Source organism: Schistocerca nitens, chromosome 8 (genome assembly GCF_023898315.1).
Source record: "Schistocerca nitens isolate TAMUIC-IGC-003100 chromosome 8, iqSchNite1.1, whole genome shotgun sequence".
Taxonomy (NCBI): Eukaryota; Metazoa; Arthropoda; class Insecta; order Orthoptera; family Acrididae; genus Schistocerca; species Schistocerca nitens.
In genome coordinates this window covers 350,128,819-350,417,176 of record NC_064621.1, presented here as the reverse complement: position 1 = coordinate 350,417,176, position 288,358 = coordinate 350,128,819, and the positions used below count along the sequence as shown (strand labels likewise).

General features: G+C 42.0%; 1 protein-coding gene across 3 annotated transcripts; it reads left to right on the top strand.

The window, feature by feature from the left end:
- The first annotated feature begins 65,693 nt into the window (after positions 1-65,693).
- On the top strand, positions 65,694-280,633 carry LOC126198971 (juvenile hormone esterase-like). Of its 3 annotated transcripts, none has more exons than XM_049935631.1 (10): positions 65,694-65,788; positions 68,092-68,226; positions 71,078-71,360; positions 83,595-83,780; positions 94,338-94,558; positions 235,739-235,904; positions 237,983-238,161; positions 251,604-251,727; positions 273,856-273,988; positions 280,416-280,621. In XM_049935631.1, exons 1-10 carry the CDS (start codon positions 65,705-65,707, stop codon positions 280,561-280,563), a joined length of 1,659 nt encoding a protein of 552 aa, XP_049791588.1. In that variant the 5' UTR covers positions 65,694-65,704; the 3' UTR covers positions 280,564-280,621. The 3 variants fall into 3 exon arrangements, with proteins under 3 accessions (XP_049791588.1, XP_049791587.1, XP_049791586.1); XM_049935630.1 differs by lacking the exons at positions 235,739-235,904; positions 237,983-238,161; positions 251,604-251,727; positions 273,856-273,988; positions 280,416-280,621 and adding exons at positions 96,695-96,860; positions 100,037-100,215; positions 101,839-101,962; positions 107,652-107,784; positions 111,743-111,987; XM_049935629.1 differs by lacking the exons at positions 65,694-65,788; positions 68,092-68,226; positions 71,078-71,360; positions 83,595-83,780; positions 94,338-94,558 and adding exons at positions 160,956-161,056; positions 161,920-162,054; positions 180,814-181,099; positions 190,114-190,299; positions 217,119-217,339 and having other exon boundaries at positions 280,416-280,633.
- The last annotated feature ends 7,725 nt before the right edge of the window (positions 280,634-288,358 follow it).

Below are 288,358 nucleotides of genomic sequence, written 5' to 3'. Positions count from 1 at the left end.
TAAACCTAACTAAGGACATCACACACATCCATGCCCGAGGCAGGATTCGAACCTGCGACCGTAGCGGTCGCGCGGTTCCAGACTGTAGCGCCTAGAACCACTCGGCCACTCCGGCCGGCTGGTGGTGGCCTCAAGGGTCGGCACCACGTTTGAAACTGCCCCTGCTGCTTCCCCCTAAGCTTCAAAGCCTCCGTCTTTGCTTTCGCTCGATAAACGAAGCCCGCCCACAAGCCTTATCAACTCTGTACCCCTTGTCTCTATTAAAATTGTTGCTGTTTATTTTAATTTCAGCCGCTCCTTTCGTGACAGAATGGCAAGATGATGATGTTTAGGATAAATCTCTTTTCTTTTCAAGTTGCATTTTAATTCTGTTTTCTAGACAATGTTCAGCTATGGCCTACTTCGTATGTTCCTCTTGGGTAACATGTCGTGAGTGCTCTGCACAACGCTTAGTGACGGTGCGTAGAGTTCATGATGTGTAAATGCTGCCACCTTCACAATGGACACCGTACACGCCAGGAACTCGAATACATATGTTGACTTCTGTGGTGTCACCGCCAGACACCACACTTGCTAGGTGCTAGCCTTTAAATCGGCCGCGGTCCGTTAGTATACGTCGGACCCGCGTGTCGCCACTGTCAGTGATTGCAGACCGAGCGCCGCCACACGGCAGGTCTAGAGACACATCCTAGCACTAGCCCCAGTTGTACAGCCGACTTTGCTAGCGATGGTTCACTGACAAATTACGCTCTCATTTGCCGAGACGATAGTTAGCATAGCCTTCAGCTACGTCATTTGCTACGACCTAGCAAGGCGCCATTATCATTTGCTATTTATCTTGTGATGCATGTACCGTCAGACCGATGTTTACCAATCATGGATTAAAGTTAAGTATTCCAGAAGCTACGTACTTTTTTTTACTAGACTCAACTCCTTTAACTGTTCCAGACCTCACGCCAGCCTGTGTGAGCTTAAACGCGTGCCTTTCGGCTATCTCCTAGTGGCTTGGCTGTCTTGCCAAGTCACAACAACTTCAATGGGATGTAACATATCTTGTATCCTGGAGTTGCGGCGGAACACTGGTCTCAGTCCATGCCTCTTCAGCACGCATTCTACTTTCCTTGTCGTTGCTCCACAGTAGGGACGAAATGTAGCTGGCTTGGCCTCTTCCGCCTAATCGGGAGGCCTTTCCTCAATAGCGCCTGAAATCTTTTGCAATTTCTCCCTTGCTGTAGCAGTTTTCCCTGCACATGAGGTCAATTGCTTAATTCAGGCTGGCCGGCCGCTATGGCCGAGCGGTTCTAGGCGCTTCAGTCCGTAACCGCGCTGCTGCTACGGTCGCTGGTTCGAATCCTGCCTCTGGCATTTATGTGTGTGATGTCCTTAGGTAAGTTAGGTTTAAGTAGTTCTAAGTCTATGGGACTTATGACCTTAGATGTTAAAGTGTTATGTATGAGGCGGAACTATGGGCCTCATGGAAAAAGGGTGACTCGGCTGAGTCACGCAATTTGACTCTTAGTCTGATCACGAGGTGTGGCCATTAATTGCACGCGTTGATCACGTGGGCAGACGTGAGGATCAATGAACTATACTTGACGGGATGTATATGGAACATCTTAGGTGATTAGAAATTTAGTAGACAGGAATACAATTAAATACTGAGCTTTAATCAGCATCAGCGGTGAACGTCGATCTTGACTTTGTGCAATAATATTTACAAGTGCAGGTATAGACTGAACAGCGAATACTACTTAACATTTCTGATTGCTTCACACATATACACTCCTGGAAATGGAAAAAAGAACACATTGAGACCGGTGTGTCAGACCCACCATACTTGCTCCGGACACTGCGAGAGGGCTGTACAAGCAATGATCACACGCACGGCACAGCGGACACACCAGGAACCGCGGTGTTGGCCGTCGAGTGGCGCTAGCTGCGCAGCATTTGTGCACCGCCGCCGTCAGTGTCAGCCAGTTTGCCGTGGCATACGGAGCTCCATCGCAGTCTTTAACACTGGTAGCATGCCGCGACAGCGTGGACGTGAACCGTATGTGCAGATGACGGACTTTGAGCGAGGGCGTATAGTGGGCATGCGGGAGGCCGAGTGGACGTACCGCCGAATTGCTCAACACGTGGGGCGTGAGGTCTCCACAGTACATCGATGTTGTCGCCAGTGGTCGGCGGAAGGTGCACGTGCCCGTCGACCTGGGACCGGACCGCAGCGACGCACGGATGCACGCCAAGACCGTAGGATCCTACGCAGTGCCGTAGGGGACCGCACCGCCACTTCCCAGCAAATTAGGGACACTGTTGCTCCTGGGGTATCGGCGAGGACCATTCGCAACCGTCTCCATGAAGCTGGGCTACGGTCCCGCACACCGTTAGGCCGTCTTCCGCTCACGCCCCAACATCGTGCAGCCCGCCTCCAGTGGTGCCGCGACAGGCGTGAATGGAGGGACGAATGGAGACGTGTCGTCTTCAGCGATGAGAGTCGCTTCTGCCTTGGTGCCAATGATGGTCGTATGCGTGTTTGGCGCCGTGCAGGTGAGCGCCACAATCAGGACTGCATACGACCGAGGCACACAGGGCCAACACCCGGCATCATGGTGTGGGGAGCGATCTCCTACACTGGCCGTACACCACTGGTGATCGTCGAGGGGACACTGAATAGTGCACGGTACATCCAAACCGTCATCGAACCCATCGTTCTACCATTCCTAGACCGGCAAGGGAACTTGCTGTTCCAACAGGACAATGCACGTCCGCATGTATCCCGTGCCACCCAACGTGCTCTAGAAGGTATAAGTCAACTACCCTGGCCAGCAAGATCTCCGGATCTGTCCCCCATTGAGCATGTTTGGGACTGGATGAAGCGTCGTCTCACGCGGTCTGCACGTCCAGCACGAACGCTGGTCCAACTGAGGCGCCAGGTGGAAATGGCATGGCAAGCCGTTCCACAGGACTACATCCAGCATCTCTACGATCGTCTCCATGGGAGAATAGCAGCCTGCACTGCTGCGAAAGGTGGATACTAGTGCCGACATTGTGCATGCTCTGTTGCCTGTGTCTATGTGCCTGTGGTTCTGTCAGTGTGATCATGTGATGTATCTGACCCCAGGAATGTGTCAATAAAGTTTCCCCTTCCTGGGACAATGAATTCACGGTGTTCTTATTTCAATTTCCAGGAGTGTAGATCAATTGTCAACGCATAAACTGTATGTGGCACCTGGTTTGGTCGGAGATACTGACTTAGCTGAAGGCTACGCTAACTAGCGTCTCTGAAAATGAGATCTCTGAAGCTATAACAAGTGAATCATGCCTATTAACGTCGGCTGTAGAACTGGCCAGTGCGCTAGCCTGTCTCTTAAGACTAGCCGAGTGGCGGCGCTGGCGTCGACAGTGGCGACTCGCGGGTCCGATGTGTACTGACGGACCGAGGCCGATTTGAGGCCTACAATCTAGCCAGTGTAGTGCTTTGCGGTGACACCACATTAAGTCCCATAGTGCTTAGAGCCACTTGAACCATTCGAACCAATTCAGGTTGTATAAGGTAGTCGTCCGAAATAATCTTTGCCTGTGTACTAAAGTGTTCAGGAGCGGTTTCTGGAGTACAGAGTGGTGATAACTGTTGGAGTTGAAGTTCCAGTCAGTGTGCGTTGATTTCGCGTGCACTGAATGACCTCCTGCCTGCCGCTCAACTAAACGTCCAAGAACGGACGGGAGCCATACCTCTCCATCTCGACAGTAAATTTAATATTTGGGTGAATAGCGTTCAAGTGGTCGACGAATTGCTGCATTTTCACCGTGAAGCCATATAAAGACAGTGTCCTCAACGTACCGTACCAACCAAGATGGACGCGACCTCACAGAGTTCAGAATGTGCTCCTCATAGTGCTGCTTGAGAAAGTTCGTGACCACTGGAGGCACTGGGGATCCCATTGCTGTGACATCCGTCATATCATAACATTCGTTGCGGTACAGAAAACACGTTGTCTTTGAGGCATGGTGGAACAGCTTCACGATCCCAGGTTGCAAACTTTTGGGCCAGAAGATCCAGAGTATCTTTTTATCGGCATCCTCGTAAAAAGTGCTACAACGTCCAGACTACCAATTACATAGTTCCGGACTATCTTCATTTTTCTCCGAGTCTCAACGAACGACTGTGAGTCAACCCTGCTATGTTCGCAGTTGCGAAAGTGCACAAGAATGGTGTGCCTCCCAACATTAAATTTACAGCCGAGATGGAGAGCTATAGCAAACATCCTTTCATAGATTTTTTAATCGAGAGGAAGACATTCGGTGTATGCGAAACCTACGCACACGGATCGCTACTTGAACGCCTACAGTTATCACCACCCTGTACACAAGAAAGTGGTCTTGATCTCCTTAGTACACAGGACTGAGGTTATTTCTGATTAAGACCATCTAGTCCCTGGATTTCAGTTTTTGAAGCGCATTTTCAAGGAAAATGGTTACAGCAATGAGAAACTGCAAAATCTTTTAGATGCCACCAACGAAAGACGCCTCGTTAAACGGTGGAAAAGGACAAGCCGGCTGCATACATTCCATAATGTGGAGCAAGCGCCTAGCGTGCTAAAGGAGAGTGAGAGCAATGTTCCTCCAGGACACCAAGATACGAGATATATTACGACCCGTTAAAGACAACAAAGGTCTTCGAGTTCCTGGCGTGTATAGCTTCCCCTTTCAATATGGCGGCATTTAAATAGGACAAATTATTCACAATGTCGCTGAGTGTTGTGCGAAGCAATCACAACACATTAAATAAAGTGAACTTCAGAAGTCGGCCGTGGCTGACCATTGCCTAGAAATAGGCAATAAAATACAAGCTGAAAATACGAGACTTTCTGGCTCTAAGACCGGATGCTGTCATAAAAGTAGCAGCCGAAATTAGAATAAACAGCAACAATTTATAAGAGACTATGAGCACGCAGTTAGTAGAACTTGGGGCTGGCTCTGGACATCGAGTGAAAGCAAACACGGAAGCCTGATACTTGTAGGGAGCTGGGAGCAGCAGTCTCACACGTGACCAACCCGCAGGCGGTTGGAGCTGCTAAATATTGCCCAACTTGCCTTACACACATGCGTCACTTCCAGACTCTGCTAATGCATCTTTTCCTTTTCTTTCTTTTTTTGTCATCAGTCTTCTGACTAGTTTGATGCGCCCCGCCAGGATTTCCTCTCTGGGCCAACCTCTTCATCTTCGACTATCACTTGCAACCTACGTCCTCAATTATTTGCTGGGTGTATTCAAATCTCTGTCTTCCTCTACAGTTTTTGGCCTCTACAGCTCCCTCTAGTAACATGGAAGTCATTCCCTCATGTCTCAACAGATGTCCTATAGTGTTTTCCACATATTCCTTTCCTCTCTGATTCTGCGCAGAACCTCCTCATTCCTTACCTTATCAGTCCACCTAATTTTCAAAATTCGTCTGTAGCACCATATCTCAAATACTTCGATTCTCTTCTGTTCCCGTTTTCCCGCAGTCCACGTTTCACTACCTACAATGATGTATTCCAGACCTACATTCTCGGGAATTTCTTCCTCAAATTAAGACTGATATTTGATATTTGTAGACTTCTCTTGGCCAGGAATGCCATTTTTGCCATTGCTAGCTGCTTTTGATCTCCTCCTTGCTCCATGCGCCATTGGTTGTTTTACTGCCTAGGTAGCAGAATTCCTTAATTTCATCTGCTTCGTGACCATCAATCCTGATGTTAAGTTTCTCGCTGTTCTCAGTTCTTCGACTTCTCATTACTTTCGTCATTCTTCGATTTACTCCCAATCCAAACTCTGTACTCATTAGACTGTTCATTCCATTCAGCAGATCATGTAATTCTTCTTCACTGACACTCAGGATAGCAATGTCATCAGCGAATCGTATGACTGATATCCTTTCACCTTCAATTTTAATTCCACTCCCGAATCTTTCTTTTATTACCATCATTTCTTCTTCGATGTACAGATTGAACACTAGGTGGAAAGACTACATCCCTGTCTTACATCCTTTTTAATCCAGGTACTCCGTTCTTCGTGTCCACTCTCATTATTCCCTCTTCCGAGAGCTTTACCCCTACTTTCCTCAGTATTTCGAACGTCTTGCACGATTTTACATTGTCGAACGCTTTCTCCAGTCGACAAATCATTTGCTCTTGTCTTGAGTTTTCTTTAGTCTTGCTTCTATTATCAACCGTAATGTCAGAATTGCCTCTCTGGTGCTTTTACCTTTTCTAAAGCCAAACTGATCATCATCTGGGGCATCCTCAATTATCTTTCCCATTCTTCTGTATATTTTTCTTGTCAGTAAATTGGATTCGTGATCTGCTAAGCCGATTGTGCGATAATTCTCGCACTTGTCAGCTCTTGCAGTTTTCGGAATTGTGTGGATGATATTTTTACGAAAGTCAGACGGTATGTCGTGCGACTCATACATTCTACACACCAACGTGAATAGCCTTTTTGTTGCCACTTCCTCTAATGATTTTAGAAATTCTGATGGTATGTTATCTATCCCTTCTGCCTTATTTGACCTTAAGTTCTCCAAAGCTTTTTTAAATTCTGATTCTTATACTGGATCCCCTACCTCGACTCATATTTCTTCTTCCATTATATCAGACAAATTTCCCCCGTCATAGAGGCTTTCAATGTATTCTCTCCACCTATCCGCTCTCTCCTCTGCATTTAACAGTGGAATTCCCGTTGCACTCCTAATGTTACCACCCTTGCTTTTAGGGTCACCGAAGGTTGTTTTGACTTTCCTGTATGTTGAGTCTGTCCTTCCAACTTTTTTTTTTTTTTTCGTTTTCTTCACTTTCTCGTGAAGCCCTTTCGTCTTAGCTTCCCTGCGCTTCATGTTTATGTCATTCCTCAGCGACTTGTGTTTCTCTATTCCTTAGTTTCCTGGAACATTTTTGTACTTTCTCCTTTCATCGATAATCTGAAGTATTTCTTCTGTTATCCATGGTTTCATCGCAGTTGCCTTCTTTGTACCTATGTTTTTCTTTCCAACTTCTGTGATTGCCCTTTTCAGAGATGTCCATTCCTCTTCAACTGTACTGGCTACTGAACTATTCCTCATTGCTGTATCTATAGCCTTAGAGAACTTCAAGCGTATCTCATCATTCTTTAGTTCTTCCGTATGCCACTTCTTTGCATATTGGTTCTTCCTCACTAATCTCTTAAACTTCGACCTACTCTTCATCACTACTACATTGTGATCTGAGTCTATATCTGCTCCTGGGTATGCCTTACAATCAAGTATCTGATTTCGGAATCTCTGTCTGACCATGCTGTAATCTGAAATCTTCCCGTATCGCTCGGCCTTTTCCTCCTCCTCTTGTGATTCTTGAACAGAGTATTCGCTATTACTAGCTGAAATTTGTTACAGAACGTAATTAGTCTTTCTCCTCTCTCATTCCTTGCCCAAACCCATATTCTCCTGTAACCTTTTCTTCTGCTCCTTCCCCTACAACTGCATCCCAGTCCTCCATGACTATTAGATTTTCATCTCCCTTTGTGTGCTGTATTACCCTTTCAATATCCTCATATACTTTCTCTATCTCTTCATCTTCAGCTTGCGACATCGGCATGTATACCTGAACTATCGTTGTCCTTGTTGGATTGCTATCGATTTTGATAAAAAACAACCCTATCACTCAACCGTTCATAATAATACACTCTTTGCCCTACTTTCCTATTCTTAATGAATTCTACTCCCGTTATTCCATTTTCTACTGCTGTTCATATTAGCCTATACTCATCTGACCAGAAAGCCTATTCTTCTTTCCATTTAACTTCACTGATCCCTACTATATCTAGATAGAGCCTTTGCATTTCCTTTTTCAGATATTCTAGTTTCCCCACCACGTTCAAACTTCTGACATTCCACACCCCGAGTTGTAGAGCGTTATCCTTTCGTTGAGTATTCAGTCTTTTTTTCATGGTAACCTCCCTCTTTGCAATCCCCTCCCGGAGATCCAAAGGGGGACTATTCCGGAATGTTTTGCCAATGGATAGATCATAGTAACAATTTTTCATTTACAGATCACACATCCTGTGGGTGCACGTTATGTGTCTTTAATGCAGTGATTTCCATTGCCTTCTGCACCCTCATGCCCTTGATCATTGTTGAATCTTCCGTCTTTAGCGGCAGTTCCCACCACTAGGACAAGAGAGTGCCCTGAACCTCTGCCCGCTCCTCCGCCCTCTTTGACAAGGCCGTTATCAGAGTTAGGATGACTTCTTATGCCTGAAGTTTTCTGCCGCCAGTGGTGATTATTAATCAAAATTTAAGCAATGCGGGTGTAGAGCCTGGGAGTTAGGACGTTTGGATTACTAATCAAAGACTCTACCACTTATTTTTCTTCTCATTTTGTTCGTTATTGTTCGTTCCATTTGTTTGGGGCGGGCGTCCCATGACGCCCATTCAAGTTCATTGTTGATCCATTTACTTAGTTTTTTTTTTTTTTTGTTACAGAGGGTGACTAACCCTATCTCTATAACAAGGGGAAATTTCATGAACAAGGTAGTTATAACTAAAAATTCGCTACCTGAGAGGGCCCCCATGAACGAGTGGTTGTAGAGAATGAAACTTTGTGGAAACATCTACATCTACATCTTCATGGCTACTCTGCAAATCACACTTAAATGCCTGGTAGAGGATTCATCCATGGATCCACCTTCATAATAACTTTATGTTATTCCACTCTCTAACAGCGCGCGGAAACAACGAACACCTATATCCTTCCGAGCGAGCTCTGATTTCCCTTATTTTACTATAATGATCGTTTCTACCTACGTAGGTTGGCCTTCGAAGGAGAAAGTTTGTAATTGAAATTTCTTGGGAAGACCCTGCTGCTACGAGAAACGCCTTTATTTTAATGATGTCCATCACAAATCCTTTATCATCTCCGTGACACTCTATACTCTATTTCTCAATAGTACAAAACGCCCGTCTTTGAACTTTACTGCCTTTAGATATTACTGATTTATCATGTAACAGAAGTTTAACGGATTCCTTTTAGCACCCATGTGGGTGACCTCACACTTTTCATTACTTAGTTTCTATGTTCTATCTAAATCGTTTCGTAACTTTTTTGTGAACTTCTGATGACTTTACTAGGTGGTAAACGACAGCGTCATCTACGTAACCTAAGACGACTGCTCAGACTGTTTCCTAAATCGTTTACGTAGATAAGGAACAGCAGAGGGTTAATAACACTACCTTGGGGAAAGCTAGAAATCGTTTCTGTTTTGCTCGATGTCCTTTTGTCGATTACTACGAACTGTGACCTCTCTGATAGGAAATCACGAATCCAGTCGCATAACTGAGACGATATTACGTAAGCAAACATTTTGATTACTAGCTGCTAATGGGGTACGGTGTCAAACGTCTTCTGGAAATCTATAAATATGGAATCAAGTTGAAATCATCTGTAGATAACACTGAACGCTTCGTGAGCTACCAGTGTTTCGCTAGGACGATATTTTGTAAATCCATATTGACTATGTGTTAATAGACAGTTCTCTGCGAGGTAATTCATAACTTTCGAACACAATTTATGTTCCATAATCCTGCTGCATATCGACGTTAATGAAATGGGCATGTAATTTAGTGGATTACTCATATCACTTTTCTTGAATGTTGATGTGATCTGTGCAACTTTCCAGTCTTTGGGTATGGATCTGTAGTCGATCGATCCGTCGTGTATGATTGTCAAATATGGAGCTATTGCACCAGCATACCCTGAAAGGAACCTAATTAGTATGCAATCTGAAGCGGAAAACTTGCTTTTATTAAGTGATTTAAGCTACTTCACTACTCCAAGGATATCTACTTCCAAGTACTCATGTTGACAGCTGTTCTTGATTCTAATTCTGGAATACTTACTCGTCACCTTTGCTGAACGAATTTTGGAAGGCTATGTTTAGTAATTTTGCTTTGGCAGCACTGTCGTCGTTGGTACTTCCATTGCTATCGCACAGAGAAGGCACTGATTGTGTCTTGCCGCTAGCATGCTTTATATACGACCAGAATCTCTTTGGATTTTCTGCCAGGTTTGGAGACAAAGATTCGTTGAGGGAACTATTGTAAGCATCTCGCACTGAATTCCGCGCTAAATTTCAAGCTTCTGTGAAACAAGGTCAATGTTGGGTATTTTGGGTTAGTTTAAATTTGGCATGCTTTTTCGTCGTTTCTGCAATAGTGTTTTAACCAGTTTTGTGTACCATGGGGAAAAGCTCCGTCGTTTCTTAATTTGGTCTACATCTCTTAATTGCTGTCGATATTATTTCTCTGAATTCAAGCCACATCTGATGTATATTTACGTTGTTGATTTGGAATAAGTGAAGATTGTCTCTTAGGAACGCGTCAAGCGAATTTTTATCTGCTTTCCTGAATAGATGTATTTTTGTCTATTTTCGGTGAATTTGGGAGTTACAGTATTCAGTCTCGTTACGACAATCCGGTGTTCACTAATCCCTGATGCTCTTTATTAGCTGAGGATTATTTGTAAGAAGAAGAAGAAAATAAATAACGAATAACCCATTGAAAGAAATACAATTTAATTGACTCGTCAGATGGTAACGACTGTTTATTGTGGACCATTTTTACGTTCTAAATTACAAACGTTGCTAAGTGTGACGACCACCTGCATCCACGATAGGCTCGAATTGCACTAGAGACCGCTCCGCTGCTCCACTGCGATCTCTTACCCAACGATGAGGATTATTTTTCCCTCACAGAGGTCGATGGAAGGCAAAATCGATTGTCAAGCACCGCTAGCGCTAAGAAAGTAAGACTATTTATTAGACAGTGAATTCTGGGAGTCTGTTGAGTGTGAGCAGAGGCGTGAGCAACGCCAACGTGGGTTGACCCTCGCCAAACATTTACCGATTATTATCTACTAGCCTACGTCACATCAAAATTAGAGTTAGATTGCTGTTTCGGTTAATAGCAATCGACGTCATTTTAGTTGGGAGTGTTTCATCTTGGCTTACCGTGAAAGGACAATTAGTCTTCGATGAAGAATGGGCTACAGGATACTGTACTTCATCTATTGCCAAGTTTCAGCTTAGCGACACGTGAAATGGCGACTGCAAGTTTTGGAATGAACAATAATAATTCATCATGAGTCACCTTCAAAAGTGTAATTTTTTGTGGATAACGGACTAGGAAACGCAATATTTCATTCAGTTGCTCTATTTCGTCTTGGTGTGTGTGAACTGGTAAACATAACATACTGTAACATAATTTGCAAAATCAAAAATCGCTGAAAGAAGCAGTAGTAAACAACATTACGCTGTCTTCAGAACATACACTCGTAAGTGCCTTCATATTACATTTTGCATTAATGTAGATAACTGTAAACAGTAGCCATCCAAATTCCGTATATGCAGTGAATTCTCACTCAAAATTTGCAATTGAAAGGTGCTTGTTTGTGAGGAGAGGGTGTTATGCCTCGATTAAGAAGGAGTTACATCATACAGCGTGTGTCAGAATTCCTCTGTGGCAAGACTGAGACCTACTTAAATTCAGCATATCGGCATGCAATGTTTTTTCTTGCGTCGAAGCAGATCCTACAGCTGTCAGGCATATACAGCATCGACTGGTTCAGGTGAGCCGTACTCAACGACATTACTGATCACAGCAGTCCGGAGCAACTAACGCCCAAGTGGACAGGCCTATTGTCGGATCGTGAAGTCACGTCACCTCACTTGAGGCACATAATGTATTCGTTTGCAACGACTCTCCACACATCCTGTGGGACGAATTGTACATCAGTGTGGACTGTCATCACGGCGACAATTCCTGCGGCATCCTTTGGCGCGGCAGGAGAGAGGCACATTGACACCTATGGCCTCAATAATATCTCTATCCAACGGGGCACTAAGCCCATTGACGGCCCGTGGTGGCGAAACTAGTTGAGGACCCGGAATTGCTTAGAAACTGATGTATTTGTAGCGTTCATTTAAAAATATGAGTAATGTAGATGTAATGGCTGAAAAAAATCAAGTATTTATGATGATCTACCCTATAGGATAATATGAACAGCAGCATAAAATGATATACTGGGAATAGGATTCGTAATGAATAGGAAAGTAGAGCAGAGTGTGTGCTACTGTAGACAGTTCAGTGACGAGTTGTTCTCATCAGAATCGACAGCAAACAAATACCGTCAACGATAGTTCAGGTATACATGTCAACACTGCAAGCAGATAATGAAGAAATGGATAAAGTATATGAGGTTATTGAACGCATAATTCAGTACATAAAGGGAGATGAAAGTCTAATAATCATGAGGGATTGGGACATGGTTGGAGGGAAAGGAATTGAAGAAGGAACTAGAGAGAGGAGAATGACTAATTGAGTTTTGCAATAAACTTCATATGGTAATAGCGAATACACTGTGCAAACATCACAAGAGGAGGTATACATGGAAAAGACCAGGAGACACGGAAAGATTCCAGCTGGATTACATCATGCTCAAACAGAGATTCCGAAATCAGATATTGCACTGTAAGGCGTACCCAGGAGCTGATATAGACTCAGATCACAATTTAGTAACGATGAAGAGTTTAAGGGGACTTGTACGTGAATAACTGTCAAAAAATGGATTTTTTAATTTTTGTCTTAAAGAATTCTCTGTAGTTTTCTGAAGTTTACTTCCAGGAATATGGACCACGGAAAGTAACAAAATTAGAGGAATTTGCTTATCTTTTGTTTATAAAGAGAGTTTAGTCATTGTTTGCTGTTGTCCTGGCGCGAATATTCTGTCCACAGCGAAGTAATTGTGTTCGTGAGTTTCTTATTCCACTTGAAAGCAATGGGAAGATTTAAGAAGTTCGATCTTCAACAACTTAAATTTTATGCAAATCTGTTCACCAAACGGATTAACTCTGCTAATACTGAAATACAACGTGATACAACACTTGAATCAGCTTCAACTACTCCAAGTGCTACGAAGCTGAAACTGATATATTTGGACAATGGGCTTGACAACATTAACGCTGATAATATATGATAGCAGTACACGTACGTCTGCATTCCTGGATCCATCCTGGCAGCGAAGAGGCAATAGTTCACTAAATGGTGTAGTGACAGCTACTTCCTTGGACAATGGTATAAAGTCATTGATGTGGAGCGTATTACAAAGTACTGTCATGGCTGTACTAGCGGAACTGAAAATCACAAATGTTTGATTAATTTTATTGGTTTTAGTGAAGGGATAGAATCTGACGGTGTTGTTAAGATATTTCACAGGTCAGTGGAGAAATATGGTGTGATGTACACATGTTACATAGGAGATGGAGACTCAAAAGTTTCTGAATCCAACCTTATGCTGCCACAAAAGTTGAAAAATGGAATCTGTTGGACATGTCCAGAAAAGGTGAGGTACAAGATTGAGGAACTTAAAGAGGAATTTGAAGGGAAAGAAATTAGCTGATGGTAAGTGCATTAGTAGATGTGGTTGGCTTACAGACGAAGAAATAGACAGGTTGCAGTACTATTGTGGACAAGCCATAAGACAAAATAAAAATGACCTTGAGATGACGAAAAACGCAGTGTGTGCTACCTTCTTTCACAAATCCTCCACAGATGACAACCAGTGTCATGCACTCTGCCCACCTGGCAGTGATTCATGGTGTGGCTACTAGAGGGCTGTTACTCAAGGTGAGACCTTCAATCATAAACAATCTTTGCCATTTGCTATAATGGAAGTTATAAAACCTATATATAGGAATCTTAGTGACACAAGAGTATTAGAGAAACGTTTACATGATAAGACCCAAAATCTAAATGAAAGTTTCAACAATTGTGTATGGAAGCGTATACCAAAAACTGTTCTAGTAGCACTAAACACTTTGAAAATAGGTGTGCTATATGCTGTTCTATGTTTCAGTGATGGTGCAGCATCAAGGCTTCATGTTATGGAACTGATAAGAGTGCCTAGTGGACTAAATATGCATAGAGCTCTAATAGCCATTGACCGAAGGAGACTCTACGAAGCAAAAAATCAGTGTTGGAAGCCACCAAAGAAGCAAGAATAAGAAGAAGAAGTGTAAAAACAAGAAGAACAACACTCGAAACAACATGAATAAGAACCTGGGATGCATAGTGCCGTGCAAGTTTACTACAAAAAGCAAGTTTTAACTTTAACCTGAACTTCCCAAAAATTTCGCTAGAAACTATTAAAAAGAATTGCCGAGAACAATCAGTATGAGAATAAGTGGGAAGGACTCAGGAATGATGGGACGTAAGTATGTGGATAGTACGATAAGAAATACCAAAGTAGCCAGTTAATTTGAAGAGAGGGGAGCATTTCAAAAATGGCACTACAGATGCTGGACAGTCCAACATAAATACGTGGATGGTAACTGCGAAGAAAACTAGGGTAAAAAAGGAAATACTTAGATTGAGCAACGAAAGAAGGAAGCATATAAATGTTCAGGCAGAGATAAGAATACAGTAATATAAATCCCTTAGGAATTAAATAAACAGAAAGGGCAGAGAATCCAAGGGGAAATGATTGCAGGAAAGACACGAGGAAACCAAAAAAGATATGATCATCGCGAAAACTGACTCAGCAACTAAAAAAGTCAAAACAATGATCGGGGCATTAAATGCAAGGGTGTTAATATTAAGAGTGCAGTGAGAAATCCTATGTTAAACGTAGAGACTACGGCGGAGAGCTGGAAAATGTATACTGAACGTCACTATGAGCGGTAAGACTTGTCTGATAAAGTGGTAGAATAAGGAACTGGAGTCGGTTTGGAACACATAGAGGATTCAGTATTAGAGTCAAAATTTAAAAGCGCTCTGGGGGAACCCGAGATAAAGTAAGGCAGAATTGATGGAAAACATTCCACTGTAATTTCTAAAATCATGGAGAGAAGTAGCATCAAATGATTACTCATGTTGCTTGGTAGAATCTATGACATTGGCGACGTAGCATCTGAGTTTCGGTAAGATGTCATCCACACAATTCCGAAGATGGTAATGCCAGATAAGTACGAGAACTATTGCACAATTAGATTAACAGTTCCTGCATCCAAGCTGTTGACAAAGATGATATACAGAAGAATGGAAAAAAATTTGCAAGATTCTCAATTTTCTCTCCAATTATTATGTATATTATCCTTGTCAGCAGCTGGGTTGCAAGAGCTGTTAAGCTGATTGTACAATAGTTCTCGCAGTTATCTTTCCTTGCTATCTTCAGAATGATAGGATCAGTTTGGCATTAGGAAAGGTGAAGGCGCCAGAGAGAACTGATCATTTAAGGAATGATGATGCTGTCCGCAGAATAGACGAGGAAAGCAACATATGGGAAACACTGACAAGAAGAAGAGACAGGATAGATAGGCCATTTGATAAGACATCAGGGAATAACCTCCATCGTGCTAGAGGGGAACTGTTGATGGTAAAACCTGTAGGGGAAGACAGAAATTGGAAAACATCCAACAAATAATTGAAGACGTAGGGGGAAGGGGCGTAAGAAAACTAATAAAAAAAGCCACAGTCTAGAAAAGGAATCAGCATTTAGCGCAGCAACGGTTTGGTAGAGGGTAAAGAAATAATTAAGCATAAAATAAGAAAGTTACCTTGTTTCCTACGTCTGGAAACGGTTATAATATAAGTTCCCCTCGTAACTCAGTTCGAGATAGTAGTCATAACTGATATTCAAGGGCGCCGACTTTCCAAACTTTCTGTAGGTGCATATCAATGGTGGAATGTTTTCTAGGCAGTCTCGATATTTTTTGAAATGATTGGCTTTCATTTATAACCTTTTAGTGATCTGTGCTGTCATAAAGTAAAATATACCAGTACTTAAGCATATGCTGAGACTGCCCTAGCTCAGTCGGTAACACAGCTGACTTAAGAGCAACAGAAACGAGATCGAACTCAGCTTCAAACGAACGTGGACCAAACCACAGACCCAGAGACGCAACGTACGCGATACAGCCCCATCTGCAAAAATAAAAATTCTGACCCTGTAATATAAAATGTATAACCTATCATTAACTACTGAAACTTTCATTACAGCAAGTAGAAATTTAATGGGGTGCATTGTAAAATATAAACAAAGAGATCATTACGTATATTTTTGGATAGGGTCCGCCTTTAAGAAAACACAATTTTGTTTTTTAACCAAAACATGTTTCACTGCAGTTGCAGCATCGTAAATGGGGTTTTATTTTTCATCTGTTAAAGATAAAGAGTGTTCTTTGCTGTTTGTATACATGTAGCTATTAGTTTTTAAATCGTAATTACAGATATTTGAAAAAACACATAAACTATGAATTCATACCTTTTTACCACATGGTGTGGTTTTTCTGATGTGTTGTGTTTCTACAGTGACCGTTTTGTTCCACAGTTTGTCATCTGCAACCACTTATACTTTAAAGTAGATAAATTGTTTAAGTCAAAATTACGATTTGAAAACTTGTTATTTCTATGCCTGAAATTATTTAATTCTATGTGTGTGTGTGTGTGTGTGTGTCTATTTACATAATGTTTCACTTACATTTTCTTTTTATTCATCTTCATCACTGTCAAACACTATATATTGAGTTGCCACTGTCACTTTCACTGTTTCACTGTTTACCAGCTGTAAAAACAAACATGGCGGGCAGTGGAACAATTGAAAGTGTAAAAACAAGATGGCTGACTGTGCAACAGTTGATTGTGTGTAGCTGAGGGGTGAAACACAATGTCCTTCACTCGATTATCGTTCACATTGTCACTAAGCGGCGTGCACTGTCCATGAAGCAGCCATTGCAACGTAATTGCACTCAATGGTGGCCATATTGAGCTGGTTAAGTTTAAGTGGCTACTGGCTTGGCTGGGTGTAGTTAATTGTTCACTTTTAACAAGACGCACATTATATGCACTTGTATATTTATGATCGGAAGTAAAGTCAATTAGGTCTGCTACGATTGCACCAGAAGACACTGGTAGATCCATTGTTCTGAAGACAATGTGGGCTGGCACACGAAGTCTGTTAATGATGGCGAGAAGCACAAAATAATTTGTGAACACAAGACGACGATGTTGGGGTCATGGGGTCACCGCTGTGGGTATTGCGTGTCGTAGATCGGTAATAACACACTTTTGCAGTCGAATGAACATTTATTTAAACACTGAACTAGGCGAATACAATATGGCTGACGAACATAGAGCCCAGAGAGAGCTAGACAAAAGTAGAGTCAAAGATCGTGGGGTCCAAAGACATGTCGCTTCATGCTAGAGGAGCCACAAACTCGTCTAAGTACGAAGTTAAATCTGTTTTTTAGAAATAATCTGTAAAAGCTTTTTCTACTTCCTTTCTCATAAAGTAATCAGTTATATTAGTTTTTCTAACATAATTATTCAGCTGTGTTAAAATACTTGTATATTCAGGTTTTGTAACAACATTTGATAACTTATTCTGTAAATAATGTTTGTTCACTGCATCCTTTGATTTAATTGGGTCATTTACATTCACAATTCTTCTACCTTTAAAGCCAGTAAAACCTCCAGTTACTTAAAAAAGTATTTAATTCTTTATGAAATTCTTTAATTAGATTATTTATTTTTGTATCTATTAATGATTTAAAATCTTTGATTTTTGATTGAAAACAATCAAATTTTTAAATTAATTCATTATTTATTTTTGGTTGAAAATCTAAATTGTTATTGATCTTATTTCCAAAAATGTCCATTTATTAAAATCAAAATATCAATAAACTTGTAATTATCTGACAGCAATTTTAACACAAATAGACATAAGTGACCACATATTACTTCATTAAAATTTTGTATTCTCTCAACATTGTAGTACAGAGTTTTTTCCCAAATAATTAACTAGTTTCATTGGCATATTACCACCAAATGAATCAAAAACATATTTTATATCGTTATTCATATGATAACAAATCCAATGAGAACCAACATGATCAAATGTATCTAAATTAACTATTCCGGATTCGTATTCACTAGGATGATTCGGTAATTCATCCATCATAAAAAGCCCTGAAAGTGTTTGATTTTTGTTTAACTAATTCCTCTATATCTTAATTTGATAATGGAATATTATATCTATCAATCATTTCCTCGATATTATTTTACTCCTCTACCAGCTTTCTTTCCCACTGCTTCAATATGTCTTTTCTGTTCTTCCAATTCTGCATCAGCTTTTTTCTTGTTTATTACTGCATTTGCAATTGCTGCAGATCCACCAGCAAGTGAACCATCAGTTGCTAGATATGGTAGTACAGCCAAAAGTAATAGTAAAAATCCACCTTTGTGTTGTGTTGATTCAGCGCCTTCCCTCTTTTTTGCTAGATATTCAATAATCTTTTCAGAACAGGAACACCTAGTATAATAAGTAAATTACCATCAGTTTTTTTCTCTTTCTTTCTCTGTTGTGCATCAGTGAAAAATGGTTCTATATTATTTAACTGATCATTATTCAGCGTAAATTTAATTGATTTTGGTTTGTTCTTTTGCTGCTAGGTAGCAAAGTACAATCAATTGGGCCCGCATCTCGTGGTCGTGCGGTAGCGTTCTCGCTTCCCACGCCCGGGTTCCCGGGTTCGATTCCCGGCGGGGTCAGGGATTTTCTCTGCCTCGTGATGGCTGGGTGTTGTGTGCTGTCCTTAGGTTAGTTAGGTTTAAGTAGTTCTAAGTTCTAGGGGACTTATGACCACAGCAGTTGAGTCCCATAGTGCTCAGAGCCATTTGAACCATTTTGAACAATCAATTGAAAAGTTAATTATTTATATAGATTAAAAATTTTATGAAGATTAATATTTTTTTACACTCCCCACACCTAAGCCCATACCTAATTTTCTCTTTCCACGCATAATGCCTCTAACTGCAGTGGCTGCAACTTTTTCTCCTAATGTTGCACCACTTGCATGCATTCTTTCTTATGCAGCTAATTGAAGTTCTTTATCTGCTTCATGTTCAAATGGCTCTAAGCACAATGGGACTTACCATCTGAGGTCATCAGTCCCCTAGAACTTAGAACTACTTAAACCTAACTAACCTAAGGACATTAGACACACCTATGCCCGAGGCAGTATTCAAACCTGCAACCGTAGTGGTCACGTGGTTCCAGACTGTAGTGCCTAGAACTGATTGGCCACCCCGCCCGGCATCTGCTTCATGTCATTTCTCTAAATCTTTATTATCTCTGTAGGCAATGTCATGTTGTTTGCAAGCTTCATCTAATGGATTACTTCCTTAATCTCGTCTAGCTAATCTTTCTTCAAGATTAGTGAAATGCCCACAGTAAATGAAGCCCTGTAGATGCATCTCAGGCATTGGTACATTATTTAAAACCCAATTGACTAACCCTTTTCCATGTTTTTCACTATTCCAAACCTAAGAGCAAGATTATTCAAAATGCTGATCAAATAAGAAATTCTTTTTGGATTATTGATCCAATTCAAAATTCAGAAATAACTATAACTGATGAAAATGACAGTTTAATTGACTTCAGTGGTGCTTATGTAACAGTTGTTTTAGAAATGTCTTGATAAGTTTTATTCTTATTAAATCGTGAACAAAATCGACAGTTTTCAGTTTTACTTATTGCCTGTGGATGAGAAGACTAAAAAGAAATTTAAATGTCCGCAATAAGAACACAGAGATAAATAAATATTGTAGATGGATAGGTTCATCCAAATCATGCACAATTATATATGAGTTTTAAAATTATTGGAGCTGATGATACATATTATCCATCATATGACGGAAAATCTAATAAAAAAACTAATTGATAACTATGTGGCAAAGTTGTTTGAGGTCATCACTATAAAAAAGGAAACAATATTTTCTCTAGAATGGAACACCCATTCACTTCTTCATCTGTCCTTATGAGATTAACTTCGACTGTAGCCTGTGAGTTAAACATGGAAGGTCATATTCTTAATAATGGTAAGATAAAAAGTAAGAAAAATGATGTACCTTGTCTACTATATTTGTTTGTTGGAGTTTTAAAAGATCATAAAGAAATGATGTGGGAAGGAGATGTAACAGTAATTTTTACTGGGAGTTCAAGTGCTGGATATGCTGTTCTTAGATGGGCTGATAAAAACGATGCTGGAATTGAAATAAAGATACATTTCTAAAAGAAGGTAAAATAGTAGTAGAATCTATGGAAATTTGTGTTCCTGTCATAAAGTATGAACCTGAATATGCACTAGAGCTAGATGAAGAAATATTAAAAAACACAAAAATTCCAGTTTCTTTCTTTGAATCATAAACAGTTGAAATAGCCAGATTAGAAGGAAAAAGAAATTTTGAAGTAGATATTACTAATTATTATAATTCTTTGGAATTTGATATGCCTTACTTTATTTTTGTTATTTTCCAAACTAATCGAAGAATTAAGCAACTAATTCATTCTTCTTTATTCCACCATGTTAAATTACAAAATATGTATGTGAAAAATGGAAGAAATGAAGTTATTCCTCAAGAATTTCGGATTCTTGATCCACCAAATAATTATCTGAAAGCATATGATACTTTCCTCGATTATATCCTTCTGATAGGTGCGCCTTCTAGTAGGACAAGGCTGGTCATGCCTATCTCGCAGATACCAGTTTTTGTTAATAAACTGTATGTATTTTTAAACATTAAATGTTTATCAAAAAAGTAATATTAGGTATTATTCAAGGGTTATACAAACAAAAGCAAGGTAAAAAAATTATTTAAAAATAAAGTTAAGTTTAAAAACACATATTTTCTTCCTAAAGCTTCTTGAGGTACTGATACCTAATGTCCATGTACAAATTCAAATTTATACAGGATTTTGCTTGAAATTTTGGTTTCTCAATTATTTAGAAGCTGAAATAGAATCACTGCAAACATTTATTGAATACTGTAAACAAGTGTCCACATATTTTACATTTGGCTCCACTACGACAAGGTGCAATTTTCAGTCACGTAGAGGGGGCGAGATAGCACAGCTTAAGGTAACGCAGCTCGGCACTGCAGTGTCCTTCACAGGCACCATACTGGGCTGTCTGGCCACAGGTTGGGAAGCCTGCTAGGGAAGGTGTTAGCGCAGCAACAAATTACCACTGTGCATCACATGTTTTGACTCACTTGTAACATAAGAAAACAATCATATGAATTTGTAGTGTCTGATCATTTGGACATCTCTGAAAGATCATCCAGTGCACGGAATCAACAGCTGTGATATATATAATCTAAATTAAAGGTGGAGGGGGAAAAAGAAAAGGAAAGGGAAGGAACTAATGATGTGTTGTGGTCTTCAGTCCTGAGACTGGTTTGATGCAGCTCTCCATGCTACTCTATCCTGAGCAAGCTTCTTCATCTCCCAGTACCTACTGCAACCTACATCCTTCTGAATCTGCTTAGTGTATTGATCTCTTGGTCTCCCTCTACGATTTTTACCCTCCACGCTGCCCTCCAATGCTAAATTTGTGATCCCTTGATGCCTCAAAACATGTCCTACCAACCGATCCCTTCTTCTAGTCAAGTTGTGCCACAACTATTCAATACCTCCTCATTAGTTACGTGATCTACCCACCTTATCTTCAGCATTTTTCTGTAGCACCACATTTCGAAAGCTTCTATTCTCTTCTTGTCCAAACTGGTTATCGTCCATGTTTCACTTCCATACATGGCTACACTCCATACAAATACTTTCAGAAACGACTTCCTGACACTTAAATCTATACTCGATGTTAACAAATTTCTCTTCTTCAGAAACGCTTTCCTTGCCATTGACAGTCTACATTTTATATCCTCTCTACTTCGACCGTCATCAGTTATTTTACTCCCTAAATAGCAAATCTCATTTACTACTTTAAGCGTCTCATTTCCTAATCTAATTCCCTCAGCATCGCCCGATTTAATTCGACTACATTCCATTATCCTCGTTTTGCTTTTGTTGATGTTCATCTTATATCCTCCTTTCAAGACACTGTCCATTCCGTTCAACTGCTCTTCCAAGTCCTTTGCTGTCTCTGACAGAATTACAATGTCATCGGCGAACCTCAAAGTTTTTACTTCTTCTCCATGAATTTTAATACCTACTCCGAATTTTTCTTTTGTTTCCTTTACTGCTTGCTCAATATACAGATTGAATAACATCGGGGAGAGGCTACAACCCTGTCTCACTCCTTTCCCAACCACTGCTTCCCTTTCATGCCCCTCGACTCTTATAACTGCCATCTGGTTTCTGTACAAATTGTAAATAGCCTTTCGCTCCCTGTATTTTACCCCTGCCACCTTCAGAATTTGAAAGAGAGTATTCCAGTTAACATTGTCAAAAGCTTTCTCTAAGTCTACAAATGCTAGAAACGTAGGTTTGCCTTTTCTTAATCTTTCTTCTAAGATAAGTCGTAAGGTTAGTATTGCCTCACGTGTTCCAACATTTCTACGGAATCCAAACTGATCTTCCCCGAGGTCGGCTTCTACCAGTTTTTCCATTCGTCTGTAAAGAATTCGCGTTAGTATTTTGCAGCTGTGACTTATTAAACTGATAGTTCGGTAATTTTCACATCTGTCAACACCTGCTTTCTTTGGTATTGGAATTATTATATTCTTCTTGAAGTCTGTGGGTATTTCGCCTGTCTCATACATCTTGCTCACCAGATGGTACAGTTTTGTCATGACTGGCTCTCCCAAGGCCATCAGTAGTTCTAATGGAATGTTGTCTACTCCCGGGGCCTTGTTTCGACTCAGGTCTTTCAGTGCTCTGTCAAACTCTTCACGCAGTATCTTATCTCCCATTTCATGTTCATCTACATCCTCTTCCATTTCCATAATATTGTCCTCAAGTACATCGCCCTTGTATAAACCCTCTATATACTCCTTCCACCTTTCTGCCTTCCCTTCTTTGCTTAGAACTGGGTTGCCATCTGAGCTCTTGATATTCATACAAGTGGTTCTCTTCTCTCCAAAGGTCTCTTTAATTTTCCTGTAGGCAGTATCTATCTTACCGCTAGTGAGACAAGCCTCTACATCCTTACATTTGTCCTCTAGCCATCCCTGATTAGCCATTTTGCACTTTCTGTCGATCTCATTTTTGAGACGTTTGTATTCCCTTTTGCCTGCTTCATTTACTGCATTTTTATATTTTCTCCTTTCATCAATTAAATTCAATATTTCTTCTGTTACCCAAGGATTTCTATTAGCCCTCGTCGTCTTACCTACTTGATCCTCTGCTGCCTTCACTACTTGATCCCTCAGAGCTACCCATTCTTCTTCTACTGTATTTCTTTCCCCCATTCCTGTCAATTGTTCCCTTATGCTCTCCCTGAAACTCTCTACAACCTCTGGTTCTTTCAGTTTATCCAGGTCCCATCTCCTTAAATTCCCACTTTTTTGCAGTTTCTTCAGTTTCAATCTGCAGTTCATAACCAATAGATTGTGGTCAGAATCCACATCTGCCCCTGGAAATGTCTTACAATTTAAAACCTGGTTCCTAAATCTCTGTCTTACCATTATATAATCTATCTGATACCTATTAGTATCTCCAGGATTCTTCCAGGTATACAACCTTCTTTTATGATTCTTGAACCAAGTGTTAGCTATGATTAAGTTATGCTCTGTGCAAAATTCTACAAGGCGGCTTCCTCTTTCATTTCTTCCCCCCAATCCATATTCACCTACTATGTTTCCTTCTCTCCCTTTTCCTACTGACGAATTCCAGTCACCCATGACTATTAAATTTTCGTCTCCCTTCACTACCTGAATAATTTCTTTTATCTCGTCATACATTTCATCAATTTCTTCATCATCTGCAGAGCTAGTTGGCATATAAACTTGTACTACTGTAGTAGGCATGGGCTTTGTGTCTATCTTGGCCACAATAATGCGTTCACTATGCTGTTTGTAGTAGCTAACCCGCACTCCTATTTTTTTATTCATTATTAAACCTACTCCTGCATTACCCCTATTTGATTTTGTATTTATAACCCTGTAATCACCTGACCAAAAGTCTTGTTCCTCCTGCCACCGAACTTCACTAATGCCCACTATATCTAACTTTAACCTATCCATTTCCCTTTTTAAATTTTCTAACCTACCTGCCCGATTAAGGGATCTGACATTCCACGCTCCGATCCGTAGAATGCCAGTTTTCTTTCTCCTGATAACGACGTCCTCTTGAGTAGTCCCCGCCCGGAGATCCGAATGGGGGACTATTTTACCTCCGGAATATTTTACCCAAGAGGACGCCATCATCATTTAATCATACAAATGATATCAGCTACATAAGGACTTTATGCAGAATCAACGCCGATGAATGAAAATGTGTACCATACTGGTACTCAAACCCAGAGCTCCTGCTTACTAGGCAGCTGCATTAACCACGGCGCCACTCTGACAGAATGTTCATCACCAATGTGCAGACTATTTTGGCAAACTGCCCGGTCAACTCACATTCCCACCTAACCCCATCTATCCACAGTCCGCATCCTTGTCCTCTGTTCTAACTAATTTTAGATTCCTGCTGGAGGTCGAACACATATCTGCATCAGCGCTGAAGGTAGTTCATTCTTTGCGCATCAAGGTGAGTCAGCTATACACACATCAAAAAAAGTTTTGCCTCACTTCGGTTGTCCCGGAAAATGAATAGAAAATTGGAATAGAGATCAACATATACATCATTTCCGCGCTTTTTATTGTTCATGAAAACCATACATTACATGTTGTACCACCATATACAGCGAGACATGGTGGTCCAGACTGCTGTACACCGGTACCTCTAATACCCAGTAGCACATCCCCTTGCATTGATGCATGCCTGTATTCGTCATGGCATTCTATCCACAAGTTCATCAAGGCACTATTGGTCCAGATTGTCCCACTCCTCAACGGCGATTAGGCGCAGACCCCTCAGAGTGGTTGGTGTGTCACGTCGTCCATAAACAGCCCATTTTCAATGTATTCCAGGCATGTTCGATAGGGTTCATGTCTGCAGAAGATGCTGGCAACTCTAGTCAAGCGATGTCGTTATCCTGAAGGAAGTCATTCACAAGATGTGCACGATGGGGGCACGAATTGTTTTCCATGAAGACGAATGCCTCGCCAATATTCTGCCGATATGATTGCACTATCGGCCGGGGATGGCATTAACGTATCGTACAGCCGTTACGGCGCCTTCCACGACCACCAGCGGCGTACGTCGGCCCCACATTATGCCACCCCAAAACAGCAAGGAAGGTCCACCTTGCTGCACTCGCTGGACAGTGTGTCTAAGGCATTCAGCCTGACGGGGTTGCCTCCAAACACGTCTCCAACGATTGTCTGATTGAAGGCATATGCTACACTCATCAGTGAAGAGAACGTGATGGCAATCCTGATCGTTCCATTCTGGTGTCGTAGTTGCAAAGATGGACCTCGTCATGCACGTCGGGAGTGAAGTTGCGCATCATGCAACCTACTGCGCGCAGTTTGAGTCGTAACATGACCTCCTGTGGCTGCACGAAACGCTTTATTCAACATGGTGGCGTTGCTGTCAGGGTTCCTCCGAGCCATAATCCGTAGGTAGCGGTCATCCACCGCAGTAGTAGCCCTTGGGCCTGAGTCAGGCATGTCATCGACAGTTCCTGTCTCTCTGTATTTCCTCCATGTCCCAACAAAATCGCTTTGGTTCACTACGAGACCTCTCGACATTTCCCTTGTTGAGAGCCCTTCCTGGCACAAAGAATCAATGCAGACGTGATCGAACCGCGGTGTTGACCGTCTAGGCATGGTTTAACCTGAGACAACCTGAGACAACACGAGCCGTGTACCACCTTCCTGGTGGAATGACTGGGACTGTCCGGCTGTCGGACCCTCTCCATCTAATAAGCGCTGCTCATTCATGGTTGTATACATCTTTTGGACGGGTTTAGTGATATCTCTGAACAGTCAAAGAGACTGTGTCTGTCTTAAGGAGTTCTGGGAACCAGGATGATGCAAAACTTTTTTTGATGTGTGTATGAATGCACGGTGTCTGTTCTTTCAGACATGTCCAAAAAACAAACACCACGCATTCATATAATTGATTTGCCTCGATGGGCAATGAATCCACAACATCCAATGCAGATGCATATTTGAATTCGACGTGTAAAGGAAATGTCTTAAAGAATAGACATAACGCACTCATATAATTTATTTATCTCGATGTACAATGAATCCTCAACCTAGAGTGTAGTTGCACTTCCACATTTGAACTCAAATGGGAAACTATAAGTAGCAGTCATAGAGGACATGGATGGGGACTGTGGATAGTTTGCGCTAGGTGGGAATTTGAGTCGGCCAGGGAGCGTGCAGGGACAGTCAATGCATTTGTGACAAACAGTGTGTCTGGATGGCGCAGGGGTTAACGCTGCTGCCTAGTAAGCAGGAGAGCCCGAGTTGGAGCCCCCGTCTGGCATACATCTTCACGCGTTGCCCCAGATTCCGCCTAAAGTCCCAAAGCAGCTGATATGATTAGTTCATTCCCATTCCTTTCCTTTCTTCCTGCTCTACCTTCAATTTACATGAGCCGTGGGGAGTATTTGGCCCCAGTGATTCTCTTCTCTAGTAGGGGCAGTAATCCCACTCGTTCTGACATGCGCGTTTTCTCTTTGGGCTTCCTCTTCTGGCCGCTATTGAAGCGCGGCGCTTCCGGCTATGGCTCTCTTGGTTTTCCGCTACGGGGCCCTAGTGGCCGTGCTTGTCCGTTTCTTGGGAATATGTTGTGTTGGCGAGTCTTGGAGTGACCGTTACGGAGGAGCGTTGGTTGCCCGCGATGCTGTGTTATGATTCGAGGAGTGTGTCGGCGGCGAGATGGTGGTGATGTACTACAATGCTCTATGAAGTGTGTATATTGTATTACCTGATGCTGGATGACTAAGTATGCTACGTGGATTCTCGTCATGAGCTATTTCTTTGAAGTTTTGTTTGTGATCCATCTATCGTTACTTGTGCTCACAGCCGGAAATAGTGATTTGTATGTGATTATCCCCGCCGTGGCGTGAATAAGGAATTCATTCTTGGTCCCGGTATATGTTGAGTAGTGCTGTTAAGATTGTAAAACATTGCTCAGTGACGGGGGCACTAAGCGTGAGTAGCGTGAAGGCCGCATGAGTCATTCTAGGATAGTGCGCAGGCCATTTTTTTTTTGCTAAGACAGTGTGCTTGCAATATTACTTCAGAATCTTATGATTTATTCTGTGGTCTCCGTTAGAAGTGGCCGTGACTTTGCTGTCTTGTATTATGTGTTTTTATGCTCTTGGTGTGGCAGACCGTTAAGTTCTCCAGACTTTCTGCTTCTTATTGGGGTCTGCCTGTAAGAGCAAAGAATTTTGAGTTGTAAGAAGCGAATGATTTTCTATGCTATGTGTTCTGAGGTCTTGCAGGTGTTAAGGGCATTAACAGGGGGAAGGGCATAACTCTGAAATAAGAGGATTTGTGTAGTATGCTTTCGTTTGGTTGTCTGTCCTTTGTGTGTGTGTGTTTTTTTAATGTTACAGTATACTACGGGTGGGGGGCACCGTCAGCTCCGCATTGACCAATACAAGGGGCGCCTCCTAGATTGAAATATGTTCGGGCGACGTTATCTCGGTCAGCTACGTTTTGGTGACGCTCGGCGCTACTTGACTGTATCCTGCCAGTCGCTACTCACCCCAGTAGTTGACAGAAGGTGAGTATTCTCTCTTGTAATTATTTGGAGATTCCTCTCGTTAATGTGTTCGGGCTGCGCCAAGGTGAGTCCCCTGTTCCTAGTAGCTTGGTCACTCTTGTATTAGGGTGGTTCATCCGTTGGTCTATGCCCGCTGTTGCGTGGAACTTAAACTGACTATTAAGATATCTGATTTCTGCCTAAATATTGTTGTTATACTTCAAAGGGGTTTCACGAATGAGATCAGTGGAATAATTCACCATGTAATTGGTGGAATTCCGTTGTTCTATGGTCTGTTTATTGGCCTAAGATTCACGTTGGGGATTTTGCTCTTTTACCTGAAATTTGTTACTTAATATTCGTTACTGTTGCTTGTTTTACCAATGGGGATTTCGTCCCGGTAAATTCCTGTTAAATTTGTGGGCAGCTATATTCGTCATCTATATTTGTCTGGGACTGTTTGTTACTTAGTTAAATTGAAGTATATTTACTTACAGTGTTTCATTCCGTATAATCTTACAAAGACTGTATAAGGTTTTCAATTATATTTGTTATTGGTGGTTATTGGAAGGCCGATTTGTAAAAGATTTTGTACAACTGTTTCTGGGGATATGTGTAATAAAACTTTGTGAACTACAAGCCTGTGTTTGCGTTTTCTTGTGATTCACGTCCCATACATAGTATATAGAAAGAAATACCAATTGGTTACAAAGTACTGTGAATTTAAACTGACAAAAATCGAAGCGTGACACGGTCAAATGTTACAATGAAATCAAATGTAGAGTAGGTGTTGTTGAGCAGGTGGTCTGCAAGCACTCAATGGCAGTAAGTGGCCTGTTTGTACTTTTTATAAGCACCCGTCAGTGATTGGATAATCTACAGACAAGTAACAGAGATCAAAACCAGAAAACGAGATTTCCTTATAAATCTGGTGGAGGAGCTCCCCCAAGATTGTACAGAAACCATGGTCAGAGCACTGCATGTTGAATCGGCAGACATAGATGGAAGTCATTGCCGCTGACAGGTGCGAAGATCTTGCAAAGAAAGGAAAAGTTCATACAGATGTTCATCATGTAACAAACTAATATGCAAGAAATATGTTGTTACAGTTTCCTATGTCTGCGTAGATTGCAAAGCTCAATCTACAGAGAACGAGGATCTGTAGATAACTAATGAGCATATTTAATTTCACTAAAACTTTTACCTTTATATAATACGTATCAGAGTGTAGACTTGTACTAGACTACGGTAACGTATTGATTCTATGTATTGCTTACGTGTAGAAAATATCATTTTGCGCTAAAAAATTTTTGATTTTGCTGTATTTCTACAAAAATGTAAGATTTATTCATGATTTAATGAACAACTTTCAAGTATTTTCGTATTGCATTTGAGATGATTTGGAAGATAATTAAGGAAATATTCAGTGTCTATTTTGTTATATGAAAATATTTTAAAATGAGTTATGACCATGTAACATGACTGAACTTAATGTTTAGAATTGAAACAAGGCAACAGCCATTAAAGTGTCTACATTTTTACAGATAAAACTCATACCTTAAAATTAAAAGAATTTGAGAATAAGCCGTAAACACTTCGACTAGAAATGAGTCAGTTTTGTGCCGATGGTGGTTTTAGGGATTTAAAATGTTTAGTGTTGCAGCGGTTGCACGATTAATTGCCTTTACCTTTCATTTTCACATCATCTTCTGCTTTATTTTTGTAATCCCGTAAAGCATTGCGCATTGCTGAACATTTCAGACGCTGTTGTCCGACTTGTTATACACTGCCTGTAATTTTGCATTACTTGGAATCAAAAAGTTCTTCCAAGTTAATAATATTGTAATTTCACAGGCCTTGCTTATGTCCTCGGAATTTATTTGCAACAAATGAGCAGAGACACAAACACGTTAACATTTGTCCTTCAATGGCTCTAACTGCTACATTTAGAATTAGTGCATTAGCAGTTCTATGCTTTGCAAAAGTTTCTAACAATTCATCAACACTCCACATTTTCAATTTGGAGCCGAAAACGAGGAAACACTCAAGGAAGCTAAAGTGAAAAGAGCAGCACCTTCCTGCGAAGGAAATTTAACATCACAATTATCCCACATTTTTGCCGTATGTCAGATATCATGTTAGCATTCACGGTAATAAGAATAATACATAGTTGCCTGTCTCAAAAAACCGCACGTTATCTTTCATATTTTTTACAAAAAGTTACTTCGTCTTTTATGCAATTCATCTTTAAGTGCGAATATAACTTACGATTTGCATCCTTCAGCACTTTGAAAGGTCAGGAAACACTCAAGGAAGCTAAAGTGAAAAGAGCAGCAACTTCCTGCAAAGGAAATTTAACATCACAATTATCCCACATTTTTTTCCGCGTGTCAGATATCACATTAGCACTCACGGTAATAAGAATAATACATAGTTGCCTGCCTCTCTTATTTTAGCGTCCTGGTTAGCACGTAAAATACATGCTGAAGTATGTAACGTTCGCTGAGTCGGTTTAGAAAGTAGGCGATCAGAATCTTTATGGATCTCCATGATGCACGATACCCGCATAGTAGCTTTTCCTGTAGCTGTTTTTTGAGCATCTCAGCCTCATTCCCAGACGATTAGCAAGGTGAAGTACATGCCTCTTCCTTGATTTCTCTCTCTCTCTCTCTCTCTCTGTCCCGTATCAGATCGTCGAATGTTACAGAAACATTCCTCGAACTAATTATTTCTAAAATTTGCAGTTGTGATATTGAGACTTGGATCTGCTTCACAATAAACAGATGTAAGCGGCCATACTACATTAAATAGCTAAATACAAGTAGGTATTTCACCATTACAGCTGTTTCCATTGACTCATCGGATAAATACTGGTGACACGAGTTGGTCGTAGGAGGCCAGTCACAATGCATACAGTTTCATTCAACACTGTACCCACCTGTCTGGCAGGTGTGAAATTTCGCCAGACTGGTGCCGCGTATTCTGCTGCAGAGAAGCATAATGTCATGGCAGAAGTACGGAGCACGTGTAGCTGTGAACCCCAGGTGTGCCAGTAAGTTTACGTATGGTATTTAGCTTTGTTTCTTGGCAATGATATTTGAATATGAGACTAGAATCCAACTTTACTCCTAGGCATTCGTTGCCCTCTTCCGGTTTCTTAGATGAAAGGCGGGGGCCTACGTCATTCCAGGGTTTCGCTTGAGGTGGTTTTCATTATAAAACTTGCCGAGATCTTCGAAATCCGCTATAGACTTCATCTCCACTTCTTCAAAAATTTTGACATCTGGACATGGTTTCACTTTGGTTTCCCCCAGTGTTGAAGACACTCGCCACAGCACTCCTCGAACACCAGACAAGTCGTGGAGTTTCTGAAATGCTCATGTCGAGACTCCGGACTATCAAAATCTGCCCTCGGTCAAACTCAGATAGATCGCACGCCTTCCCCATTCTACACATGGACCGCACGCTCACTGATACTACACGCACCGCGCATATCTCTGAGTAGCAGCCATTCAGTCCTAACCAGGTGACGCTGCTACGCCTTGGCGGGTTTATATCAATAGTTGCTTGGCGGTCATAACGTTCTGGTTGATCAGTTTTAATTTTTTTTTTCCAAGGTTGATTGATTGATCGTTAGTGGAGATGTTGTACATCGGTACACTACCCCAGAGAGACCGTTCTCCAAGGTCCATCATCGGTTCTTCTTATTATGCAGAAAGACAAAAAACCTCCTGGTCTGGCACAAACACTGGGTGAACTGGTTTGAACAGAAGTCTTTTGTGACTGAATATATGTTTCGACTCAACTTCTTGTGACTGCTGACAGATCTGTGGATGCTATTTCCATCATTTGTCCCCTTTCACATCCATCTTCTATGTACTGAATCAGATTAAGGATTTGACCACCGCATGGGCGGAAAACTGACTGCTCATCCACAGAATAACAGCCACAAAACGGAAAAAAGAAACAGGAAATCGATCCCAGACACCTCCTGTTCAGACATGAACCACAAAACCTAAGCTAAGGTCAAGGAGCAGCTTCATCTACACAGCATCAGCAATCCTATCAGCAGCTGAAATAGCCAAACAGAGATATGGCGAAATTCATTAACCGAAAGGCATGAGGAGGAAGTCAAAAAGGAACCTGACGCGGGATTTCATCTGCCGTACGTGACACCTAAGGAACCGATTGAGGACAGGAGTGTGACAATCCAGGCCGAACCTTAGGTAGTGGGGTTTCATGAATGACGACGTATTCTGCGAGTGTGGTGACCTGCAGGACCTACAACATCTCCTGGTCTGCAGGAACCTGACCGATCTTTGCACCACGAAAACCTTCGTTCACCAAGTGATAAGACCATAAAGATATCGGAATTCTGCAGCTTACTGTCCATTCAATAGAAAATCAAGAATCTTCAGTGTCTTGCAGAATTTTATTATTTTGTATTACTGAATTGTATTTTTATTTATTGTATTGTATTTTTATTGTTTTGTATCCTAGACACATAAAATAAATAAAAATTGACTCATTGTCAACTGCATTATCACCCAGTATCAGATATTTTAGTTTATTTGGAAGCTTTACATGACATCTCTTCATACACTGCAGGAAAAAGTTAGTACATCGTTCTAGAGGTTTCCAATTCACGCAAGATTTATTGTTGGAACAGTGCATGTGGAGTACTTGATTACATTTAGAGATCAGTAGCACAAGTAGTTCTGAGGTATCGACCAATGCTGAAACACCCACATTACTGAGTGGTGTAGGCTCCAATGAAGACGGCATCCAGTCTATCGTACCAATGGCGAACACTATCCTGGGATACGTTATGCCACGCCTGCCCGACTGTTCACGTAGTTCTGTAAGGTTTATTGGTTGACGAGTCGCACGAATCGCTTCTCGTCCCATCATATCCAACACGTGCTAGATTGAAGGCGAATCAGGAGATCGTGATGGCCAGGGAAACTCCTGCTCATCTTGCAGAGCACGTTGAGTTTCACGGTCATTGTGTGAACGAGCATTGTCCTGTTGGAGCAACACATCACCTTCCTGTTGCAAGAACAGCGAAAGAAGGGGTATAACAATATTCTGCCTGTACTGAGCGCTGGTTAGCGTCCCCTCCAGAAACACCAGAGTTGAGCGTAAGCTGTAGCTTATTACACCCCAGACGGTAATGTCCGTGGTGTGGCCAGTGTGCCTTAGGCGAATGCACTCAACGAGACGGTGCTCACCAAGTGTACGTCGCACACGTAACGACCGTCACTTGCTTGCAGGCAGAATCTGCTTTCATCCCTGAAGACTACAGGGCGCCATTCCACCTTCCAAGGCAGCAGTCGAGCGGTGCCATCGAAGCTGTGACGTGAGTGAAAGACGGGCTAGAAGCGTGTGTGTTCCTGTGGTCCTATTGCTATTAACCGGTTCGCAACAGTTCGGGCTGAAATGTCTGGGCTCACAAGCCCTCTTAGCTGTACTGCGGTTGCTATACGGTCTGCCACTGCTGCTCTTACGTTTCTACGATCCCGGCGGGCGTCTCTGCTGCGTAGACGACCAGAACCTCGTCTACGGGTGTGAGAATATTCCACACCCCGCCACTCGGAATGCCGCAGTTTGATCCCTTTCAAACTTGCTCAGTTGGCTGCAGAAAGCACGAGTACGTCTTCGGCATTTCTTAACAGTTTTTCAGCAAGGAACCCACAGAGCTACGGACATTATTTGCTTATACCTATACACCCCTATCGCTTACGGCAACATTCCTACTACACCAACGTCTGGTACGCCAGAAGTTACCTTCATCTCTGATGAAGATACCTTCCCATAAAGAATCAGCACATGGTGTACCTTTTCATGAAAGTCGTTAAACATTAGTATGAGAAGCCTCCTGGACCTCATCAATAAAAATGTTAGTTTTATTGTTTACGTGGTCGATAATTGTGGAAGTCGTGATGAGCACTATGAAGAAGTTGTTTGTGTTCTAGAAAAGTCATCAGGGTTCAACGTACCATTGACGGCAGGGTTGTTAGGAATGTAGCACATACTAGCATTGGATAAAGATGATATGAAATTTGTCTGTGTCTTTTTCAAGTGATCCCTCATGACATCTCCCATAATGGATCTATAAAAAACCATGGAAAACCTAAATCAGGTTGACTGTACCCAGATCTGGATCTCTGCAAGCCCCCTTCCTTGAGCAGTTCACCATCCCACACAGCAATTCTGTGGGGAGACTGAAGCATTATTTGGTAAAGTGCGGCTCCTTATAACTTTATAATGTCATGGACCTTGCCGTTGGTGTGGAGGCTTGCGTGCCTGAGCGATACAGATAGCAGTACCGTAGGAGCAACCACAACGGAGGGGTATCTGTAGAGAGGCCAGACAAACGTGTGGTTCCTGAAGTGGGGCAGCAGCCTTTTCAGTAGTTGCAGGGGCAACAGTCTGGATGATTGACTGATCTGGCCTTGCAACACTAACCAAAACGGCCTTGCTGTGATGGTATCTATATCTATCTATATCTATACTCCGCGAGCCACCTTACGGTGTGTGGCGGAGGGTACTTATTGTACCACTATCTGATCCCCCCTTCCCTGTTCCATTCACGAATTGTACGTGGGAAGAACGACTGCTTGTAAGTCTCCGTATTTGCTCTAATTTCTCGGATCTTTTCGTTGTGATCATTACGCGAGATATATGTGGGCGGTAGTAATATGTTGCCCATCTCTTCCCGGAATGTGCTCTCTCGTAATTTCGATAATAAACCTCTCCGTATTGCGTAACGCCTTTCTTGAAGTGTCCGCACTGGAGCTTGTTCAGCATCTCCGTAACGCTCTCGCGCTGACTAAATGTCCCCATGACGAATCGCGCTGCTTTTCGCTGGATCATGTCTATCTCTTCTATTAATCCAACCTGGTAAGGGTCCCATACTGATGAGCAATACTCAAGAATCGGACGAACAAGCGTTTTGTAAGCTACTTCTTTCGTCGATGAGTCACATTTTCTTAGAATTCTTCCTATGAATCTCAACCTGGCGCCTGCTTTTCCCACTATTTGTTTTATGTGATCATTCCACTTCAGATCGCTCCGGATAGTAACTCCTAAGTATTTTACGGTCGTTACCGCTTCCAATGATTTACCACCTATGGCATAATCGTACTGGAATGGATTTCTGCCCCTATGTATGCGCATTATATTACATTTATCTACGTTTAGGGAAAGCTGCCAGCTGTCGCACCATTCATTAATCCTCTGCAGGTCTTCCTGGAGTACGTACGAGTCTTCTGATGTTGCTACTTTCTTGTAGACAACCGTGTCATCTGCAAATAGCCTCACGGAGCTACCGATGTTGTCAACTAAGTCATTTATGTATATTGTAAACAATAAAGGTCCTATCACGCTTCCTTGCGGTACTCCCGAAATTACCTCTACATCTGCAGATTTTGAACCGTTAAGAATGACATGTTGTGTTCTTTCTTCTAGGAAATCCTGAATCCAATCACAAACCTGGTCCGATATTCCGTAAGCACGTATTTTTTTCACTAAACGTAAGTGCGGAACCGTATCAAATGCCTTCCTGAAGTTCAGGAATACGGCATCAATCTGCTCGCCAGTGTCTACGGCACTGTGAATTTCTTGGGCAAATAGGGCGAGCTGAGTTTCACATGATCTCTGTTTGCGGAATCCATGTTGGTTATGATGAAGGAGATTTGTATTATCTAAGAACGTCATAATACGAGAACACAAAACATGTTCCATTATTCTACAACAGATTGACGTAAGCGAAATAGGCCTATAATTATTCGCATCTGATTTATGACCCTTCTTGAAAATGGGAACGACCTGCGCTTTCTTCCAGTCGCTAGGTACTTTACGTTCTTCCAGAGATCTACGATAAATTGCTGATAGAAAGGGGGCATGTTCTTTAGCATAATCACTGTAGAATCTTAAGGGTATCTCGTCTGGTCCGGATGCCTTTCCGCTACTAAGTGATAGCAGTTGTTTTTCAATTCCGATATCGTTTATTTCAATATTTTCCATTTTGGCGTCCGTGCGACGGCTGAAGTCAGGGACCGTGTTACGATTTTCCGCAGTGAAACAGTTTCGGAACACTGAATTCAGTATTTCTGCCTTTCTTCGGTCGTCCTCTGTTTCGGTGCCATCGTGGTCAACGAGTGACTGAATAGGGGATTTAGATCCGCTTACCGATTTTACATATGACCAAAACTTTTTAGGGTTCTTGTTTAGATTGTTTGCCAATGTTTTATGTTCGAATTCGTTGAATGCTTCTCTCATTGCTCTCTTTACGCTCTTTTTCGCTTCGTTCAGCTTTTCCTTATCAGCTATGATTCGACTACTCTTAAACCTATGGTGAAGCTTTCTTTGTTTCCGTAGTACCTTTCGTACATGATTGTTATACCACGGTGGATCTTTCCCCTCGCTTTGGACCTTAGTCGGTACGAACTTATCTAAGGCGTACTGGACGATGTTTCTGAATTTTTTCCATTTTTGTTCCACATCCTCTTCCTCAGAAATGAACGTTTGATGGTGGTCACTCAGATATTCTGCGATTTGTGCCCTATCACTCTTGTTAAGCAAATATATTTTCCTTCCTTTCTTGGCATTTCTTATTACACTTGTAGTCATTGATGCAACCACTGACTTATGATCACTGATACCCTCTTCTACATTCACGGAGTCGAAAACTTCCGGTCTATTTGTTGCTATGAGGTCTAAAACGTTAGCTTCACGAGTTGGTTCTCTAACTATCTGCTCGAAGTAATTCTCGGACAAGGCAGTCAGGATAATGTCACAAGAGTCTCTGTCCCTGGCTCCAGTTCTGATTGTGTGACTATCCCATTCTATACCTGGTAGATTGAAGTCTCCCCCTATTACAATAGTATGATCACGAAACTTCTTCACGACGTTCTGCAGGTTCTCTCTGAGGCGCTCAACTACTACGGTTGCTGATGCAGGTGGTCTATAGAAGCATCCGACTATCATATCTGACCCACCTTTGATACTTAACTTAACCCAGATTATTTCACATTCGCATTCGCTAATAACTTCACTGGATATTATTGAATTCTTTACTGCTATAAATACTCCTCCACCATTGGCGTTTATCCTATCCTTGCGGTATATATTCCATTCTGTGTCTAGGATTTCGTTACTGTTCACTTCCGGTTTTAACCAACTTTCCGTTCCTAATACTATATGCGCACTATTTCCTTCAATAAGAGATACTAATTCAGGAACCTTGCCCTGGATACTCCTGCAGTTTACCAATATTACGTTAACTTTTCCCGTTTTTGGTCTCTGAGGACGGACGTTCTTTATCAACGATGATAATGTTCTCTCTGGTAAGCCGTCAGGTATTTTATCGTTTCGCCCAAGGGGGGGTCCCTCTAACCTAAAAAACCCCCGTGTGCACGCCACACGTACTCTGCTACCCTAGTAGCTGCTTCCGGTGTGTAGTGCACGCCTGACCTGTCTAGGGGGGCCCTACAGTTCTCCACCCAATAACGGAGGTCGATGAATTTGCAACCATTATAGTCGCAGAGTCGTCTGAGCCTCTGGTTTAGACCCTCCACACGGCTCCAAACCAGAGGACCGCGATCGACTCTGGGCACTATGCTGCAGATATTAAGCTCAGCTTGCACTCCGCGTGCGATGCTGGTTGTCTTCACCAAATCAGCCAGCCGCCGGAAGGAACCAAGGATGGCCTCAGAACCCAAGCGGCAGGCGTCATTCGTTCCGACATGTGCTACTATCTGCAGCCGGTCACACCCAGTGCGTTCAATAGCTGCCGGAAGGGCCTCCTCCACATTACGGACGAGACCCCCCGGCAAGCACACCGAGTGCACACTGGCATTCTTCCCCGACCTACCCGCTATTTTCCTGAGGGGCTCCATAACCCGCCTAACGTTGGAGCTCCCTATAACTAATAGGCCCGCCCTCTGTGACTGTCGGGACCTTGCCGGAGAATCGGCCACTGGCCCAACAGGCGAGGCATCCTGTGGTGGCTCGGAAACGATGTCATCACCACTAGGAAGCACCCCGTACCTGTCGGAAAGGGGTAAGGCAGCTGCCACGCGGCCAGATCCCACCTTCGCCTTTCGGCCAGGCACGCGCGAGCCCACCACTGTCCGCCATTCACCCTGGAGTGATGGCTGACCGGTAAGATGCTCACTACCGGAAGACGCAGCGACATCAGGGGTTCCATGTGATTCCAAGGCCACCGAAGTAGGCATAGGTCTCACCACAGTTGCCCCAACGCCACTACGAGCCGACGCCTGCGCCTCGAGCTCGATGAGCCTAACAGACAAAGCCTCCACCTGTCCCCGAAGAGTGGCCAATTCTCCTTGGGTCCGCTCACAACAACCACAGTCCCTACACATGACTATGTTTACCCTACTCTATACGGTGACAAATTCCCAAGATAATCTTCTGATGAGCTACTCTGATAATCAAGAAACACTCACTGAAATACGAGACGCGAAAACTACGCTAGGTTTTCCCAGAAAAACTATTTAAAAGCTAAGCGCAGCAAATAAGTACAAAAACGCTTTATACAAACAGTACTCGCTGCTGCTGGTGCTCTCGCTCTGGCTGTCACAGGACAACTGCTGATTCAAGTGACTAGTGGCTAACGGCCGCGAAACAAACAAAAGACGGTTTTAGGGCGCTTTCTGTTCTAAACGATCAAGAAAACACTAATAAATCTAACACGAAAACTACGTAAAGTTTTATCAAGAACTGTTAGTTACTATGCAGAGCAGATAAACACTAATAGAATCCCTTCCTTAGTGGAAGGTCGTAAACAAAATGCAAAATAAACGCTTTATACAAACAGTACTCGCTGCTGCTGGTGCTCTCGCTCTGGCTGTCACAAGACAACTGCTGATTCAAGTGACTAGTGGCTAACGGCCGCGAAACAAACAAAAGACGGTTTTAGGGCGCTTTCTGTTCTAAACGATCAAGAAAACACTAATAAATCTAACACGAAAACTACGTAAAGTTTTATCAAGAACTGTTAGTTACTATGCAGAGCAGATAAACACTAATAGAATCCCTTCCTTAGTGGAAGGTCGTAAACAAAATGCAAAATAAACGCTTTATACAAACAGTACTCGCTGCTGCTGGTGCTCTCGCTCTGGCTGTCACAAGACAACTGCTGATTCAAGTGACTAGTGGCTAACGGCCGCGAAACAAACAAAAGACGGTTTTAGGGCGCTTTCTGTTCTAAACGATCAAGAAAACACTAATAAATCTAACACGAAAACTACGTAAAGTTTTATCAAGAACTGTTAGTTACTATGCAGAGCAGATAAACACTAATAGAATCCCTTCCTTAGTGGAAGGTCGTAAACAAAATGCAAAATAAACGCTTTATACAAACAGTACTCGCTGCTGCTGGTGCTCTCGCTCTGGCTGTCACAAGACAACTGCGAACGGCTGAAAGCAGGGGGTAACTACAGCCGTAATATTTCCCAAGGGCATGCAGCTTTACTCTATGGTAAATGATGATGGCGTCCTTTTGGGTAAAATACTCCTGAGGTCAAATAGTCCCCCATTCGGATCTCTGGGCGGGGACTACTCAAGAGGACATCATTATCAGGAGAAAGAAAACTGGCGTTCTACGGATCGGAGTGTCGAATTTCAGATCCCTTAATTGGGCAGGTAAGTTAGAAAATTTAAAAAGGGAAATGGATAGGTTAAAGTTAGATACAGTGGGAATTAATGAAGTTCAGTGGCAGGAGGAACAAGACTTCTGGTCAGGTGAAACAGGGTTATAAATACAAAATCAAATAGGGGTAATGCAGGAGTAGGTTTAATAATGAATAGGAAAATAGGAATCATAGCTAACACTTGGTTCAAGAATCATAAAAGAAGGTTGTATACATGGAAGAAGCCTGGAGATACTAGAAGGTATCAGACAGATCATATAATGGTAAGACAAAGATTCAGGAACCAGGTTTTAAATTGTAAGACATTTCCAGGGGCAGAGTGGACTCTGACCACAATCTATTGGTTATGAACTGTAGATTAAAACTGAAGAAACTGCAAAAAGTTGGGAATTTGAGGAGATGGGACCTGGATAAACTGAAAGAACCAGAGGTTGTAGAGAGCTTCAGGGAGGGCATTAGGGAACGATTGAGAAGAATGGGGCACAGAAATTAAGTAGAAGAAGAATGGGTGGTTTTGAGAGACGAAATAGTGAAGGTAGCAGAGGACCAACTAGGTAAAACTACGAGGGCTAATATAAATCCTTGGGTAACAGAAGAGATATTGAATTTAATTGATGAAAGGAGAAAATATAAAACTGCCATAAATGAAGCAGGGAAAAAGGAATACAAACGTCTCAAAAATGAGACCGACAGCAAGTGCAAAATGGCTAGACAGGGATGGCTAGAGTACAAATTTATGGATGTTGAGGCACATATCACTAGGGGTAAGATAGATACTGCTTACAGGAAAATTAAAGAAACCTTTGGAGAAAAAAGAACCACTTACATGAATATCAAGAGCTCAAATGGAAACCCAGTTCTAAGCAAAGAAGGGAAAGCAGAAAGGTGGGAGGAGTATATAGAGGGTCTATACAAGGGCGATGTTCTTGAGGACAATATTATAGAAATGGAAGACAATGTAGATGAAGATGAAATAGGAGATATGATAACGCGTGAAGAGTTTGACAGAGCACTGAAAGACCTAAGTCGAAACAAGGCCCCAGGAGTAGACAGCATTCCATCAGAATTACTGACAGACTTGGGAGAGCCAGGCCTAACAAAACTCTACAATCTGGTGAACAAGATGTATGACACAGGCGAAATACCCTCAGACGTGAAGAAGAATATAATAATTCCAATCCCAAAGAAAGCAGGTGTTGACAGATGTGAAAATTACCGAACAATCAGTTTAATAAGTCACAGCTGCAAAATACTAACGCGAATTCTTTACAGACGAATGGAAAAATTAGTAGAAGCCAATCTTGGGGAAGATCAGTTTGGATTCCGTAGAAATATTGGAACACGTGAGGCAATACTGACCTTACGACTTATCTTAGAAGAAAGTTTAAGGAAAGGCAAACCTACGTTTCTAGCATTTGTAGACTTAGAGAAAGCTTTTGACAATGTTGACTGGAATACTCTCTTTCAAATTCTAAAGATGGCAGGGGTAAAATACAGGGATCGAAAGGCTACTTACAATGTGTACAGAAACCAGATGGCAGTTATAAGAGTCGAGGGGCATGAAAAGGAAGCAGTGGTTGGCAAGGGAGTGACACAGTATTGGAGGGCAGCGTGAAGGGTAAAAATCGCAGAGGGAGACCAAGAGATGAATACACTAAACAGATTCAGAAGGATGTAGGCTGCAGTAGGTACTGGGAGATGACGAAACTTGCACAGGATAGAGTAGCATGGAGAGCTGCATCAAACCAGTCTCTGTACTGAAGACCACAACAACAATGTCTCAAGGCACCAACTGTACCCACTATACCTCAGCAATAAGGAGCCTATTTCTGTTCACCGAGATATCTAAAAGTACTTCAACGCGTCCACAGAACTCCCTGTTTCAGGTTACGTGCACAGAATACTGTTAAAAGGCCATGAGGATGTAAAATATTTGATGCGTGCCTCCAGCAGCAGACCTTTGTTCATCTGTGTAGTGAAACAGCAGTCGAGCCAAACAAAGTGATATGCAACTGAATAATAAAGAATGCAGAACTCATTTGGTGGAGTTCTATGGACCGTACGTTTAATGCTCCCAATTGTGTGATTCAGTGGCCAACACAAATCTCAAAAAGAATTAAACAAGTTTTCTGTAGTTACACACTGTGGCTGTAGTCAACGAAATGCCCTTAGTCAGTCTCCATGAATTTAGACCTTAATGAGAGTACTCGTAACCGAGACAGGAAATGATTCATCTCTTCCATGCTACATGTCTTACATTCTCACGCCACTCACCTACAGATAAGTAACAACAACGGTTACGTTAATCGCATGATATAGCACTCAGATATTGTGATACATATGGCTATTAGAACAGTAAAGTTGTTAGAGGCTTTAAGATAAATGATGATCGTTTCACGGAACATCAGAATGTGTAGCCAACAAGAGCAATCTTTCTATTGAATGGGACTGATAGTGCGATAAGAGGAACGTTTGCCATTCATTACTTTTATCGCTTATCTGTGTGCCCTTCAAACGCACAAACTTCGTATTTATACTCCATCGGTTCACTTAATTCCCACACGTATTCTGTTAGCAAAAATAACTCATCTAAAATAATGCGCTTTCATTTAATGACTTTACTTCACATTGGTGATGTAACATCAGAATTTTCACTATCCCCCTCCACTTTATAGAAACAACTGAAACTAGCCTGCTATCAAAATTTTCCTCTGGTTGTTACAATGTTCTACAGATTTATGGCACAGACATCTGTACAAAAATGGTGCTACATATCTGGAAACATTTATTTTATCATTTGTGTATTTATTTGCAACTTGAATGTCAAATCAGATGAATGGCCATGCTAAAGCTAGTAAGATAAACATTCAAGTCGTAATAGCCAGATATTGTTGCTTCCTTGGTAACTTCTTATTAGACTTTTCGGAAACCATCCCTCACTGAGCAGTTATTTCGAAAGGCATCTTGGAACGCATGGCTTTTAGTGCACTAGACTTGAGATCCTTTGCTTCTCTATCTATATTTAGCATCTTCACGATGCCACGTTATGCCAGCACCTTATAGTATTAAGTCGGTGAAAGAATATCTTCCTTTTTGCTGTAGTCTTTTTTTCGCTGTACCAAACACTTTGTCAGGAAGCATGTAGCTGTGACCACACCCCAATAGGGAAATAATGCACTGGATCATTAAATTTTCTGCTCTCTTCCACGAAGGCCGTTAGTGTGCACATTTTACTGTATTTTAATTTTGACTGGTATAGCAATCACAAGATAAACGAATTTCATTTTAACTATTTCTGGCTGGGACGTGTCAAGGCTTCTGAGAAAATTCAAAAGAGCAAAGGCTACTGGGTTGCACCCTTTCAGTCTTTCTAATTCAAGTATCAAAAGCAATCCTTTTCTTTGACTGTCTCCAGGAATAAGTCAAAAAGCACAATTTTGTTAGTTATACTTGTCTTAAATAGATTATTTGACCCACAGAGATCTCGGGTATTGGCTTATTCTGTAGTATATCAAAACGTACTTTAACCAAATTTGGATTTTCCTTCTTAATTATCGCATAGAAATTTTTATATGAAGCTTTTGCAACCTGTAGTTTTCTATTAACTGATTCTTTTTCTGCAGATCATGTTCAATTTTTTAATTTCAGTAGCCCAACATTGTATGTTTAGCATGTACCTTTACGGAGAGGTTAAAAGACTATTTAACACCACGTTAGAAAATATGTTTGTGCTTCTATAAAGACCAAGTAGACAGGCCTCAAGATTGCCTTTTTTTACAGAAATGTTTCCACATTTTATTGCATTCAAATCAGATGGTAAATATCCTCTTTTGGATTTTTTCCTTGAATTGTGGCACTGTACAGTTATATGTTTTGATATCATTTTCATAGCTTGTATAACTTCTTTATCTTTACTAATGCTGCAGTCACTCCGTCAGTTTTCAGTCAGTAACTTCTCTGTTACATGAAATTTATTGGCCAGACTTGAGAGTCTGTCTTTGGACATCGTTGATGTTCTTTGAAATGTTGTGGCACCTGCAGGTACTCGTACCGTGCGGCCATATTTTTCCTTACGCTGTACTTTATAGAAACAGCATTTTTCCTTTTTGCTTCTTTCTCGAGTTCTCTACATTTTGGCGATGTCATTATCATGTATTTTAGTATTAATGTATCCTCTTCCGTTCCGTTTAAATTGTTCACATGTCGATGAATAGTTGTGATATCCACATAATTGGGTCAGCTGCTCTGCATTCTTTTTCTTCCTAAGACTTTTGGGTTCACTGGTATGTCTGGTAGCCCACGTGAACAGGCAATAGCTGGAAATTTCTTGTTCTTGCTTTTTTTTTCAGAAAACCCTTTCACATTATCATTGACAATCACACTCTACATTGGTACTGACGCACTGCACTGCTATTAAAAAGTTTTCAGTGGCGTTGAGCAATACTTTCTAAAAACTTAAACCGCCATTTGACTGTGTTATTATATTTATCTTTTGTACTATCCACATTTCTGGTTTTATGCCATTATAAAGTACAATACCAAAGGTACTTGATAATGATAGCCGGCCGCGGTGGTCTAGCGGTTCTGGCGCTGCAGTCCGGAACCGCGGGACTGCTACGGTCGCAGGTTCGAATCCTGCCTCGGGCATGGGTGTGTGTGGTGTCCTTAGGTTAGTTAGGTTTAAGTAGTTCTAAAGTTCTAGGGGACTTATGACCTAAGATGTTGAGTCCCATAGTGCTCAGAGCCATTTGAACCATTTTTTTGATAATGATAAAAGCCGAAAATTGGATGTACAAAAGATAAATATAATAATACAGAGGCAAATAGCAGTTTACCCTTTAAAAAATAATACATTGTTATTGATTGATAGTTTACAATGTTATTCTGCATTCTGGTCTCTCAGGCGCAAAGAACAGTTTGCGTCTATCGACTTTTACTTTATATGGCTGAGAGAAAATACCGAGTTTTGTAAAAACATAGTTTTCGACACCCTATAACAGCAGAAAATATGCGATTTTAACCAAACTGTTTCAACAGATCATATATGAACAACAAGTTTGATTTGTAAACACAAATGTCTTAATTTTAAAAACTGAGCATATGAAAAAACGCGTTCGAAAAAACGGTCCTCAGTACAAATTTATGCGTTGTGCAAGGATTTAATTTTTAGGGATAATACACACGTCAAAAAAGTTTTCCATCACCCCGGTTCGGAGAGTTCCGGAACCTGTACAGAAAATTGGAATAGAAATCAACATAAACATCATTTCCGCCCTTCTTATTGCTCATGAAAACGACACATTGCGAGTTGTACCACCATACAGCGAGACCTTCTGAACTGGTGGTCCAGATTGCTGTACACGCCATAGCTCTAATAGCCAGTAGCACGCTCTCGTGCATTGATGCATGCCTGTATTCGTCGTGGCATACTATCCACAAGTTCGTCAAGGCACTGTTGGTACAGATTGTTCCACTCCTCTATGGCGATTCGGAGTAGATAACTCAGACTGGTTGGTGGGTCATGTGATGCATAAACAGCCAATTTTCAATCTACCCAGGCATGTTCGATAGGGTTCATGTCTGGAGAACATGCTGGCCACTCTAGTCGAGCGATGTCGTTATCCTGAAGGAAGCCATTCACATTATGTGCACGATAGGGGGACGACTGGTCGTCCATGACGACGAACGCCTCGCCAAAATGCTGCCGATATGGTTGCACTATCCTTCAGAGGATTGCATTCACGTATTGTATAGAGCCTTCCATGACCAGCAATGGCGTACGTCGGCCCCACATAATACCACCCCAAAACAGCAGGGAACCTCTACCTTGCTGCACTCGCTGGAAAGTGTGTCTAAGGCGTTCAGCATGATGGAGTTGCCTCCAAAAACATCTCCGACGATTGTCTGGTTGAAAGAATTTGCGACACCCATCGGTCAAGAGAACATGATGCCAACCCCGGGGCGGTTCATTCGGTATGTTGTTGGGCCCATCTGTACCGCGCTGCATGGTGTCGTGGCTGCAAAGATGGACCTCGCCATGGACGTCGGGAGTGAAGTTGCGCAACATGGAAAGCGCTGTTGTTCTGCGCAGTCTTAGTCGTAACACAACGTCCTGTGGCTGCACGAAAAGCATTATTCAACATCGTGGCGTTGCTGTCAGGGTTCCTCCGAGCCATAATCCGTAGGTAGCAGTTATCTACTGCAGTAGTAGCCCTGGGGCGGCCTGAGCGAGGAATGTCATAAACGGTCCCTGTCTCTCTGTATCTACTCCATGTCCGAAGAACATCGCTTTGGTTCACTGCGAGACGTCTGGACCCTTCCCGTGTTGAGAGTCCTTCCTGGCACAAAGTAACAATGCGGACGCGATAGAACCGCTGTATTGACCGTCTAGGCATTGGTGAACTACAGACAACACGAGCCGTGTACCTCCTTCCTGGTGGAATGACTGGACCTGATCGGCTGTCGGACACCCTCCGTCTAATAGGCGCTGCTAATGCATGGTTGTGTACATTTCTGGGCGGATTTAGTGACATCTCTGAACAGTCTAAGAGATTATGTCTGTGATACAACATCCACAGTCAACGTCTGTCTACAGGAATTCTGGGAACCGGGGTGATTCAAAACTCTTTTTGATGTGTGTCCATGTACAGGATGAATCACCTAAAACTTGCACTACAAGTATTGCAGAAATGGAAAGCGCTTTTGTTCTGCGGTTTTCACAGTATGCAGAATTTAAAGTCCCCATCCGACCGACCAATCACCATCAACAGTGTCACATGCCCTCACTTCATGAGATAATGTGAAGAGGTTTCAAATTTATTCCAAGACACTGAATCAAAAAAGGCGATCAGTAATTTTACGCCACCATCTCTCCTTCCTTTGCCTGCCAAATATTGGCAGCGAAAATTTTCTACCACTAGAACTCGAACCAGCTTACCTCCGAACCGAGCGCCACCGCATAGCCGTGCGTTAGCATCTTCTGCTACGGAGGGTGCAAACGAATGTATAGAAAATAACTGTTTATAAATAAAGTGCCATACACTAAGGTGAAAGACGTATGGGATACCTTTAAAATCGTGACGAACCTCCTTTTGCCCGGCTTAATGCAGAAATTCGACGTGGCATGGACTCAACCAGCCGTTGGATGTCTCCTGCAGAAATACTGAGCCATGCTTCCTCTACAGCCGTCCATAACTAAGAAAGTGTTAGTATTGGGACTAGGCCGGTCCCATTCCAAAGTACCATTATCCATGATGGCGGCCTTGACGTCAGAGACATTATGAACTGTTTTGATAACACCGCTACCATTCCAAAGCATCGTTATTCGACAACAACAAGGTCGCACCCAGTGTATCCGGCACGTGATGCCTCTCTAGTCTTTATTACCGCCACCAGAGTAATCTGTTATCAAGTCAGCTGATGGCGTTGTGGGGTGGTGGAAATGGCTGCAACCAATACGATCCCTTAATTGAGTCACATGTTCGACTTCTACCAATAGGATTCAACTATCCTATGACCTCATTGTAGGTGATATATAGGTTAAGTTCCGGGACCTCAGTCATGGTCACTCAGTCAGCGGGAGACTAAGAAGAACAATCATGAAGCGCCAATCGACCTCCAGTGCAGTCACTCAGAACAGGATCAAATGGAAAAGTAAGTATCATATTTCACATTATTCTATCTCGTTCATTATCCTTATTATTATTCAATGTTTTCACTTATTCGCTAATATCTAATCATTCATCTTCTTTTTTCAACAGAGTCAAGCGCCACCATGCTTAGCTCCGCAGACGCGTCCGAACCTGCATCATCATTACCTTCGTCAACCATCTCATCCGGACCTACACCAGCGGCAGCCGACTCATCTGATCCAGTAGCGACCACGTGGGATCCTGTAGCCCACCTAGCTCACATGTTGGAGCAGGACAAGGAGTTGCTGCTCTCCGTCCCACTCAGCAACTTGTGTGATGAAGACGCTCGATCTGCTCACCACACAACGACTTCAACCACTGGTGGTGTTAAAGATCAACTAAATGGTGGTCAGTACTGGATGCCGACATATAACTCATCACAATCGAACACTCCCGTGATAGTGCAACCACCGAGTTTAGATACTGTAAATAAAAAGAATACGTCTAGTGCGGCTACGCTATTCACCACGACATATAATTTAACCTCCAGTGGTTCCAAACGTGTGAACATTGCTATAGACGTCCATCATGTCTGGGGGATCCAAGCTATAATGGAGATTGAAAATATTTCCAAAAGTGTTAAAGTCTCGATTTCCGAGTTCGACTGGGCCGGGATCTGTCATGCAGGGCGCTACATCAATCAACAAATGACCACCGAATATGATCCAACTCATTCCCCACCAGAAATTCGTCTTGCAGATGTCACACTTTCCATTACTACTGTATATGATGACTGTGCCTTATGCGTTAAATCAGGTGTCGACAGAGTCTATCTAAGACATCCGTCAGTTATCAAATTATTCAACCTAGACTCCTCTATACGGTTTGCTCTCGAGAGACTGAATCGTTGGGTCCCTAGCATAGAGGCAGCATATAGTGATGTTAAAAACTCTCTACGTGTTAATAATATACATATTGACGATTTTGAGCAGCATCTTCGTTCGCATATGGCCATTAAAACTACAGACTTCCAATTTAAATGCGTGTGTCGAAAACCAGAGTACTCAGAGTCACCTATTGGACTGCGTGAGATACATGCAGAATTTATTGTCAACCAAAGAGAATTATTTGGTATATATTGTACAGGTTCTAAGAAGAAACGTACAGATTATGATGACACCCAAGAAATAGTACATCCAATGTATGATTTTTAAATAAATAATTTATATCTAATCTTATCTCCTGTTTCTCTTTTATTTCGTACCACCAGTCCTATTATAATCAAATTGTTCCAATAATTTTTTAATTCTACTCAAATTATGATCATCTTACTCTTCATACTTGTGTTCCTCGTGTAGACAGTATAGCTCAATCGGTTAAGTAATCGAACTATACTGGCTACACACAAATATTATTATTATTATCCTCTCAGTTATATTTTCTATGTATGTCAAGTACTTGTTTGTACACGGCTCATTTACTATCATGGCTGGCTGGGTGAAGCACCCTCGCCACAAGGACTTTGTTGTCGGTGATTGGTCATGTGAAGATTCAAGTGAAGAGCAGAAGAAGAAGAAGAACAAGAAAATCGGAATTCTCCTTCCCGATAATATAAGAGCAATTATTGTAGGCCCATCCAACTGTGGCAAGACTAATGTCCTCATGACTCTGCTAACTCATGTGCAAGGTGTCCGATTTGAACATGTCTGTCTATTCTCAAAAACACTCTTTCAACCCAAGTATCAGCTATTGCATGAGATATTTCGAGGTGTAGATGGCGTTACATACACAACATTCAGTGAAAGCTCTGATATCCCCCCACCTGAAGAAACAAAACCAAACACAGTATTCATATTTGACGATGTTGCAGTAGAAAACCAAGACCAAATTCGAAAATATTTGTCTTTCGGTCGCCATATGGGTGCTGACGTATTTTATCTAAGTCAAACATATTCCAGAATTCCCAAACAACTTGTTAGGGATAACGCAAATCTCTTTATAGCCTTCAAGCAAGACAATCTTAATTTAAGACACATTTACCAAGCACATGTGGGGACGGATATGTCGTTCAATGATTTCTTAAAGATATGTGCAGACTGTTGGAACCATTCACAGTATGGGTTTCTCGTTATTGATAAAACAAGAAAACTGTATGATGGTAGATACAGACGAAACTTTCAAGAATTTTTGCATATATAACAAGGTAATAGACGTTAGCACATCAGTCTACGCCATACCATGGACAAATTCGCGCGTATGTCCACCTCTCAACCTGAGATGATTGGTGTACACAGACAGAACATTCGCTTGTACTTGGATGCGAAAATTCAGGCTATGGCTCTTAAAGTTGCAAGTATGCGCAGGGAACTAGAGACCTATTACCAAACCCTTCTGAGAATGGTGAATGCGTTAAATGAGCTAGTTAATCAAGTCAGTAAGAAAGTAACCGACTTAACTGAAAAGGTCGATGATATTCAGGGAAAAATAGATGTAGACCTGATTGTTGTCGATAAGGGCGATCATGATCATACTAAGAAGCTGAAGAAAATGAATGCATATATAAAGCCCCACGTCGCAGAGATGTCTGATTAGTATACGTTGAGATGTCGACGACCAAACAGAAAGTCATTCAAGCGCGTAAAGCAGTCCGAGAGAAATTACGGCTGCTTAGGTTAGGGCATATTGATCGTCAGCAAACACTAAGAGAGACCTTTAAGCCCGTTACTGAGTCTCTCCGACAGCTCTCACCAAAAACAAAAACGAACCAAAACGACAGTCTTGCCATTGATGAATTCATTATTAGTCACGCACCAGGTCAGATAGATAGAACATTCGGCGTTAGCCCGGGAAGACCGTACATGTTGGGCGCGTATCCCATAACTGTAACAGAAGACAAAATACAAATAGCTGATAGACAGTTTGACCGAACACCAGGCTTAATGAATCTTATTTTCCTAAGACCAACCAAAAAACCTATAAATTATTCAGTTAGTGATAAGGACACGTACCGTCAAATACTACACATGACAGGTGTACACAAGATCACCAAAAGCCTAACCAACAGGAAGTATAAAACCATTATAAAACCAATACTTGAAGAGCAAAACAGCAACAACGGTGCCAGCAGCGGAGATGGTATTGACATTGGCCTTAAGGCAGTGAACAATCGAGTCCCTCAGTATATATATTATAACGACCCCAATAGATCGACTACGTCTGCTCATGGCATCAGCTGCTGCAGGTAATACAGCTCATTCGAATGAAGTTATCTCCATAATCTCTGAGCTTCGAGAGAGAGGTATCATCGAATAAGTATGGAGACCGTAGTTCGAGAACTACACAAACCAGCACGCAAAACATACCCGCGCAGGCATGTCATGATTAAAGGGATGGATGACTTGTGGCAAGCTGATCTTGTAGATATGCGACAATATTCACATGAGAATAATGGCTTCAAATCCATTTTAATTGTTATTGATACATACTCCAAATTTGCATGGGCAGTACCAGTCAAGACAAAAATCGGTCCAAATGTCGCTGATGCTTTTGAACGCTTGCTACAGATAGGAACCAATCGATGCCCGGACAATCTCCAAACCGATCATGGTGGTGAGTTCTACAATAGGTACTTCAAGACAGTGATGCAGCGGTATGGAATACATCACTACTCGACATTCACTCACCTGAAGGCAAGTATCGTAGAGCGCTTGAACAGAACAATAAAAGGCCGAATGTGGATGCGGTTTAACCTTCGTGGCTCATACAAATGGACAGATATCCTCCCAGAAATAATTGCTCAATATAATAGAACCAAACATAACACAATAAAAATGCGGCCAATTGATGTTCGTGATAACACACTCATGGATACGGTATACTTTCACATTAAGATACTGGATCCACGCAAACAGAAATTTAATGTAGGTGATTTGGTGCGTATCTCAAAACACAAGACCGCATTTGAGAAATCATACCTACCGAACTGGTCAACTGAGATATTTACAGTTGCAAATGTGCAGCGAACGAATCCGAGAACTTATTTATTGAAAGACAGTAAAGGTGAAGAAATTGCAGGCTCCTTCTACACTGAGGAGATGCAGAAGAGCTCACAACCAGATCTTTTTCTCGTGGAGAGAGTCATAAGACGACTTGGAAATAAGGCCCTAGTCAAATGGCTTGGTTTTCCTGCTACACAAAACAGTTGGATTGATGCCAGGGATTTGCTATATAATGAACATTCATCGCCCACAACCACCACAGTAGCCTGACATGCGCGATCGAAGGCACATTAGAGGAGGCGGTGGTGTTCTGGACAAACTACCTTTGGAATTACACATCCCAGGATATAACTACTGCGGACCTGGGACAAAGCTTCAGAAACGCTTGGCGCGAGGTGATAAGGGAGTGAATCTGCTTGACGAAGCGTGCATGGAACACGACATTGCATACGAAGCGAATAAAGATCTACCAAGTCGTCACATTGCAGATAGTATTTTAGCTGATGAGGCTAAGGCGATACGGAAAAGAAAAGATATTGGTATAGGTCAACGCATCGCGGCATTCGCAGTTGATAAAACCATGCGCGGAAAAATCAAGTTAGGATTAGGAGTGATGAATTTCAAGCGAGTTATGAACGCTGCACGTCGCGCACTAAACATGAAGAACAAGAAGGGTTTTTTGAAGAACTGTATCCTGACAGCGATGTATGCAGCTAAAAACGCAATGAAGGACAAAGAATCACCAACGAGAAGATCCGTTAAAGCACCTCGCATTCTACCAATACCCAAGACATCCGGCGATTTTATTCCTTTTCTCATCCCAGCCCTCTCCGCGCTCTCAGCGGTAGGTTCGGTCGCCGGTGGGGCTGCAGCTATCGCTCGAACAGTCAAGAATGCGCAAAACTCGCAAACCCAGTTAGAAGAGGCGAGAAGACATAACCGCATGATGGAAGCAGCAGTCATTGGAAAAGGCCTATACTTGAAACCGTACAGGAAGGGTCTTGGTCTATTCATAAATAAATAAAAAGCCCAATAGCGGTCCTACCAGATCGACCACTCACAAATACAGACCTTCTTAAGTTTGTTAGACATAAATTCAAGATACCAAGATTCCGTGGTGTGTTTATGAGGGATACATTACCTAAGACTATGTGGAAAACTGGTGAATGCGGTATTGTGAATTTAGATGTTGCCGGAGGTCCTGGCACCCACTGGGTGGCGTACGTTATGAAAGACGCTGGGACAGTCTACTATTTCGACTCCTTTGGTGACCTGCAGCCACCCGAAGAATTACAGCAATACTTCACTCACAGAAGACATGTACTATACAATTATCAACGGTATCAGGACTTTAATACATACCTCTGCGGGCATCTTTGCATCATCTTTCTCTTGACGTTCACAAAGAAGAAGAATAAGAACAAGAACTAACGTATATAAGCAGGATGTTTAAACATTCATTCATCAGTTGACGTTCAGATGCAATGTCGTACACTTTGACGTTGAAAGGACGGTCATCTGTATTGCGTGCAAATTACTTCCCACCAATTGATTTGAGTGCAGGTCAATGGAGTGTTGCATTGATTGGACTGGAGACGTACAACAGCATCCCGAATATCACCAACACTAACAATAAACTGCATCTCGATATTAATGGTGAAAAAGATATTCTTGAAATAGAATCTGGTGCATACGATATTGACGATTTAAACGAACTCTTAAAACAGTCTGGAAAAGGTATTGAACTACGTGCAAACATCAATACACTTAAATCTGAAATAAGGACTCTAAATGCAACGATTGACTTTAACCAGAAACATTCAATAGGACCCCTGCTTGGATTCACAAAAGGGCAGATTTTGAAGAAAGATCCAACTAAATTTTACAAGTCCAATCAGTCTGTGGATATACTCCCAGTCAGCACAATACGTGTCGAGTGTAACATTGCTACGAATTCCTATCTCAACGATACTCTCATTCACACTATTTACGGATTCTTCCCCTCAGTTGCAGCGGGGTATAAGATTGTTGAGACACCTGCCAATGCAATATACCTTCCAGTAACTGCTCGACATTGGGCTATTTGGAGCTGCGTATTGTGGATCAGAATAATAAACTTGTCGACTTTCGCGGTGAGGAAATCATTATACGATTACATCTAAAACAAGATGGGTGTGCGGTATAAAACAAGTGCACGCAATACACAGCGCGCCACTTCGCTACTGAACAGCAAACTGATAACACCTGCGAACTACGAATTTCTTAAATCAGTTGGTCTCAAACCCCGCAATGACGTCATCACTCAATATAACCAATCCAGTAGAGTATGATGACAGAATTATACGTCAAGAATACTTCTCTCATAAATCTTACGCTTCAACCACGTTTAACAAGAATGATGAAATCAGGATTGTCATACAGCACCAGGACACACTCACTCTTCCGTGCAAGAGTTTCATATATCTCGAGGGGTCATTCAAGAAAACTGATGGCACCGATACAGTTGGGTCCAAGTTGACACGCAACGCATTGGCATTCCTCTTCCAAGAGATTCGCTATGAACTGAATGGTTCTGAGATTGCTCGTAAACGCAATGTTGGCCTAACATCGACCCTTAAAACATACGTCTCGGCATCACCAGCAGATCTGCACAGTTTAGAAAATGCTGGATGGTTCATAGACGATGCGGAGGGTAGAACACCCCAGGAGTACAAGCGATTTACTGCATGCATACCTCTAAAAATACTTATGGGATATTTTGAGGATATGAGACAGATTATTATGAACGCTAAACAGGAACTTATTCTCGTGCGGAGTGCGACAGACAATAACTCGTACATTCAAGGAGCTCAAGAAGAGAATAGGATCACAATCAACAAATTAATATGGAAAATGCCTCACGTCAGTGTATCCGACGAGGAACGTTTGAAGCTTTTGAAAGTGTTGAATTCAGGTACATTTCTGTCACTGACCTTCCGCTCATGGGAGATCTTTGAGTATCCAGTGTTACCGACCGCGAGCAGACAAACATGGGCTATTAAGACCTCCAGTCATATCGAGACACCCAGATTCATTATACTTGCGTTTCAGACTGATAGAAGAGCAAATACATCAAACGATTCCACCGTGTTCGATAACTGCAAGTTAACTAACGCCAAAGTCTACCTCAATTCAGAATTCTACCCATATGACAATCTACATCTGCAGTGGAATGAAAATGTATACAGCCTCGCGTATGACATGTATGCAAGGTTTCGTCCTTCTTACTATGAAATTGCTGAAGGAGAGGGAGGGGGGTGTCTTACTGAGTCCTCGTAAGTTCAAAGAGCTTTCACCGATCATTGTAATAGACTGCTCTAAACAGAATGAGATAATTAAGTCTGGACCTATAGACGTTCGAATTGAATTTGAATCATCAACAAATTTCCCAGAACACACCGCTGCATATGCCTTAGTCCTACATGACAGAATAATCAATTACTCTCCGCTCACAGGTGTTGTGCAACGAGCTGTATAAATGAAAATGTGCTGTCCTGTGCATTGATCATTTGACGATGGCAACTCAGCCTGTAAAGATCATTGCAGATGTTCAAGGATTCCATGATGGAGAGCGAAGACAGTTCGTATTTAAACAAGTTGCTTTTGTGACCTACACACAAGACGCAGGAATAATTGAAACCTTCTCCGCAAATATTCGATCACCAAGACCGTTCACGCAAGTGAAATCTTGTAAAACACGGACCAGTGCATTGTGGTTAACTAATTTTTATCATGGAATTCACTGGGATGATCCCGGCATACCCTATAAAGATGTGGTGATCGCACTTAAATTATTCGATCACAAGGACACCATCGTTTACGTGAAGGGAAAGGACAAACCCTCCTGGATGCGTCAAATATTTAAATTTGCATCTATTCAAGACCTTGAATGGTACGGATGTCCATCCATCCATCGACTGAAGAACATTTACCAAAAAAGTGCTTTTGTATCTGCATGTGAGAATGTAAAATTACTTTTCACTTTTATTAGAAATAAATAATAATTTATAATATTGATCATTTTTTCTTTCTATGACATCCAACGTCCCTAGTATTGTAAGTTTATTCTTTTTATATTGTATATGAAGGGAACTCCACTGGAACTGTCCGAGAGAGACACATACCCCGGCCTTTGACGTGGAATGAGCCTAATGTCATATTTAGGCGCGGATGCGTCAGATACCGATCTCACGGCGTCCGTCGAAAGCGACAGACACACGCAGCCGCTGCCGGCCTCGCGGCCGCTGTGGAAAGCGATGCGTCAGATTACGATCTCTAAAGTATCTGTTGACGTAGGGCTGTAAGAGATAGCGCTGCAGTGTGCTGTGTGTGTTCGTGACAACTAGCCCCCAAGTCCGGCACTTGTGATTAAAAGCACGAAACCTTATAACTTTGTGCATTGCGATGTGGCTGTATGTACGTATTCTGCATACACACATAAATAAATTAATAATATTTTTAATAAAAAGAATAATCATTATTAGGGTATCAAATAATAATAAAATTTTTTTTAGAATGAAATAACTGAGTTTATTATTGAATTCAGAATTTAACATTTTTCACATTATATATAAATATGAGTTTACAGATATAAGATTGGTTTTTAACCAAAAACATGAACTTCCACATCTTTTTAGATAATTTTTTTTAAAACAATTTTAAATAATTAAGAAATATATATAAGCATTCTCTTCAGATAAATTATACACTCCTGGAAATTGAAATAAGAACACCGTGAATTCATTGTCCCAGGAAGGGGAAACTTTATTGACACATTCCTGGGGTCAGATACATCACATGATCACACTGACAGAACCACAGGCACATAGACACAGGCAACAGAGCATGCACAATGTCGGCACTAGTACAGTGTATATCCACCTTTCGCAGCAATGCAGGCTGCTATTCTCCCATGGAGTCGATCGTAGAGATGCTGGATGTAGTCCTGTGGAACGGCTTGCCATGCCATTTCCACCTGGCGCCTCAGTTGGACCAGCGTTCGTGCTGGACGTGCAGACCGCGTGAGACGACGCTTCATCCAGTCCCAAACATGCTCAATGGGGGACAGATCCGGAGATCTTGCTGGCCAGGGTAGTTGACTTACACCTTCTAGAGCACGTTGTGTGGCACGGGATACATGCGGACGTGCATTGTCCTGTTGGAACAGCAAGTTCCCTTGCCGGTCTAGGAATGGTAGAACGATGGGTTCGATGACGGTTTGGATGTACCGTGCACTATTCAGTGTCCCCTCGACGATCACCAGTGGTGTACGGCCAGTGTAGGAGATCGCTCCCCACACCATGATGCCGGGTGTTGGCCCTGTGTGCCTCGGTCGTATGCAGTCCTGATTGTGGCGCTCACCTGCACGGCGCCAAACAGGCATACGACCATCATTGGCACCAAGGCAGAAGCGACTCTCATCGCTGAAGACGACACGTCTCCATTCGTCCCTCCATTCACGCCTGTCGCGACACCACTGGAGGCGGGCTGCACGATGTTGGGGCGTGAGCGGAAGACGGCCTAACGGTGTGCGGGACCGTAGCCCAGCTTCATGGAGACGGTTGCGAATGGTCCTCGCCGATACCCCAGGAGCAACAGTGTCCCTAATTTGCTGGGAAGTGGCGGTGCGGTCCCCTACGGCACTGCGTAGGATCCTACGGTCTTGGCGTGCATCCGTGCGTCGCTGCGGTCCGGTCCCAGGTCGACGGGCACGTGCACCTTCCGCCGACCACTGGCGACAACATCGATGTACTGTGGAGACCTCACGCCCCACGTGTTGAGCAATTCGGCGGTACGTCCACCCGGCCTCCCGCATGCCCACTATACGCCCTCGCTCAAAGTCCGTCAACTGCACATACGGTTCACGTCCACGCTGTCGCGGCATGCTACCAGTGTTAAAGACTGCGATGGAGCTCCGTATGCCACGGCAAACTGGCTGACACTGACGGCGGCGGTGCACAAATGCTGCGCAGCTAGCGCCATTCGACGGCCAACACCGCGGTTCCTGGTGTGTCCGCTGTGCCGTGCGTGTGATCATTGCTTGTACAGCCCTCTCGCAGTGTCCGGAGCAAGTATGGTGGGTCTGACACACCGGTGTCAATGTGTTTTTTTTTCCATTTCCAGGAGTGTATAATTTTAAAGCTAATGCAGAGGTACTACCCTATCTTACAAAGTAAATAATATCGCTAATGAAGTTCCACCAGAAAAACAAAACACTTTTAATTAATACCAAACCTATTTGTTTCAAGTCAATGGCTCTAAACATTTTCGAAAAGAACAACAACAAATTTAATATATATTTTTTTCCAAGTAAATCGATTTAAAGATTTTCAACTACAAGAACAAGGTGAACATATATATTTTTCTTTAAAGTGGATGCCTGGAAACATTTTCCACAAGAACAAGCAATTGAACATATAGAAAGAATTTAATTAGTGGAACTCATACACTTAAAAACTAGTTCTGACTGGATGGCTAGCGGTAGGTGAAACTTACAAACTAAAATCTAAGCTCTATAATGACTAGAAGTGATGCATATATTACGTGAGAAAATTTTATTATTTTTTTTTTGTTCATACAGAAGTTAATTGGCTAAATTTATAGCCTTTTCATATATTAATAATGGCCAGCAATATGTAGATATAAAGACTTTTTAAATAAGTTTTTTTAATTTTATTTATTATGATTTTCTTTGAAAAAATAATGATTATATTTACATACACACACACTTAACACAAGTTCGCGCTCATTCGCACACTCAGACATGCATGGAAGCACGCAAACTGATACACGCAACAAAACACTCTCATCCACTATTTACACTATGACAAAAGAGCCATACTATTTCCACGCATAGCCCACATTCGTAACATTCACACGCTCATTCCCTCTCTATCACTCAACCAGAGTCTCCCACCCCTACTTTCGTTTCAAGTAAATAGTGTGAGTATGGGAGGATTCCCACCCCATCCTCACAAATGACTCTTTTATCGTCATGAGGAGACAGTCCGACTTTAGACTGCAGCACAGTGTACACCTCGTGAGCTCGTGATCGAATGCTAGTTTGTTGAACCATGTGTGGATGAGCGCCTTCAACGCTACGACCGTACAGGCACTGCAAATAGTCCTCGACCGTAAGCGCACGAGACGCGATCCGTCTAACGCCCTTTGCCCGCCTCAGAGTGCTCCCGTCTACTGTGCGATATGCATACATTTTCGATCTCAGTCTCACAAACTCTACAATTGGTAAACCATTCGACTCGTCTTTCATGAGACCGATAACCTTCTTGTTCTGTGGAACAATACCATAAGGAGTATTGACCTCATAAGAAGAGGTGTCGAATTCTTTACCATTGCACCTAATTACTTCATATGGATCACAGTTCTTGATCCAGTAGATAAAGCTGTCTGTATCCATATAAAGTAATTTTGGATCTATGAAATGAGGTTTCGCAAACTCATAGTGGAATCGGTACATGTAGAATTTGGAGATATCGAGTATACACATCCCCAAATAGATGGGTTTCATAAACTCTACTGCAGTCTTCGACATCTCCACAGCAACAAAGTTTTCATTGAAGATGGTGGCACGCTTAAAATTTGGCCTGGCTATACATTTTCTCACGCCATAACGCCCTTCCCATGCGGTTCTAATAACAATATCACGTTCATTTCTTACATTTTGCATAGTTTTCCCGAAAATGGAATTATTCATTAATTTATAAAAGTCTTTTTCAAAATCATTACTCGCGACCGCCCTCTTTTCGGTATTTAGTTCAATATACTCCTTCAACCAGGGGGATTGCTTGAAGGAGATTGCCCGGGTGATTTTAATGAGCTCCATTCCTAATCTGAGGCACTGCTGGAGGTTACGATAATGAATAATATACCTCTGCTTATCCCCAACAGTGGCCAGCAGTTTAGGGATGGTGCTTCCTCGTGGAATTTGTTGCTCTGGACATAACGGCAAGTAGCTTGTCTCTCCATGCAAACTATTATGGTACGCGATGTCTGCCTCAAGCACATACCCTACATCAGAATCGGCCGCAAGACCCATTATCTGTCCACCTAATCCCTTCAATTCGTCTTCAGACACCCATTGGACCCGGCAACCGGCAGCGGTTGCTTCATAGCATGCCCATATAAATTGTTAACATCTAAGTACAAAATGTAACTAGAATCAAGGGATGCGTTGTACTCGACACCCATCCGCGGGCTATTTGCCTTGGCGTGTCTGTGAACACATTGACAAAGTCCACCGCGGATCCCTCGCTCAAAAAATAGAAGCATCGAAGCATCAGTCAAAAGTTCAATGTTGCAATCCGTTTTTTTTAGCATAGCGTCCCAGGACAACTCAGGTGCCGTGTAATAAAAGGCAGGGTCCAGAGAGTACGTGGTCATACATACGCTCCGGAACTTTTCGAAAACATCTGCAAGCAAACGAACGTCCGTGTCCATGTATAACCTTGCATATTCTCCCAAATTGGGTATGTTGAATTCCTGCCAGACATTAACGGCATGCTCATAATCTGTGATAGTTATGGTATCGCCTGTGAGAGTACTGGTAAAAGAAGTTATGTCGGGAAGCCTGGTTTCATTGAGTTTTGCCATACTATCAAGATACTCGTACGGGAAAACTCCTTTCCTCGTCGCAAGTTGAAACTTTTCCTCATCGGTAAATGCAGATCGAGTGATATGCATATCATTCCGAGGTAAAGTCTCAACCAGTTTCTGGAGCGAAGTCTGCATAAATCGTAGAGAGTCAAGGAAGCGGAGCGTAATTTTCGGCGTCATTCGTTTTGAAAAAGAAATGTACTTTTCAACACTTTCAGGCAGGATACTGACCTGATCATTCTTCATACCGAACTTAGCCAAGTGCTCAACGAGAAAATGAGCGTCATACCCGCTCAGATTATGAAAAAAGACGGGTATGTGTGTAGGTAACTGATACTTCAAGTTGCATGCATTGTGGGCTGCACCGCGGAACTTACCCGTAAGATGACAATGGTCTCTACGAGGAGTCTCCGCTTTTCTATCTAAGGCCAGCCCGCAAATATGACAATTAACAGCCTTTTCATACAAGTCATCATTTTCCTTTGATTTGGTCATGGGAATATTGATGCTGTAGAGCTTGTGAACTTGCCATGAAAGTTTTTCAAGGTCAGTGAGAAGCCAAACCGCCGGATCGTCCGCTACATAAGACTGATAGTTATTAAGTTTACAATCATATGCGCATACAACTTGGAACGCCGCCGCATAAGGTACGTGTTTTTGTGTGAAGGTTGTGTGTGAGGCTAAGGGGTTCCCTTCACAACGAGTAATAGGAGCCAGCAAGCATTCAAAATCGGCGTACACAACAAAAGGACAACGCTGCTGGTGGTGAGCATTTTTAAATTTAATGAAGTTATTTTTCTCAACGGACATAACAACACGTACCGGGTCCTTGGATGCACAATCTAATAGATGTGTCGCTAATAATTCTTGAGATGAAAAATAATTCAAACACCTTATACAAATATGTTGTTTATGTTCATTTTTACTTAACTGGGAGGAAATGAGTCGGGACATGTCTTTGATCCAGACGTAGTGATAATTATCACGTTCGGAGAAGAGCAGCATGTTGACATGCAACTCTCACTCACCTGCAAATTTTGAGAAATGGAGGGGGCCTACTACTGTGTGCTTGTTCTACTCATCGGACTTGCTTTTCTTCTCCAGGCCATAAACGTGGACCGATATTGCGGTATTCTGAGCCTCAAACTTAGGTATGTCCTGGATTCTTAAAGGGAACTCTGTTCCGTCAAAGTTATACTGTCTCTTAATATCTTTGACTTTGTAACTGCTGGGACGCTCGGGATGATGTTTGTAATTGTAATTTCTCTCGCAAGCCAGGACTGACCATGCAAAACACGCATTATCATAGTTATTTTGAACATTAATGCACGCCTGCTTTTTCTCAATATCTATAGGGAGTTTAATATAACTGGACCCTCCATTCATTGGATCATAGACATGTATATGGATGTCGAGGTGTGGTATACTGCTGAGCGCTTTAGCGGATCCACGTACTTCCATCTCGGAAAATCGGGCCATAATAGCGCTCAAGGTGGATTCTCGGTACCACTCAGCAATCGATGTGCTCCGAGAAATAACGCCATTGTCACCCCATATATAAAGCAGAGTAGCCGTCTCCGCGTCACCTTGATGTTTAGGGGGGTGACTCAGTTCACAGCATAATACCGCACTGCATTTAATGGCGTTAAATTCCGGATCTTCTAAGAGTTTGAGGAGCTCGGTCTCCAAGACGGGGAGGCACGCCTCCAAAAACCTTACAGGATCGCGATACCTCCCGCCTGGATTCTCAATTCTGGTGAAAGAGATTCGCCCCTCAAACGCTCTAGCAACTGCTGAGTATTCTAAGGGAGTCATTACGCCGTTATTCTGATCGAATTCATTATCGATAGGACGGGGGAGAGAACTACCGCTAGCCATAGGGAAATTACTATTATTACTATTGCTACAACTAGGAGTCCACCCGATAGATGAAGGGGCTGGTGATGGGGGATCGTAATCATCATCATCATTTGCGGGGAGAGGTATACGTCTCCGAACGCATACCTTGCGTGGGCGGCGGCGGCGAGCTGCTGCTTCTGGAGGAGGAGGGGGTGACAGCCGGTTTGAAGGGCCAGGCTGTGGCGACGGCGGACGGGCTGCGCTGCTGCCTCTACCTACCGGTGGCGCGGGGGCTCGGTGTTGTTTTTCACAGCCAAACGGTTGCGACAGCGCTGGGGAAGGAGCTGGCGCGTGTTCTGCATCCGCCTCCCGCGAAGCCCTTATAGGGGCTACGCAAGACGCTGCGTGTCTTTGCGGTTCGGTGCGCCCGAGTCCCGTCCCCGCAACCACCGCTCTAGGAACACGGCCTACGCCGTGTGATATACCTGTAAGATAAATAAGAAAAAAAAATTAATTTAGTGATTTATATTTAAAAGAGCGATAAATAATAACAATAAGAGTAGATAATGGTAGTTATGTGAAGGAATGTTAATGTTCAAAATTATTCACCTTCTCCGCTCTGACTCCATGGTTTGAGCAACTCATTGCCAAAATCAAGTAGATCCTCAAACCACTCAGGCAGGTTGATCTCCTCCTCAAACAGGTCAGGCAGGTTGATCTCCTCCTCCTCCTCCTCTAAAGACTGAGTGTCCTGTGTGGCGGGCGCCGTTTGAACGCTACCGCCGCCTCCTTGAACGCTTTGGGTGGTAGAACTGAATGCTGAATTAGGCGCATCTACAAAGAAAAGACAAGCTTATGAGGACTAAATGTATACAATCAGGAAACGGGTATATATTAGATGAAATTATTTAAGTTTAAGAAGTATGTTTGTATTATAAATGTACTTACATTCGAGCTGCGCTTGAGCCCTTTCCATCTCGATCTGCTTGTCTAGATCAGTCAAGATTTGATGGAAGAAATCTAGAAAGATGGAGAAGACTAAATATAATATTGCGTATGGAAAGGGAAGTATGCTTTCAGTTAAGTGATAGAGAAATAAGCGGACCAGCAAATTTAGAAAAAAAAGAGGAAAGAAATGAAATATTTACAAAGAGCACTGCACAACAAATATAACAGACACACAACACGTGGAAGCTCTATCTTTATAGCGGACACGGTAAATTAATTATAACACATACAATATGTGGAAAGTCATTCTTTACAGAGAGATGTCCAAAACGGATATAAGACTTAACACACAAACAAACATAGAATCCGTTAAAAGACTTAGTAAACTTTACAGAGAGAGATCGAAAACGGATATAACACGTAACATACAACACGTGGATGAACAATATTTATAGAGAGCAGTACAAAACAAATGTAGCACTCATACACAGAGTTAAAGGGTGTAGATATCAGAATACTGAAAATGTACTTACCAGGGAATGGAACTTCGTCCACATGAGCACGTTTGCTGCTGCTGCTGCCACTGGCGGATCGTGATCGCTTCATTTTTGCACGTTTAATTACGAAGACGTGACAAGTATTGGATGAATGAAGTATACGAGCAGTGTGAGAGTGAGGTGGGCCGTGCACTGATTTATATAGGTCCTGCCTAGCGCGTGTATGTAGGCGCGGGGTTGTGACATAGAGAGAGATGGCGCTAACTCTCTCTCTCTCTCTCTCTCTCTCTCTCTCTCACACACACACACACACACACACCTCGCTACAGTAATAAAGACTAGAGACGCATCACGTGCCGGATACACTGGGTACGACCTTGTTGTTGTCGAATAACGATGCTTTGGAATGGTGGCGGTGTTATCAAAACAGTTCATAATGTCTCTGACGTCAAGGTCGCCATCATGGATAATGGTACTTTGGAATGGGACCGGCCTTGTCCCAATACTAGTGTTGCCGTTAACGGATTTTGTGCACGAACTGACCTCTCGAATATGTCCTATAAATGTCCCAGCCAGGCTGCACAGTGCCTTGTTGACAACTTGAGTCCACGGATTCGTGAGCTCTGCGTCACACTCCAACCCTATCATCAGCTCTTACCAACTGAGATCGGGACTCACCTTACCAGGCCACAGCTTTCCAGCCGGCCTGTGTGGCCGAGCGGTTCTAGGAGCTACAGTCTGGAACCGCGCGACCGCTACGGTCGCAGGTCCGAATCCTGATTCGGGCATGGATGTGTGTGATGTGTCATTAGGTTAGTTAGGTTGAAGTAGTTCTAAGTTCTAGGGGACCGATGACCTCAGGAGTTAAGTCCCATAGTGCTCAGAGCCATTTGAACCATTTGAACAGTTTTCCAGTCTTCTAGGGAACAACCAATATGGTCTCGAGCCCTGGAGAGATGCTGCAGGCGATGTCGTGGTGCTAGCAAAGGTACTCACGTCGGTCGTCTGCTGCCATAGCCCATTAACGCAAAATTTCGTCGCACTGTCATAACGGATATGTTGGTCGTAGCCACACATTGATTTCTGCGGTTATTTCACGCAGCATTGCTTGTCAGCTAGCACTGACAACTCTACGCAAACGCAGCTGCTCTTAATCGTTAAGTGAAGGCAGTCGGCCATTGCGTTGTCCGTGGTGAGAAGTAATGCCTGAAATTTTATATTCTTGGTCAGCTCCATATGGCTGCATTCCCCGTTTCGTTCCACCATCTAGGGCTCGTGGACACATAACACCTCGGACTTCACTACCTCAGCAAAAAATAAAAGGACGTCAGTTGTTTATTGACTGAGCCACTGAAAAAATTATACTGGATGTAATCATGGATACAAACCTTATGTTGTTCAAGAAGCAACGCTTGAGAAAATTGTGGCTTGGAAGTATCATCTGAATCGTAAAATGAACTATTAGTTAAGAAGATGTGAACAGAAAGCCAGTTGGAAGATAGAGGATGTGTTGGCTAAACTTCACTAAAGAGCTTCCATTTGCTGTGCGATTTAAGGAGGAGTTTGATGATGTTTCGTTTGTTCGACGCTCAACCCCGCGGTCATCAGCGCCCGTGCAAAGTCCCAATTTCTACACAGTCCATTTTCTTTTCACAATCCAATCTAGTCACTCTCACAAATGATGATGATGATGAAATGATTAGGAGGACACAAACACTCAGTCCACGAAGAGTTTTATGAGGAGCTTAGTGCTATGAAGGTAAGAAGAAAATAAGTACAGTCAATAAGCTCTCATCGTCAGACCTCAAATATTTGCAAACGTCCATCCTGTCTATAACAAAAAAAGTACAATGATTTGATATAACTGTCCAAGTCAGTGCTTCCTGCACTATGATCGGATTATCGGCCATTTTACGAAAACCTTCGTCATGAAAGAGATCCGGAACGATGTGAATCATCCTTGCAGGTGCGATCACTGACTTCTGACAATGACAATAGTTTTTGATATTTTGTGGTGTGTTTGAACGTGAAATAGTGAATGAATAACAACGTATTTCAGAAGCTTCGACATTTAACGTGTGATTGAAACAATTCTTGCTTTTCAACATTACTATGTATTTATTTGCAAATGATAGTTCCCAATTGGTTTATGTCGGAAATTACAAGGAGGTACCTCGCCATCTCAAGCAGGACACAAGTAGATATCTCCTCTTTTTGGTTCAAATGGCTCTGAGCACTATGGGACTTAACATCAAAGGTCATCAGTCCCCTAGAACTTAGAACTACTTCAACCTAACTAACCTAAGGACATCACACACATCCATGCCCGAGGCAGGATTCGAACCTGCGACCGTAGCGGTCGCGTGGTTCCAGACTGAAGCGCCTTGAACCGCTCGGCCAACACCGGCCGGCTCTCCTTTTTTATTAAAAACAATTTTCAAAGAAAAATCGAAAGAAACCTACCAGTACTGACCATTTTAAATTAATAAACACTTCAGATTGCAGACACTTTGTGTAAGGTGAAGCTTTATAATTCCGAGAAATTTTCTAAAGCGTTTTCTTTCAATAACAGCTATTTTAAGTTATCTAATTGTTGTACTAAGGGGACGAGGTCACCATCTCTCCCACGGTAAAAAAATAAGAACTAAACATCACTTCTAGTGCTGCAAGAAAAGAGATAATATGATTCCTCGAACCGGATGTAAGGTACTTGAACTAAAGTTACTGATCGTATTTGCTTTATCGCAAAGCAGATAACAGATAATTCCTCAGCGATCTGTGGATATATATACTGCCACTACCACCGCGTCCGCTCACAGGCAAACATGCATTCCATCGTGCTGCTGCTGATTGCTACGGCCTTCTCAACGCGGGTAGCGGCCGTCCCTCGCCGTCCCGTGATTCAAGAGGTACGCTTTTCGTTAAGCTTAGCTTCTCCATATTCAGCCGCTTTTATGAAATTGCCTTTTGTCAACACTAGGTCTTGCTATTTGACGTCTTCGTCTAGATTTTGAGAGATGAGGAATTTTTTTCAAAATCGAGCCTTGTTCTCAGCTGCCATTATAGTTGCAATCATGTTTCTTCCACAGTTCTTGATTTCCGACAGGCACTAGATAAAACGAGTTCAAGTGGATAACACCGGAGCTTTCGTGAGGCGTTGATGCTTTCTCAGGAAGCCTACAACGCCATAAGACTGCAGTGAAACGCATGAAGACTTGCTGCGGATCGTTTATTGGTGCAGAGACTGGCAGTTGATCTTGAAAGTAAATAAACGTAAGGTATTGCCCAAAAACAGGCGAAGAGGTACATTTCTTGTCGATTAAGCTGTTGGCAAAAAACATTCACTGGAAACAGTTATCGAAATACCGAGATGTAGAGATCAGCAGTGACATAAAGCGGTGTGACCGCATAAAACAGTAGAAAAAGCAGAGGCAAGGCTGAGATTAAATTGGAGTATCTTAAGGAAACGTCACGTATCCACACAAGGAGCGGTTTGCAAAGCTTTTTTGTTAGATTCGAGGTTGAGAGCTGCATCAAACCAGTTCAAATGGCTCTGAGCACTATGGGACTCAACTGCTGTGGTCATCAGTCCCCTAGAACTTAGAACTACTTAAACCTAACTAACCTAAGGACATCACACACATCCATGCCCGAGGCAGGATTCGAACCTGCGACCGTAGCAGTCGCACGGTTCCTGACTGCGCGCCTAGAACCGCGAGACCACCGCGGCCGGCATCAAACCAGTCTCTGGGCTGAAGCTAACAACAACAACAACAGATTCGAGATTACTTTTCATCGGTCTGTAACACTTAAAAAGTAGGATAAACAGAAGAGAGACAGGATATTCAACAAAAAGCGGCGCGTTTCGTCTCTGGATCGTTAAGTAGACACGACTGGGCATCTGAAATGTTTGACAAATTCGTCGCAGGCGCTACATGAGAGGCGTTGTGGATCGCGAAGAGGTGCACAGTTGACATTTCGATTCGATGTGTGACGTTACAAGAAGATTAGGTCAGCATGTCACTTCCATTTGCTTCTCGCGACATGACGATGACGAGAAAATCACACAGATAACAGCTCACACCATGCTTTAACGACGTTCCATTCGTAAATGGAATATGTAAGGGGAGAAAAGATTGTGGAACCGGACGAACCCACTAACGCACGCCGTCACGTAGCTTGTAGTGCGTGTACGCATGTACAGAGGTTAAGGTTTCACCTATTCAGTGTGCTTCAGTTGGCGTATTTTTTACTGTGCCCACCTGCTACTTTTTCAGAAGATGATTCCGTCCAATGTTGAATGTCCAGCCTACACGTTAACGTCACTGATTCCAGCTCTCTGCACGAAGCTCTGCCTCGATGTGGGATGTTTGTCCTTGGGAAGCCTAGGGTCGGAGTTCTGCTACTTCCTTTCGTGTTCTCTGCTCGTAGCTTTCTTTTCAACTCGAGGAGCAATATCTGCAAAATAATTACACTTTCATTGACTCTGAAATGTACAGAGTTCGAGTGTGCTAGCCACACATTGATGATGATGAGGTCGCATACTCCGAGGAGTGTAGGGAACGATGCGGGAGACACTCTCCGCCGACTAGGCAAGGTCGTAGCGGACGTGGTTAGCCATTGCCTTCCTCCGACCGTAATGGAGATGAATAATGATGATGAAGACAACACAACAACAACTAGTCATCTAGGGGCAGGGAAAAATCCCTGACCCCGCCGGGAATAGAACTCAGGACCCCGTACCTGGGAAGCGAGAGCGCTACCGCAAGACCACGAGCTGCGGAGAGCCACACATTAAAGATACGAATTCACATAACGTCAAGTACCATTTTAGCGTCCTCAGAGCTTTCTGACGTGGTTTAAGGCTGCTATAACGCTCTTAAATCGACTTAGGCAAACTGGGATGTGGAGTCTGCTCCTCCTGTTATGTAAAATCTAGTTTCTAGTTTCTGTTTCCATATTTTAGATTTTATCTTTGCACTGAGCAGTTAATGATTGTTACCTCGCCCTTTGTTCTCTACAATTCTATTAAACTAACGTAGCGTTTTCCAACTTGCAGTCTTCTCCATTTTTCGCTACACATAACCATAGATGTATCTGATCCAGTAACCCTTCTTGCTTGCTCAGGTAGTCCCTTCTGTGCAGCCGAATACAATATTGTAAATGTAGCTCTCACCGTTGTTTAGAATGAAGACCAGAGAAAATGTTACAGGGTGACGACGTCTTCGTGACTGTAGAGAACGGCGACCTGAGGGGCGTGGTAGCCACATCACTGAACGGCGCTCTCTACAACCAGTTCCTGGGCATACCGTACGCAACGCCACCTGTCGGAGATCTTCGGTTCCGCGTGAGTACTGCACATGAATAATCTATAAGCAGCAGTAGCCATTTGTATAATTCCACACGTTTTCTTGATTCGGATCACAGCAGTACTTAAGTATATAAACGAACTTTATGTAACTAATTATTTAAACCACTTCTTATTGTTACCTTGTTTCAGCCCTATGTCAACCATGCACAGCTTCATACTGTCTTAGCATATTATTGTTGTAGGATCGAAAGGAAACTACAAAGAACTGTACATCAGTCGGACGTCAGTTGTTGCTATGACCTTAAATAATATAAAAAAAGTCTGCGTCTCGCCTCGTTCCACTAACACACCAACATGACGTTACCTCGTCATGTACAAGGTTGCACTAATGCATATACACACGTATCGATGCTGCAACGTCTTCCATGGCTCTTTGGATTAGCGGGTAGCCGGGCGCGTGCAAAACCTCAGGGGAAGCTCTTTGGTTGCGGTATCCAATCAAAGGCATTTTCACGACAGTTCGTTTTTATTACGGTTGAACCTCGGCGATTTGTCATAGTCTTGCTCCCGTCTAGCCACTACTAATGCAGACATTTCTCGACGTTACGAACATTGTCTATACTGAGTGATTTCAGGATTTTCAGGTAAGCAATTATACAGGAGACCGATGGTAAATGTAGCAGCTCAGCCAGCACTCACCACAGATGGACTCTCACGAAGTCGTGCATTCATACATTATTGTTTGTGTAGTGAAAGAATACTCAGCGTCGTTACAGATTATTCAAACTGCGCAAATATGTGCATGTCACGGGAGATTAGCTACAAGGAGATCTCCGGTACACTTAAGAGTTCATACTCTGTGACCCCATAGTTAATTAATATTCTTTATGTGACTAAATAATCATTCTTAGGATCAAAAGTTTCCTTCTAATGCTGAAGACTTTGATTTCCGTTGCTCTCGCCATGCAAGTAAGAGTCTGATGTACCCGCTCGGCTAGCAGTGCGGTTTAACGCGCTACTTCCCGAGCGGGAAGGCGTGCCGGTCCCCGGCACGAATCCACCCGGCGGATTAGTGTCGAGGTCCGGTGTGCCAGCCAGTCTGTGGATGGTTTTTGATGCGGTTTTCCATCTACCTCGGCGAGTGTGGGCTGGTTCCCCTTATTCCGCCTCAGTTACACTGTGTCGGCGATTGCTGCGCAAACACCGTTTCCACGTAGGTGTACACCATCATTATTCTGCAACGCAAACATTTGGGTTTACAGTCGTCTTCGGTGTGTGATGTTCCCATGGGGTGTGGTGGTGAGGGGGGGGGGGGGCGGGGGATTTTCCACTGGGGGCCGAACAGCACAATAACCCTGGGTTCGGTGTGGTGGGCGGACTGTTGTGGACTATTGTGGGGATATGAAACACCGAGGGCTATGGCGAGACAAAGCCTCTCCATCGTTTCTAGGTTCCTGGTTCAATACATACATACAAGAGTCTGATACTTATTTCCATAGGATTGCCAGAAAAATGACTGGAAACAACCTCAAATAGAACTTATTAGCATTTAGTAATTGATTTTGAAGACGACCGTTGGCTACGAAAAATTTTTAAAGTTAAGTTTATTTGACACACGTTAACATGCAGCTCCTACACTACCAAGTCAAAACATTTTGTCTTTAGCCCGCATCTCGTGGTCGTGCGGTAGCGTTCTCGCGTCCCACGCCCGGGTTCCCGGGTTCGATTCCCGGCGGGGTCAGGGATTTTCTCTGCCTCGTGATGGCTGGGTGTTGTGTGCTGTCCTTAGGTTAGTTAGGTTTAAGTAGTTCTAGGGGACTGATGACCATAGCTGTTAAGTCCCATAGTGCTCAGAGCCATTTGAACCATTTTTGTCTTTAGGCTGAATTACCTGGGGTTTCACCACTTGAGGTTGTTACTGTTTACACGATAGTATTACCTTACGTTACAGTGAGGTACACTGTTGCATTGTTTTGATCAACTGATACACATAGTGTACCCTGTTACGCAGTAGAAGTAAATATTATGCTCCTGTAATATTTATTACATTGTTTTCGGCTACATGTAATAACTGACTCAAGTCATAGAATGAAATGTTTTGGTCTAACGAATTAACTTCTTACTTTCATTAGACTTTTTTCTGACAATCTCCAGTTTTTCCTCGGTGTAAAAATTTCGCAATGTGGTCAGTTTGTCAGTGGGCTAAAGTTCAAACAGGAACGAGTGGGTCCTAGCACAGGCCCAGTGCACGCTTATTTGTTAAAACCATTTCTTTCCGCTTATGGACCATCTTGCTGTCGAAGGCTTTAGGGAATGATATAATATTTTGTGGGTTAACATGAACTCTAACGGTTGCTCTATGGTAATGAATCTATTTCAGAAAAAGCAGGATCGTCGCTTCATGTAGACATACAATTGTCAGTGATCCCCTATAAAGCGCCACATTTGCTCCAACAACCGTTCCACCTTCAACGCCTGTTAATTCGCGTCTTGGGGCCATAATCACGTGGGAAACCTTTTCACATGAATTGCCCGTGTTCAAATGCAATGCCCTTTTAAGCCTTGTGTGCGAGATGCTACCGCCATCTGTATACGTACACATCGCTTTCCCATGACTTTGTTACCTCAGTGTATTTTTGTCCCGTCTTATCTAAGTGAGAACCTGGCATCCTCAGTCACACCAAGGCTAAACAGCCGACAATGACTGAAATTCGCATCTTTCGCTATCTGGCGATTTGCAGACAGAGTGACGATACCTTACTGTATTAATATTTAAGTATTTGGAAGAATATGTCATTTAAAAAAATCGTACAGTGGCTACTAAGTATGTGTGGTAGTGTCGACTGGTAAAGCGAGTTGCCGCTTGACCGTACGCCGACGTGTGCAGGCTCCGCAGCCGGCAGCCTCCTGGTCCGGGGTTCGGGACGCTCTGTCTTTCGCGGACGCATGCGCCCAGCCCGTGTTTGCCGGGTTGCCCTTCACTCAAGGCTCTGACGACTGCCTCTACCTCAACGTCTACGCGCCGGCTACGACGAGTGGTCCTTTGCCCGTCATGGTCTACATCCACGGAGGAGCCTTCAAGACTGGCAGTTCTTCCGGCGCCACTCCGCACTACTTTGTGGAGAAGGGCGTCTTGTTGGTCTCAATCGCCTACCGTCTAGGCGCCCTTGGTACGTACATGGCTTTCTTTTTTTTTGGGGGGGGGGGTGGGGGGTGGGGGGGGGGAGGTGGGGGGACCACCTAATCTCATGCATTAACTATGAATATAATCTGAGATAAAAAAGAATGCTACACGAAGGAATTTTCCAAATGGGACGAATATCGGATGATGCGATATATGTGTACAGACAAACAAATGTGATTACAATTTGAGATAAATTAGGTGATTTATTCAAGAGAAAAAGCTTCACCACAAATTGAGCAAGTTAATAAAGCGTCAGTTCACCTCTGGCCCACATGCAAGCGCTTATACGACTTGTCAATGATTGATAGGGGTCTTCGATGTCCTCCTGGGGGATATCGTGCGCAGTTCCGTCCAACTGGCGCGTTAAGTCTACAAAATCCCGAGCTAGTTGGAGGGCCCTGCCAATTATGCTGCAAGCGTTCTCATTTGGGGAGAGATTCGGAGACCTTGTTCGCCAAGCTAGTGTTTTCTTGGGTAAGCTATGGTTTGGCAAGCACGAAGACATGCAGTAAAAATCCTTGCCGTGTTCTGATGCGCATTATCTTGCTGAAATGTAAGCCCAGGATGACTTGTCATAAAAGGCAACAAAACGGGGCGTAAAACATCATCGACGTACTGCTGTGCTGTGTGCCGCGGGTCTTGTTCTAAAATGAAATGGTACACCTGACCATCACTCCTGGTTCTCGGACCATATGACGTGCGACATCCTGTCCATAGTGGCTCAGTCCGAAGCAGGTTTCATAGCTGAAGACAATTCTACTCCAGTTAATGGTCGAATTTGCCCAGCACCACTGCATGCGGGCTTGTTGGTGTACGGAGGTCAATGGTAGATCGTGCAAAGGTGCGCCGTGATCTCAGACCCCTTTCTGTGATCCGCCTATTAATGGTCCTTGTGGTCACTGAAGCACCAGCCACACTTTGGATGGCTGATGTTGAATCGGGGGCTCTGGGCGCCTGTCTGACAATTCCTCGGTCCTGAGATTCTGTCGTCTCTCTAGTCAACAACTTCCTTGCTGACACTGTGCTTGGCCGTGGTTCACCTTACACCAAATGGTGCAAATGGCTCTAAGCACTATGGGACTCAACTTCTGAGGTCATGAGTCCCCTAGAACTTAGAACTAGTTAAACCTAACTAACCTAAGGACATCACACACATCCATGCCCGAGGCAGGATTCGAACCTGCGACCGTAGCGGTCTCGCGGTTCCAGACTGCAGCGCCTAGAACCGCACGACCATTGCGGCCGGCTCACCTTACATCCGTCCTCTCCAAAATGCTGACATCTGCTTATATTGTTCAGGAGTCTGTCTGCGAGGCGTAGTTACTGACCATCTGAGTTTACGGAATTGAAATTCGGAAAGACTTTATGTTCTGGTATCCACATGTCCCCTGCCTACTATCCTTGCTGCCTCGCGGTGAAATTGCGCAGCAACGTACACTTTATCCATCGGCCGCCAAAGATTACAGTTTTGCATTTTCCGTCGATACCTTTACGAAATTAGGGGAAAAACACCTACACGGAATTAAATGAGCGAGAAACAGTGTGACGGCGAAATAGAACACAATGAAAGATAAAATTTTTAATCCCATTTTTTTATTCTGTCCTTATTAGAAAATCACGACACCATTACAAGGAAACATAGCTTACGTGTTTCCTTCACCAAAAAGTTAGTGTTGTCGGAACTCGTCATACAAAAACTGCCCACAAATTATGACCAAATCCAGGGAGTAGGTAGACGAAATCCTTGAACCTGATGAGCGAAAAACGGCACAGAGAAGTCGCCTACACAAATTTAAGGGGTCTTCGAAAGATCTCACGACATCTACAACACAAAACGACTCTCCACATAACAAAAATGGTGTACTAAAACACAGTTATCAAGTCAGAAGCACTGTCTGCCAGTGAAAGCCTTACCCTTCTCATAAAAGATGATATGAAAATATTTTGAAAGCGGAGAGCAATATCATGAGAAAGATACTCAGTCTGAACAAAATGGTAACTAGCTATAGACTAAAATGCCGGAAAAAAAAATTATCCAATATCGTCGTAGACATTTAAAACAGAAGATTTACCTGCAAAAGTGAAACATAAACGCAACGAGTTAAAGCCCTAAACTGGAACTGATAAGTCGACATACACGTAGAAAGAACCCAAATAAATTCAGAGATGGTATTAGACACAAACTCGTTTGGAGAAAACATTGATAGCTGAGAAGAATAGGCGGAGTGGGCAACTGCGAAGAAAGCACTAACAAAATGGACCTCGATGGGTATCTTATCGTAGCTGCTCAGCCAAACTTTCTCCAAGTTCAATGACGGTGTTATGTACCTAAGCCAATTTGTCTGTGACGTGTAGAGAGCAAAGGTACACATATGATGTGGTGGGTCTTGTATCTCGTAGAGAGGAGATAGTTCTGGATAATGACTGATCACCAATTTTAGTTGACCAAGAGTTTACTGATCGTGTGACTAGGGCTTCCCGTCGGGTAGACCGTTCGCCGGGTGCAAGTCTTTCAATCTGACGCCACTTCGGCGACTTGCGCGTCGATGGGGATGAAATGATGATGATAAGGACAACACAACACCCAGTCCCTGGGCGGTGAAAATCTCCGACCCAGCCGGGAATCGAACCCGGGCCCGTAGGATTGACATTCTGTCCAGATGACCACTCAGCTCCCGGGGGCGGACAAGCAAGAATTGATTGGCAATCGATTTGCTGCCCAAGGCGCGACTACCCGTTATAGAAATCGACGTCGCCTGTCATGCACAGTTTGTTGCCAGAGACAGGTGACTTGAGCGCCTTTTTGCCCGAACTGACACACCCTGGGCGCAGTGTGACGTGAAACACCAATGTCTGCTTTATCTCGAAGCCGGAGAGTACCACTCGTCACGCACCGACGATCAGGCCGCGATAAAATGGGCTGGCATCAAGAGGCTCCCCAATCCTGCCGCTACTGCCACGTCGCAGTCATCAACAGCTTCACGTTATTCCAGACACGGGACACACTGATCTACTCCAACAAAACAGCTATGTCTAAGTCAGCTACGCATTACTATGCATACACTGATAAGCCAAAATATTGCGACGACTGGCCACCACGACGATGGATGCCGCCTGGTGACGTTGCGGCCACGTGACGCGGTAACAAAAGTATGTATTCGCAGCGCAGACGGATGGGGGATCACCGTAACGAAGATAAGGGCTGCAAATGGGGAAATCCACCGAGATAAGCGACTTTGTCAAAGGACAGATTATTATTACGCAGATCCTGTGAACGAGTATCTTGAAAACGGCGAAGCTGGTCGAAGGTTCACATGCTACTGTCGCGAGCATCTACAGAAAGAGGTAGAAGGACAGTGAAATTACCTCTAGGTGCTAAATGGTTGAACGTCCACAACACTTCACATAACTTAGGGATCGGAGGATTGTCTGTTCTCTAAGTACGATAGATGGTGATGTGTGGCATCTCTGCCAAAACAGCACAATGCTGGTGCACGCACAAGTGCTTCGGAGCACACCGTTCATCGTTGAACATGGAGCTCCGCAGCAGACTACCCCGACGTTTTGACGTGAATAACCCAAAGACATCGTCAATTACGATTGCAGTGGGTACAGGACTATCGGAATTCGACGGTCGATCAATGGAAACGTGTCGGCTCTTCAGGTGAATCATATTTTTGCAACACTAGTTCGATGGTCGTCTTCACAAACGCCGTAATTGAGGTGAACGGCGACCAGAAATGTGCAGCACGCCGCGGATGCAGGCTGGTGGGAGCAGTATTATGCTGTGGGAGACATTCTTCTGGGCTTGCATGGGACCTGTGGTAGTAATCGAAGACACGCTAAAAGCTGCGAACTACCAGCATCCCTTCATGCTTTATGCCTTCCCTGACGACGACGTCATCCTTCAGCAGTATAATTATCCGTGTCTCGAAGCCAGAACCGTGCTACAGTGGTTAAAGCAGCATTATAGTGAACTCACGTTGATGTCTCGGCGACCAGATTCGCCTGATGTAATTCCTATAGGAACAATTTGGGCCGCTATTGGTCACCCTCACCGCGCACGCAGATCAGTGGCCGGTTATATAAGCAATTTAAATGACATGTGCTTAGACATGTAATGCCACATATGTCCACAAAAGTACCTCAAACTGTGTTTTTAAATCTTTGATTCGTAATAATAGCAAAGTTACAAGAACAGTCAATAATAGGACAGATTTTGAATTACGAAGGGTTTCAAACGTCGTACTTTACTACTGACTACACGAATATACAGACGAATGCTCCAAAAATAACTAAGGCTTCTGTTCAACGTACAATGTTTCATGAAAGCCACATCTTTAACTCCATTGTTGCTCTTTGTAAGAATTTACAATTAAAAGACCGGGTGAAAAAATAGGAAACCACCAAGAGTGTATAGATCGTGCTTGTATCGGACTGCTAGCGATAAAGGAAATTACAAGAAACAAGCCCACCAAATACGTATTTCTAAGACAGTTGAAGTAACAATTCAGCAAACCTGTATATAAACACTGTTAACGTCCATGTTTTACAGGATTCTGTATCACGTCTCAGCGCGGAAAGACTGATGGACCAAAATGGAGGGGATCCTTTAACCACAAATCAGTGCTTATACGGAAGCATCATTCATGTCAAACCGGCTCCGCACTTTCGTATACGATGTCTTACCGATTTTGGACATTGTCAAACAGGTAGAAACCCGGTTCTACCGACGTGGAAATGTATCAGAATAGCTGGCTGTTGATGGCCTGGGATGACGAGCAGCCATTTCCGCCCCATTGGATGTTAGTTGCTCTTACACAAGGTTCTATTTATTAATTGGATTTTTCCTTCGGTCGGTTCCCCCATCTTCAAGACTTTTGTGGTGTGCAATACGTAGATCTGCAGAATTATTTAGCAAAAGCTACAGCTTGTATCTGAAAGATAACCTCACTCTCACACAAGCTCATGCTGGTATACTTATTCATATGTCCACTACGTGCCACAGACTAATTTCGTTAATTAAGTGAAACATTAAATATATTATCGTGTGTCACTTAGAGTTATTGATTCCCCACTTCCTATATTTTAATAATCACAGATGATAGAAACATTTTACTGAGTATAACAGTGTGTGATCGTGTTTAGTCGCTCCACTGGACAACCAAGACCCAAGTAATTTAGCAGCCACACATCGTTCGAGCAGCCCTGGTGCTGAATCAAAACATTTGCTATCTGTTACGTTTCGTAGTGCGATACGTACATCTTACCAGCACGTGTGGTTCCCACAAGAGCGCTGAGACGCACGGCCACCTGATGACAGGGAGAGCACGTGTACCTGTCGATCGGCTACAGCACTTAGTCGTGCTGAAAGCGGAGAAATGGAGGCTTCAAAAGAAGATAAAATGGGTGTAGTGCATTTTCTGACGGCATAATGAGTGCGGGGAACGGAGTTCTTCAAATAATGGAATAAGTGAACTAACAGCAATGCATGTCCGTTGGATGATCGAGCCATGGCAGAAGCGAGTCAATGAAGGACGGATGTCACAGGAGTATGTCGCACAATCTGGAACGAGACACACATTACCATCGCCCAGCTGGTGGATGCCCTCATTACTGAAGACCGTCGAGTTTCATTGGCAGCCATGGACCCGTAAGTCATTTTGATAACAATGGTTACTGAAGTTAATAAAGTTATCAACAAGTTAGGAGAGTCTTTTTGCTAGAAAGAAAAGATAAGCAGTTATCTGCAGCCCACTTAGAAAATGAGTGGCCACCATCTAGTTCTAGTATGATGGACATAGAGAAATTAGGGGCAAAGTTGAAATAGATTGTAAATTGCGCTCTGGTGATGTATGTGGCGAGCAAGTGGATTTAGGACAGGAAAGACCCACAGTGGTTCAGTAACGAAATTCGGAAATTCCTGAGGAAGTAGAGACTGTTGCGTTCTCGGTTCAAGAAGGAACGCTCAAATGACAGGCAAAAGTTAGTACAAATTCGTGCGTCTGTAGAAAGATCGATGCCGGAAGCGTACAAAAACTACGATCGTCACGGTAGCAAACAGATCTTGCCGATAACTCGAGACAACTTTGGTCCTACGTAAAATCGCTAAGCGCGTCTAAGATTTCAATCCAGTTAGAGTTGAAAACAAGTAAATCGCCAAGTCCGGATGGAGTCCCAATTCTGTTTTACATAAAGTACCGCAATGGCCCCATACTTAGCTTGCATTTATCACGAATCTCTCACCCAGTGCAATGTCCCAGACGACTTGCAAAAAGCACAGGTGACTCCTGTACGTAAGAAGCTTAGAGGAACGGACCCGCAAAATTAAAGACTAATATCTTTAACATTGGTCAGCTGCAGTATCCTTGAACATGTTCTCAGTCTGAACATAGTATATTACCCTGAGACGGAAAAACATGTCCAGGAATCAGCACAGTCTTAGATACCATCGATCCCGCAAAACTCAGCATGTCTTTTTCTCACATGATACACAGCGAACCATGGATGAAGGGCAACAATGAGGTTTCATATTCCCAGATTTTTGGAAAATGTTTAACACGGGTTTCCACGACATACTGTTAAAGAAGTTACGAGCATGTGGAATGGGTTCTCAGACATTTCAGTGACTCGATGAGTTCTTAAGTGATAGAACACAGTACATTGCTCATCAGAGACAAGGGTATCGTCAGGACTGCACCAGAGAAGTGTGATAGGATTACTTTTATTCTCTACATTGTTGTTGTTGTGGTCTTCAGTCCTGAGACTGGTTTGATGCAGCTCTCCATGCTACTCTATCCTGTGCAAGCTTCTTCATCTCCCAGTACCTACGGCAACCTACATCCTTCTGAATCTGTTTAGTGTATTCATCTCTTGGTCTCCCTCTACGATTTTTACCCTCCACGCTGCCCTCCAATGCTAAATTTGTGATCCCTTGATGCCTCAAAACATGTCCTACCAACCGATCCCTTCTTCTAGTCAAGTTGTGCCACAAACTTCTCTTCTCCCCAATCCTATTCAATACCTCCTCATTAGTTACGTGATCTACCCACCTTATCTTCAGCATTCTTCTGTAGCACCACATTTCGAAAGCTTCTATTCTCTTCTTGTCCATACTAGTTATCGTCCATGTTTAACTTCCATACATGGCTACACTCCATACAAATACTTTCAAAAATGACTTCCTGACACTTAAATCTATACTTGATGTTAACAAATTTCTCTTCTTCAGAAACGATTTCCTTGCCATTGCCAGTCTACATTTTATATCCTCTCTACTTCGACCATCATCGGTTATTTTACTCCCTAAATAGCAAAACTCCTTTACTACTTTAAGTGTCTCATTTCCTAATCTAATTCCCTCAGCATCACCCCATTTAATTTGACTACATTCCATTATCCTCGTTTTGCTTTTGTTGATGTTCATCTTATATCCTCCTTTCAAGACACTGTCCATTCCGTTCAACTGCTCTTCCAAGTCCTTTGCTGTCTCTGACAGAATTACAATGTCATCGGCGAACCTCAAAGTTTTTACTTCTTCTCCATGAATTTTAATACCTACTCCGAATTTTTCTTTTGTTTCCTTTACTGCTTGCTCAATATACAGATTGAATAACATTGGGGAGAGGCTACAACCCTGTCTCACTCCCTTCCCAACCGCTGCTTCCCTTTCATGTCCCTCGACTCTTATAACTGCCATCTGGTTTCTGTACAAATTGTAAATAGCCTTTCGCTCCCTGTATTTTACCCCTGCCACCTTCAGAATTTGAAAGAGAGTATTCCAGTTAACATTGTCAAAAGCTTTCTCTAAGTCAAAAAATGCTAGAAACGTAGGTTTGCCTTTTCTTAATCTTTCTTCTAAGATAAGTCGTAAGGTCAGTATTGCCTCACGTGTTCCAACATTTCTACGGAATCCAAACTGATCTTCCCCGAGGTCGGCTTCTACCAGTTTTTCCATTCGTCTGTAAAGAATTCGCGTTAGTATTTTGCAGCTGTGACTTATTAAACTGATAGTCCGGTAATTTTCACATCTGTCAACACCTGCTTTCTTTGGGATTCGAATTATTATATTCTTCTTGAAGTCTGAGGGTATTTCGCCTGTCTCATACATCGTGCTCACCAGATGGTAGAGTTTTGTCATGACTGGCTCTCCCGAGGCCATCAGTAGTTCTAATGGAATGTTGTCTACTCCCGGGGCCTTGTTTCGACTCAGGTCTTTCAGTGCTCTGTCAAACTCTTCACGCAGTATCTTATCTCCCATTTCGTCTTCATCTACATCCTCTTCCATTTCCATAATATTGTCCTCAAGTACATCGCCCTTGTATAAACCCTCTATATACTCCTTCCACCTTTCTGCCTTCCCTTCTTTGCTTAGAACTGGGTTGCCATCTGAGCTCTTGATATTCATACAAGTGGTTCTCTTCTCTCCAAAGGTCTCTTTAATTTTCCTGTAGGCAGTATCTATCTTACCCCTAGTGAGACAAGCCTCTACATCCTTATATTTGTCCTCTAGCCATCCCTGCTCAGCCATTTTGCACTTCCTGTCGATCTCATTTTTGAGACGTTTGTATTCCTTTTTGCCTGCTTCATTTACTGCATTTTTATATTTTCTCCTTTCATCAATTAAATTCAATATTTCTTCTGTTACCCAAGGATTTCTATTAGCCCTCGTCTTTTTACCTACTTGATCGTCTGCTGCCTTCACTACTTCATCCCTCAGAGCTACCCATTCTTCTTCTACTGTATTTCTTTCCCCCATTCCTGTCAATTGTTCCCTTATGCTCTCCCTGAAACTCTCTACAACCTCTGGTTCTTTCAGTTTATCCAGGTCCCATCTCCTTAGATTCCCACCTTTTTGCAGTTTCTTCAGTTTCAATCTGCAGTTCATAACCAATAGATTGTGGTCAGAATCCACATCTGCCCCAGGAAATGTCTTACAATTTAAAACGTGGTTCCTAAATCTCTGTCTTACCATTATATAATCTATCTGATACCTTTTAGTATCTCCAGGATTCTTCCAGGTATACAACCTTCTTTTATGATTCTTGAACCAAGTGTTAGCTATGATTAAGTTATGTTCTGTGCAAAATTCTACAAGGCGGCTTCCTCTTTCATTCCTTCCCCCCAATCCATATTCACCTACTATGTTTCCTTCTCTCCCTTTTCCTACTGACGAATTCCAGTCACCCATGACTATTAAATTTTCGTCTCCCTTCACTACCTGAATAATTTCTTTTATCTCGTCATACATTTCATCAATTTCTTCATCATCTGCAGAGCTAGTTGGCATATAAACTTGTACTACTGTAGTAGGCATGGGCTTTGTGTCTATCTTGGCCACAATAATGCGTTCACTATGCTGTTTGTAGTAGCTAACCCGCACTCCTATTTTTTTATTCATTATTAAACCTACTCCTGCATTACCCCTATTTGATTTTGTATTTATAACCCTGTAATCACCTGACCAAAAGTCTTGTTCCTCCTGCCACCGAACTTCACTAATTCCTACTATATCTAACTTTAACCTATCCATTTCCCTTTTTAAATTTTCTAACCTACCTGCCCTATTAAGGGATCTGACATTCCACGCTCCGATCCGTAGAACGCCAGTTTTCTTTCTCCTGATAACGACGTCCTCCTGAGTAGTCCCCGCCCGGAGATCCGAATGGGGGACTATTTTACCTCCGGAATATTTTACCCAAGAGGACGCCATCATCATTTAATCATACAGTAGAGCTGCATGTCCTCGGGAAAAATTACGGCTGTAGTTTCCCCTTGCTTTCAACCGTTCGCAGTACCAGCACAGCAAGGCCGTTTTGGTTAATGTTACAAGGCCAGATCAGTCAGTCATCCAGACTGTTGCCCCTGCAACTACTGAAAAGGCTGCTGCCCCTCTTCAGGAACCACATGTTTGTCTGGCCTCTCAACAGATACCCCTCCGTTGTGGTTGCACCTACGGTACGGCCATCTGTATCGCTGAGGCACGCAAGCCTCCCCACCAACGGCAAGGTCCATGGTTCATGGGGAAGATTCTCTACATACATAAATGATATGACGAACAGGATGAGCACCAGTCTGTGGCTGTTTGCTGATTACAGTGTGGTGTACAGGAAGATGTCATCTTTGAGCAACTGTAGAAAACACGACTTAGACAAACTTTCTAGTTGGTGTGATGAATGGCAGCTTTCTCTATATGTATAAAAATGTAACTTATGTGCCGGCCGCGGTGGTCTCGCGGTTCTAGGCGCGCAGTCCGGAACCGTGCGACTGCTACGGTCGCAGGTTCGAATCCTGCCTCGGGCATGGATGTGTGTGATGTCCTTAGGTTAGTTAGGTTTAAGTAGTTCTAAGTTCTAGGGGACTGATGACCACAGAAGTTGAGTCCCATAGTGCTCAGAGCCATTTGAACCATTTTTTTTGTAACTTATGTGGATGAGTAGGAAAAACAAGCCTGCAACATTCGAATACGGCATTAGCAATGTCCCGTCTACTAAATATCTGGGAGAAACGTTCCAGAGCGGTATGAACTGGAACGAGCACATACTGACGGTAGTAAGGAGGGGGTGTGGTAGGCTTCGGTTTAGTGGGAAATTTTCAGGAAAGAATACCGCGTATAAAACACTAGTGCGACACACTCTTGAGTACTTCTCGAGTTTTCGGATACGCACCAGGTGGGATTAAAGGAAGACATTAAAGCAGTTCAGAGGCGGATAGCTAGATTTGTTACGGGCAGGTACGATCAACACGCCAATATTACGGAGATGCTTCCTGAAACCAAATAGGAATCCCAACAGGGAAGACAACGTTCTTTTCGCGGAACACTACTGAGAAAATTTAGAGAACCGGCATTTGAAGCTGAGTGCAAATGATTCTAGGGCTGCCAACGTGCATTTCGCGTAAGGACCACGAACATAAGATAAGAGAAATTAGGGCTCCTTCGAAGGTGTATAGGCAGCCATTCTTCACTCGCTCCATTTGTGAGCGGAATAGGAAAGTAAGTGATTATAGCGATTAGAGGTACCTTGCGCCACGCACCATATAATGGCATGTGGAGTTTGTATATGCTGTGTATAGATCGGATTGAGCTTTGGTATGTAGAGATCGGATTGAGCTTTGGTATTGGAACGGGCATTCAGTGGTCTTCGTATCATTCTTCGACGAATTTCTGCTCCCTACGACACTTCCTCTGTAAGGAAACCCACTACACTCTTTTACTCTTCCTTTGAAGCCACCATTTTTCTGTTTCAAGCACGACTGAGTGCAGCTGTCGGTGGACGCGTGCTCGTCGCTCTGACGTCACGTGGTTATGCAATCGTGTCTCTCTAGTGACGACTTAGGGGTCTCAGCGCTGTTATAGGGACCACATCTTCTTCTGTTGCAAATAGCACTGCGACTCCTTCAGCAATTTTCATTTTATAGCGTCTGGCTCGATTCTTTTTGAATGACTTAATTAATTTTAAAACTATTTTTTACACATTATCTTCTACACCATACAGCAAAGATAACAATAAAAATATATTTCATCTGCCTTCTTAGGTAGGAATATAAAAGTTAAACACCGAAGAATTTTAATTTGTTTCCATGTTGACATTTAAGAACTGTTTTCTGGTATCACTTGAGTGAATTGTTCCACACGTAGTCTAGAATGGGTTTGGATTCATTCATTATGACTGTATATTACTTTCAGATATTTGTTTGGCTTATATTTTGATTTAAGATATACTGCTATCCAATAAAGTATAATCTTTGTAGACAAATTCACAAATCACTATTTCTTTTAACAACATGTTGGCACATAGAAAAGATACCTTGTAGAACCATGACGAACCATTGCGGGAAGAGATACATGGTCCACTCGTTTGTCTGAAAGGAGAAACTACATTTAAAATTTCACTGCCCTGTACGAACCAATAATCCTATCCATTTGATTCTAAAAATTCATAAGTCACTTTGTGCCTCAGGAGCATCCTTATACGTTTTCATGTTCAACACCTTTAACCAACACAATTTAGAATCTAATATTGATAACTGTGAGTACAGCAAAGAATCGTCTCCCAATTATGGCTTACAGGACTTCTAAGATTATTGTTCTGTTGAGTACTACCTATCTTGTTGGATACTGTTTTTTATTTCAGAGCAGAAAAACCAGAAACCAGATCTTAAATAAACTTGTATATTCAATAAATAAAGCAGTTGAAGTCTGATAGTTCGTGTGTGGCAGGGTTCCTTAGCCTACAGAACGAAGATATCCCGGGCAACGCCGGTTTCAAGGACCAGGTGCTGGCCCTGCAGTGGGTGCAGAGGAACATAGCGGCCTTCGGCGGGGATCCCAGCAGGGTCGCCATCTTTGGGGAGAGCGCAGGCGGCGGCTCCACGTCACATCTCTTCCTTTCGCCTGCGACCAAGGGTGAGTACCTCATGGGCTATCAAGACAATAAACCTTCCTTCTAGAACTGGAAGACTCCTAAAAAAGATACGAAAAGGAAATGGGTGGAATGTAGACATTTCATTCTTTCTTTGTTTTCGGTATGGCCAGCTTTACTTAAATTTCCACCATTATCCACATATGCTTCAATCCCTTCATATCAGCATTTCTTCTCTTTCCTGCCAACAGTTACAAGCTGATAGGTGTAAATTATGTGTTCTTATACCCTTCCACCCACGATTTTTTTTTTAGTTTGGACTTCTTTGTATCCAGTGCATCTTTTTCTGTTGCCAGCTCAGCTTTAAATTACCAGCCACTTCTTCACACCACCTAGATTTGTCTTTGAGCCCCCAAAAGCGCCCATAACAATTTTTATCAGACTATTGGCGTTCATGTGGAGTACGTAACTGAAGGAGATAAGTCTTGCTGACGTTAATGTTTCCCGACACTGCTATGCATTTCGTCATTCTTTTCAGACTTCCTAACCTTCTTTCCTAATTCCTTAAAGTTTATTGCATCTGTTAAAGTTTTCTATTAGAAGTATTATAAACCAAAAATGGTTCGGATGTTAACTGAACCTCGAGGCTTTTCGCCACAATCAGCTGTGGAGGAGCAGATTGACAAGGCTGATGTTCTAAGCACTTAGGGCTGTTCCCCGAGCCTTTCCAGCTAAGCTTTTGTTGGAGATGATTTTCTTTTCTTCTTCTGGAGCCACAGTCAGGTAAAATTTTCGAAAAGGTGTTTTCGCCACTTGACTTTATTTAAAAATCTAGATAGTGAAATAAACACTTTTTTAAGAAGATTCTTCTTCTCTAGAGACAGTGTTGTATGAATATCAGCACAACCTCAAGATTTTTCAGGCAGGAATTGTTTCGCTGATCGTCATCAAGCTAAGATACATTCAACGTCTGGTCTGTATACTTATTTTGATGGTGGTATGCCCAACATTACGTATTTGATAAGTAAGGCTTCAGGAAATCTCCATTGTAATACTTCCATAATTCTTCTTACAGTTGTAAGTTACTGTTTCACTTCTTAACAATTTATTTATGTCTTGTGTATCTCTCACAGTACCATAAACGCAAATGATCTGTATTATCGTTCATTTAATGACCTAGTCATTTGTGTATATGTTGCATAAGAATAGAGCGAGACCAAAGTGTGGAGAAAATTATTTTTCTATAATTGCCATCTACTGTTCTTTTTTCCGTGAGAATACTGTCATAAAATAACCGCTTTAATGAGAGGCTCTGATAAGATACGCAAAGTAGGAATCTTTGGTCAACTGATCAGTATTCATTTGCAGAATCCTGTAAAACCTTTTATCGGCTTATTTAGTTTCGTTGGAAGTTTCTTGTGACTCACTTTATCGCAGTGAGCAGAAAAATCAAGAAACACAATGGCAATGATCTTCCTGTCTTCAAATCATTAATCATCCTACTGCCAAACATTCAACTATCCTCTCACTTTTTTATGTGGCATGTAGTTCTTCCAGTTAAGATTCTCAAACCTTATACATTCGCACCATGCACACTGATTGCATTAAAGTTTTCTGTTGAGTCTTGGTAAATGTTATGTATCAACAATAACATTGATTGAAGTAAAAATCATTTTCAGACATTTTCAAAGCTTTTATTTTACTTCGATGGTCATCAAAATTGCATCGCCGAGAAGAACAACATATAACTAAATTTAACTTATTGTATATGAACAGTTTATTAGGAGGAACACATGTTTAAATCTGTAAGTGATTAGGGGGTTCGAAGTTTAGCACAGCACCAATGTTTCGAAACCGGCTGATTATCAACCCGAACTGAGATTGGACGACATGGTCCCATAAGGAGACCCGAGGAGTGCCACAGAAGACGTTGTGAAACGCCAGTTTCCAGTGTCGTTGTTTAGCGTATCATTGTCAGCGCGCCTCTCGGTGCTGACATGCCAAATGACACCGCAAGAATGGTCACTATATTGTCAGTCCACGGTGCTTGGACATCGTTGCACTGTCTGTGTGGATACTTCTCTTGGTGCAAACAAGTGCATTTCATGACTCAAGGCACTCATCGTAGCTGTATGATAGTGCATAGCCGAGCAATCAATATATCCATCCTCTCTCAGTGTTGTCGTTCAGCATAGCACTGGCGGCGCGCCTCTCTGTGTTGACGCTCAAAGGAGACTTAAACGATGGTATCTGTACTGTCATCCGCAACGCTTAGAAATCGTTGCACTACCCATATGGATATTTATCTTGGAGCAAACAAGTCCATGCCATGCCTCAGTGTACTGATCGTCGCTGTATCATGGTCACAGCTGAGCGATCAGTGTGTCTGTGTCCTCCGCACGACTGTCGTGGGATCCTCACCAACACATGCAGTAACAATGGAGACCTTAAAGTATAGTCCTGGTACGCTACAATCCTGTCACTGCAAAATTCCGACACGTGTTGATAGACGTTTCTGCTTCTTCCTCTACATTTTTTTAAAGTCAGTTTGATGCCGCTATCCATGAATTCCTCTCCTGTGCCAACCTCTTCAGATTAGAACTTGCAACCTACGTCCTCAATTATTTGCTGGATGTATTCCAGTCTCTGTCTCCTACTACAGTTTTTGCCCTCTGCAGCTCTCTAGCACCATGGAAGTCATTACCTGATATTTTACAGATGTCCTGTCATCCTTCCCCTTCTCCTTGTCAGTGTTTTCAACATTTTTCTTTCCTCTCCGATTCTGCACAGTTTCTCCTCATTCCCTATCTTATCAGTGCACCTAATTTTCAATATTCGTCTGTAGCACCACATTCTTCTATTGTCTGGGAATGTCTTTTTTGCCAGTGCCAGTCTGCCTTTGATGTCCTCCTTGTTCTATCCGTCGTGCTTAGTTTGCTGTCTAGGTAGCGGAAGCCATTTGAATGTTAAGCTACTCGCTGTTCTCTTTTCTGGCACTTCTCCTTACTTTCGTCTTTCTTCGATTTACTCATTAATATTGTTCATTCCAGTCAGCAGATCATGTAATTCTACTTCATTTTCGCTCAGGATAGCATTGTCATCAGCGAATCATATCATTGATATCCTGTCACCTTGACTTTTAATTACATTCCTGAACCTTTCATTCATTTTCACCATTGCTACTTCGATGTACAGATTGAACAGTATTATTTTTCTCCTGTTTTTAATTTAATAATTTCTTTGGTGGTCTGAGTAATTTTTCCTTGCTTAACTTCCATGTGTTCTTTCTCTTATGGTTTTTTGTTTTTTTTTTATGTCGTACTAGATTAGGTTTTTATGCTGTTATATTTGCTGGTTGGTCTTCTAATTCAATTATTCTTTGTTAAGTTCCCTGCGTTCTGTTGCTCAATCAATTTCTTATGAAGTTAGATTGGCTTTGATTTTATTACCTTTAATTATTTTGATTGGTAGTTTTAACATGTTTGATTTTATAAATTACCAGTTTTATTGTTGATTTATCATTATTTCTTTCCCTTTAGCTTTGGATTACAACATTATCAATCCGAGCATTTCGTTCTTGGTCGTCCACTCTTATTATTCCCTCTTGGCTCTTGTATATATTGTATATTACCTATATCTCACTATAGCTTACCCCTATTTTTCTTAGAATTTGGAATATATTGCATCATTTTATATTTTCGAACGCTTTTCCAGGTGTATAAATCTTATGAACATGTCTTGATTTTTCTTTAGTCTTGCTTCAACTAACAATCGCAACATCAGAATTTCCCTCTGGTACCTTTACCTTTCCGAAAGCCAAACTGATCGTCATTTAACACGTCCTCAACTTTCTTTTCCATTCTTCTATGTGTTACTCTTGTCAGCAATTTGGATGCATGTGCTGTAAAGCTGATTGTGCGAATAGTTTCGCACTAGTCAGCTCTTGCAGTCTTCGGAAATGTGTGGATGATATTTTTTCGAAAGTCAGGTGATATGTCGCCAGACACATGCATTCTACACACCAGCGTGCCACTTCTCCCAATGATGTTAGAAATTCTGATGGAATGTTATCTACCCTTTCTGCCTTATTCGATCTTAAGTCCTCCAAAGCTCTCTTAAATTCTGACTCTAATACTGGATCACCTGTCTCCTCTAAACCGAATGCTGTTTCTTCTTCTATCACTTCAGACAAATCTTCCCTCTCATAGATGCCTTAAATGTACTCTTTCCACCTATCCGCTCTCTCCTCTGCATTTAATAGTGGAATTCCCACTGCACTCTTAGTGTTACCACCCTTGTTTTCAACTTCACCGAAGGTTGTTTTGACTTTCCTGTAAGTTGAGTCAGTCCTTCCGACAGTCATATCTTTTCGATTTCTGCACATTTTACATGCATACATTTCGTCTTAGCTTCGGAGCACTTCCTATTTATTTCATTCCTCAGCGACTTGTATTTCTCTATTCCTGAATTTCCCTCAACATTTAACCTATCAACTGAAATATTTCTTCTGTTAGCAATGGTAACCGTATCCAACCCCTTTCCGTGTTGATTCCTCGTGACTAATCTCTTAAACTTCAGCCTACTCTTCATTATTGATACAATATGATCTGAGTCTATATCTGCTCCTAGGTACGACTTACAATAAAGTATCTGATGTGGGAATCTCTGCCTAACCGTATCACCCGGCCTTTTCCAAGTATACATCCTCCTCTTCTGATTCTGGAACACAGTATTTCCTACTACTAGCTGAAATTTATTACAGAACTCAATTAGTCTCTCTCCTCTCTCTTTCCTTGTCCCAAGCCCATATCCTCCTCTCTCTATCTCATCTTCAGCTTCCGATGTCGGCATGTATACCTGAATTATCGTTGTCGGTGTTGATTTACTATCGATTTTGATAAAAACAACCCTATCGCTGAACTGTTCACAGTAACACATTCCCTGCCCTACCTTCCTATTCATAACGAATCCTACTCCCGTTTTACCATTTTCTGCTGCTGGCCACATTATCCTATACTCATGTGACCATAAATCCTTGTCTTCATTCCATTGCACTTCACTGACCCCTTCTATATCTGGATTGAGCCTTTGACTGCTAATCAAACATGCCACCCCTATAGCACGGAGAAACTAGTTATCGTTGTAAACAAATTGCGTTAAAATGCGGTTTATGAATGAGAATCCTGCTGCGATATGTTATCTTCCATACGTAATGTAAATGACGAATTGCCTACTTACTTCATTCGTTTGTGATGAAATACTAAACTTCTGCACATGAAAGTATGGATTGCACATTTGGCCCATTTGACGTTTGTTGCGTGCAGTCTTAATAATGATTTTAATGGTGGACATTGTCCTTTACACAGTTAGTACTAGAGAACAATCTTTCCTATAATAATATACAAATTTCCTCGATTATATCCATCACTTTAGCGCCTCTAATACCTCCAGATGTGCTGAATAACTTGTAACTCGTTTCTTTAAGGACAAAGGCACTTTAATTCAGTATGAATTGAATATTCCACAAGGTCTTTAATTTGTAGGCAAATGTCTGAGGTATCACCAGCAGATGAAGGTTTGATGCCACAAATAAGAAGTGTACTGGCTGCCATGCCTCACTCAACACACTCAGCTTCGTTTTTAAGAACTCTTTTAGTGTACTTCAGGATTAACCTGTATTTTCTTTCGCAGTCAGTCGAATAGACCTCAGGAGTGTTCTTTCACGTAGCATTACCAATCCACTCAACAAATGAATTGCGAATTAAGCTTTATTTTAGCAAACTCTTTGTGATACGTGGGAATTTCGTATGAGTACACTTTTTCCCCTTCCTGTTCTTATCATGGATTAACTAAACACTGCCTCACATCTACAAAATCTGAAAAAGATTGCCAGTCATATACGTTTTTTACAATGAAACTCAGTAATTCGGTTAGCTACATCTTAGAATATAAAAGCAAAAATTGTGCTTCTACCTGATCTATTTTTGAAATAGTGGATTAGTAGCCGTTCAGAACTTGAAAGAATCACTATGACCAACGATCATGGCTTTACACGCTTGTCCTATGAACCCAAAATCAAGGTCATAAGAGTCCACTAAGTTCGCCATTAGGGACACCTCGTCCCTTGGCAAATAAAAAGTTTATCTATTTCTGAGAACTTCTGCAGCGTTTAATTTAAAAGATGAAGTGTATTATCGTTAATCCTATGTTGCATTGGTATACCTTCGTTAAATGTTTGTAACGTGTGCACTGACAGAAGGAAAAACATTCTGACAAAATATGATTTTATTGAGTACTATAACTATTCATTTTCGTATATCCATCTTGCTACCGATTTTCATTATATAGTATCCTACCTTTTTTAGTGATCCGTGCCTCTATCCGTTAAAAATAAAACCCTTGTAGGCTCACTTTATTGTCAGTGTGTCTATCTGTCCGACTGTCTATCTCTCAGGAGTGGGTAGATGCATCAACTCATAATGTATGTTACATATTAAAGTCTATGGTTTCTTGGCAGTGTAAAAATTTTAAGATTATAAGTCACTTCAGTCAAAAGATATGGCCATTTATGTCAAGTATTTTGACACTCGAAATCTCACTCATCAAAATCTGCAGGGAACTTCCCGTTCCCCTAGAAACGTGAAATTTGGCGAGATGCAAGGTTTCACAGTGAAAATAGTGGAAAAAATCCGAAAATCGTTAATTTGTATGAATAAATCCAGCTACACTACTATGTGAATTCACGATGAGCCCATTTCGGAAAATCGCCATCGGCAGGTGCTATGTACGAGTAATATCGTTGCTGTCATGTCCTGTCTGTTTTAGAATTATTACTTTCTCCCAGGTGTACAGTGGAGCTGTATGTCGGATATTACTTGTTTTCCATATCATCCAAGCTGTCAGAAAAATATCACATGTGGAAAACGACATACAACTCCACTGTACACCTGGGAGATAGTAATAACTCTAAAACAGACAGGACATGACAGCAACGATGTTGCGTAGCCCCTGACGATGGCAATTTACCGAAATGCGCTCATCGTGAATTAGATAAAATATAAACAACTTACATAGCAGTGTAGCCGGATTTATTCATAACAATCATATCACTGAAAGACATATTTTGTACTGCGGGCCCCAAAGAACAAATGTTAATTTGTAATTACGTAACACGAAAAAAATTTTTTTTCATTTTTCCTCCGTCTATCACTTTACCTGTCGGTCTTCCAAGACCCCTTTTTCTCTGAAAAAATTTGTGTATTGGATTCAAATTTATGTCACATACTAAGATGCATGTTTCATTGGCGATGTAAAGCTTTTAAGCTTCTGTCAGTGCAGACTATAGATATGGCCATTTATGTCACCTGTTTTGATATTCGAAAACTCACTCATCAAATATATATCGTACTTCCCGTTGACCTAGAATCATGAAATTTGCCAAGAAGTAAGATTTCACAGTAAAAGTAAAGGAAAAAAATCCGAAAATTGCTAATTTGCAATTATATAGCAAGAATTTTTTTTTTTTTTTTTCGTTTTCCATCTGTCTGTCTGTTACGACCCCTTTCGCTCTTGAAGAGATTGGCGTATCGAGTTCAAATTTATATCATGTGGTCTATGGTCCCTTGGCGGCGTAAAAATTTTCAGATTCTAAGACAATGCACTCAAAAGATACGGCCATTTATGTCACATATTTTGTTACTCGAAAATCACACTTTAAACTCTGTAGGGTACTTCCCGTTGACGTACAAACATAAAATTTCACAAGAAGCAAGTTTTCATGGTACAGGGTAAAGTTAAAATTCTGAAAATTGCTAAACTGTAATTATGTCACTTAAAAATATCTTTTCGCAATGAGAATATACATTGCATTCATCTTCCGTCAAAAGCATAACAGGCGAACATTGCTGCACACAAACATAAAATGTAAGTTGTAATTACATTTTAGTAAGTAAATAAAAATACTTTATTAAATGTTCTATATTTTCATACATAAAATGAAGTCCCCTGCTCGCTTCATTTTGTACGTCCGGTGTAATTCTGAGGAACTTCTGTGAAGATTTTGATACGGTCTTGGAATTCCCAGCAGCGATATCTTGTCAGTATCTATATCAAAAACAGGTAAAAATCGTTGAGATTCTCGATTCTCAGGATGAATGTACTATACATAAATAAACATAATTAAGTTAGCAGAGAACCCTCCGTGCGCAAGTCCTACTCACACTTGGCCAATTTTTTTTAAATATCTGTATACAGTACGGCTTTTTTTTTAATGATTGTATTGCTTCACTTGGTATCTAGATTTCTGTTGCTTTCTGTTATTATTACGACGGGCAATTTCCTCGTCAGGAAATAAGTTTGCCCAGAGGTTTCTGATTTGCACATTCTTACACTACACTCGATTTTTCAATACACGAAAAACTTTATTTAATCTAATTATTTCAACATCAAAAAAATGCCTGATGTGAAGACATGGCTCTGATATCTGTGGCCCTTATGTTTCTGACTTTGATGAAGAAACAACTGAATCGTGACAGTGTTGCATTTGGTGTTTGTTTTCAGCACTAAAATACGCATTTTCCTTCATAGAAAAATATACCGCCGCTAACTGATTTTCTTCTTGTTGTGGCGCTTGATTGGCTTCTGAAATAAAGGTCTCAATTGTAGAACTGGTTTCATCGGAAGGGTGCACTCAGTGAGAAATAGTGGTAGCTGCGGCCACCCGTAGAAAATGCATCCCGACGCATTTGTCATAAAATCTCGAAACCTTTTCGTCATTCACCGCGAAACATACGTGAGTTACTCTTCCTCTACCTCCCGCTATCCCGCTCCCAACCGCCTATATTATCCCTCCCATTCTGTGGTTATTAATTATTATTATTATTAAGTGAAACACGAGAAAGGGAAAATATAACAGTAGGCGGCCAAAGATAAATATTAAATTATGTTTCAAATGAGCGCCAGTCTCCCTACAAATTATTTCAAATGCTTTCGGCGAAATGTAATGCAGGCCAAGTTCACTGACATAGAATAAATCGTATATTGGAAAGAATACAATTTTTTACGAAATAAAGTTAGTGAATTTAGTTAATTGAATAACTTGAAATGATTCTTTCTGCTCCGGCTGTGGTGATATGTTACACAAAAAAATAAATTTAAATACGCCGCGTAATGGCGGCCAATTGTTGCCAGTCAAAGATCACCGCTGCTCGCTTCGCAGAGACTGAAAAAATGCTAAATAACTTCTTGCAATTATTAATTCAGGAAGAATTGTTTGCATGCGTTCTTGAAATAACACAATGCACCCACGTTTTATAAATATATTTACACTAAGTACAGAATACACACTTGAATTATTCGCTACGTATGAGAACAAATAGAACAAAAGCTACTCTTTTACAATAGCAAGCGTACATTATATACAACAGAAGAAATGATCTGACTCGAAGTGATTTTAAATATTTTTTCTCATATATATAATGACAAAGATAATAATGTTAGTTTCGAGAACGTTATGCACTACGATCTCATCTAATATAAATAATGTTTTCTTATTACATTGCAATCGCTATAGTCTTTCTTTGACGCTAATTTAATACATTTTCATAATTAAGTTGTCGTTTATGTCCATATAATATTATTCAGAGTCCTTTTATTATTTACTTAAAATATATCGGCTTGAATATTTCAAAAGAGACATTATACGCCCTCCTCCCGTCCCCCCTCAGTTCAAAGCTTAGATACGCTATGCTTTCTTATGAGTCGGAAAAGAGATTTATTGCTTCTGTGACAGTTTTTACCTCATCGAAGTTTTTGGTGGATTACTTGTTGCATATAATAATGTATTTACTGCATTCAGTAGGTTTCCTATTATCGGCGTTTATAAACTGGAAACTGGTTTAGCTTGAAGTGTAGCGCCCACAACTTCATGTTATTGCATTATATATACTCCCATCTAAACACCATATTACATACCAAGACAAAGGATAGTATTCTCATTATCAGACATCCTATTCGACGGTATAACTAACTGGCCGCTTAATGCACTACAGACGCAGAGTATAACAAAAATGAGCAGGAGTGTGGTGTCTGTTAGCATGTGGCAATATTCTCTTGAACGCCTCCTGTTTAACAAGATTACAGTACATCATTAAGGAAATCAAAACAGTCATTTCTATGAAATACGAAAGGTATTCATTGACATTAAAAGGAAATTCGCAACAACTGATACAACACAGTTTAAAAGTGTGGACACCATGAATGTATTCGTACGCAGTATGCAGACGTAGTGCAGATCATTACTTGTCTGGTCAGTTTGATTTTAGCCATTGACGATTTCCTAAATAACTTCTGGCGAATTCTGGTATGAGTACTTGCCGTAAGGCCCACATGTCTCTACTTTTAAGTATAGGAGACAAAATTTAACCTAATTTTCCGAAATTGTCCGATCTCGAGTATAGCTGTTCCCAAAAGTTTCGTATCTATCCTGAAATAATAGCCTGACATAAAATTTAATATTTTACGAATGTTCAATAAAACACTATAGCGCAGTAGGGTATTACATTCATTCGTTACTGTTTCATTTTGGTGAAATTTCTCTGCAGGTCTCTTCAGTGGGGTGATCATGGAGAGTGGGGTAGCGACGACCCCATGGGGGCTGACGGACATACCACGCGAGAGGGCGTATCGGATGGCGGGGGCGCTCGGCTTCCAGACGCAGAGCGATAACCACACTGACGACGACGACGCGCGGCTGGCTGCCTTCCTTCGCGCCGCCAACTACTCAGACCTCATCAGAGATGACTCTCTCGCACTCACGGACTTCGTAAGTGAACCATTTCCTAGCGCAAAACATGGGTATCATTTAAATGAGCAAATCACGGTCGAACCATCAGTTCAAAGCATACACGCATTATAATGTGGTATGTTCCAAAGAGTATCATCATGGACACAAAAATGTGTCATGCTGGCAAAAAAAATAGTGATTGTAGCTTAGCAATATTAGGCGTACAGAGTTTTAATGTAATGATTCACTGAACTCCCCAACAGATGCCTCTACTTCAGCATGTACACTACTGGCCATTAAAATTGCTACACCAAGAAGAAATGCAGATGATAAACGGGTATTTATTGGACAAATATGTTATACTAGAACTGACATGTGATTACATTTTCACGCAATTTGGGTGCATAGATCCTGAGAAATCAGTACCCAGAACAACCACCTCTGGCCGTAATAACAGCCTTGATACGCCTGGGCATTGAGTCAAACAGAGCTTGAATGGCGTGTAGAGGTACAGCTGCCTATTCAGCTTCAACACGATACCACAGTTCATCAAGAGTAGTGACTCGCGTATTGTGACGAGCCAGTTGCTCGTCCACCACTGACCAGACGTTTTCCGTTGGTGAGAGATCTGGAGAATGTGCTGGCCAGGGCAGCAGTCGAACATTTTCTGTATCCAGAAAGGCCCGTACAAGGACCTGCAACATGCGGTCGTGCATATTCCTGCTGAAATGTAGGGATTTTCAGGGATCGAATGAAGGGTAGAGCCACGGGTCGTAACACATCTCAAATGTAACATCCACTGTTCAAAGTGCCATCAATGCGAACAAAAGGTGACCGAGACATCTAACCAATGGCACCCCATACCATCACGCCGAGTGGTACGCCAGTATGGCGATGACGAATACACACTTCCAATGTGCGTTCACCGCGATGTCGCCAAACACGGATGCGACCATCATGACGCTGTAAACAGAACCTGGATTCATCCGGAAAAATGACGTTCTGCCATTCGTGCACCCAGGTTCGTCGTTGAGTACACCATCGCAGGCGCTCCTGTCTGTGATGCAGCGTCAAGGGTAACCGCAGCCATGGTCTCCGAGCTGATAGTCCATGCTGCTGCAAACGTCGTTGAACTGTTCGTGCAGATGGTTGTTGTCTTGCAAACGTCCCAATCTGTTGACTCAGGGATCGAGACGTGGCTGCACGATCCCTTACAGCCATGCGGATAAGATGCTAGTGTGTTCCTTGGTTAAACTCTTGTCGTTTTCAGTAACTTCTAAAATTAAATTAGCGTGTCTTTTCCAAAAACCCGTACGTTTAGCAAGAATTCTTTGAAATCTACAGCTTATAATTCCAGATTATAGTTTATAACTTGTATCAACAAACTTTATTACTCTTAGTTACAGGAAATTGTTGCTTCTTTTGCCTTACTTGTACGGTTGCTTTTACTTTACCCTTTCTCCAGCTTTGAGGGATATTCTTCTGCTTCCAACAGTTATCAAAATATGTAGCAGTTTAAAATGAAGCAGCATTCCTTCATATGTAATTAAGTCTGCATTAAATCCATCTGTTCCAGTTACTTTCCTATTTCTTGTGGCCTATATAGCTGCCATCTTTTATATTAATACATCCACTCATTTTATCTTGTATACTTTCGACACATAAAGTTTTATGATATTTTTCTGATGTTGTTTAACTCAACTGTATCCCTTTCTGACGTGTCTTATGCTTTAATTTTCAAAGTCTTGTACTTGTATAGGCTGAAAAAAGTATTAAATTTGCAAGTTTTGACAATAGTAAAGGATGATCGTTAATTTATGTCAGAAACAACGAAGGAACCAGTTTAGAAACCTGCGGCACACTACATGTAATTACTTCAACTTAAGACTGCTAAACAACTCTCGACATAATCAGGAAATTCCTGTGAAGCATGTCTAGAGAGTCATGTAAGTACTAAACAATAATACTGGCCATTATGAAAAGAGACGCTGTTACTATTGTAGATTAGTTTCTTGTAGTAACACGGTGCTCTATTCCAAGTGTTTGCTTTTACATTGCTTTAGATAGTTTTCTGGCTCAGGTGATACGTTGTATACAGTTATGCCGAACCGTTCTTATTTAGACCAACAAGTAGGTAATATCTTTGGTTTTACTAACATGGCGACCCTCGTACAGGAGAAGCGCTGTCCACTGCCGCTGGCGTTCCTACCCGTCGTGGAGCCACCGTCGGACTCTGCGGTGATCGTTGAGCATCCAGCGGACATTCTCAAGGCAGGCAGCTACAACCAGGTGCCCATAATTCTGGGCGTCACTTCTGGAGAGGGGATCATCATACCCTTCTGTAAGTAAAAGGATCTGCGAATTCCCTGCCTTTACTTACTCTGCTTGAGTCATATATGACTCACTTGCATTTTTTATAATACTTACAATCTGCATAGAGATCTGCAAAGTACAGTGTGGCGGAGGGTTTCTTTTCAACGCCCCACTATTCTGAGTACGAGTTCTGCGTGTTTCGCCACGTTTTGACTCAAGTATTCGATTCTCGAGAAAGTATGGTCATTGCACACTACTGAAAAGACGTACTCTTTAATTCATTTAGCTTCGAGAATATTGGTCGCAGCACGTTCAAATTGCATTAGTGGCCAAAATTTATAGTAGCGCTCGTAAAGTACCAAAGTTATTAACAACCTTTGTAGGACAATTTCGCGGCTTCCCTCTATTCTCTTTCTTAAGGGGAGATTTACTATCTTTGGCCCGAAAAAAACATGTTCTTTGAGATTTTTTTTCTCCGGATGTATTATAGATATGAATGTCAAATTTAGTCAAAATGTTTATTGATATTTCCTCTTCAAACCGGAATTTCTTCGACCAGAAATGTCGAAGAGCTAAGGCGGAAGTGCCGTCGGAAAGAAACAAAATTTCGATATAGACCTTCGCGCGAAGTATGTCACAGGTTAGCCGCGCGTCTGAAATCAAAATTGAGTTGACGTTAGCGAAGTATATAAGATTCTTTAGGAGTTGTACCTCGCTTAAGTTTTTTTACCATAGGAAACAAAATGGAGGCCATTTGAAAAAAATGTTTTTTTCCGTCGATTTTTCGACTTCGACGGCCAAGTAAAATTACTTATAGTTGATGGATCGGAATAAAAGTGGTACAACTCCTAGACAATTTAGTTAGCTTCGCCGGAAACAAAGAATCATACCAATCGGTTCAGTAGATTTGAAGTTACGATACCGCACGAGATAAAAAGTCATTTAGAGAAACTTTTGACTACATATAAATTCAGTATTATGCAACTTACGTTCAATCTGCTATTGCGAGTCCATAAACTAGTCGTTCCTCTTCCTCACAGAGGGCGTTCTGCTCGATCTGGGCCACCCTGCGCTGCTCCACAGCCGCTCGTACGGCGAGTGAGAAGCGGTTTTCGGCCTCTTGAATCCGATGGTCGTCCGAACGCTTGGCGAACTGCATCAAATAGAGCCCCAGGATGACATCCATCGTCCCCTTCGTTGAAGCTGCACACTGCCAGGAAAGTCGCAATCTGCACAGTCTTCGCACCAGAGTGCAAATGCTTGGGGGCTAACTTCCAAACAGACGCGTTCAATCTTTCATTTGAATCTTGTATGTTTCCTCCCAAGCACCGGTACAATAACTCGTCCTCCGAAAGAAAAAAAACTGATGCGTGAAAAAGGCCGATTTCTGGCAGGCGCATTTTTTTGTTCAACCACGAATAACAAACATTTCCGTTCCGTATTCGGAAAAACGGTTTCAGGGGTGGATTCTAAACACTTTTATGGATCCAAAAATGCAATTTAAAAGAATCGATTTTTTGAAGTAAAAGATAGTAAACCTCCATTTAAGGCTGATCAATTCAGCTCTGATGGACACTCATGTTCAGAAAAAACAGAAAGCTTGAACGACTAGAGATGGGACGTTCATATTCACAGGATATGTACATTAGTATGTTGTGCAGAAATGATTAGCATTGGAACCATGTCGGCCCGCGGCTTCAAGGCCAACATCGACACTACGACGCAACACCACCTGCTGTAAAATGCGCCTGTGGCTCTCGTTGTCGCTATAAACCGAGGGTAATGGACCAGTGAGTCTTGAGCAGAAGTGCACGATGGCTCGCAGACGTATGCGCGAAACGTACTGTTAAATCACGGAGTTTGAAAGACGGCGCATTATTGGCATGAGAGAATGCGTTACATCCATCCGGGAAATTACTGCTCGTGTGGGACAAAGAGTTTCGGCAGTGCAACGGCTGTATGCAGAATGATTCACGTAATGTCGTATAACACGACGAGATGGTTCAGGTCGCAACACCCAGACGAGCCCTGAGAAGATCGACACCTAATTCGAATGGCATTACTGGGCAGATCTACGTCCTCCTCTGATATGGCGCAAGAGTGGAATTGTGTAACACATTGAACACTATCACGGGTAACAGTCCGTCACCGTTTATTACGGCATGGGTTACGTGTGCGTCGTCCACTTCTCCGCCTGCCTTTGATGAACGTGCAGAAACATGCTAGACGGCAATGGTGTATGGAAGACATCGCTGGGTACAGGAATGGCATCCGACAGTGTTTTCGGACGAGTCTAGGAACCCTTGTTTGAAAATGATGGCCGCATTTTGGTTCGCTGCAGACAGGAGGAGCGGCATCACTGTGACTTCATTAGCACAAGACATACAGCGCCAACTCAAAGCCTTATGGTATGGGGTGCTATTGAATACAACTATTTGGTACAGCCACAAATCATAGTTGATGCGTGCCTAGGACACTGTCACCAGTATGACCAATGTAAATGACATCCTCAGACCCCTGACCACACCCTTTCTGTACAACACTCCAGACGCCATTTCTCAGTACGACAATGCACAACCACATGTTACTGCACGAACACTTGCCTTCTTGGCGTCACAGGATGTCAGAATTTTGCCAATGTCCGCCAGATCACCAGGCTTGTGGCCAATAAAGATTCGTAGACTACTGTGAAACGACTGGTGCAACGTTGTGACCCAGTGCCAACCTCCACAGATGAATTTTGAAACCAGTTGAATGCAGCATGGATAGCTATACCACAGGTCGCCATTCGCGCCTTATAAGCGTCGATGACTGAATTTCTGCAAAACATACGAATGTACACTTCCTGTGAATATGAGCGTCATTTTTATGGTCGTTCATGGTGTTCTGTTTTTTCTGAACGTGAGTAAATCTTTGTGTAACGTTCTAAGATTAAACATGGGAAAAAAAGGTAAACTGGAAAAAATCAGATGCCAATACATACATGATCTTCAAAAGCTTCGCAAAGAACCACCAGGCTTAAGTGTTAATATAACATTGATAGGTTTGTAACGTAAACCTGTGTAGTAGCAATCACTCTCAGGGGCTAGATTCTGTCCACCACAGACTATAGTACAAGCTACTAAACGTACCTTTTCGCGAACATGTAATGCCATAATTAAAGCAAAAGCTGCCTTATGCTGGAGAGTTGTTTGTATATTCCAGTGTCCAGTATCCTAACAGAAGAGGGTGTCGCCGACATGAAGGAGAACTTCACGGCGTTGATCGGCTCCCAGCTGCCACTGCCCACGGAGGAACAGCGGACCCGAGCAGCTGAACAGCTGGAACAATTCTACTTTGGGGACGAGGGCTTCTCTACAGACGATATGCAACCTGTTGTTGATGTAAGTCTGGTGTGCTAGTTGAGGAGAGCAAAATGGAAGCCTAAGTTTTAAATTAAACGCTCAAGAAGTTGTTCACACAGGAGAATGGTACAAACATACCGTCATTTGACGATCGGACAGACTCCCATATGGACGTCGTTGTAATAAGCATCCATGGCGTAGAGAAACACCTGAAAGATTTGAAAGAAAATAAATCACCAGCTCCGGATGGAATCCCAATTCGGTTTTAAAAAGAATTCTCTTTGGCATTGGCCCCTTGCCTAGCTTTCTTTTATCGTGAATCTCTCGCCCGGCACAAAGTCCCAAGCGACTCGAAAAATGCGCAGGTAACTCCAGTAATTATGTAAGAAGGATAAAAGAACGGACCTGCAAAATTACAGGCCAATATCCCTAAATGCAGTTTGCTGCGGAATCATTGAACATATACTCAGTTCGAATATAACAAACTTTCTTGAGACTGAGAAGCTTATGTCCAGGAATCAGCATGGTTTTAGTAAGCATCGCTCGAGCGAAATTCAGCTTGCCCTTTTCTTACATTATACACTGCGAACTGCGGATGAAGTGCACCAGGCAGATTTGCGGAAAGCATTTCACACGGCTGTTAACGAAGTATATGGAAGTTCACAGACATACGAGAGGCTCGGAAACTTCTTAACTAATAGAACCCACTATGTCGTCGTTGACGGCAGGCATTCATCAGAGACAAGGGTACCGTCTGGAGTGCCCAGGGAAGTGTGATAGAACCGCTGTCATTCTCTGTATACATAAATGATTTGGTAGACAGGATGGGCAGCAATCTGCGGTTGTTTGCTGATGATGCTGTTGTGTCCGGTAAGGTGTTGAAGTTGAGTGACTGTAGGAAGGTACAAAATTTCTAGTTGGTGTGATGAATGGCAGCTAGCTCTAAATATAGAAAAATGAAGTTATTATGGGAGAGTAGCAAAAACAAACCTGTAATGATTGGATACAGTGTTAGTAGTGTCCTGCTTGACACAGTCAATTCGTTTAAATATGTGGGCGTAACGTTGCAAAGCTATATGAAATGGAACGAGAATGTGAGAACTGTGGCAGGGAAGGCGAACACAGTACAAAGACTAGAAGCAAATTTCTAGTTCAAATAGAGTTACGCTGTGTTTTATACGTGGAAAATACTCTTATTTGTTTTACTTAGCTCACGTTTAGGTAAATGTAAGTTGTGCATCTCTGCCACTGCCGTAACCTCTTCCTCGGATGGTTCGAAGATACAATACGTCGACAATAGTGCGGTTAAAGGCGAAAATAATAAAGAATTCGCCAAAGATCGGAAAGTAAATCGGTCGTGTCCTTTTCAGATTAACCATGCCGGCATTATCTTGAACCATTCTGGCAAACGACAGAAAATCTAAATATGGAATATAGGATTGAGATTTGAACCCCTTCTCCTCCATAATGTAAATCCGGTCGCTTAAGCACTGCGTCTAAATTGTGTTCTCCCAATAGTTTTGTTGTACGACGGTTCAAATGTCAAACATTGTATAAGCTTACAGGGGGAAATGATCAGATCTTTGAAGTACTGCTCTGTATGTTTTGATGCGCTTAAATAGCGTCTCCACATTTTTCTACAAAGTAACTTTTTATTTGCAGCTGTTTTCCGACGTGTACTTCATACAACCAGCGGACTCCTTCGCTAGGGCCGTGGCGAACTCCAGCAATATACCTGTTCACTTCTATTACTTCAGCTACAACGGAACGGGCTCTATAGAATACGGTAAGTGTTACCTACGACGCACTGCTTTTCATCTGCATCTACAAGTCAGCTAATAGTGGGTGGCGGAAAGTACTTCTGGTACCTCTATTTGATCCCCCCCCCCCCCTTGTCAGTTCCATTCGTGAATGGCGCGTGATTGTCGATAAATTCCGTATTAGGTCTAATAATTTTTCGAATTTTCACGTTGTAATCACTTCGCGAGACATACGAGGTGCGGCTAGAAAAAAACCGGACTGATGCTGGAAAAAACATTTATTTACAATTATTTACAATTTCATGTTATCTCCTTCAATGTACTCTCCTCCTCGGTCTCTACACCGCTCCATACGAGTTTTCCACTGTTCATAGCAATGCTGCAGATCATTTTCGGTAAGTCCATACATTACTTCCGTCGCTTTTTCTTTTACTGCTTCAACAGTCTCAAATCTAGTTCCTTTCAAAGCTGACTTGACTTTAGGGAAAAGAAAAAAGTCACAGGGGGCCAAATCAGGTGAGTAGGGTGGATGATCTAAGATGGGAATGTTGTGTTTTGCCAAAAACGTCTTCACTGACAACGCACTGTGAGCTGGGGCATTGTCTTGGTGAAGGATCCATGACTTTTTTCTCCACAAATCGTTCCGTTTTCTCCGTACTCGCTCACGTAGGGTAGCCAGGACGCTAATGTAGTAATGCTGATTCACTGTTTGTCCCTCTGGTACCCAATCAATGTGCACAATCCCTTTGATGTAAAAAAAAAACAATCATCATTGCCTTGAATTTCGATTTTGACATTCGTGCTTTTTTTTTGTCGTGGAGAACCAGGAGTTTTCTAATGCATCGATTGGCGTTTAGTTTCGGGATCATAAGTAAAAAACCACGATTCATCGCAAGCAATAACATTTTGTAAGAAGGTGGGATCACTTTCAATGTTTTCCAGGATGTCAGAACAAATCATTCTTCGGCGTTCCTTCTGTTCAATTGTGAGACACTTTGGAACCATTTTTGAACACACTTTGTTCATGTTGAAACTTTCATGAAAAATCTGCCTAACACTTTCCTTGTCAACTCCTGTTAACTCAGACACTGCTCTGATTGTTAAACGGCGATCTTCTCGAACAAGTTTACCGATTTTTTCAATGTTTGCATCAGTTTTTGCTGACAATAGTCTGCCAGTGCGAGTGTCATCCCTGGTGTCTTCGCGGCCATCTTTAAATCTTTTAAACCACTCAAACACTTGTGTTCGCGATAAACAATCATCGCCGTACACTTGTAACATTACAAACGTTTCACTTGCAGATTTTCCTAGTTTGAAACAAAATTTGATGTTAACACGCTGTCCTTTCTGTACACTCAACATTTTCCGACGCACAGACAAAACGTCAACTACTTAAAACAGACGCCACGGGCAGACTGAGTGCAGGAGGCAGATGAAACTCGAGCAGTAGGCGGAGCGAGAGTCACGTGACAGGCCACGCGACTTTCAGCCTTATTGCATTCGTTTAATTGTTTCACCAGTACTAGTCCGGTTTTTTTCTAGCCACACCTCGTATGTTGGAGGAAGCAATATTTTTTTTGTCTCTTCAGACGGAATTTCAATAGCAAATCTCTCCATAAAGCACCGTGCCTCTCTTGTATCGTCTGCGACTGGAGTTTGTTAAGCATCTCCACAATGCTCGCGCACCGACTAAACGATCCCGTGACGGTACCACTTCTATTAATCCAACTCGGTAAGTGTATCAGACTCATAACTAATACTTAAGAATCCATCGAACAAGTGTTTTGTTAGCCTCTTCTTTCGTGAATCAATTCCTACGAATCTCAGCCTGCCGTCTCCTTATCCAACTGTTTGTTTTATGTGGTCATTCTATGGAAGGTCGTTCCAGATGGTTACTCCTAGATATTTTAAAACAGTCACTGTTATTAGCAGTTTGTCATCAATACTGCGAGGGTACCCTAATGAATTTCTTCTTCTACGTATACTGATTATGACACATTTCTTTAGGTTCAGGTTCAAATCCCAATCCTTGCACCATTCATCAACCCTATGCAGATCCACCTATCTTTCGATAGGTTGCTACCTTGCTACGTTGCTACCTTGTTACAGACAACCACATCATCTGCCAGGATATTCAAGGAGTTTCCGATATTACATATACATTTTGAGAAAAAAAAGTGAAAGGCCCAGAAGGGTAGGAGGACATTAAATGAAACTTCGCGGGAGAAAAGCGTATGTGACGTTATTTCATTGTTTACAAATCGAGTCAAATTTGAGCCATCTAGGCAGTATGAACCTACTTATCGGTAAGACGTTGCACCCCTCTGGCCTGGCTGCGATAGATTTCATAAAGCTGATGAATCCTCTCGTAAAGCAAGCTGCGTCACAAACGTTGTAACTGTTCCTCGATATCCTGGATTTTTGTATCGCGACAGGGCTGATACCGGAGCTGGTCCAACACATGTTCTATCGAGGATACATCTGAGAATCTTTCTGGTCACGAGAGTACTCAACATTACCGTGTCATTCGATAGAGACACGTGCCATGTATGAACGAGCATTGCCCTGTTGAAAAATCGCACCACGATATTGTCGCATGAGACTTGAGAACGCAGGATGTCTGTGACGTACCGCTGTGCCATCACAGATCCCTCAACCACTACCAGCCGTGTCATAAAGTCATACCCGACGGCTCCCCAAAACATGACACCAGGAGTGACCCTGCAGAGGGTCTCTAAACCGTTGGAAAACTGGGACCTTTCCCCAGGTCGCCACTGTACTCGCAAAGATGGTTTTTCTGGGTTGTACACACCTATTGTTTATCTCTGAACACTGTGTACCCTAAGGGGTCGCACTCCACGCTTCCCAGTCATGGAATCTCTCCAAACGCAGCAGTGTGTATTGTGTTGTTAACGGCAGTCTACGCATGGGACAATGATCTCGTAGTCCGGGTTCTCTATACTCCAACCAGCTGTTCGTGACAACCCAGAATGTTGCAGGGGTTCATTGCTTCCTCTCGAATGGCGGTCACAGATGTGGAGAGGTTACGGTGTGATTGGTTCACATTACGGCGATCCTCCCCTGTGATGGCCAGACTTGATGGAGCGGCGTCTTGACGACACGTCAGCCTGCCCTGACGTTCCCATGCAGTCCAACATACGAATGTCCCACAAATCTGGATACCGCACGACTGGACCAGGCGGGCCGAAGGAGCCCCACAATGAGGCCCCTTTCACACTCTCTTGGGTGTTGATAACGCTGCCTCATTCTAGTACGTAACATCTCCCTGTCCTTCACAGTTATCATTCGACGTGTAAACGCTATTCACGTCCCTTATATCTGTGCCAAGCCTAGTAACAATACTTAAGACGAACAGCAGCCGGCCGCTGTGCCCGAGCGGTTCTAGGCGCTTCAGTCTGGAACCGCACGACCGCTACGTTCGCAGGTTCGAATTCAGCTTCGGACATGGGCGTGTGTGATGTTCTTAGGTTAGTTTAGTAGTTCTAATTTCTAGAGGACTGATGACCTCAGATGTTAAGTCCCATTGTGCGCAGAGCCATTTCAACCATTTTTTTTTTTTTTTTTTTTTTGTACGAACAGCAATAGCACTAATGCACTCTGTTGATCGTTCTGCTTGTTTACACGTCTAATCATTTACATACCAGGCGATATTGTGTACGTGTACGAAGTAACATTAACATGCGACCACGTCTTCAGGATGCTTCACTAGTCTGTCAGGCAGTTTATGCACTGACGGAAGAAAATCGCAGGTAAAACCTCTCCAATTAGGCTGCTGGATCAGCCCATCCTGTTGTCTCAGCAAATCATGCCATAGGACTTAACATTTTACTTGACAGTTGCCCAGCCATATAGCAGTCGAAAGTAGCAACTGTCTACCTGTCTCTGGAAAAACTGTTTCAGAAGACTGTATGTAATATTTCAGTATTGGTGTAATGTTGTTTCAATGTCATCATACTGAGCGAGCATCTAGCCAGCAGTTCTGCTCCACGACCAGTGGAGCAAAAACCGCTATCTATATGGTCATTGATTATTATGGCATTGTAACGAAAGAGCATAGGATGGATCTTTAACAGATGGTGTTAATCGTTTCTCGCATAACTGTCCGCATCACGCTATTGACTTTGCCGACCATTTGTCTGTCAGCAAGGATTCGGCCTCTTTCAATCTGCTGCGACGCATTCCATGCATTCGTGGTAATTCTCTAATATAGTTCAGCACAGTCTTCCACGACACAAACGTATATACTGTAGTCTCTAATTATCAGCCGTGTTAAGGAGAAGTACATTCCTACTTTTTCACTTCTGGTTCATCACTATTGATCAATGATATTGTAATAGTTCTGTCGTGACCTCCAGTGAATAAGAAAGTCCGACCGTGTTTGTTGGCAATGTATCTAGTTTGTTAGGTCACGGGTAAGTAGCTAACACAGTTTCCGAGGCAGTTTTAGAACACCATCTAGAGACTGTTTGTCCCTGTTATCCATTCTAAAATCATGCCGCTAACAATGCATAGCTAACAGACTGAAATATTCTCCTAATCACTTCCGTATGATCGAAGACATTATACGTTATAATTCTGGCGCTCTCTTCAAAGCGTTTACATTTTGTTTTATCATGTAGGTAACGACAGAAAAAACCAATTATTATTTTGTGTTTCTAGTTTCTCGCATATCTTTCCTCGTTATCTCATCGTTTGACTCCATATTTATCACACCAAACATTGTTGAGTTTTTCATAGCAAGTGACAGTCTATAACTACTGGAGTCCTTCCCTCCTACCGAGCGAGGTGGCGCAGTGGTTAGCACACTGGACTCGCATTCGGTAGGACGACGGTTCAATGCCGCGTCAGTCCATCCTAATTTAGGTTTTCCGTGATTTCCCCAAATCACTCCAGACAAACGCCGGGATGGTTCCTGTGAAAGGGCAAGGCCGACTTCCTTCCCTGTCGTTCCCTAATCAGATGAGACCGACGACCTCGCTGTTTGGTCTCTTCCTCCAAACAACCCAATCCAACCTTCCCTGCCTTACCGATGCGTATTCCATTCGAAATTTAAGATTTCGCTGCTATTTATTTCTAGTTATAGTCAGCTTTCTGTAGCGGGTATAGCTTGCCGCGTTAGTATTATTCACAAGTGACGAAAATTCTGTAATCTTTTCCCGCACGCTTCTATAACAATTAAGCGGACTCACTGTTGACTATACGCTTAGCCTAAAGTAGCTGTAGGTCTCAGGCTACAACCTGACGTAGTCCTTGCCAATGTACCGGTCGCTGTTGTCACTTCAGGTCATGTCTGCCTTTGTAAACGTAACGAAGTAGTTTTCCCAGCATAAAATTCACAATTTTTGGTTTTCTCTTCCTTGAAAAACCACTAATTTTGTATTTAGCTGTTCTCAATATGGTATGCATCGGTAATCGAACCATTCTATTTAGCACTTCTCTGGCAATAAGAAACAACGCCGTCGTGGCTCCATCGATTACCATTTGCATACTTAACACATTTTTATTGGCGGACTGAACTATGTTGTTGAACAGTTAGCGTCAGTTAGAGAAACTGTTGCACATTCTACCACGTTTTTTTTAACAGAAGTACTGGAAATGCATATGAATCTGTGTAGCACTTTTCACGAAAAATATAGTTAGGCTTTGATAGTCTGACACATTCTCAACTATAGCTGATGTAAAAATATATTGCAGGTATGATGCATGCCGGGGAAACCGCGTATCTGTTTCCGAATGGCTTATCGGGACCAGATACGGACCCCAACTCCAACGATGGGAAGGTGGCAAGTCAGTTGACAACACTGTGGACCAATTTCCCCAAATACGGGTAAGTCCTGTGAATAATAATTCTGCTTACTTAGTTTTAGCTGGCAATAGCGGCCTCAATCAGCAATCACTTGAAGAGAGAGTTAATCAGGCTGTAACAGCGCCAGACTAAGGCAAGGGGGCTTGTTCCCGTGAGGAAGTCACTCGCCGTAATACGATTTGCTGGCACAGCAGTGTACCACGGCACCCACCTGGGCTTCACTGCCAACCTGTCAGTCAGTGAGCAGCGAGTTACCAAAACACGGAACACTTCGATACGAGGCACACATCATATATGACATAAGTCATGAGCCACCTCCTAACGTCGTGTCGGATCTCCTTTCACCCGGCGTAGTGCAACAACTCAACGTGGCATGGACTCAACAAATCGATAAATCGTTGGAGCTCCCCAGCAGAAATATTGAGCCATGCTACATCTACCGCCACCCACAACTGTGAAAGTGTTGCCGGTGCAGGATTTTGTGCACAAACTGACTTCTCAGTTACGTCCCACTAGCTGTGATACTCGGCTTCGCTCAGGGAGTTGATATGCGATTGTGTATTAGTTGTAAATAAAGGATAAACTTGAATTCATCAGAGGTAAAAAAATATTGGAAACATGTTCTAACTATTTATAGTACTTATTAAAGTATTAAAGTACTGTAAAGTACTGTTGATGTCGCAGTATTTTAAAGTTTGTCCCTGATCTTTGTAGGCTAATTTGATTGGAAATTGCAGGACTTTAAAATGGAATGGCCGCTCAGTAGAGATCGGTAGTATTCTGGTGATAAATAGTGTGTGTCCTTTGTACTTTCCAGTCATGAGTTCGGCTTTGATGATGTTATTCGACAGCTGTTTGCCGATCATCCTTGTTCCATTACATAGTTTTGGTGAGTTGAGATTTCTGAGTATTGTGATCTGAGATACAACTTTAAGTCGAAGTCAGTGTAATGGCATTACTGCTAGTCGTAAATAGTTTAGAAATTTTGTAGGGAAGTTAGCACTTTCATCAACGTTTACCATCGTGTTGATCGATTTGTATATTCTCTCTTCAACAGGAGTCTTCTCTTGATTATTAAAGTTGATATAGTCGACAATATTGTTGTTAGCTGCCCTTCCGAATAGCCAGTCGGGATTGATAAAATTTGAACAATGTTTTTCATAGATGAGTTGGCTTTCAGAAGTGCCTATGTTGCAGAAATCCCTGTTGAGTTTAATGAGGCCGGTCGTCTGGTCCGTAGATATATGCCTTCGAATATTTGTAAGATTGTTGAGTAAAATGACGTGTTGTTTCATCCTTCGATGGTTCAGTTCTCATATTTTTTGTTAGTCGCAGTTTTTGTATGTGTGACCAGAGACGCGATCTTTTTCAACATATATTGATCTCGTCTGCTGGGGATAACTGGAAGCGTTTGTAGAAAATTTCCTGTAACTATGAGTAGAGCTCCTCCGGTCGCTTCAGTTTCCTCGCAAAACTTGCAATGTTCTGTCCATGGCTTCGAGTGACTTGTTATGAGCCATTGTGCATTTGTCCCAGGAAACAACTTTAGCTTGCTTTAGAAGTTCACTCCGTCCAGATGCTCTTGAGATGTTACATACTGGTAATTGTTATTCGGCTATATTCAACGGTAGTTGTAGGGTGGAATGGGCAGGTCCTCCTTCCGTAAGTGTAGCTGCAGTGTCGGATGATGCCAGTGCAATAACGATGTGTTGTTTAGCACGTATTTCCGCCAGAAATAGAGTTATTAGAAACGTTTTCCTGGTGCCACCTGGTGCGTCCAAGTAAATAATTCCGCCATTGTTATCGTCGATCTGCGCCGTGATAACGTTGTTAATTTCCTTTTGATTGTCATTGAGGAGTGTTTTGTTGGAAGTTTAGTACACTGATATCATCTTTTCATGGTGCTTGAATCCCAAGTCGTACTAAGGTTAGATTGTTTATTACTAAACATTTGTCTTCTATTCCACTCAGTGTAGTTTCGGTCAAGCGACAGTGGATTAACAATATATGAAGTTTAAGGAAGGTTCCTTCACATCAGATACTGAACTGTTAGTTGGAGTGTTGTCCTGTACACAAGCGTGTGTTCTACACTTTCGAATAGTGACCAAGTGCAAAGGCGTGTGCAGTAAACGAACCACGTTTATGGAACGACTGCAAATACGAACGACTGCCAATACACAGTACGCTTAGCACTGTAATAAATAGTCGATTTTTACACTACTTGACTGCTGTGAAATATATAGTAGAAGCATGTGACAGTGACACATTCTACAACTAAAAAAATTACGTATTCAATTACTACGAATGTTCCTTATGCTTTTTAAGCTCCCAGCAGAAAAAATATGTATGAAATTATCTATATATTCACATTTAGTGTAATCTCCCAACAGAATACTGTTCCTAACCTCGCAATAATAACGTGACTAACCTCCCATTAAAAAAATGTGACTCATATGTAACCTTTCAACAATTAACTGACTGTGAATGTAAACTGGTAAATTTTACGTCAGCAGTGCTGCATCATGGCCCTGAAAGATCATTCTGAATAAATTGAAAATTCTTACCTCAAAGAAGTCACCGGATAACGCATATCTATCTGCTCCTGTAAGAAATTTTTCTGGCACAGCCCAGTGCAATGCTGGCCGCTAGATTTGTCATGTATAAAAAGAAACAACTCATTTTTCTTTACGTTAATCGGGATGACCACGGATTGCAGAAATTAGTAAATTATTTAAATTCAGATGTATGATTGTCAAAAGTTAATTTTATAAGGAAGATTATTATTAAAAGATTTTTTAAAAGTATTCACATGGGACTTGATATAACAATAGTACAAATTTAGTTGTAACAATATGCGCGCGGCTATTTTTACCGTATACTACATTGCACAGGCACGACCGGCCTAACCACCCGACTGCGAGCTACCACCACTACTTACTGACACTGCTCTTACTGCAGCCAACACTGCTCTCTGGCCTGCGATTCTATTATAGCTTACATATAGCAGGCAGCGCGTGAGCAATCCATCGAAATTACATCTGCTCGAGTGCGCTAGCAATAAATCCCTTAGTCATGGACCTCCTACAACTTGATGTAACGTTAATCGGCGACTAGACTCCTGAAAATGAATAGTCATTACTACCGTTTTTGGGTTTTCCATGATACCGTTATTTTGTAGAAATGTTTGTGTCATGCAGCCTTGCCATGGAGTAAATGAGGGTAATATAGATTGGGCGTCAATTTACTCATTGAGACATTCTCTTCGCAGATGTTTCATGGATGGCAATAGAAAAAACTTCTAGCTAGATCTAGCCTGCTTTCCTAATCAAATACACTCATCCGATTGGACGTCCGTGTACCACTTTCAAAAAGCCTTTTGCATACTATTGTCAGTGACACTGATATTTCACTGTATTTATAAGAAAAGACCGAAGTTTTACTGAGCTTTCACTTCGAATGAGTAACATCGAATACAGATTATAGAATCTTAGTCTTTCTGGGCATAATCTCCTATAGTCCAAAATCATTAACAAGGTCTATAGATTCCAAAGAGACAAGCATTTGACCACCTATCGTCTTCAGACTCAACTGCCTCTACAGTTGCCACTGACTCACACTCACTGTTCATCCTTCGCTTATTCTCACAGGATCTACTGGGTTCCACTTTCGGACAACCAGTTGTCTTCCAGGTGCAATTCATGTCTATCACACTGACATTAATCTGCGTGTGGAACTTCTGTATAGTTGTATCTAGACAGTAACTTATCAACTTTGGTGTCCATTTTCTTATTTATTCCTGATTTGTGACAAAATGCTATTTTTCCTCATTATATTTTGCTGTACACTAAAAATTTTGGTTCAGCTCGTGCACACATGCAAAATAAGTGCAATGTTGAAGTTATTAGAGAGCAGCGTAGTTGTAGGTTATACTTCTCGCGGCTGCACATGTTATATCACAGAATTGTCATTCGTTTTCCAGGGATCCGGCTCCATATGGAAGTCCAGTGATGTGGGAAAAGTTGACGGCGAATGCATCCAATTATCTGGATATGAAACTGGAATTTGTGACTCGTCAAGACTTCCTTAAGGAACGGATGGATTTCTGGAGAGAAATATTATCTTCCTGATGAGTTATATGCTATGATATTCTTTGCCATGTACAACTCAGTGATAAATAAACGTTGATCTGTTAGGTTTATAAAACAATAAACCATTACAATTTAAGTCTCATTTCCGTTAACAGCTCCAGTTCACAGGTTGTCTTTGAAAATCCTGCTTTATGTGATAAATGCACTACTACGCTCAGTGAAGTCCACAAACATTTTTCTAAGATGCTTACCAGTCTAACATATGCACTCTGAATACAAAAACCACAGTGCTCATCTATGTAATTTCTCTCTCGTAATTATTTAAAGAAATCAATAGTTCCCTTACAAAAATGTGAAGTTATACAGCTTACTGCCAACTGGTTCTGCTCCAAGAACTTACACGTCACACTTCGCAGCTCGAGAATCACCGAGACATCTTTCTGAAAAACTTAAACAGAGAGATACTCAAATTGTCATATGCAGGGCGATCCATAGGTGTAGAATCACCTTGTAAAACAAAACAGATGGATAAACAGAAATTTAGTTTGTGCTGGGTGAAGGAGAAATCCTGTGAGACTCTGTTACCAACTAATTGGTCATTTGAGAGCCCGCCATCTTGGACGCACCTCGTAATTTTCAGATGAAAAATGCGTCATTTGACATAGCAGACAGACAGAAATCAGCACCTGAAAACAGTTGTGGCCTTCATCTGAGCATAGCTTTATCAATTCTCGCCTTACTCAGTATTTTGTCCGAAGTATGCAAATGCTGGTGACAACAAATAACGGCTACACAGTGCACTAGGTGTGTTCTCTAGCAAGTTAAAAGACTGTCGATACCCTCTTCATCCATTCCTCATGGACTTTAACCAATACATGTACCGGAATGCAATCTCAAATATCAACAGAACGCTTCCTGAGGTGCGCAAAGTTTCTTATCTTCACCGCATACACAGTTACCTCCACAGAGAGACCGCTAACAGACTTAAATCCTGTGAATGCGGCGGTCACTCCACCAGATCTCTACGAAACACCAATGTTAAGGGTAACTTAATATTCAGATATGTCCGGGAACCTAGCTCATGATATGGTGTGGCATCATCGTCTTGTACAAACGTCTTCAAACATCAGCGATGGCAGAGCTTCTTCGTCTAACAAGTATTGCAAACGGACTGCTATTAGGATAACCTGAATGAAAAAGGGCTTGACAACACGAGAACACCATCTTCAATATCTAACTATCGCTTTCGAAATAAAGGAGAGTGTTGTACCTAGAGGATAGTGCACCTAGGAACACTTGATGTTTCCTGGCCTGTGTTTCAATCTAGCGACTGATTATAGAGCCACATGAAGAAATGCGCACTAGAGAACGGCATAAGCAGTTTCTGGAGTTTTATACCGTTTTTGTTATTATGAGACATGAGGTTTTTTTTTTTTTTTGGAGCATTTGTAAATATAACGAAGGCTACAAATTTAGTGCTCTATGACATATTAAAGCAATATGGGGATACTATTCATTATTCAGTTACAGAGTTTTATGGTGGGTAAAATTCTGTATATTTTTAATACTACGAGGATGTGTCAAATGAAAACCTTAAATTTTTTTAAAATATTATTTATTTTGCAGAAGTGGTACAAAACTGTATCACTTTCCAACATAATGTTCCACACGCTCAATTCAAGTCCCCCAGAGCGTACAAAGTGCATAAATTCCTTTAGAAAAAAAATCTTTTGGTAGTCCGCGCAACCACTCTTGCATCGCGTGGCATACCTCTTCATCAGAACGGAACTTCTTTCCTCCCATTGCGTCCCTGTGTGGTCAAAACATGTGGAAATCACTTGGGGCAAGGTCTGGTGAGTATAGTGGATGAGTAAGACACTCAACATGCAGGTCTGTAATTGCTCCAACTGTTGTATGGGTAGTGTGGGGCCTTGCATTATCATGTTGCAAAAGGACACCTGCTGACAGCAATCCACGTCGCTTTGATTTGATTGCAGGCCGCAGATGATTTTTTAGGAGATCTGTGTATGATGCACTGGTGACATTGGTCCCTCTAGGCATGTAATGCTCCAAAATGACGCCTTTTTCGTCCCAAAAGAGAGTCAGCATAACCTTCCCTGCTGATGGTTCTCTTCGAAACTTCTTTGGTTTTGGTGTTGAGGAATGGCGCCATTCCTTGCTCGTTCTCTTCGTTTTCGGTTGGTGGAAGTGAACCCAGGTTTCGTCTCCAGTAACGACTCTTGCAAGGAAGCCATCACCTTGTCGTTCAAAGCGCCGAAGAAGTTCTTCACAAGCATCAACACGTCGTTCTCTCATTTCAGGAGTCAGCTGCCGTGGCACCCATCTCGCAGACACTTTGTGAAACTGGAGCATATCATGCACAATGTGGTGTGCTGACTCATGACTAATCTGTAAACATGCTGCAATGTCATTCAGTGTCACTCGGCGGTTTTCCTTCACTATGGCTTCAACTGCTGCAGTGTTCTGTGGAGTCACAACTCGTTGTCCCTTACCTGGACGAGGAGCATCTTCCAATGAAGTCACACTATCTGCGAACGTCCTACTCCCTTCGTAGACTTGCTGCTGTGACAAACATGCACCGTAGTGAACCTTCATTCGCCGACGAATTTCAATAGCTTTCACACCTTCGCTACGCAAAAATCGAATAACAGAACGCTGTTCTTCCCTGGTGCAAGTCGCAAGTGGGGCTGCCATCTTTTATACTGATACTGCAACGGTATGTGTGCATCTGCACTATGCTGCCACCTACAGGCCATTCTGCACGCTGTTTGTAGCACGCTTACCAGCTTACAGGATAACGGCGCGAAATTTCGATTTGTTATTACAAATTTAAGGTTTTCATTTGACTCAACCTCGTAATTACATAACATGTGTACAGTTAAGTCATTTTCATGGGTTGTGCAGCATCTTGTACCTTCAAGCAGAATAAGATTTTCTACCACGCAACACGTGACTTTTGCTAATGAACAGAGCTTTTGATTGTCTTCAGAATTTTCTCTGCCTTGGAAATAGAACTTCGTGTTTGTTGCCAGTAGTGTCTATTTCAGGAAGTTTTTAAACTGTAACTGGTTTTTGATAACATTTCTTCTTAATTTCATTTCACTTAATGATTATTGGTGGATAGTACAGTAATAATGTCAAAAAACTAGAACTCAATCAGAACAGGCCTCGAAAGGCCCAACAGTAGCGACCGGCCACGGTGTCACCCTCAGCCGATATGTGTCACTGGATGCGAATATGGAGGGGCATAGGGTCAGCACACCACTTTCCAAGCCATTGCCAGTTTACGTGACCGGATCGGCTAGGTCTCACTCAAGTAGGCTTTCGGCCACTCGGCGCTCCTGCTGCAATTGAACCGTCCCCTTAGAAAAATTGTACATGACTGTGCTTAAACTGACACACAATATTTTTAGCGCAACGGAATCTGACTTTCAATAATCCCTACAAAAGAATGGCCCTGACTAACATTAAACTATACCTTTCACAAATCACTTACCTCACAAAAATCTTCGTTACTCGAACTACTGCAATACAGCGAGCGCCACTACTGCCAGCTAAATAAAAGATTCAAACTACTGAAGACACTAACTACTGATAGGCATAGTTAGCAAATGAAAGATTTTGATTGAGAAAAAACAATGTATTTACCTTAATATTGTTCAAAAGTCGTATTATATGTATCAGTTCATGACATCCAGTCTTACAAATTTACTGTCTCTGTCCAGATCATCCGCTCTCACAACTCCGCCGTCTCTCTCCCCACATCCACCACTGCTGGCGGCTCACCTCCAACTGTGCAATGCTACGCGCTGTTAACATCCAGCTGCCAAACACTACAATGGCAGACAACAATGCAAACTAGCCACAGACTGCACACAGCACAGCTAGTGATTTTCATACAGAGCGCTACGTGGCGTTACCAATAAGAAAACCTAAACAGCCTACTTACATAGCCCCCATCCTCCCCACAAAAACTTTTACAAATTTTTTTGGGCACTGGCCAATACATATTTGTTAAAATTTTTTCACAAATACAATAACAAAGAAATTAAATGCACACACTTATTGATACAATATTGGTCAAAAGCTAAAATTTTCTCACAGTCCATAAAGACAGTCCTGATCGTTCTTCACAGTAAAATAGCAGTGTTTTTCTCAAAGTCTGAGCAGTAAAAGAAAATGCACACGGAAGTAGTGGATTTCCATGCAGTCTTGAAGAAGTAGTGTTGTCCTTCCAACGGAAAGACAGTGCTGACTCTCGACATGCAGACAGGTAATGGGCCACAACAGAGCAAACCCACCACAGAGTCAGTCGAAGTTTTGAAGAATATTGGTAGGTAAGTCATCACAGAGCAGACACACTGTAGTCCTGGTAGAGATTACGGTATTGGTGGGCCACCAGAGGTGCAGACACAGTGCAGTCCTTGTAGAAATAATGGTATTGGTGAGCTATCAAAGATGCAGACCCACTGTAGTCCTTGTAGAGACGGCCAGCAGTCATCTGTTGCGACTGTGCAGGTGCACAATCACCATCGAAGAGTCTTGCGGAGAATATAGCAAGTCCATAAACCACCACTTGTGCACTCACAAAGTTTTTGAATTGTCCTTAGAACCAGCAATGCTGTTAACCAGTCCCTTGCTGAATTATTAACACACGTCCAAACACTAACAGCCCTCTTTTTATTCACGTATTGTGCATATATTATCACCAACACAAATATGTGCAGTGAAATGAATGCTTACAAGTTACTTAATTTGATGAACTGGTGTCAATTACAATATTATAACATGAGAATACAATAACAAAGGTACAAAATATATCATTAAAGTACAAAACAATACAGGTAACATTTGTAGTAATACGGGCTTTACAAAAGAATCAAACTAACATATACATCTGTGTTACAGGAATTATGATATAAGTAAATACATAAAAGATCAGAATAGCTTTTGAAACATCAACTTCACACATGAGCATTAAAACAAAACAGAATAAATAATGTCTAAACATCTTTACAAAGTAAATAACATATTATTAATGCAAATTATATTTGATGATAACAGTATTCCTCATCATAGTGAATGTAGCTGAGTATTAGAAAAATTCTACAACATAAATCTTATTAGCTAAACACATAAAGACAGGAAAAAGACAAATACACAAGGGTACACAAACACATAGCGGAATGATACAAAAGGACAGGACAGGGTTTGTTTTACTGCAGTATTTTGCAAACAAAACTTTCTTTACTTCTTGGAGATCTCCCTTCATTCATCATTATTCCCAAAAAGTCCTATCTATACCTCCTTTCTGTATTCTATTCATATTTCTTTCAAAATAATTATTTCTCATTGTACAATACTCATTTTGGCCCAAATCTTTTTCATATAACTTCTCAATGCATTCTTTCCCCATTCTCCATAGTCAGTTTCTTATATAGTCTACCCCCTCTTAAGCTAACTTAAATCGACTGAGCTCAGATATATATGCTAAGGGACGAGGCAATGCAGCAGCACAAAAAAATTAACACAAACAGCAATGACAAAAAAATGCAAATTGGCAAAGCAAGCAGCAGTAAATCTAAATTAACAGAGAAAATGCAACATTACAACTAATACGAGCCAATGTGCAGCAACAAGAAAAATAAATCAGTAGTAAAACTGGCTTAACAGAGTAATACAAAGTGAAATTCAGTAGAACTATGCCTGGCACACAGCAGCAGCAAATGCAATAAGTTATACCTAAACATGACAAAGCTCAAGCAGAAAAAATGTACACTAAAGACAACAATGCACATAAGGGAAATGTCTATTAACATCTTAATGTCTATGTAATTAAAGTGGTGCACCACAAAAACTTATTCTACAAAAAATTACCAAGTACTTGAAAAGAAAATTATATATGCAGTTACTGTTATTAGTCCCTTCTTGTTGTTCTTTCTTTTCCAAGTGCTCCTTTTTCGAAGAATGTGGATCATAAAATTATTATTTAATAGATCTGTTGACAGAAAGTGTTCACATTAGCAAATGCATTTAATTTTATTTTATATAACCAATGCTGCAAAACAGCTGGAAACCAGATATCAAATAAAATAAGCAACTATGTAAAGCAAAGCTTAAAAACATCATTCAATAGCCATGTGGCATTTTGTAAGTCAGTAGAAATTCTCTCAAGTCTCGTAGAAAGACACTTGTCATAATCAGGTGTGCAGATGTAAGAATATTTCCCCATCAACTCATAAGCATATCAGCAAGTAGCACAAAGTACATGCTCCACAGTATATGTAATCATATGTTTCCAAGTAATAGCGTGTCATATTTGCGATGCTTTCTACAAAGGAATGTCAATAGCAAGGTTAATGGCCTCCTTTTTCTCCACCTAATGGCTTTTTCTCCAGGCGGCTGGCACAGCTGGCCGCTCACAACGCATTACGTCAAGGTCACTTGGCTTTCTTACCGAAATATTTACGACAGCAGTTTGCAGTACAGTGACAGTCTCATATAAAAAATTTCACAGGTCGAGAATTTACGTTACAAATGTGTAGAAACAAAATCCTGTAAATATAACAGTGTCCAAAAAATTTTCGTCGGTATTGTAATACATTCACGCATTTACACACATTTCATAACTCTTAAAGTACGGTTCTTGGTTTCCAACATCCTTTTTCACAAATCTGCGTCCCTAACCACTACTCATTATTCCTTACCTTATTACACATATACATATTCGTCGACATTCTTCAATATTTCATCATTATAAATATGTAGCATAATCAAATTCCTCATATATCATCAGCTTATTGATCATAAACATACCTCAACAGCATAATACACATTGTCGTCGTAAAAGTAACATCATAACACCTCAGTCAAATCTCAAAAACGTCGTAGCTTTCTGCAATAATGTCAAAACGTAAAAAAAAATTTCTGCTCATTTCAATAGTGTCATCTACCTCCAACGTACTTTAAAAATCATGCTCCCTTACCAAATACGACATTCAAAGCTCTCATAGTATCACAATGGTTCCGAAAAAATATGAACAGTTCACACAGTGCAGACAAAATACAATTACATAAGAGTGAAATTATCCAACTGTGTAATTGCGTTAACATGTGTCACTGACATAGTAAAAATTTTTTGTTTCTCTGTTAAATAACCATATAGCTGTGTAGTTCAGTGTTAGAGAAATATGGTACCGATGTGTAAAGTTGTATAAGCAAATACCATATTAGCTAGGGCTCCTTGTGCTTGCCAAATACATGCTACACAAAGTAAGCGTGTACCCCCCTGAGGATTAATGTAATTATACCCTCAGGTGTTACAGATTACAGCAATGGAATGAAATTTATCACGGAAAACTTTCTTTGTAATTCCAAAATCTTGAAAAATAAATGGTTTAAGTACAAAATTAATCTCTCAAATGCGTGTCCTGCAGCGCTAAATGTGCGTCTTGCTGTAAGATAATTCTGCGGAAGTGTCGTAGTTATCGTCCTCTGTAAGCAAAGTTCTGCTGAAGTCAATGTACTTACCTCATCATAAACGAAAGAGAAATGCTTTGCGTACAGATATCGTAGTTCTTACGTACCTTATCGTGATCAAGAAAGTTCTATAATGTAACGTATTGTTGTGCTACAGAAAAGGCTGTCTCATTGTAGCTATACCACAAAACTTACTACTGAAACATGTTTTATTTTCCAGAATAATATAGAAAAACTGTGCAGATATAAAACAGATTCACCGCAAAAACAACAATGTAAATTGTGTCACATATTAATAGCGTCGTGATATAATCGTGTAGCTATCAAAGAAACCAAATGCTAAGTCATCTTTAATCTCACCGAATGTACTTCAAATAAAGAGTATCTTTTCAAGTAAACCAAAATGTTGCGTTAAAATCTCATTGGCAGTATATGTTCTAAGTATGTAAGCCTGATAGTCGTTACGTAATAGTGCAACTAACAAGCAAGAATGTACAAATAACAACATTGTGTCATCTGTTCACTATAACAATGCATTCGTAAATTCTGTTTAAATAAGTTCTCTTGGTTCTTGACTGGATATTTAACTTCAAACATTGTTGCATAGTATCAGTTTCTAAGTCTGACAAAGCATACTAGAAACGTGAAGTGAAAAGTTTTATGGCAAAGACAAAGTTAAAAAGCAGATTATCTTTCAATAAACGGTTTTACATGTGAAATGTGGTGTAAACCTTTACTCTTCCTAGTACGCAGAATTTCAACTTCAACGCAATTATCATGTGGTATACGTCGGATTCTGTGAGGTCCACTGTAAACTAGAAAGAATTTGTGACTCAAGTGTTTCTTCTTATGTGACAATGAATGAGCTTTAATGAGAACTTTCTGACCAATATATAATTTCTTTGCATTTGCTTTACCGTGTAGTTTTCTCCTTTTGTCTGCTGCAGATTTTATATTTTTAATAGCCAAATCAATTATGTCCTTGTGTCGAAGTTTACGTGTATTCAGGAAAGGTACAAGCTCTCTGATTCTGTTCAGTGGTTCCTCATTCTTCAGTACAAGAGTAGGTGGTAAAGCAGTGGAGTCATGAGACATTTCATTCAGCACATTTTGAAATAAGTGTAAATATCTGTCCCAATGCTGATGCTTTCTGTGACAATAAAGTCTGCAAAGCTTATTGATTTCTTTCATAATCCGTTCAGACAGGTTACAATGTGGTGAGTACAATGAAATAAAAACAGGTTTGATTTTATGATTCCGAAGCATGCGTGACCAAACAGCAGATCTGAATTGCGGTCTGTTATTTGAAATGACTTTAGCAACGTGGCCAACTTCACGTAAGAAATTTTTAACAAAGGCGTTGGATACAGACCGTCCAGTGGCTTTACGTAACGGAGTGAAAGAAACAAATTTTGAAGTAAGTTCAACAGCGACTAGAACGTACGAAAATCCATTCGATGTTCTGACAAGGGGTCCCAAGAGATCAACAGCAGCAATTCTTTTAATTTAGAAGGAATGATAGGAAACAACGGAGCACGATGTGAGATAGTAGATGGTTTCGCCTTTTGACAAAGTTACAAATAGACAAGACTCTTCGAATTCTCTTTTCCATATTGTTAAAATAACAAGTCGTTCGAAGAATATGATAACATTTTCGTGGACCAAAATGTGCGTAGCTGAAATGAATGTACCAAATGAGCTTATTAACAAAATCGTCTGGAATGCAAAGTACCCATAGCTTGTCATCAACAGTGCAGCGTTTGAAGAGTATGTTGTTTCTAACAAGATAATAATGCCGAATCTGAGTGTGTGTCTTTTCATGCCATTTACTTTTGGTGTCTTTCCAAATCGGATCTTTATGTTGTTCATGTGCAAAGTCCATTAAAGATGTGGTGATGAAGTTTTCAAAGGCGACTTTCTGAATGTAAAGAATACTGAAATTTTTCTCGAGGTTGCCTTCTGTGTTACTTTTCTCAAGCCCAGCCGGTGCGCGTGACAGTGGGTCCGCAACAATGTTCTCCTTGCCGGGAATGTAGACTACTGTGATGTGGAATTCTTGCAGAAACAATGCCCAACGTTTTAACCTGTCATGATTTAATTTTGAAGACATAAGAAATTGTAATGCACGATGATCACTGTATACTTTTACGTGCTTACCAGAAAGAAAGAAACGGAATTTGTTAAATGCCCAAACGATAGCTAAAGCTTCTAATTCAGTAACGGAATAATTTTTTTCAGATTTTGTTAGCACTCGGCTAGCAAAAGCAATGGTTTTCTGAACAGTAGTGTCATTTTCTGTGGCTTCTTGAAATAAATGGGCACCAAGACCGACTTTAGAAGAATGCGTGCTAAGGCAGAAATCTTGCGACGATCTGGATGAGCTAGTATTGGCGCGCTAAGTAGCGATTCTTTCAAAGAATTGAATTCCAACTGTGCTTGTTCGTCCCAGTTCCAAATAGTATTTTTTCCAGTAAGAGAACAAAGTTTTGGTGTAACTAGAATTTGCATATTCAGAAAACGACGGTAAAAATTTACGAGACCTAGAAAACTGCGGACTTGTTTTTTTGTGGATGGAACTAGAATGGCTCTGATTGCTTCTAACTTTTCAGGATCCGGCTGAATGCCTTCAGAAGAAATAATATGCCCCAAAAACCTCACCTTTGACCTACCGAATTGAGACTTTTCCAAGTTAACTGTAATTCCAGATTCTTCAAAAATACGTAACAAACTGTTGAGGATGCGGTTATGTTGTTCCCATGAGGCTTCTGCTATTAGAATATCATCCACATATAACGCGATGTGACGTTTTAAGAAATCAGGTAATATGGAATTTAGCCGGCGAATGAATGCTGCCGAAGAAATGTTCAAACCAAAAGGAAGTTTCTGAAACTGATAACAAACGCTGAAACAAAGGAAAGCTGTGTATTTTCTACATTCTGGATGAAGTTCGATCTGATAAAAGCTGGATCTGAGATCAATAGAAGACAACACTTTTACACCATTAAAATTTTTAAGAAGTTCATCCAACGTTTGCGGTCTGTCTGTTTCAGGAATGATGATAGTATTGATTTGTCTCGAATCTAAGACAAGCCTGATCGATCCATTTTTCTTCTCAACAAAATGTAATGGATTGTTGTATGAGCTTACTGCAGGCTCAATAATGCCCTCGTCAAGCATAGATTGTATTTCTGTTCTAACACGGTCCCTATAATGGGCCGGAATTACGTATGGTCTAACACAAAATTTAGTATGCTCACGAACACGAAATTGGTATTGAAATCCCTTGATTGTTCCTGTTTTGTGAGTAAAAACTGTGGAATGTGCTTGTAAAATCTCAAAAAGGTCTTGCCTATCAGTGTCGTTACAATTCTCAATTGTTTGAATTTTATTCTGAATTAACTCATTAGTATCAAATGCGCCGTCGGTATCATCCCTGTCAGTACTTGCAGACTGATTGTTAGTGTCAAGTTCCGTCGAAAATTCCGAACTGTTGGTAACAGGAGGTAAAGCCGATTAATTTCTTCGTCATGGTTTGAGAGCCGATCTTCAAATTTCAAAGCTATTGAATTACCTTCTTTCTCTAAACTTATTTCAGCATCGTGAAAGTTTAAGATTGCTTTGTATTCATTCAAAAAGTCTACTCCCAATACAATTTCCGTCGACAATAACGGAACAATAAGAAAGTTCATAGAGAAGCTGTGGCTTTGACAAAAGAATTCTAAGTTGTTTGTTGGCGTACATCTACACTTTTTCCAAAGATTGCACCTTGTAATTTAATCTTACGTAACGGAAGTGTGGGGCAATCGTTCGATTTGTTGCATTTGCTAAAGGCTGTTTCACTAATTACTGAAATGGGACTGCCAGAGTCAAGTACTGCCGTAACTTATATGTCATTTACTGTAATGTGAATCACAGGATATGCAATGTTGTTATGTTTTACGTCGTGTTCCTGGAGTAAGATGTCCCTAATGTCTTCCATTTTTACGTAATTACTAGCTATGGTAGCTGCGTCGTCAGTTTCATAAGGACGTTTTGTGGCTGCCAGCGGTATGAGTCATTGCCTATTGTGTCTTTGTTGGCGCGCGCCGTTATTGGGATTTGGAGAGCTAACTTCTACAAATTCACCTTGTCGAGAGGGCCCTGCCCTGTTTGAATCCCACCAGTTCTGATGAAATTCAGGTCTGTCGTTACGATCATATCGTCTGCCGTCATGTCGGTAGATTCCATAGTTTCATTCTTGTCGGTCACGTGGTGGAGAATTTCTCCCTGAATCGTAACTGCGCGCTGGACCGTTGCGTCTAAAGTTATTCTGTCTCCCTTGATAATAATTATTTTGGTTCTCATATTGTCTGTTTCTCTGATTGTCTCTGTGATAGTCACTACTGCAGATAGGTGATCTTTCCCTGTAATTATTACTACTCTGCCAACGGTTGTCATATGGGTGGTGTCTGTTTTGGCCACGATTTGTGTTGTGAGAATAGCCCTGTCGTGTCCAGTTATTATTTCTTTCATCGCGGAATTGCGACGGATGTGACCTGTAATTGTTGTGTTCCTGTTTTCGCGTTCCGCGATTGTCAGTGTCAATTTCTAATTCTTGTAAGAGTCCCTGAAAAGCTTCAATGTCGTCTTTGCAACGTCCTGCCGAAATAATATGTCGTAAATGTTCAGGTAATGTGATTAAGCAAATGCAGATGAGTTCTGAGGGGCTGTATGGGTTTGACAGGTACTGATTCTTGTGCAACATGTCTTGAAAATATTTCACAAGACTGGAGAATTCAGGTTGTTCGAAATGTTTCATCATTATGATGCTTGTGTTTTACTCGGTCTTGTGTAGCTTGAGACCAATATGCTGAGAGGAAGGCATGATAAAATTCTCCTTCACTGTGGCAATCGTGAATGACCGATCGCATTCTTACAGCTGGTTCATTCTCTAAATAGCCACACATAAATTCTAATCTGTCCTCTAATGACCAGTTGGGAGGAAAACAATAAGAGAATTGATGAAGCCACGCTTGTGGATGGATGTCGTTGCCGGAATTCTTAAATGTTTTGAATTTACGTGTAGTAATAAACAGCTTATAGTCAAAATCATCATGTCGGCGAGTCGCATATCGGTCATTGTTACGTCGTTTCGGCGGTTCCATCTCAAAATTCGGTGTACCTTGCCAATTTCTTTCATAATTTCCGAAGTACTCCGTGTTATTATTTTGTGGCTGTTCTGTATTTCTATGTCCCTCTTCCCGTATTGGAGCGCGAGTGTCCTCTGAAATACGTAATTCTTGTATTACCTGTGTCAGCTGATCTTGTACTTCCCGGATTTCTCTTTTGCGTTGAGTATTAATTTGATTCTGATTTTGTTTGAATTTCCTAATTTGTTCGCACTCTTCTGTGTCATTAAAGACTACCGGTTTTGTGTCATTCAGATTATCATTTACCTTCGTAGATAAATTATTTAGCTGATCCGAAAGTTCAACTACTTTCTCAGATAATGAACTAATTTCCTCCATATGTCTTTCTGAAGCAATTTTGAGAGTATCTACTGTGTCCTTTAAGTTTTCCTGAGTTTTCGCAAGTTGTGTAACCGAATCGGTAGATGCAACTGAGTCAATTTTAGCTTGCAAGGTCTCATGATTTTCATGAACAATAGTTTGCAGTTCTTTTATGGCTGCTTCGTGATTCTGTAATGCATTTTCATGATGCGAAAAAATAGGTTGAAAATGCTGACAAATTTGTGTTTTTACGTCATTACAGACTTTTTGACATTTCGATTCAATGTTATGTAACTCAGTAGTTAAATCTTCACGTGTTTGGTCAAGCGTGGTGTCTAACTTCCGAAGATTTTGTTCCATTGTGTCTAACTTTTGAAGCTTTTGCTGTGTTTGTCTCTGATTTTCTTCCATTGTGTCTAACTTTTGAAGTTTTTGCTGTGTTTGTCTCTGATTTTGTTCCATTGTGTCTAACTTTTGAAGCTTTTGCTGTGTTTGTCTCTGATTTTGTTCCATTGTGTCTAACTTTTGAAGCTTTAACTGTGTTTGTCTCTGATTTTGTTCCATTTGTTGCATTAATCGCAATAATAATGTATTAGTGTCTGGAATCTGTTTCTCTATGCTTTTTGGCAGGGCATTTTCACCGGCAGCATTCACATTTTCACAAGCAGAAAATGTGTCTTGACTCATTTGAGAAAACGGTGAGAACCCAAAACCTGAGTCTACAGTATTTGCAATATTGTGTTCTGTCATTCCCGATTCCTGAGGCGTGCTGTTGCCGACCGATCGATCGATAATGCTTCCCTGTTCACTACCTGTTTCACTGTCTACACCATAATTTGCCGCCCGCTCCATTTCCCTATGCACAGTTACCAAATTACTACTTTGAATGTCTGTTAATTCATTACACAGTGGTGCTGGTAAGCTACGCTCGTCGTCACTATTATTTCTCAGTTTACTTTGGAGCCTAGTGTTACGTTTTTCACACGCCATTATTGTCACAATATTTCACAAGATAACACAGAAAAGCACAATTTGAAGAGCAAAAATAAGAGAACACATTAACATAGCACTGAAAATAATATCTAGTTAATTGCAAGTGCAGCTGCGAAATACTTGGTGCAAATCTACATGCATGCCACAACTGTTTTACTGTACAACAATGAAAGACTGCAACTACAAAGGAGATTCTCTCTACAATTACGCGCTAGCAATAAACAAAAGCTACACTAATTACACAAACTACAAGAAAAAATCAGAAGATTCCAGTGAGGTATCCTCGGCTAAGGGTCGACATATGAAACGCCCCTTAGAAAAATTGTACATGACTGTGCTTAAACTGACACACAATATTTTTAGCGCAACGGAATCTGACTTTCAATAATCCCTACAAAAGAATGGCCCTGACTAACATTAAACTATACCTTTCACAAATCACTTACCTCACAAAAATCTTCGTTACTCGAACTACTGCAATACAGCGAGCGCCACTACTGCCAGCTAAATAAAAGATTCAAACTACTGAAGACACTAACTACTGGTAGGCATAGTTAGCAAATGAAATATTTTGATAGAGAAAAAACAATGTATTTACCTTAATATTGTTCAAAAGTCATATTATATGTGTCAGTTCATGACATACAGTCTTACAAATTTACTGTCTCTGTCCAGATCATCCGCTCTCACAACTCCGCCATCTCTCTCCCCACATCCACCACTGCTGGCGGCTCACCTACAACTGCGCAATGCTACGCGCTGTTAACATCCAGCTGCCCAACACTACAATGGCAGACAACAACGCAAACTAGCCACAGACTGCACACAGCACAGCTAGTGATTTTCATACAGAGCGCTACGTGGCGTTACCAATAAGAAAACCTAAACAGCCTACTTACACAATATTTCTCAAATGATTTTACAATAACTACACTCATGCTCATAAATTAAGGATAATGCTGATACATGGTGAAACAACGCTCTGGTGGGCGGTTTGCGGGTTTAAATCACCATGGGGTATGACCATGCGGTGCATTGGACCTGCGGTCGTCGCACGGTGGCGCTGGCAGCAGTCCACATACGCAGAGGTGTGCTGGTGCATGTTAGAGTGCAGTGCAGCAAGTAAGTGTGCAGACGTTTTCAGATGTGCTAATGGTGACTGTGTGTGGAAAATGGCTCAAAGAACACATATTGATGACGTTATGAGAGGCAGGATTGGGCGACTGGAGGCTGGTCAAACACAGCAGGTCGTTGCCCTCCGTGTGCCACAAAGTGTGATCTCAAGATTATGGCAACGATTCCAGCAGACAGAAAACGTGTCCAGGCGCTACAGTACGGGACGTCCACGTGTACAACACCACAAGAAGACCGATATCTCACCAACAGTGCCCGCAGGCGGCCACAGAATACTGAAGGTAGCCTTGCTCGGGACCTTACTGCAACCGCCGGCCGGAGTGGCCGGGCGGTTCAAGGCGCTACAGTCTGGAACCTCACGACCGCTACGGTCCCAGGTTCGAATCCTGCCTCGGGAATGGATGTGTGTGATGTCCTCAGGTTAGTTAGGTTTAAGTAGTTCTAAGTGCTAGGGGACTGATGACCTTAGCAGTTAAGTCCCATAGTGCTCAGAGCCATTTGAAACATTTTTTACTGCAGCCACTGGAACAGTTTTCTCCAGACACACAGTCTACAGACGACTGAACGGACATGGTTTATTCGCCCGGAGACCTGCAAGGTGCATTCCACTGACCCCTGGTCAGGAGAGCCCGTAAAGCCTGGTGTCAAGAACACAGTACACGGTCACTGAAACAGTGGCTCCAGGTTATATTCACGGACGAGCTCAGGTATAGTCTGAACAGTTATTCTTGCCGGGTTTTCATCTGGCGTGAACCAGGAGAATGTACCAACCCCTTAATGTCCTTGAAAGGGACCTGTATGTATGTCGTGGCTTGATGGTGTGGGGTGGGATTATGATTGGTGCACGTACACCCCTGCATGTTCTTGACAGAGGAACTGTAACAGGTCAGGTGTATCGGGACGTCATGTTGCACCAGTATGTCTGCCTTTTCAGGGGTGCAGTGGGTCCCACCTTCCTCCTGATGGATGATAACGCACGACTGCACCGAGCTGCCATCGTGGAAGTGTACCTTGAAACAGAATATATCAGGCGAATGGAGTGGCCTGCCTGTTCTCCAGACCTAAACCCCATCGAGCACGTCTGGGATGCTCTCGGTCGACGTATCGCTGCACGTCTTCAAACCCCTAGGACACTTCAGGAGCTCCAACAGGCACTGGTGCAAGAATGGGAGGCTGTACCCCAGCAGCTACTCGACCACCTGATCCAGAGTATGCCAATCCGCTGTGCGGCCTGTGTACGTGTGCATGGTGATCATATCCCATACTGATGTCGGGGTACATGTGCAGGAAAGAGTGGCCTTTTGTAGCACATTTGTTTCGGGACGGTTTTGTCAACTTTTACTACCTAGGCAAACTTATTGATTGGAGCTCCTCCATACCCAAACTTGCAAGGTGACCATTCAAAAAGATCTACTGTCGCCTCTGCTTTGCTTAGTATCAAAACAATTTAGCAGAAAACGCAACAAAAGCAGCGATTTGTTATCGTCTGGCCTATTAACCATTTGTAGCTTTCAGAGAAGCGTCATAAGTGGCGAATTATGAGTAGAACCAACATTTCTCTTGTAGCCATGTTAACATTTGCTTCCCTTGCCAAAACTCTGTGGAGATTACACAACACCAACTCCCAAAAATTTTTTGCAAACGCAGTTGCGACAGGATTCTGAAACAGTGGTTTATTCAGTGAGGAACTAAGGAAAAGTAAGGTCAATGGCTTATGAAAAAGCACATCCTCAGTATAAAAAAATACTTGTAATATCTTCAGTCATGCTGTTCCAGAACCGACAGCATTTCTTGTTTCACCAGCTGTAGATGGCGCTCAAAAATTACATTCTTTCATCGAAAAAGTCTTTAGTGAGTGGAATAACACGGTAGATAACGAAATTGAGCATAATAACATTATGGCACAAGGTGCTATCATTAGCCAAAATCTTATTTCGACGTCTGAAAGATGAGGAATGTTGTGAATATTTCATTCTGGCTTTATCGCTGGTGCACGCGTTCGCAAATGAGTCTGCTACACAACATTAATTTTCTCTAAATTGATGACAGACAAAGATCTCCAATCAAGTCAAAAGAAAAATTCAATTCGCTAGCTAAATTTCATACACAGCAACATATTACAAGGTAATATGTACCAAGCGCAAAGTCATGGCCACACCTATTTTTCATTGCAAACTTTTTCGAATTTCGGGCAGTGTATTACTTGAATGCAAATATATAACTTTAACCATTAACGAAGTGATGGGCACGTTGAAACGTCCCCTTTCTAACAATTTTACGGGACTGTGCTTAACCTGACACACAATATTTTTTAGCGCAACGCAATCTGACTTTCAACACACAATATTTTGTTAGCGCAACGCAATCTGACTTTCAAAATTCTCTACAAGAGAATGGCCCTGACTAACATTAAACTATACGTCTCACAAATCACTTACCTCACCAAAAATCTTCGCTGCTCAAGCTACTGCAATACAGCGAGCGCCACTACTGCCAGCTAAATAAAAGATTCAAACTATGGAAGGCACTAACTACTGATAGGGATAGTTAGCAAATGAAAGATATTAATTGAGAACAAACAATGTATTTACCTTGATATGACAAATTACAAAACTCCACCATCTCTCTCCCCACATCCACCACTGCTGGCGGCTCACCTCCAACTGCCCAACGCTACGCGCTGTTCACAGCCAGCTGCCTAACACTACAATGGTTGAGTATTACAACAATGCAAAGCAGCCACAGACTGCACACGGCACAGCCGGTGATTTTCATACTGAGGTGGCGTTATCAATAAAAAAACCTAAACAGCCTACTTACATAGCCCCCATGCTCCCCACAAAAAATTTTACAAATTGGGTTGGGCAGTGCCCAATACAGATTTGAAAAAATTTTTCATAATTACAATAACAAAGAAATCAAATACACACACTTATTGATACAATGTTGGTCAAAAGCTAAAATTTTCTCACAGTCCATAAAGACAGTCCTGATCGTTGATCACACTAAAATTGCCGTGTTTTTCTCAAAGTCTGAGCAGTAGAAGAAAATGCACATAGACGTAGTGGATTTCCATGCAGTCTTGAAGAAGTATCGTTGTCCTTCCAACGGAAAGACAGTGCTGACTCTTGACATGCTGACACGTAATGGGCCACAACAGAGCAAACCCACAGCGTAGTCTATCGAAGTTTTGAAGAATATCGTTTGGTAGGTCATCACAGAGCAGACCCACTGTAGTCCTGGTAGAGATTATGGTATTGGTGGGCCACCAGAGGTGCAGACCCACTGCAGTCCTTGTAGAAATAATGGTATTGGTGAGTCATCAAAGGTGCAGACCCACTGCAGTCCTTGTAGAGATATAATGGTACTGGTGGGCCACCAGAGGCGCAGACCCACTGTAGTCCTTGTAGAGATGGCCAGAAGCCATCTGTTGTGACTGTGCAGGTACACAATCACCATTGAAGAGTCTTGCGGATAATATAACAAGTCCATAACCACCACTTGTGCACTCACAAAGTTGTTGGAATTGTCCTTAGAACAAGCAATGCTGTTATCCAGTCCCTTGCTGAATTATTAACACACGTGCAAACACTAACAGTCCCTACTTGTCACATATTGTCCATATACTATGACCAACAAAAACGTGTGCAGTGAAATGTAACTTACAAGTTGCTTAATTTGATGACCTGGTGTCAATTACAATTTTATAACATAAGAACACAATAACAAAGGTACAAAACACATCATTCAAGAACATAACAATACAAATAACAGTTGCGGTAATAGGGGCTTTACAAAAGAATAGAAATAAACATATACATCAGTGTTACAAAAAAACGACATAAGTACATACATAAAGATCAGAATAACTTTTGGAATATCAACTTCCACATGAGCATTAAAACAAAACAGAACAAATACTGTTTAAACATGTTTACAAAGAAAATAAGATGGTATTAGAAAAATTCTACAACATAGGTCTTATCAGATAAACAACTAAAGACAGGAAGTACACAAATACACAAGGGAACACAAACACATAGTGGGAAAACACAAGGAAAGGACAGGGTTTCTTTTACTGCAGTATCTTGCGAACAAAACTTTTTTTGTTCTTGGAGATCTCCCTTCGTTCCTCATTATTTCCAAAAGTCCTATCTGTACCTCTTTTCTGTATTCCAACCATAATTCTTTCAAAATAAATATGGCTCATTGTACAATACTCATGTTGGCCCTATCTGTTTCTTGCGGCTTCTCAATGCATTTCTTCCAATTCATCATAGTTAGTTTCTTATATAGTCTACCCCCTCTTAAGCTAACTTAAATCTACTGAGCTCAGATATATATACCAAGGGACGAGGCAATGCAGCAGCAGAAAACAATTAACACAAACAGCAATGACAAAATATTCAAATTCGCAAAGCAAGCAGCAATATTACAACTAATATAAGGCACTGTGCAGCAAATAATAACAAGAAATCATTAGTAAAACTGGCTTAACAGAATAATACAAAGTCAAATTCAATAACACTATGCCTGGCAAACAGCAGAAGCAAAAGCAATAAATTATATCTAAACATGACAACGCTCAAGCAGAAAAAATATTACAGTAAAGACAACAATGCAGACAAGGGAAATGTATATTCACATCTTAATGTCTAAGTAATTAAAGTGGTGCACCACAAAAACTAATTCTACAAAAAATTACTCAGTAGTTGAAAAGAAAATTATGTATGCAGTTCCTGGTATTAGTCCCTTCTTATTGTTCTTTCCATTCCAAGAGCTCCTTTTTCGAAGAATGTGGATTACAAAATTATTATTTAATAGATCTGCAGACAGAAAATATTTATATTAGTACATCTATAAAATTTTATTTTAACCAGTGCTGCAGTGCAGCTAGAAACTAGATATTAAACAAAATGGGCAAAGCAAGGCGTGAAACGTCATTCACTAGCCATATGGCATTTCTCTCAATTAGAACGACAATAGCCGTGAAATGTTGCGATGCTTTCTACAAAGGAACGTCAATAGCGATTATAATGGCCTCTTTTTTCTTCTACCTGTGCCGCTGGAAGGCTAATGGTTTTTTTTTGTTCGGGCGGCTGTCGCCCAGGTGTCTGACACAGCTGTGTGCCCACGACGTATTACGTGCAGGTGGTCACTTAACTTTCGTACGGAAATATTTACGACAGCAGTTTCCGCTACAATGGCAGTCTTAAATAAAAATATTTCACAGGTCAAGAATTAGCGTTGCAAACCTGTAAAAACAAAATCCCATGAATATAACAGTGTCCAAAAAATTTTCGTCGGCATTGTGATACATTCACGCATTTACACACATTTTATAATTCTAAAAGTACGATTCTCGGTTTCCAACATACGTCTTCACAAGGCAGAGTTCCTAACCGCTACTCATTACTCCTTACCTTATTACACATATACAAATTCGTCGACACTTCTTCAATACTTCATCATTAGATACATAGCATAATCAAATTCTTCATATAACATTAGCTTACTAATCATAAACATACCTCAACAACATAATACACATCGTCGTCGTAAAAAAATAACATCATAACACCTCAGTCAAATCTCAAAATCGTCGTAGCTTCCTCCAATAATTTCAAAACCTAGAAAAATTCTCTGCTCATTTCAGTAGTGTCATCTACCTCAAACGTACTTTAAAATCATGCTCCCTTACCAAATATATCATTCAAAGCTCTCATAGTATCACAATGGGTCCAAAAAAATATGAACAGTTCACAAAGTATAGACAAAATACAATTTCGTAAGTGTGAAGGTATCCAACTGTGTAATTACGTAAACATCTGTCACTGATGTAGTAAAAAGAATGTTTGTTTCTCTGTCAAATAATCAGATAGCTGTGTAATTTATGTGTTAGAGAAATATGGTACCGATGTGTAAAGTTGTATAAGCAAATACCATATTAGCTAGGGCTCCTTGTGCGTGCCAAACACATGGTACACAAAGTAAGCGTGTACCCCCCTGAGGATTAATGTAATTATACCCTCAGGAGTTACAGATTACAGCAATGGAATGAAATGTATCACGGAAAACTTTCTTTGTAATTCAAAAATCTTGAAAAATAAATGTTTTAAGTACAAAATTAATCACTCAAATACGTGTCCTGTAGCGCTAAACTGTGCGTCATGTTGTAAGATAATCTCTGTGGAAGTCTCGTATTTATCGTCCTCCGAAAGCTAAGTTCTGCAGAAGTCAATGTACTTACCTCATGATAAACAAAAGTGAAATGCTTTGCGTATAGATATCGTAGTTATTACGCTTATTGTTGTGATGAAGAAAGTACTGTACTGTAACGTATTGTTGTGCTACGGAAAAGGCTGTCTCATTGTTGCTATACCACAAAAGTTACTACTAAAACATGTTTTTCTTTCCAGAAGAATTCAGAAAGCTGTGCAGATATAAAACAGATAACAGCGCAAAAGCAACATTGTAAACTGTCTCTCATCAGTAGCGTCGTGATAACATCGTGTAGCTGTCACATAAACTAACCTCTGTGTCATCTGGTATCTCACAGAAAGTACTTTAATTTCAGAATGTATTTTCAAATAAACCAAAATGTTGCATTAAAATCTCAAGTTAAAAAAGCACACTATCTCTCAATAAACGGTTTTACGTGTGAAATGTGGTGTAAACCTTTACTCTTCCTAGTACTCAGAGTGTGAACTTGAATGCAATTATCGTGTGGTATACGTCGGTAAAGAATACTGGAATTTTTCTCAAGGTTAGCGTCTATGATATTTTTCTCGGAGCCAGCCGGCGCACGCGGTTCCCTGCGGTGCGGGTCATTGTCTGTTGGCGCGCGTCGTTAATGGGATTCGGAGACCGAACCTCTAGAAATTCGCCTTGCCGAGAGGGCCCAGCTCTGTTATAATCCCGCCAGTTCTGATGAAATTCAGGTCTGTCGTTATATCGGTAGTTTACATAATTTCTTGTTTGTCGGTCATGTGGTGGAGAATTTCTCCCGGAATCGTAAGTGCGCGCCGAACTGTTGCGTCTGAAGTTATTCTGCCCCCTTTCTTTTTTTTTTTTTTTTTTTTTTAAATTTTTGTTTTTTTTTCTTTTTTTTTTTTTTTTGTATATTGCGCAATTACCAAATTACTACTTTTAACATTAGTTAATTCATTATTCTGCGGCGCTAACATACTGCTTTCGTCTTCGCTGTCATTTCTCAATTTATTTTGGAGCCTAGTGTTACGTTTTTCACACGCCATTATTGTCACAGTATTTCACACGACAACACAGAAAAACACAATTTGAAGAGCAAAAATAAGAGAACACATTAACATAACACTGAAAATAATATCTAGTTAATTGCAGCTGCGAAATACTTGGTGCAAATCTACATGCATGCCACAACTGTTTTACTGTACAACAATGAAAAACTACAACTACAATGGAAATTCTCTCTATAATTACGCGCTAGCAATAAACAAAATCTACACTAATTACACAAACTACAAGAAAAAAAATCAGAAGATTCCAGTGAGGTATCCTCGGCTAAGGGTCGACATATGAAACGTCCCCTTTCTAACAATTTTTACACTACTGTGCTTAAACTGACGCACAATATTTTTTAGCGCAACGCAATCTGACTTTCAACACACAATATTTTGTTAGCGCAACGCAATCTGACTTTCAAAATTCTCTACAAGAGAATGGCCCTGACTAACATTAAACTATACGTCTCACAAATCACTTACCTCACCAAAAATCTTCGCTGCTCAAGCTACTGCAATACAGCGAGCGCCACTACTGCCAGCTAAATAAAAGATTCAAACTATGGAAGGCACTAACTACTGATAGGGATAGTTAGCAAATGAAAGATATTAATTGAGAACAAACAATGTATTTACCTTGATATGACAAATTACAAAACTCCACCATCTCTCTCCCCACATCCACCACTGCTGGCGGCTCACCTCCAACTGCCCAACGCTACGCGCTGTTCACAGCCAGCTGCCTAACACTACAATGGTTGAGTATTACAACAATGCAAAGCAGCCACAGACTGCACACGGCACAGCCGGTGATTTTCATACTGAGGTGGCGTTATCAATAAAAAAACCTAAACAGCCTACTTACAACGTCATCATGAAGCTGACATATAAAGCTATAAGTAACGCATAAACGAAATGTTTTTGCCAAATACACACATGCTCAAAGGATAATTGCAGAATGTGGTGCCACACAACGTGGCACTAGAAAAACTGGCGCTAATAGCATAGACACATAGAGGACACACATGACACAGATCTCTGTGTCATGTGTGTCCTCTATGTGTCTATGCTATTAGCGCCAGTTTTTCTAGTGCCACGTTGTGTGGCACCACATTCTGCAATTATCCTTTGAGCATGTGTGTATTTGGCAAAAACATTTCGTTTATGCGTTACTTATAGCTTTATATGTCAGCTTCATGATGACGTGCCCATCACTTCGTTAATGGTTAAAGTTATATATTTGCATTCAAGTAATACACTGCCCGAAATTCGAAAAAGTTTGCAATGAAAAATAGGTGTGGCCATGACTTTGCGCTTGGTACATATTACCTTGTAATATGTTGCTGTGTATGAAATTTAGCTAGCGAATTGAATTTTTCTTTTGACTTGATTGGAGATCTTTGTCTGTCATCAATTTAGAGAAAATTAATGTTGTGTAGCAGACTCATTTGCGAACGCGTGCACCAGCGATAAAGCCAGAATGAAATATTCACAACATTCCTCATCTTTCAGACGTCGAAATAAGATTTTGGCTAATGATAGCACCTTGTGCCATAATGTTATTATGCTCAATTTCGTTATCTACCGTGTTATTCCACTCACTAAAGACTTTTTCGATGAAAGAATGTAATTTTTGAGCGCCATCTACAGCTGGTGAAACAAGAAATGCTGTCGGTTCTGGAACAGCATGACTGAAGATATTACAAGTATTTTTTTATACTGAGGATGTGCTTTTTCATAAGCCATTGACCTTACTTTTCCTTAGTTCCTCACTGAATAAACCACTGTTTCAGAATCCTGTCGCAACTGCGTTTGCAAAAAATTTTTGGGAGTTGGTGTTGTGTAATCTCCACAGAGTTTTGGCAAGGGAAGCAAATGTTAACATGGCTACAAGAGAAATGTTGGTTCTACTCATAATTCGCCACTTATGACGCTTCTCTGAAAGCTACAAATGGTTAATAGGCCAGACGATAACAAATCGCTGCTTTTGTTGCGTTTTCTGCTAAATTGTTTTGATACTAAGCAAAGCAGAGGCGACAGTAGATCTTTTTGAATGGTCACCTTGCAAGTTTGGGTATGGAGGAGCTCCAATCAATATTTACCAAAACAGTGAGTGTAGAAATCAGTCTAGAATGACACTTTCCCTCCAGCACTCGGCCTTTCCCCTACAGCACCTGCCCACAACCCCCACCACTGCCACTCTCACCCCCTCACCACGCATGTCCTGCCAACTGCACGTCTACTGGCCATGTTATTCTGTGTGCACTCCAGCACTGTGGCAAAGCCGTTAGTAACAATGTAACACATAGAGTATTAAATACAGTACTGAAAAATTTTCTAGACTGCAGTACTTTTAAATTTGAATCGATCATTTAGTACTTTGGAACAGTTTTTCACATTTGGAAAATCCTTACTTTTCTTGAGTATTTTTATAATTTCAGAAAATCACTGGAGCACACACAAAGTGAATGCCATCGCATTGTGGCGTCATAGCCAGACTTAACGAATTTTCCCCTATATCAAGAGAAATAATTACTAAATGACTGCTTAAGTGAAAGACTATTTAATTTTACTAATTGAAACATCTATGCAATACAGCGCTGCATGAACCTTGTAACTGATACTTGGGGGAAGTGGCAACAAAACGACTATTCACGTTGGTGTGTAGAATATATGAGTCTGGCGATATACCATCTGACTTTCGGAAAAGCAGCATCCACACAATTCCGAAGACGGCAAGAGCTGACAAGTGCGAGAATCATCGGACAATCAGCTTAACAGCTCATGCATCGAAGCTGCTTACAAGAATAATATACAGAAGAATGGAAAAGAAAATTGAGAATGCGCTAGGTGACGATCAGTTTGGCTTTAGGAGAAGTAAAGGGACGAGAGAGGCAATTCTGACGTTACAGCTAATAATGGAAGCAAGACTAAAGAAAAATCAAGACACTTTCATAGGATTTGTCGACCTGGAAAAAGCGTTCGACAATATAAAATGGTGCAAGCTGTTCGAGATTCTGAAAAAAGTAGGGGTAAGCTATAGGGAGAGACGGGTCATATACAACATGTACAACAACCAAGAGGGTATAATAAGAGTGGACGATCAAGAACGAAGTGCTCGTATTAAGAAGGGTGTAAGACAAGGCTGTAGCCTTTCGCCCCTACTCTTCAATCTGTACATCGAGGAAGCAATGATGGAAATAAAAGAAAGGTTCAGGAGTGGAATTAAAATACAAGGTGAAAGGATATCAATGATACGATTCGCTGATGACATTGCTATCCTGAGTGAAAGTGAAGAAGATCTGCTGAACGGAATGAACAGTCTGATGAGTACACAGTATGGTTTGAGAGTAAATCGGAGAAAGACGAAGGTAATGAGAAGTAGTAGAAATGAGAACAGCGAGAAACTTAACATCAGGATTGATGGTCACGAAGTCAATGAAGTTAAGGAATTCTGCTACCTAGGCAGTAAAATAACCAATGACGGACGGAGCAAGGAGGACATCAAAAGCAGACTCGCTATGGCAAAAAAGGTATTTCTGGCCAAGAGAAGTCTACTAATATCAACTACCGGCCTTAATTTGAGGAAGAAATTTCTGAGGATGTACGTCTGGAGTACAGCATTGTATGGTAGTGAAACATGGACTGTGGGAAAACCGGAACAGAAGAGAATCGAAGCATTTGAGATGTGGTGCTATAGACGAATGTTGAAAATTAGGTGGACTGATAAGGTAAGGAATGAGGAGGTTCTACGCAGAATCGGAGAGGAAAGGAATATGTGGAAAACACTGATAAGGAGAAGGGACAGGATGATAGGACATCTGCTAAGACATGAGGGAATGACTTCCATGGTACTAGAGGGAGCTGTAGAGGGCAAAAACTGTAGAGGAAGACAGAGATTGGAATACGTCAAGCAAATAATTGAGGACGTCGGTTGCAAGTGCTACTCTGAGATGAAGAGATTAGCACAAGAAAGGAATTCGTGGCGGGCCGCATCAAACCAGTCAGTAGACTGATGACCAAAAAAAAAAAAAAAAAAAAAACTGATACTGTGGAAAGAATCATGCAAAGATAACACCGTTAAAATATTATAAACAGACATGTACGAGTGTTAAAAGCTCTCTTGTACTTTAGCTCTCTCTTGCTATCTTGTTCTCTTACAGTTTGGTCTTTTTGGGAATTAGCTTTCTCTCGATCGCTGTCGCTGAGCTGTATTATTATAAGTGAGTTATATTTACGTGTGTAGATTGAATGTTCATCAAAGTATAAGAAATAAAGTGTATATCACGGTTGTGTTATTTGAAGAACCTCTTTCATTTTGGATAAAAAGAAAAAAATAGATTTTATGCATAAAAAGTGAGGAAATTAAATGCGGAAGCTTTTCGTTTCGTTCATGATTATTTCAAAAGCCATTCTGAATGTAATTACTATTTTCATATTACATTCATTAGAACGTACAGTCATTTATTTTTCCCCAAGTCCCATACTTTTTCTGAGAGCAATTGTTGCGGTAGTAAACATTTATTTTCATGGTCATTAGCATACCAAACGAACTAGTTCCAAGATAATGTGAGCTGTAGCTATTTTGTAGTTCTAGTAAAAGTTAACAGTGCTATTGTCATTCTTGATTTTCACGAAAGTAAATGACTTTAAAAAAAAGTAAAAATAGGTTTCAATTTTCTTGTAACGTTACTGCCAAAGGCACGGTCCAATAAATATTTTCAAAAAACGTTTAATGTCTTGATATCACATTCATAATATAAAGAAAATGTCACGTTATTACAAGCGGTAATGCTATAGCTTCAAAGTGGAATAAGAAAATATATTAAACCTCCATTACAGGGCTGGCTAAAGGCGACTGTCTAAAAGTGTTCTAAGGTACAGCACTGTCTCTTATCAGTTACCCTCGATGGATCCTTCCAGTGAGGCTTGACATCTGACCAGAATCAATGATTCTGTTTACTGATCCTTTGCGTCGTCCGCAAACCGCGGATCTGAGGAGAAAAATTTGGTAGCCAATCGTTGTGACCGAGCGGTTCTAGGCGCTTCAGTGCGGTACCGCGCTGCTGCTACGGTCTGAGGTTCGAATCCTGCCTCGGGAATGGATGTGCGTGATGTCCTTAGGTTAATTAGGTTTAAGTAGTTCTAAGTCTACGGAACTGATGACCTCAGATGATTCTGTTTACTGATCCTTTGCGTCGTCCGCAAACCGCGGATCTGAGGAGAAAAATTTGGTAGCCAATCGTTGTGACCGAGCGGTTCTAGGCGCTTCAGTGCGGTACCTCGCTGCTGCTACGGTCTGAGGTTCGAATTCTGCCTCGGGAATGGATGTGCGTGATGTCCTTAGGTTAATTAGGTTTAAGTAGTTCTAAGTCTACGGGACTGATGACCTCAGATGATTCTGTTTACTGATCCTTTGCGTCGTCCGCAAACCGCGGATCTGAGGAGAAAAATTTGGTAGCCCATCGTTGTGACCGAGCGGTTCTAGGCGCTTCAGTGCGGTACCGCGCTGCTGCTACGGTCTGAGGTTCGAATCCTGCCTCGGGAATGGATGTGCGTGATGTCCTTAGGTTAGTTAGGTTTAAGTAGTTCTAAGTCTACGGGACTGATGACCTCAGATGTTAAGTCCCATAGTGCTTAGAGCCATTTGAACCATTTGAAACGATGGTTACCACAGAATATTCGAGTCGCCACTTGTTCAAATTGATCCCGATGGTCTAAATCGTCCTCGGAGATACATCGTAACATTTTCAATTTTTGGGGGTGCAATTTATGGGTGGTCAAAATTCTCATTACTAATGTACGGCTGATCACAGTATGCGGCGGGAACTGGACGGTGTCAGGGTTACCGGTGACGTCGCTTCATCGAGAGCCGTTTCCGATCGACTACCTCTCTGTTCGTCTGAGACACAGTCAGTTCTACGGAATATCCGAGAAGTTTCACGACCGCACCGTCAAGCTGGCATTGACTGTAATCCTCTGCGGTAGTATGGATGCTCCTCTCTCCTGACATCAGGATGATCTCAATGCATTCGACATGTGCTGAATCCATCAGATTTTATGTAACATACACAGAACAAATTTCAGTCATATCTAGAGTGTGAATAAAGTTATGCTTATATGTAAGGCACCTTTGTTTTCCCTCTATGTGTGATACGCCATATTGTTTTCCCGTGCAATTCTCTATGTTTGATACATTACATTATTTCTTGCCATTTCAAAGTTACAAGCTGCATCCAAGATATCGGCGTATAAAATGGCTGCCAAGTTGGTAAAACAGCGATTAGTTAAGTGAGAATAAATCAGAATATTTAATCTAAACGACAAGAAAATATTGAATAAATATACATGGATGATTTTGAAGCAAACCAGGAAGTAAATCAGTCTCATAATTGCCAAACGTATTCTACAACTCGTTGTCTTATAGAGAAAAGGCAACATCGTAGGATACGTTTGCCAACTATGTGACCGATTTACTTCTACGATGCTGCCATTCCTCTATAAGGCAACGAGTTGTAGAATACGTTTGGCAATTATGAGACTGCGGTACCTCGCTGCTGCTACGGTCTGAGGTTCGAATTCTGCCTCGGGAATGGATGTGCGTGATGTCCTTAGGTTAATTAGGTTTAAGTAGTTCTAAGTCTACGGGACTGATGACCTCAGATGATTCTGTTTACTGATCCTTTGCGTCGTCTGCAAACCGCGGATCTGAGGAGAAAAATTTGGTAGCCCATCGTTGTGACCGAGCGGTTCTAGGCGCTTCAGTGCGGTACCGCGCTGCTGCTACGGTCTGAGGTTCGAATCCTGCCTCGGGAATGGATGTGCGTGATGTCCTTAGGTTAGTTAGGTTTAAGTAGTTCTAAGTCTACGGGACTGATGACCTCAGATGTTAAGTCCCATAGTGCTTAGAGCCATTTGAACCATTTGAAACGATGGTTACCACAGAATATTCGAGTCGCCACTTGTTCAAATTGATCCCGATGGTCTAAATCGTCCTCGGAGATACATCGTAACATTTTCAATTTTTGGGGGTGCAATTTATGGGTGGTCAAAATTCTCATTACTAATGTACGGCTGATCACAGTATGCGGCGGGAACTGGACGGTGTCAGGGTTACCGGTGACGTCGCTTCATCGAGAGCCGTTTCCGATCGACTACCTCTCTGTTCGTCTGAGACACAGTCAGTTCTACGGAATATCCGAGAAGTTTCACGACCGCACCGTCAAGCTGGCATTGACTGTAATCCTCTGCGGTAGTATGGATGCTCCTCTCTCCTGACATCAGGATGATCTCAATGCATTCGACATGTGCTGAATCCATCAGATTTTATGTAACATACACAGAACAAATTTCAGTCATATCTAGAGTGTGAATAAAGTTATGCTTATATGTAAGGCACCTTTGTTTTCCCTCTATGTGTGATACGCCATATTGTTTTCCCGTGCAATTCTCTATGTTTGATACATTACATTATTTCTTGCCATTTCAAAGTTACAAGCTGCATCCAAGATATCGGCGTATAAAATGGCTGCCAAGTTGGTAAAACAGCGATTAGTTAAGTGAGAATAAATCAGAATATTTAATCTAAACGACAAGAAAATATTGAATGAATATACATGGATGATTTTGAAGCAAACCAGGAAGTAAATCAGTCTCATAATTGCCAAACGTATTCTACAACTCGTTGTCTTATAGAGAAAAGGCAACATCGTAGGATACGTTTGCCAACTATGTGACCGATTTACTTCTACGATGCTGCCATTCCTCTATAAGGCAACGAGTTGTAGAATACGGTGGTGGTGGTTAGTGTTTAACGTCCCGTCGACAACGAGGTCATTAGAGACGGAGCGCAAGCTCGGGTTAGTGAAGGATTGGGAAGGAAATCGGCCGTGCCCTTTCAATAGAACCATCCCGGCATTTGCCTGAAACGATTTAGGGAAATCACGGAAAACCTAAATCAGGATGGCCAGAGACGGGATTGAACCGTCGTCCTCCCGAATGCGAGTCCAGTGTGCTAACCACTGCGCCACCTCGCTCGGTTGTAGAATACGTTTGGCAATTATGTGACCGATTTACTTGCTGATTTGGTTCAGAATTATACATGTATATTCACTGAATATTTTCTTGTCGTTTAGATTAAATATTCTGAATTTTTCTCACTTAACGTATGACATAGTGGTCGCAAATTTATGGTTTTGACTTCACGAAAAACCTCGTTGCAACAGAAACTGATGCTTATTTCGCCATTTAAGTCGTGAATTCTCCGGTTTTTTTCCATTCTTCGGGCAACAAGATAGCGCAGTTTGATGCAGCTGTATGCTAGTTTAGTGATTAAGGATTCAACCTTCAAGTGAAAGAGTGCGTCAGTTTCAGGCTGTAATCTCACTGGAGACAAGATTTTTACCTCTTCTGTGAAAGAGCCAATAGCAAGCAGATCGAAAATCATTAAAGAAATCGCAAGACAAAGTCTCCTTCAGAAGTTTTATCGTTACCTTGATGCTGTACCCTGTAGATCTAAGGGTGAAAAACTAGTTGAATTGCACGCTGGTTAGTGCCTGCTTATCCTGCTTCTGTCAACTGTGTTGAGTTAATTATGGCAATGAATCATTGGTTAATTGTATTTTGCTGTGAATGTGTCACTGCTGCTGCATTTGGAGTCTAGTAACGCTACTTCAGTATGACTGTGGACTGAACATGGGGACAGACCGTTGGGAAGCGAAAGTGCGTATTATCCAGCCAATTCGTGTCAGTTTGGGATTGGTTGTTTTATCAAAAAAGACTTCTTTTGCACCCTTATCATGATAAGTTGTAATTCGTTTGTATTATGACAGTGCATACAACAGCGGCTTTTCGTCAGTTTATTAAACACATCAGATAAACGTAAGAGATAAATGATCAGCATGATTACAGTCTCCCACATTATCTAAAACAGTCTGACAGTGTTCGGATAGTTTTTCGACTTCACGTCTATAGACAATATGTTGGCAGCACTTCGTCTGCTTGCACGCTATGCTGTGTTAATAGACAGTAAAGTTGTGCGACTCAACATAACGATGAGACGAGGAGTCCCACAAATTCTCTCACCGACTGTACGTAGTCGCCTATGAGAACTTAATCTTGTTTGTTTGGTCGGACATTTTGGTGAAATCATACTGCAGGCCTTTTTTTGTGTTGTGTAAGTATTACCCAGGGAAAATGGTAGCTGGGGTAACAAACTGGGTAATCCACAACTACAGTAATACGCTGTAACAAGTCGCCGGAAACTGTGGGCCCCTTTTATGAAAACACTCAGAAGGTAAACCTGAACAGTCGCTGAATGTTAGTCGATGGAGTTCTGGTTCACCCTGTATAACTATGCATATTGTATTTTAGTTGTTATTTTGTGTAAGTGTGCATCGATTTTAGTACTGAGAGGTACTTCCACACGAACCATATATAACACCAAGTTTATTATAGACAGTGAGATGATGGCCATTTGATTAGTTGATATTATCAGTTGCTACAAGCCACAGTCTGAGATAACGCAAAGGTAGTCGAGCTTATTAAAATTTAACCGTCTTAACTAGTTAAGCATAGGAGAAGGTAAGTAGGACTATTTTAGTCAATGTTTATCGCATTGAGAGAAACACTCTAGTATACTAAACTGCTATGATCAGGACAGGCAGTCGGGAGTCCTTTCGAGGAAAATATTTATGGAAGATTTTGCTATTACTGTAGGGTTAAAAACTAAAATATATTATTTTTGAGCTTTCATTAGTCCCATAATTTTAGCAGACAGACGAAAGGCAGTTTACAAAATAAATGAAGGAATTGATTCGATATCTGGGCTCTGGATTTACGCTGTACAATGTTTACCATTTGTTTATTATTTGTTCCCTTTTTTCTGTTCTTCATTTCCTTTTTTTAATCTTAATTCTTGAAATTAAAATTCTTGATGTTTGAAACGGAAAAAAGAAAAACGTCCGTTCCCCGGGATTAGTATGTTGTCACAACTAATAAAATGTTCCGGGCTGATACCGTGGTCTAAGGCATTTCGCTTCAAAACCCGACGTTTCGTCCCCATCTGCGGAGGACATTTTCAAGGGGGATCGTGGCTTTGTTGAATGTCCGACTCACACACTGGCTCACTACTGTCTACAGCAATATTCCACTTCTGCGAGCTTCCGCGCAGTAACGCGTGAAGCCACATGTTTTGAATAGCCGAGCGCAACTGGCCGTTATTGACTGTCGTCGTCCGCTGTAATCATCCCATGGTGGAAGACTGGTTCACATCTCTTCAGCACCGGAATCCAGATTTCATTCAGTTTCACGCCCTCCATGTGTACCTCCCCTGCTGTGACTCCTGAACAGAGTATTCGCTGTTACAAGCTGAAATTTATTACAGAACTCAATTAGTCTTTCTCCTCTCTCCCATTCCTTCTCCACCTACAGAACGATATACAATTACATCAGGGAACACAGCGTTATAGTTTAAGCAAACCAAACCATATACCACGTAATGCAATCCAGGCATACAACAATTCATCGCACCCTTGGCGATTCAAATTCATAACACACAAAAGGGAATTAAAGAATGCATAATGCAGCAGTAAAAAACCTGTACTCCAGGGCAGTTGCCCCTTGCTCGAACCTCTGAACATATGTAGACTATGGAGGACGCAAACTCTAGACTATCAAGCCCATAGACCTAGAAGAACGATCGCAAATTTTACATCACGCTCCAACTAATAGCCGGCCGAAGTGGCCGTGCGGTTAAAGGCGCTGCAGTCTGGAACCGCAAGACCGCTACGGTCGCAGGTTCGAATCCTGCCTCGGGCATGGATGTTTGTGATGTCCTTAGGTTAGTTAGGTTTAACTAGTTCTAAGTTCTAGGGGACTAATGACCTCAGCAGTTGAGTCCCATAGTGCTCAGAGCCATTTGAACCATTTTGATCCAACTAATAAGCACCTGGAGGAGTATTCCCACGATCTTTCATAAGAGGTTTTGGAACTTACTGGACCACAACTCCTGCCGATCTCCAATCGAATTTCAAATGGTGTACCCCTAACGGAGACATTCACTGGGGAATCACCTTCCTTAGAACCAAGCAAAGCACTCCGAGAATCTTATAGAATTATCTAGCCATCACCTATTTACACGCTGACTTCAAGCCGTTTACCCGGAAACTTAAAGGACAAATGCGGATAGTTACCCCACCTAACAATGGGAGAGGATCAATCTAGCGATACCGGATCGATTCATGGGAGAGGGTCTAACACTACATAGAGGAGTTGCATCAGTTGCACGGCATGCGAACACTTCCTTGCTTTTCGCATTTTTAGGCCACAGTATCGCATCGAGACACTGTCTACTGAATTACAGCTTCTAGTTCAATTTCGTTCGGACTGTCATGAGACACATGTTGCAGATTCAGCCGTAGCGGGGTTGTGGTGTTGTCTTTCGAGTTACTGGAGCCAATAGCTCGATCTGTGGTGTAATGTCCGTCTGGTTTGAGGCCACTAAGATGTTTGCCCAAGTTTGTTGATGGTGCCGGGTGTGTTGTGGCGTGGCGAGTTGGCGTGTGGTATCGAAGCGAGGAGGACGGTATGAGAGGTCCGCCCCACGAATAAGACGGGCATTTGCGCAAGCGTCTTGGGCACGGAATCCAGTGCGTGGTTGCTGGACAAATTTGTGAGCCGATTTGAATCTATGGCTGGCCTCGAATGTCGTCTTCGTGCATAGCTTGGCGAGCCAGCTCAGGGCGTGGCACAGCGATGAGAGAGTTGAAGCCAGTTTCACTGTGCTGTGTTCTGGGGCCCCTTTGGAAACGGCGGGCTTCATCTTCGATTCGTGGACTTCAGTTAAGTTTTGCATTTTGACGTTGTAACTGTTATTTTCTCATTGATATTTATAGATCTGTTGCGATCACTGCGATTTGTTAACATTGCATATGACATCGCTCTGTTAATTATATTCGTTTTGGAGGTTTTTATTGCCGTATAATTGAGATATAATATGTTACGCAGTCTGTGTTGTAATTAACTGAAATTGTGATTTCCAGACGCCTACCTGTTTCAGAGATATTTATTTCAATAAGGTAATAAGAGGACATGACACATGATGGTAGATGGGTCCTAGCCTTACGCCTTACAGCCCTTTATTCACAAACCAAAACAAGAATTAGTATTTATGAGTGCCACGCATCTCACATAACCTTCCATAGAGGTCTACGATAGTGATCGATGCTATCAGCAACATTGAACCACTTATGCAATGCCTCCCTTCAAACGTCCAGTGCTTCACAGTACTCTAGCATAAATATGGAGTGCAGGCATAAACAAACTATCCTTATTGGCGAAAAATATCTTCGCCTCGCACAACAATTCGTGCAGAAATATAAACAAGGTAGCTGCGCTGTCCGCTGTAGGCTAATTCCGCTATGCTACAGGTGGGCAGCGAACAAGCCATGCTCAATAGCAGTGTCTCCCACACGTCACGCTCCGTAACCAACTGGGGATAAGCATCTCAGTCAAGCAAAAGCTGGATGAATGAAATGCAGTCATTTTGGATACCACTACAAGAGCACAGACTACGGTATTTTACAGACTTCGAAGGTCCCTTTTTCATTAATACCATTACTTTCCGTAAGCTGAACCACGTCTCATCAGTTTACCCCATTGCGGCCAACACAGCGAAAACAATTATGGCAGCCACTGCTCGGCCAATCTGGTCGCCTAGCATCTTGAAGTTACTCCATCTAACGACAGCCACATCCATTACCGAAGGCGGTTTGGGTTTGCGCAATGCTCTTACGCCAGAACTATTTTCAGTTTCTTATCAGTCAGTAGAAATTCTGTGTCTGATTCCCTGCTCGTCACCTTTAGGCTAGTCAACACGTCACCGCCAATATTCATGCCTGAAATAGAACCCCAGCCGCTTTCTGTGCCGTCGCATTTCATTACGGCATGTTGCAATGACGAGGAATTCCTCCATCGTTCCACAGCTTTTACGTACTTATAAGCTGTCAAGGACTAACTAGTACACCACCTTTGCACGCATTACCCATCGATAGACTGGAGCTGGGTTTGGCGAAATGTTCATCAAAAATTCCTGTCTCCAGATGTCAAATCCACTTGGATCTATAGGAAGCTGTGCAGCATCATTATAACACCAGACTCTCTCTACAGAGCTCTCTACTGAGACCCTCGGGCAAGGATTAATTTGCGGAGACCAAAATAGAAGTTGGTCGAATGCAGGAAATAAATTGGTTTTAATTATAACTATATAGCTGAATGCCATTTTCTAGCTTGACTGGCACGTGTTCCCAGGAACCAAACACCGCAGTACGCTTTGTGCGTGACTCAATTTATTAAGTACTCGATTACCGAAGCCACTCTGGGCATATTGGACTTTCAATGTTATCTGCAATAGCAACATTACACCATGCAGCAGCACCATCACCAAACTTAACCTACGCAGTGCGTAGAATTAATGAGTCTGGCGACAGACCATCAGGCTTTCAAAAAAAAATATCATCAATACAATTACGAACATCGTAAGAGCTGACAAGTGCGACAATCATCGCACTATCAGCTTAACAACTCATGCATCCAAGTTGTTGAGAAGACTAATATACAGAAGAATGGAAAGGAAAGTTGAGGATGCGTTATATGACGATCAGTTTGGCTTAAGGAAAAGTAAAGGCACCAGGGAGGCAATTCTGACGTTGCGGTTGATAATGGAAGCAAGACCAAAGAAAAATCAAGACATGTTCATAGTATTTGTCGACCTGGAAAAAGCGTTCGACATTGTAAAATTGTGCATGATATTCGAAATTCTGAGAAAAACAGGGGCAAGCTATAGGGAGAGACGGGTAATATACAACATGTACAAGAGCCAGAGGGAATAATAAGAGTGGACGATCAAGAACGAAGTGCTCGGATTAAAAAGGGTGTAAGACATGGATGTGGTTTTCGACCCTACTGTTCAATCTGTACATCGAAGAAGCAGTGATGTAAATAAAAGAAAGGTTCAGGAGTGGAAATAAAATTCAGGGTGAAAGGATACCAACGGTACGATTCGCTGATGACATTGCTATCCTGAGTGAAAGTGAAGAGGAATTACAGATCTTCTGAATGGAATGAACAGTCTAATGAGTACAGAATACGGATTCAAAGTAAATCGAAGAAAGACGAAAGTCATAAGAAGTAGCAGAAATGAGAACAGCGAGAAACTTAACATCAGGATTGATGGTCACGAAGTAGATGAAGTTCAGGAATTCTACTACCTAGGCAACAAAACAACCAATGATTGACGGAGCAAGGAGAACATCAAAAGCAGACTAAAACTGACAAAAAGGGAATTCATGGCCAAGAGAAGTGTACTAGTATCAAACACAGACCTTAATTTAAGGGAGAAATTTCTGAGAAGGTGAGCAGCATCATATCGTAATGAAACCTGGACTGTGGGAAAATCAGAACACAAGAGAGGTGTGGTGCTACAGACGAATTCTGAAAACTGGGTGGACTGATAAGGCAAGGAATGACGAGGTTCCGTGCAGAATCGGAGAGGAGAGGAAAATGTGCAAAACACTGACAAGGAGAAGGGATAGGATGATAGGACATTTGTTAAGACATCAGGGAATGACTTCCATCGTACTAGAGAGAGCTGCAGAGAGCAAAAACCGTAGAGGAAGACAGAGATTGGAATGCATCCAGCAAATAAGTGAGGACGTATGTTACAAGAGTTACTCTGAGGTGAAGAGGCTGGGGCACAGGAGAGACATTCGTGGCGGGCCGCATCAAACCAGTTGGAAGACTGATGACAAAAAAAAGGAAAAAAGAAAAAAAAACGGAGAACAGCAGTCTTGTATCTTGTGACAAGTGCTTGCTTTTGTTGCAGTGTGTCAGAATCTTGACACAGTTGTCTGAGCGCTGAAAAATAATACTTTTGAGCAGATCGTCTCTATCGAACCTTCGCCGAAATATAATCCTTTAAAAATTGAGTGATTTTCGGCTTGGCACCGTTGATCCACCACTCAGTTCCGCTTATGTATCTTGGGCGGGAATAAACGTACTTTTGCCATAGTGATATCACCCCATGCTGTAGTTCCTCGTCTGTTAGGCCGCTTTTGTTTAGCCGCCATAAGTTTCTAGCTGAGTAAATAGGGCGTCGTGAAAGAAGCCACGGAAAAAGAAAGGCGCAGTGATCCGACAAACTAAAAGGTAGTATTTCACAGTCTGCTATATGCCGTAGGGTTTGCGCGTGAGCATGAACCTTATCAAGATAGCTAAATGCGGTAGCTGTGATATAGCTGAAGGCCGGCTTCATTATAAAATAAAATCTCCCACTATAATCGTGTGTGTTGCGAAACCAGTGAAAAGTTGGGATAGCTGTACTTTAAAGAATTCTGTTCCCTCGCACCGTGCCCTCGAGCCCATTGGGACATAAATGCTTAGAGTTTGCATTTAAAAGAATTGGCATGTTATGTCTCTACCAGATGGAAGCCAATCTGTAGGTGTGCACGGTATTCCTTGCCTGAACAAGACCAATTCTGCTGTGTCTGCAACGTCAGGAGAGCACAGTTCCTGCAAAAATTCGACAGTGACATCTGTTTTCCACATTTTGAAACGTCCCCTTTGAACAATTATACAAGACTGTGCTTAAACTGACACACAATATTTTTAGCGCAACGCAATCTGACTTTCAAAAACCCCTACAAAAGAATGGCCCTGACTAACATTAACCTATACCTTTCACAAATCACTTACCTCACCAAAAATGTTCGTTACTCGAACTACTGCAATACAGCGAGCGCCACTACTGCCAGCTAAATAAAAGATTCAAACTACGGAAGGCACTAACTACTGATAGGCATAGTTAGCAAATGAAAGATTTTAATAGAGAACAAACAATGTATGTACCTTAATAGTCATAATTGACATCCAGTCTTACAAATTTCAAAACTCCGCCATCTCTCTCCCCACATCCACCACTACTGGCGGCTCACCTCCAACTGCGCAACGCTACGCGCTGTTAACATCCAGCTGCCGCTGCCCAACACTACAATGGCAGACAACAATGCAAACTAGCCACAGACTGCACACAGCACAGCCAGTGATTTTCATACAGAGCGCTACGTAACGTTGCCAATAAGAAAACATAAACAGCCTACTTACATAGCCCCCATGCTCCCCACAAAAAATTTTACAAATTGTTTTGGGCAGTGCCCAATAATGATTTGATAAAATTTTTCATAATTATAATAACAAAGATATCAAATGCACACACCTATTGATACAATGTTGGTCAAAAGCTAAAATTTTCTCACAGTCCATAAAGACAGTCCTGATCATTCATCACAGTAAAATTGCAGTGTTTTTCTCAAAGTCTGAGCAGTAAAAGAAAATGCACACGGAAGTAGTGGATTTCCATGCAATCTTGAAGAAGTAGTGTTGTCCTTCCAACGGAAAGACAGTGCTGACTCTTGACATGCAGACAGGTATTGGTCCACAACAGAGCAAACCCACAGCAGGGTCAGTCGAAATTTTGAAGAATATTGGTAGGTAGGTCATCACAGAGTAGACCCACTGTAGTCCTGGTAGAGATTGCGGTATTGGTGGGCCACCAGAGGTGCAGACCCACTGCAGTCCTTGAGGAAATAATGGTACTGGTGACTCATCAAAGGTGTAGACACACTGTAGTCCTTGTAGAAATAATGGTATTGGTGGGTCATCAAAGATGCAGACCCACTGCAGTCCTTGTAGAAATAATAGTATTGGTGGGTCATCAAAGATACAGACCCACTGTAGTCCTTGTAGAGATGGCCAGCAGCCATCTGTTGTGACTGTGCAGGTGCACAATCACCATTGAAAAGTCTTGCGGATAATATAGCAAGTCCATAAACCACCACATGTCCACTCACAAAGCTTTTTTAATTGTCCTTAGAACCAGCAATGCTGTTACCCAGTCCCTTGCTGAATTATTAACACACATGCAAACACTAACAGTCCCTACTGCTCACATATTGTCCATATACTATGACCAACAGAAACGTGTGCAGTGAAATGGAACTTACAGGAACTATGTAAGTAGGCTGTTTATGTTTTCTTATTGGCAACGTTACGTAGCGCTCTGTATGAAAATCACTGGCTGTGCTGTGTGCAGTCTGTGGCTAGTTTGCATTGTTGTCTGCCATTGTAGTGTTGGGCAGCGGCAGCTGGATGTTAACAGCATGTAGCGTTGCGCAGTTGGAGGTGAGCCGCCAGTAGTGGTGGATGTGGGGAGAGAGATGGCGGAGTTTTGAAATTTGTAAGACTGGATGTCAATTATGACTATTAAGGTAAATACATTGTTTGTTCTCTATTAAAATCTTTCATTTGCTAACTATGCCTATCAGTAGTTAGTGCCTTCCGTAGTTTGAATCTTTTATTTAGCTGGCAGTAGTGGCGCTCGCTGTATTGCAGTAGTTCGAGTAACGAACATTTTTGGTGAGGTAAGTGATTTGTGAAAGGTATAGGTTAATGTTAGTCAGGGCCATTCTTTTGTAGGGGTTTTTGAAAGTCAGATTGCGTTGCGCTAAAAATATTGTGTATCAGTTTAAGCACAGTCTTGTATAATTGTTCAAAGGGGACGTTTCATTAGGCATTTTAGTAAATATCATAAATTAAGAGCTCCACAGTATAATCATATGTTTTCAAGTTCGACTGTGTCGTTTTTTGCGATGCTTTCTACAAAGGAATGTCAATAGCGAGGATAATGGCCTCTTTTTTTTTCACCTGTGCCTCTGAAAGGCACTCACTAATGACTTCTTTCCAGGCGACTGTCGCCCATCTGCGTGCCCATGACGCATTACGTGCAGGTGGTCACTTAACTTTCTTACGGAAATATTTACGACAGCAGTTTCCGCTACAGTGACAGTCTCATATAAAAGTATTTCACAGGCAAGAATTTGCGTTACAAGTGTGTAGAAACAAAATCCTATTGATATAACAGAGTCCAAAAAATTTTCGTCGGCATTGAAATACATTCACGCATTTACATACATTTCATAACTCTTAAAGTACAATTCTTGGTTTCCAACAACCTGATTCACAAACCAGAGTCCCTAACCACTACTCATTATTTAGAAAAATTATACAAGACTGTGCTTAAACTGACACACAATATTTTTAGCGCAACGCAATCTGTCTTTCAAAAACCCCTACAAAAGAATGGCCCTGACTAACATTAACCTATACCTTTCACAAATCACTTACCTCACCAAAAATGTTCGTTACTCGAACTACTGCAATACAGCGAGCGCCACTACTGCCAGCTAAATAAAAGATTCAAACTACGGAAGGCACTAACTACTGATAGGCATAGTTAGCAAATGAAAGATTTTAATAGAGAACAAACAATGTATTTACCTTAATAGTCATAATTGACATCCAGTCTTACAAATTTCAAAACTCCGCCATCTCTCTCCCCACATCCACCACTACTGGCGGCTCACTCCAACTGCGCAACGCTACGCGCTGTTAACATCCAGCTGCCGCTGCCCAACACTACAATGGCAGACAACAATGCAAACTAGCCACAGACTGCACGCAGCACAGCCAGTGATTTTCATACAGAGCGCTACGTAACGTTGCCAATAAGAAAACATAAACTGCCTACTTACAATTTCACGTTCTTAGTGAGTAGAAGATATCCTGCATAGTAACTAAACGATTTCTTCGTTTATTCATGATTGTCACCTAAGCAGAGACGTATTCAGTCCAGGTAATGTTTGGAACAAAATGCAAGTCCAGGGGTGCAATTTTACTTTCTGGTTATGGGGCAGCTAGCGAGTGCATTCGTCCTTGTATTACTTTTAACTGACATTGAAAGATATCCAGTTTTTTACTTAATTTCCTAATTTTTTGTTATTTTCTTGCTTCTTATTTGTAAATAACACCTTCTTATGAAGCCAGGACTCGTTTAGCTCTCAACAGTTCAAATGGTTGAAATGGCTCTGAGTACTATGCAACTTAACTTCTGAGGTCATCAGTCACCTAGAACTTAAAATTAATTAAACCCAACTAACCTAAGGACCTCACACACACATCCATGCCCGCGGCAGAATTCGAACCTGCGACCGTAGCGGTCGCTCGGTTCCAGACTGTACCGCCTAGAACTGCATGGCCATTCCGGCCGGCGCTCTCAACAGTCTCTGATGTGTATCCGGTTGAGATTAAGACGTAACTTTCCACAGATTGTCTGATGATATCTCTTTAAGTACTTATGTAATGACACACTTCAGAGTTTCCATGGTTATCGGAAATTTATCATAGTTGGTAATGCAGCGGAAATCATATTTACATCAAGAAAGGACGTTTCTTTCGTCGTTTGCTGAAATTCTCCTGGCTGTGACTGCAGCTGCAATAGGAACGAAGTTTGTTGTTTCATATATGACGCCATGTCGTAGTAAACAGTGATCTCTGTTGTTATAATAAATCAAGAATCACCGTCTTGACCACTCCTTTTACTATGGAATACCGGCTTCCACCTGCGCTGCAGACCATCTTCAGGTCTAAATCGAAATTAGGATTATATATTAATACCTTTAGCTGCTGACGGGCGTTGATATATATCAACGGGGACAGGTGAAAATATGTGCCCCGACCGGAACTCGAACCCAGGATCTCCTGCTTACATGACAGACGCTCTATCCATCTTTTTTTTTTGTTAATCTCATTTTGTTCTATATTGTTCGTTGAATTTGTTCGGGGCGGACGTCCGATGACACCCGTTGTGGTTCATCGTTGATCTGTTCAATCAATTTTTTTTTTTTTTTTTTTATTACAGAGGATAGCTAATGCTCTGACAGAACACGCTGAGCTACCGTGCCGGCAAGAACACAGGTTAGTGCGACTGCAGGGACTATCTCACGCACGCCTCCCGCGAGACCCACATTCTTACCTTATATGTCCACACACTACATTCGTGGTGTCTCTATCCAACACACTCATTACTCGTGGAAGACATTCTTACAAAGTCCTGTAATACGTGTGCATCCGCACAGAAGGAGGTCATGGCTGGTATTGCCAGAACTATATACCTATTGGATATGGTGCCTGTTCTTTCGGTTATATCCGAAAGAACAGACACCATATCCATATATCTTCAGGACTAGTTGGAACAGGAAAAAGAGACAACAACAATAAAAATTTCAAAAGGGTGACCCACAAATATTACCATCAGGGACTACATAACAACAGTGTTCTATGAGAACCTGCGAACACCTGGCATCACATGCTATACCGTCGCAGAATCGTCTGAGCTTCTGGTTTAGACCTTCCACTCTGCTCCAAACGAGACGACCACGATCTTCTCTGGGAACTATGTTGCAAAACGATAGCTCTGCTTCCGCCCTGCTTCCGCCCTGCGCTCCTGAAAGCCAGCCCAGGCGTCTGATGCGTAACAGGTTACTGGGTAATGCGTAATTCCCTGCCCCAGTCGACAGTTAGGGTTCGCACGTACCCCCTGGTAAAGGCCAGGCCCAGGGATGGGTAATTGCCTGAGCTGCTACCTACCCTCTTTCAGACGTTCGGGAGGTGTGACCTGAGGTGTGAACGATAACCTAAGTCGGGTACGGCCCCTGCTGAGGGGGCTCCCAGTTGGAAGGAGCTTGCCGTCGGAGACACTGCCAATCATGGGGGATTTTCTCGCAATGAGCCAATCATCTTTTTCAAAGTTAGCGTTTACCAAACGTAAATGTAATGAGGCTAACTATTCAAAGGCAATCCTAGCTCCACTGTGGTTCCTTGTGGTTTCACGTACTGAAGACGGTCAGTCCTTTGCTATTGTAAATCAGTTTATTATTCAGAATGGTGTCGATGCAGTTGATGGCCCTGTGAAATCTTGCTCTCGTTTACGAAATGGCGCTCTCCTTTTGAAGGCTACATCTGATTCTCAAGCACAACTGTTTGCAGCTTCGCTCATTAACGGCTATCCTGTTCGTGTCAAGGCCCATTGAGCGCTGAATTCTTCCCACAATGTTGTTTACACTAGGCTGCTTGATGGTCTGACTGAGGCAAAAATCGAAGCGTACCTCTCTGATCAAGGTGTCACTGCAGTCCATCACTGCTCATCAGTGCTCCAAATCACTACACGTGAACTCTGTCCAGACAGCTTTTTGCAAAGAAGATAAATGATTTGCATTTCATGTTTTCACGTTGCTACCCTATAGGTTAGTCTGCATTGTGTCGCTATAACACAATGTATCTCGAAGAACATTAAATGTGTGGACGTAAGAGTATTTACGTTCGATGTTGGTAAAAATTCTAAATTCATGAAAATGCTTGCTGAATACCCGGTGTTGCCCAGGTTCCATTTATTTGAATCTCATATTAGTCTGTCTTCTCCTCACCCTCTCTCCATCTGTCCCCTCCTACCCTCCACTCTCTGTCTGACTCCTCCTTCCCCTCTCTCCGTCCGTCTCTTCCTTCTCCTATCTATCTCCTCCTACACCCCATTCTGTCCACTTGCTCCTGCCGCTCTATGTCCATCTACTCCTCCCCATCTGTACATTTGCTCGTTCTCCATTTGTCCATCTCCTCCCCACTCGCTACGTCCATCTCCTACTCTCCCTCTCTCTGTCCAACTCCTATTTTCCCTCTCTGTCCATTTCTTCCTTCCCCCCTCTCGCTGCCAACCTCCCCCCTCTCACTGTTCATTGCCTTCTCCTTCTGTGTACTTTCTCCTCTTTCTTTTCTCTGAGCATTTCTATTTCCCCTCTCTTTGTACATCTCTTTCTCTTCTCTTTCTGTGTCCATTTCTTCCTCCACCTCCGTCCATCTCCCTCTCTCTTTCTCTCGGCCGCCGGCCGAAGTGGCCGAGCGGTTCTAGGCGCTACAGTCTGGAACCGCGTGACCGCTACGGTCGCAGGTTTGAATCCTGCCTCGGGCATGGATTTGTGTGATGTCCTTAGGTTAGTTAGGTTTAAGTAGTTCTAACTTCTAGGGGACTGATGACCTCAGATGTTAAGTCTCATAGTGCTCAGAGTCAGCTCTTCCTTCTCCTATCTATCTCCTCCTACACCCCATTCTGTTCACTTGCTCCTGCTGCTCTCTGTAGATTTACTCCTCCCCATCTGTCCATTTGCTCGTTCTCCATCCGTCCATCTCCTCCCCACTCGCTACGTCCATCTTCTACTCCCCCTCTCTCTGTCCAACTCCTCTTTTCCCTCTCTGTCCATTTCTTCCTTCCCCCCTCTCGCTGTAAACCTCCCCCCTCTCACTGTTCATTGCCTTCTCCCTCTGTGTACTTTCTCCTCTTTCTTTTCTCTGAGCATTTCTATTTCCCCTCTCTCTGTACATCTCTCTGTCTGTCCATTTCTTCCTCCACCTCCGTCCATCTCCCCCTCTCCTTCTCTCGGACGCCGGCCGGAGTGGCCGAGCGGTTCTACGCGCTACAGTCTGGAACCGCGCGACCGCTACGGTCGCAGGCTCGAATCCTGCCTCGGGCATTGATTTGTGTGATGTCCTTAGGTTAGTTAGGTTTAAGTAGTTCTAACTTCTAGGGGACTGATGACCTCAGATGTTAAGTCCCATAGTGCTCAGAGCCATTTGAACCAACCTCTCTCCGTCCATCTCTTCCGTCTCCTATCTATCTCGTCCTACACCCCATTCTGTCCACTTGGTCCTGCTGCTCTCTGTACATTTACTCCTCCCCATCTGTCTATTTGCTCGTTCTCCATCTGTCCATCTCCTCCCCACTCGCTACGTCCATCTCCTACTCCCCCTGTCTCTGTCCAACTCCTCTTTTCCCTCTCTGTCCATTTCTTCCTTCCCCCCTCTCGCTGGCAACCTCCCCCCTCTCACTGGTCATTGCCTTCTACCTCTGTGTACTTTCTCCTCTTTCTTTTCTCTGGGCATTTCTATTTCCCCTCTCTCTGTACATCTCTTTCTCTTCTCTTTCTCTGTCCATTTCTTCCTCCACCTCTGTCCATCTCCCCCTCTCCTTCTCTTGTCCGCCGGCCGGAGTGGCCGAGCGGTTCTAGGCGCTTCAGTCTGGAACAGTGCAACCGCTATGGTCGCAGGTTCGAATCCGGCCTCGGGCATGGATTTGTGTGATGTCCTTAGGTTAGTTAGGTTTAAGTAGTTCTAACTTCTAGGGGACTGATGACCTCAGATGTTAAGTCCCATAGTGCTCAGAGCCATTTGAACCAACCTCTCTCTGTCCATCTCTTCCTTCTCCTATCTCCTCCTACACCCCATTCTGTTCACTTTCTCCTGCCGCTCTCTGTCCATCTACTCCTCCCCATTTGTCCATCTGCTCGTTCCCCCTCTGTGCATCTCCTCCCCACTCGCTAAGTCCATATCCTACTCCCCCCTCTCTCTGTCCAATTCCTCTTTTCCCTCTCTCTGTCCATTTCTTCCTTCCCCCCTCTCGCTGCCAACCTCCCCCCTCTCTCTTTTCATTGCCCTCTCCCTCTGTGTACTTCCTCCTCTTTTTTTCTCTGAGTATCTCTATTTCCCCTCTCTCTGTACATCTCTTTCTCTGTCCATTTCCTCCTCCACCTCTGTCCAACTCCCCCTCTCCTTCTCTCTGCCCATCTCCTCATTTTCCTCTCTGACCATTTCCTCCTCGCCCCCTTTCTCTCTCCAGATTATCACCACTACCCCACTTGGAGGCTGGTGGCTCTTACTCCCACAGTATTTCTTTTCAGGTCGTAAATAATTTGTGTACCAAATTTGCTTCAGATCTTTCCAGGGGTTTAGCTTGGCGTTGCCTGTGTACGCACATGTCAAATATATTACACAGGTATTTAACATATTTAAGACATATTTGTACACACATTTCATCTGTATCTCTAGGGAATTCGCCCTATAGTTTTACTTTTATGCTGCTCAGTGTGTATAACGCCGTATCACCTGAACTATGTGTGGACTCGCATTCGGGAGGACGACAGTTCAATCCCGTCTCCGGCCATCCTGATTTAGGTTTTCCGTGATTTCCCTAAATCGTTTAAGGCAAATTCCGGGATGTTTCCTTTGAAAGGGCACGGCCGATTTCCTTCCCAATCCTTCCCTAACCCGAGCTTGCGCTCTGTCTCTAATGACCTCGTTGTCGACGGGACGTTAAACACTAACCACCACCACCACAATGAACTATGTGCTGACAATGATATAATTTTGCAGGTACAACGAATGGTATATGTGACTAATGTCCGTGAAATGTGTTGTTAATAGAGTGAGTCGTAATGAGGTAATAGATTAAAATGTCATCCATGATGCGGTAGGTTTTCATACATCTCTGTATTTGACGTCATATCTCCTGAACTAAGTTCCATACAATTATATAATTTTGTTGGTACATTCGTGTCACATGTGGATTCTTCCTGCGAATAGAGTTAGTAGCAAATCAGTAATAAATTTAAACAATGTGGGAAAAGACAGGATACTACTTACTGTAAAGAAGACACTTCAAGTTCTTTACGGTAAGTAGCAATGTTTTTCCTACATTGTTGATATTCCTATCTGGTATCTCCATTGTTTAATAAATGTAAACGTCATCCAAAGCGCAGTAAGTTTTCACTCATCTTAGTTTTTTTGACGTAGTATCTCCTGATCTATGTTTTGTGCAATGGTATAATTTTGCTAGTACATTCCGTGGTACATCTGAATACTGTCTGCAAATTGTGTCGCCAGTACAGTTGGTAGTAAATAAGTAATGAATTAAAGCGCCATGTTTCATGCGGCAGTTTTACTATGTGAGCAGTGAAAATGTAATAAGCCCTAAACTTTTTTCCTTTCTATTTTGTGGGGGCAGTCAGTGAGAAGAAATTGTTAAAAACGTGAAATTATATGTAAAGCTTGTTTTAAGTCCATAATTGCTTCAACTGTACGATAAATCTTTATTTATGAAGCAGTCTGTTTCATCATGGTATAATTCTACAGCTGTGGATGCCCACAATACAAAATTTACTGCAGTAAGTGCCCTCAGTTTCTTATACTGGATGAATGGAATCTGGATACTCGCAGTTCATGGACTACACTGCGTTTCCAGACAGTAAGTTTTACGTGTACCAAGTTTCGTTGAATCGGCCCGGTAGTTTTGGATGAAATGTGGAACATAAATATATACACTATGTGATCAAAAGTATCGGAACACCTGGCTCAAAATGACTTACAAGTTCGCGGCGCCCTTCATCGGTAATGCTGGAATTCAATATGGGTGTTTACCCACCCTTAGCCTTGATGACAGCTTCCACTCTCGCAGCATACGTTCAATGTGGTGCTGGAAGGTTTCTTGTGGAATGGCAGCCCATTCTTCACGGAATGCTGCACTGAGGAGAGGTATCGATGTCGGTCCGTGAGGTCTGGCACGAAGTCGGCGTTCCGAAACATCCAGAGGGTTTATATAGGGTTTAGGTCAGGACTCTGTGCAGGCCAGCCCATTACAGGGATATTATTGTCGTGTAACCACTCTGCCACAGGCCGTGCATTGTGAACAGGTGCTCGATCGTGTTGAAAGATGTAATCGCCATCCCCGAATTGCTCTTCAACAGTGGGAAGCAAGAAGGTGCTTAAAACGTCAATGCAGGCCTGTGCTGTGATAGTGCCACGCAGAACAACAAGGAGTGTGAGCCCCCTCCATGAAAAACACGGCCACCCCATAACACCACCGCCTCCGAATTTTGCTGTTGGCACTACACACGCTGGCAGATGACGTTCACCGGGCATTGCCATACCACACCCTGCCATCGGATCGCCACATTGTGTACCGTGATTCGTCACTCCACACATCGTTTTTCCACTGTTCAGTCGTCCACTGTTTACGCTCCTTACACGAAGCGAGGCGTCGTTTGGCATTTACCGGCGTGATGTGTGGCTTAAAAATGAACAGCTGCTCGACCATGAAATCCAAGTTTTCTCACCTCCAGCCTCTGTCATAGTTCTTGCAGTGGATTCTGATGCAGTTTGGAATTCCTTTGTGATGATGTGGATAGATGTCTGCCTATTACTCATTACGACCCTCTTCAACTGTCGGCAGTATCTGTCAGTCAACAGACGAGGTCGGCCTGTACGCTTTTGTGCTGTACGTGTCCCTTCACGTTTCCACTTCACTGTCACATCGGAAACAGTGGACCTGGGTATGTTTGGGAGTGTGGAAATCTTGCGTGCAGACGTATGACACAAGTGCCACCCAATCACCTGACCACGTTCGAAGTCCGTGAGTTCCACGGAGCGGCCCCTTCTGCTCTCTCACGACGTCTAATGACTACTGAGTTCGCTGACATGGAGTACCTGGCAATAGGTGGCAGCACAATCAACTTAATATGAAAACGTATGTTTTTGGGAGTGTCCGGATACTTTTGATCACATAGTGTACGTACATCCATTTTTATAATATGTATAGATTCAGCGATTTGTGAAGATAATGTATGTCATATAGAAGGACATCTACATGGATTGGTACCTACTCATTTGCACCAGCTACAGGTGTTGGAGGTTTCAGCAAAATACCTTTGTACTCTGCAACAATTTGATATTATACAGGTATACTGGCGATGACTTTATCGATATCTTAAGATAGAGAGTTCTCCAGTGCTGAAAAATATGGCACGGACTGTAATGTTGCAAGAACAGAGATAATGTATTCTTGGAACCGGATATAAGGTACTTGAACGTCAGTGATTGTCTTTACTTTATCGTAAAGCAGATAACAGATAATTCCTCTGTGATTTGTGGGTACATATATTGCCAGTAAAGCCGTGCCCGGGGAGAGATAAACATGTATTCCATCGCACTTCTGCTGATCGCTGCCGCCTTCGGCACGCGGATTGTGGCTGTCCCTCGTCACCCCATCATTCAAGAGGTACGCTGATCAATGACGCCGGAAGCAAAGCTGCAATTTAATATGAATAAAATCTTCTCGGTTTTCGAGACGAGACAATTCGAATAAAATTCTCTAGGTTTCGATGGCGGAGACAGCCAATGAAAGCTCGAAAATTTTATTCGAATTGGCGCGGGTTAAGAACCGACAGGTTTTCAGACATGCCTCCGCGAAAGACTCCGAGAATACAGTTTAACTTCCCGGTAAATATTGAATCTATACAAGACAGAGCAGTAGCTAAGATAATTACTTTGCTCTTGCTTTCTAAGTCCACAGAATAATAATAAACCTGTTTCTCGACATTCCGCAGCTTTTATCGAATCGTTCTTTGTTAAGATCAGGCATTACTAATTGACAGTTTCGTCTATATTTTGGACGTAAAAATTTTCCGATTTCACGACTTGTCCACAGTAGGAATTGTCATTATGGTTCAACTGTCCACAACGTTTTTCCACAGTCCTTGATTCCGGAAGGCGTTTGATACAGTTTCGTAACGTCGTTTACTGATAACCCCCATGTAAACCCAAGTATGTGATTACTTTACAAATGAGTTAATGTCTTAAATATTTGACTCTGTTGGAGAATAGTTACCGTTTACTAGACAGTTCGACAGTAGGTCGGATTAAACCTCAAACCTCTTCACGTGTCGCCTGTAGTCACACACTTAATGAAGACCTGTCTGCCCTAAGGGATCTGATCCAGAATCGCATCTTATTGCAGTTATTGCTGAAGTTAGTGCTCATGTAGGCGCATGTGTGTGTAAGAGAGAGAGACAGACAGACAGAGTAAATTGTAGGTGTAGTATTTTCCGTTTGTTGCAATGGTTAATGGAGAATCTGTTGCAGGGAGACGACGTAATAGTGAATATAGACAACGGAGCCCTGAGGGGCGTGGTGGCCACATCATTGAACGGCGTTCTCTACAACAAGTTCCTGGGAATACCGTACGCCACACCGCCTCTGGGAGATCTCCGATTCCGTGTGAGTAGCACACATGACTGTTCTAAACGCTGTAGTGAGCTAATTAATTTTAAATACATTGTGGGAGTGAACAGTGATCAATGTGTTGTTACAAATACTTACTATGTAAAACAGTCTTGATCACAATTTATTTATTACAGTGGCCAGTTTCGACCACTACTGTGGTCCAATGAGTAAGAACCTGCTTCTGGTGGTAAATCACTACTCAAGTGATTTACCGCCAGAAGGAGGTTCTTACTCATTGGTCTGAAGATGACCACAGTAGTGGTCGAAACCGATCACCGTAATAAATAAACTGTGACCAAGACTGTTTTTGATAGTAAACAGCTGCAGTAAACATTTAAATAGCTTTACACTTACTTTCGATTTTGGACCGCAGCAGTTCTTAGGCATATAAATACACGTTACAGGCACTCTCCATCACTTTATTTAGCTAATTATTTAAACCGTCCTTTTTGTTACCTTTTTCAATCTCATGTGAAATAGACGGAGGCTTGTACTGTCTTTCGACGATCCTATTCTAGAAAGAGAACAACTATGAATTGTACAGAGTCTGGGCTTCAGCAATATGTAACTTGTCCGCATTCCGTCTCGTTTCTTGCACTGTTTTGCGGAGCTCCTTGGACTATCAGGTAGATGGACAAGTGAAATGTCTCACGGGAAACTCTTTGGTTGCAGTGTACAAGCAAATGCTTTTTCGCGAGTGTTCCTTTCTGCCACAGTTGAACTTTGAGCCATGTGCCCACGTGGATATGGATATCCAAGCCTTCTATTGGCATCCATGTTCATAGTAAACACTAAACCTCGCTCACATTCGGTAACAAGTAAGTCAAACTTTTCCCACACCATTATTAATTTGTTCTGTAATGTGACCTAAATTTTGATGCTTAGTTTGGACTTCGATGTTGATCAACGACCTTCACCCCATATCTGCTTACTCTGTAACAGAAATTTTTCTTCTAATATAGATGGTTAAAAACAAACAATAATTGTATAGTCAAAACGTCTTTTGTTTTCCCCTCAACCACGTGCTCATGTAAGATTACAGTCAGCAGGACATACCTTGATCGCGGTCCCGTTTTAACTGTACGACTAGCCACAAATAGTTCGCACATTCTCGATGCTCCTAGTAATAGCACCTATAATGAGACCTTCAACGTTTTCAGATAATTAGCCAAACAGATGACTGCCGATAAATGTAGCTACACAACCAGCAATGGCCAGAGATCGACTTTCACCAAATTCTCAGGGAAAAGTTTTTTTGTACTCAGAGGTTATTGATTGTATACTTAATTAATGCTCAGAGTTGTTATACATTATACAAACTGAACAAACATTTGCATGCCATGGGCGATTTCATATAGGGCATCTTCATAAATTATGCACTCCATATTTCACTTACTGTTTCCATGGGACTAAACAACCATTCTCACGATCATTAATTTCCTTCTGATACTCAAGACTTGGTTTTCCGTTGCGCTTGCGAAGGTTAACTGCTTTCACCACATAAAGTAGAAAGGAAGGATGATGAGGGTTTAGTTTCCGGACAATATCGAGGTCATTAGAGATGGAGCACAAGCTCGAATTGTTCCAAGGATGGAGAAAGAAATCTGCTATGCCCTTTCAAAGGTACATTCGCGGCAGCATTTTCCTTGAGTGATTTAGGGAAATCTCGGAAAGCCTAAATTTGGATGGTCGGATCTACTTCCTCCCGAAAGCAAGTTCAGTATGCGTCACCTCGCTCGGTACACATAAGAGTCAGATCCCTGTTTACATGGGCTTGCTGTAAGAAAACTGCTGTAAATAACTTCCAAATAATACTTGTTAAGTTTGAGTTATTGATTTTGAAGACGAACGTTCGGTTTCAAATAGTTGTACAAGAAATCTTTTGAAGCTATATCAATACAGCACACGTTATTACGTAGAATTATTACGTAGAATCCTCATAACAAAGACAAAATGTTTTTCTTTACGTTGAGTTGCCTGGTGTTTCAGTAATTTGAGGTTGTTACTTTTTACAGACAGAGTAACAACTAACTTTAATGTGAGGTACGTTGTTACATTTGATTTAATCAACCGTTATACAAATACATAGTGCGGCCTATTAAGTAGTAACAAATTTTACGCTTCCGTCGTATTTATTAAATTGCTTTTTTTCTACCTGCATATAGTACCTGACTACACTATTAGAAAATAATGTTTTTGCTCAATAAATTAACATCTTATTTTCAAAAGCCTTTTTCCTGGTGAGTTCCAGTTATTTCTGGTAGTCTTCAGTTTTTTCAAGTGTGAAAGACTTGTTACTTGTTCGTTTCTGCTGAATGAGGGACAGTTATCTTCTGACTGTTGCACAATAATCAGGCTTTCGAGGATACTGGACAAAGCAGTATAAACCATTTATTTCCCCTTATGGAACATCTTGCTCTCGCTGGCTTCATGAAATTATGCAATCTTTTTAGGTCTGAGGATTCCCATGGTCTTTTTTTTATTACGAATAATATATTTTGGAAGAAGTTGAAGCAGTGTTTCCTATAGACATATAGTTATTACTATTCTGCTTTGAAGCACATCATTTTGCACATTCAGTCGGTTTTGTACTTCTTAACACAGTCATCATCATATACACTATAAGGCAAAAAAGAGGATGCACCACGAAAGAATCATTCGAATGGGACGGAAATCGGTAGATGTGATGTACAGACAAACAAATGATTACAGTGAATTCCACTGACACCGAACCACTGCGATGTGCAACTTCAGTGGTGTCAAGCGAAAGCTCATTGGAGGGGAGGGTGAAGCCTGATGAAAGCTGGTTCTGCCTCGGTGCCAGTGACGGCCGTGTATTGGTTAGAAGGATACCAGCTGAACTCCTGCAACCAACCTGTCTTTGTGCTAGACACACTGGACCTACACCTGGAGTTATGGTTTGGGGTGTGATTTAGTATGACAGCAGGAATACTCTCGTGGTTGTCCCACGCACCCTGACTTCAAATTTGTACGTCAGTCTGGCGATTCAACCTGTTGTGCTGCCATTAATGAACAGCATTCCAGGTGGTGTTTCCCAACTGGATAACTCTCGCTGACATATCGCTGTTGTAATTCAACATCCTCTACAGAGTGTCGACAAGTTGCCTTGCCCTGCTCGATCACCAGATCTGTCTCCAATCGAGCACATCATCAGACGACTACCGCCATCCACAACCAGCATTAAGCGCCCCTGTATTGGCCAACCAAGTACAACAGACATGGAGCTCCATCCCATAAACTGACATCCGACACTTGTACAACACAATGCTTGCACGTTTGCATTCAGCATTCTGACGGTTACACCGGTTCTCTCGCACTTACATTAACTTGTGTTCTTGAAATGTTAATCACTTAAACACGCTACATAGACAAATGTGTTCCCGAATTTTCAATACTCTACATTAATTATTTTTTGGTGATGCGGTTTTTTTGGTCACTGTATTACAACGCAATGCAGACAAACAGTACTACAGTTAGCCCGAAAATGCCAAAAATAGCACAAGATCTGCAGTCAGAAATCACGTGCTTACAAGAGCCTTGTTATAGAAAAGGGCAACTAATATGTCTACCAACACATTGTACCATAATAACAGACATCAATGATTGTAAGACTGCTATAGTAATTTTAAATAGAATTTATAACGTAAAAAGATAAGACAGTTACGCAGCCAACTTTTAGTTACCACGGAGATAACCTATGGGAACGTTCCATGGGCGATTGCATCCATGTACAGCCATCAAATACAACGTTACGCAAATAACATCAGAGATCAAGCAGTGTATCCCAAGGGCAAACAATTAGTGATAAGTGCTAATATTAATTCAAGGTCTCCCCTCGGGAACTCAGACTGAACGGATGACAGGGGAAGCCGGCCGAAGTGGCCGTGCGGTTAAAGGCGCTGCAGTCTGGAACCGCAAGACCGCTACGGTCGCAGGTTCGAATCCTGCCTCGGGCATGGATGTTTGTGATGTCCTTAGGTTAGTTAGGTTTAACTAGTTCTAAGTTCTAGGGGACTAATGACCTCAGCAGTTGAGTCCCATAGTGCTCAGAGCCATTTGAACCATTTGATGACAGGGGAGCCTGCCGGAGTGGCCGAGCGGTTCTAGACACTACAGTCTGGAACCGCGCGACCGCTACGGTCGCAGGTTCGCATCCTGCCTCGGGCATGGATGTGTGTGATGTCCTTAGGTTAGTTAGCTTTAAGTAGTTCTAAGTTCTAGGGGACTGATGACCTCAGATGTTACGTCCCATAATGCTCAGAGCCAACCATTTTGATGACAGGGGACGAATAACTGCTCACCTAATACAAGGAACACAATTACATGTAATGAACACAGACTACGATGCTACGAGCAGTAATATCGGCTTTGCGCTACCAAATACTGCAGCAATGGCTTACGTAACAAATTAGACCGTACGCGACAATATAAACAGTAGTGAACACAATATTATAAAAATTCATACTAACACACACTCAGAACAGAAGTATCAAAAACACACACCACTGCACTTATTGTTCCACAAAGCAGACTGGAACAAATTAACAGAAACTATCGAACAACACGGTCTAGAAAACATCAATGGAGAGATCGATTACAGAGCACACAAACTAAAGCACGTAATACAACAGGCATAAACCACATCAATATCGACGGCAAGGAACACAAAACTATCACCAATATTATGGATCAACGAACTCACAAGACTCAGATAAGATGCCAGAGCGAAACAAAATTATACCAAACAGCAATACTAGGTAGAGACAAACGCGTAAGACTTGAGGCATATAGGCATGCACAAGACTTATGCAGACAGATCCTGTACAACACTCGAAAGCAACACTGGGAACGATTTATAACTAGACAAACAGAGCAAAATACTTTGGGAGGGACCATACAATATACTGACACAGAAGATAAAAACCCTACTAGCTCTGGAAACGCTAAGGCAGGATGACGGCACGGTGACGTGGGGATGTGGGAATACAGAGGTGTTTCTGCTGTACAAACTGTTCCCTGACGACGTCATCTATACAGATACATAATATCATGCAACTCAACTCTAAGAGAAGACCTATACACACCATACAACACTGCCACAGTTACCTGCCCTTTTGCGCAAGAAGAGGTTACGCTTGCAATCTCAGAGCAAAAAAAAAAAAAAAAAAAAATGTAACCTGGACCAGATGGTATCCATTCGGCAGCACTGACTTTGTGAAGATATACTTTTACGTGCAAGTCAAATGCGGCTGACCTGGTGCTGATAGCACGGAATGAAAACGATATGAGTGTGGCTTCAGATTGGGTACGCAAATGTGGAACTGCCACTGGCAGCCTTATAAATATGGACAAGTCTGTAGCGATGAATATTGGTGTTGGACTAACGGAAGAAAGTGTAGCACCCTTACGGCTCATGGATACCTTGAAATGCCTAGGTACTGTTTTTACCAACGACATATGTCGCACAGCAGCGTACATCTATAAGAGACTACTACAGTCAGTCCGAACGGGCGTTAGAGGGAACATCACACTGGCGTTAGATGTGATCCAGCGGGTCACGTATGTTTACACCTACCTGGCGTCACAAATTCCGCATTTCGCTCAAGTACTCCCAAAGCCGGTGACGACAGCACGACGATTACTGGCGGTGTTCGGTTCCTTTGTGAGTGCAGGTCTACTGTTTAAAGTAAGATACGACGCCCTTACCCTCCCTCTTAGTAGGATCGACTTGGTCTTGTGCATGTTCGTGATCGAGCGGTGGCACTATATATCAGCACAATGTTAAAACTGTGGAGTAGACGTCAGACTTGTCGGACAGGAATCGTAATAGATGAACTAGCACCAGTGACTCGAATGGCGCCAGTGACGGTCCAGCACATCTCCCAGTCACTCCAGCATATACGCACGTTTTTTATAGAGTACAGCTACGTTCAGACAGCTCTGCAGGGAACCAGACCTGCAACGGTGCGTGACATACACTCCTGGAAATGGAAAAAAAGAACACATTGACACCGGTGTGTCAGACCCACCATACTTGCTCCGGACACTGCGAGAGGCCTGTACAAGCAATGATCACACGCACGGCACAGCGGACACACCAGGAACCGCGGTGTTGGCCGTCGAATGGCGCTAGCTGCGCAGCATTTGTGCACCGCCGCCGTCAGTGTCAGCCAGTTTGCCGTGGCATACGGAGCTCCATCGCAGTCTTTAACACTGGTAGCATGCCGCGACAGCGTGGACGTGAACCGTATGTGCAGTTGACGGACTTTGAGCGAGGGCGTATAGTGGGCATGCGGGAGGCCGGGTGGACGTACCGCCGAATTGCTCAACACGTGGGGCGTGAGGTCTCCACAGTACATCGATGTTGTCGCCAGTGGTCGGCGGAAGGTGCACGTGCCCGTCGACCTGGGACCGGACCGCAGCGACGCACGGATGCACGCCAAGACCGTAGGATCCTACGCAGTGCCGTAGGGGACCGCACCGCCACTTCCCAGCAAATTAGGGACACTGTTGCTCCTGGGGTATCGGCGAGGACCATTCGCAACCGTCTCCATGAAGCTGGGCTACGGTCCCGCACACCGTTAGGCCGTCTTCCGCTCACGCCCCAACATCGTGCAGCCCGCCTCCAGTGGTGTCGCGACAGGCGTGAATGGAGGGACGAATGGAGACGTGTCGTCTTCAGCGATGAGAGTCGCTTCTGCCTTGGTGCCAATGATGGTCGTATGCGTGTTTGGCGCCGTGCAGGTGAGCGCCACAATCAGGACTGCATACGACCGAGGCACACAGGGCCAACACCCGGCATCATAGTGTGGGGAGCGATCTCCTACACTGGCCGTACACCACTGGTGATCGTCGAGGGGACACTGAATAGTGCACGGTACATCCAAACCGTCATCGAACCCATCGTTCTACCATTCCTAGACCGGCAAGGGAACTTGCTGTTCCAACAGGACAATGCACGTCCGCGTGTATCCCGTGCCACCCAACGTGCTCTAGAAGGTGTAAGTCAACTACCCTGGCCAGCAAGATCTCCGGATCTGTCCCCCATTGAGCATGTTTGGGACTGGATGAAGCGTCGTCTCACGCGGTCTGCACGTCCAGCACGAACGCTGGTCCAACTGAGGCGCCAGGTGGAAATGGCATGGCAAGCCGTTCCACAGGACTACATCCAGCATCTCTACGATCGTCTCCATGGGAGAATAGCTGCCTGCATTGCTGCGAAAGGTGGATATACACTGTAGTAGTGCCGACATTGTGCATGCTCTGTTGCCTGTGTCCGAACGGGCGTTAGAGGGAACATCACACTGGCGTTAGATGTGATTCAGCGGGTCACGTATGTTTACACCTACCTGGCGTCACAAATTCCGCATTTCGCTCAAGTACTCCCAATGCCGGTGACGACAGCACGACGATTACTGGCGGTGTTCGGTTCCTTTGTGAGTGCAGGTCTACTGTTTAAAGTAAGATACGACGCCCTTACCTCCCTCTTAGTAGGATGGACTTGGTATTGTGCATGTTCGTGATCGAGCGGTGGCACTATATATCAGCACAATGTTAAAACTGTGGAGTAGACGTCAGACTTGTCGGACAGGAATCGTAATAGATGAACTAGCACCAGTGTCTCGAATGGCGCCAGTGACGGTCCAGCACATCTCCCAGTCACTCCAGCATATACGCACTTTTTTTATAGAGTACAGCTACGTTCAGACAGCTCTGCAGGGAACCAGACCTGCAACGGTGCGTGACATATATCGGATACTAACGACCGGACGACACAGCCATCCTATTGAGAGGAAGCATCCACATATCAATTGGCAAGCAGTAAGGCGATCGATACACCACGTTTCCTTAGACACAGCGACACGTGAAACTTGGTGCCTAACAGTAAATGGTAAAAATGTCACCCGATCCAGACTCCATGCGATTCATATGAACGATTCACCGTTGTGCCCTGTGTGCCAGACTGGTCAACGATGAACACCGCCTCATATGCGGCCCCTCGGCAGAAGTGTGGCGTTTGGCGACACGAATGATCGCTTTCTTTCTCCGAATGGGATAAAACAACATTGAACGAGGGATTATATTCTTTCCGGACGGGACTTACTACCCATACACCAAAACGAATGCAGTAACGTGGTTTCGAGGCCAGACGGTGCTCTATTTGTTCAGAGCTGGCCCAAAGAATGTAATGGACTTCTGGACTTTTCTACTGGAACGACGTCTAAAGATCGTGAACAATCCGAAATGCCGACAGTATTTCTCTAACTTCCTATGGAGTGCGTTTCAAAAGCCCCCGTATAGCTGGAACGTCCAGGGTAGGAGAAGTTAAATTATCGATGCGAAGAAAGCATGAACGGAAGATAAGAATCGGTGGATACGTTGTACTTATGAGAAGACATACGCGGATGACGGAACAGCGGGGGGCATTGGAAATACGATTCTCCATTGTGATGTGTTTTTTTTTCTTCCTTATGTAATACGAGAATAATTTTCAGTTTACTAGCTTCAAGCAATACAGAAATATTATTTGTGGTATGACAAGGCAGTGGTTGATACCGAAATTTCCTTTCGCTTAAATGTTATATGCAAACCAGGATTTTCTTTAATTTGTGAGAGATATTCATTGGAATTTGAAGCATAGTTAGAGAAGTATTTCTTTTTAACGTAATTTTATTGTGTTTTTTTTCTGACGTATGTTTACCTTTCAAAGCTTACTCGGGCATGGATGTAAGTGTTGTCCATAGCGTAAGTTAGTTTAAGTTAGATTAAGTAGTGTGTAGGCTTAGGGAGCGATGACCTCAGGAGTTTGGTCCCATATGACCTTACCACAAACTTCCAAATTTCCCCATGGTATGGTCGCAGCGAATCATCAGCATTAGTGCAGCGGGAATGTATGGGCCGACATAATTGGTGACCGTATTTAGGGACCAGTTTTTCCTTCCACGGCGCCTAACAGCCCGTAACTATTGGTATTTCTTGCGGGTGACTTTGCCTCCCCTCTGCAAGAAGTACCATTGATGATTCGAGGCGTGATGTGACTGATACATGATGGTGTTCCAGCCCACTTCGCCACTAACGTCCGGACGCATCTCAATCGTATCTTCCCTGGTCAATGGATCATACGAGGGGATTCAGTTACATAGCCTGCTCGTTCATCGGATCTCAACACGTGCGATTTGGGGCCATATCAAAATTATCGTGTATGCAGAGCCCATTCTAGATGTGGAGGCACTGGATGCAGCCTGGAAGATGCGAACGTGCGAGACACAACATGCTACAGCGCGTGCACATGCGTTGAGGCACATGAAAACCATTTTCAACACATACTGTAACTGTGGCTGCATAGTACAACGCGCATTAGATCGCAGTCTATGTAACAATATATGCGCCAAATCATACACTCCTGGAAATGGAAAAAAGAACACATTGACACCGGTGTGTCAGACCCACCATACTTGCTCCGGACACTGCGAGAGGCCTGTACAAGCAATGATCACACGCACGGCACAGCGGACACACCAGGAACCGCGGTGTTGGCCGTCGAATGGCGCTAGCTGCGCAGCATTTGTGCACCGCCGCCGTCAGTGTCAGCCAGTTTGCCGTGGCATACGGAGCTCCATCGCAGTCTTTAACACTGGTAGCATGCCGCGACAGCGTGGACGTGAACCGTATGTGCAGTTGACGGACTTTGAGCGAGGGCGTATAGTGGGCATGCGGGAGGCCGGGTGGACGTACCGCCGAATTGCTCAACACGTGGGGCGTGAGGTCTCCACAGTACATCGATGTTGTCGCCAGTGGTCGGCGGAAGGTGCACGTGCCCGTCGACCTGGGACCGGACCGCAGCGACGCACGGATGCACGCCAAGACCGTAGGATCCTACGCAGTGCCGTAGGGGACCGCACCGCCACTTCCCAGCAAATTAGGGACACTGTTGCTCCTGGGGTATCGGCGAGGACCATTCGCAACCGTCTCCATCAAGCTGGGCTACGGTTCCGCACACCGTTAGGCCGTCTTCCGCTCACGCCCCAACATCGTGCAGCCCGCCTCCAGTGGTGTCGCGACAGGCGTGAATGGAGGGACGAATGGAGACGTGTCGTCTTCAGCGATGAGAGTCGCTTCTGCCTTGGTGCCAATGATGGTCGTATGCGTGTTTGGCGCCGTGCAGGTGAGCGCCACAATCAGGACTGCATACGACCGAGGCACACAGGGCCAACACCCGGCATCATGGTGTGGGGAGCGATCTCCTACACTGGCCGTACACCACTGGTGATCGTCGAGGGGACACTGAATAGTGCACGGTACATCCAAACCGTCATCGAACCCATTGTTCTACCATTCCTAGACCGGCAAGGGAACTTGCTGTTCCAACAGGACAATGCACGTCCGCGTGTATCCCGTGCCACCCAACGTGCTCTAGAAGGTGTAAGTCAACTACCCTGGCCAGCAAGATCTCCGGATCTGTCCCCCATTGAGCATGTTTGGGACTGGATGAAGCGTCGTCTCACGCGGTCTGCACGTCCAGCACGAACGCTGGTCCAACTGAGGCGCCAGGTGGAAATGGCATGGCAAGCCGTTCCACAGGACTACATCCAGCATCTCTACGATCGTCTCCATGGGAGAATAGCAGCCTGCATTGCTGCGAAAGGTGGATATACACTGTAGTAGTGCCGACATTGTGCATGCTCTGTTGCCTGTGTCTATGTGCCTGTGGTTCTGTCAGTGTGATCATGTGATGTATCTGACCCCAGGAATGTGTCAATAAAGTTTCCCCTTCCTGGGACAATGAATTCACGGTGTTCTTATTTCAATTTCCAGGAGTGTATATAGGGCAAACAACACGAACTGTGCAGGAACGCATTGTGGAACACCAACGGCATACTCGCCTTCTCCAACCCACCAAGTCCGCAATTGCCGAACATTGTATCTCCACAGACCACTCCATGAAGAACAACGACACAAAAATTTTGGCCCATACATCAAACTTTTGGAGCTCGATTATGAATGAATCTGTGGAAATGAGACTGTCTGACAACGAGACTCTCATCAATCGAGATAGGGGTTATCAGCTAACCTCTGCTTGGAATCCTGTTATAGAGAAACTTCATAGTCGACGTAGTTATCTGCATAAAGATGAAAACCAACCTGATATCGCTACGCCAAGCTTTCACCGTGGACGGCGCGAGGCGCGGCGCACGGAGTTGTTATGAAGGCGCACGCTGAGCAGCGCATGCGCAATGTCACCTCGGTATGGCTTTAAATAGGAGAGCTCAACGCGTACTCGCCAACTAGAGGGTTGGATCCCCTCCTTCGAAAGCGTCAGATTGCAAAGCCTGGGCTACTCTCAGGGTGGAATCTCCGTCTTCGAAGATTGTTTGTCTGTCTGTGTGCCCGCCGCTTGCTGCTGTCGCTGTTCGTTCGTTCGTTCGTCCGTCCGTCCGCCTGCCCGCCTGCCCGCCTGCCTGCTCGCTGTCCATCGCCGTCGTCGTCGTACCCGCTGCCGCTGCCGCCGCCGCTACCGCCGCCTGCTGTTCGTCCGTCCGTTCGCCGCCGACCATCGCCGACGCCGACGCCGACGCTGCCGCTGCCTGCTGCACGTCCGTCTGTCCGTCGCCGTTCGTCTGCAATGAGTACTCCCACCTCCACCGTCATCTACACCTCCCCCTCCCCTTCTCCCACAGTCACTTCCTGGAGTGCCGCCCCTGGCCTCCCTCCTTCCGCCTCCCCTACCCTTCCCCCCGCTCACACATCCCCCTATCTCCTCCCCTGCTGTATACCCACACCTCTACACCCTTCCTCCAGCTTTCCACACCCTCAACAGCTCCCACTCCTACCCCCGCCCTCACGTACGCCTCTGTTGCCGCCTCTGCTGCCGCCCCTCAGGTGGTTGGCTTCCCCTCTCTCACCGACCCCGTCGCTTCGTCTTCTGCATCTCCCGCACGCATCACGTCGCGCCGAGCCACCATCGCCACCACTGAACCAGCTGCTTCTCCCGGTGCCTCCGCTACGCCACAGGGATCTGCCACCCGCCACCTCCCTCTCCTCCCCGTCCCTCTCCCCTCCTCCCAGCCTCCAGTCTCCAAAAAACCCCAAAAGCGCGTCCTTACCGATTCTGCTCCCGCCACTTCCCACAAAAAATCAACACCACCTCCCCCTCCCCCTGCCGTCACCATGGACACCACCCCTCCTCCTGCCACCCATACCTTGGCCCCCACCCTCCACACCTTTGTCCTGTCAACTCCCGATCCTAAGTTCCTCGACGCTCATACCCTCACCAAGGAAATACGAAAGTACTTACCTGGTGCTCCCATTTCCCAACTCATTCCCCGCAGGGACTCAGTCCTTATCAAGTCCCCGTCCCCATCCTTTCACACAGACCTCCTGCGAAAACTCCCACGAGTTATGTTTGGCCCCCACGCCTCTCTGACACCCTTCCTTTCCGCTTCCACTCCTCGTCAGCCCCAGCCTCCCCGTCGCCCCCCCACCTACACCGCTGTGATCACCAAGCTCAGCCCGGTGATCACAGAGGATGAAGTGTTGGTAGAACTGAACTCCCACCTGGACTTGGAAATCCGCTCTGCCCGCCGTATCCACAATGCCTCTGGTCCCACCTACCTCATGCGGGTATTCTCTGAATCCACCCCATCCATAGACCATCTCCTCACCCAGGGTGCCCTGATATACCACCGTCGCCACCCTGTTGAATCCTCCAAATCCCCTCCCCAATCCTACCGTTGCCAGCGGTGCCTGATGTACAATGACCACCTGACTCCCAACTGCAAAAACCCCCCCACCTGTCCCCATTGCAAGGCCTCCCACTTTCTTAAGAACTGCCCCAACCTCGCTGCTCCTCCTTCCTGTAATACCTGCAATGGCCCCCATCCCACATACTCCCACAAATGTAAAGCTAAACCCCCTCCAGCCACCCCTGAACTTACGGTCCCAGTTCGTCCCGTCGATCCCCCTGTCCATCCCAACAATTCCCTCCGTCCACCCCCCACGGCCGAGGACATCATCCGGTTCATTACCGTTGTCCTCCAAAACATTCACCCTTTTCAGCACCCCCACACCTTCCAACAAATATCCCTTGCTGCTCGCTCTGTTTTCCACCTGAACGCCTTCGCCACTTACTCCCACAACCAAGCCCACTTCACCTTCACCCGCCTCGACACCCTAGTTTAAGTCTCTTCCCTTCCCTCTCTTCCCCCCCCCTCCTTCCCGTCATGGCGCGGCACGAGTCTCGCATCCTCTTCCAGAACATTCGCTCCTTCCGCTCCAACAAATACCTCCTCATGCACACCCTCTCCCACCACCAGGTCGACACCTTCCTCTTGAACGAAACCTTTCTCCAGCCCCACCATTCTATCCGCACCTCCCCCTATATCCTCCACCGCACTGACGCTCCTTGTCCTCGTGCGCAGGGTGGAGTCGCGATTGGCCACCTTAAGCATATCCCTGTCCGGCCACAACCTCTCCTCAATGACCCCACTGAACACCTTATCCTTAGCGTCTTCTTCCCCTCCCTCACCATTACCTGTGCCACCATCTATGTCCGCTCCACTGCTCCTCTTCCTTATGACTTCATCTCACACATTGACCACACCTTCTCCACCTATGTGATTGCCGCCGACCTCAACATCCATAGCCGCACTCCTGCTGCCCTTCGGCGGTGGCATCAGTTCCTCTCCACACTTCAAGGTGACCTTGTTCCTCTTCCCCAGCACACCCGACCTGAAAGTAACACCACCCCCGATGTTGTCATTGCCTCCGCCAACCTCCTTGGGCGTATCACTGTCGCCGTCCTTGACCCCACAGGTAGCGATCACCTCCCTGTCCTTCTCACCATCACATCTGCAAACCGCCCCCCTCCGGCTCCGCACCCTGCACCCCCTCCCAAGGCCGTCCATGACTATCGCCGTGCCAACTGGGATGCCTACCGGGACTCCATCTCCGCCCAGGTCAAAAGCCACCCTCTTACCTATCACCATCCTGACGACATCAACCACGCCTCGTCCTTCCTTCAGCAGGTAATTACTGACGCCGTGGAGGCCCATGTTCCTACTAAAACCATCCACCCACACCGTCCCACTCTCCCTCCGCGGGCTGTCCTCCTCCTCCGTGAATCCCGCCGCCTCTATCGCTCCTTCCTGCGCACTCGTGACAGGGATACACTCCAACGCCACCGGCAAATACAGCGACACGTACGGAACCTTATTACAGCAACGAAACGCCGCGACTGGCGCCAGACCTGCACACGACTCAACGCCACCCTCCCTATCAACTCCTCCAAGTACTGGTCCGCCTTCCATCGCCTTACTGGTTCCCTTTCCGCTCCCCACTACCCCCTTCTCCATAACGATCGCCCCCTACCTGACAACCTCAGTAAGGCCAACCACTTCGCTTCCCACCTTTCCGAGGTCTTCTCCTTCCCCGATGATCCCCACTTTGATTATTCTCTTTTCCCCACGGTCATGGAACGTGCCGATACCTCGGTCGCTCCTCTTGCTCCTAGTCTCCAGTACTTGGGGCAGTTGCCCCCCTCCGACATAAACACTCCCATCACAGCACAAGACATTAAACTTATCCTCCGGTCCAAACGCAACACGGCCCCTGGTCACGACTGTGTCACCTACCGGCACCTTCGCGAAAGCCCCTATTCCTTCCTGACTGTCCTCGCCCATCTCTATAATGTCGTCCTCTCTACTGGCTTCTACCCTGACCTGTGGAAGACCTCCCACGTCCTCTTATTCCTCAAACCCAACAAACCCCCTTCTGCCACCTCTTCCTATCGTCCCATCTGCCTCACCTCCGTCTTCAGTAAGGTCTTTGAATCCATCCTCTCCCGCCGTATCCATCAGCACCTTGCTCAACACCACCTCCTCCCCCTTACCCAGTGTGGCTTCCGACCCTCCTTCTCTGCTGACGACCAACTCCTCAACCTTGTTCACCTTCTGTCCCTCCAGCTCAACTACCGTCGCTCCGCCATTGTTGTTTCCCTTGACCTCCAAAATGCCTATGACCGTGTATGGCATCCCGGTCTCCTCTTTAAACTCCAAACCTACGCCCTGCCTATCAATTTTGTCCATCTGGTCGCTTCCTTCCTCTCGCACCGTCCTTCCTATGTCACCCTCCACAACACCAACTCCCGTATCTTTTATCCCACGGCTGGCGTCCCCCAAGGTTCTGTCCTCTCCCCTCTCCTCTATCTCTTGTATACAGCTGATATGCCCAAGCCACCCCCACCAGTCCACCTTCTCCAGTATGCTGATGACACCGCCTTCCTGGCTCTCTATCCTACCCTTCAACGGTCTCAATGTACCCTCCAAACCCACCTTAACCAGTTCACCACTTGGTGTAACCAGTGGTTCCTCCGTCTCAACCCCTCCAAAACCCAGGCAATCATCATAGGCCGCACCACTCGCTCCTTCCGCCTCCATGATTTCTACCTCACCCTTTATGGTCGTCCTATCCAACTCACCTCCACCCTGAAATACCTTGGCCTCACCCTTGACCGCCACCTCACCTGGACCCCTCATCTCCTGACCATCCAGCAGAAAGCCCATTCCCGCCTCCGCCTTCTGAAACTCCTGTCTGGCCGGACATGGGGCTTGCATCCTTCTACCATCCTCCACACCTCCATCCTCCCTCATCCGTCCTATCCTCTGTTATGCCAGCGTTGCCTGGATCTCCGCCCCCACCCGCTTTTACAAGGCCCTCCAAATCCTTGAACGCCATGCGCTCCGCCTTGCCTTCCGTATCCGCCTTCCTTCCCCCACACGGCTCCTGTATGAACTGATCCCCTTCCCCCACCTCCTCCTGTTCCTCCAACATCTCCGCATCCTTTACATTGTTCGCAGGCTTGATCCCCCCCCCACCCTCTGGTTTCCTCCTTCCTCTCCACCCCCCGCCCGTTGCCGCGCCTCTATCGCTGTATCCCTCCCTCTCTCCACCTCCACACCCTCCATCTCCTTCATCAGGGCAATTTCCAACGCCTCCCCCTCTCGGATGACGAACTTCGCCGTGACATCTACCCTTCCTTCCAACTATAGCCTGGCCTTGTTCCCCCCCCCCCTCCCCAGGGCCCCCTTTTTCCTCTTTCCTCCTTCTCCCAGAGCGGATTTTCCTCCGTCTCCCCCTCCCCTGAGACCCTGCACCCCATACTTGCCTCTCTCCTTCCCACATCCCACCCTACCTGGCCCTCTTCCGCGCGCCCCCGCTCACCTCCCCCATCTCTTCCCCTCCCTCCCTTCTCCAGGTCTCCCTCATCTCCTAGCGCCTGGCAGATCCTCTGTGTTGCTCTTCATCAGTGTGCCACATCAGTGTTGTTTAGTGCTGTTTCTCGTGTGCGTCAAGAGGTGTGTTTTACTTGTGTCCTGCCTTGAGGTTCGCCGCCAGTGTTACGTTATGCGCTATGCCGTCCGTCGCTACCTTTATGCTCCAGTCTTACTGTGCCTTGTGTTCTTTTAACCGTCGCAGTGTGTGGCTTTTTATGTGTGCTACTTTTAAACAGTTTTTTCTCTCCATTTTACAGTCACCCCGTTTTGTGTCTATTGCCTTCCATGATGTTCCCCTTTTTTATATCTATGTTCACCTTATTCTCTCCTTTGCTGTTTTTAAATGTCTTCTATTGTTTTGTTCTATGTCTTTCGGCTGAAGAGCAGCGCCTATGCTGCTGCCAGCCCGCCCCGATGGGGAATTGAAATACAATAAAGGAAAAAAAAAAAGCGTACTCGCCAGTACTACTACAGTGGCACTCGCCTGAAGATGGCCAGAAGACTCTGCGCTGAAATATCGTGGCAGGACGTTACTGACATCCGGCAGTTCTCCCGTGGTTTTATGGAACAATCAGTACGCCGGGAAAGCTTTAAACATCACAATGTTGTTGTTGTTGATGCAGCTCTCCATGCTACTCTATCCTGTGCAAGCTTCTTCATCTCCCAGTACCTACTGCAGCCTACATCCTTCTGAATCTGTTTAGTGTATTCATCTCTTGGTCTCCCTCTACGATTTTTACCCTCCACGCTGCCCTCCAATACTAAATTGGTGATCCCTCGATGTCTTAGAACATTCTTCTGTAGCACCACATTTCTAAAGCTTCTATTCTCTTCTTGTCTAAACTATTTATCATCCACGTTTCACTTCCATACATGGCTACACTCCATACAAATACTTTCGGAAACTACTTCCTGACATTTAAATCTATATTCGATGTTAACAAACATCACAATATCTGATTGAATAAATGGTCTCTAGCATTGAAACCATGCGTTTCCGGACATAAGTTCATTAGAACTTTTTTGTTCCTTATCCTCCCATCGATCAATCGCTAGACTTTGTATACGGTGGAAAACTCACCCTGTATAAGCACACCAGACCAGTATTAGTGAACCACAGGAGACATCAGTCTGACGCTTTATAACATCGCCTCATCGCTTGATAATGGCCTTAACTGGATGCAGGAGAAACAAGTTTCTTCAGATATGCCATATCCAGCTGATCCAAAGTACACAGAGGTGACAAAAGTCATGGGGTAGCGATATCACATACACAGGTGGCTGAAGTGTCGCGTACACAAGGTGTAAAAGGGCAGTGCGTTGGCGGAGCTCTCATTTGTGCTCAGGTGATTCACGTGAAAAGGTCTGCAATGTGATTATGGCCACACGACTCTGAATGCGGAATGGTAGCTGGGGCTAAACACATGGGACAGTCCATTTCGGAAGTCGTTAGAAAGTTCAACCCACAGTGTCAAGAGTGTGCCGGTAATATTGCATTTCAGGCATTACCTCTCACCGCGGACTACGCAGTGCCCGGTGACCTTCACTTAACGATCGAAAGCAAGGGCATTTGCGTAGAGTTGCCAGTGATAATAGAAAAGCAACACTGCGTGAAATAACTACAGAAATCAATGTAGTACACACGACAAACGTATCCGTTAGGATAGTGCGGCGGAATTTGGCGCCAATGGGCTATGACGACCGACGCAAGTGTCTTTGCTAACATTACGGCATCGCCTGCAGCGCCTCTCCTGGGCTCGTGACCCCATCGGCTGGCCACCAGACGACTGGAAGACCGATACCTGATCGGATGAGTCCCGATTTCAGTTGGTAAGGGCTGACGGTAGGTTTAGAGTATGGCGCAGACCCCCACGAAGTCATGGACCCAAGTAACAATCAGGCATAGCGGTGTGGGCTATGTTTAAATGGAATGGACTGGGTCATCTGGCCCAAGTGAACCGATCGTTGATTATCATGATTATGTAGCCACTCAAGGACATCATGTTCCCAAAACACGATGGAATTTTTGTGGATGACAGTCTGCCATGTCACTGGGCCACAGTTGTTTGCGATTGATTTGTAGATCTTTGTGGACAATTCGAACGAATGATTCGGCCAACACGAATCTCATTGAACATTTATGAGACATAATCGAGAGGTCAGTTCGTGCACAAAATCCTGCACAGCAACAATTTCGCAATTATGGACGGCTATAGGAGTAGTATGGCTCCGTATTTCTGCAGGGTACTTCCAACGACATTTTTAGTCCATGCCAAGTTGAGAGGCTGCACTACACCAGACAAAAGGAGGTCCGACACGATATCAAAGATATTCCATAAGATTTGTCATCTCATTGTAAATGTTTCGTTTCCAAAACTAAATCGTATAATGATCCGTGAGCATGTGTGGTTGTGGCGACTGGTAATACGCAAGCCACTTGAGCGTCTGTTGGCGTTCCCAGGCCCCACAGCCGGCAGCCTCCTGGTCCGAGGTTCGAGACGCGCTGTCCTTCGCGGATGCTTGCGCTCAGCCCCTCTTTTTCGGCCTGATACCTATCACTACCGGCTCCGAAGACTGTCTCTACCTCAACGTCTACGCGCCGGCTGCGGCGAGTGGTCCTTACCCCGTCATGGTCTACATCCACGGTGGAGCCTTCAAGGGTGGTAGTTCTTCGAGTTCAACTCCGCACAGCTTCGTGGAGAAGGGCGTTGTGCTAGTCACAATCGCCTACCGTCTCGGAGCCCTTGGTAAGTATATCACTTCATTTTCGCTTTTTTTGAGATTCCATTTAGCGTGACGTGTTAGATGAGAAAATTTGAAAGAAATCTAGATTTTCGAACCAAGGGCAAACACCAAGCGAAATTAATGCAACGTGGAATAGTCCCATGCCGATATAGATCCAAGCGCACTACACACGTCAAAAAAAGTTTTGCATCACACCTGTTCCCAGAACTCCTGAAGATAGACGTTGACTGTGGATATTGTATCACAGACACAGTCCCTTTGACTGTTCAGAGATGTCACTAAACCCACCCAAAGATGTAAACAACCTATTAGATCGAGGGCCGCCCAAGGGCTATTACTGCAGTAGATGCAGTGGAAGCATAATTTAATAATAGCTAATACTTGGATTAATAATCATAAAAGAAGGTCACAGATAGCTTATATAATGGTAAGACAGAGCTTCAGGAACCATGTTTTAAATTGTAAGACATTTCCAGAGGCAGATGTGGACTCTCACCACAATCTATTGGTTATGAAATGTAGATTAAAAGTGAAGAAACAGCAAAAAGGTGATAATTTGAGAAGACGGGACTTGGATAAACTGAAAGAACCAGAGGTTGTAGAGAGCTTCAGAGAGAGCATTAGGGAACGATTGACAAGAATGGGGGAAAGAAATACAGTAGAAGAAGAACGGGTAGCTTTGAGAGATGAAATAGTGAAGGTAGCAGAGGATCGAGTAGGTAAAAAGACAAGGGCTAATAGAAATCCTTGGGTAACAGAAGAGATATTGAATTTACCTGATGGAAGGTGAAAATATAAAAATGCAATAAATGAAGCAGGCAGAAAGGAATACAAACGTCTCAAAAATGAGATCGACAGGAAGTGCAAAATGGCTACGCAGGGATGGCTAGAGGACAAATGTAAGGATGTAGAGGCATTTATCATTACGGCTATGATAGATACACCCTACAGGAAAATTAAGGAGACCTTTGGAGAAAAGAGAACTACCTGTATGAATATCAAGAGCTCATGTGGAAAACCGGTTCTAAGCAAAGAAGGGAAAGCAGAAAGGCGGAAGGAGTATATAAAGGGTCTATACAAGGGCAATGTACTTAAGGCTAATATCATGGAAATGGGACGTAGATGAAGATGAAATGGGAGATATGATACTGCGTAAAGAATGAAGAATTTCACAGAGCACTGAAAGACCTAAGTGGAAACAAGGCCCCAGGAGCAGACAACATTCCATTAGAACTACTGACAGCCTTGGAAGAGCCAGGCCTAGCAAAACTCGACCAGCTAGTGAGCAAGATGTATGACACAGGCGAAATACCCTCAGACGTCAAGAAAAATATAATAAATCCAATCCCAAAGAAAGCAGATATTGACAGATGTGAAAATTACCGAACTATCAGTTTAATAAGCCACGGCTGCAAAATACTAACATGAATTCCTTACAGACGAATGGAAAAAATGGTAGAAGCCGACCTCGGGGAAGATCAGTTTGGATTCCATAGAAATGTTGGAACACGTGAGGCAATACTGACCCTACGACTTATCTCAGAAAATAGATTAAGGAAAGGCAAACCTACGTTTATAGCATTTTTAGACTTAGAGAAAGCTTTTGCCAATGTTAACTGGAATACTCTCTTTCAAATTCTGAAAAAGCAGTGGTTGGGAATGGAGTGAGACAGGGTTGTAGCCTACCCGCAATGTTATTCAATCTGTATATTGAGCAAGCAGTAAAGGAAACAAAAGAAAAATTCGGAGTAGGAATTAAAATCCACGGAGAAGAAATAAAAACTTTGAGGTTCGCCGATGACATTGCAAAGGACCTGGAAGAGCAGCTGAACGGAATGGACAGGGTCTTGAAAGGAGAATATAAGACGAACATCAACAAAAGCAAAACGAGGATAATGGAATGTAGTCGAATTCTATCGGGTGATGCTGCGGGTATTAGATTAGGTATTGAGACACTTAAAGTAGTAAATGAATTTTGCTATTTGGGGAGCAAAATAAATGATGATGGTCGAAGTAGAGAGGATATGAAATGTAGACTGGCAATGGCAAGGAAAGTGTTTCTGAAGAAGAGAAATTTGTTAACGTCGAGTATAGATTTAAGTGTCAGAAAGTCGTTTCTGAAAGTATTTGTATGAAGTATAGCCATGTATGGATGTGAAACGTGGACGATAAATAGTTTACAGAAGAAGAGAATAGAAGCTTTCGAAATGTGGTGCTACATAAGAATGCTGAAGATTAGATGGGTAGATCACATAACTAATGAGGAGGTATTGAACAGAATTGGAGAGAAGAGAAATTTGTGGCACAACTTGACTAGAAGAAGGGATCGGAAGGTAGGGAATATTCTGAGGCATCAAGGGATCACCAATTTAGTATTGGAGGGCAGCGTGGAGGGTAAAAATGGTAGAGGGAGACCAAGAGATGTATTCACTAAACAGATTCAGAAGGATGTAGGTTGCAGTAGGTACTGGGAGATGAAGAAGCTTGCTCAGGATAGAGAAGCATGGAGAGCTGCATCAAACTAGTCTCTGGACTGAAGACCACAACAACAAAAGAAGATTGTATAAATGGAATAGATTTGGAGACAAGAGAAGGTTTTAGATTGATTAAGTAATGCTTAGACAGAGATTTAGGAACCAGATTTTAAATCATAAGGCATTTCCAGCGGCAGATGTAGACCCTGACCAAAATTTGTTGCTTATGTACTGTAGATTAAAACTGAAGAAACTGGAAAAGGGTAGGAAATTAAGGAGATGGGACTTGGATAAGTTGAAAGAATCAGAGGTTGTTGAGAGCTTGAGAGGGAGCATCAGGGAACAGTAGACTAGAGCATGGGAGTGGAATACAGTAGAATACGAATGGATAGCTTTAGGAGATAAAATAGTGAAGTTAGAAGAGGATCAAATAGGTAGAAAGGCAAGGCCCAATAGGAATCCTTGTGTAGCACAAAATATATTGAATTTAACTGATGAAAGGAGAAAATACAAAAATGCAGCATCTGAAGCAGGAGAAAGCGAACACAAACTTTCAGGAAATGAGACTGACAAGAAGTTCAAAACTGCTAAGCAGGAGTGGCTATAGGACGAATTTGAGGATTTACAAACATATTTCACTAGGGGAAAGATAGATATCGCCTACAGGAAAATTTGAGAGGCCTTTGTGAAAAAGAGAAGCACCTGTATGTATATCAAGACCTCAGATGGTAAACCAGCCCTAAGCAAAGAAGGGAAAGATGAAAGGTGGAAGGGGTGTATAGAGAGTCTATACAAAGGAGATGAACTTGAAAGCAATATTATAGAAGGGGAAGCGGACGTAGATGAAGATGAGATGGGAGATATGACACTACGAGAAGAATTTCACAAAGCTCTGAAAGATCTAAGTCGAAACAGTGCCCCAACAGTAGACGGCATTCCGTCAGAACTACTGATAGCTTTGGGAGAGCCAGCCATGACAAAACTCTTCAATCAGGTGTGCAAGATGTATGAGACAGGCAAAATACCCTCAGACTTCAAGAAGAATGTGATAATTCCAATTCCAAAAGAAAGAAGCTGCTGTCAGGTGTGAAAATTATCGCACTAACATTTAAGTAAGTCATGGTTGCAAAATACTAACCCTAATTCTTAACAGCAAAATGAAAAAACTGATAGAAGCAGACGTCGGGGGTGATCTTTGGATTTCGAGGAAATGTAGGAACACGCGAACTAGTACTGAGACTACGATTTATCTTAGAAGATAGATTAAGCAAAGGCAAATCTACATTTGTAGCGTTTGTAGACTTAGGGAAAGCTTTTGACAATGTTGACTGAAAAAGAGTCGAGGGGTATGAAATGGAGGCAGTGGTTGTGAAAAGAGTGAGACAAAGTCGTCGCCTATCCCCAATGTTATTCAATCTGTACATTGAGCAAGCTGTACAGGAAACCAAGAAAAATGTGGAGTAGGAATTAAAGTTCATGGAGAAGAAATAAAAACTTTGAGGTTTGCTGACGACATTGTAATTCTGTCTGACGCAACTAGGGACTTGGAAGAGCGGTTGTACAGAATAGACAGTGTTTTAAAAAGAGGATATATGATGAACATCGAAAAGTGAAAAAAGGATAATGGAATGTAGTCGAATGCTGAGGGAATCAGATTAGTAAACGAGTCACGTAAAGTAGTAGATGGGGTTTGCTATTTGGGCATCAAAAAAACTGATCATGACCGAAGTAGAAAGGATATAAAATATAGACTGGCAATGGCAAGAAAAGCATATCTAAAGAAGAGAAATTTGCTAACATCGGAAGTCTTTCCAGAAGGTATTTGTCTGGATTGTAGTCATGTACGGAAGTGAAACGTGGACGTTAAACAGTTTAGATAAAAAGAGAATAGAAGCTTTCGAAATGTGGTGCTACAGAAGAGTGCTGAGGATTAGATGGGTCGATCACCTAATGAGGAAATACTGAATAGAATTGGGGAGACTAGAAATTTTGTGCCACAATTTGACCAAAAGACGGAATCGGTTGATAGGACACATTCCGAGACATCAAGGGACCATCAATTTAGTATTTGAGGGAAGTGTGTGTGGTGGGGGGGGGGGGGGGGAGACCAAGAGATCTATACAGCAGGCAGATTCAGGAAGATGTAGGTTGCAGTAGTTATTTAGAGATGAAGAGGCTTGCACAGGACAGAGTAGCATAGAGAGCTGCATCAAACCAATATTCCGGCTGAAGACCACAACAACAACGACACAACAAAATTCAAGTATTTATTTTACATAGTTGTAAGTATAATTAAGTATCTGACATTAGAGTAAACTAATAACTCATTACGACAGGAAATTGTAGGTCGTCGTAGATAATAGTAAACACTATATATCTATTGAAAACTAGGTGATGTGTGTTTCATAGAATTAATCGACTGTAAGTCTTAGATATAATTGATTTGAAAATTAACACTTTGAGGTCCGCACGTCTCGTACAGATGTATTCGCTTGGCGCCGGCAGCGCTAGTTCGGATCACTTGGCTTGTCGCCGGCCGTTCTTGACATTATCGGGAGATTATAAATTGTTAAGTTTTATTAATCTCGTCGTTGGTTCTCATACGTTCACAACCCTGTTCCCCTACATTCATAAAATTTCGAAGATATACATACGTAAATAAATAGAAATTGTGTTTGTTTCATATATTTGTTTATTTGTATTGTCTTTGGTACTTAGTACTTCTCTTTCGTATGATATGCAGCAAAACAGTCTCCAAGATGCACCGCAAATTTTACACAAGACTTGCACATTAAGTTTGTTGTTCTCCTTTTTTGTTTTTGGAACATACGAGGCAGTTCCTTCGTTTTCGTTTATTCGTTTCGGAAATAAGTATTAGCTGGTACGCGATGTCGTGACAACCCCCAAGTTTTGCTCAGAAGCAGGTACATGGTCTTTTATCCACGAATCAGACACTTTCAATAAAAAATCGTGAAATCGGAGACTCTTGTTGTCTGTATTAAAATAGTGCCATGTACGAAATGCATTGAATAATGCGCAATTAAAGAGGGACATGCAAACCTTTTTTGACCATTTTATAGTTTTTCTGTATATGGGGTAACAACTCAAATATTGGTCTGCCCGATCCACTCCTTTCATGTATTTGTTGTAGTCTGATACACTTTCGGGTTTTTCTATTGCGCAGTTGGTTTTTCTACATTTTCTTTGAGTGTCACTCGAAGTGGCATTATGTACTGTAGCGATCATTCGTATCGTTTTAGTTTTCGAAGCTCTACATACCTGTGAGAGTACTTCACCTTTCCGTTAATGACAAGCTTCAAACACATTGACTTTTACGCACTTTAATTTTTCCGGAAATCCTATATTTTGCCGTATCGTTCCACAAACTCGAATTTTCTTTTCAAGTAACTTCTCTGCAAGTTCTACATTGTTATAATAATTATCCATGTAGAGGTGACGCCACTTTTCATAAGAAGGTGTCAATAGTTCTATCACTATTTTTGCTAAAGGCTGTCCAGCACCGCTACATATCTTGAATGAGGAAATGTATCCCGTGCTCGACATCACACAGAATCCGAATGAGTATGCCATATTTCGTAATTTTCGACGGAATGTAAGCTTTAAAATTTAACCGCCCACTCCACAGTATCATTTCCTCATCAGTTGAGATGTTTTGACTTGGATTAAAGGTTTCTTTAAACTATTTGGAAAAATAATCAATTACGAACTGCACTTTGAAAAGCCTGTCGGCATTATCCGGTTTATTGTTGTTGTCGGAAAAACGTAAAAATGATAATATTTGTCTGAATCGGTTGCGGGACGTCGTTTTGCGAACGGACTCGTTGACCAATAATCATCGGTCCTTGCTTTTTTTTACAATTTCCATAAGGATAGCAAGCCCAAACCATTTTCTAAGTTCGGGTCCCGTAACGTCGACAAATTTGGCATTTTTATCCACTTTTTTCTATTGCAATTTTGACTGTAGTACTTGTTGGTTTCGTTGCTAATATATTCAAATAGATCGTTCCCAATATACAATTCTACGATATCCTCGACGTACTGTGTATCTTTGGGAAATATGTTTGAACCTGGAGATCCTTCAAATTTATTATTGGTCCCCGGTAAATCAAAGTCTGACCTCTGTGCACTGTCGTCTTCTTCTGATTCATCCGAAAGAGTTGGCAACCGTAGCGTTCGCCGAATTCTTCTTGGACGTATTTCACTATCTTCCGACGATTCTGCTTCACCTTCATATTTTTTATATTCAATGTCTTCTTCCCCCTCGGCCAAGTCGTCCGAAACGTCAGACAATACGTCCGCGCATTCATCGTAAATAATCGTATCGTCTCTTTCGTCTGCCATGATGAAAGGACACGTACTTGTTGACGTGTGTAACTTACCGTTACCTAAACAAAACACCAACAGAATGCAAAAGATACTAAAGTGTTGTCGCCGGCCATTGAGCGGTACTATGCTCACGACACCACTGTGTTGTCGCCGGCCGTTGACCGCTATTTCGCGCACACCACTGTGGTGTCGCCGGACGGAATAGTGTTAAGAATTTTTAAACTTAGGAACAAATGGTCAACCCCAGTGAAAATAACAGGAAAAATCCTTTGGAAATGAATGAGCTCATATTTAATTTTAATGATTTTTAAATTAATCAAAATCAAGTTATCTCATGACAACATAAATTTAGTAAATGAATACTGATGCAAAACAATACCATCATACACAACCGTGATTGATTCTAGTGGATGTAGTACACTGTGGTGCAAATAGTTTTAATGTGTATTATAAGAAGTAGTTATGATCTTCATTTTTCGGAATCTGGGCAGTAAAATTACGAGATTCGGAGGCAGAGTGGGGGATGCGAGTATACATAGCAGAAGTAGGAATATTGAGCAAGGGACAGTGTGTCAACCACGGATTATCTGAGTGGAAATCACGTATTATTTCACTCGCAAATCTTAGTACAAGTTACAGAGACAGACACTGGAACGATGCAGCATTGAACTTTGTTCAATTCGGTCCGAAAGCACAAGTTTCGGGCATAACAAAATTTTCGTGCGGTAGCAATGAACTTTAGCGATTTACAATGAATCGAAGGAACTCTGATTTTTTCTGTTCAGTTGGTAATAGTGTTCAGCTTTAGAGTGTGGATATCAGAGGAAGTATTTGGCAAAACACTATAGCGTAAATCTGGAAGGTAAACTCACACTAATGCTATCTTCGGCTGGGCTATATACTCAGGTACTCGCTCTGTGCAATGTTACTAACCAGACAGAACATTACTCACAATCTCGTGTGTCGCCTATAGTTATTGATCGCCCACCTCCTATATGTTATTAATCATTGGTGTTGAAAGCAGAAACTTTGAACTTGAGTTGAACTAGAGTGCAAGTGGAACTTCCCTCCTTTAGACAACCAAGAGCCAAATAATTTAACGGCCATACATTGTACCAGCAGCCTTGGTGCTGAAAGAAAACATTTATCATCTGTTATGTTTCTCACTGTAATGTGTATATCTGAGTAGTACCTTAGAGTTCTGTTGTGTAGCAAAATTTTCTAACTTTTTTAACACCTTACCTTCTATGTCAGATAATAATATTAACAGTAATAACATCTTTCATCTATCTAAGGGCAGTAGTATAATTTACTAGAATACCCAAGTAGATACATTTTATTCCATTTTGACATGAAAGACTTGCATGTAACTTCAGGTTTCTGCCAGCACTTGAATGAACTGCTCCACACACGGTCTAGAATGGGTATGGATTCATTCAGTATGACTGTGTAGTATTTTCAGATATGGTTTGACGTGCATTTTGTTTTAACATACACTGATCAATCTTTAAAGACAAATTAACAAATCATGATTTCTTTGACTTTTTCGTCCGTAGAACAGTGACGCCTGGCGAAGCGTCCCATACACGAAGGAGTACACTGTTCCCTTTCTTGACCGAAAACTGAAACTACATTTAAAAGTTCAATGGCTTGTACAAAGCAATAAGTCTAACCACTTGTTTCTAAAAGTTCACATTTCACTTTGTACTCTAGGGAACGGCTTTAGGAAATTGATATTGATGACGCCGGGCAGTGTGGCCAAGTGGTTCTAGGCGTTTCATTCTGGAACCGCGCGACCGCTACGGTCGCAGGTTCGAGTCCTGCCTCGGGCATGGATGTGTGTGATGTCCTTAGGTTAGTTAGGTTTAATTAGTTCTACGTTCTAGGGGACTGATGACCTCAGATGTTGAGTCCCATAGTGCTCAGAACCATTTGAACCATTTTTTTTTATATTGATGACTCTGAGTACAGTAAATAATAAAATTAAAGAGCCATCCTCAAAATACGGATTACAGAACCGCTATAATTAGTATCCTGTTCAGTTCTGTCTGTTATGATGGATAGTGTTTTTTCTTGTTTCAGAGCAGAAAAATTAGACAATGGAAGTTAAGTGACTTGTATGCCGAGTGAACACGGCAGTTGACATCTGACAGTTTGTGTGTGTGGAGAATTTACATCTTGTCGGCATGTCGCAGGTTTCCTGAGCCTGTTGAACGACGACATCCCGGGCAATGCGGGTTTCAAGGACCAGGTGCTGGCGCTACAGTGGGTGCAGAGGAACATCGCAGCCTTCGGCGGAGATCCTAGCAGCGTTGTCATATTTGGGGAAAGTGCGGGTGGCGGCTCCACGTCACATCTCTTCCTCTCGCCGGCCACCAAGGGTGAGTACTTCCTGAGCTATCAGGCCTATAAGCCAGATGTAATCAATCAAGAACTGTAGTACTCCGAAACAAGATACGAAAAGAAAATATATCACTTCATTTGACGGAATTTATATCATTCTCTCTTTGTTTTTCATAGTTCCTGTCTTTGTTTTTATAAGGATGTTTCTATGCAGTGCATCTTCTTCTCTTTAACCTCATCTTTGAATCTCCAACCACTTCTTTACTCTATTTAGGTTTGTGTTTGAGCTCTCAAACGAGTGACGTAATAATTTTAATCATGCTATCGGTGTTCATGTGGAGTACTTGACTTAGCTAGATTAGCGTGATTGCAGATCTGTTTCCCGAATTTGTTATGCACTTCGTCCTGAATTTCAGAGTTCAAATTGCTACACCAAGAAGAAATGCAGGTGATAAACGGGTATTCATTGGACAAATATATTATACTAGAACTGACATGTGATTACATTTTCACGCAATTTGGGTGCATAGATCCTGAGAAATCAGTAACCAGAACAACCACCTCTGGCCGTAATAACTGCCTCGATACTCCTGGGCATTGAGCCAAACAGAGCTTGGATGGCGTGCACAGGTACAACTGCCCATGCAGTTTCAACACGACACCACAGTTCATCAAGAGTAGTGACTGGCGTATTGTGACGAGCCAGTTGCTCGGCCACCATTGACCAGACGTTTTCAGTTGGTGAGAGATCTGGAGAACGTGCTGGCCAGGACAGCACTCGAACATTTTCTGTATCCAGAAACGCCCGTACAGGACCTGCAACATGCGGTCGTGCATTATCCTGCTGAAATGTAGGCTTTCGCAGGGATCGAATGAAGGGTAGAGTCACGGGTCGTAACACATCTGAAATGTAACGTCCACTGTTCAAAGTGCCGTCAATGCGTAGAAGAGGTGGCCGAGACGTGCAACCAATGGCACCCCATACCATCGTGCCGGATGATACGCCAGTATGGCGATGACGAATACACGCTTCCAATATGCGTTCACCGCGATGTCGCCAAACACGGATGCGACCATCATGATGCTGTAAACAGACCCTGTATTCATCCGAAAAAATGACGTTTTCCCATTCGTGCACCCAGGTTCGTCGTCGAGTACATCATTGCAGGCGCTCCTGTCTATGATGCAGCGTCAAGTGTAACTGCAGCCCTGGTCTCCGAGCTGATAGTCCATGCTGCTGCAAACGTCGTCGAACTGTTCGTGCAGATGGTTGTTGTCTTGCAAACGTCCCCATCTGTTGACTCAGGGATCGATACGTGGTTGCACGATCCGTTACAGCCATGCTGATAAGATGCCTGTCCTCTCGACTGCTAGTGATACGAGGCCGTTGGGATCCAGCACGGCATTCCGTATTACCCTTCTGAACCCACCGACTCCATATTCTGCTAACAGTCATTGGATCTCGACCAACGCGAGCAGCAATGTCGCGATATAATAAACCGCAATCGCGGTAGGCTACAATCCGACCTTTATCAAAGTCGGGAACGTGATGGTACGCATTTCTCCTCCTTACACGAGGCATCACAACAATGTTTCACCAGGCAACGCCGGTCAACTGCTGTTTGTGTATGAGAAATCGTTTGGAAACTTTCCTCATGTCAGCACGCTGCAGGTGTCGCTACCGGCTCCAACCTTGTGTGAATGCTCTGAAAAGCTAATCATTTGTATATCACAGCATCTTCTTCCTGTCGGTTAAATTTCGCGTCTGTAGCACGTCATCTTCGTGGTGCAGCAATTTTAATGGCCAGTAGTGTATATTGTATATCAAATAGTGTTCTGGTGTTAACTAAGCCAAAGCGCTTCCAGTAGTCCGGAATATTGTGACTGTATTGTAGGGAGCAGAAAAATAACAAAAGGCAATACCAGAAATCTTTCTCTCCTCAAATGATTAGGAATCCCATTGCCAAAAGTTCAACTTTCAAATTACTATTGTCCATGAATGGCTGCAAATGATCTCCAAGTAGCCGAACATAACAATTTCCAGTCAATGATCAGTTTAGTTGGACCAGAGGCCCAGTCCATTCCATGTAAACGCAACCCACACCATTATGGAACCACCACCAGTTTGCACTTTGCCTTGTTGATAACTCGACTTCGTGGGATCTGCGCCACACTCGAACACAACCATCAGCTCTTACCAATTAAAACAGGACTCATCTTTCCAGGCCACGGTTTTCCAGTCGTCCAAGGCACAACCCAGGAGAGGCGCTGCAGGCGATGTCGTGCTTTTACCAAAGGCACTCGCGTCGGTCATCTGCTGCCATAGACCATTAATGCCAGTTTCGCCACACTGTCCTAACGCATACGTTCATTGTACGTCCCATATTGATTTCTGCCTGTTATTTCACACGGTTTTGCTTGCCTGTTAGGGCTGACAACACTAATCAAACGCCGCTGCTCTCGGTCGTTAAGTGAAGGCCGTCGGGACTGCATTGTTCGTGGTGAGTGGTAATGTCTGAAATTTAGTATTCTCTGCTCACTCTTGACACTGTAGACCTCCGAATATTGGATTCCTTAATGATTTTCGAAATGTCCCATGCGTCTAGGTCCACCTACCATTCTGCGTTCAAAGTCTGTTAATTCCCATCGTGCGGCCATGAACACGTCGGACACCTTTTCACTTGAATCGCAGTAGTACGAATGACATCTTCGCTATTGCGCTGCCTTTTTATACGTTGCGCATGCGATACTAGCACCATCTGTATATGCACATATCGCTATCCCATGATTTTCGTCATTCAGTGTACAATCACTTGCATACCGAAACATGTAGCGCTTGACGGTTGTTGCATGTTGAAATTTTAATGGCTAACGGTTTGCTTAGAAGGCTCTATCATCATCAATATCGTCGTCATCATCGTCGGTGTCAGCCAGTTCGATCACTTGGTGATGTGACCTGTTTGAGTTGACTAGGATGCAAGCAGATCCTTCCTTATCTGCCAATCTTGAGCTTTCCGTTGCCATTTAGTCTGGCTTCTTTCTTAGGTCTGTCCCTTCTGTTCTTTTGGTAAGCTGAACTCAAAGCTAGTACTTCATTTGACCGTCTACCGTCTTTTATTCGAGCGAAATGACCAGCCCACTGTTGTTGCAAGGCATTCACTCCTTCCACTAAGCTACTGATCTTTTGTACGTCTGATATCAACTGCTCTCTTTCCCTGTTTCTTCGCGTAGCCCGGCATTGATCTTTCCATTCCACTTTGGGTTACTATTAGTTTTCTAACAATGAACTCATTTAATGTCCTTGTCTCACAGCCATAAGTTATTATTGGCAGTATAGACTGGTCAAAAACTGTTTCCTTCAGCTCAACCGATATCTTAGAATTCAAACCTGAAGAGTATCTTCCATAAGCTTGTCACCCTAATTTAGTGCGTTGACTGTTCCTGTTTTTAGGTAGCCTTTCATACTTCAAGTTGACCCAGACAGACATATTCTGTGATTATTTCCAGGTATACGTCCCTGTGGTGTCCATTTATTCATCATGGTCTTGGTTTTATCATATTTCTTTTTAGACCACTTCAGATAAGAATAATACAAATTTGCTAACTAACGTCTGAAGTCTTTCTATTTAGAAACTGAACAATATCAGGGATATTATTTTGCAATTCAGACATTGCTTTTTCTAGAACTACTGAAAATAGTTTTGGAGGTATAGAGTCACTTTGTTTTACAACATTTTAAATGGGAAATTCATTTGTTTCCTCAACAACATTCACAAACGCTGTGAAGGTTTTGCATATGTTGTATAAGTCCTTAATATAACCATGTTCTATTTCTTTTTCTGTTAGAGCCTCAGAAACAGCTGAGTGACTGATCGAACCGAATGTCTGTTCAAAATCAATAAAGGCAAGCAAAGAAGAAGATGGCACTCATTTGTTCTGCTAATTGTTTGCGTAGAGTGAGGATATGATCAATTTTACTACAAGCTGGACGGAACACAGGTAGCTCAGTGGGTTGAACCACATCAAGTGTAGTGCTCGACCTGGAAGTAAAAATTCTAGTAAAAACTACGGACAGATGGCTGATAATGCGAGTTCTGTACATCTTTAGTACTACCTTTCTTATCTTTTGGGATTATTTTCGCTTTGTTTATTATTTAATACTAGAGAAAAACCTTTCCCATTAGAATGTGTAAATTTCCTGGATTATATGCTTCGTTCCAATGCCATTAATATCTTCAAATTTTCTGAATAACTTGCAACAAAGTTCCATAAATATCGTCAACTTTTTGTTAAACGTCTGCAGTATCACTAGCAGGTGGCAGTACTGTGCCACAAGCAACGAGTGTCTCAATTTTAGCAGCCACTGCGTCACTCAACATGCAAACTTCAGCGTTCACTTTAATTTTTTATAAACCTTTTTTGGTGAACTTGATGGCTAATTTGTATTTTCATTCACAGTCTCTCGAAGAGAGTTGATAAGTCTCCTTCAACAAAGCACTATCAGTCAAAACATTAAAGTAAGAATTGAAGTGCTGTACACCAACTCTCTCTGATACATCATAGTAGTCATAAAAGTGGATTTTTACCTTCATGTTCTAACTATGGAGTAAATTCTAAGTACTGAGTAACCACTAGTCACTGCCTCATGTACACAAAATTTAAATCTTCTCTAGAAATGCAGGTTTTCACAACCAATCTTCATATCTTTGGAAATTTAAAAGCTATGACTCATGCTGATGCTTTAGAAAAATGGATTAATAGCCGTTCAGAACTTGAAAAGATGTCGTTAATCGTTATGACCAACAAATTGTTAGCGATCATATCTTTATGTGCATTGCCCACATTCTCTTACCTTATATCACAGAAGAGGTATAACTAAGTTCGCCATCAGAGAATTCTCATCCCTAGACCAACTGACAAGTTTATCATTTCCCAAGAACTACTATGGCTGCTGATTTAAAATAAGCATGTAATCATTACTCCCAAGTTGTATTTGTACATCTTCAACATAATCTAGAAACCAAGTGAAACAATAACGTCACATATATATGACTGTATATTTATATATATTTGACTGTATTTCTACATACATACACACACACACACACACACACACACACACACATAAAGTAGAGCTGTGAGGACGGGGCGTGAGTCGTGCTTGGGTAGCTCAGTTGGTAGAGCACTTGCCCGCGAAATGCAAAGGTCTCGAGTTCGAGTGTCGGTCCGGCACACAGTTTTAATCTGCCTGGAAGTTTCACATCAGTGCACTCTCCGCTGCAGAGTGAAAATCTCATTCTGGAGACATCATCTATCAGACGTAGAAACCCGATTACCAATTTTCGTTTATGTGGCATAGCTCCTCCTTGGCTTGTGGTTTTTTCCGTCAGTGTATTTCATCTATCTTGTGCAACTATCTTTCTTTTAACTGAAATAATCAGCAACCAGCTGCAGAAGAGAAATTTTATTTCCTTTCCGGTTTCAGGCACTTCATACTCTTCTTCAGAAGGTTATAATTATCGAGTTATTTGTGAGTGTAAAAAATACTATGTTTTCAGTATAGTGCTGTGGTGATGAGGTTCTTAGTGCCTGTACAAAAATTGTATAAGGAAGTCAAACACCAAGTGCAAACATTATGACAGAAATGGATCTAACAGCAAAGCTGATTACCTCCAGTTCTGGCATGATGTTTGCACTTGTTGGTTAGCCTCCTTAAACCATTTTTGTACTGGAACTATGAACCACATGACCACAGCAATTTGTTAAATGCATGTTTATTTTTGCCACTCGCAAATAATGCGGTAGTTATCGTCTTCTGAAGAACGGCACTAGGTGCCTGAAACCGATAAAGGAAATAAAATTTCTCTTCTGGAACTGGTTGCTGATTATTTTAATTAATAGTGGAAAGAGTACTTGGCTATATTTTTTGAAGTCAGAGTTGCTATTAGTGAATATCTCATGAAGTTTTGTGACATTTAAACCAACATCCAAATATTTTTTGTGTTTTCTGCCGTAATGGGTGTCTCCAATTTCAAGTTTTAGACTATGATAAACGATTCGTAAACTATTATTTCCAGGAACACCACTGAAACTGCTGTTGTTCTCCAGGTGCCTTCAGGGATAGTATTCTGAAATAACAACTGATAGACTTTCCGTAATCTGTTATGTGAAATACCAAGGAGTTCCATTAACATATTCTTGTGAATATTCTTCGGTGCACCTTCAGTCTTATCTGTAAGAATTATTTCTTTTAAAATTACCGCCATTAGTTCTTGAGGGTATTTTCGTTCTGTCGCTGCAACTTAACGAAAATATGCTCAAGAACTATAAAGCAGCTTCTAACTTCCCCGGAAAATTTTGAAAATAAGATATATATTAGTTTAATTTCACTGGAGAATTTTGAAAAAAAGGACAATAATATAATGTTAATGTAATTTCTTTGGAGAATTTTGAAAAGATAATAATTAAATGTTAATGGGTATAGAACCTAGTGTAACCTTCCCACAAAAATATGAAAATGAAAAGAATTGAATAAGAATTGCAAATAGTACCAAATGTTAGCTTCCCACAGTAGTAAAACTCAATGATAATAACAATGTGCAAAAATATTAAGTCCCCACAAAATTAACGTTATGATCAACCTGATAAATTTTATAAGGTCATCTGCGATGACCTTAGGCCCTGTGCAAATCTGATAAATTGATTCTGGCAGGAAAAGCATAGGAAGTATTGTTTCAATTGTAATGATTATTTTCTTAAAAAATTGCTTTCAGAACAAAATTATTATTGGGGCGATTCTTGAACAAATTAATTACTGTTAAGATACATTACATTATCAGATGAGCGCAATGCTGCTTCATTACCTTATTTAAAAAATATACCTCGTTCCGAACCTTGACCAGAGCCCCATGTCGACGCCCGCCGACTCCTCACACACAACTGCGACTGACTCTCGCGCGCTACTACATGCTCTCGCGACTCGCTACGTACAACAACTGCCTCGCAACTGCAACTACCGACTCCCTACATGCAACTGCACTGAACTCTCGCGCGGTCAAGCGCAGACTAGCAACGATAAATAACTCTCTGGTCAGAGATTCTGTCATGCCTCGCCATCGCTGCTACCGAGTACATACGCGTTTCATAACCCTCCACTGGGGGGGGGGGGGGGGGCAAAAATTTGGCAGCGATGGTGAGTCATTTGGACTTGCCATGAGCAACAAATTTTTTGTAACTAATTAACTTTTACGATTCACAGAATATTCATATGTAGAACATGAATTAAATGTGGTGCACATGCACCAAGTACAAAACATTTCAGACAATGACAATGAGTACAGAACATATGACATAAGTGCACACACTGAAAAACTCTTTAGCATCTTCACAAAAAAATCATGTTGACAAGTGACATAAGTGCACATGCACTGCAGTTCAGAACATATCAGCAAATCAAAATGTATACATAATGAGTACAAATGGCATAAAGTGCACACGTACTGTAAAACTCTCTAATATTTTTATGACAAATAAACCTAATGAGTACAAATCATATTGACAAATGACAAAAGTGCACACACACTGAAGTAGTGAACATATCAGGGAATCACAAATGTATATGTAATGAGTACAAATGGCATGAAGTGTACAATCACTGAAGTTAAGTACAAAACATATTAACAAATGGCAAAAGTGCACACACACTGTAATACTCTCTAGCATTTTTCTACAACAAACAAACAAATCAAGGAGTGTAATAAAGTCCACATGCACTATAGAAGTCTTTAGTAATTTCAGGACAACTGATTAACAAATGAAACGAAATGCACACGCATTGTATATGACTTTTTCATTTTACAAGAATTAGGAAAGGAATAGGAAGGATTGCGTCATGGTTGTAGCACTTAGGTTGCACGCAGCTGCACTGAAAGTCCATATCTTTCCACAGAAGTACAACACCAAGTGAGACAAACTGAAGTTCTTTTCCCAGAAGTGTTTATCAGCGTAGCCAAGACACTGAAATGTCGTAGTAATATTCCGTGTTATCATTTTGGCAGTACATCAGGCACACCAAACAGTGGGACCATAATAACGTCTTCATCGCTCACGGTGGTGGACAGCATGTCGTGTCAACACCACGCTCTTACAAGGCACACCAACGTGGAATTAGTGCAAAAACCAAATATAGTGCTCCATGATCATGAGGATATACAGGACAAATGGATATTGCAGTAATTCAGGGTAGTTAGGCCAGAAGGTGAAGGACATTAAGTCACATACTAGTCTTCACTGAAAATTACATTAGTAGTTTGCGGCATTCATTGCCCAGTTATTGAACATTTCTGTACCATTTATGTAGTATTACAGAATAATGTTCATTGCTTGGCGTTTTACTGACAACATTGGTACTCATTGCCTAATTATAAATCATAGAAATCATTCGTTTTACAGATAACATTGAAATTCGTTGCTTAATTACAAATCATCAGAAGTCATTCGTTTTACATTGAAATTCGTTGCCTAATTACAAATCATCAGAAGTCATTCGTTTTACAGATAACATTGAAATTGATTGCTTAATTACAAATCATCAGAAGTCATTCGTTTTACAGATAACATTGAAATTGATTGCTTAATTACAAATCATCAGAAGTCATTCGTTTTACATTGAAATTCATTGCCTAATTACAAATCATCAGAAGTCATTCGTTTTACAGATAACATTGAAATTGATTGCTTAATTACAAATCATCAGAAGTCATTCGTTTTACATTGAAATTCGTTGCCTAATTACAAATCATCAGAAGTCATTCGCTTTACAGAGAACATTTTACACAGAACAGTAGAATAAAAGTATTATTCACTGAAATTATGCGCATAGTATTTATGTATTCAATTGACATACTATTCACAGCTGATCAGTAGTATTAAGATCTCTCTTAAATGGGTAGCATTATTTGGGACTGGTAACACATTTTTTTTGTTAGCATTACATTGCTTTGGGTAATTATAGGGGAAAGCAAGAAAAAGGAAAAAAGAAATTGCTTCTGGGTTGTTCCTGTAAATGAAAATATGTAACGTCATTTGTCATGAGTCAGCTGTAGCAACGTTATGAAACAAGTAGAGTATATGTAATCGCATTCATAAATGACATAGATTTAATGAACAACTGCTTATAGCACATTAATTTCATAAATAATTTCTCCTGCAAAAATATATAAGAAAAATGGATTATTAAGCTGAAAGAAGAAATGCATTTTATGCTGAAAAGTAGTGAACTTCGAATTAACAGGTAGTGAAATGTGTATAAAAATATTTGTTCTCTAGCTGTCCTTTCCAAAACCTTCAGTCATCATACCATACGATATAAAACATACTGTCAAAACAAACTACAACACATACTTAAATAACTACATAGCATAAATACATAAACTTCAACATCATCCTCATCTGTAAAGATAAAAAAACTTCATTATTCATCACTTCATTATCCATATTATCATAACTCTATTATTATCATCACCTGTAAAGAAAAACTTCATTATTCATAGTAGCATATTCTTCACCATTATTCATCAGCATTCATTATCATCTGCAAAAAAGTCACTTCATTACTCATTACACAACTATTCCTTATCTCTAGCATATTCCATCACTAAAACTAAGATGTCTAGTTCTGTCTGACAGCCTGCATCAATCGCCTTGTATTCTGAAAGAAAAAATTAGTTAAGACTGCTATTCTACGATGTGTATAGTATATTCTTGTTAATGCTTGTTAATTCTGATCCATTTACTCTTCCTCATAAGGTTTTTGCATCTTCTTTCGTTTATTCCGTAGGTGAAATTCCCATTTCCGTTTAATTTATTTCCTTTACACGTTATTTCTTTCTGAAAATGATGAACAAAGATTAATGTCGTGCATTTACATCATATACTCACTAAATAATGACTGGTTTATGGTAACATAATTAAGCATACAGCATAACATGACAGAAAACGTAATATGTCAAAGACATTGACAGTGTTCAGATGCAAAAATGTACACAGAATATCACAATGCAGCAGCAAAAAAAAAAAAAATGTAAAACAGTCACGATGTTGAGATATCATAGGGCAAAAAAATGTCAAAGTCAACTGGTGTTTGCTATATCTTAACCATTTCACAGTGCATACCAACAAACATGAAACAATCGTACATACATAAAAAAATGATGACAAGAAATATGACCTTCTTTGTGTTCAGCTTGTATGTTGTGTAGTTAATAGAAGCGAGAATTAAAGACTTCAATGGAGAGAGAATTTAATAAAATTAATATGTCACTAGGCAAAATTGCATAATTATTCATAAGATACGTAAGTTTATCTGAAAAAATATGCACGGTCTGATGTGTAACGACAAGAAGAGCGACCTGCTAACCTTACCTTGCGGGGCACTTGCCAAGAAACAATACGATAATCATCAGTAAGTAGTCATATAAATAAGTCATATAAATAAGTGGTCATAAAATGTGTTAATGGCATCATAGCATGTTAAATCATATAGTGTCTTCACTCAATAAAGGGTTTAATGTTAGAGACATGGTGGTTGCCTTTACTTTTTTTGCTTCTCAGAGTTTCGACGTGTACAACATTGGGGTGAGGAATGCTGCGAATCCGATATGGACCTGCGTATAGAAGTTCAAATTTACTGCACTTACCTTTTATTCTGCTGGATAAATAGTGTGTACGTACTAATATCTTCTGTCCAATGTGAAAGTCTCGGCGTGTACAAACCTGTTTTTGCTGTCTTCTCCGGCGCTCTGCGGCACGTTTGATGTTGTTCAGTGCAATGTCAATTATTTTATGGTGTCGTAGTCGACGAGATGTAGGAAAGTTTACTAATTCTGTAATTTTGTTAGGTGGTTCAACGTTTTTCAGTATAACAGACGGAGATAGCATAGTGGATTCATTTGGTGTGGAATTAATTACATCTTGGAATGAGAATATGTGTGTGTCCCAATCAATATGTCTTTTTTGTGGCAGTATATTCTATACAGTTTACCAATTTCTTTCATTAATCGTTCACAGGGGTTCGAATAAGCATGGTACTTGGATACATAGATCGGAGAAATGTTTCTAACTCGTAACATGCGTGTCCATATAGCAGAACGAAATTGTGATCCATTATCGGAAATTACTCTCATCACATGCCCTACATGAAATAGAAAATGTTTTACAAATGCTTTCGAAACAGTTTTAGCAGTAGCTTTGCGTAACGAAGTGAAAGTAACAAATTTTGAAGTGAGTTCAACAGCGACAAAGATGTAGCAAAAACCTCTGTTAGTTCTCGGAATCGGACCAAAAATGTCTACAGCGGCCATATGTCTTAATTTAACAGGTACAATGGGATATAATGGTGAAGTGGTGTCTGACTTAGCTTTCTGGCAAATTTTACATGACGCCAAAACTCGTCGTATACGTTTCTCCATGTTGGTAAAATAACAGTTCTGTCTCAATATAAGAAAACATTTTCTAGCTCCGTAATGTGCGTAACTTAAATGAGTGTACCAGATCAATTTGTTAACCAGTTCGTCAGGAATGCATAATAACCAATTATTGCTGTCAGGATGAGAGCGGCGAAATAGAATGTCATTGCGTACAGTGTAATGGTTTCTAATCGTAACATTATTCTTATTTTGCCAAAGGTGTTTAATTTCTTTCCACACATTGTCTTTATTTTGCTCTTTTGCTATGTCCTGTAATGACGACGAAATAAAATTTTCAAATGCAACTTGCTGAATGTACATGACGCTGAAATTTGCTTTGCAGAAGTTGGTTGCGATGTCTTGCTGATTATTGCTGAGAGAACGAGATAGTGCGTCTGCTACAAAATTTTGTGTGCCGGGAATGTGAACAATTGTGAAATTAAATTCCTGTAAATAAAGCTTCCATCTGCTTAATCTGTCGTGAGTGAATTTAGCCGAAAGTAAGAATTGTATCGCTCTGTGGTCTGTGTAGACGGTGGTATGTCTGCCATAAAGAAAGTGCCGAAATCTCGTAAAAGCCCATACAACACATAAGGTTTCCAGTTCTGTAACAGAATAATTTCGTTCAGCAGGGAACAGAATGCGACTTGCAAATGCGATGTTTTTAATTACTGTACAACCATCTTCTTCAATTTCCTGAAAAATATGTACGCCTAAAGCTGTGTTGGAACTATCGGTGGCAATGGAAAATTTTCTGGTAAGATCTGGGTGCGATAAAAGTGGAGCATTCAACAAGGCTACTTTCAGGTTCACAAATTCAGAGTGTGCTTGCTTATCCCAAGACCAAATAGTGTTTTTACCTGTCAATTGGCATAATCTAGGTGTGTCTAAAGCAGAATGATGAATAAATTTACGAAAAAAGTTAATTAAGCCCAAAAAACTGCGTAGTTGCTTCTTCGTCGTAGGAACAGTAATGTCACGTAGAGCTTGAAGTTTTTCCGGGTCAGGCGCAATGCCTTCTGCTGAAATTACGTGTCCAAGAAATTTTATAAAAGTTTTACCAAAATGCGATTTACTGAGATTAACTGTGAGTCCTTGTGCATGAAAAGTTCTAGAATCATATTGTGTTCTAGAATCATATTGTGTTCAGACCAGTTAGCTTCTGCGATAAGAATGTCGTCTACGTACGTCGTGATCCTGTCTTTAAGTTCTGTCGGAAGTATAGTGTTGAAACCGCGAATAAAAGCTGCAGAAGAAATAGTTAAACCGAATGGTAATTTACAAAATTGATAACAGTCGCCAAAACAGAGAAATGCTGAGTACTTTCTGCAATTCGGATGAAGTTGAATTTGCCAAAATCCCGATTTCAAATCTAGTGTGGAATAAATAGCCGTACCATGAAATTTCTGTAGAAGTTCCTCTAGTGTCTGTGGTCGATCTGTTTCATTGATAATAATGTCATTGATGTGACGCGAATCACGTATAAGGCGAAGTGAGCCATCTTTTTTCTTAACAATATGCAGCGGGTTTATGTACGGATTAACTGCCGGTTCAATAATTCCTTGGTCAAGCATAGCTTGCAATTCTTTCTTAACTTGTTCTCTATGGATATATGGAATGGGATAATGCTTTGCTTTAAATGTATCGTGCTGTTTAACTTGAAATTCATACATAAAACCGGACATAGTACCAGGAATGTTGTCGAAAACTGGAGCTTGCTGTAAAAGAATTTTGTGTAGTTGCGTGCGTTCGTCGTCTGTATTTGCACTACTTTGTTTAACTTTATCACAAATCATCTGCAATAAGTCGTAGTCAGCTTCGTCTGGAGTATTATAGTTATGTACGTACGTATCAGTGAACAATGTGGGATTACAGTCTATGTTACGTGATACGGAAATGACCTCTGTGCGGTTAATTGTTTGTTCTTCCGCAGATAGTGAGTGCTGAAATTCTAAAGCAAGTTGTACATTTTCATCCTTTAACATTAAATAAGAATTCTGAAAATCAATAACTGCGTCGTGTTGTACCAGAAAATTCGTACCTAAAATAACGTCTGTTGTCAATAAAGGAACAATCCAAAAATTTGAGTGAAAAGTATGACCTGCAATACAAAATGATAAATGCGTCTGTAATTTAACGTCTACACCTTTACTCGATACTGCTCCTTTCACTTTCGTTTTGCCTAATGGTAATGTAGGATATATATTCTCTTTGTTACACTCGTTGAAAGTCTCCTCATTTATAACTGACATAGGTGATCCAGAATCGATTGCTGCTGAAAATTTCGATGAACCTATTTTAATTTCGATGACAGGATGTGAAATGGTTTTCTGAACAACTGGTCATTCCTGTAAAAGAGTGTCTCTGATGTCGTCAAAAGTAATAACATTTTCGTGAACAACATTCTGCGTGTCTAAACTAGTGCTTGTGTTATTGGAAGATGCGACCTGTACAGTATCTAGTCAAATTCTATCTGACGTGTTATTATTATCAGGAGGATGTTGTGGCATTTCTACTATTTGAACTGTTCTATTACTTCTTCCAGATGTATTACGTTCTGGATGATACCTGCTGTCGGGTTCATTCACGAGAATATGTTGTTGCTGATCATTTTGTTGCTGGTAAGACCGACTGTTATAATACGTACGCTGATAATTGTGCTCATTGTTTTTATGTCTGTCGTGATAGTCATTCCTATACGGTGCATTGCGATAGGAATTAAAATACTGTGTTTTCTCTACGTAGTTGCTTCTTTGCTACCGTGCGTTACTACACTCCTGGAAATTGAAATAAGAACACCGTGAATTCATTGTCCCAGGAAGGGGAAACTTTATTGACACATTCCTGGGGTCAGATACATCACATGATCACACTGACAGAACCACAGGCACATAGACACAGGCAACTGAGCATGCACAATGTCGGCACTAGTACAGTGTATATCCACCTTTCGCAGCAATGCAGGCTGCTATTCTCCCATGGAGACGATCGTAGAGATGCTGGATGTAGTCCTGTGGAACGGCTTGCCATGCCATTTCCACCTGGCGCCTCAGTTGGACCAGCGTTCGTGCTGGACGTGCAGACCGCGTGAGACGACGCTTCATCCAGTCCCAAACATGCTCAATGGGGGACAGATCCGGAGATCTTGCTGGCCAGGGTAGTTGACTTACACCTTCTAGAGCACGTTGGGTGGCACGGGATACATGCGGACGTGCATTGTCCTGTTGGAACAGCAAGTTCCCTTGCCGGTCTAGGAATGGTAGAACGATGGGTTCGATGACGGTTTGGATGTACCGTGCACTATTCAGTGTCCCCTCGACGATCACCAGTGGTGTACGGCCAGTGTAGGAGATCGCTCCCCACACCATGATGCCGGGTGTTGGCCCTGTGTGCCTCGGTCGTATGCAGTCCTGATTGTGGCGCTCACCTGCACGGCGCCCAACACGCATACGACCATCATTGGCACCAAGGCAGAAGCGACTCTCATCGCTGAAGACGACACGTCTCCATTCGTCCCTCGATTCACGCCTGTCGCGACACCACTGGAGGCGGGCTGCACGATGTTGGGGCGTGAGCGGAAGACGGCCTAACGGTGTGCGGGACCGTAGCCCAGCTTCATGGAGACGGTTGCGAATGGTCCTCGCCGATACCCCAGGAGCAACAGTGTCCCTAATTTGCTGGGAAGTGGCGGTGCGGTCCCCTACGGCACTGCGTAGGATCCTACGGTCTTGGCGTGCATCCGTGCGTCGCTGCGGTCCGGTCCCAGGTCGACGGGCACGTGCACCTTCCGCCGACCACTGGCGACAACATCGATGTACTGTGGAGACCTCACGCCCCACGTGTTGAGCAATTCGGCGGTACGTCCACCCGGCCTCCCGCATGCCCACTATACGCCCTCGCTCAAAGTCCGTCAACTGCACATACGGTTCACGTCCACGCTGTCGCGGCATGCTACCAGTGTTAAAGACTGCGATGGAGCTCCGTATGCCACGGCAAACTGGCTGACACTGACGGCGGCGGTGCACAAATGCTGCGCAGCTAGCGCCATTCGACGGCCAACACCGCGGTTCCTGGTGTGTCCGCTGTGCCGTGCGTGTGATCATTGCTTGTACAGCCCTCTCGCAGTGTCCGGAGCAAGTATGGTGGGTCTGACACACCGGTGTCAATGTGTTCTTTTTTCCATTTCCAGGAGTGTATTTGCTGTACCAGGGACTATACGTGCACGCGGCGAAACATTAAAGCCTGGTTGACCTTGTGCATTCCATTGTTGGTTAGGTATGCTAGGCGGCTGACTTTCATGCTGTTGTGGTGAAAAATGTCTATTGTTACCAAAAAATGCGTTTGCTGTTAATTTTACACATACTGATGATAAAATTTTTGTCTGATACTAAAATTCTCGTGGTTGTCATTTCTTGAGCGTCTAATGAAAAATCGTCACTTTCGGTATAACTTGTCTTATCGGGTTTTCATTATACATTCTTAATCCTAGATAGAGCAATAGTTAAAGAGCTGTTTTGATAGATATAAAGGATAGTAGAAGAGAAGGCAGCAGTGCAGAAAACTAAAGATCAAACAGCACTACTACAGCTCGGGGCCCTATGCACGCTACGGCACATATTCATTAAAGCGTAATGAATCCCCTGAGGTCATTTACGCGCTGCAAATAAATTTCAGCTTTCGTGTTATAGGCAATGGCGGTAAAAATTCAGAAATAAATTGCTGTATCCATGCTAATTGTTTCTTCATTACAGGCAATGCTATTAAAAATACAAAAATAAATCGACGTATCCAGTTCAAATCGTGTATCTGTGCTCTGTCATTATTAAATTCCTTAGATTTTTTTTACAAATGCAAATTGCTTATAATCAACGTTCTCGTCACTGAATTTGAGAACACGTTCAGGTTTGTGTGAGAATCTGTTTGTCTGTGTCTGTTCTGAATCTAAGTCCCGTACTCTCTGTAGATTTCTCAAATTATACGCGCTGCGTGAGTCTGACAAATGTTCGCCAAATGGCGTCTGCTGTGATGTGTTAAACCCAGAAACATTTTTTATCTCTGTCACCTCTTGCTGTAAACATGACAGTTTTCTACGCAACGTGTTATTAGAGGAATCGATCTCATTAATTGTCTGCTGTAAATTTTGGAATTCAGGTGTTTGGTTAAATGAAATCGGTGCAGTATCGTATGATTTGTTGTCATTATTACTTTCAATAACATCAATACGACTGGCCAATTCATCATATTTTTCAGTCAGTATTTTTACCTGATCATCGGTTTTAATGTCAGAAGCATTAATCTGTTTTTGTAATTTACGTGTGGTTTCGTTCAATTTTTTAACATCAGCTTTGACGACATCGGAATCCTGTGTTAGTTCTAATTGTTCGAGTCTGTCGGTCACTGTTTGAAAATCTGTTGTGTATGTGTCTGTTTTCGATTTAAGATCGGAAATTTCGTCACGTAATTCTGTGTTCGACTGTTTGATGGTATTAATTTCATCGGACACTGCAGCAATATTGCTGTCCACGTATGTCTTTGCTTTCGCGAACAATTTACGTTTGTCTTCTTGTCTTTGTGCTGTGATTGTTTCCATTACTTGTCGTTTTACTTTATTTTGATCCTGAATAAATTTGCAGAAACGCGTATCACTGTTTTGTATGTAGTGATTAAAACGTTCGTCAATCTGAGTGTTCTGTTGGTCGAATTTCGCGTCTATCTTTGCATCCATTGTGCGCGAAAGTTCCGCCGTCATTGCTTTAAACTCGTCGCGTAATTGTGTAGCCTTTTCAGAGCATTGTTTAGCGACTCCGCTAATTTCTTCTCTAAGTGTTTCTGTTGTAGCTGTTTGCATTTCCCTTAATTCCTGAGCAACAGACCTAATTTCTTCGCTACTTTTTCTTGAACAAGCCTCAATTTCCTCGCGTAATTTTTCCTTAGTATCATGGCACTTCGCAGCAACGGCTCTAATTTGTTCACTAAGCTGTCTCGAATTGTTGTCTAATTTTTCATTAAGGTGTTTGTTCTGTTCACTAAGTTGTTTGAAATCTTCTTTGAATTGTTTGTTATCTTCATTAAGGTTGTCTAATTTTTTATTAAAGTGTTGTTTGAGATTTTCGTTATCTTGTTTGTTCTGTTCTCTAAGTTGTCTGTGATTTTTGTCTTGTCTTTCATTCTTTTGTTTGAAATTTTCATTAAGTTGTTGTAGCAATATTGCCATAATTTGATCCAAGTCATTATTACCTACTCTATTCACTGTGCTGTTTAATGGTGGATCTGGAATTGTCTCGCTTTCTGTAACCATTTGGTTATTCTGAGATTTACAAAAAGGTTTACCAGTCGAATGTACACTGTCGGTCACTATTTCGGAATTAAATGGATCCGTCGTACTTTCAGTACCCTGTCCATTTTCATTAAAAAAATTTGTCTGTACGTTATTTGAATTTTCCAAACCGGGTGTGTTAAGCTGGGCAGCGGTCATTACAATAGAGCTCCCCGAGTTCAATTGTCGTCAAATTAACAGAGGATACAATTAAGTTTGCTTGTTCATCATTAAGATCTACATCATTATTGGAGGTTGGAACGCACTGATTGTCAGTGAACGCAAGATTGTCATCATTACACTGCGTGTCACAAGTACTATCGGTGAAGTTGCTGAAGTCGGTAATTTCATTCATAATACCTCGTGATATACTATTCACAGTCTTTCGCGGCATTTTTACAATAGTCACAATTATTCACAAAAGAAATAAGCACAATGCAAAAAGCAACAAACACAAATACAACAGAGCAACGAATTGCCGATAATCTGAGGAAAGAAAGTCATAAAATTAGTAAAAGCGTTGCGCCAAATGCTAATTATATTAAGTAAATAAGAGCAAATATCTGACTATTTTTCAGAAGATTCCCAAAGAAATACGATCCTCGACCGGATGTCGCCAATTGTAACTTCCCCGGAGAATTTTGAAAATAAGATATATATTAGTTTAATTTCACCGGAAAATTTTGAAAAAAAGGACAATAATATAATGTTAATGTAATTTCTTTGGAGAATTTTGAAAAGACAATAATTAAATGTTAATGGGAATAGAATCTAGTGTAACCTTCCCACAAAAATATGAAAATGAAAAGAATTGAATAAGAATTGCAAATAGTACCAAATGTTAGCTTCCCACAGTAGTAAAACTCAATGATAATAACAATGTGCAAAAATATTAAGTCCCCACAAAATTAACGTTATGATCAACCTGATTAATTTTATAAGGTCATCTGCGATGACCTTAGGCCCTGTGCAAATCTGATAAATTGATTCTGGCAGGAAAAGCATAGGAAGTATTGTTTCAATTGTAATGATTATTTTCTTAAAAAATTGCTTTCAGAACAAAATCATTATTGGGGCGATCCTTGAACAAATTAATTACTGTTAAGATACATTACATTATCAGATGAGCGCAATGCTGCTTCATTACCTTATTTAAAAAATATACCTCGTTCCGAACCTTGACCAGAGCCCCATGTCGACGCCCGCCGACTCCTCACACACAACTGCGACTGACTCTCGCGCGCTACTACATGCTCTCGCGACTCGCTACGTACAACAACTGCCTCGCAACTGCAACTACCGACTCCCTACATGCAACTGCACTGAACTCTCGCGCGGTCAAGCGCAGACTAGCAACGATAAATAACTCTCTGGTCAGAGATTCTGTCATGCCTCGCCATCGCTGCTACCGAGTACATACGCGTTTCAAGCTACGGACAGTATGGCCACACAAATGTAGAATTACCTCCATTACGTGTATCTCTTTCTTTGCCTCGCTCTTGGTCTCGATCTTATTTCCTCTATCTTCGCTTAATTTCAGCATCTTCAACCAAAAACTGAGAATATCTCTACGTTTTATTTATGACGTCTTCCACAATATTTAAATAACATTTTCTGTTTTATTTAGAAGTGATAATGTTACTTTCGTACTCCTGGCGCATTTCCCTGCATTGCGAATACTAAAACGTTCGCAGGTTTATTCATTTATTTTTTGGCTGAGGTACGTCTTCTGAACTTGCAGACGTCCCACTGTGATGGAGGTTTATTGTTTTTATTCCTAACGCTGTGCTAACCACAAAACTCTTTTCGATTAGTTACCACAAAATTATGAACATAGTTGTCTATTTTTGGTTCATAGCGGCAATACCAACTTACAGTATGCAACATAAGAACACAAAAAGTCCCCGCATTTTACTAAGAAACCAGCCAAGTGGACTTTTTTGAGTGATTTCTTATCTAAACTCGAAACTTAACGTAATGGCGAACCGTAATAAGAGGACGGTGTTTGACTTTTTCAGCACTACACTGTACATTTACTCCCATACAAAAATATTCCATCATTAACTCATATTATCTTGTTTTCCAGATTGCCTGGTTTCTGTCCGATTTCTCTTGAACCGTTAGCCCACGAGTGACAGCGTATGGCGGCTGCCCCCGCCCGTAGCAGAGAAAATTCTTTACAAACCGAACTCGTGTCCTAACTCACTATGGAACTACCAATTCAGTTATCAGTTTCAGGAAAATTATAACGTCTAATGGGTGCTGACTAATAGCGAAAGCAACTAGAGGCAATTGTCGTGAAATCTCAAAACTATATCTTCGTTCACCGTGAAACTTGAATGAATTACTGCAACCCTCGCCCCATACTGTTTTGTTACCTCTGTGTCGGGAAAGAGTTTCATTGTTTATGTAGTAGTTTCCTCTTCGTACCGAGCGAGTTGGCGCAGCGGTTAGCACGCTGGACTCCCATTCGGGAGGACGACAGTTCAGACCGGCGTCCGGCCGTCTTGATTTTGGTTTTCCGTGATTTCCCTAAATCGCTTAAGGCGAATTCCGGGATGGTTCCGTTGAAAGCCCTAACCCGGGCTTGTGTCCCGTCTCTAATGACCTCGTTGTCGACAGGACGTTAAACCCTAATCTCCTCCTCCTCCTCCTCCTCTTCGTCGATGTTTGTGGTGGCTTATTGGTATATTAAATAATGCACGCACTGCATTTAATATCAGGTTCCTATTTTTCGAATTTATAGAATGATTTGGCTCGAAGTGTAGTGAACAAAACTTCACGTTATTGTGCTACATACGCCCTCTTTCCTTAAAAATACCGTGCTACAAAGCAATATAAATGAAGCTCTTCACATGCATCAGATATCGTATTCAACAGTGTAGCTTACTGACCAGTTAAAGGGGGGACATTCATGAAAGACGCACGCACTATTTAAAAGACGAATCAAATCTACAATTTTCAAAAAATAAGGTATGTACTTTTTTCTCAGAAACAATTGAAGAGAAAAAATGGTTCAAATGGCTCTGAGCACTATGGTACTCAACATCTGAGGTCATCAGTCCCCTATAACTTAGAACTACTTAAACCCAACTAACCTAAGGACATCACACATATCCATGCCCGAGGCAGGATTCGAAACTGCGACCGTAGCAATCACGCGGTACCGGACTGAAGTGCCTAGAACCGCACGGCCACCGCGGCCGGCTATTTTGAAGAGATTTTTACATAATGTTCTCTGGTTCTCTGTTTCAGCTCTTTGCATGTAGTAAGCTTCACTTACGAGGTTTTTTTGAGCATATCGAATAGGAGAATTTTAATATTTTTAATTATAATTTCATAACTATAATATAAAAGTCATGCAAAATTCCAAACACCTTGCCCCCTATCTTAGCTTACACACAGATCGCAAAATTTGCTCTTGAGACATCATTTACTGCGTTTATAGAAATAAGTGTACAACATTTCATAACTCTAACCTTAATATATTCTGAGAAAGGGGTACATAAAGCTCAAAAAACATGATTTTCAGGAAATGCAATTCAAAGTTCAACCTAACTTTTCTCTTATGTCATCTCTTCAGAAGTTCCCAGATTTTTACTGAGGGTCGTCTTCCCCTTCAATGCTTCTCTTCTGATTTCTTGTTTGCTGTCTTCTTTCCTTTAGCAGATCTTCCATTGACTTTTCACCTGCAAACAGAAGTTGTAAATCTGTGCTTCTCAATATGTCTTAAGTGAAATTTCCTATCTTAGAGTCTGTTCTCTCTAATGGCCACGATAACTTGACGATCTCGCTAGCGCTACCAGAAGCGGAGAAAATCGGCGCTACTTGAAAGATATTCATTTGCTCCTAGTGCTTCAAACGTCAGGCTGCCCGTAGATGCGAAGTATTACAAAAGGCTTGCGTCCACTAGCAACTAACTTCCTTAAGCACTTGCTGAGGCGTTTACATTGGAACAAAAACTTACACAAGTTCACTTCTTCAGGTCACTGGGACAAGTTTATTTCAGGGACTCGCCGCAAGTACTTGTTACAGAAGTGCAGCTATTCTTAAAAACCAGAGCAGTCGCCACTGTTGTCACATTATTATTAACGAATAAAAATCATGACGAAATCCAAAAATAAAAAATTTAAAAACATATAAGAGGAGTAAATATTGTTGTCACCAATCAACGCTATTCCAGTTAACTAAAATCAGAGGACTTCACATAGATTAAAAACTTTGGAGAAGTCGTACGTAAATTTCGAACATGTCTTGTCTATTGTATCATCAAGTATTCGATAACAGAAAACAAAAATGCGGCTCAGTATCTCACCAAAAGACTCCCTGCTGATTACTATTCGATTTTTACAAGCAGTATTTACAAATTCCACTATCCATTCTGATGAAACAAATTGAATGATAAACTCATTTCGCAGTTCCTTGACTGGTAGGACCAATTATGTGTCTTTAGGGGTTCCAACGGTACGTTTGTTTTGGGCCATCTGTCTTTGTGCCATTCTCCTTTTCGACAATAATATTTTCGCGCCGGTACAGAACAGTCACAATTTTTGTAAGTTTGAGAAAAACCTCGACAAAAGGCAAATTCGGCAAGTACTTGCAAGCAAGATACAAGAAACTAAAATGAATTGTCGCCTCCAACGGAGTGCACGCTGATTTGGGACTTCCTTACGAATTAAAACTGTGTGCCGGACCGAGACTCGAACCTGGGAAGCGATCTGGAGCAGAGTTTTAATTTGTCAGGAAGTTTTATGCAAGTAATTGTTTCCACTAACTTGCGAACCTCCTGAATTTAATGAAACTAGCCTACGTCGGCGGGAGGGTGGCGGGTTAACAGATATGGTCGTTCGTAATATTCCATATAATTCTGCGACCGTATGGATAATGCGCCATATCGCAGAAGTAATTTCGACAGAATGCCTAATAAATACGAGCTCAGAATTACGGTGTTAGGACGGTTGCAAGACGGGCAAATAAACTGCAACGACTCAGAGAGGAAGGCTGAATTGTTACCTACAATAAACGAAAACAAACTAGCTGTGAAAGTGTACATTGCGGATAAAATCGCTGAGAGCAGGCACCACAAAGCAGTGTAATTGTGACGTAAACCCGATAGAATTGGCATTGGCCAAAATAAAACACAGTTTCAGGAAGAACAACGTCGCTGGTGACATGTCGAAGGAAAGATTGCAGACTCTTGTTAATGCTGCTTTCCCTTCAGTTAATGCACAGGACTGACAAGGCAACTGCAGGAGAGTGGAGCAGTTGGATCAAGAGCGCTGAACACGCGATGGAATAATGGAAACAGCCATCGATGAAGCTATCATCAATACCATGCCCTCAAGCGATAATGACAAATGATCATCATCATCATCTTGATTCTAACGCAAATCACAGTGATCTTTAGTGAACATCACTATGACAATTCTTTCAGGTACAGTTAATTACACTTTGTAAACATTACTGCTGTGCTGCGTTTAATAAATGAAATGTGCAAACAGATTCCAAAAATAATTTTTTTTATTTTATATTCATAGTGTCAAAAGTTATATATATATCTAGTTTCATTTTTGATTGTTTTCTACATCTACATACATACTCCGCAATCCACCATACGGTGCGTGGCGGAGGGTACTCGTACCACAACTAGCATTTTGTCTCCCTGTTCCACTCCCAAACAGAACGAGCGAAAAATGACTGCCTATATGCCTCTGTACGAGCCCTAATCTCTCTTATCTTTGTGGTCTTTCCGCTCAATGTAAGTTGGCGGCAGTTAAATTATACTGCAGTCAGCCTCAAAATGCTGGTTCCCCAAATTCCCTCAGTAGCGATTCACGAAAAGAACGCCTCCTTTCCTCTAGAGAATCCCACCCGAGTTCCTGAAGCATTTCCGTAACACTCGCGTGATGATCAAACCTACCAGTAACAAATCTAGCAGCCCGCCTCTGAATTGCTTCTATGTCCTCCCTCAATCCGACCTGATAGGGATCCCAAACGCTCGAGCAGTACTCAAGAATAGGTCGTATTAGTGTTTTATAAGCGGTCACCTTTACAGATGAACCACATCTTCCCAAAATTCTACCAATGAACCGAAGATGACTATCCGCCTTCCCCACAACTGCCATTACATGCTTGTCCCACTTCATATCGCTCTGCAATGTTACGCCCAAATATTTAATCGACGTGACTGTGTCAAGCGCTACACTACTAATGGAGTATTCAAACATTACGGGATTCTTTTTCCTATTCATCTGCATTAATTTACATTTATCTATATTTAGACTTAGCTGCCATTCTCTCCACCAATCACAAATCCTGTCCAAGTCATCTTGTATCCTCCTATAGTCAACGACGACACCTTCCCGTACACCACAGCATCATCAGCAAACAGCCGCACATTGCTATCCACGCTATTCAAAAGATCATTTATGTAGATAGAAAACAACAGCGGACCTACCACACTTCCCTGGGGCACTCCAGATGATACTCTCACCTCCGATGAACACTCACCATCGAGGACAACGTATTGGGTTCTATTACTTAAGAAGTCTTCGAGCCACTCACATATTTGGGAACCAATCTCATACGCTCGTACCTTAGTTAGGAGTCTGCAGTGGGGCACGAGTCAAACTCTTTCCGGAAGTCAAGGAATATGGCATCCGTCTGACACACTTCATCCATGGTTCGCAAGATATCGTGTGAAAATAGGGCGAGTTGCGTTTCGCAGGACCGATGCTTTCTAAAGCCGTGCTGATTCAGGGACAGCAACTTCTCTGTCTCAATGAAAGTCTTTATATTCGAATTGAGAATATGTTCGAGAATCCTGCAACAAACCGATGTTAAGGATATTGGTCTGTAATTTTAAGGATCCGTCCTTCTACCCTTCTTATATACAGGCGTCACCTGCGCTTTTTTCCAGTTGCTCGGGACTTTACGTTGGGCAAGAGATTCGCGATAAATGCAAGCTAAGTAAGGAGCCCAGGTTCGTCGTTGAGTACACCATCGCAGGCGCTACTGTCTGTGATGCAGTGTCAAGGATAACCGCAGCAATGGTCTCCGACCTGATAGTCCATGCTGCTGCAAACGTCGTGGAACTGTTCGTGCAGATGGTTATTGCCTTGCAAACGTCCCCATCAGTTGGCTCAGGGATCGAGACGTGGCTGCACGATTCGTTACAGTCATGCCGGTAAGATGCCTGTCATCTCGACTGCTAGTGATACGAGGCCGTCGGGATCCAGCACGGCGTTCCGTATTACCCTCCTGAACCCACCGATTCCATATTCTGCTAACAGTCATTGGATCTCGACCAACGCGAGCAGCAATGTCGTGATACGATAAACAGCAATCGCGATAGGCTACAATCAGACCTTTATCAAAATCGGAAACGAGATGGTACAGCCGGCCGAAGTGGCCGTGCGGTTAAAGGCGCTGCAGTCTGGAACCGCAAGACCGCTACGGTCGCAGGTTCGAATCCTGCCTCGGGCATGGATGTTTGTGATGGCCTTAGGTTAGTTAGGTTTAACTAGTTCTAAGTTCTAGGGGACTAATGACCTCAGCAGTTGAGTCCCATAGTGCTCAGAGCCATTTGAACCATTTGAGATGGTACACATTTCTCCTCCTTACACGAGGCATCACAACAACGTTTCACCAGGCAACGCTGTCAACTGCTGTTTGTGTATGAGAAATCGGTTGGAAACTTTCCTCATGTCAGCACGTTGTAGGTGTCACCACCTGCGCCAACCTTGCGTGAATGCTCTGAAAAGCTAATCATTTGCGTATCACAGCATCTTCTTCCTGTCGGTTAAATTTCGCGTCTGTAGCACGTCATAATCGTGGTGTAGCAATTTTAATGGCCAGTAGTGTATTTACACCAACTAACGTGGCACCGATGAAGACTGGGATGTTCATCTGTTGACACCATGCGGAAATATGTAGCCCATACTGCACTTTTCATGTCACTTACAATGGATAGGTTCTGCCTGACAGCCTTACCATGATACACGTACATAAATCTCCGTCAGTATCAAGGAGCAAAACAAAAATTGCTTCTTCATAAGCAAAGGAGTTGGTCTGTCACTGTTTCTAACATACAGAACACTGTCACAGATGACCTATAAAACCAAAGAGTAAATATCACAGCCGTCTAGATGTAAGCTGTCCAATTTTGCTTGAAAGTAATCCACAGAATCGTTGTTGCTTCAAAAAGTGGGCGTGTTAGGAAGGTCGCGTCACAGATTTAATTATTTTTCGGGCATTCGGGTGCGATTTCAGCATTGGAACTTTGGGAACTTACTGTCCATGAGTTCTAATAATAAATAAAAAATAAACTGAAAACTGAATTTCATGTACGTCCCCCTCAACGCGACGCTATCGCAATCTATAACGACAACGAGTAGGAGCGTCGCTTCTGATTGAGCTAGTAGGCTCTTGAACTTCTCCTTCTTAACTATATTTCACTACATCCTCAAAGACATCAAAACTGTTATTTCTATTAAATATAAAACACAATCTTTTGCATTAAATGAGCAATTACAATCAATGCTATAAAATAAGTGACTCATGTTATGACAAGACGTTTTCGTTACGACATCCAGAAAATTTTTTGAAAACAGCATTAGCCCCTCCTCACTCAACATGAACTGCCATATCGAGTAAACTGGGTTTGGAGTGTGGACACCGCAGCTGGACTCGTATAGGGCCTAGACGTGCAGTAGATCATACCCCTTCTGATCAGTCTGATTTAGGCTATTGACGATTTCCCTAAATCATTTGTGGTTAATGCTGGGGTGGGTGCCTTCACTAACACCCACTTCCTCTTACATCAAGAGATTTGTGCTCCGTCTCTATTTTTAAATTTCGGACAAATTAGAGTATGTTCCTATTTTCCGAGGGAGGCCGATCTCAAGAGACTGTTGTTCTCAAAAGGTAGGTATCTGTTCTGATATAATAGCCTGACAAACACAGTCTAGCCCTTTAAAAATGTTCCGAGCAGTTAATACAGAGCAGTATAGTATTACCTTAATTCGTTACTGTTTCATTGTGGGAGTGTTCTATCTTTGGTGAAATTTCTCTGCAGGACTCTTCAGTGGAGTGAGCATGGAGAGTGGGGTAGCAACGACATCCTGGGCGCTGACAGACAAACCCCGCGAGAGGGCGTACCGGATGGCGGAGGCGCTCGGCTTCCAGGCGCAGGGCGATAACCACACTGACGACGACGACGCGCGGCTGGCTGCCTTCCTTCGCACCGCCAACTACAGTGACCTCACCGATGACGACTCTATCGCACTCACGGATTTCGTAAGTGAATTGTTTCCTAGTGCAAAACATGGATACCATTTTAATCAGCAAATTGCTGTAGAACCATATATTCGAAACAAACACACAATTAATAAATACACTGTTAGTTACAGTTATAATTAATTACTTTTCCCATAGATCAAAATCACGACAGACTTGTAATGTGCAGCATGTAAACAGAACTAATATAAATTACTACACCAAGAAGAAGTGCAGATGATAAATGGGTATTCATTGGACAAATATATTATACTAGAACTGACATGTGATTACATTTTCACGCTATTTGGATGCATAGATCCTGAGAAATCAGTACCCAGAACAACCGACTCTGGCCGTAATAACGGCCTTGATACGTCTGGGCATTGAGTCAAACACAGCTTGGATGGCGTGTACAGGTACAGCTGCCCATGCAGCTTCAACACGATACCACAGTTCATCAAGAGTAGTGACTGGCGTATTGTGACGAGCCAGTTGCTCGGCCACCATTGGCCAGACGTTTTCAATTGGTGAGAGATCTGGAGAATGTGCTGGCCAGGGCGGCAGTAGAACATTTTCGGTTCCAGAAAGGCCCATACAGGACCTGCAACATGCGGTCGTGCATTATCCTGCTGAAATGTAGGGTTTCGCAGGGATCGAATGAAGGGTAGAGCCATGGGTCATAACACATCTGAAATGTAACGTCCACTGTTCAAAGTGCCGTCAATGCGAACAAGAGGTGACAGAGACGTGTAACGAGTGGCACCCCATACCATCACGCCGGGTAATACTCCAGTATGGCGATGACGAATAAACGCATCCAATGTGCGTTCACCGCGATGTCGCCAAACACAGATGCTACCATCATGATGCTGTAAACAGAACCTGGATTCATCCGAAAAAATGACGTTTTGCCATTCGTGCGCCCAGGTTCGTCGTTGAGTAAATTATGTAAGGAGTGACACCGGGTGGTAGTCATTGACATCTGACGAGTCACTCTTTTTATAGAGAGGCCTAACAATGGCGTATTTCACTCTTTCTGGGCAAATACCCTGAGTTAATAATGCATTAAATGACATTACATACTAAAGAGACACAACAGTTTAGTGTCTTATTGGAAATAGTGCCCTCCCGCCAATGCGAACTTTTCCTATTTACATTCACCTTTATCTTCCTTATTTAATATGGATGTGTGAGATTAATTCTCATTTCACAAAATTTCCTCTGTATTGCTTCTTCAGTCTACTATTATTTTTCTCTTCTGAACTATTTGCACCATTTTCTCATCTATTTTTAAAAAGTAATAATTAAAAATATCTGCTATACATATCCTTCCTTTTATAGTGCTCTCTCTTTTAACAATACTCCACACCGCTGACAGTCGTTTACCTCCAGATAGGCATGCGTCTCTTTAACTTCTGCTAGCTGAATGATGCATTACCTCCAAGGATGCTGCTATCTTCAGCAACACCGGTAGGTAAATTTTATGTATCCTCATTATAAATGGTTAAAAGCAAGTCCAGATTACTTTTCCTGCTAGAATCCTTCAGGAATTGATCTCTTCTTTCTGTCTGACAGAAGGTACAGTAATTCATCAACATTTTTTCATGATAACTTCACAAGTAACTAGTGGAGACCTGCATACTGTCATAAAAGTAAACATTACATTTCCCAGTAGTAACTCACAACCACATGATTTTATATCCTGATAGATACAGAACTTACTTATCTCTATATTTTTGTGTTTACATCCTTTTCTTACGAATCCGACAACTCCTCCTTTATCCATATGGTATCTGCATGAGTATACAGTTACCTCATAATCACTTACTATTGTAATTTCCATCCCTCTAGTTATATGGTGTTCAGACAGGCAAATGACAAGAATTCCTTTCCAACTATTACAATCTTGTAAACAAATTAACAAGACAATTACTTTATTTTTTACCCCCTAATATTGTGATGAAGCACATTGAGTTCACTTTTCCCTCAGTTATTACAAGACGAACTGGTAGTTTCTGTCAATTTAATTCCCTTTAATGCTTTGTGTCTAAATTTTGTTCTGACGTAAATTCAGTGTCGCACTTGACCACAGGAATATGCCTCTGCGTACTGGAGGGCACCCTTGTGTTTTCTGCTAATAGATCTACTAATTTATTCTTACTCTTCCCATTCAGATGTAAACCATGATAAGAATCTACCCATCTTCAACTACTGGAACAGCATCAGTACAAGATTTTTCACCCATCCGAAGGACTCCTCTCATCTTTACGACCGCTCACCTTATGGCAAACCCAGGGCTGGCCATGGCACCAGAGAACCTCCACAGAACCCGCGTTTGTCGCTGTTAGCTGCTCCTGTTTCGTCCAGGTCACCCTTAATACAGTTTTTTTTGTTTTTTTGTTTTTAGCCAGACTCTTTCGAGCTCCCCCAGCTAACAACATCTGGTCTTCTTTGTTGACATCCTTACACATTTGTCCCAAATTTTCTGTTGCCTGTACAATACTAGCACTTGGTTTCACAAAACTTGTGATCTGGTACTCAGAACATAATTTTTCCTGTAGCTGCTGTTTTACATCCCTCGCACGATTGCTACTTGTGTTTCACGTAACTTATCTGTAATTTTCTTAACGTTATTCTGCTCTACCCTACATTTCACAACATCGGTATGAGGTTCTCCCTTCTCTAATTCGGTAGCAAGAGAAATCTATTGCTTAGCAGCATTTCGAAATTTCCCCTGCTCACCCTCTCCTTACCACCTCTTCCAGCACCCCTTCTCTTTTTCCCTTCAGCTGTTGTAACTCAAATCTTACCACCTTTTCCAGCACCCCTTCTCTTTTTCCGTTCAGCTGTTGTAACTCAAATTTCCGTTTTTCTAACTCTGCCTGACCGACGCAAATTCTCGCCCCCTGTTCCTCGATTTTCCGGCTTTCCTGGCATGACATACAGTTCCATGGAAGAGACCCACTGATCACTCCATTCTCTCCCCCACTGCAACCACCCCAATGAAACTTTAACATACAATTTTCGCAAAACACTCACTGTTTACATAATCACACATGGCTGATCGATTTTACCGCTAAACAGATTGAAGCAAATGTAATAGAAATTTATGTTACATTTTTCATAAGGTTGATGCACCTAAATGCAGACCTAAAATTACGACTAGGCACACTAAGAAAATATACTTTTTATGCTCTTTTGCCTTATTTCACACGGTACTAACACTGACACTAATGTAATTACACTTATATGTACAGCAACAAGAAACACTTAAAAGTAACTTCCAATCTCTTATTTAAGTAATTATGTACGAGAGAAGAACTCCCAACTAACTAACTGTAACACCCCACCCGTCACTTATCTGGTTTTGGCGTGTGTTCTCCACAGCTAATTGACTAACAGATCTACAGAGAGTGCAAAACTGCCGCAATATCGGATAACACAAAAAAAAGTAATAAGGCCCTGTGACTCCTGATTGAACTGTGGTGGCAGTGTTGACATTAATTGATTCAGAATTGATCACTTTTAATTAAAAAGGGGTGCACATTGGTGTTATATTCAGCCATTGAACACCAGATGCAAATGTCGAACATAAAATTGATTAAGAAAGTGACTTGGGATTTCAACAACTTGATTGAAAACAGATGCAGTCGATTAGCACAAATTTATTTTAACTCCCGACCTTCAATCATCACATTACAAGACTCTCCTATCAGGCAGTGGTAATAAATTGCGTTTGTGAGGAGTTAAGTGCAATAAGTCAAAAGTAATTCCTATCGACTGACCCAGGCGTAATGCGAAGTGCGAGAAGAATTCTACAATACACGGCCCATGAAACCCTCGAGGAAACTTTGCTGACATGATCCAACAAATTAATCAGTGGCCTGAGCGGGCGCAATATCACCAAATACAGCGTGGCAGAGGGGCGTCATTGTGCGGACGTCGGCCGACCTCGTGGTGTTGCAAGGCTGCCTTCGTCTATTCACTCCTAGCTATCTTGCTTAGCACATAGCTGAACCAAAACTTCCTATCTCCAAGCTCAATCATTCCATTTGCTAAGTCCTAAACTGCAGAGATGCTCACTTTTTCTCAGACAAGCTGAGTAAAGAACGCCACGTCCACACTCTAGGCAAGCTGGGAATGGAAGACCACTACAGGGACTTCTCCCAGTCCGCTCTTCGCCTCTGTTTCCCCTCCAGCAAAATCACTCACGCCAACTGCAGCGCAAGTCGTGTTAATAATGCGTCACTTCCCAGCGCCGACCAATGCCTGCTCTGGGAAGTGAACAAATTCCCACAAAATTTCCCTTCGTCTCAACTTCTGCTATTTAGCTCCTCCCAGGCCACCCATCAAGGTTAGCGTCTGCACAAAACACCAATTTTTCCGGAATTCTGACTCCCAGGAGAGTACTTCAAATTCCTTGGTCCTATGTTCCCATCGGAGGCCGGCGTATTTCATTCTGTCGCTCTTCACCTGATTTACTTCAGACTCTGCGGACCGTGAATTCAGCGTGAAGTTGCTATAGTCGCTAACACGCATATTTTGGCCTCTATTGACTGCTCCACCTTATCTTTGTGTGGCTTACTCGCATGTTTCACTGAAAACGGGATGACAGACATTTATCAACAGGCGTACAAGTTCTCCGTCTGCTTCCCGGTCCACCAGCATGGGGTCAACCACCCACTCACTGTCACTCATCTTAAGGCAGCTGGAGGCCGCGCCCCGTTACTGCTTTCTCAGAGCTTGAGCCGCCCTAAGCTGCCTATTGTTACTTCCCTTTGCCGCTCCCCAGCCAGCCACGGTCAACTCGAATACTTCCCTGGGATAAACTAGCCTCCAGTAAATCGATGCGTTTCCAGAAAGTTTTCATCTCATGTGAATTACTTTAAAACCATCGCCCGACATTAATTATTCCAATACGTCCATACTATAGCCTCTACTAGATGCATTGTGCCTTGTCAGTCATTTTTGTTCAGCTCAACGTGAGTTAAGTGATCTTTAATGACTTCATGTAAGGGGCATAGCTCTTGCCATCTTACATAACTTAGCTGTTACATGGAGACCTGTGTTTCAGTATTTGAGTGACAAATTAGATTAAAGCTTCAGATACATAATACTATTGCGCTGCAAACAAAAACATGCATTTTAATGAATCCCACAACCACAAGACTGAGAGCTCAACCTAAGACACATAAACCTCAAGTTTCATTGAGGCCTATTATTAATTCTAACAGTACACCTGCCTCCAAAGTCTCTCATCTGCTTAATGAAAGTCTGAAGCAGTACTATACTTTTGATAAGTCACACTCAGATAAGAACACAAAATTAAAGATATTGAAATTCCTGCTGGTGCCAGGTTTGCCATGTTAGTTGTAACTAACCATTTCCAAACGTGCCAACTGAAAACTTAGTACAACATAAAAAATTGTTAATTGCAGAAATATCAGAAATCAAGGACATATTGAAGCTAATATTGTCAAACAATTACTTTACGTTTAATGCAAAAGTGTACCAGCAGAAAGAGAGTCTTGCCATGGGCAGTAGTATATCAAGTTTTCCGGCTGATATCTTCCTCAGCATCTGGAAATTAAGTTATGTAAAGAAAACAAAAGACTCAAAAGGAAAATAATATTTTACCAGAGATATGTTGATGATACCTTGCTGCTCTTTGATGGAACAAAAGAGAAGATTGAAGAGCTACTACCATTATTCAGATCTTTCTGCAAAAGCACTGACTACAGATAAATTCATCTTCGATCTTGCCATATACAATAACATCTTTGAAGAGTTAACAAAAGAGTTTATGGAAATGTACCTCTTGAGTGAAGTGATATGCATTAACAGGATGAAGAAACCAATGTATGATGGTGTTAAAAAGTTAAAAACGCTTTTCTTGAATTATGTGGTAAGTTTACACTGTTTCGCACATTTTTCGTATTTGATTTCCGAAATTCATAACATAATAAACCTTTTCAGCAGAGGAACGCGCATTTCACCTCGTTCAAGAGCAAAAATAAATCTTGTACTAAGACAACTTACGCCTGAGGATGGTCCCAAGGCGTCCAAAATGCATCGTGCAGTTAATAAAACACAAAAATTTTTGAGTGAAGACATTTTTTAATTCATACTTGTAGTGTAAAGAAAGGCTTTATAACCATTTAACCCGTAATATTGTGCAGTTTAATTATCTATTGTCCTTAACATTGTTTATTATGTAAAGTGTAGTTTCAAAGATAAGAAACAAGTTAGATGCAGGTGATTGCATCTTCGCCTATAATATTTGGTTACCTAAGAGTATTGAATAGACTTGGGAAGAAGAGGAGTTTGTGGCACAAGTTGACAAGAAGAAGGGACCGGTTGGTAGGACATGTTCTGAGGCATCAAGGGATCACCAATTTAGCATTGGAGGGCAGTGTGGAGGTTAAAAATCGTGGAGGGTGACCAAGAGATGAATACACTAAGCAGATTCAGAAGGATGTAGGTTGCAGTAAGTACTGGGAGATGAAGAAGCTTGCACAGGATAGAGTAGCATGGAGAGCTGCATCAAACCAGTCTCAGGACTGTAGACCACAACAACAAGAACCAATGTCCCTTCTAGATGCAAGCCAGCTGTTTCCTGAAGATGGCCTAATAAGACGAAAACTAGTTCGAAATAAACAGAATCATGTTGAGCAAAAAGAATGTGCTTGTATTTAACATTAAATATGGCTTTGTTCTACCAAAAAGTATCGCAAGAATCCATAAATAACATAATACACTGAATTCATCTGTTTTAAATTTGCATTAATAAATATCATTTGGCCAGCAAAAGTGCCTGATCTAACATGTTTCATTAAAACAAGCTGCGGGTTTTCATCTAAGGATTTGCCCTGACTGTTTTCCCAGAAACTTAACACTTCGCCTATCTATTTCTTGTATTTCATTGTTTGGATACACAACTGTAATGACTTGAGAAGTTCTATGAGTATTATTGAATTGGTACATGCTCAAGTTAGCTGTAATCTATTTGTTTTGAACGATCTGTCAATGCTTTCAAATATTTAATTAACTGTCTCTTCAGTAAGAGGACTGGCCAACGTTTTATCCCTATACTTTTCGTTTAACTCGGCTTCTTCACTTTCTGTTTTAGCTTATTTGCCGCTTCTCGTTATTCCCATCTCTTTTCTTTCGATTTGTTTGTATTTATTTTTACTAGCAATCCACCATGATCCATTCTTTGTATATGTTCAGTCAAATTTCTCCTATTTTACTCTGACTTTTCTTTTAAACTGCAAATGTTTAACTCATTTCTGTTATCAATATTTTTCATTCTGATTATTTCACGTTTCTTGACACTTCTTAGAAAGCTCTTCTCCATATTTGATTATGCATTTCTTAGTACTTGTTCACCCTCCATGACTCACTTCCATAAAATAGTATCACTAGGGAAACAGTCTTATAACACTTTAATATTGTAGGTTTCCCTAGGTTTGAGAGTTTTATTAAAAAGCTGCTGATTGTTCTGCAAATTTTACTAAGTGTACTAACTTTATTTTGTATGTTGCTTCGTCATAATACTAAATATTTGAAATGTTTGATTTGTCCTATTATTTTAGTTTAATGACAAATTTTAATCTATGATGGGAACTTTCCTATAAAAGCTATAGTTCTGGTTTTCTGCACAAGAATTTATAAATTATATTTGTAACAAATGTTATTCAATTAATGAACAGCTAGCTGCAGTACATTTTCTTCCCTTGAAACAAGTGTAAGGTAGTCAGCGTAAACAATTGGTTTTAATACTGATATGTCAGTCAGCTATGCCACAGTGTTTAAGTATTCAATAGAATGAAAGATACACCAAATTCGATCTCACTTCTTTTGTTTGTATGGATTAAGTCTTTTAGTTTCCGACTAAAACCTACACACACAATATATTTTTGGACTGGATCTGAACTGTGTAGCGTTGCTCTTGGGGGACGAAAATAAAAAGAATTGTTACCTTTTTCTAATGTCGAAAAAAGGTGAATATTTTTGGTGGGCCACTTGGCAACAGAATCAGGGATTTATTATGCTATTATAATAACATACGTTGACCATTAAATACCTGAATAAGAGCAGCATATTGATATATATATTTGAGATCGCTCGGAAGAAACATTATCATTTCTGTGCATTTTTATAGTCGCGATGTAGTCATACCCGGATCAACACTAAGGGACCAGAAGATTTATAGACTTTAAAAGAAATGCAACACTACACCAAAAAAAATTGGTTCAGAAATAATAGGAAAACGATAATGTTCCTTCTGCCTCATGCTGCGTTCGGCCCATCAGCGTGATCGTAATTTCTGGTGATGAAGTAACACAAACAATAATTATCATTCAGAAAGGAGATGGAATCATCAAGGTTAATTTACGAAAATAAGCACACTTATCTTTAACACACTTTTTTTTTAATGCTACGTACCTTTTCATATTAAATTACAATAGATGACCATTGTGGTTAAATACTTTATACATAACAGTCAAAATGTCCTCTTGATGCTGTCTGTTCGATATCAGTTACAAGAAACTACATGTTTTCTGATTGAAAAAAATAACAATTAGCATATTCACTCAATATTTTCACATAAAATATAAAATACAGTTGCGGAACGCAGCAAGTCCGCGTCCGCCTCTCATGGAATACAAACAGTAAAAGGTGAGGCGCCAAAAGCCTCATTTGTCTTGAAACAACAGAATTCTTTTTTACACCATTAATCAATACATGTACATAGAGATTTACTGGCACCGCGCAAGAACGGCAAAGATAAAGACTAATAGATTCTGTCGCTGCTATGCGATGGTTCATTTCTTTTACTTTACAATTGTTCGATAACTTTAGGCCTTCAGGCGTTTACTATTGTGCGTATATTAATGTTTGTGAGGCGAAAATTACTAATATTACACTGCCTCCCATGAGGAGGGAAGGAATACCGAAGGTATTACTTTCATCCTCATGCCCATTGGAATATTTGTAATTTTCGGGTGTAACATACAGGTTATTAAAAAATTTCATTTCACATTCATTCCATAATAATAGAATTAACGCTTCAATTTGTAATTACTGACGGTGGATCATTGTGAATTTGTTCTGTGTGTCTATCAGTGTTTGCATGGATTCAGTCTTTCTTGATGATTCTCAAAATTAAGGCTATAAGTACACATATTTACAAAATTTATAAGGAAATAGAGTCACACATCAATTTTCATCGTTGCAAAAGTAATTTGACTATCACAACTGGTACACAACTTTCTGTTTTGACTGTATTCATTATATTGTCATCGTCTTGTCGATTGATTGCCTTGTCCGTTGTCGCACTTAATTATACATTTATTTTCGTCGCACATACACTATTTATGATAGACTTGGATTGCAGAGCGGCCAGTGGTGATGGCTTCGACAAGGAAGTCCATATCTTTCACTTTCAGGGCTCGAGTGTGGCTCTCCGAATTATTTCACATATGAAACAGATAAAATATCTTATATTAGAATATCTTACAAAACTAATTTTTTATACATGTGGGATGGGATATAGGAAGGATCGGATCCTTTGACGTATTTTCGTGTGCTTATTTTCATTCGTATCGTGACCTCTCGTTAAAGTTTACATTTCAACATTGTTTAGAGGTGACCTTGTGACTTTTCTCTGTGTACAATCAGTCATTATACTAATTACGTTAACTTCTCTTTCTTAGAGTCTCTCGGAAGGTTTATGATACATACAAAATCTTTTCAGTACTGGGTGTGAATGTTTTTGCTACAGAATGTAGCGCACAGCAACCGTGTTGGCGGTTGAACGTTTACATTATTTCGTCACGTGGTGGCTGTCAGCCTCCACTGTTGCGAGCAGTCTTGAAATTCAGTCTGTGCGCGCGCACGTGACCGGAGCTTTCTTGCAGAGCGTTGATTTCGCGCTTGAGGTGCCGTGCGTCGCTTTTGTTCGGCGGATCGTGGCTTTGTGGTTTCTTAGATTGCTGGAGGGAGCTTCTGCCACCGAAACTGCCTCACATCACTTCCTGTCCACTATCCAGTTACGGATTCACAGGTAAGTGGTAGCTACCGCTGCAGCTGCATGTGTGGAATGACACTGATTATTACACACTGCACACATCAATGAATTTTTCACACATATGGTGCAGTAGAATACTGCCACTGAAAATCGTCGAACTTTAAAACTTCACTTGCACTGTGGTGAGCGTCTGCGTGAACGATGTATTAAAAGAAATTCTCGCTTCATAACATCACACGGTGTTTACAATTTGATTTACATACTAATATTTACAAGAGTTCATTTAAATCGAGAAATAATGTAATTGACCACTTTGAATAAAAACAATTGTTTCTTAATTAGTCTTTTTTTTTTAATTTATGCCTACGGTCACAGGTAGGCTATTATAAGTCCTTTTTCTTTGACCAAATTCATTCCAATCTCCTTTACAAATTAATTTAATTCATAGTAATCTTTATCACGCTTGCTTATTCATTTTGTAGGCCCAATAAATTAGTGCTCATCTTATTTAGTGACTTGTGAGGGGAGCTTCATTTATGTCAAAGTTTTTTTTTTATGTGCTTGTCTTTAAATAAAGTTCGAGGACAGATTTGAAAATAGCAATTCCGCCTCGGGATTTCGTGTAGGAATACAAACAGTCGAAAAAGAAAAATGGGCAAAGCGGGCCTACTCGCGGATCGTCGACAGAATTTAAATTACTCCTCAACCAGGTCGAAAATTTAATTTACATTGCGCATTACAAAAGCAATATGCGCGTCGCGAACCTACTCATTTTTATACGTAGTGCCTCACTTCCTAAGCACACGTGCATCTTTACAAGTTGATCCTGAGGAGCGGATAGGATCAATGATCTTAAAGGATTTGCACTTAGGTAAGGGATTCAATAATCACATAATCACAGAGAAAACAATAAATATTGCAGTGCGCACTTAAAATAAAATCTATCACTTCTAGCATTTATATCTAATATGTATCTTGCTGCAGCTTGCTTACTACTCTTTGCTCATTTCTTAGACTAAGTCAAGTTTATGCATTACGCATTTGGGTATTAATTATCATTTGTATATATAAGCCTCTCACTAGAGTGTTGTTGTTTGCTGCTGTCGCGACCTGTGAAGCTTGGGCGAGATCCTTATTCTATTTGCTACTAGCTTGTGAATTTGCAGTATCGCTAATGCTCAATAGTACCGTGAAGTTGGCATAATAAATCATGTTACTCATATGTTCTTTTACTCAGCTTGTTTATAGTCTGAACTCATCTTACTTTGCGTTATATAATAAAATTCCTTTTTATTCCATCACGCTTAGGGTTAACGTCAGGCCTTTTTAGAACAATTGCACTGCGTTATCAATTTGTTCATGCTTAATCCTAGGTATCTGTTTACTTCAAAGAGATGTTATTTCATCGCTGGCACAGCACTGTGCTGGAAGTTACAAGTTAAATCTACCGACTGTTTTGCGCTAACAGGTGGTGCCTTATTTACGTCACATTTGAAAATAGGGAATAACCTCATGGAATCGAATCTTCTCTCACAACTTTCCTCTTTTGTCTGGACGTTTAAGTATTTCCTTTTAAAACAGGTCATTAACTTGTCCTCGATTAAATTTCACTTACTAATACTAAGCACATATAATCATCATTTTCATATTACTATTTAGTGAGAGAAGTGCATTATTCGCTCCTTCCTGCTCATTCTCAAATTACTGTTTAGCGAGAGAAGTGCATTATTCGCTCCTTCCTCTTTCCTCATTTTAGTACCTCGGGGCTAATTAATACCTCTCGAGTACATCATTTTTTTTTACATACTAATTTATAACTAAAATTGAAAATCGCCTCTAGGACATGTCCTCCTGTTTACATAAAAATTATTCATGTAAATACTTGTCTACAACTTATTCTATATTTTATTTTCCAGACGTGTTGTTTTAATACATAGGTTCCCTTTTAGCACCGGTTAACGTCAGTAGTCAGTTCAGTTCCGTTCTTGTTACTCATTGGTTAATCCTGATCTCCAATACCTTAGAATTTTCTTACAGCTTAAATTAACTTAATTCCTGGCGTTATAAAATTTTCTTAAATCATGATGGTGGAACAATCCTTTGATTTTATTCGTGGCAGGGTCAGATAACAAATAGCAACCAATGTGTGGTTTCCTCATTATCACAAAGGGACCTTCATAAATGTGTTGCCACTTACGATTCTTCTTTAACAACAGGGATGGTTTAAAGTGAGTCCTGACTAATACCTCTTCTCCTTCTTTGAAATCTATAACTCTGTTTACCTTCTTATCAAATGCCTTTTTTCGGAGGTTAGCATACGTTGTCAATGATATGAGAGCTTGCCTGATTTTTGCGTCTAGGTCCAATTCGTTGTCTTGTAACTTTGGAAGGGGGTCTATCCATTCAAACCTGCAGCATCCTCTAGGAGGCTCAAAGGTGCTGCTTTTAATTTTCCGCTCGACGCTTACTTTCCTGCTGATTTATATTTCTTAAAGTTTCTTCCGTCTGGAACTGGTGTTCGTTTTGTGGTACGAACTCGGTTGGAAATGGATCTTGTTGTCCTGGCGTATTCGCTTGCACATAATAAATTTGCGTATTATGCGGGCGTTTAGGCTTCAGACTTCCCGAAGGTCCGTTCGCTTGTTGCGTGAAGTGTATATTTTGTGGCTGAAAGGTATTTTGCTGTGGCTTGTGTTGATTGTAACCGTTACTGAAAGGTGTACATTGGTCTCCACCTTGATTATGCCATTTATTTCTTTTCCACTGACGATTTGAATCGTAAGACTGATCGTTTTGATAATTACCGTTGATCGGTTGCGTGTTTCCATATTGCTGGGGCTGTGTGTTGTAATGTGCATTTTCGTACCGAGGTGGTGAATTATATATTGGATTGTATCTCTGGCCGTTATTGTACTTATTTTTGTATTTGCTGTTGAAGTACGTAGTGTGTTTATTTTTGAAACCGTTGTGGGGTTGGTACTGGCTGTCGCTGTGACGCGCTTTCGCTCGGCCACCATTGTTGCCTGCATATTCTGTATTGTGCTGGCCGCCTGCACTGAAGTGAGCGTTGCCAACATCAACTCTAGCGTCCTCGTAAATCAGATCTAACGAGTCTAACACAGATAGGAAAGTGTCCGTATCGTCCTCAGACACGTTTACTAACTTTTCTCTGATCGCAATCGGTAGCTTAGTTTTTAGAATCATAATAACGTCTTTGGCGGTGATCGGCGAATCCCAGAACTTGATTTTCGCTAAATACTTTTCAAAATATCTTCTCAAACTACCGCGCTTACTGTTAAAAACTTCGGCGTTGTAAACCTCTTTTCTCAGGCGCTGCTGCACACCAGAACTCCAGAATTTAGCTAAAAACATCTGTTCAAACTCTTTGTAACTTTTACAAGAGTCGACCATTTCGGTTCCCCATAAGGCAGCATCGCCTACGATAAATCCACTAACGAACTGAATTCGCTGGCGGTCACTCCAGCTACTCGGGAAAATTCCTGAAAAATTTCGGAGGAACACTATAGGATGAATTTCTCTTTTCTGTGGGTGAAAGGTCGGAAAAATACGATGTTTGATCACGCTTTCCTCCTGCATCAAACTGACAAAAGTGGGTGGGCTGGTACTCTGGTTAACTTGTGCTTCTATAGAACTATGAGCTTGAGCATTATCAAATGGTGAACGGTAATGTACCTGCTGTTGTTCATTACATCGTGGTGAATTATTCCACTCTCCTGACACGGAAGGTGGGGAATTTTCAACTTGACATTTTAGTGTACGAACTTCATCAACTATCTGTTGACGCCATTCAGGTAAATCTTGAGCTAACGTTCGTCTTATCTGGCCTAATTCTGACATCACCGTGTCTCCTGTTTTTCCAGGGGCTGCCAATATTTCAAAGGTCACGTTTTTGACCGTTTCCCTGAGTTCGTTCTTGACCTTGTTTTCTATGAATCCGTCTTTGTTTTTAATCCACTCTTGGTAGTGGTCGGACAATGCTTCAGCATGTGCCTTAACAGTATTCTTTATTTGATCCTCTACATTAAGAGTCTCAATCTGTTTGGAAAGATCATCAACAACATTCTCGATCGTGTCAACTGCGGTTTTAACTCCTTTGACCTCATCAGAGATTGCAGTATAATCTTCTTTTAAGGTCGCAGCTTGTTTTTGATATTCCATCACTTTTGAATTTATTTCTCCCTTGGCTGCTTCGATTTTCTTATCTAACCGTTTTGAAATATCCTCTATTTTTGACTCTACTTGTGTGTCAATTTCTAGCCTCATGGTCGTGATCTGACTACTGATTTGGCTTTGGACATTACCCAACAGGGTATTTAAATCAGCTGTTATGTCTGCCTTTAGTTCGGCCTTTACCGAATTTAACCGTGTATTTAGGTCATTTATCTCCGTTTGCAGATCTGTTTTTACTGAATTTATGTCTGTTTTTACAGAATTTATGTCTGTTTTTACTGAATTTATTTCTGTTTTTACCGAATTTATTTCTGTTTTTACCGCTTTTACTGAGTTACACAGATTTGTAAGGACCTGATTTTTATTATGCCGTCTTTCGGCCTTCTCTTTTTCTTCGCGGGCCTTTTCATCTAATTTTTCCTGCTTTTCACGTTCCTGTCTTAGCGCTTCTCTCTGTCTTTGACTTTCGAACTTGCGTTCCATTATTGCTTCGATCATTGCAGCCAAGTCATTTTTTTCAAAAGCGGGAATAGTTTGCACACTAGGACCAGCTTCAAAAACTTCGGTCGAGGCTGTTTCTGCCTCCGCTCGTGTACCTGTCGCGCGTGATCGTAATGGATAGTGAGGTCCATTCGCATCACCGCTGTCGTCTGGTTTTGTTTGTGTCCGCTGTTTACCGTCAGCCATGTTCATGAATTATTTGTCAAACGTCAAAATGCTACAGATATTGTTTGTCACTGCCGTCAGTCGTTTGTCTGTGACGTAGTGCTATGGCTTACTGGGACCTAAGATGAAATTTAAACTCTGGGTAACAACTGACGTTCATGTACGCCAAGAAGACAAGATGGTTCCTACTAATTACAAACAAATGAATTATCACACGTTTTACCAGTTTTGAGCGTATTTATCCGCCATATCGTAATTTTTTTATGCACTGACAACAATGATACACTTTCACTGAATTTAACTACATAAGAATGGACTATGGACAAATTGAAATAAAGCTGTTTCAAGGCAAGGAAAGACAGGTTTACGTTCTGATCAACTCGAAAGATGCTACGTCACTACGAAAGCTTGGCTACTGCGTATAAAAATTTGACTTACTATGGCTGTCTTGATGATGAACGGCTGGATACTCGCGTTTTTTGGTAATTTCGTCAATCGTTCTTCTGAATTAATTAAAAGGTTTTCCCACTTCTCTTTCTCGGTTGAATTGCACCCACATGAAAAAATGAAACAATTATTAGAACAAGCACTGAAAAATTTTTAAACACATACATGAAATGATTTTTTGATCAAGTCCCTGTTCGGGCGCCAAGTGTAGCGTTGCTCTTGGGGGACGCAAATAAAAAGAATTGTTACCTTTTTCTAATGTCGAAAAAAGGTGAATATTTTTGGTGGGCCACTTGGCAACAGAATCAGGGATTTATTATGCTATTATAATAACATACGTTGACCATTAAATACCTGAATAAGAGCAGCATATTGATATATATATTTGAGATCGCTCGGAAGAAACATTATCATTTCTGTGCATTTTTATAGTCGCGATGTAGTCATACCCGGATCAACACTAAGGGACCAGAAGATTTATAGACTTTAAAAGAAATGCAACACTACACCAAAAAAAATTGGTTCAGAAATAATAGGAAAACGATAATGTTCCTTCTGCCTCATGCTGCGTTCGGCCCATCAGCGTGATCGTAATTTCTGGTGATGAAGTAACACAAACAATAATTATCATTCAGAAAGGAGATGGAATCATCAAGGTTAATTTACGAAAATAAGCACACTTATCTTTAACACACGTTTTTTTTAATGCTACGTACCTTTTCATATTAAATTACAATAGATGACCATTGTGGTTAAATACTTTATACATAACAGTCAAAATGTCCTCTTGATGCTGTCTGTTCGATATCAGTTACAAGAAACTACATGTTTTCTGATTGAAAAAAATAACAATTAGCATATTCACTCAATATTTTCACATAAAATATAAAATACAGTTGCGGAACGCAGCAAGTCCGCGTCCGCCTCTCATGGAATACAAACAGTAAAAGGTGAGGCGCCAAAAGCCTCATTTGTCTTGAAACAACAGAATTCTTTTTTACACCATTAATCAATACATGTACATAGAGATTTACTGGCACCGCGCAAGAACGGCAAAGATAAAGACTAATAGATTCTGTCGCTGCTATGCGATGGTTCATTTCTTTTACTTTACAATTGTTCGATAACTTTAGGCCTTCAGGCGTTTACTATTGTGCGTATATTAATGTTTGTGAGGCGAAAATTACTAATATTACAACTGCTGACATAAGATTTCAGAAATATCGTTTATAATTCATTATATACCATAGATAATTCTTAAAAAATTATCGAAAGTCTTCTCAAATTTTAAAAATACTGTGATCCTTGGCTAAACTCTCTTTGTTTTTCAGTAACGTGTCGTTAAATTAAAATAGTGTGACGAGTTAAATGTACTTCACAGACTATCACTTGGTCGTCAGTAAGTGAATATTCAGTTGTTGCTTTCACTCTGCTGTCAATAATTCCAAATTATATCAAACTGTTTTTCTCCTCTTATTCGTACGATGGTGTTAGATTTGTCTTCTTCCAGTTCTAAAGGATATTCTTTTGCTTCCAACACATATAAAAACATGTAGCAGTCTAAAATAAAGCAGCATTCCTCATGCATAATTAACACTGAATTAAATCAGTCCTTACCATTTGCTTTCTGGCACTTATAGGCGCGATCATTTATTTTATATTAATACCATCCATTCATTTTAGCTTATATACTTTCGACAGACTGTAAAATTTTATGTTTTTATCTAGTCCTTTTCCTAATGTTGTTTAATTTAGCTGTCTTCCTTTCTGACAGGTCCAATGCTTTATGTTTCACAATCCCATGCTTGTATCCCTGGCAAAAAGTATACAATTTGCGTCTTTTGACAATACTAGTGGAAGATATACGCTTCATATTAGAAACAACAGAGGAACCAAATCAGAAACAATGGAGCACTACATCTGCTTACTTAGAATTTTGATTACAAAACATCTCGTAGTATAATCTGGAATATCCCGTTCAGTACGAGATTAGGAGTAAATGCTAACCAATGAATATTGGTCATTCTGAAAAATGATATCTTTCTTGTAGTTTCTTATAATAACACGGTATCCTACATAACGTGTTTGCTTTCTCATTACTTTAGAAAGTTTTCTGTTTCAGGTGATACTGTTGCAGTACACCACATAACGTGATAAAAATGATACTGAATAACTTCGCAAATATAACAAAACTGATGTCGTAACGAAATAAATACTTTTGCAATAAAACAACAAAGACTGTAATCAATTAATATAATCTGCGAATGTAACTGCAATCTCTGTACCTTTTGCAAAACGATCGCTTTTTCTTCCCTTTTGTTTCTTCGTAGTGTTAGATGCCATTTTGTGACGATGCACGAAAACGTGTAAAGTTTCATTTAATATGTAGCCTAAATATAATCAAATATTACTTAAAAGTGTTGTAAAGTTTTATATGTACCAACTCCTATATTCATGAAGCTCCAATATCAACGTTTTTATGCATATTTTATAGGGGAATGTTGGTGCAGAGGTCAGCGCCATTGTTCTATATGATAACGGCCCAGAGTCGTAATATTTGTCTTAATATTTGCTAATTTTGACAAATAAAAACAAATGTAAACTTAGGAGAACTCTCTTGATTAGCGATTCTTCCTTTGATACAGTAAATGTAATCAGTTTTTCCAATATTCAATCAAATTTGAGTAAAATGACTTCAGTAAATTGTTTTGATTCCTGCTTAACGGAAACTACGAGAACCCCCTTAACGTTACCATTTCACCAAAGTAAATCAAATAACTAATAAAATTCAACTGCAGTAATAATTGCAGACATTCTGTCAGTTGGTGGTGTCTTTTAATACAAAAACATCGTGTCGGGCACTAACTGCGAGAAGTACCACAACTAAGTCACTGGCGTAAATAATTTTCCAGTTGTGAAGCGGCCAGAATAACACTAACTTCAACGTTTCGAAACATATAAATAACAACACATAAAAGAACCACCACAATACCTCGTATACAGTTATGCCGAACCGCTCTTATTTAGACCCATGAGTAGTTAATATCTTTGATTCTAAGAACATTGCGCCCCTTGTTCAGGAGAAGCGCTGTCCACTGCCGCTGGCGTTCCTGCCCGTCGTGGAACCGCCGTCGGACTCAGCGGTGATCGTCGAGCCTCCAGTGGACGTTCTCAAGGCAGGCAGCTACAACCAGGTGCCCATCATGCTGGGCGTCACTTCCGGAGAAGGGGCCGTCGTACTCATGTGTAAGTAAAAAGACTGTCAATTCTCTGGCTCCACTTCCTCTGCTTGTATCAGACATGATTCCTTGCATTTTTTATAAAGCTACAGTCAGACTCTACGTCTATACATTGTACTGTGGCGTGGGGATTCTCCTGCCTCCTTTGACATTCTGCATCGAGTTCAGATTATTTTGCTACGTTTTGGCTCAATTACTTGATTTATAAAAAAGTACGATTATTGCACACTCCGGAAGAACTTACACTCTGATTTATTTGTCCGAGAATAGTGCTCGTTTCAGTTTCAGACTGCATTAGTTGACAAATTTGTCGGTGGAGCGTGTAAAATCCCAAACTTATTGATTGACAGTCGTAGGACAGGTCCTCACACTTTACCTTTATTCTGTTTGTTGAGGCTGATTACCTTTGGCTGTGATGACTCTTTCTGTAGTATTGCATGAATTAACAAGACAAGTACACTACTGGCCATTAAAATTCCTACACCAAGAAAAAATGCAGATGATGAATGGGTATTCATTGGACAAATATGTTATACTAGAACTGACATGTGATTACATTTTCACGCAATTTGGGTGCATAGATCCTGAGAAATCAGTACCAAGAACAACCGACTCTGGCCGTAATAACGGCCTTGATACGCCTGGGCATTGAGTCAAACAGAGCTTCGATGCCGTGTACAGGTACAGCTGCCCGTGCAGCTTCAACACGATACCACAGTTCATCAAGAGTAGTGACTGGCGAATTGTGACGAGCCAGTTGCTCGGCCACCACTGACCAGACGTTTTCAATTGGTGAGAGATCTGGAGAATGTGCTGGCCAGGGCAGCAGTCGAACATTTTCTGTATCCAGAAAGGCCCGTACAGGACCTGCAACATGCGGTCGTTCATTATCCTGCTGAAATGTATGGTTTCGCAGGGATCGAATGAAGGGTAGAGCCACGGGTTGTAACACATCTGAAATGTAACGTCCACTGTTCAAAGTGCCGTCAATGCGAACAAGAGGTGACCGAGACGTGTAACCAATGGCATCCCATACCGTCACGCCAGGTGATACGCCAGTATGGCGATGACGAATACATGCTTCCAATGTGCGTTCGCCGTGATGTCGCCAAACACGGATGAGACCATCATGATGCTGTAAACAGAACCTGGATTCATCCGAAAAAATGACGTTTTGCCATTCGTGCACCCAGGTTCGTCGTTGAGTAAGAGTGTCAAGAGTAACTGCAGCCATGGTCTCCGAGCTGATAGTCCATGCTGCTGCAAACGTCGTCGAACTGTTCGTGCAGATGATTCTTGTCTTGCGAACGTCCCCATATGTTGACTCAGGGATCGAGACGTGGCTGCTCGATCCATTACAGCCATGCGGATAAGATGCCTGTCATCTCGACTGCTAGTGATACGAGGCCGTTGAGATCCAGCACGGCGTTCCGTATTACCCTCCTGAAACCAACGATTCCATATTCTGCTAACAGTCATTGGATCTCGACCAACGCGAGCAGCAATGTCGCGATACGATAAACCGCAATAGCGATAGGCTACAATCCGACCCTTATCAAAGTCGGAAACGTGATGGTACGCATTTCTCGTCCTTACACGAGCCATCACAACAATGTTTCAGCAGACATCGCCGGTCAACTGCTGTTTGTGTATGAGAAATCGGTTGGAAACTTTCTTCATGTCAGCACGTTGTAGGTGTCGCCATCGGCGACAACTTTGTGTGAATGCTCTGAAAAGCTAATCATTTGCATATCACAGCATCTTCTTCCTGTCGGTTAAATTTCTCGTCTGTAGCACGTCATCTTCGTGGTGTAGCAATTTTAATGGCCAGTTGTGTAAAAGGATAAACGCAAAATACCAGATGCCATTACACACTTAATTTCTACAAACTTTCCAGAAAACGTCGAGGCCAACCTGTCAGTTTAACGTTGGTAGGTGTGGATTTTCAATCAAACACACTATAGAAATCAGAAACTGCTTATCGCAGAGTGCTGTAGAAGCTGTTAGACACACGTTGCGTAGGCATGTAGCGCCATTATTCACACAAAAGCGGGCTCTTTGTAGAAAAGTGTTCGTATGTTCCAGTGTCCAGTCTGCTAACACAAGCGGGGATCGCCGACATGAAGGAGAACTTCACGGCGCTGGTCGGCTCCCAGCTGCCGCTGCCCACGGAGGAACAGCGGACTCGTGCGGCTGAACAACTGGAGCAATTCTACTTTGGGGACGAGGGCTTCTCTATGGGCCAGATGCAAGCTGTTATTGATGTAAGCATACGGCATTCGCAGCTCCACTGTGGCAGGGAAACACTGCGAAACTGTTTTGAGATAGCTTCAGCCTGAGTTCCGTATCATTCGACAAACGTGAAGGATCCGAGCCGATTTAAGAAGCATTCTTGGTTTGCACACTTGGAAGAGCGGTTTTCTGAACAACAAGTTGAGGTTTTTGATTCTGACAAAGAGATGTGTGTAGGCCTCCTCATGAGGCTCTGCTAAATTTGTTCCTGATGACGTGTGAGAGGTGGTGGAAGAGAGGAGATCGTGTAACCATTAAATGTGTTTTAGTGAGAGAGCCCTTCACGGGTGGCTGATTGTAACAGCCTAGCCGTACACTTGAGGGCTGTAGTTGAAGATGTACTACGTCAGGCACACCTTGGAGTTTTTCTATAGCACTACAATGCGTCTTCTAAAGACGTCCCTCTCGCTGCAGAATATAACACTCGGTTGCAGTTACGTTTATGAAATGGGACTGTAGCTATTACGATTATGAAAAAATGCAAGAATATTGTTCAGAGAAGAGTCCCAAATTTTGTTACAACGGATACGATTTTTTTGAATGCTCTACTTTTTGAAACAAATTTAAATGTTACACATGAGGCATTACAAATCTCATTCGTATAAATCATTACTGGACATTCGTGAATAATAATGATGTCGACCATAGATTCGGCACTAACTGCTGTGTCTAGACAAGACAGTCTAGACACAAGGGAGGTAGCGGAAAGGGCACGCGTCAACTCAAGCCGTCTTGCGTTAAGTCTGAAACAGGATACGTGATGAAAGCTATAAAGAAAAGAACGGAGCTTCTCGTATACTTAACTTTAATTCTTTGTGGTACATTTCTCTTGATAATACAAGTGAGACTCTCTCCAGATATGGTTAATGGCGCCTTGCTAGGTCGTAGCCATGGACTTAGCTGAAGGCTATTCTAACTGTCTCTCGGCAAATGAGAGGAAGGCTTCGTACGTGTAGTCGCTAGCAATGTCGTCCGTACAACTGGGGCGAGTGCTAGTACGTCTCTCGAGACCTGCCTTGTGGTGGCGCTCGGTCTGCGATCCTGACAGTGGCGACACGCGGGTCCGACATGTACTAATGGACCGCGGCCGATTTAAGCTACCACCTAGCAAGTGTGGTGTCTGGCGGTGACACCACACTAACCTTGATGGTAGATTTTAACATATAATCTCAGAAAGATTGACTCAGTTTCATAACACAGTTATACAGTGACTTAACGTTTGCGATCGCACCTGGGTTTGGATTCCATCCGACTCTGCTTGCTACCACAAGAGAGTTTCTGTCTCGACGATTTCAACCAATCACCGTCCACGAAGTCTGCGCTACAATATGTGGTGGTGTTTTGTTCAGCCAATAGCAAGGGACGACGTTGTTTCCAGGTGGGTTTTGAAGCCGTAACTCATCACCAATACGCCACCGGCGTCCTCTGCTATATAGCAAGTCTTGTGACATATTACACCATTGTTGGCAACCGGAATAAAATAATAATTGGATCATTTTACCGACCTTCCAATTCAGATGATACAGTTCCTGAAAGGTTCAAAGAAAACTTGAGTTTGATTTCAAACACGTACCCGACTCATACGATAATAGTTGGTGGTGACTTTAATTTACCCTCGATATTTTGACGAAAATACATGTTCAGTTCCGGAGGTAAGCATAAAATATCATCCGAAATTGTGCTAAACGCATTCTCTGAAAATTATTTCATGAGCCCAAGCGAATAGTAAACGGTTGTGAAAACACACTTAACCTCTTAGCAAGAAATAATCCTGAGTTAATAACGAGCATCACAACCGATTCAGGGATTAGAATATTGTAATTCCGAAATCCTCGAAAAATAAGCGACAAATATACTTATTCAAAAAAGCAGATAAAAATTCATTTGACACCTTCCTGAGAGACAATCTCCACTCATTCAAAATTAATAATATAAGTGTAGACCAGATGTGGCTTAGATTCAAAGAAATAGTATCGGCAGCAGTTGAGAGATTTGCACCAAATAAATTAACAAACGATGGAGCTGATCCTTCTTGGTACACAAAACGGGTTAGAACACTGTTGCAGAAACAACGAAACAAACATGCCAAATTTAAACAGACGCAAAATCCCCAAGATTGGTGATCTTTTACACCAGCTCGAAATTTAGGGCGGACTTCAATGCGAGATGCTTATAACAGTTCCCACAACGAAACTTTGTCTCGAAACCTCACAGAAAATGCAAAGAGATTCTGGTCGTATGTGAAGTATGTTAGCGCCAAGAAACATTCAATGCCTTCCCTGCGCGATAGCAATGGAGATACTATCGAAGACAGTGCTGCCAAAGCAGAATTACTAAACACAGCCTTCCGAAATGACTTCACAAAAGAAGACGAAGTAAATATTCCAGAAATCGAATCGAGAACAGCTGCCAACACGAGTAACGTAGAAGTAAATATCCTCGGAGTAGTGAAGCAACTTAAATCACTTAATAAAAGCAAGTCTTCTGGTCTTGGCTGTATACCAATTAGGTTCCTTTCGGAGTATGCTGATGCATTAGCTCCATACTTAACAATCATATACCACCGTTCGCTCGACGAAAGATCCGTACCCAAAGGCTGGAAAGTTGCACAGGTCACACCAATATTCAAGAAAGGTAGTCGGTGTAATCCACTAAATTACAGGCCCATATCGTTAACGTCGATATGCAGTAGGATTTTGGAACATATATTGTGTTCGAACATTATGAATTACCTCGAAGAAAACGGTCTATTGACACACAGTCAACGTGGGTTTAGAAAACATCGTTCTTGTGAAACACAACTAGCTCTTTATTCATATTGTGTTGAGTGTTACTGACAAGGGATTTCAGATCGATTCCGTATTTCTGGATTTCCGAAAGGCTTTTGACACGGTACCACACAAGCGGCTCGTAGTGAAATTGCGTGCTTACGGAATATCGTCTCAGTTATGTGACTGGATTTCTGATTTCCTGTCAGAGACGTCACAGTTCGTAGTAATTGACGGAAAGTCATCGAGTAAAACAGAAGTGATTTCTGGCGTTCCCCAAAGTAGTGTTATAGGCCCTTTGCTGTGCTTTATCTATATAGACGATTTGGGAGACAATCTGAGCAGCCGTCTTCGGTTGTTTGTAGACGACGCTGTCGTTTATCGACTAATAAAGTCATCGGAAGATCAAAACAAACTGCAAAACGATTTAGAAAAGATATCTGAATGGTGCGAAAAGTGACAGTTGACCCTAAAACAACGAAAAGTGTGAGGTCATCCACATGAGTGCTAAAAGGAACTCGTTAAACTTCGGTTACACGATAAATCAGTCTAATCTAAAAGCCGTAAATTCAACTAAATACCTAGATATTACAATTACGAACAACTTAAATTGGAAGGAACACATAGAACATGCTGTGGGGAAGGCTAACCAAAGACTGCGTTTTACTGGCAGGAGACTTAGAAAATGTAAGAGACCTACTAAGGAGACTACCTACACTACGCTTGTCCGTCCTCTTTTAGAATACTGCTGCGCGGTGTGGGATCCTTACCAGATAGGACTGACGGAGTACATCGAAAAAGTTCAAAGAAAGGCGGCACGTTTTGTATTATCGCGAAATATGAGAAAGAGTGTCACAGAAATGGTACAGATTTGGGCTAGACATCGTTAAAAGAAAGGCGTTTTTCGTTGCGACGGAACCTTCTCACGAAATTCCAATCACCAACTTTCTCCTCCGAATGCGAAAATATTTTGTTGAGAGCGACCTATATAGGGAGGAACGATCACCACGATAAAATAAGGGAAACCAGAGCTCGTACGGAAAGATATAGAGTTTATTTTTTCCGCGCGCGATACGAGATAGGAATAACAGAGAATTGTGAAGGTGGTTCGATGAACCCTCTGCCAGGCTCTTAAATGTGATTTGCAGAGTATCCATGTACATCTAGATGTAGATTACGATTTACTCAGTATCAATTTAATGTATGTGTTACACTTGCCCCTCTTAATTCTTTTTTTTTTTTCTTAATGGGGCATTCTCAAAGACACTAACAATTTTCAAACCACGGATAAGGCCAGAAACACCAATGCCAATTCACCTTCACTTCAAACCACTCATCTTAAACAGTACCTCACCCTTAGGTCTGATTCAGTTCGAAAATTCTTAATTACTACCTTGCTCCTGTTCGAATATTATACATTCACATTTCGGAATATTTTCCATCAAGGTTATCTAACTGATTTAGACTTTCTTTCTTGATGCATTACTTAACAATTCGTCTTTTTGTTGGCACTGTTGCAGTCACAATATGCTACGAGATAATCTTATTCATAATTCTAAGATTTCTTTATTTACTGTCATGTCTCTCTTTTTACTCAGCACATTGCCGTCCATGTAAACTTTACCTCTTATCGCTTCTCTCGCATTACTTGGTGCGTTTCCATCGATACAAAATAAATATGCGCTAATTACGCAAATAATAATGCACCGAAACCTGCTTCCATCTTTCGGTATTTTCCTGCTTTTTTAACATTTCACATTTCACTAGTTTCCGATGGGAGACAGTTGTTGTCTACTTGCAGGTGAAGGTATCTTGCTATTATAACATAAAATTCTTCCATCGATAATGCGTTCTCATTTCAGTGATGCAGCTCTCTGTCGTCTCTCTCTCTCACTCACCAGGTACATAATTCAGGGTTATTATTTGTAACAAAATGTATTAATTAGAGACAAGTAATTGTATTGTAATCCTGTAACAGAAAATCAGATTCATTAATCACTCATATACTACATCACACACATTGTCAGAATTCTTGGACATCATTTAATTTACGGGTCGTTAAGACTCTGTGTTGTACCGTTACCTTGTCTAGGAATTCAGGCGTGCCTCTGACCCATATCATACTCGTACACACTACCAGTTTACATCCACGTATTAAATTCATGGAGACTATAACATTTCTTAATGAAATCGCAGCTCCAAAAACAGTCGTTCCTTTAAGCTTTACTTCATTAGGATATGCATCCTTGTTGAAAGCAAACATTCTGTCTTCCACCTCAAAGATTCGTCTCCATTGCCAACATCTTTCATTTGTCACTCAGTGTCTGCCCTGTTTTATAACGATCACTTTAACTCTTTTCCATCAGTTTTCAGTGCCCAGTTGTAACACCCTCAGAAACCCGAAAACCCAAATAAGAATGTCATGATAACTTAAAGTAGGGAACAGTGTTATCCTGACAGATACGACAACTTTGACAATAATATAACACCTTAATGTTTTGATGAACACCAATTTCAATAATTACTGAGTATGCCATAATATAAAGGTAGAAAGAAAGAAAGGTTATTTTTAATTAGCTATCAAACATCTCAGTAATAACTGCAAATCAGTACGACGAAAGTTAAGTCCAAAGTAATATGTCGGTCAGAGATAACATTTATTATGAAAGAGAGTTGTAAACGCGGCGAAAGGGAAATTCAATGCGTCTACAATGCTCGATCATGGAAATGTTAGTCGCTTGCTAGCTTGCTTGGTATCAAGTCATGAGAGAGCACCATTTGTTATAGTACTAAAAACGGAACGCTACGAGATTGTTTCTATTAAAAAAAAATACCATTGTGTGATAGAGATGCGCGGACTTTGTTCTCAGTTATTCTGACTTGAGAACTTGAACTGAAGTGATATTCTGATAGTGTACGACGAGTTAATGAACTTTAATTATTGGAGATATTATTGTTGGACTCAGCCCTCATCAAAGTGAACAGTTACAACGAGGAATGGACATAGTATCGAAGACTGCAATACCTGATTACCCTTGAGTAGGGAACATTAATACGACCACACGAAGATAATTCAAATACGCCGATTGTAAAAGTCGTAATTGTCTCGATCACCAACTTGAAGGAATCGTAATTGATCTGATCCATCGGTGTGCGTGTGGTGTGATGATTATAAACAATAAAAATTGTTCATCAGTAATGGAAATCTCACGTGTTGGCTCCATCATTAATTGAACTGTGTGATAGTTGATGATCAAAATTAATTAGCTGTGAACATTTTAATTGAAAGAGTGACTTGATGAACATTGAGCACTGAAAGGAGTGTTTTGCCGAAATAATATTACGCTGCACGAAAGCAAGATAGCATTATAGATTATCTCTGGATTTGCGTCGTGCCGTAATGAACAATTTTGCCTAGCAACGTAACAACTACTTCTGATGGTGCGAAACGACGTCGGTGATGAATGGTTCACTCAATACTGCAATAACTAACTAACCGGGCATAGCAAATCATCATAAAACCATAGCAGACAATTAAAATCAGCAGTTCGCATCTCTGAGAAGACTGTGAGGACTCGCAGTCGGACTTTCATACATTACGCGAGGAACAATTTTCTGTAGAGATTTCAGGTGATGTTCCACGTTATCCGACGGGGACAACCATCACTGCGCGTCGCGTCTCCATTCCACCGACCGAGCTGTAGCAGTAGCGGCTCAACATCAACAGCGACAACAAAAGGGGAGAGAGGACGTCACACAATCTAGTACACGCCGAGTGCGTGTGTTTCAAATTATTGTTTCTCAACTCAAAGTTAACAGTCTTCTCTCATATTATGAAGGATGGTGTCTGTAAGTCAGGTACCTACACTATAATCTCCATTACTGCATTTTCACTCCTTTACCCCACTATCATTACGTTAATCAGTGACAAGCTTTTTCCTCATTATACTTTCCTCTATGTCTTGTATTAAGTCCTTTATTACGCGCCTCCCTCAGCATTTATCAGCCTGCTTATAGTTCAAAACTTTACTTTTTCTTATAATTCGAAGCAAACCATATGTTGTCTACTCAATACTCACTTATTAAACGCGATGCACTTTACGTTGCCTACCCAATAAACTCTTTAATGGAGTGTAGCGCATTACCTGTCACTTAACGTTATTCAATGTTCAATTTACGTCCTCTCCATTACATCCTCCAATAATCTGAGCTGTCGGCTCAAGCTGGTTTCCTATTGTATTCCATTACTTATCTTCCTGATTTTAATGCATTGTACCTTCTCGGTGTTTTTTTAACACGAGAACCACTTGTATTGTTATTCTCTTACCTTTTGTTGTCCATTGATAACTTTTGCTTATCATTTCTGTTATGTTATCTATTTGTGTGGTACTATAACTGTGGTGAATGTCATGTTTTCAGATAGTGATAATAATAGAGACAAGTCTCAGTTGGCGTCTTCTCGACAATATCGTAAAAAACAAATTTTAATCTTTGTGTTTCATCCTATACGAACCTAACCTTAATTTTGCAAATCTCTCTGCACTTCTTAAGTTATGTATTTTATTATTTCTGTATTTGTGTTCACATTCGTTATTTCCGCTATTTCCTCATGTGTCTCAGTTGTGGTTTGCTTTTTAGAGGTATTTAGAGAAAAAGCAGCTTTTCACTGTGAAAGGTAGTAGAAGACGAACATCTGTTATTTGGTCGTCAAATTTATTACTTATTTTATTAATGGACTTTTCAGTAGCTGCTACCCAACTGTCAATATACAGCAAAGACTGGCCACCCCAAATATATCCAAAATGAATAAACATATTGAGGTTCGGTTTTCGCCAAGTTATAGCGGACAATATGGGGAATCTCTTGATGTTCGAAAGTCATTTTTATTGTTTATAGTCGCCGAATTACGACATCGACTTCGCGTCTTTTTTCTGTTGGAAATATATGCTTTTTTTCTGTGGCATTCGACAGAATCTTCTAAGAGAATTTCAACGACATGAGATTTATGGTGCTAGATCAAATAGTATCAAGACAACAGCGTCGCAAACCACTGTAACGCCGTCGGCAGATGATGTTCCGCCGGCCGATGTGGCCGTGCGGTTCTAGGCGCTGCAGTCTGGAACCGCGAGACGGCTACGGTCGCAGGTTCGAATCCTGCCTCGGGCATGGATGTGTGTGATGTCCTTAGGTTAGTTAGGTTTAACTACTTCTAAGTTCTAGGGGACTAATGGCCTCAGAAGTTGAGTCCCATAGTGCTCAGAGTCATTTGAACCATTTTTTTGATGATGTTCCACAAACGCCTGCCTATTATACCAAAGGTAAACAAACACGTAAATCAGTGTTTATATGTACGCTTGTGGCGCATCAGTCTGTGTTTCGCTGTTGTAGCAATCACATAACTTTCTCGTAAAGCTATTGAAACATTCACAATATACAAGACAGTCGAGTACGTGAATATCGTTTATGGCGAATGTCGCTAAACTACTAGAACAGCTGTGTGGTTGTATACTGAAAAGTATCCAAATCGTGCAAAGCACACACAATCTGTCTTCACAAACATTATTGAGAAAAAGTTCCAGAAACTGGAGGTGGAGAATGAAATACCGAGGAAAAAGAAGAGCAAGTGATGAAAGAAATGAAATTAGCATTTTAGCAGCAGTAACACACAATGCAAATGTCACTAGAGGCATCTAGGAAGTACGAGAGAGATCAACCAAACGAGAGTTCTCCGAACACTGCAGTCCATTGCATTTCATTCTCTTCGCATTTCGCTGCATCTACAACTTCATGGAAATGATTTCTGAAGTTGGTTACAGTTGTCCGAAAGTTATCTGTAAAAAGTGCAAAGTGATGCGACATATCCACGCAAATATTTTTTTAAGGACGAAGCATAGTTTACAAACCATGGGCAAGTAAATCTTCGCAATATGCAATAACTGACGAGTTGAAAATCCACATTGATTCAAAGAAGTGTTTAAAAACAACACTCTTGGTCTATCAACGTCTGCAGCGTGTTTTTCAAGACCCACATCGTTGGTCTCTATATTAGTGATGGTAATCTAAATACACTCGAGTATCTCGAGTTCTTAAGATATGCTGCTGCCGCAGTTATTGGAAAAAATCCCACTGGACAGAAGACTATTAGTGTGGTACCAAAATGACGGATGGCCGTTCCATTCCGCGCATGTAATGACATACGCCTTAAGAGAATATTTTGAGAGCATTGGAATTTCAACTGTGGCGAAAATTGAAACAGAGTTATACCAGGAAACACCAACGACTAACGAAGGCATGAAATGCCTTATATCACGGACCTGTACTGCCGTTAACTATAGATGTAATTTAACGCGCAATATTGCTTCTCCAGCATCACTTTATAGCGTGTAGCAAGCTCGAGGTGCGCACTTTGAGCACTTGATATGATAGCCCTTATAATAAAGACATGAACTGTACCTGAGTTACCTGTTTGCTTATCTTTGGCATTTGTGGAACCTCTTCTCCTGCAGGTGAGACAGTGGCTGGCGACGCTGTTACCTTAATACTATTTGATCATGTCCCACACATGTTATGTCGTTGACTAAATCCACTAGGGGAAAAAAAATCGGTGTCGTAATTCGGCGACTACAAACGATAAAAATTTCTTGAGAACGTCAGGAAATTCGCCATATTGTCCGCTATAACCTGGCGAAAACCACACCTCGATATATTTATTCATTCTGGACAAACAATATCTGAGGTAGTCTATCTTAACTGCCTCATCCTGTATACTGTAAATAACAATAGTAACTGTACAGTATTAGAAATGGCTGTAGGGTTGTCAAATAAATAACAAATCAACAAAGGATACACATTCTAAAATGAATATATCCGATACTGGTGATACAAAAACACTTTTCGTCAAAACCGTGTAGTAAGATACTATAGCGTGGTCAAAGCACCATTCATCTCACGTAACAATCTTCGCCTTCTGTTCACGAATACAGTTTTCAGTTACTGTAAGAACTTCAATACCAAACTGTAAAACGCTTTCATTCATCGCAATTAAGAACTATAAATGATATTATTAACCACGCTGACACAGTCTTAGATCTAGGTGCCTACCATACAGGAAGTGAAATCAGCTAAAGAACGACTGACGGACTTAGAATCAGCCTCGACTAATATTTGAGTTTCGAAAATAGTGAGAGGTGCAGGGAATTGAAACATAGTAGTTTATTCCCTACACTTACAAACGAAAATGTATTACAAAGACTAGGATCAAATTTTTAGTTCTGATATGCAATGTACTGTAAGTCGAAAGTCCCCCCAGGTGGCTCACCGCTCTTTGGTGAGTCGTGCTTGGCGACCACGGAGCCCCAGCCCTCGCAGCTCCCCGTCTGACAGTGGCGGGAAACGTCATAGTCGACCCTGTCGATGTTTCCAACGCTTTTGGCAAGTACTTTGCGGAGGTTTCAAGTTCCACCCACTACCATCCTGTCTTTCTTCCTCGGAAAAAGGCGGAGGAGGCTCGTGCAATCTCTTTGAATCGAGAATGCACCAATACCCCTTTTACTATGAGGGAGCTCGAGCGTACTCTCTCCTCATCCAGATCTTCTACTCCTGGGCCCCACGTCCTCATGCTGCAGAATCTTTCTCCTGCGGGAATATGCTTTCTTCTCGATACCTACAACCGTCTTTGGACTGACGGTGTATTTCCCACCCTTTGGCGTGAAGGTATTATTGTTCCCCTACCTAATCCTGGTAAAGATAAATCTCTTCCTCCCAGCTATCGTCCAATTTCCCTTACGAGCAGCGTTTGTAAGGTGATAGAAGGCATGATCAATGCTCGATTAGTGTGGTGGCCGGAGTCACATTTTCTCACTAATGCTCAGTGACGATTCCGAAAGGGCCGCTCAGCAGTTGATCATCTCGTCACCCTGTCGACGTTCATCATGAATAATTTTCTGCAGAAGCGACAAACAGTGGCCGTTTTATTTGATTTGGAGAAAGCCTATGGTACCTGTTGGCGGACAGGCATTCTACGTACTATGCACACATGGGGCCTTCGTGGTCGTCTTCCCACTTTAATACGGAATTTTTTAACAGACCGAGTTTTCCGGGTACGTGTGGGTTCCTCGTTATCCCACACCTTTTCACACGAGAACGGGGTGCCTCAGTGCTACACACTGAGTGTCGTCCTCTTCGCCATAACCATCAAACTAATTATGGACTGCCTTCCATCTGGCATTTCCGGCTCTCTTTCTCGTTGACGACTTTGCTATTTATTGCAGCTTACAGCGGACGTGTCTCCTGCAACGCTGTCTTCAGCGTTGTCTGGACCGTCTCTATTCGTGGATGTTACAACTGGCTTCCGCTTTTCTGCTACCAAATCCGTTTGTGTCAACTTCTGGCGACTGTGCCAGAATGCTCTCCCGTTCGTGGATGCAATGAAGTTCTTAGGGCTTAAGTTCGATAGGAAACTCAGTTGGTCTCCCCACGTGTCCTACCTGGCTGCACGCTGCACCCAGTCCCTCAATGTCCTTCGTGTATTGAGTGGTACCTCTTGGGGAGCTGACCAGACTGTCTTCCTACACCTCTATCGATCTCTTGTCTGCTCCAAGTTGGATTATGGATGCATTGTCTACTCCTCTGCACGGCCGTCTATCTTACGCCGTCTAAATACAATACACATTTGGGGATCCGTCTCGTCGCTGTTGCCTGCCATACTAGCCCAGTTGAGAGTCTCTACACAGAAGCCGGTGAACTACCACTGTCATACCAGCGCGACATCCTACTCAGTAGGTATGCGTGTCGGCTTTCTTCCATGCCAGGCCACCCAACCTTTGACCCTTTTTTTGTAACATTCTTGACCGCCAATACGAGATGCACGTTTCTTCTCTATAACCTCCCGACATCCGCTTGCGTCACCTGTTTCAGCATCTGCAGTTCACACTTCGTGCCACTTTCCGAAAGGGGGAGAGCCCTTCACCACCTTGGCTTCAGGCACAGGTTTGTGTTCATTTTGACCTCAGCTCGTTCCTGAAGGATTCGACTTCCGAGCTGACCTATCGCTGCAAATTTCTGGAACTTCGCTCACAACTTGCCGATGGCATATTTTTGTACACTGATGGCTCCAAGTCCTCCCATGGTGTTGGCTATGCTTTTGTCGTCGGGACTGATAAGTTTCAATACTGGCTTCTTGACCAGTGCACAGTTTTTACCGCAGAGCTTTTTGCCCTCTATCAGGCTATTCACTACGTCCAGAGGCACCAGTTCACTCGCTGTGTGATCTGCTCTATCTCCCTCAGTGCCCTTCAGAGCCTGGATGATCCAGATCCAGTCCACCCTATCGTTCGACGGACCCAGGACTGGCTCCATTTGTTCCCAAATGGGGGAGCCCAAGTGATGTTCACCTGGGTGTGTGGCCATGTTGGTGTGCCTGGGAATGACGCTGCTGATGCTGCAAACAAGGCCACAGTCAATCTCGGTCGGCCCGCCTCTTACTCTGTTCCCTCTCAAGATATTTGTACTATTCTCTCTCGGTGTATGACGTCACTTTTGCATGACCATTGGTGCTCCCTTCATGGGAACAAACTCAGAGAAGTCAAACCTCTCCCAGAAGTCTGGTCGACTTCCTCCCGGCCGTCTCGCCATGAGGAAGTAATGTTAGCTCGGTTGTGAATAGGGCACTGCCGCTTTAGTCACCGCCACTTGTTGAGCAGCGACCCTGCATCCAGCTGTCCTTTCTGTATCCAGCCATTAACAGCAAGACATTTCCTGATCCTCTGTCCCTATTTTAGCCACTTACGTCTCAGGATCGGGCTGCCGCCCGCTTTGCCGGACATTTTCGCGGATGATGTGCGAGCTGTGGCTCGCGTTTTAAGTTTTTTAAAAAGTAGTAATATGACAAAAGAGATTTGATTTCTATCTGGAGACTCCGGTGTCTTGTCGATGTCTTTTAGATACTCTGCCGTAACGTCTTGACGTTATAGATTTGTTTTTTCTTCCTTCTGTATTGGACCTCGCAACGGTTTTTTATCCTCGCGGTCCCAGCATTCTATGGTTCTACACTGGGCGCTTATGACCTTAGACGTTTTGCGCCCTAAAATCTCCCCCAAAAAACTATAAGTCGAAAGTGCATTTATTTTTTTGACTTAGCTGTCTTTTAGCTGAACGCAAGTTGTCCATGCAGTTTCCATGGTGTGTGATTCTAGGAGGTCTGCAAAATATTTATCTGCTGTCGGCGTAAACACTTCATCGGAAGAGAGGAAGATAAGGGTTTAGCGATCCGTCGACGAGAATATCATTACAGGCGGCCATAACCTAGAATTCTGCAGTCTGGGGAGGAAATCGGTTGCGTCCTTTGCAAAAGAGCCATTCCGGTATTCATCTTTAACCATTTTGGGAAACCACAGAAAACCTAAATGTGAATGACAGAATAGAAATTTGAACCCCTCTTCCCTCGAACGCACATCTCGTGGTCTAAGCACTGCGACTAAGCACTGTTCTTCCAATAGTGTTGCTGCGAGAGAGTTCAATCGGGAAACATTTTATGTGCTTGTTGCGAGAAACGATTACGACATCCTTCTGAAGTTCTACTGTTTATCTGTTGATGCGCGTTACTAATGTCTCCAATGTATTTCTCTAATGTACTTGTTTATTTGCAGCTGTTTTCCGACTTGTACTTCATACATCCAGCGGACTCCTTCGCTAGGGCCGTAGCTAACTCCAGCAATCTACCTATTCACTTCTATTACTTCGGGTACAATGGAACCGGATCTACAGATTACGGTAAGTGTTCGCCAAGAGCGTTGCTTTTGCATACATATATGTGTTCCTGGGCAGCGCAATCATCACATTTAGTACATTAGAAACAGCCATAAAATTATTAAAACGCCTTAGTCCTTCCACTAACTTTTTTATCTGAAACTGTTCCCTTGATAATGACCACAGCTTTTTTTTTCAACAACCTTCTCATTTCGTGTCATTCCAACGAATGTTCTACATCCTTCTGCAGCACCACATCTCAAATACTTTACTCCTCTTCTATTCCGGTTTTCTCCAAATCCTTGGTTAATTTCCATAGTACAATGCTTCCCTCGGATGTGCATTCCCAGGAATTTATTGCACTAACTAGCTAAGTACCCGGCATTGCCCTGGTATGTATTTATTACAGACTTTTGTAAGCGATCTCCTCCTCCCCTCTCTCTGTCCATCTCACCCTTCCCCTCTCTCTCTACATCTCTTCCTCCTTCCTGTCTCTGTCCATCTCCTCTTTCTTTTCTCCTCCTCTATCCCCTCTCTGTCCATCTCCACTCTTCCCTTTCTCTCAGTTCTTCCCTTCCCCTCTCTCTGCTCATCTGCTCCACCCCTATCTGTGTTCAAAAAAATGTTCAGATGTGTGTGAAATCTTATGTGACTTAACTGCTAAGGTCATCAGTTTATGTCCATCTCCTCCTACCCCCCATATCTCTCTACGTTATCACTTCTACCCTGGTTCTTACCCCTATAGTATTTCTTTCCAAGTAGTAAGTAGTTTGCATACGGAGTTCAGCTGAAATCGACTCAGTGGTTTAGGAGAAGCTTTCTACACGTGACTGTTATCGCTTACGCACATTTGACGCGTAGTTCACACATATTTGTACTCAGAGTTAGCCTATATATCTTGCGAATTTCTTCCTGCAGTTCCGTTTTGACGCAGCTCAGTGTTTATGACACAGTATCTCCTGAACGATGTGTCGTAAAATGGTATAATTTTGTGGGTACACTGGACGGCATATTTGGATCTGTCTGCAAAACGTGTTACATATAGAGATAGCAGCAAAGAATGATGTGGCAGTTTTACTGCATGAACACTGAAAATGTAAGCGATAAACTTTTATGTTTCCTCCTTATTTGGGGATTCTCAGCAAGAAAAAGTTTCGTAAACTATTGGAATTATGTGTAAAATTTACTATGTGGCACTAAATGCTCTTATTTTCAAATACTGGACGAATATAGTCTGACTATTCGCGCGTCATGGGCTACACTACTTTCTCACCCCGTGTGTGCACACAGTTTTAATCTGCCAGGAAGTTTCATATCAGCGCACACTCCGCTGCAGAGTGAAAATCTCATTCAGGAAACATCCACCAGGCTGTGGCTAAGCCATGTCTCCGCAATATCCTTTCTTTCAGGAGTGCTAGTACTGTAAGGTTCGCAGGAGAGCTTCTGTAAAGTTTGGAAGGTAGGAGACGAGGTACTGGCTGAAGTAAAACTGTGAGGACAGGGCGTGAGTCGTGCTTGGGTAGCTCAGTTGGTAGAGCACTTGCCCGCGAAAGGCAAAGGTCCCGAGTTCGAGTCTCGGTCCGCCACACAGTTTTAATCTGCCAGGAAGTTTCAAGTGTATTGTGAATATGCCGTACACTGAAATATTTTTCTAGGTACATTCAGCGTCGTATGTGGAAACTATCTGTGAAACGTGTTGCGAATAAAGTTAGTGGCAAAGGAGTAATAAATAAAAACGTCATGTATGATGCACAAGTATTACTAAATGAACAGCGAAAATGTAACCGATAAACTTTTTTTTCTTTCGTTGCTTTGTGGGGTTCTCAGCGAGAAAAAGTGTCATTAATTTTTGAAATTATGTGTTAAGTTTGTTGCAAGTCACTAAATGTTCTCATTCTCAAATATTGGATGACTAAAGTGCGGATATTCGCTCGCCCTGGGCTACAGTGTTTTTTCACCACCATCCCCATCCCTTTGATAGGTAGGTAGTTCTTAACCCACAGCGATGATTTCCAAACAGTGAGTAATATGCGTACCAAGTTTGGTTGTAATCGCAGCAGTGATTTAGGAGGAGATGTGGAACATGCATACATAACTACGTACGTATACACATTCATCTAGTTTTGTAATATGTATGGCTTAAGGCCGATGTTTTGATACTAATAGACATCTTCTGGCCAGGATTGCCCTCTTTGCCTGTACTAGTTCGCTGTCTATGTCCTTTTCTTGTCCTTGTATTATTTTGTTTCGAAAGGAGCGAATACCTTCATCTTCGTTCCCAATTTTGATGATATATTCATCACTAATTCCATTTGTAAATGTAAATGCATGAAACTGCAACCAGTTACTTTTTTGAATAGTTATTTATTATTTTGTGAACCGGTTTTCGAACCTTTTCAGGTTCCTCTACATATGGTTTTCTGGATGTTACATCACTATTTCTAGCATAATGCTGGGTGCTGGCTTGCGATAGTATGGGCGGCTTCTTTCCGTTAATGCCCATGTGTCTGCTTCCATTTTGATGGCCAGTTGGTAAATCACTTCACACACAAACAAAAAGCCGCCCATACTGTCGCAAGCTAGCACCAAGTATTATGCTAGAAACACTCATGTGACATCCAGAAACCATCTAAAGATGAACCTGAAAAGTTTCGAAAACCGGTTTATGGAATAATAAATAACTATTCAAAAAAGTGCCTGGTTCCAGTTTTATGTATTTACATTTAATTGGCAGTCACGGGTTCTAAAATATCCGTAATGGATAAGCTTAATTTCATTTGTGCTACTCTTTATTATCTTCGTCTTTCTTCGGTTTGCTCTCAACCGATACTCTGTACTCATTAGACGGCTCATCCCATGAACAGTGCCTATAATGATTATTGACTTTCATTGAGGATGGTAGTGCCGTCAGCGAATCTTCTCTTTCTGAAATTTTCTTTTATATCCATCATAGCTTCTTCGATGTATATTTTGAACGTTAGAGGAGAAAGACTGCATTCCTGTCTTACATCTTTTTTCTGTGAGCATTTGCAGTTCTTACTGTTCCCTCTTAGTTTTTGTACATATTTTACATTACCTGTCTTTCCCTATATCTTGCACGCGTTTATCTGAACATTTCGAACATCTTTCACCATTTTACATGTCGAAAGATTATTCCAGTTCGACAAATCCTAGAGAACGTGTCTTGATTTTTCCTTCTTCTATTATCAGGCGTAACGTCACAACTGCTTCTTTGGTGCCTTTACCTTTCCTAAAGCCCCACTGATCATCTAACAGATCCTCAATTTTCTTTTCCATTCTTTCTAGATACGTCGATGCATGAGCTCTTAAGCTGAGCCGGCCGAAGTGGCCGTGCGGTTAAAGGCGCTGCAGTCTGGAACCGCAGGACCGCTACGGTCGCAGGTTCGAATCCTGCCTCGGGCATGGATGTTTGTGATGTCCTTAGGTTAGTTAGGTTTAACTAGTTCTAAGTTCTATGGGACTAATGACCTCAGCAGTTGAGTCCCATAGTGCTCAGAGCCATTTGAACCATTTTTCTTAAGCTGATTGTACGATAGTTTTCACACTTATCTACCTTTTATGTGTTCAGGATTGTATGGCTAATAATTTTCAGGAAGTCTGATGGCATGCCCCAGTCTCAATAGACTCTAGTCACCAACTTCAGTGGTCGTTTGGTTGCCACTTCCCCTGGTAATTTCAGAAATTCCGAAGAAATGTCTGTGCCACTGACTTATTTGATTTATACCTTCAACATCAGCCGACTTAATTCGACTACATTCCATTATCCTCATTTTGCTTTTGTTGATGTTCATCTTATACCCACCTTTCAAGACACTGCCCATTCCGTTCAACTGCTCTTCCAAGCCCTTTGCTGTCTCTGACAGAATTACAATGTCACCAGCGAACCTCAATTTCTTATTTCTTCTCCATGGGTTTTAATAGCTACTCCGAACTTTTCTTTTGTTTCCTTTATTGCTTGCTCGATATACAGATTGAATAGCATCGGGGAGAGGCTACAACCCTGTCTTACTCCCTTCCCAACCACTGCTTCCCTTTCATGTCCCTCGACTCTTATAACTGCCATCTGGTTTCTGTACAAATTGTAAATAGCCTTTCGCTCCCTGTATTTTACCCCTGCCACCTTTAGAATTTGAAAGAGAGTATTCCAGTTAACATTGTCAAAAGCTTTCTCTAAGTCTACAAATGCTAGAAACGTAGGTTTGCCTTTCCTTAATCTTTCTTCTAAGATAAGTCGTAAGGTCAGTATTGCCTCACGTGTTCCAGTATTTCTACGGAATCCAAACTGATCTTCCCCGAGGTCGGCTTCTACTAGTTTTTCCATTCGTCTGTAAAGAATTCGCGTTAGTATTTTGCAGCCGTGGCTTATTAAACTGATAGTTCGGCAATTTTCACATCTGTCAACACGCGCTTTGTTTGGGATTGGAATTATTATATTCTTCTTGAAGTCTGAGGGTATTTCGCCTGTTTCATACATCTTGCTCACCAGATGGTAGAGTTTTGTCAGGACTGGCTCTCCCAAGGCCGCCAGTAGTTCCAATGGAATGTTGTCTACTCCGGGGGCCTTGTTTCGATTCAGGTCTTTCAGTGCTCTGTCAAACTCTTCACGCAGTATCGTATCTCCCATTTCATCTTCATCTACATCCTCTTCCACTTCCATAATATTGTCCTCAAGTCCATCGCCCTTGTATAGACCCTATATATACTCCTTCCACCTTTCTGCTTTCCCCTCTTTGCTTAGAACTGGGTTTCCATCTGAGCTCTTGATATTCATACAAGTGGTTCTCTTATCTCCAAAGGTCTCTTTAATTTTCCTGTAGGCAGTATCTATCTTACCCCTAGTAAGATAAGCCTCTACATCCTTACAATTGTCCTCTAGCCATCCCTGCTTAGCCAGTTTGCACTTCCTGTCGATCTCATTTTTGAGACGTTTATATTCCTTTTTGCCAGCTTCATTTACTGCATTTTTATATTTTCTCCTTTATTCAATTAAATTCAATATTTCTTCTGTTACGCAAGGATTTCTACTAGCCCTCGTCTTTTTACCTATTTGATCCTCTGCTGCCTTCACTACTTCATCCCTCAAAGCTACCCATTCTTCTTCTACTGTATTTCTTTCCCCCATTCCTGTCAATTGTTCCCTTATGTTCTCCCTGAAACTCTGTACAACCTCTGGTTCTTTCAGTTTATCCAGGTCCCATCTCCTTAAATTCCCACCTTTTTGCAGTTTCTTCAGTTTTAATCTACAGGTCATAACCAATAGATTGTGGTCAGAGTCCACATCTGCCCCTGGAAATGTCTTACAATTTAAAACCTGGTTCCTAAATCTCTGTCTTACCATTATATAATCTATCTGATACCTTTTAGTATCTCCAGGGTTCTTCCATGTATACAACCTTCTTTCATGATTCTGAAACCAAGTGTTAGCTATGATTAAGTTGTGCTATGTGCAAAATTCTACCAGGCGGCTTCCTCTTTCATTTCTTAGCCCCAATCCATATTCACCTACTACGTTTCCTTCTCTCCCTTTTCCTACACTCGAATTCCAGTCACCCATGACTATTAAATTTTCGTCTCCCTTCACTATCTGAATAATTTCTTTTATTTCATCATACATTTCTTCAATTTCTTCGTCATCTGCAGAGCTGGTTGGCATATAAACTTGTACTACTGTAGTAGGTGTGGGCTTCGTATCTATCTTGGCCACAATAATGCGTTCACTAAGCTGTTTGTAGTAGCTTACCCACATTCCTATTTTCCTATTCATTATTAAACCTACTCCTGCCTTACCCCTATTTGACTTTGTGTTTATAACCCTGTAGTCACCTGACCAGAAGTCTTGTTCCTCCTGCCACCGAACTTCACTAATTCCCACTATATGTAACTTTAACCTATCCATTTCCCTTTTCAAATTTTCTAACCTACCCGCCCGATTAAGGGACCTGACATTCCACGCTCCGATCCGTAGAACGCCAGTTTTCTTTCTCCTGATAACGACATCCTCTTGAGTAGTCCCCGCCCGGAGATCCGAATGGGGGACTATTTTACCTCCGGAATATTTTACCCAAGAGGACGCCATTATCATGATGATCATGCTCGAAGTTATGTACAGCAAATGAGGTGCCAAATGGCAATTTGAAGTTCAGTGTTTAACTTATGATCTTAGAATTTTAAACAACACTAGATGGTATGCGTCTGGTGGAATTTCACTCAGCGGTCTCCTTCACCTCACTAACGTATTAGCATCTCAGTTGCTATACATACTTCGAGCATCACTTAAAGCTGCAAGTAATGTTTCTCTAATCTATTTCATCAAATAATTTATTTAGAGATGTCTATTCTTCTTCAACTGAACTGCCTACTTTGTTATTCGTTATAGCGGTACCTGCACCCTTGGAGAACTTCAAATGCACCTCATCGTTCCTCAATAATTCAGTATTCCACTTCCTTCAAGTGTTCCTGGTGGTTCTCTTAAATTTTAGCTTAGTATTCATTATTACTAAATTGCAGTCTGAGACTATATGCGCTCCTGGGTACACTTTACAATTCACAATTTCATTTCAGAATCACTGTTTGGCCATGATCTAGTCCAGATGGGAACTTTCCGTGTTTCCAGGGCTTTTCCCAGTACACCTCCTCACTTTCAGCAATGTATTAGCTATTACAAGATGAAATTTAATGTAGAACTTTACTGTCTTTCTCCTCTCTCATTCCTATTATCAAATCCATATTCTCCCTTAACACCATTTTCAGTTCCTTCCCCTACTACAGAGTTTATGTGTTGTCACCGCCAGACACCACACTTGCTAGGTGGTAGCCTTTAAATCGGCCGCGGTCCATTAGTATACGTCGGACCCACGTGTCGCCACTATCAGTGATTGCAGACCGAGGGCCGCCACACGGCAGGTCTAGAGAAACTTCCTAGCACTCGCCCCAGTTGTACAACCGACTTTGCTAGCGATGGTTCACTGACAAAATACGCTCTCATTTGCCGAGACGATAGTTAGCATAGCCTTCAGCTACGTCATTTGCTACGACCTAGCAAGGCGCCGTTATTCAGTTGCTATTGATATTGTATAGAATGTACAGACAAGAGTTACGTTCAACATTAATGGGTTAAAGTTAAGTATTCCACCAAGTACCACCTTTTTTCTGAAGTCTAAATTCCTTGTCCTGTTCCAGACCTCACGCCAGCCTGCGTGAGCTTAAACGCGTGTCTTTCGGCTTCCTCCAAACTCCGTGGGTTGGCTCCTGCCAATCCACAACATTTTGGCGACGAGGTTTTCTGCGTTCTTAACTATACTGCCCTGATTTACTAGTGTAATGGCTTCGCCACAATCTCCAGATGTATTGTCCGAATTTTATCGCTTACAGAATCAGCAGACGAAGGCCTTACTGGATGCCCTTGGACAGCTCGTCCAGGGTCAACGTGCGATGCAAAACGATGCGGCAGCCGCCGCTCCACCGCTAAAGCAGCCACAACACGCAGTTGCACCAACTTTTCGTCCTTTTGATGCTGCACTGGAAAGATGGACGGAGTGGTCACGCCAATTTGGATTCCATCTCGCCGCCTACAGAATTCAAGGTAATGAGCGGCAGCCTTTTCTCCTTTCCTCCATAGGCGTCCGAACGTACCGTGTGATAGTGAAATTATTTCCCCGACGCTACGTAGCAACTCTGTCCTACGACGAAATTTTGTCTGCATTAGATGCATATTTCAAAGAATCAGTCATTGTAGTTGCAAAAAGGTATACCTTCTTTCATACAAAATGTACGGCAGGTCAGGCTAATCGGGAGTGGGTTGCAACCTTGCCGGGCCTTACTAGGGATTGTGCTTTTGAGTGTCAATGTGGACTCCCTTATTCAGATACTATGGTACGTGATGCAATTGCACAGAACATTTCTGATGTTCGTATAAGGGAACAGATTTTGAAACTAGTCAATCCCTCCCTTCAACAAGTGTTGGACATATTGGATCAGCAGGACACACTTGACTTTGTTCAGGAATCATTTGAAACTTCACCAGCCATGTGTCATGTTAACCGGCCCGCCAGGCATGCTGCACGGAACAGTAAACAGCCCATGCACCCATCTGCGCAGCTGCCACCAGGCTCTCAGCCACATGTGCCGCGCAGGCAAGCAAATGCAGTGCTAAAATCATGCCCGCGGTGTGCTACTAGACATTCGCGTCAGAATTGCCCGTCACGCCAGGCTATTTGCTTTTTCTGTAATAAAACAGGACATGTTCAGAGTGTTTGCCAGAAAAAGCTCCGATCGGACACTCACAACCATTCCAGGCCCTTTGCTTCGCGCCGGAATCGGAATCGAACCAAGGATACTCCGGCTCGTGAAACTTCGCCCATGGAAATTCATGTAGTTCATTCCACTCTGCCCAGTGCCACTCTCTCTACCAGTGACTGTGTTCGTCCCACAAATAGTGTGTGTCGACATCGCCAGAAATCCCGTCATGTCACAAGTGATTTTGTACCAGTGTCAGTTCACGTTGCACGAGACAGTCGCTCTTGTCGTCAGCAGGACAATAAACTTTTTGTAGACTTGGACAGTAACGGCAAAGTGATACCATTCCAGCTCGATACCGGAGCTGCAGTTTCACTGATCAATCACGACACGTACAAACAGCTGGGCACACCTCCGTTGCATGCCGCAAATGTTAAGCTAACTGCATATTCAGGTCACGGGCTCCCTGTGTTAGGACAGTGCAGCCTTCTTGCAACATACAAAGGACAAACTAAACTTGTGTCATTGTACGTCCTTCGTTCTTCTTCTGCAGTGAACTTGTTTGGTTTCGATTTATTTCAGTTGTTTAACTTGTCTATAGTAAATCAGGTCCTATCAGTGAACCATACTGTGCCTTCAGACAGCGTTTCTCGTCTATGTGAAGAGTTTGCAGACATTTTTGCACCGGGCCTTGGTTGCGCTAAGAACTCTAAAGCACATTTGGAACTGAAAGTAAAGGTGCAACCGAAATTTTTCAGAGCGCGCAATGTTCCCCCGCATTGCTTGATGAGATCGCAAGAACATTAAACGATTTGGAATCAGAAGGTGTGATTGAACGTGTGCAGGCTTCTCTCTGGGCATCACCCTTAGTAATTTTGCCAAAACCTTCGGGAAAATTGAGACTTTGTGTGGACTTTAAGGCAACAGTGAATCCACAACTAGTGACTGCAACTTTTCCTTTACCCCGCCCGGAAGATCTTCTTGACAAACTCTGCCCGGGTAAATATTTTTCGAAGTTGGACCTAGCAGATGCGTACTTGCAAATACCAGTGGACGAAGAATCCCAGCGCGTTTTGGTGGTTAACACGCATCTTGGTTTGTATCGATTCAAACGACTGCCATTCGGGTGTGCATCCGCCCCTGCATTGTTTCAGCAATATCTGCAAACTGTTTGTGCGTCGCTCCCTACTGCAGCAAACTATCTGGACGATATTGTGATCTCCGGACGGACGGAAGAAGAACATTTAGCCAATCTCAGAACATTATTTCAGGTCTTGCGACAAAATGGTCTTCGCTTGCGGAAGGACAAATGTGTGTTTTTTGCTCGTGACTTACCCTACCTGGGACATGTACTCAATGCCCAAGGCATACATCCCTGTCCCGAGCACCTCCGTGCCGTACAAGACTTGCCTTCGCCGCAGAATTTGAAGCATCTACAGAGTGTGCGGGGAAAAATTAATTATTATCATCGCTATGTGCGCCACGCCTCTTCCATTTCAGCTCCGCTTCATCGCTTACGCCGTAAAGGTGTTCCGTTCGTCTGGACGACGGAATGCGAACGCGCCTTTCGCCAGTTGAAATCGGCGTTGCTTTCCAATACTTGCCTTACGCCGTACTATCCCCAGAAACCCCTTTCGTTGATGGTGGTTGCATCGGATTTCGGGATCGGTGCTGTGCTTGCGCACAAAGATGGATCGCATGATCACCCTATTGCCTTTGCGTCCAAATTGCTCTCGTCTGCGCAAAGAAATTATTCACAGATCAAGAAAGAAGCATTGGCTCTCGTATTTGGTGTTACTAAGTTTCATGATTTCTTGTATGGTCGTCACTTTACCATCATCAAAGACCACAAACCTTTGACATCGCTTTTTCATCCGAACAAGCCTGTACCTCTGCGTACAGCGCAGAAATTCATTCGCTGGTCTATTTTCCTCTCGCAGTACCGCTACGATATCTTGTATCGGTCCACTGCTAAGCACGGAAACGCCGATGCGTTGTCCCATTTGCCTGTTGCTGAGGACAGAGCATTCGATTCTTCCGAACGTGCTTGCATGTTCATTGATGCGGAAACCGATGACGTGGTCGAATCGTTTCCGATTGATTTTCGTCGTGTAGCTACAGCCACAGCTGCCGACCCTGTTCTTGCCACCGTTCTGCGTTTTGTTGCTACGCAATGGCCCTTGTCAAAGTCACGGATCGAGGATCCGTTGGTTCGCCGATTTTTTGCTCACAAGGGGAGACTTTTGTACGACGTGGTGTTTTGCTGTTGCGTTCTGATAATGATCAGTCCAGGGTCGTGGTCCCACGTTCGTTACAGTCCTCTGTCTTACAGCTTCTCCACCAAGGACATTGGGGTATAGTGAGAACGAAACAACTTGCTCGTCAACACTGTACTTGGTTCGGAATCGATGCTGCGATTACGAATATGTGCTCTTCTTACATGGCGTGTGCCGAACAACAATCCGCACCACCGCGGAAATTCTTTGCATGGCCAAAAGTCACTTCCCCTTGGCAACGCTTACACGTCGATTTTGCTGGTCCATTCTGGAATGCTCGATGGTTGGTTCTGGTCGATTCATTCAGTAATTTTCCTTTTGTTGTCCGGATGTCTTCCACGACGTCATCTGCCACCATTCAAGCGTTATCTGCTATCTTTTGCATTGAAGGTCTTCCACAGACTATTGTTTCCGACAATGGCCCACAATTCATGTCCGCAGAATTTCAGTCATTCTGCAAGGCCAATGGTATTCAACATCTGACATCCGCGCCGTTTTCGCCACAGTCAAACGGTGCCGCTGAACGATTGGTCCGGACTTTCAAGTCACAGATGTTGAAGTTGCAAAAGTCGCATTCTCGGGAGGACGCATTGTTGCTCTTTTTGTCCTCGTATCGCTCTCACCCCGAGATGGTCGCTCGCCGGCTGAGTTGCTCCACGGTCGTCCTCATCGAACCTTTTGCTCCAGGCGACGTTGTCTACTATCGTCACTATCGAGGTTCACGGCGTTGGCTCGAAGGGCGCATTCTTCGCTGCCTCGGCCGCGCTATGTATCTGGTTTTGGGGGCCTCTGGTGAGGTGCGTCGGCATCTCAATCAGCTGCGCCTCTGTCGTCGCACGGGATCTGCCGCTCCCCGTCTGCTTTCAGCGACGGAGCAGTCCGGTCAGCGCCCTGGGGACCCATCTACTGGCTCGCCTCAGCCCCAGGGGTTACCGACGCTGCCTTCCATTTTGCCCTATGGCGACGCGCCGCCGCCGCCGCCGCCACCGCCGCCGCCGCCGCCGCCCGCAGTGGACGCGTCGCTGCAACCGCCGGGCGCCTCCCTGGGTCACGCGCCGCCGATCGCTTCCCGTGACCAGTTGTCCTCCGCCATGGACTTCTTGCCCGCTCCGGACCATATGTCGTCTTCGCCCGTTGGGTGCCCCGGCCCGATGGAGGTCGACCCCGTCGGCCCCTCCTGTCTCTCTACGGGCGCATACACCGCATGTTGGCGTGCACCCTGGAGCAGGTTTTCAGGCGTTTCCTAGCTCCCCTTGGACCGAATGGCAGGGTGCGGGTGGCACAGCCTCGCCTGTTGTTAGGCTCCCCACCTCGTCGCATACGTCAACATGGGGTCCCCCCACGGCGGGCGGAAGCCTTATAACACCACCGTACGCCGATTTACGGGGGAGGAATGTGGTGTCACCGCCAGACACCACACTTGCTAGGTGGTAGCCTTTAAATCGGCCGCGGTCCATTAGTATACGTCGGACCCGCGTTTTCAGGCGTTTCCTAGCTCCCCTTGGACCGAATGGCAGGGTGCGGGTGGCACAGCCTCGCCTGTTGTTAGGCTCCCCACCTCGTCGCATACGTCAACATGGGGTCCTCCCCACGGCGGGCGGAAGCCTTATAACACCACCGTACGCCGATTTGCGGGGGAGGAATGTGGTGTCACCGCCAGACACCACACTTGCTACGTGGTAGCCTTTAAATCGGCCGCGGTCCATTAGTATACGTCGGACCCGCGTGTCGCCACTATCAGTGATTGCAGACCGAGCGCCGCCACACGGCAGGTCAAGAGGGACTTCCTAGCACTCGCCCCAGTTGTACAACCGACTTTGCTAGCGATGGTTCACTGACAAAATACGCTCTCATTTGCCGAGACGATAGTTAGCATAGCCTTCAGCTACGTCATTTGCTACGACCTAGCAAGGCGCCGTTATTCAGTTGCTATTGATATTGTATAGAATGTACAGACAAGAGTTACGTTCAACATTAATGGGTTAAAGTTAAGTATTCCACCAAGTACCACCTTTTTTCTGAAGTCTAAATTCCTTGTCCTGTTCCAGACCTCACGCCAGCCTGCGTGAGCTTAAACGCGTGTCTTTCGGCTTCCTCCAAACTCCGTGGGTTGGCTCCTGCCAATCCACAACAGTTTACATACTGAATTAGACGTTGTGCATCCTGATATACTTCTTCTGACCCTTCGTCCTCTGCTTGTGTCTTCGGCATATATACCTCTACATCTACAATTATACTCCGCAAGCCACCCAACGGTGTGTGGTGGAGGGCACTTCACGTGCCACTGTCATTACCTCCCTTTCCTGTTCCAGTCGCGTACGGTTCGCGGGAAGAACGACTGCCGGAAAGCCTCCGTGCACGCTCGAATCTCTCTAATTTTACATTCGTGAGGTATAAGTAGGGGGAAGCAATATATTCGATACCTCATCCAGAAACGCACCCTCTCGAAACCTGGACAGCAAGCTACACCGCGATGCAGAGCGCCTCTCAGTCTGCCACTTGAGTTTGCTAAACATCTCCGTAACGCTGTCACGCTTACCAAATAACCCTGTGACGAGGCGCGCCGCTCTTCTTTAGATCTTCTCTATCTCCTCCGTCAACCCGACCTGGTACGGATCCCAAACTGATGAGCAATACTCAAGTATAGGTCGAACGAGTGTTTTGTAAGCCACCTCCTTTGTTGATGGACTACATTTTCTAAGCACTCTCCCAATGAATCTCAACCTTGTGCCCGCCTTACCAACAATTAATTTTATATGATCATTCCACTTCAAATCGTTCCGCACGCATACTCCCAGATATTTTACAGAAGAAACTGCTACCAGTGTTTGTTCCGCTATCATATAATCATACAATAAAGGACCCTTCTTTCTACGTATTCGCAATATATTACATTTGTCTATGTTAAGGGTCAGTTGCCACTCCCTGCACCAAGTGCCTATCCGCTGCAGATCTTCCTGCATTTCGCTGCAATTTTCTAATGCTGCAACTTCTCTGTATACTACAGCATCATCCGCGAAAAGCCGTATGGAACTTCCGACACTGTCTACTAGCTCATTTATATACATTGTGAAAAGCAACAGTCCCATAACACTCCCCTGTGGCACACCAGAGGTTACTTTAACGTCTGTAGACGTCTCTCCATTGAGAACAACATGCTGTGTTCTATTTGCTAAAAACTCTTCAATCCAGCCACACAGCTGATCTGATATTCCGTAGGCTCTTACTTTGTTTATCAGGCGACAGTGCGGAACTGTATCGAACGCCTTCCGGAAGTCAAGGAAAATGGCATCTACCTGTGTGCCTGTATCTAATATTTTCTGGGTCTCAGGAACAAATAAAGCGAGTTGGGTCTCACACGATCGCTGTTTCCGGAATCCATGTTGATTCCTACAGAGTAGATTCTGGGTTTCCAGAAACGACATGATACGCGAGCAAAAAACATGTTCTAAAATTCTACAACAGATCGACGTCAGAGATATAGGTCTATAGTTTTGCGCATCTGCTCGACGACCCTTCTTGAAGACTGGGACTACCTGTGGTCTTTTCCAATCATTTGGAACCTTCCGTTCCTCTAGAGACTTGCGGTACACGGCTGTTAGAAGGGGGCCAAGTTCTTTCGCGTATTCTGTGTAGAAACGATTTGGTATCCCGTCAGGTCCAGTGGACTTTCCTCTGTTGATTGATTTCAGTTGCTTTTCTATTCCTTGGACACTTATTTCGATGTCAGCCATTTTTTCGTTTGTCCGAGGATTTAGAGAAGGAACTGCAGTGCGGTCTTCCTCTGTGAAATAGCTTTGGAAAAAGGTGTTTAGTATTTCAGCTTTACGCGTGTCATCCTCTGTTTCAGTGCCATCATCATCCCGGAGTGGCTGAACTATTGTTGGCGATAGTTTGCTGTCGATTCTGACGAGGATAATACTATCAGTGAGCTGTGCACAGTAACTCACTCTCTGCCCTATCTTCATATTTTTCATGAATCTTACTCTAGTTATACCGCTGGCTGCTGCTATTTCAATAACCCTATATTCGTCTGACGATAAATCCTTGCTTCATTCCATTTCGCTACACTGAAACCACCTATATCGTTAATGGACGTTTGCATTTGTCTGTTAAGATTTTCTAGCTTCTCGTCCACATAAAAACATCTGACATTACACACTTCGACTCGTTGGTTACATCTTCCTTTACAGTCTCCTTCTGTAAATCTGAATGCGGAACTACTCTTGAATTATTTACCAGTGGAGAGATCATCATGACACTTAGTGAATTAAAGGCTACATATTTTCATATACATCTATACTCCGCAAGCCCCGCTGTGTGTGGCATATGGTACTTTATGCATCACTGTCACTTCCCCTCTTTCCTGTTCCAGTTACAAGTGATTCGCAAGAAGAACGACTGCCAGTAAGCAGTCGTCTCAAATCTCTTTTATCGTCATGGTCTTTTCGCGAAATATACGTAGGAGGAAGCAATACAAGGTGTCCCAGAAATGTTGCGACAAACTTCGAGGTGTTGTTGCAACTGATTGCCACAATCGCCAATGGAGACATGGAGTTAGTTGTTGTTTAGAGAGTCCTTGCCTCCTATGAGCACAATGCCCTGTTACCTCGATAGGTTCTGAACACGGGTATCCATCTGCAGTTTATTTTTCTCCAGGAACATTCTAAAACCTCGAATGTTTCTCGGTATACAGGAGAAAAAACTGCAGATGGAAACTCGTGTCCAAAACCGTCATCCATCGAGGCAACAGAGCATCACATTCAAAGGCGACAAGGCTGTTCTACGCAGCAACTAGCTTCATCTTCTCCACTGGCGATCGTGTCAACCAGCCGCGATCACTGAACAACTGCGAGACATTCCGCCTACCGTCCGTCAGTGCACGAAGTCACGTTTCTTGCCGAAAGGATGGTCTGATGGCAGGCGCATGTAACTTCGACGTTCTGTAGCGTCTTTGGATGACGTTTCCGGACACGGATTCCTACCCTCGATTTGTTCCTCAAGATACCCTCTACAACCCCTCGAAGTCTGTTCATATATTTCTGGAACGCCCTGTATATTGGTTGATTCTTCTAGGAACGTACATTTTCGGAACTTTTAGAGTAAATCACACAGTGATGCAAAACGCCTCTCTTGTGGCGCCTGCCACTGGAGTTCGTTGATTATCTTCGTGATGCTTTCATGATTACTAAATGTACCTCTGATGAAACACGCTGCTCTTCTTTGGATCGCCTCTATTTCCTTTATCAATCCTACTTGGTACAGGTCCCATACTGAAGAGCAACATTCAAGTATTTGTCGAACGAGGGTTTTGTAAGCTACCTCCTTCGCTGATGCACTAGATTTCCTGAGGATTCTGCCAATGAATCACAGTCTGGCATCGGCATTTTCTGTGATTAGTCTTACGTTGCGTGGAAATAGAGTGCGTGTCTTTAATGTGGTGTCCCCATTGCCTTCTGCATCCTCATGCCGTAGATCGTTCCTGATACTTCCACCTTTTAGGGACAGTCTCCCATCCCAAAGGCAATGGGTTGTCCTGAGACTCTGTCGACTCCTCCGATCTCGCGGATGACTCCTTATACCGAAATTCTGCCGCCACCAATGCTGATTAGTATTATTCGAAATTAAATCAACGCCTGGCCCCGAACACGCAATGCAACGTTATAGTAGCTCTGTGGATTATTATCACTGCCTCTGGTGAACAGAAAAGTTCGGGCACGTGTGTTTCCATAGAATCTAATTTGTTTAGCTCTTGAGTAGATACCTAACGAAGACACTCTAAAAGGTACTCTAAATGTGTGTTTCTAACAATCTGTAGCTGACAGACTAAAATATCCTCCCTGCCCCTTCCACGTGATCAAGAACATTCTTCTTCTTTCGTTGCGCCCTACTTTGGAGTACGTTAAATCAATTAATTTTTAACGTTCTCTGCCTTTCGATTAGCCTGGTATTGTTTCATTCTTCCTTATATTGCTTTCCTTTCTTCTTCAGAGACTTACATTGTTCGTTTGGTTTTCACTTTGACTTGGAATCTCTCTTTCTTGTCTGTGGTTCTTTTTTCCAGTTTTATCTATGAGCATATTTTGTGATTTAGAGTTCTCATTCGTCTATCTCCGTTTCATGAAACCAATTTGGTTGTTTTTTGCGGAAGCAGTCAAATGTTATTATTAATCTACTAGGCCTGTTCAGAAAGTAAGCTCCGATTGATTGCCAAATTGAAACCACAGTAAACATCAGAAATGTTTTACTTGTAACAATTAGCTACACCTTTCAGCTACTTCTCTACGTAGTCGCCGTTCTGACTTAGACTTTTGTCATAGCGTTGTACCAACTTTTCAATAGCCTCAACATAGAAGGCAGCCGCCAGTGCTTTCCGCCAATTCTCCACGCTGGCCTACACCTCGTTGTCTGTGTCAAAATGTTGTCTTCAAAGACAGCGGTTCATGTGACCAGAGATGAAACTCAGGGGGAGACAATTGCGGACTGTATTGTGGGTAATCTCACATTTCCATTTGAAAACGATGCAGGAGCATCTTCATTGCCCCTGCAGAATGCGGCTGCGAATTGTCTTGAAGAAGAAACAGCACGACAGTTATGTAATGTTAGCTGCATAGCTTCAGGCGAAATTTCTCACCAGGCCCTCGTACTTGGCGGCAGACACTATTTTCTAGACATCTTTACGCACTCACTGCGAGCTCAGAAATGAGAAGAGCGACGTGATGCTACCTGGGGTTATACTAGAGACACTACCCAACACATCTGTGCAAAGCTTTATCGGATTTTCATAGTCGTTTCCATTTCGCGACCGATCGGAGCTTACTTTCTGAACGCCCCTCGTATTTGAGTTCATTCTGAGAATGTGTCCATAAAAATCAAGTCCTCTTTTCCTCTTTGTGTCTGGAAGTTTCTCGGTAGTTTGGTAAAGGGTCTCATTTTTATGTGAATTTGAATGTTATTGTGGAATCTGGGGCCGGCCGGGGTGGCCGAGTGGTTCTAGGCGCTACAGTCTGGAACCGCGCGACCGCTACGGTCGCAGGTTTGAATCCTGCCTCGGGCATGGATATCTGTGATGTCCTTAGGTTAGTTAGGTTTAAGTAGTTCTAAGTTCCAGGGGACTGATGACCTCAGACGTTAAGTCTCATAGTGCTCAGAGTCATTTGAACCATTTTTTGGAATCTGGGGCCACGGATTTTTCTTAATATCTTCCTTTCTTTGATCTCCAGCCTCTCAGTTAGGCCATGGTTGGTGATGGACAATGTTTCGGTTACATAATGACTCTGGTTTGATTACTGTACTATAATACCTTAGTTTTACATCCCACGGGAGGGACTGTTTGTTATATGTGTTTTTGGTGAGTTCGAAGGCCAGTTCAACGTAACTTCTTCTAGATTCCATTGCCTCTTTCTCGAGGGCATTCCAGCTGATTCATTCTGCAAGATCTTTGAATTCTTTTAGGATCTCTATTTTTTTTGTTCTCCCACTTTAAAACATTTTGGTGGGTTTTTATGTTTTTCATTATCTTGGTCTTTTAAAGGATATTTTGAGACCTAGTTCTTGAGCTTAATTTTGTAGGTCTCGGGCTAGTAGGGCCATGTTATCTGCAAAGGCTAGACAATTAACTCTGATGCCTTTGTTTTATGTTCCTAGTCGAGTTCCACTATGTATCTTCATATTCCACTCTCCGATTACTTTTTCTAGGGGGCAGTTAAATAGCAATGGGCACAGTCCATCTCATTGGCGTACCACAGTTTTTATCTCAAAAGCATAGGAGAGTTCTCACATGAATTTTACTTTGGAGCACGCGTTCGTAATGGTTTCTCTAATTAGGTGTATGTGTGGTTTGCTTCTTTTTATCTAGAGATGAGGGATTCCCCAGCCTATTGGATCGTGTGCTTTCTGAAAGCCTATGAAAGTGATAACATATGATTTTGCTCTTGATTTTTGATAGGCTACGAGGTTTTCGAGGTTTAGATTTTGTCCTAGACAGGATCTTCCTTTTTTGAAACCTGCTTGGTATTATCCAAGTTGATTGGGGTTCTGCCCAGTATAGTGCGACTTTAGAGAATATCTTATGGAATGGGTGGATGAGAGACGTCTTCCATTCATCTGGGATTCTTTCAGTTATTCAGATGTCTTCGAAGATGTTTTGGAGAGAGTCTATGGCATTTTTTTGACATTTTTCCAAATTTCAGCTGCTATTTGGTTTTCTCCTCAGGCTATAAAGTTTTTTGAGATTTGAAATGACTGTCTATAGTTCCTCGGTGGACGGTAGTTCAGAGTTAGGTAGGTCTGATTGTTGGTGAGGTCTTAAAGTCCATTTTTTTCTGTGGGTTCTTCACAGTTGAGATTGTTTCTGAAATATTTTGCAATTAGCGCTGTTGTTGCGGGCAATATTTCCGTTTTTGTTTCGGAGCTGTAGGGCCGGTGGGCTATATTTGATTAGTTCTTGTTTAAAAGTCTTACGAGAGTTCCTTGTCTTGTTTTTGATTAAGTCTTAGTTGATCTGAAAGAGAAGATTCTTTTGATATTTTTGTTCATTAATCTTCTTATGTTTAAGAAGGTTTGTATGTTGTGATCACTTTTTTGTGATTACCGCTGTTGTCATACTTTTCTTCCTAATTCAAGGAATCTGTCACACCCTTCTGTCCACCAGGCATGTTTTCTGGCTTTGCTTATGGGAGCTGTTGGCTTTACTTATTAGGCTTTCTTTTAGTTGATCCCTGGTTTTGTTTTGCATGTCTTTAATCCTGAGGGGAAGGTCCCAGGAATTTATCTTTTCTAGATCGGATTTTTCCTTCTTTTGGGGTTGTTGGTTTCGTTGTTCCTTTTAGGGATGATTTTGAATTTAATTTTAGAAAAGTAGTGATCAGAATCTAGGTTGGCTCCTCGAAGAACTTTGACATTTTGTATTTCTTTGAGGAACTTCAGTTCGATTGTCTCGTGATAGAGTTGGAATTGACCAAGGTGTGGGTTTGTTGGGACACATGTTTTCTGTTTTCGAGATAGCTTCTTAAAGGATGTGAATTTCAGGATCATGTGCTTGGCATAATTCTCTCATCTGATGCCATTTTGGTTAGTTCTGTTACGTGCTGGGTAGCTTCCACTTTTTCTTTCTTTTTGTATTTCTTCTCCTTTTCTCTCTGGGCATACGGCCTTGCCGCAGTGGTAACACCGGTTCCAGTCAGATCACTGAAGTTAAGCGCTGTCGGGCTGGGCTAGCACTTGGATGGGTGACCAGCCGGTCTGCCGAGCGCTGTTGGCAAAACGGGTTGCACTCAGCCCTTGTGAGCCAAACTGAGGAGCTACTTGATTGAGAAGTAGCGGCTCCGGTCTCGTAAACTGACACACGGCCGGGAGAGCGGCGTGCTGACCACATGCCCCTCCATATCCGCATCCAGTAACGCCTGTGGGGTGAAGATGACACGGCGGCCGGTCCATACCGTTGGGTCTTCCAAGGCCTGTTCGGGCGGAGTTTTATTTTCTCTCTGGGGATTGAAGTCCCCGATAAAACGACATTGTGCTTTTCAGGATTTTTTGCAAAAAATCGAGTTAGTCCCAAAAACCGTTTCAGCCTTTATTTGTCCTTTTTGTTGTCTTCATTTATGGGAGCTTGTGCAGTAACGATGGTGTATGCTTTGTCAGCAGATTTGAAGGAAGTGTGGGAGTCCTTCAGATTGTGATTCAAGGTTGATAAAGGAGTGCAAAATATTGCGAAGCCAATTCCAAGCTGTGGTCTGTTTACCATAATTTTTTTCCTACCTTTCCCCTTCTATATTCTGAAGCCTCCAGAATCAAAATTGTTTTCATCATTTATCTGGTTTATTGTAGGGCCGTTATGAGAATCTTGTGATTCTTGAAAGTGTATGTAAGATGTTCTAATTTTCCAGGTTTTAGAAGAGAATTTTCGCTCAAAGTACCTATGTAACTTCATCTTGCTTGAGGTTCAAGGACTCTCCGACTCGTCTTTGTGCAATGCTGCAGACTCGACAGAATCCGATTGTTTGCTTTTGTGAACTTTGATGCAGTGGATTGTCCACCTGGGGTAATTTTTTTCACATCAAAGTCTTCCATGACTGATAATATTATGTATAGGGTGGCTCTTATTGTTAGAGGCTCTAGTTTACGGCCACTGTTGTTAACCCTGGAGTTATTTTTCAGCCACCCTTAACCTGGGGAACAGGCGCTGACAACGGGCCACCGAGTCTAGGGACAGCCGCCTTTGGATTTCGATTTCTGTGTTGGTCCGCGACTGGTATTTTATTTCCCACCTACCCTGCGTATCTGCAGAGCCTTTCCCTGTTCGCCACTTGCGCCCGGTAGAGGAACAGAACAACCCCTCCCCCCTCCCCCTCGGACCAAGACCGGAATGATTCTTTCGAAAGGGTACAGCCTCTTTCCTTTCCCATCCTTCCCTAATCCGAGCTTGTGCTCCGTCTATAATGCCCTCGTTGTCGACGGGACGTTAAACACTCCTCCGGATGAAGAACATTATATGTTACAAAAAAATGGTTCAAATGGCTCTGAGCACTATGGGACTTAACATCTATGGTCATCAGTCCCCTAGAACTTAGAACTACTTAAACCTAACTAACCTAAAGGACAGCACACAACACCCAGCCATCACGAGGCAGAGAAAATCCCTGACCCCGCCGGGAATCGAACCCGGGAACCCGGGCGTGGGAAGCGAGAACGCTACCGCACGACCACGAGATGCGGGCATTATATGTTACATTTTTCAAAGTTTATGTAGTGTCCGCTGCCGCCGTTTCGATATCCTTTTCGTGTGTTATGTTCTATATTTAACGCCTGTCTTCACCCAGATTACCTAGCATTTTGACTCTACTTATATCGCATCAATCAGTGTTGAATTTTTCATGTAAATGAATATTTCGCAACTGTTCGTATATCTCCACCTTACTGGCGTATATTGCATTTGAAATTTAAAATTTCGCTCCTATTTATGTCTAGTTTTAGTCACTTTCTGTACGAATTATTGCATCCGCTTTAGCACTATTCACAAGTGAAATTAGTTGTGTGACTTTAATCCGAACGCTTCTGTGAAAAATATAGAGGACTCACTATTGACTAAGTCCCTCACCAAACGTATCTGTAAGCAGCAGTTGCATGTGACGCCGTATCGTTTTTTCTTGCACATCTAGCGGTCGCTGTTGCCCCTGCAGGTCGTTCACCTTTTGTAAGCGTAATGTAAAATTATTCCTACCACAAGAGTTAGAGATGTCAATTTTCCCTTTTTTTAGCTGCGGGTAACATACTCTGCGTCAGTAATCGAATCATCCTCCTTGGTACTTATTCAGCCAATAAGAAACAACTACGTTCCGGTTCCATCCGTTACCGACTGCAGCTTTAACACGATTCAAGTTGTTAACTGAACTAGGTGGTTTAAGAGTTAGTCTCAGCTAAAGTAATTGTTGTACATTCCACTACATTTGCAGCAGCGACACTAAAAATGCGTCTCAAACTACCTGAGGCGAAAATATACTTTTTGTCAAAAGTACTACATAGTTGCTTAACTCTTGTAGTACTGTTGACGAAAAGTATATTTACGCCTCGTATAGCTTGAGACATTCCCAACTATGTCTGATGTACAAATACTTTTCAGGTATGGTTCATGCAGGGGAACTTCTGTATCTGTTTCCGAGCAACTCCTCGGGACCAATCACGAATCCTAAATCCAACGACGGAAAAGTGGCAAGTGAGTTGGCAACATTGTGGACCAATTTCCCCAAATACGGGTAAGTCCCATCAATAATGATTCTGATTTCTTTATTTTATCTGGTAATAGTGCCCTGAATCATTAATCACTTAAAAAGAGCGTCAGTCAGTCGCATTTATAACATTACACCGAACAAGTCGTAAAGGCTATATCAGATACTACAGAATAATCACAAATAATAATGTTTGGTCACTGAAAACAAAACGTTGGCTATTGCAATAGCCGTTGATGCAGTCAGATCTTGTAGAGGACAACCCGACAGTCAATTGCGAACTGGTGTTTGTATTATCAACTTGCATTGAGTTGAAGTCCTCAACTGTCTTTGCTGAACTGAATGTGTGATACATCCTAGAGAGAGGGGGTAACATCCACACAAGTAATTTTATTCACTCGCCTGTCTCAGGACCTAGGTCCAACATTATTTTTCCTTCCTTGACACCACGTTGGAGCCTTTAGTTTAAGGCGCATAAGTGCAGCTGTTTCGTGTAGGTGGCTGGCAGACTGCGTGTATAACGTAGTGTTTGTTTTGTTGATCGAGTTGAAAGAGAAGGAAGAGGTTGCAAGATAGCGTTGGCACGCAACTTTCTCATCCCAAATGGCACAAACGGCACCAAACAGCGTAACACCACCAATGAGTGGCGAATTTGACTCAAGACATCGAAGTAAAATGTGGTGATCAGGAATTTTTCTTCTTAGGAGGTCAGATAATCCGTCGCCCTGGATTCGAAATAGCCACCACCGAGTCGTATGCCGAAAGAATGACGCGCGTAAGCGATCTCGGCTACAAAGGTAGTGATATTTGGCAGATCCACCCCACTACCCCCCCCCCCCCCCCCACACACACACACACTGCATGAGCCTGGCAACAAAGCAACAAAATTATCTGTATTACCTTAGCCAAGAAAATAATTAAACCCAGAAATCTGAATAATGTTCATCCATAATCCATCCAGCGTCTCCTATTTATCAAGTTGTCAATATCTGATCGTTTCTGATCTTAATCTATCATCAGTGACGAACACTACATCGCAAGGAGGGGCTCTGAAATTTAGGGGCACTTAACAGCTAATCTGTAACTGCAGTGTGCGGAACTCTGCCAACATTACTGTGAGTCTCTCTCCAAACTCCTCGCGCCCTGGCAGGCAGGCTGGTGTACCCGTAGGTACAGTCGTCGCCCGAGTGAGAGATTGTTGACAGTAGATTGAGATATTCGCGCAACGGTACAAAACTGGCTAAAGCTGCGCCTGACATGAGTATCACATGCCCCTAAGAAAAACGTATGTTCGGTCACTCTTCTTTTAGGGACCATAAATTGTTTAACCATAAGATATAAAGATAAATTAGTGCAGTCGGAAGAGAAATCAATTGACATCAGATGGGATACGGACGCCTGAAATGCGGACGAAAATGAAGATAAATGTTGTTGTTGTTGTGGTCTTTATTCCTGAGACTGGTTTGATGCAGCTCTCCATGCTAATCTATCCTGTGCAAGCTCTTTCATCTCCCAGTACCTACTGCAACCTACATCCTTCTGAATCTGCTTAGTGTATTCATCTCTTGGCCTCCCTCTACGATTTTTACCCTCCACGCTGCCCTCCAATGCTAAATTTGTGATCCCTGGATGCCTCAGAACATGTCCTACCAACCGATCCCTTCTTCTAGTCAAGTTGTGCCACAAACTTCTCTTCTCCCCAATCCTATTCAATACCTCCTCATTAGTTACGTGATCTACCCATCTAATCTTCAACATTCTTCTGTAGCACCACATTTCGAAAGCTTCTACTCTCTTCTTGTCCCAACTATTTATTGTCCATGTTTCACTTCCATACATGGCTACACTCCATACAAATACTTTCAGAAACGACTTCCTGACACTTAAATCTATACTCGATGTTAACAAATTTCTCTTCTTCAGATGACTGGGTGTTTTGTGATGTCCTTAGGTTAGTTAGGTTTAAGTAGTTCTAAGTTCTAGCGGACTGATGACCATAGATGTTAAGTCCCATAGTGCTCAGAGCCATTTGAACCATTTTTCTTCTTCAGAAACGCTTTCCTTGCCATTGCCAGTCTACATTTTATATCCTCTCTACTTCGACCATCATCAGTTATTTTGCTCCCCAAATAGCAAAACTCCTTTACTACTTTAAGTGTCTCATTTCCTAATCTAATTCCCTTAGCATCACCCGACTTAATTAGACTACATTCCATTATCCTCGTTTTGCTTTTGTTGATGTTCATCTTATACCCTCCTTTCATGACACTGTCCATTCCGTTCAACTGCTCTTCCAAGTCCTTTGCTGTCTCTGACAGAATTACAATGTCATCGGCGAATCTCGAAGTTTTTATTTCTTCTCCTTGGATTTTAATACCCACTCCAAATTTTTCTTTTGATTCCTTTACTGCTTGCTCAATATACAGATTGAATAACATCGGGGAGAGGCTACAACCCTGTCTCACTCCCTTCCCAACCACTGCTTCCCTTTCATGGCCCTCGACTCTTATAACTGCCATCTGATTTCTGTACAAATTGTAAATAGCCTTTCGCTCCCTGTATTTTACCCCTGCCACCTTCAGAATTTGAAAGAGAGTATTCCAGTCAACATTCTCAAAAGCTTTCTCTATGTCTACAAATGCTAGAAACGTAGGTTTGCCTTTCCTTAATCATTCTTCTAAGGTAAGTCGTAAGGTCAGTATTTTCATCTTCATCTACATCCTCTTCCACTTCCATAATATTGTCCTCAAGTACATTGCCCTTGTATAGACCCTCTATATACTCCTTCCACCTTTCTGCTTTCCCCTCTTTGCTTAGAACTGGGTTTCCATCTGAGCTCTTGATATTCATGCAAGTGGCTCTCTTTTCTCCAAAGGTCTCTTTAATTTTCCTGTAGGCTGTATCTATCTTACCCCTAGTGAGATAAGCCTCTACATCCTTACATTTGTCCTAGAGCCATGCCCGCTTAGCCATTTTGCACTTCCTCTCGATCTTATTTTTGAGGCGTTTGTATTCCTTTTTCCCTGCTTCATTTACTGCATTTTTATATTTTCTCCTTTCATCAATTAAATTCAATATTTCTTCTGTTACCCAAGGATTTCTACTAGCCCTGGTCTTTTTACCTACTTGATCCTCTGCTGCCTTCACTACTTCATCCCCCAGAGTTACCCATTCGTCTTCTACTGTATTTCTTTCCCCCATTCCTGTCAATTGTTCCCTTATGCTGTCCCTGAAACTCTGTACAACCTCTGGTTTACTCAGTTTATCCAGGTCCCATCTCCTTAATTTCCCACCTTTTTGCAATTTCTTCAGTTTTAATCTGGAGTTCATAACCAACAGATTGTGGTCAGAGTCCACATCTGCCCCTGGAAATGACCTACAATTTAAAACCTGGTTCCTAAATCTCTGTCTTACCATTATATAATCTATCTGATACCTTTTAGTATCTCCAGGATTCTTCCATGTATACAACATGAAGATAAAATGAAGATAAAATAAAACCTAAATTAGGACATACAGTTTATTACTGTCACACAGAGAAAAGAGGAAATTAAGGTCTAGGTATGATTCCAAAACTGAAAATTAAAAATTATTCATAATGAAGGACTTTCAGCCAAGATAGCAATACTTGTTTGAAAAGTAAACAAAAGAGATGCCCCATGTAAATTATTCAAGTGTTTCCACGAAGATGTTTACATTCTCACTAGGAAATGGAAGCCAAGATGGGAAATTCCATTATGAGTTGAAAATTGAAACTTAATAAGAAAGTACGACATATATTAAATAGCGACTATTTTGTTGAAAACTTTACATATATTACAGCCGACAGAGGTCATACGTTCGTAAAATTTGCAAAGAAGAGCATATTTGTCGTTATCATTTCTTCGACAATGAAACCTGTAGAAACTGACCAAGATCGGGACAAAATGGAATTGAAATGAAATTATATTTTATCAAACAATAAAGTAATTGTGCAGAATGTGACAATCCTAAACCATTTTACAGTTGTAAGTGATCTGAAACTCAATAGCTCCAGAAGAAAAATAAATACGAAATCTAGTATGAATCAGCCGTATCAGCTACCAACTCAGAAATGAATATTAAGAAGATTTGTTTAAAGATCAAAAGGTATTGCAGATTAAAGAAAATGCAGATTTTACAGGTGCAGATGAATGTGCACATTATTTTAACAAAGCTGCTTATGCAGACACAAAAAGATGTTACAGATACGTAGAAAGCCCAAGTACAAAAAATTCAAGTGTAACACGGCAGCAATGAAAGAGACGAGAATTTCAAGGAAAAATTTAGAAAATCAGAAACTACTGTTGGCTACACATCACACTTCTTGAGTTAAGGTAGCAGATGGAGCTGTAGCTACGAACAGAGTATTAGTATTAGTTTTCCAATACTTCTTTAAACATATGTAGTTTAAGAGACGAATCTAAAACATAGACAACAACTGATACAACTTTGAGTTGATGTTTTAGCTTCCAGCTAAAATGAGGAAAGTGGAGCAATGTAAGAGGAACGGATTAAATTACTTACGGGCTATCTGGAGAAGAATAAATTTCTTGCAAATTACATTAGTGCTGCATTTTTTAAGACTTATCAGACATCTGTCCATACCCTACACTGCCTTGAGAAATAAGAAATTTAACCAACCTATATTAGTATGTTGAAGAACATGTGCATCTGTTATTAACTGCAACTGATCGGTGGAGGATTTCGAGGAGGGAGCGCTTTAATCAGCTGCCCTTAAACCAAATGTACTTTGGAGGTTTGTGGACGATACTTTCATAGTGTGGCCTCATAGAGAAGATAAATTGATGGAGTTTCTTCGCTACAACAGCTCCATTTATAATAACATTCGGTTCACCCTGAAAGTAGGGAAGGATGGTTGTTTCGTCTTTCTTGGATGTCTTGGTTAGACGAAAGAATGAAGGCTATCTGCGGCATTCAGACTACTGTAAGTCGACTCATACTGATTGGAATTTGCAAGCGGTAAGTTATCACCAGTCGCAAACTGTAAGCATGTTTAAAACAACCATACACAGAGTTCATTCTGTCTCAGATTTAGATAGTTTGACTAAAAAGCTCACCCAACTAATGACAGTGTTTAGAAAAAAAGTGGGTATTCCACCCAACAGATTAACAGGAGACTCTCAGTTAAAATCAATAATCAGGAAGTGGATAAAGAGGAGAACACGCCAGCAAAATCTTTGGCTTTTCTTCCTTTTGTGGTCCATATTTCGTTTAAAATATCAAGAACCCTCTGCAAATTTCAAGTGAAAGTGATTTTCCGTCCACCATCTAAGATCTCAGATCTTTTGGTTGTTGTTGTGGAAGGCGGGAATTTACAAAATATCTTGTCAGTGTGGTATAGCTTACATAGGACAGACCACACGCTCTGTGAAAGACTGCTAAACTAAACATGAACGTTGCATTCACCTCTTGCAAGTCCGCTATTGCCGAACACTGTTTCCACTGGGCATTCAATGACGTACGATAGAACTATGATTCTGACCACAGCAACAACTTTTGGGACTCCATTATTAAAGAATCCTTGGAAATACGTCTGGTGGAAAATCTGATGAAACGTGATAGCGGTTACCAGTTGGACAGTGCTTCGTACCCCATCATATCCACGATTTGTTCCAATCGAAAACGACAGAGTGCGCCAATGGCCGCGGCGAGCGGTAACACAAAGGACAGCTGAGTCACGTAGTTCCACCAGCGAGGGCACTGCCGTCGGGTAGAGTGATCTGTCTTGCCAATTTTGACTTTTGCGCATAATACTCGCAACGGTCTACAAAAAGGCGGAACAGAGCAAGTCTTCGTCAGTCTTCGATGGCTCACCTGAAGATGACTGGCAGGTGCCCAGTAGAAATATCGTGCAATGAATTAAACGACGGCCGGCTGCAAGTCCGAAATTTGTTTGAACAGTGATCATGCTCTTTCGATGCGTTTCGACGGACTTCGCCAGTTCCAGCAGGATAATGAGACACCAACCACGTCCAGAATTGCTACAGAGTGGCTCCAGCAACACTCTTCTCAATTTAAACACTTCCGCTGCCCACCAAACTGTGATGCCTTGCAATGTGCTGCTCATAAGAGATCTCCACCGCTCGTACTCCTACGGATTTATGGACAGCACTCCAGGGTTCATGGCGTCAGTTCCCTCCAGTACTACTTCATACATTAGTCGAGTCCATGCCACGTCGTGTTGCGGCACTTCTGCGTACTCGCGGTGGCCCACACGATATTAGGCAGGTGTACCAGTTTCTTTCTCTCTTCAATATATTTTCCTGTATGTAAAAAGTGTATTTTCAATTCCCACACACATAAAAGTAAATTGCATATATTGAAGTTATTATAAAGCAACGTTCCATTAACTGTTGGGTATACTTCCTGTAGGTACACAGGCTAGATCACAGACCGGTCTTTCGTTTTCCAGGGATCCAGCGCCGTCTGGAAGTCCAGTGGTGTGGGAGAAGTTGACGGAGAATGCTTCCAACTATCTGGATATGGAATTGGAATTTGTGACACGTCAAGACTTGCTTAAGGAACGAATGGATTTCTGGAGGGATATACTATCTTCCTGATGATTTGTATGTTGTAATACTCTTTGTCATACAGTACACAGTGCTAAATAAACTTTCATCTGCTTAATTTATAGAACAGTATATCCTTACAATATCAGCCTTAATTCCATTTAAGGTTCTTACTTACAGTTTATCTTTTAAAATATTGCACACTACTACACTCAATGAAGATCACAAACATCTCTGATTTTTTATTTAGTTACCTTTGTTACGTCTGCAGTCGACCATACAAAAATCACATAGCTATTTAAGCAATTTTACTATAATAAATGTTTATAGAAATCAATATTTCCCTTATAAAAATGTAAAGTTACACAGTTAACTGCAAACTGGGTCTGCTCCAACGCTTTACAACATGTTATACCTCCTACTTAGAGAATCACTGTTTGATATATGATTAGAGAAGATACGAAGAACTCAAATGGACAGGGAAACTCGAATTTTCGTATGCAATGATGGTCTGCAGCTGTAGAGCCACCTTTCTGAAACAAAAAGAAGTGGATGAATAGAAATTTAATGCAGTGTAAGATGGGAGAGGAGGAAACTTATGAGGCTACGTTACAAACTTGGTGGCCATTTGGAAGACCGCCATCTTCCAACAACTCGCAATTTTTGAATGGAATGAGGGACTTGTGATACATCGAATAGACAGAGAATTGCAAGAGAAAAACAACTAAATTTTTCGTTTGAGCGTAGTGTCACTCATTCTAGAATTACTTAACATTTTGTACAGAACTAAGCAACAACTGGTTATAACACAAGAAGGCGTGCCCCATGTCTTACACAGGACATTGTCAAGTTGTTGTTATCCACTGCACCCATTCCTCATGAACCTTAACCAACACATGTACTGAAATGTGAGCTCAAGCATAGAGTGAACTCAAGCATCCCTGGCGTGTATAAAGTAGATCCATACCTAGATATCAGAGTTGAAGAAATTAATTTAGAATTATTTTGTAAACTTGTGGCTTGTCAACAGTGCTCACTCTTTCAGACATCCATGCATGTAAAGTCACATTTACAATGAATTTAGAAACATGCTTCAGTTTACAACACTGTTTGCAGCCTTTCCTGCAACATGTTGCTACGTTATCGTTTTTCCCATCCCCATCCACACTAGCGACAAACATTTCTACACATGAATTCACAACATCTACAACATTTAACCAACAGCAAACTTTCACACTGTGTATTCACGTCAAGAGCTATGCTGTGACAATTGAAGAGGGAGAACTAATGATATGTGACCCTGTATTAATAATACTCAACGAAATAAGCAGAGCCGGCCGTCGTGGCCGAGCAGTTTCTCGCGTCCGTCGGCCGTCGTAATTTACTTTATTATTTACTACAGAAATTGATTGGTAGTGGTGACTGTTGCCGACTTACGTGGTGGGCCTTAATCAAAATGATATTTCATTCAATTTTGATTTACAGTATATTAATTTCCTCAGCTAGTCAGTTCACTTTAAAGCAAAAAATCTTTATCTATTAATTACAATTGCGGCCCACATACGCATGAGAGTATTTTTTCCTTACCTCCATTAACCATTGCATTGTAGCTGGAGTCCTAGCTCTGGCTCTCGGCTGTTGCACTGAAAATAAGAATCTTAAAGCTTCGTATTTTCTGCAACGTCAGGTGGCTGTACAGAAAAAAGTATATTATGTTAATAGTGGGCGAGTTTTTCACTTCCGCTACATAATGGTGTCGTTGGCTGCATCAGCCGCTGCGATTGTTGCACTGTAAATTAGTCGAATGCATGTTAATTCAAGGAAGGTGGACATGAAATCGGGATCACCTCTTACAAATCAATATATTACCTACTTAATTAGTACAAATGTTCTTACATTTGCCAGCAGTCGCAAGATGTCTGTCTACACACAACCAAGACAAGAGAAGAAGTGAAGACGACTAAAAAAATTAACAAAAGAACGTATCTTGCAGTCTCTTTAGATCATTTTGTTATATTTCTTTGCCTTCGAAACTTACACAGAGAAATTATTATAATATGGATACATGAGAAAAATGTATGTTCGCCTGAGCAGCTAGCGTCCACTTATTATTCAATTTTTAAATGTCTCTTCTTTATAAATAATGTTTTTAAGTCTTTTCTTGGTATTTCACTGGGGATGGTATAAGTTCTAGACGCTTCAGTCCGAAACTGCGCTGCTGCTACAGTCACAGGTTCAAATCCTGCCTCGGGCATGGATGTGTGTGATGTCCTTAGGTTAGTTATATTTAAGTAGTTCTAAATCTAGGGGATTGATGACCTCAGATGTTAAGTCCCATAGTGCTCAGAGCCATTTGAATCATTTTTTAAATAAGCAGACAAACAACACAACTTATTTGTCATTGGTGGATAAAAACATATGGTACTACAGAAGATGTGGCAGGAATTACATGCTGTGTGAGTGGAATTTTGAAGACAGTTCTGGTTTTCGTAACTTCACTAGGATGTTACATCCGGTTTCTTTTTTTTTTTTTTTTTTTTTTTTTTTGACAGCACGAGGTTCCTATCAAAGCCGTACACATTTATTCCACATTTCAAATCCAGCCATGTCACAAATCAATAGTTACTATAGTTTGTGAAGCTTTGGTTGAAGGATTCAAGGACTATGTAAATATAATTCTTTTATGTTACTAGCATTGTAACATCCATTTATTTGACCATACATTTATTTTTATTTTCATATTGTAATTAACCCAAATTATTACTTTCAATAAAGAATATTTCTTCAGCCTCAGTTCACTCACACGTCTAGTGAATGTGACAGGCGAATCTGCAGTCTATGATTCCACTGCCATATCAACATTTAACACTACTGCCTCCTAGATACATTCTTTTCTGTCACATATAAAACGTCATTTTATTTGCCGCCATCCTTTCGTGGGGCGGCATCTCACATTCTTGCTGATGACAAATTTTTCCAAGGTCTGAAAAAGAATCCTGCTGTCGTTGTTCTTGCTGTGATATTGAGAAATCAACGACTTAACCCTCCAAAGCCCATGTGGCTTCCTGGCGGACCCAAACACACTTTTTTCCCTGCCCAATCCCCATCTTACCTTTCACTGCTCTCTCCTCAGTAGTGCTTGAGAGGCTGACAAGGCAACATCGGTCCTATAGGTCAGTAACCCTTATTTTTTCGATTGTTTTGCTAAAAACGTAGTTGGTGTCTGAGCGGAGCCCATGTGGGCGTGTGTGTAGAAAAATTTGGCACATGCAAAAATAATTTTTCCTCTTCGATTTTCAATTATTTGAGCTACTTAAGGATTATTTTCACTCTCTGCGTCATTGATCAAATTGAGAATGACAAGCAAGTGTTTTTTTGTCCATACTGGTATTTTGGAAACGTATTATTTTTCCAATCTGAATGGAACGTTTTGCTCATTCAGATTTTTCTTTGTTGAGAAGATGTCAAATCGTTGGATAGGTCCTTGGTTCGTCGGTGAGGAGCAAATCATAGCAGACTGGGAGTGAAAGGAGAGAGAAAAATCACTTCAAGAAGATAATATTGAAGAAATAGACTGTGAAGTGGAGGGCGAAATTTTGCTAAAGTATGATACAGTGTCTGATGAGTTCTTCATTGCTGCTGAAGAAACTTAGATCCCTTGCAAGAGCCAGATTTAGACGACTGTGAACATTGAGACTTAGTTTTGCGGAAGGATGGAGAGACAATTTGGACAACTTTGAGAAATTCAGCAACGAAAACTCCCTTACTCACCTTCCTAACGCAAAAGGGGTCGCCAGATTAGCCAAAACTGCTCTCTTCTTCTTTTAATTATTCGTGAGTGAAGATATTATTAAGAAAATTATACTTCACGTTAAGGAAGTAAACGATAAACAGAAACTTTGCTCCCAAAGTTAGAAAGATACACTGGGCTCACTGATGACATAAAGCTGAAAGAACTTACTTGATTTACCTTTCTTTGTGGTACTGCTAATATCTCTGATGTGAGTCTTAATAGTCTTTCTTCTCAAAAATTTGGTCTTCCATTTTCATATGTGTAGTGTCCAAAAACTGATTCAAATGCCTTCTTCCACATTTGAGATTTGGTTCTAAACAAAGACATAATGTGAAAAGAAGAAATGAAAAATTAGCTGCCATTCGCAAAGTATAGGACATTTTCAGTGCAAACTGTGGGACATATTATACCACTTCCAAATACGTGGATACTGATGAAACTCTTCTTAGATTCAGTCAGAAGCGTCCCTTCAAAATGCATATCCTTAAAAAACGATAATATGAATTTAAGGTTGTCACTTTGCAACTCTCACACGTTTTATTTTTGTGGTGGGATACCCTACACAGGTAAAAATACCATTCAGATGGATGGCTCCCTTCTTTTGGAAACATGCTACGTTCATCACTTGTGTGAAAACATAAAAAATACCATCACACTGTAACAGCCGAAAACTGTTTTGCATTGTACAAATTGGCTGAGGAGCTTATTAAACATAAACTCTCTTTTGTTGGCACCATGCAGAAAAACAAGAGAAATATCTCCTGAATGCTCATTGTGAAAGAATTAGATCCTGCTACATCCATATTTGATAACCAGCCTGTCATAATGCTCATCCTCTTCTCTGAAAAAAAAAATAACAAGAACGTCATACACGATTCAGGAACCATAACTCTGGGTACTTCGGAACCTGATGTCATTGAATTCTATAATCTGGCAAAAGGTTGAGTTGATTGTTTCAACAGAATATGTCACTCTTACACAACCAAGAGGTATGCTTGTCATTGGCCCTCGCAATATTTTTATGGCTTATTTGACATAATGGAAGCAACCAGCTGTGTTTTATTCACCTTCATTGGAAGTAAATTGTCTGGACAAGATTTTTGAAAAATCTTGCCTACTGCTTGGGAGATACTCATATAAAGCATAGGCAGGCTGATGTAAGGATTAGGGAAACCCCATGTCTCAAAACAGGAGTGGTTGTTGGAACTAAAGAAGATACAATGGCCCAGTATCTGGTCTGTCCCCTCAAGAAAATTAGAAGGCACATGAAATAGAAGAAATCATACAAAACATCCAATTTCCATAGAACATGAAAAATTGAGTTGGTCATGTCTGATGTGTGATGGAAATGATGATTATGATGATGATGATGTTTCAGATTATTGGGCGCTCAACTGCGTGGTTATCAGCGCCTGTACAAATTCCTAACCTTTACTCAGTCCAATCTCGCCACTTTCATCAATGATGATGAAACGATGAGTACAACACAAACACACAGTCATCTCGAGGTAGGTGAAAATCCCTGACCCCACCGGCAATCAAACCAGGGAACCCATGCTCGGGAAGCGAGTGTACGATCGCGAGACCATGAGCTGCTGACTGATGCAAATGATTCACAAGTGAATGCAGAGACGAGAAATTCTGTGATGGGAGTTTGCAGTATTTATTCGTTCCTATTTTTTTTTCAAGTATACACTTCTACATTGGCAGCGCGGTATAATCTGTAGTATTATGAATATTGAATAAGTTTGCAACTGCTAAGACCGCTAAAATAATTTATTCACATAAATTACTAGTTTTGGCAGTTATTTGTTACCATTTTCAGATCTGCAAAAGGTGAGACTGAAAACGCTAGGATACAGCAGCTAACATAATAGCACACACATTTATATCCAAGATTTGCAACACATGGAATAACAATATATGCATGTTTACATTTTCACATAGACTTCTCCTCCAGCACAGCAAGTGGTGCTACACAATGTATGTCCATGATGGTATTGTGAGCTGTACTGGAAGTTGGCACGTTAGTTTTAAAATAACAGCTGTGCACACACATTTTATTGCATCGATTACAAGTGGTATCATTCATCACCAATTTACAACTGACAGATCCCAGTGTAAACATTCTTAGTGGCACATAAGTAGATCAGGTGGTGCAGAGGTAGTGCGAATCAATATTATCATCTCACATTAGATTAAGGCATGGATCTCCTACACCATCAATTCCATATAATTACATGTGCCTAAATTATTATCATAATGCACAAGCTAAGTCAGTATTCTACATTTTCCATTAACTCTATAAAATCATGTGCAACATTTATAAAACATAATTTATACATAAACTTTTTTGTGTCATGTCAGAAATTATTCAAAAAAATTATAAAAAATTCTTAATAATTCCTTACTAAATTTTCTTTTATATGAAATCACAATCATTGTGATAACCTAAAGCCACTTAAAAGCTCTCTAAGTACAGCTAATGTTGTAAACATTTTTTAAATTATGATATTTTGGACACTGATGATATGCTGTTAGATGATGGCATTTTTGACATTAGTCGCCTAAGGTGAATATCTTATCAACATATTTGTTCTTGCACAGGTACATGTAAGAGTGAGCTGCTAATGCTAGACCATGGGCTCAGGTTAGGAGCGATTGCAATCCCACATGGTCTAATAACTATACATTGGTTGTATTAAACATTGTAAGACTGTTCACCTAGATAACAGGTGATCAGATTGCACACAGGTGTCAGGTGACAAGATCTCACTTAGATTTCAAGCGATGTGATGTCATGGATAAGGTCATGTAAACATTGTAATTGACAACAAAAGCGCAAACACAAAATAGCTCCCTTGTTGGTAGATATACTTTGAATGTATTCTTGATGAAATATCATATCTGTATCTGTAGATATTGAGCTATTCCTGGATGTATTAAAATTAACCTATGCATTATAACTTTAACTGTAGGTTGTCACATTGATTGTGGTTTTGTATACCTGTGTACATTGTTGTTATTTTAAAATTTGACATGCCGACTTCTAGTATAGCTAATGATACCAACATGGACATGTATAGTATAGTACCATTCACTGTACTAAAAGAGAAGGCTGTGTAATGATGTAAACCTAGATATTTTGTTACTCTGTGTGCGGCAAATCTTGGACATAATGATGTGTGTTAGTATGTTAGCTGCTGTATCCTAGAATTTTCAGTCCTACATTTTACAGATCTGAAGATGGAAACAGAGAGGCGCCGAAACTGGTAATCTACATGAATAAATGATTTTAGCGATCTTGGCAGGTGAAAATTTATTCATTACTCCTATTTTCAAAGTTTATGGACCATTCAAGTTTATACATTTTTCTAAATCTGATTTTGGTATAGTCAGTAATATAAGTTGTTTTTGCTTCATTTCTGAAAAGACAATTTGCAAAATACTTCCAGGTTCATTCAAAGTTTCTTCGAGTTTGCATATATTTTTAACTTCAATAAGCCTACAATACTTTGAGTTTGAATATTGTTCTAGATCTGATTTCGTAATGAATGTAATTGGTTGGTTATAATTCCTTTTTGAGGGCAATTTTCAAGAAATTTCTGTATTTCATGCCTCAAGTCTGAATTAACTATGAGAATATGTGAAGTTTGACAGGTATCTCGTTTGTACAAGAAATAAGCATGTTCTCATATTCAGTGTTCATTCAAGTTTATATCTCTTTCTGGTATCAATAAAATATGTACCTTTTTTTTCATTTTGGTATCCAACAATGTACACACTTCAGCACCATTTTTTTGCATTATTGATTTTCTTCAATGATGAAACACTGTTTTCCATGTATCTACAGACCTACAAGCAGCACTTTTGCTTCCTGGAGCTTAAAATTTTGAGATTATATTCGTAAGTACCCCTGAATTCATTCTATGATGTTTTGAGACCCAGCCAATGCGATTACGCCAAAAATATATGTAAGGTCCAGGCAGACCCCACGTGAGAGATGGTGTTCCAGGTACCCATGTGGGTGATGAAGGGTTCGGCATTTAGTGG

Coding starts and splice junctions, on each gene's coding strand:
- LOC126198971 (XM_049935629.1), top strand. CDS start 160,973: ATGTATTCCATCGCACTTCTGCTGATCGCTGCCGCCTTCGGCACGCGG. Junction 181,100..190,113: donor CTACCGTCTCGGAGCCCTTG/GTAAGTATATCA, acceptor GGCATGTCGCAG/GTTTCCTGAGCCTGTTGAAC. Junction 235,905..237,982: donor AGGGGCCGTCGTACTCATGT/GTAAGTAAAAAG, acceptor CGTATGTTCCAG/TGTCCAGTCTGCTAACACAA.